At 40.2% G+C, this 288,358-nt stretch overlaps 12 protein-coding genes across 22 annotated transcripts; 9 read left to right on the top strand and 3 right to left on the bottom strand.

Annotated features, from left to right (window-relative positions):
• The first annotated feature begins 17,234 nt into the window (after positions 1 to 17,234).
• Positions 17,235 to 30,937, top strand: LOC124137978 (enoyl-CoA delta isomerase 2, peroxisomal-like). 4 transcript variants are annotated; one of them, XM_046504451.2, is made up of 4 exons: positions 17,235 to 17,539; positions 19,030 to 19,214; positions 20,156 to 20,291; positions 30,554 to 30,860. In XM_046504451.2, the coding sequence occupies exons 1-4, from the start codon at positions 17,271 to 17,273 to the stop codon at positions 30,795 to 30,797; spliced, it is 834 nt and encodes a 277-aa protein (XP_046360407.2). In that variant the 5' UTR covers positions 17,235 to 17,270; the 3' UTR covers positions 30,798 to 30,860. The 4 variants fall into 4 exon arrangements, with proteins under 4 accessions (XP_046360407.2, XP_046360409.2, XP_046360406.2 ...); XM_046504453.2 differs by lacking the exon at positions 30,554 to 30,860 and adding an exon at positions 24,145 to 24,742 and having other exon boundaries at positions 17,236 to 17,559; XM_046504450.2 differs by lacking the exon at positions 30,554 to 30,860 and adding an exon at positions 24,145 to 24,742 and having other exon boundaries at positions 17,237 to 17,539.
• Positions 30,938 to 31,999: 1,062 nt separating this feature from the next.
• On the top strand, positions 32,000 to 41,386 carry LOC124137977 (three-prime repair exonuclease 1-like). Its single transcript, XM_046504449.2, has 2 exons — positions 32,000 to 32,282; positions 40,270 to 41,386. The coding sequence occupies exons 1-2, from the start codon at positions 32,045 to 32,047 to the stop codon at positions 40,761 to 40,763; spliced, it is 732 nt and encodes a 243-aa protein (XP_046360405.2). The 5' UTR covers positions 32,000 to 32,044; the 3' UTR covers positions 40,764 to 41,386.
• A 4,242-nt stretch (positions 41,387 to 45,628) lies between these two features.
• LOC124137976 (enoyl-CoA delta isomerase 2, peroxisomal-like) lies at positions 45,629 to 49,783 on the top strand. The gene is made up of 4 exons (XM_046504448.2): positions 45,629 to 46,031; positions 46,352 to 46,509; positions 47,323 to 47,455; positions 48,658 to 49,783. Exons 1-4 carry the CDS (start codon positions 45,847 to 45,849, stop codon positions 48,908 to 48,910), a joined length of 729 nt encoding a protein of 242 aa, XP_046360404.2. The 5' UTR covers positions 45,629 to 45,846; the 3' UTR covers positions 48,911 to 49,783.
• A 3,482-nt stretch (positions 49,784 to 53,265) lies between these two features.
• On the bottom strand, positions 53,266 to 56,014 carry LOC124137975. Its single transcript, XM_046504446.2, has 3 exons — positions 55,184 to 56,014; positions 54,838 to 54,947; positions 53,266 to 53,801 (listed from the first exon to the last, which is right to left on the bottom strand). Exons 1-3 carry the CDS (start codon positions 55,209 to 55,211, stop codon positions 53,478 to 53,480), a joined length of 462 nt encoding a protein of 153 aa, XP_046360402.2. The 5' UTR covers positions 55,212 to 56,014; the 3' UTR covers positions 53,266 to 53,477.
• An 8,624-nt stretch (positions 56,015 to 64,638) lies between these two features.
• On the bottom strand, positions 64,639 to 70,385 carry LOC124137972 (COX assembly mitochondrial protein 2 homolog). 2 transcript variants are annotated; one of them, XM_046504443.2, is made up of 4 exons: positions 70,229 to 70,385; positions 69,265 to 69,371; positions 68,472 to 68,543; positions 64,639 to 66,015 (listed from the first exon to the last, which is right to left on the bottom strand). In XM_046504443.2, exons 1-4 carry the CDS (start codon positions 70,236 to 70,238, stop codon positions 65,932 to 65,934), a joined length of 273 nt encoding a protein of 90 aa, XP_046360399.1. In that variant the 5' UTR covers positions 70,239 to 70,385; the 3' UTR covers positions 64,639 to 65,931. The 2 variants fall into 2 exon arrangements, with proteins under 2 accessions (XP_046360399.1, XP_046360400.1); XM_046504444.2 differs by having other exon boundaries at positions 69,265 to 69,368.
• An 89-nt stretch (positions 70,386 to 70,474) lies between these two features.
• On the top strand, positions 70,475 to 87,908 carry LOC124137971 (centromere protein N-like). The gene is made up of 9 exons (XM_046504441.2): positions 70,475 to 70,771; positions 72,233 to 72,278; positions 73,648 to 73,704; positions 74,086 to 74,165; positions 75,627 to 75,800; positions 80,788 to 80,889; positions 81,095 to 81,170; positions 86,036 to 86,172; positions 86,956 to 87,908. Exons 1-9 carry the CDS (start codon positions 70,610 to 70,612, stop codon positions 87,187 to 87,189), a joined length of 1,068 nt encoding a protein of 355 aa, XP_046360397.2. The 5' UTR covers positions 70,475 to 70,609; the 3' UTR covers positions 87,190 to 87,908.
• Positions 87,909 to 92,515: 4,607 nt separating this feature from the next.
• LOC124137970 lies at positions 92,516 to 95,977 on the top strand. Of its 2 annotated transcripts, XM_046504439.2 has the most exons (3): positions 92,516 to 92,604; positions 92,875 to 93,631; positions 94,563 to 95,977. In XM_046504439.2, the coding sequence occupies exons 1-3, from the start codon at positions 92,602 to 92,604 to the stop codon at positions 94,601 to 94,603; spliced, it is 801 nt and encodes a 266-aa protein (XP_046360395.2). In that variant the 5' UTR covers positions 92,516 to 92,601; the 3' UTR covers positions 94,604 to 95,977. The 2 variants fall into 2 exon arrangements, with proteins under 2 accessions (XP_046360395.2, XP_046360396.2); XM_046504440.2 differs by lacking the exon at positions 92,516 to 92,604 and having other exon boundaries at positions 92,754 to 93,631.
• A 19-nt stretch (positions 95,978 to 95,996) lies between these two features.
• On the bottom strand, positions 95,997 to 100,102 carry LOC124138033. Its single transcript, XM_046504544.2, has 3 exons — positions 99,950 to 100,102; positions 98,695 to 99,127; positions 95,997 to 97,887 (listed from the first exon to the last, which is right to left on the bottom strand). Exons 2-3 carry the CDS (start codon positions 99,100 to 99,102, stop codon positions 96,115 to 96,117), a joined length of 2,181 nt encoding a protein of 726 aa, XP_046360500.2. The 5' UTR covers positions 99,103 to 99,127; positions 99,950 to 100,102; the 3' UTR covers positions 95,997 to 96,114.
• Positions 100,103 to 112,185: 12,083 nt separating this feature from the next.
• LOC124137969 (zinc finger protein 521-like) lies at positions 112,186 to 184,437 on the top strand. Of its 2 annotated transcripts, XM_046504437.2 has the most exons (9): positions 112,186 to 112,627; positions 127,056 to 127,151; positions 128,344 to 128,529; positions 157,064 to 157,323; positions 160,691 to 160,830; positions 174,895 to 178,319; positions 179,664 to 179,789; positions 181,030 to 181,157; positions 182,968 to 184,437. In XM_046504437.2, the coding sequence occupies exons 1-9, from the start codon at positions 112,588 to 112,590 to the stop codon at positions 183,133 to 183,135; spliced, it is 4,569 nt and encodes a 1,522-aa protein (XP_046360393.1). In that variant the 5' UTR covers positions 112,186 to 112,587; the 3' UTR covers positions 183,136 to 184,437. The 2 variants fall into 2 exon arrangements, with proteins under 2 accessions (XP_046360393.1, XP_046360394.1); XM_046504438.2 differs by lacking the exon at positions 179,664 to 179,789.
• Positions 184,438 to 198,121: 13,684 nt separating this feature from the next.
• Positions 198,122 to 210,628, top strand: LOC124137968 (eukaryotic translation initiation factor 2 subunit 2-like). Of its 2 annotated transcripts, none has more exons than XM_046504436.2 (9): positions 198,122 to 198,312; positions 199,982 to 200,141; positions 201,452 to 201,528; positions 204,697 to 204,868; positions 205,274 to 205,353; positions 205,864 to 206,012; positions 206,581 to 206,637; positions 208,027 to 208,112; positions 209,653 to 210,628. In XM_046504436.2, exons 1-9 carry the CDS (start codon positions 198,295 to 198,297, stop codon positions 209,826 to 209,828), a joined length of 975 nt encoding a protein of 324 aa, XP_046360392.1. In that variant the 5' UTR covers positions 198,122 to 198,294; the 3' UTR covers positions 209,829 to 210,628. The 2 variants fall into 2 exon arrangements, with proteins under 2 accessions (XP_046360392.1, XP_046360390.1); XM_046504434.2 differs by having other exon boundaries at positions 204,694 to 204,868.
• A 4,062-nt stretch (positions 210,629 to 214,690) lies between these two features.
• Positions 214,691 to 229,255, top strand: LOC124137967 (F-box protein At5g06550-like). Its single transcript, XM_046504433.2, has 4 exons — positions 214,691 to 215,551; positions 216,940 to 217,075; positions 223,364 to 223,496; positions 227,563 to 229,255. Exons 1-4 carry the CDS (start codon positions 214,845 to 214,847, stop codon positions 227,646 to 227,648), a joined length of 1,062 nt encoding a protein of 353 aa, XP_046360389.2. The 5' UTR covers positions 214,691 to 214,844; the 3' UTR covers positions 227,649 to 229,255.
• A 24,489-nt stretch (positions 229,256 to 253,744) lies between these two features.
• Positions 253,745 to 277,897, top strand: LOC124137966 (copine-3-like). 4 transcript variants are annotated; one of them, XR_006861579.2, is made up of 16 exons: positions 253,745 to 253,905; positions 255,764 to 255,948; positions 256,900 to 257,079; positions 257,191 to 257,268; positions 258,619 to 258,693; positions 259,685 to 259,768; positions 261,246 to 261,335; positions 262,071 to 262,166; positions 262,521 to 262,607; positions 263,508 to 263,567; positions 263,808 to 263,941; positions 266,101 to 266,207; positions 267,316 to 267,458; positions 268,132 to 268,368; positions 269,647 to 270,003; positions 270,109 to 271,512. XR_006861579.2 is itself a non-coding variant. In XM_046504431.2 (15 exons), the coding sequence occupies exons 2-15, from the start codon at positions 255,772 to 255,774 to the stop codon at positions 277,384 to 277,386; spliced, it is 2,304 nt and encodes a 767-aa protein (XP_046360387.2). In that variant the 5' UTR covers positions 253,745 to 253,905; position 255,771; the 3' UTR covers positions 277,387 to 277,897. The 4 variants fall into 4 exon arrangements, 3 of the variants coding, with proteins under 3 accessions (XP_046360387.2, XP_046360386.2, XP_046360388.2); XM_046504431.2 differs by lacking the exons at positions 269,647 to 270,003; positions 270,109 to 271,512 and adding an exon at positions 276,631 to 277,897 and having other exon boundaries at positions 255,771 to 255,948; XM_046504430.2 differs by lacking the exons at positions 269,647 to 270,003; positions 270,109 to 271,512 and adding an exon at positions 276,631 to 277,897.
• The last annotated feature ends 10,461 nt before the right edge of the window (positions 277,898 to 288,358 follow it).

Raw genomic sequence — 288,358 nt, 5'->3', positions numbered from 1 at the left:
AACAGTTTAATAAAAATATTTCAATTGTTTGATCGACAGACTGATACATATTTTGTTTCAAAGGTAACCATCAAGCACTCATTTCATTTGCTGCTTATCCCACAACAATTAAGGCTTAAATTATAGTGCTATAGGGTGAGTGAGTATGGTTTTAGGCTTACCCACCACCCCTCGTGCTATATAAGCATCACAGGTTTTTCTACCAACAAAACCTAACTAGTCGTGATGTACGCAGAAAATGAATTCATGGTGACACATCTGGGTCACATGTTACTCTAGGTCTTCCAGCCTTTGGGTATCGCTTGATGGCTTCCTTTAATATGCACACAAATGCTGTATAAAACTATAATGAAAATCTCACACACCATTCCCCTACCTGGGGAGCCTCAGGACAAGATCAAATAGCCAGTCAACACACTTCAATTATGTACCATCTAGACTCTCCAACAAACAAAACATTTCCCTTTCTCTGTCAGATAACAGACAAGCCTGAATTGCCCACTTAGCAAGGGGGCTGTTTACTGAGAACCCCATACAGGGAATATTGATGTTTATGTGGCTGATAGACACCTGGGCTATAGCAGTTCTATTTGTTGCTGAGCTGTGTGTATGTAAAACAGCAAGTTAGTGTCACACAAGCAAATTCTATTATTCTGAATGGTTGTGCTTATTCTGTGATTGTTGAACTAATCCGACGTTAAGTGTTGGCGACCTTCTGACCCTACACTACATCTATGGCTTTGTCCAAGATTTGTCAAAATAATATTTTTATCATTTCACATTTAATAAGATCTGCTGAATCAATGAAAAGTTAAACAGACCAAGTATTTTCAAGTCCTGTTAATCCAATATGGCTGGTTGCATATGATTATGTCGGATGAGATTGTGGGATAACCGAAATTTAGTAGTATCAACATTCATTATTGAAAATAGGACAACTACACGCTAGATAATGACACAAACACGTTATAAAAAATGAAAAATGAAATATTCCTCTTGTTATGTTACATTGTTAGTGGAATATGTTTTCTGAAGCTGAACACAAAACTACTGTTACGGACTGTATGACTGATTCAAAATACTTTAAAAAGCATATTCTACGAAGTACGCTGATCACTGTGTCGGATTAACGAGACTGATTAATGAGTGATTTGGGTAATTCATTGCAAAATAGGTGTGTCAGAGTCAGAGTGAGAGAATGTTGGATTAACAGGTTTAAATAGCACTGATTGAATCAGTTCCCATCATTAGTGTCGGATAATGCAGATTGTTGGATTAACAAGTGTTGGATTAACGAGACTTGACTGTATTGCCTTATGTTATTTATTTGTGACGATCATAACACATCTCTACTAAGGCTGAGATGGGTACTCAGTCAGGCGGGTCCTGAGTAGGACCCGGGTACCCACAGGACTACCCGGACCTGTGGTTAGTCATGTGATATATTAACTCTAGGGCACTCTAGGTGTATATATCAACTCTCGGGTACTCGAGTCAGTTGGGTCCTGAGTAGAACCCGGGTACCCACAGGACTACCCGGACCCGTGGTTAGTCATGTGATATATTAACTCTAGGGCACTCTAGGTGTATATATCAACTCTCGGGTACTCGGGTCAGGTGGGTCCTGAGTATGACCTGGGTACCCACAGGACTAACCAGACCTGTGGTTAGTCATGTGATATATTGTTTAATGAAAATAAAAATAAAACTATTAAAAAAATGTTTGCATTTCTTTCTGACTATGCACACATTCCTTCTAACTTGTATATGTGTGAGTCAAGACAAAGCTTCAGTCACCTTCAGTGTAAACATGATCAGATCCTTTTTCTATGTGTTTCTAAATGGGGGCACGGGTGGCCCAGTCGTCTGAGGTGCCGCGATTCGCTGTGCAGAGTTGCGTCCCTTGGGCACGCCAGAAACCTATGACTGTGGGTTCGAATCCCGGCTCACCCCGATTATGTTTCTAGGTTTGTCAGCATCATACCCGTGCTCGTGGGTTTCACCTGCATCACTTCGGGCTTTCCTCCCACATTAAGCTGACACGCCGCGATATAACTGGAATACTGTTAAAAGCAGTGTTAAACCAAATTCACTCACTCACTCACTGTGTTTCTAAATAATTTTATTCAGGCTCATTTGTGCAATTTGTACTCAACTCTTGGGATTTACAGCAGGTACCTGGTAGATTCAGGTTTGTTTGCCGCACTAAGCAATATTCCAGCTATATGAGGGTGGTCTGTAAATAATTGAGTCAGGGCCAGCCAATCCAGTGATTGACATCATGAGCATCGATCCACGCAATTGGGATACGATGGCATGCATCAACCTAGTCAGCCAGTCTGACCACCCGATCTCGTTAGTCGCCTCTCACGACAAGCATAGTTGTCATTTACTGCAAGCATGGGTTGCTGAAGACCTATTCTACCCTGGATCTTCATGGGTAGAGTCAGGTAATGAGGGGTCAACTCGGGTCCCCTGGTAATAAATTTGGACCTTTTCAGCCCGACAGTGGACATTTATTCATGCTAGGATGTTACATGCAGTTTTGGTTGTAAGTACTGCCCTCCTGATACTCTTTCGACCAGAGTTGTGTCCATTAGTGATGCCAAGATTCACTGTCACTGACTGATTCCCAAAGCAGCCCCAGACAAATTTCTGATTGCAGAAAGATTTGCAGAAAATGTAACTTACCACAGAATTGCAGAAAAATCACACTATTGGCCTTTTTTTATCCAGCAATACACTATCAAATTTTGTACTCTGATGATGCCCACACATGTTACATGCAGTTCAAAGATACAAAATATGCATCCAATAATAAAAGAAAATTTGAAATAAATAATTCTCACTCTTAAATGCTCTTGTGGTATTATGACAATATAAACTATGTTTACATCTAAATATAAATAGATATCAGTGACACCTTGCATATTTATTTGCATAATTTTATGTCTTGAAATGTGTAAATGCAAGAGATTAAAATTATTTAAGAAAAAAATGAGTTTGTATTTAGTTTTTAGGGGGGAAAGGGTTTATTTTTACAGTAGAATTGTAAATTTTGGCTGCAGAATATCGGTAATTTTACCATAGAATTTTGATAATTTTACCACATAATTCATCAGGGACTGTCATAGTCTCCCTGATTATGAAACTCTGTCTGGATATCTAGTTCAAAGCACAAAAATCAAATCACTATTTGACATAAAAACTGCTTACCCGTCGGCTAGAGATGCTTGAAGTTGTTTGATGAGTAATTTCTCAGCATTCGGCTTCTCGAGAACCAATCTCTTCCTCCCCCACACTTTGGAACTGGCATTACATCGAGGGCACCCCTTACTGCGACTAGGTTCAGACATTGTCCCTGCAAAGCATTGAATGTGGCATTACATCGAGGGCACCCTTACTGCGACTAGGGTCAGACATTGTCTCCCTGTAAAGAATTGACTGTGGCATTATATCAGGGACACACTCTACTACAACAGATCAGACACTGTGTCACTGTAAAGAATTGACTGTGGCATTACATCGAGGGCACCCCTTACTGCGACTAGGATCAGACATTGTGTGCCTGTAAAGGATTAAATGTGGCATTACATCAAGGGTACCCTTACTGCGAGTAGGGTCGGACATTGTGTCCCTGTAAAGGATTGACTGTGGCATTACATCGAGGGTACCCTTACTGCGACTAGGATCAGACATTGTGTCCCTGTAAAGGATTGACTGTGGCATTACATCGAGGGTACCCTTACTGCGAGTAGGGTCGGACATTGTGTCTCTGTAAAGGATTGACTGTGGCATTATATCGAGGGCACCCTTACTGCGAGTAGGGTCAGACATTGTGTCTCTGTAAAGGATTGACTGTGGCATTATATCGAGGGCACCCTTACTGCGAGTAGGGTCGGACATTGTGTCTCTGTAAAGGATTGACTGTGGCATTATATCGAGGGCACCCTTACTGCGAGTAGGGTCAGACATTGTGTCTCTGTAAAGGATTGACTGTGGCATTATATCGAGGGCACCCTTACTGCGAGTAGGGTCGGACATTGTGTCTCTGTAAAGGATTGACTGTGGCATTATATCGAGGGCACCCTTACTGCGAGTAGGGTCAGACATTGTGTCTCTGTAAAGGATTGACTGTGGCATTATATCGAGGGCACCCTTACTGCGAGTAGGGTCAGACATTGTGTCTCTGTAAAGGATTGACTGTGGCATTATATCAGGGCACCCTTACTGCGAGTAGGGTCAGACATTGTGTCTCTATAAAGGATTGACTGTGGCATTATATCAGCGACACTCCTTACTGCACTGGATCAATTATTGGGGCTGGGATTTTATCCCAAAAAATATATTGCTGCAGAAAATTCTTGAAAAAAAGTCTGTTGAAAAAAACATGAAATTGTCTGGCACGAATAGTATAAATCTTCCTGAGGCAAGGGCGTTAACTGACTACAAAAGTTCAGTTCCCACCCTTGTTAGGCTAGAAATTCATGGCTCGATCGTTGCGCCGCTAGTGGCTGTTATGTCCCCACTATTGACCAAACAGATTCCATCGCTCATATCACTTGCATTTGCTTCAAACAAAATGGCAGCGCCCAGTCAACAGGATCTGATTGATAATCAAAGTCAATATTGTAATAAAACGTGTCTTACCTCGCGAAATGCATCAAATAACTTGAGCACCTACATTAAAAACATGAAAATATTTGCAAAATATCTGAAATCTACACAATGAAATCATGTTTACGAACCGACTTTTTAGACTTTTATTGTCTGTGCAATCTTTGCCTTTGGGAGATGAAAATACATTGTTGCAAGATGTTAATAAAAAAAATAAAACATAGTCTCGCAGTTTCAATTGAAAAAACATCTGGTTTTGCAGCTGCAACTGAAAAATATCCAGTAGCTCCACACAAAACCCAAGCCCCCCACCCTACCTGAGGCGCCGCAATTTGAAACGGTGCAAGAGTTCAGTCCCTTAGGCATCAGGATCCAATATATCACAAATCCAATTTACTCTGATTGTGAATATCCGGGGTAGAATAGGTCTTCAGCAACACATGCTTTCCGTAAAAGGTGACTATGTTTGTCGTAAGATGTGACTAACGGGATCAAGCAGTCAGGCACACTGACTTGGTTGATGCATGTCATCATATCTCAATTGCGTAGATCGATGCTTATGATGTCAATCACTGGATTGTCTGGTTCAGACTTGATTATTTACAGACCTGTAAAACCATACTCACTCACTCAAGCTTTTGCCCATCAGGTTCCAAAGACTTTACCACCATACAAAGGCTGATGTGTGAAAATAGTTTTTATTATAAAAAAAGAGTATAAAATAAATATTAAATATTGTCAGAGCTCCAGCTAACCTTTTGAGCAATTGAGTTTTTACTCTTGAGTTTCTATTTTAATTGGGTTATTACATTTTTCATTTTGTAACAAATATTTTTTCACTATCTATTCATCACTCTGGGTTTTCTCCAAAATTAGTGAACATTTTACAATGTTTTAAGATTTTTTAAAAATATGAAATAATGTTTTAGATGTATATGACTGTTCTAAATATATAGGCTTGACTTGGAAAGTAACTTAGCTCGTAATTGTGTTTTGGAAATTAGCTCCTTTGTTCGCATGCTGAAAAAGCTTCATTGGGTATTTATGCGTGCTGTTTTTATACATTTGAGTTTTTCTTTTACGCATGCATTTCTGTACGGAAGTTAATTGAAAGTAATTGGGTTTTGATTGTTTTCTGGGGGTATTTTATGCAAATACGCTGCTTATCTGTAGCTCTGTAATAGTATTACCATGAATCATGTCCTTACTTTGCATCTGAAGCTTTCTATATTGTCTTATCCCCGCCATGAGGTCTCCAATTTGGCTATGAAACCCATAACTTAATTAAAAACAAAATTCAAGCTAAAATTCAAACTATGAAATCACAAACAAGTCATATTAATTTCAACGACGAAAGAATAGTTAGGAACAAAAAGGAATGTACATGACTATCAAAAGAGTAAAAATATTTAACGGTAAAACATCACCTCTTCTCAAATTACTTTTCCTCAATCAAAAATGTCCACTTACCTGACAATCAATGATGCAGTCTACCTGTCCCACCTGTCGCCTCACCATTCCATCCATCAGTCTGCTTTGTCACAACACCTGTACTCCACATCTTCCAACTACCCTTAATTTCTTCTTTAGACATTCAGAGAGCAATTTCCTACGGCATCAATTATTTGGTCTGGATAACTTTTTCTTCCATCTACCTTAGTGCATTTTGCCAACTGACTGACATTTCAAGAACACGGAGCCTCCATCTTGTTATTTTTAGAATTTAATAGAAACAGTTAATTCCTTACACTTTATAACTGAAATCTTTTTATACAAGAATCCAACAGAATTACATCATTATAAATAGAAAGTTGTTTGAAACATGAATCATTCATAATCATCCAAATGTCCTCAAAATGAAATTGACGTCTTTGAAAATATGTAGATTTCATTGCACAAGAAGTTGGATAATTCTAAAACTTGTCATTTTCACAGGTAAACAGGATCATTTCCTACCCTACCTGCAGCAACTGTTGTGCATCATCTTCCAGCCAACACTAATTAATTTAATTTCTTGTAATCCGCTTTCTGTGGAAACACCTGATCTCCCTAACGACATAAACACCAGTTCATTAAGCTTTTGTTACCCTGCCCCAAACACAACATAAATCACAGTCATTGATTTTGCTCTTTCCGCATTGGTGATGAAATAACCACAATAAATAACCTGTCTCCGCCATGCGGCAGCCCTTCTGGGTAGCTCTGAAGGGAAGCTGGTTCTTCAGTTTACATTATTGAGTTCTATCCATGGCGAATTATTGGGATCAATAAAATTGATTTTTGTGATAATGGGAAATTTGCGTGCTCAAACAAAAATGAGTTGTACGTTGTAATTACTGCAATAAAATGTGGTTGCTTTCTTCTAAATCTCTTAAACTGTTTTAATTATTCATTGGTGGAAAGGTTAGAAAAATTATGAGATGAAAAACTTCCACTGCTTATTACGTTTGCACCACTGGAAAGGAAGCGTTTTAGCAACACAATACAGGGAGTAGATCCAAAATAGAAGAAATTACAACAATTTTATCAAATGACCTTTCAATGAAAATGTTTGTGTTTTTTGGCAATGAAGAACAAATAAATTGATTTATTTAAAAAGAAGTTATAATTAAAGAATTAAATACACTGGTTATTTGGCTGATGTTAATAGGTTCATTCCACAAAGCAAACTTAGTGCTGTGTCCATCAAAAGCAAATGTATGGGAGTAAACTTCCATACTTATCATAAGTCAGTGTTAAAGTATGGGAGTAAACTTAGTGCTGTGTCCATCATAAGTCAGTGTTTAAGTATGGGAGTAAACTTAGTGCTGTGTCGATCATAAGTCAATGTTAAAGTATGGGAGTAAACTTCGTGCTGTGTCGATCATAAGTCAATGTTAAAGTATGTGAGCAAACTTAGTGCCATGTCCATCATAAGTCAATGTTAAAGTATGGGAGTAAACTAAGTGCTGTGTCCATCATAAGTTAGTGTTTAAGTATGGGAGTAAACTTAGTGCCATGTCCATCATAAGTCAATGTTAAAGTATGGGAGTAAACTAAGTGACATGTCCATCATAAGTCAATGTTAAAGTAAGGGAGTAAACTTAGTGCCATGTCTATCATAAGTCAGTGTTAAAGTATGGGAGAAAACTTAATGCTGTGTCCATCATAAGTCAGTGTTTAAGTATGGGAGTAAACTTAGTGCTGTGTTGATCATAAGTCAATGTTAAAGTATGTGAGCAAACTTAGTGCCATGTCCATCATAAGTCAATGTTAAAGTATGGGAGTAAACGTAGTTCTCTGTCCATAATAAGTCAATGTTAAAGTATGGGAGTAAACTTAGTGCCATGTCTATCATAAGTCAATGTTGAAGTATGGTAGTAAACTTAGTGCCATGTCTATAATAAGTCAGTGTGAACGTATGGGAGCAAACTTAGTGCCATGTCCATCATAAGTCAATGTTAAAGTATGGGAGTAAACTTAGTGCTGTGTCCATCATAAGTCAGTGTTAAAGTATGGGAGTAAACTTAGTGCCATGTCTATCATAAGTCAATGTTAACATATGGGAGTAAACTTAGTGCTGTGTCTATCATAAGTCAGTGTTAAAGTATGGGAGTAATCTTAGTGACATGTCCATCATAAGTTAGTGTTTAAGTATGGGAGTAAACTTAGTGCTGTGTCTAACATAAGTCAATGTTAAAGAATGGGAGTAAACTTAGTGCCATGTCTACCATAAGTCAATGTTAAAGTATGGGAGTAAACTTAGTGCCATGTCTATCATAAGTCAATGTTAAAGTATGGGAGTAAACTTAGTGCCATGTCTATCATAAGGCAATGTTAAAGTATGGGAGTAAACTTAGTGCCATGTCTATCATAAGTCAATGTTAAAGTATGGGAGTAAACTTAGTGACATGTCCATCATAAGTCAATGTTAAAGTATGGGAGTTAACTTAGTGCTGTGTCCATCATAAGTCAGTGTTTAAGTATGGGAGTAAACTTAGTGCCATGTCCATCATAAGTCAATGTTAAAGTAAGGGAGTAAACTTAGTGCTGTGTCAATCATAAGTCAATGTTAAAGTAAGGGAGTAAATTTAGTGCCATGTCCATCATAAGTCAATGTTAAAGTAAGGGAGTAAACTTAGTGCCATGTCCATCATAAGTCAGTGTTAAAGTATGGGAGTAAACTTAGTGCTGTGTCCATCATAAGTCAATGTTTAAGTATGGGAGTAAACTGAGCGCCATGTCCGTCATAAGTCAATGTTAAAGTAAGGGAGTAAATTTAGTGCCATGTCCATCATAAGTCAGTGTTAAAGTATGGGAGTAAACTTAGTGCTGTGTCCGTCATAAGTCAATGTTAAAGTATGGGAGTAAACTTAGTGCTGTGTCCATCATAAGTCAATGTTTAAGTATGGGAGTAAACTTAGTGCCATGTCCATCATAAGTCAATGTTAAAGTAAGGGAGTAAATTTAGTGCCATGTCCATCATAAGTCAGTGTTAAAGTATGGGAGTAAACTTAGTGCTGTGTCAATCATAAGTCAATGTTAACGTATGGGAGTAAACTTAGTGCCATGTCTATCATAAGTCAATGTTAAAGTATGGGAATAAACTTAGTGCCATGTCCATCATAAGTCAGTGTTAAAGTATGGGAGTAAACTTAGTGACATGTCCATCATAAGTCAGTGTTAAAGTATGGGAGTAAACTTAGTGACATGTCCATCATAAGTCAATGTTAAAGTATGGGAGTAAACTTAGTGCCATGTCTATCATAAGTCAGTGTTAAAGTATGGGAGTAAACTAAGTGACATGTCCATCATAAGTCAATGTTAAAGTATGGGAGTAAACTTAGTGCTGTGTTCATCATAAGTCAATGTTAAAGTATGGGAGTAAACTTAGTGCTGTGTCTAACATAAATCAATGTTAAAGTATGGGAGTAAACTTAGTGCTGTGTCCATCATAAGTCAATGTTAAAGTATGGGAGTAAATTTAGTGCCATGTCCATCATAAGTCAATGTTAAAGTATGGGAGTAAACGTAGTTCTCTGTCCATAATAAGTCAATGTTAAAGTATGGGAGTAAACTGAGTGCCATGTCTATCATAAGTCAATGTTGAAGTTTGGGAGTAAACTTAGTGCCATGTCTATAATAAGTCAGTGTTAACGTATGGGAGCAAACTTAGTGCCATGTCTATCATAAATCAATGTTAAAGTATGGGAGTAAACTTAGTGCTGTGTCCATCATAAGTCAATGTTAAAGTATGGGAGTAAACTTTGTGCCATGTCTATCATAAGTCAATGTTAAAGTATGGGAGTAAACTAAGTGACATGTCCATCATAAGTCAATGTTAAAGTATGGGAGTAAACTTAGTGCTGTGTTCATCATAAGTCAATGTTAAAGTATGGGAGTAAACTTAGTGCCATGTCCATCATAAGTCAATGTTAAAGTATGGGAGTAAATTTAGTGCCATGTCCATCATAAGTCAATGTTAAAGTATGGGAGTAAACGTAGTTCTCTGTCCATAATAAGTCAATGTTAAAGTATGGGAGTTAACTTAGTGCCATGTCTATCATAAGTCAATGTTGAAGTATGGGAGAAAACTTAGTGCCATGTCTATAATAAGTCAGTGTTAACGTATGGGAGCAAACTTAGTCCCATGTCTATCATAAGTCAATGTTAAAGTATGGGAGTAAACTTAGTGCCATGTCCATCATAAGTCAATGTTAAAGTATGGGAGTAAACTTAGTGCCATGTCTATCATAAGTCAATGTTAAAGTATGGGAGTAAACTTAGTGCCATGTCTATCATAAGTCAATGTTAAAGTATGGGAGTAAACTTAGTGCCATGTCTATCATAAATCAATGTTAAAGTATGGGAGTAAACTTGGTGCCATGTCTATCATAAATCAATGTTTAAGTATGGGAGTAAACTTAGTGCTGTGTCTATCATAAGTCAATGTTAAAGTATGGGAGTAAACTTAGTGCCATGTCTATCATAAATCAATGTTTAAGTATGGGAGTAAACTTAGTGCTGTGTCTATCATAAGTCAGTGTTAAAGTATGGGAGTAAACTTAGTGCTGTGTCTAACATAAATCAATGTTAAAGTATGGGAGTAAACTTAGTGCCATGTCTATCATAAATCAATGTTTAAGTATGGGAGTAAACTTAGTGCTGTGTCTATCATAAGTCAATGTTAAAGTATGGGAGTAAACTTATTGCTGTGTCTATCATAAGTCAGTGTTAAAGTATGGGAGTAAACTTAGTGACATGTCCATCATAAGTTAGTGTTTAAGTATGGGAGTAAACTTAGTGCTGTGTCTAACATAAGTCAATGTTAAAGAATGGGAGTAAACTTAGTGCCATGTCTATCATAAGTCAATGTTAAAGTATGGGAGTAAACTTAGTGCCATGTCCATCATAAGTCAATGTTAAAGTATGGGAGAAAAGAAACTTGCATCTTGCACTATTGATACATTACAGGGATTTATCTAGGTGTGGCACTGTTGTATATACTGGGTATGTGTATTATTGTATTTATATATTTGTATTCATATAATGTTTTGTAATGAAATGATGTTTTAACCTTTCATTGTGTTGCATTAAATTAAACAAACCTGTATGGCTGCTGTATTCTACAGTGCTGCAGGGGGCACGGGTGGCCCAGTCGTCTAAGGCGCCGCGATTCGCTGTGCAGAGTTGCGTCCCTTGGGCACGCCAGAAACCTATGATTGTGGGTTCGAATCCCGGTTCGCCCCGATTATGTTTCTAGGTTTGTCAGCATTATACCCGTGCTCGTGGGTTTCACCGAAGTGGTAAACGTCTGAGACCTGCATCACTTCGGGCTTTCCTCCCACATTAAGCTGACACGCCGCGATATAAATGGAATACTGTTAAAAGCGGCGTTAAACCCAACTCACTCACTCACTACAGTGCTGCAGCAGAATAATGACTTAATATCTGTGTTGTGTTTTCTTTTATTTAACTTCTACTGGCTGTGGAGTAGGGTAGGTAGCTTTAATTCAGCTTATGCCTGATTGGCCTTGTTTGAAATACTTACACCCAGCATTTAACCAGCACACCAGCCACTACACCTTGACCAACATTTGCTCTGTGTCATATTTTCATCTCTTGAGATCGTCCTAACAGATGCAGGTATCATAGTCTTGTTAGTCCATGTTTCGCGAACTCAGTCCGCGCCCCAGTTTCACCTACAGGGGCGTTTGTTCTAACCGTCAATAAATCCTCTTCACATACAACGACCCCTGTTCTTTATGAACACCCCTGGTTACATAGGCATTCTCAAAGATCCATATTTATATGTTGCAGTCACAATTCCTAAATTGGAAATAGAATTCTGAAAATTCATAATTTTTTACTTCAGCTTATATCAATACATACATTTAAGACTACTTTAATACTAGAATCTTACATAGTAATTGTAAAAATATATGTTTAGAACAGCTCTTTTTCGATTTTTGTTGTAGCTCACATGATCTATTTATTGAAAGAGGCAGATATGTAGGTATAACAAGGGAACATAGACTTTGTAGCATTTGTAAAACTGATTGTATTAGAAGATGAATATCACTTTTTACCTACCAGTGGATAATGATTTAAGAGCAAAATATCTAATTACCTATTTCTACCACAACCCAAATGGTAAGTGAGTGAGTGATAGAGTGAGTGATAGAGTGAGTGAGTGAGTGAGTTTGGATTTAACATGGCTTTCAACAGTATTCCAGTTATATCATGGTGTGTCAACTTAATGTGGGAGGAAAGCCTGAAGTGATGCAGGTCTCAGACGTTTACCACTTTGGTGAAACCCACGAGCACAGGTATGGTGCTGACAAACCTTGAAACATAATCAGGGCGAACCGGGAATCGAACCCACAATCATAGGTTTCTAGCGTGCCCAGGGGATGCAACTCTGCACAGCAAATCGCGGGGCCTAAGACGAATGGGCCACCCATGCCCCCCACCTAAATGTGCGCCCTGGAGATATGGAGGATGCAGGTACACAGATATGCAATATTTTATGAGCGCTTCTATTAATTTGCCACAAACAAGCGTGAATGTGCCTACAAAATACAGTGGTTATGCCTGCAAAATTCGTGCTTTAACAACTAACAGTAAAATTATTGGCAAGTTTGAGAGAAGCAGGGGATGATCGCGTAAAACATGTTATTTTTAGACAACCAGGTGAGGATATCAATGTTAAAATAGTGAACCATTTGTGTTTTTTCCTAACAAACTGTACAACATTAAAATAGGATATCTATATAGTAGAGACAATAAACATTTGGGAAGGGTTGTGGATAATAGGAACCTCAACACAGCACTAGTCAAATTTATGCAATGTCCATATTCAACTGTTAAATCAAAACTTACTAATCAAGGAGTTTATCTCCATTATAAAAAGGATTAGAATTAGTCTTCAGTAACCCATGCTTGTGGTAAGGGCGTTGTCATTACTATTGATTGATAATTGATTTCCCTGGATATGCCAGAGCTGTAAAATGGGTAAAACAGTCAGGGTATTGCTTCCCTCCATCACCAGCTGATCATGACTCTTGGCTAAATATTATTAAAGACACTGACCACGTCTTGGTGAGTGCATGACCTGGGCTTGGCAGGCATTTTGTAACAACATTTACATGAGGACACTAAGATACAGAGACCAGCTAACTAACACCAGCTACCATCGTCTATTGGAGCATGTGACAGGTGTGATCGGGAGAAGGTTCCTATCCCGTAAACAGATTCCACCTACAAAACAGCAGTTAATTTACATAAATTAATTTGATGTCGCTTCAGCAGTAAAGAGATTACAATTAAGGGACCAGTTCAAAAGTTTGATGTCAGTAAAAAGACTTTGAGACATAATCCCTAGCCCCCCTCCCCTCAGCTTCATTCTGAAAACGCTCATTTTCTGAGTTGAGTGGCTTCACTTGTCAAGCATTCTCATGTTTTGCCCTGTTTTTACAGAATGTTTATGGAATGAAGTATATTTACTTGTAGAGTTTTTATAGAACAGATAAAATCTGCCATTCTATATTAGGCACTGGACTATTGCTGGTGGTCATAAAACCCTACCTTGTGGAAAGACTGGAATGATATAATGACAACGCCTAACAGCATATGAATGAAAATAGGATTGGTTTAGTTCAGTTACAATAAAACATTGAGAAATCAGGTAAGTTGATTTTGTCAGATGGAAAACTTGCAGGGCTATTAACAACCTTCCCAGAAAACATTTTGTATCCTTGGAGTGAGTGAGTGAGTATATGCTTTTACGCCGCTTTTAGCAATATTCCAGCAATATCACGGCGGGGGACACCAGAAATGGGCTTCACACATTGTACCCATGTCAGGAATCGAACCCAGGTCTTCGGCGTGACGAGCGAACGCTTTAACCACTAGGCTACCCGACCGCCCCTGTATCCTTGGAACCTTGGGACAATAGAGGGAGGGTAGATAGAGTGCCTCCAATTAAGGCCAAACACAATCCACAAAAAAAACTTTCTCGGGAGTCAGGTTGTAGAGACGTGTAGATTCAGACCACTGTAGGGGCACCAGAGGAGATTCCTCATAGTTGAAGATTTTCAGTCTCAGGTCTTGAGCTCCATGTTTGTTGTCCCCCCAAAAGTCAGAGAACAGAGACCAATTATCAGTCTGAAAAGAATTATGCACAAACTGGACCTGAGGGATCAGTACTTCAGTTTATTATATACATATATTTATTTCCACGTAATAAGCAACCAGGGCGCTCTCAAAATTAGAAATCGGGGGCTCTTATTAGAATATTATTTTGGTGGAAAAAAAACAGAGTTGCAAGATCGTAAATTTCGTGGTTTATGCTGACAGCCTGAAATGTTTACATAAGACGGATATATTTTTTCAGAATTTAACTGCCCATAATTAAGGGTGCATATAACACACGAGTGCGCATTATACACGAATAAATAAGTCTTGTGTACATTGATCAATCGGAAGAGGTGTTAATTTGGGTTGTGCACTAGCCAATATATTAGCAAATATCGCCGCGGGCGCTTCTTAGAGCGGGGCGCTTAATTACGTCGAATACGGTACTTCAGTGTGAAAGACTAAGTTTTCTGAAGTTAAGAAACGTGATATCTTCATTGCAGTGAACATAAAACTTGATATTTCACTGCAGTGAACGTAACACTATGACGGAACTATTGTCATACAAGAGTTACCTCACCTCAAATTGTCTCCCTTTATCGTAAGTATCTAGCCAGTACACATTCTGGTAAAGTCTGTTGACGTCCTTTTCACGTTAGTTCCACACTGACAAGGCAAAATAATGACAGATGATCATTTATGGAGTCAATATATTTCTTGCCGTTTGTTATTCCCTCTAAAATGTTTCTTTACAAACTGTAAATGCCTCATTCAACTCGTCAATCGAGACTGTTCCTTTCGCAAAGCGACATTTTTGTTACTTGACCAGCGTATATTCCTTCGCTTCAAACAACGGTCTCGTGGTTTTCATGAACATTTTTTTAGTTGATTTTGTATATCGAATCATATCAAAATGTATGATTAAGAATTTTCGTGACCATAAATATTTTTTGAGACTTTTGTTTATATTTTTTAAGATTTTGCGAAATCGGAACTTCTTTTTAAGTCGCAATTACAAGGGGTGGTGAAACGTTCCTGCGTGTAGGTAGGGAGAATTTACGTTTCAAAAATGTTCATTTGTAACGAAACAAAAAAAAATCCGTCAGAAAACTACACCAAAAGTATATAATAAATAGGATATGCCATATGTCGAGCGAAATATCATGTTTCTCTCATCTCGTGCGGGGGAAAAGAGATATTTTCACTCCACTCGTGAAAATATATTCTTTCCCCCGTCACTCGATGTGAGAAACATGGTATTTCACTCGACACGTGAAATATCCTCTATTTATTACCCATACGGTTAGAAATAGCCGAGTTCATAATCATCATATGTGTATTTGCGCAAATATCACTTCACGCGCACCAGTGTATTGTGTGCGTCATCCGGACGACATTGTCGACGGGATTCGAATCTTATTGTGACTAAGGTCGAAATGACGTCACACTAGAAACGACGTCACAGCTGAAGGTTATTGACACCATTCGTCAATTCTGGTTTTCCATAAGACAGCGGTCGTGATCGGTGCAATTTTCTTAGTGAGCTCAAAAGAATGGCTAATAAAAATGTGTGCCATACTGATTTCACGAAACTCGTGTTAGAATTCGTATATTATCCTCGCTCTTGCTCAGGAAATACAAGAAATCTGAAACTCGTTTCGTAACATCGGTATGGCACACATGCTCGTTTAATAATCTCTATTTATCATCCAAAACTGGCTTCCATCCACTGGAGGTATAGCTATAATGAAATTGGATCACAATGCTTTGCAGACGAGTGTGATGTCATCGTTATCATGACGTCACAATCAATTGACATCACTAATCTGAATATCTCTGCCACTGAAGCTGAACATTTTAACACTCAAGACATTATTTAAGAAATAAACGACCTGTGGGAGTTGTTTATCGTACAATAAAACACTGCAGGGAGAAAACACCATGTGGGGCGCAGTGTTTTATTGTACGATAAACAACGACTACGAGTCGTTTATTTCCTATATGAGATATCAACATTATATACAGCCGATGGTAAAATGTACAAGCTTTAACAAAAGTTACCTGTATTTAAATAATGATGTCTCCCTCAATAGAATCCGACCTCGGCAAGGTCAGACAAGTCCTTTTTTATGCACATGTGGGCATTTCCCGCATATTCTCACAATCATCACGTCGATTACCCGTACCTTTTCTCTCAATACGCGTTTATCTGCGTTGTCCTGCTACATCTATGGGGAACAACTCACTAGACGCCCCCCTCCCAAAAATAACGTCGTCCAATATATGACGTCATCAAGTTCGCCTTTTCTCCAGAAATGACGTCATGAAAGAACAATGTTTTATCGTGAAATAAACCACGCTTCGTTCTTCATTGTCCTTTGAGATTTATCGTGTAGCTAGCTATCTTATATACTGTTAACAAAACGAGTAAGTTGGAAGAAATATTTTGAATGATAAATAGAATCTCAGTCCATGTATCTTTTAATATCAATTATATGAAGATGCGTTGATAAAAGTTCAAATCTCCTCGGCAAGCTCCTGGAACACCCTCAATATTTATGTATTCTAGAAGCTGTTTTCGTGTTTCATTATGATGAAGCAGGATTTGTGGGACGTTTGACCTTGCTCGCATTCTAGTAACCTTTGTACTTGACCTATTTTTAGCACGGGCAGTTGAAGCACAGAACCAATAAAAACTATATATGAAATAATAATAATTAAAAAAAACTTGCAAAAAACTCGTAGACTAGGCTAAAGGCCGAGCATCGTCTCCGAGTTTGTTTGTTATTCTTAGTTTGTTTGTTATTATTTTAAGTTACATGGTCCTGTGGTTGAAGCCACCTCCATCACACTTCTGATCACATCTACTTCGTTTTACATATTGAATAATAATTTCAGTTCACACAGGTGTTTCTGAAACTGACAATTATCGGTGTGTAAGTACGTTGTTTGGGGGAACAACGTTAGACCACGAGTTTCTCTGACCAGCCTTTTTTCGTTTCAGTTTGTCCATTCCTAAATTTAACTCATCGGAGAAGATGTCTGCTTCGTTGATGGTGTGTAGAAGACTCGCGGGTTCAAGTAAAATACTGCACAAATGTGTGAACCATGGATGGAATGCAAAGTCTGTGCCATCTGTCACACATCCACGTTTTTGGAGAGCAATGTCGACAGCGTTTTCTGGCTCGTTACTTGACCTGAACTTTCAAGACGAAGGAATGGCAGTGGTTACTATGAAAAGTGAACAGAACACACTGCTTCCTAAAGCGATTGGGGAATGGCACCAAGCTCTGGATGCAGTGGAACAGTAGGGATATTAGAGACGGTGTCTGTATCATTGTACATTTTAATGCATAATCAATTTAAGATATTAAATCAAACACCAATCTCATAATATTACAATACCAAATGATCCTTGTTTTTTACTTTCATATGGTTTTTATGTCGTGAAATGCCTAATATTTCCTCAAACTAAAAACAATCATTGGGTACTGTACACAAGAAACTTTATTATTCAACTGGGAAGCTATTAAGTATTGATTGATAGATTATATGATAAGAGAATTAATTCAATCACTTGGATATTAAGGTAGAGTGATTTGTAAAGGATTTCGAAAGGAAGACATTAAATTACACTCACATGTGTATCATACTGATTTCACAAAACTCCTGTAAGAATTTGTATATCATCCTCACTCTCGCTCAGGAAATACAAGAATTCTGACAAACATTTCGTATGTATCAGTATGGCACACATGCTCATGTAATAACAGGGTATGAAACTCCCAAAAATTTCAGCCAGACCACAGGACTGTCTAGCTGAAATACTTACCAGCCCTGACCAAAACCTGCCTGCCCACTATAATCATATGTTTCTCAGGATAATTTAATTAAAAATATGAAAACTGATTGCTTGTAGCATAAGCGCATCGCTAAATGTTAGGTTGTCTAAAAGCTAACAGAGTTTCTATTTGGTTACATTTTATCATTCATCTTTACATGTGAATTAATGCTTATCATCGGGAAATATTTAGAATATTTTCACCTATGAAATATAACCTGACCGTCGGGCAGGGGGATTTGAAAATCTGGCAGCCCGAGTTGGAATCAACCCGTCTCGGACGGTCGGGCAGGCAGGTATTTCGAATGCTGGTAATAATCTCTATTTATCATTCAAAACTGGCTTCAATCCACAGGAGGCATAGCTATAATGAAATTGGATAACAATGCTCAGCAGACGAGTGTGGCGTCATTGTTACCATGACGTCACATTCAACTGACATCACTAATCTGAATATCTCTGCCACTGAAGATGGTCAGCTGTACTTTTTACAGTGAAGACATTATTTAGAGATAAACATCCAGTGGGAGTTGTTTTTAATACAATAAAACACTTCAGGGAGAATAAGCCATGAGGGGTGCAGTGTTTTATTGTAGTGATTTCTAAAGTGTACTTTTAGTGTTTAGTGTAATACGTTATGAGGGGGGAGGGACATAGGAGGCCTAGTCATTTAAGCCGCCACAGTTTGCTGTGCTCAGTTGCCTCCCATGGGTACGCCAGAAACCTATGATCGTGGATTCGAATCAAGGTTCGCCTCTGTTATCTTTCTAGGTTTGTCAGCACCAAACCCATGCTCATGGGTTTCGCCAAAGTAGTAAACATCTAAGACCTGCATCAATTCAGGCTTTCTTACAACAATAAGTTGACACACCATGATATTATTGGAAAACTGTTCAAGGACACATTAAACCCACCTCTATCACTCACTTTATGAGTCTTTATAAATGTTTTTTCAGAAACTCTGAATGCCGTGCATTGGTGACAACAGGTAATGAGAAGTTCTTCTGTAACGGCCTTGACCTCCAATATGTGAAGACCTTCACGGACCTAGAGCGTCAACTGGAGCAGTATCTTGATGAATTGAACAAACTCATTGTGAGACTCATGCTGTTTCCTCTACCCACAGTAGCAGCGATCAGTGGTAAGTGCTCTTTCAGATCCTTTCAATAATTAGATCAGTTTAGTGTAATGACGCTTGGTGGAACATTTCAGTTATATGACAGCACGTGAGCTTGATATGGGAGGAGAGTCTGAAGTGATGCAAGTCTTAGATGCTTACTGCTCTCACCACAATCATGAAGCTGACAAATGCAAAAACACAATCATAGATAATCTGGGATTAGAACTCATGGTTGATTCATGGGTTTCTTGTATGAAAGAATGTCACACTTCACTGCAAATTTACAGCATCTTATCCTGGTATTATACCCCATTCACATGCACCTCTATACATATGTGTGTATATGTGCATACATGTGTAGAAATACATACGTGAGTTTACTTGTCATGTGAATGCCTTTACTCATGTGTATATTTACACCAGGAGCAAATTTGCATCATGTCTGGAGCAGCGTGTGTATATTTTGCAATGTGAACGTTTATGTTAACGTGATGGGATGATCTAATTAATATATCTTCTTTTGCCAGCACCAAACAAATTGTCAACAGTTGCCAACTTTTTTGCATATATACAGAGTTGAGCGGACGGTGTTTTCTTTTGGTTTAAAGGTGTCAAAACTTTGTGTATAAATTAAATCAAACACGTCTCTTCACATAAAATTTTTCGGTGAAGTAACTCTTTTCTCATTCAACTTTCATTGAAATACAACCTGTTTTGTGTTGAAAGTCGTTTACAGACAGATTAATATGTGTGCCTTACACATATAGTAAAGAACACATATTAAATTTACATGTACGAACGTATGTATGGTTACACATCTTTAAAATTACTTGTGTTAGTAAATGTTGTGCAGCTGAACAGGTATAAGACTACCTTGCCACCCAAGTCCCCCCATTTGATATGGAATAACTAAGTGAAGAAATTTCAAAATATTGATGTCAGTTTTGATATTATATTCCCAGGTCATGCCTTTGCTGGTGGTGCCATCTTGGCGTTTGCCCACGACCTGCGTGTCATGCGAGGAGACCGGGGATGGATTTGTCTGAATGAGATTCTCATAAACTTCAACTTCCCTCCAGTCCTTCTGGCTTTGGTCAGGTATGTAGAAATATTAATATGTTACGGATAGGGCTGGGACGAGTCCAAATTTACTACCTGTGTATCCGACCCCCTATTATCCAACCCTACCCAGGTACCCTCTGTAGGTCTCAAGAGTTGGTACAAAATGTTCCATGGGGAAGTGGTGTTTTAACGCAGCCCTAACAAAAACTATTTATATAAACTTATGAAATGATCTGATCATGCATACACTGATGTTTTATCTTTACCCAAACATATACAAGACAAAAGGAATGTCTTCCCGAGCCAAGAGAGTTAACTGACTATAAAAGTCCAGTTTCCACCCTTGCCGAACTAGGCTGGTATTATGGAGTTACATTTTGGCTGGACTGACGAGTCTATGCATACTCGTTGTCAGTAGATATTTTCCAAATCTTTTCATGTTTTTAATCAAGGTACTCACATGATTTGACTCATTTCGGGATGTAAGACCTGTTCTTATCACAGTATAGATCTTAATTATCAAGCAGATCGTCCTGACCGGGCGCCACCATTTTGTGTAAAGCAAACACAAGTGATAAGTTGGAATCTGATTGGTCCATAGGAGAGGCTTAGAAGGGACATAACTGGTAATAGCCACTGGTGGCGCTACGATCGAGCCCTGTAATTCCAGCCCAGTTCAGGAAGGGTGGAAACTGGACTTTTAAAGTCAGTTAACTCTCTTGCCTCAGGAAGATGAAGGAATGTGTACATGTTCAGAAAGAAATGCAAACAGGAGTGACTCAGAAACCATGGAGCTTCCTGAGGCAAGGGAATTAATTGGCTATAAAAGTCCAGTTTCTACCCTTGCTGAACTAGGCTGGAATAATGGAGTTTTATTATTTGCCCGTGAAGAGATCACCCGTTTAATAAACACACAGCTGTATTACACATTGTGTAATACCAAAACGCGTGCTTATGTACTCTCGGAACACGTTTCACGAATAAATATTGAAAGCTCTCAACATCCCTTGACTTATTCAACGATATTGCGTGTGGAGATGATAGATCACTGAGAGGAGCTTATGCACACTCGATGACCCCAGCAACCTTGTTCCTAGGCTGACGTCACATGGCATTGTTTCGCCGATGGACCTTGCAAAAACATTCCACAAATTACGTCATCGTGTATTGTGACGTAATTGTAAACTTTATGGTACCGTTCCACAAGGCGATCGTATTGTAGCGCAACGACAGTCGTTAGTCTAAGTTAAAGTATGTGAGTTGCGATTAGCCCTACGATAATTTTGTGGAACGGACGCCTGAATTCTAAAGGTGGACCGTTGTATGGTATTAAATTCATACGTTTCAACGTTTGACGTGTTTGAAGTATTATTTTGTTAAACTCAATTGGACTATGCCGTGGATCGTGTAGGTGTCAGCCTATTCATACTCAACAGTATAATTCTAAAAACGTTATCAATGGCAAGTAATAAATAAAATACTTAACTCGCTCCTGTGTAAAAACAATTTTATGAAACCCGTGAAGAGATCACACGTTTAATAAACATACAGCTGTATTACACATTGTGTAATACCAAAACGCGTGCTTATGTACTCTCGGAACACGTTTCTAGAACAAATATTGAAAGCTCTTAACATCCCTTGGCTTATTCAACGACATTGCGTGTGGAGATAATAGATCACTGAGAGGAGCTTATGCACACTCGATGACCCCAGCAATTTTGGCTGGACTAACGAGTCTATGAATAGTCCAATCAATATGGCGCAACAAAATTAACATCTTTTCATGTTTATGGTACACCTCGTGAAGTAGGACCCGTTATATTACAATATAGATCTTGATTATCAATCAGATCTTCTTCACTGGGCGCCGCCATTTTGTTTTGAGCAAATGCAAGTGATATGAGAGGTGGAATCTGATTGGTCAATAGGATGGACATAGAAGGGTCATGATTCGTATTAGACACTGGTGGGGCTATCATCAAGCCCAGAAATTCCAGCCTTGTTCAGTAAGGATGGAAGTTTTACCTTACCTGAGGCTTATACACAGTGCTTTAGGTTCCCTATACCTTATACAGACAGTACTGGAATGAAGAGACTGTTTAAACAGACTACAGCCCATGCCTAGGCATCGACGAGTTATCCCCCTTGGCCCCCACTCTTCATATTCTTTTGTGTCTGCCTCACGGACAGACGTATACACGGAACAGAGTTCTACTTACAGTCTTCCTGGTGCCCAAGAAGGGTTCGTCCAAACTACGAATGATCCACAATCTGGCGCTATTCAACCACCATAAACTCGCGCCTCCACCACATTTCCAGATGATCTCCATCTGGTCTCTGCGCCACCTCCTTCAACCGATGGACTAACTCATCAGTCTGGATCTCCAGGATGCCTACCTGCACGTTCCCATTCAGGCAACACATCGTCGTTTCCTCAGCTTCATCTTCCAGGGCCAGAACTTTAAGTCGAAAGTGCTCCCATTTGGTTATTAACGAGTATAACCCATCCCATCGTTGCGTTCCTTCACCGCAGGGGGATTCGGTTCAGAGCCTACCTTGACAACTGCATCCTTGGTCAAGGCGTCAATCAAACCGTGATTCTTCAGCGCGATCTCACCCTTCGCCTCCTCCATCGGTTGGGTTGGATGATCAACATGGAGAAATCTGATTTGACTCCCTCTCGCCATCTCACTTTCAAAGGCAGTCTCTTTCTGACAGACCTCTCCTTTATACAAGTTCCTCATGATAGGTTCGCGGCAATCCAATCCGGGGTCAGGAAAGCCCTCTCTCAACCTCTCGATCTCCGTCAGTGGCAGAGCCTTTTCGGGCTGTTGACCTCAGCTCAGGATCTGACGTCCAGGGGTTGTCTTCAACTGCGTCCCCTTCAGCGGTTTCTCCTGCCATTTCTGTTCTCAGATCTGTCAGGTCCCCTTCTTCCTCTGCCAAGGGACTTACATCCATTCCTGGAGTGGTGGCTAGTATCATCGAACGTTTTGAGTGGTTTCCTCTTTAACCATCTCTTCGTGGACGCATCTCTACAAGGACACCTCCATAGAAGGTCTCGTCAGTTGAACTTTCTAGTCAGCCAATCAGCATCAAGTCTTTTGCACTTGGATAAGCAATATGATTTTTGTATCTCCAAAACAAACTTAAATGACCAGTTCTGAATGTAAATAAGAAAAGCCATGTCATTATATTTTCTAGGTAATTGTACACCCAAAAGGAAATATCATCGAAGGAATATATTTTTTCTGTGTTGGTTTTCTTTTGTTAAAATAAAAATTTCTGAATCAAGTTGATGAAGAAATAAAGCTAAATCATTTAGATTTAACTGATTGGCTCAAGAACCCATGCATTCTTCATTTAGTATAGGGCTGGCAGGACCTAATGGTGGATAGGTTGTCAGATCTTCAGGCAGCGACGTATCATCTCAGAGTAAGAGAACTGATTACAATGAGAGTAGGGCGGTCGGGTAGCCTAGTGGTTAAAGCGTTCGCTCATCACGGCGAAGACCCGGGTTCGATTCCCGACATGGGTACAATGTGAGAAGCCCATTTCTGGTGTCCCCCTCCGTGATATTGCTGGAATATTGCTAAAAGTAGCGTAAAACCCCACTCACTCACTCACTCACTCACTATAATGAGAGTAGCTAGAGACCCTAGGGACCAGAGGCATTGAAGTCTAAGACTTAACCCAAAATTGTAACCTCAATCTTTCGATACAACTCATATCCCTCATGTAGGTTGAATGGTGGAGTAGTGGTCATAGTGTTCGCTTGTCACGCCAATGGCTCTTGTCAGATTCGCAACATCGGTACATAGTGTGATGCCTATTGTTTATTTTCCACAATATCTAAAGCCGATTTCTCCCTCATTCTCTCTTTCAGGGCCAAGCTAGCCCCAGGCCCCCTGCTGACCCAAGCTGTACTCCAGGCCAAGCGGTACACCGCCGAGGAAGCTGTAAAGTGCGGGATAGTGGACCAGGTGGTTGACCAATCACAGCTGGTCAACACAGCTGCACAGATGGCCAATGAGTTTCTAGGGAAACAGGGAATAAAGCGAGAGACCCTGCACAGTTTCAAGAAAGACTTGTACAGCCCTGTTCTCCAAGCCTACAGTGGCCGGGTGTGACAGTGTGTCAGAGAGGGGAGAGACGTTTTACATCTACAACTTGTTATTGAGGGCACTGATTTCCTTTTCTGGAAATGACTAATATAGACACATACAGAGCCTGTGACTTTATTGAAAGAGGAAAAATGTTTTCTATTCCTTACTATTGCATATCAACAGAATGAGATTGCATTGATTAAAAATACAAAAATAATTTGATTTGTGAAAGGTGTGTATTGCATATTGTACTCCAGTGAAGATTCCAGGGCAGGATAGTTCGCCAGGACCCTCGGATTGTTGCTTGTGCTGTTTTCCACTGGGCTGCCTTGCTTAGTCTATCGCTGGAATAAACAGCATTAAACAACAAACAAACAATCGCTAAGTCTGTTGTATTATATGTTTGTTGCAGGACGTGGAGTCATCCCACAGATGACATCCTTACCTTGTCAGTTTGCTGACAGTGTTAACCTCTTTGGTCATGTGGACAAGGTGTCCGACTTCTGATCAGTAGGTCCGTTTTTCGAATCCCATCAGTGGACTCAGACATTTAATGACAGCTACATGTTCATTCTCTTTGATGAATACCCTGGAATCATTGACCACTCTTCTCCCATCTCTCATCAACTCAGCTCAGATTTCCTCTTGCTCGTGAGTTTGAAATCAACAATCAGTGACAATGACTCGTCTGGCAAGATATTGGGGGGCGGTCGGGTAGCCTTGTGGTTAAAGCGTTCGCTCGTCATGCCGAAGACCCGGGTTCGATTCCCGACATGGGTACAAAGTGTGAAGCCCATTTCTGGTGTCCCCCGCCGTGATATTGCTGGAATATTGCTAATAGCGGCGTAAAACCATACTCACTCACTCACTCTGGCAAGATATTGGCATACATCTATATAAAAATGGTACACTCATCCAAGAGAGCCTTCAATACATGTGTAAGACCTGTGAAATCACCAGGTTACGAAGTATCAAAAAGTGCAAATCCTGGCTGCACAGTCTGGAAGACGCCTAAAACAAAATGAACAGATCTAGCTGTGGATGTTGGTGTCCAGGCAGTGCAGGCAGAAAGAGGCTATTAAAAAGTTTAGGGGTCCCACGGTGGCACTGGCCCTTGTCATGTGACCCAATAGCCCCAGGCTATTGGCTAAAAGCTGTTGCTATGGGACCCATGAGACCAGTGCCGTGAACCCCCAAACCTTATTCTAAAATTAGTAAATTGGCGGGATATTTTGGTTCCTGGTGTATAAATGAACTTGGGCAAAATATCAAGCCTTTACACATGTATTCTGGAGACTTTTTTAAAACACCTTTCAGTTGGAAAAAAATGTGTTCCTGATTGTAATGAAACAGTGGTGATATTGCTTCAGGTTTAAAACATTTATGATCAAGGATACCGATTGGACGGCTATTTTAGTGACTTGTCATTCAAATCAGGCTGAAAACGAAGCAATAGTGGTCACTGGGGCCAGAATGTTGTATCAGTAAGTGAGGAGTTGGGGTTAACCCCACTTTTAAAAGTATTCTAGTTATATCACCACATATCGTGAAGATCCGGGGTTAGGATAGGTCTTCAGCAACCCATGGTTGCTGTAAAAGGTGACTCTGCTTGTCGTAAGTGGCGACTAACGGGATCGGGTGGTTAGACTCACTGACTTGGTTGATTCATGTCACTGTATCCCAATTGTGTGAGCAATGCTCATGATGTCAATCACTGGATTGTCTGGTCCAGACTCGATTATTTACAGACCGCTGTCATATTACAGGAATATTGCTGAGTGCAGCATTAAACAACAAACCAACAAATAGGAGTCAAATAGAGGAAATACGGTACCTCTGTTAATAAACATCTAGCTGACAATTAAGAAACCTGTTGTGACATGAATAAGCAGGCACAATATAAATGCAACAAGCTGGCTTATTGCGTTTAGAACAGCTGGTCATCGAGAGACATCTACTCAGTTAATTTAGAATTTTGAAAGAGAAAAACAATTTTATATGGCACAATTATTTTTAGTCTGTATTCTGTGCGGAATTGTGGTTACACGACAGAAGAACTGAGGATGTCTGTTTCGTTGATGGCGTGTAGAAGACTCGCGGGTTCAAGTAAAACACTTCACAGATGTGGGAACCATGGGTGGAATGCAAACACTTTTCCATCTGTCACACATCCACGTTTTTGGAGAGCAATGTCGACAGCGTTTTCTGGCTCGTTTCTTGACCTGAACTTTCTAGACGAAGGAATAGCAGTGGTTGCTATGAAAAGAGGACAGAACACGCTGCGCCTTAAAGTGATGGAAGAATGGCACAAAGCACTAGATGCAATCGAAAAGTAGGGATATTTGAGTGGTACAGGCTGAAACGGCGCCTCAGAAAAACGTCACTGATTATATCGGGCGAAAACGGCTCTGATTGTCGAGCGAAAGTGGTACTTTTATATTTTTATATTTTTAATATCGATAAGAACGATCTATGTGGTAGTATATGTTTTTTTCATTGGTTCATTTAGAGTCTATTTCTCCACCCACAATTGTGATATTTGTCATCTCTCATTGTCACATAGATTGTCGGGGCGGTCGGGTAGCCTCGTGGCCTTCGCTCGTCATGTGGAAGACCCGGGTTCGATTACGGACATGGGTACAATGTGTGAAGCCCATTTCTGGTGTCCCCCCGCCGTGATATTGCTGGAATATTGCTAAAAGCGGCGTAAAACCATACTCACTCACACACAGATTGTCACGACGCTGTTCCATGAACCACAGATCCCTGTGTAAGCAACTGTGCGAGGTGAACTGTGAGTTTAATTTCATTTGTTCCTTGTTTTTAAAAACCAAGGTAAAAACTTATGGTGCCGTTTTCGCTTTGGGCATGTTCCGTTTTCGCCAGTCAGTGTCGTTTTGTTGAGGTGACGTTTTGTTGAGGTGTCGTTTTAGCTTTAACGGTATCAGTAGCATGTGTTTTTTAGCAATACATTTTATTACATAATCAGTTTAAGATATTAAATTAATTATCAATCTAATAATATTACTACACCAAATGATAGTTGATTTAGTTTCATATGACTTTGATGTCATGAAATACCTTTAAAATATTTCCTAATTGAACTGAAAAGATTATTGGCTACTGTATAATAGCAACTTTAAGTTTGAGCTGGGAAGCATTCATTGATGAGATTATATAAGAGAATTTATTCAATTACTTGGATATTAGGATACAGTGATTTGTAAAGTGTATTTTTGGAGTGTTAGTGTAAATACTTTATAAGCCTTAATAAATGTTTGTCCAGAACATCTGAATGCCGTGCATTGGTGACAACAGGTAATGAGAAGTTCTTCAGTAGCGGCTTTGATCTCCAATACATGGAGACTATAATGGACCAAGAGCGTCAACTAGCGCAGTTCGTCGATGAATTTAACAAACTCATTGTGAGACTCATGCTGTATCCTCTTCCCACAGTAGCAGCGATCAGTGGTAAGTGCTTTTGCAGATCATTTCAATAATAATAATAATAATAATAGGCCACACCACTTAGGAGCATGCTATTATTACCCCGGTCACTGGATCAGTGTGCACTCAAGTATCATTCTCAGCTCCCTGGGGAGTATACAACCCAAGCTGCCCGTTAGGCGCTAAAAGCTAAACAACCACATTGCCATTTCATCCTACCAAGTACCCATTCAGTAAAGAAAAAATAGAATAACACAGAATATTTATCAGTATTCAAACAATGTTAACAATAATTTATTTTGTGGCCTGTGACATGATATTGAATAGTAATAGACATCCATAGTGTTATTTACTGTGTATATTTTTAGAGTGAGTGAGTGAGTGAGTGAGTGTGTTTGGTTTGTCATTGCTTTGAATGGTACTTCAGTTTTGTATCAGCGTATCAGCTTCAGGTGGAGGGAAACGTCTTAAGCGTTTACAAGTCTTCTTAAACCCACATGCATGGGTGTAATGCTTACGAAACAAGAAACATGATGAGGGCGTATCTGTGAGACGCTTCCACAACCATAGGTTTCTGGCATGCCTAAGGGACGCAACTCTGAACTCTTAAGTTCCATCGCCATATACTAAATGTGTCGATTCCAAATTGAAACAATATCTAAACCTAGAAATCTGTACGTAAAGGAATTTAGTGTGAAACCAACAAACAAACAACAAATGGTATACAATTAACAAATGTATCAACAATGCAACTTACAGCACAGCACAGCACAGCAATTACAATGTCAGTATGCAATAGAGTGGTCGTACCATATTCAATGGCAGTATCAAATACAAAAATATGATGGCAGTGGTGATAGCAATAAGTTCAGTGGTAATAAAATTCACCTATCCGCAACAGCGTTCAAGCTTCCGAGATAGGCCCACCTGTGTATCCGGGATGATAAGTGATCTTCACACGAAGCTGGTCTTGGTGTAATGTCAGGTGAAATATGAGATGGGACAGGCACGCGCCCGCTCCACTTATATAGCCTAACTTGCTGACAGCACTTTCAACACAGTGTTAGACCAGTCCAGCGTCGAAAAAACATCACAGAATATTCCACATGCTTCTTTAACGCTTGACATCCATGGTGTTCCGGAAGTTTACAGATAATTAGAGCATCTAAATATAACAACTTCCTCACCACTGCTTACATTAAATAGTACTTCGTTCCTGACAACTAATTATTGTCCAAATACAATGCAATGAACTTCTACTGAATCCCAACAGAAACAATATGATTCAGTTACAATCATTGTTTAAAATAAATAGAGGATATTTCATGTGTCGAGTGAAATATCTCCTTTTCCCCCGGCGAGATGAGAGACACATGATATTATCACCTTTTCCCCCGGCGAGATGAGAGAAACGTGATATTTCACGAGACATATGGAATTTCCTATTTATATTATACTTTATCTGAAGATATCTACCCGAAAGAAAATTTATTTCAATACAAATGCAAAAGCTTGAAACGTAAATTCTCCCTACCCGACACACAGGGACGGTTCAGCATCCCTTGTATTTGCGACTTAAAAAGTAGTTTCGTGTTTGCAAAATCTTAAACAATATAAACAAAAGTATCAAAAAATATTGATGGTCACGAAAATTCTTTATCATACATTTATATATTCAAACACAACACACACAAAATATCCTTGAAAATGAGGAGACCGCTGTTGGAAGCGAAATACACGCTTGCCAAGTATAAAAAATGGCGCTTTGCGAAACGACCAATCTCGATTGACGAGTTATAAGTGAGAAATTTGCAGTTTATAACGAAACATTTTTGAGAGAATAACAAACGGCAAGAAGTGATATTAACTCCATTAATGACCATCTGACATTATTTTGCCTTGTCAATGTGGAACTAACGTAGAAAGGACGTCAACAGTTTGTGTACGGGCTAGACACTTACGATAAAGGGAGATAATGTAAGGGGAGGTAACTCTTTTATGAAAACAGTTCCTTCAAAGTCTTTCTTATATGTTCACCGACTTTTCTCAACTTCAGAAAACTCAGTCTTTCACACTGAAGTACATAATAAATTCCACTGCCATATAATATAGGCCATCCAAGCCCCCATAAGATGAGATATATAGAAAAATCGAAACGCAGTTTTTTTATTGGTTTTTCATATTATATTTCCAGGTCATGCATTTGCTGGTGGTGCCATGTTGGCTTTAGCCCACGACCTGCGTGTTATGCGACGAGACCAGGGATGGGTGTGTCTGAATGAGATTCTCATTGATGTTACCTTTCCTCCAGTCCTTCTGGCTTTTATAAGGTGTGTTATAATGAAGGGTATTGGGAATCAAAGAAACATTTGAGGCAGTAAAGCGAGCATCAGATTTAAGCTTCCAGAGACGCTTTTGTTGTGGTGCACCAGATGTGATGAGGTGCAGTAGGGAACCTCCTTTTGATTAGTTGTTGGGGTGGGGGTTAATAGTACAATCTGCGTTTTCTGTGAGTGGGTGAGTTAGGCTTAACTCCGCTTCTAACAGTATTCCAGTTATATCACGGCGTGTCAACTTAATGTGAGAGGAAAGCCCGAAGTGATGCAGGTCTCAGACGTTTACCACTTCGGTGAAACCCACGAGCACGGGTATGCCCAAAACTGTAACCTTGGTCTTTCGACAAGACTCCTATATTCACCATATATTTCCAGGGCCACATTTCTCCCTCATTCTCTCTTTCAGGGCCAAGCTAGCCCCAGGTCCCCTGCTGACCCAAGCTGTACTCCAGGCCAAGCGGTACACCGCCGAAGAAGCTGTAAAGTGCGGGATAGTGGACCAGATGGTTGACCAATCACAGCTGGTAAACACAGCTGCACAGATGGCCAATGAGTTTCTAGGGAAACACGGAATAAAGCGAGAGACCCTGCATAGTTTCAAGAAAGGCTTGTACAGCCCTGTTCTCCAGGCCTACAGTGGCCAGGTGTGACAGTGTGTCAGAGAGGGGAGAGACGTTTTACATCTACAACTCCTTGTTATTGAGGGTGCTGGTTTCCTTTTGGGGAAATTATGGAAATAATGACACACACAGAACATAAATTCGGTGGCTTTGTTCAGAGCAAAACATAAAAAATCTTGTCCTTACTAGTGCATATCCATAGACTGTGTTTACATTGATTAAAAATTTAAAAAATAATTTGTTTTGTTTTTGGTTTGGTTTGTTGTTCAATGCCGCCCTCAGCAATGTTCCAGCTTGATGACGGCGGTCTGTAAATAATCGAGTCCGGACCAGACAATCCAGTGATTGACATCGATCCACGCAATTGGGATACGATGGCATGCATCAACCAAGTCAGCGAGCCTGACAACCCACTTTCACAACTCGTAATTAGTAATTAATGCTAATTACAACTATTAATATCGTAATTCAGACTTTCAAAATTCTTAATTACTCTGATCTCATATTTACAAGTTTGAATAAACAAATCTTTTAGCTGGCGTATGATACTGCCTAGAGACCATCGTGCATTGACGTACTTGCCGTCGTCAGTGATGAAGGGGCGACAGCCCACCAATCCGCCTCAAAATCGGTCAAATAACAACGCGTTGGCTGCACTTGTTACGCTGATGATTACGTACATATTTTTATATGCAAGGGGTCGGCGTATGGCTCTCGGTGGGAAATGACAATATGGAGTCGATGGGGCTTGCGGTATATACAAATGTACTTTTTTCCAGGTTGACACACGCACGCACGCACACGAAGCACGGTGTACCAAGTCAGCACACTGTGATAATAGTGATGGTGTTGGTGCCCCAGGCTTACTCTAGAGGATACTCATCTCTGAACCTTAGCTCCAAGGTCACCCTTCGTGGATATTAAGTCACAAATATAAACAATAGTTATTAATCACAGACAAAGTTTCACAGCTCATTCAGGATGGCAGACAGTCAGTGTACAAGGGGCAAGGGCGGATCAAGCATTTTTTTATAGGGGGTGGGGGGTCCGCCTTTGATGAGGAATGGCAATTAAATGATTCAAGACATATACATGTCATGGCTACAACGTAATTAACCTTGGTAAAAATGCTCTTTCAGACAATGATTGTCCGAAATCGGTCACTATGACCTAAGCATGAGTTATGTTCAGCATGGAAAAGATATAGATCTACATTCGCTTTTACTCGGTGTATAGTTTTTGATATCCTTGCTACACTTTTAAAATTCCGACGCATTATGGAAGAGGGGAGATCGGATGCCGACACACAATGTCCCATTCAAAGCTTTGTTATTTTCGACACGGAGACAACAGGTCTCCCAAAACAGAAACCAAAAATAACCGAGCTGTGTTTTCTTGGAGTCCGGCGAAAAGACCTCGGTACGAAAGAGGGCGTGGGTCCGCGAGTGATGAACCAACTGCTTCTGTGTGTCAACCCCCGTAAACACATAGAGCCTGAGGCTGCGTCCATTACAGGTAACATACAGCATTCTCAATACCATCGATGCTTCGTGAATAGAGCTAAACAATATAGGTCAATTTATCCACCTTTACAGGGCCTCAGTCAACTCGAAGTGTCTCATCCCGGGTGACAACGCACGCAGACTAAAATACGATCGACTGTGACAGTTTTCCAAGACAGAATCGTCAGAATGTATAACTTTGTATTTGTGGATCTGACCTCATTTAATCTGTCGTTTTCGTTGTGTCAACTAAACTTTATGGTTGTGCAACCACTGAATCAGTGAACGTACAAATGTACATGTAGATCTAACGGAAGGATGCATCAGTCGTACCACGTGACCCTTAATTGTTTCGTTTCGCCCCTGTGGCTCAAGTACGAAAAGGCGGAGCATGCCTGATCAGTATGGTGGCCGAGAGGGGACATCGCTTTCTCGCTCTATATCGCTTTCTCGCTTTATCGCTTTCTCGCTTTCTCGTGGTTAAGCAATATCCCCTCTTGACCACTATAGGGGCCGCATGTGATATCTGCTGCAATTGGGAGGTAATGTTGAACTTTTCTCACTATTTACTTAAAAAAGGGGCACTGATCTAACGCATTTCCCCGGACTGGTTGTTGCCTTTGTTATTGTTTTTCCCCCGTGAGTACCCGGATGATACGCAACGCAACTGAGCGTGACCAGAGACTGGGCTACCGTCTGCAAGGACAGCTAAATAAACTTGGAGGCTGGAGGCAATATTTGTTTGACGCATTTTTGCATAAACACTGATTGGTTAACTGTGATCTATAAAAAATTCGACAAAGGGCGCATGTTAATTAATTTCTCCAGCCTAAACAAACAGACAAAAAGAACGACGGAGCTCATCGGATGTCGTCATTTGGAAATACCCGAGATGGTTATAGTTTAATACTAAAAAAAGTATCCTTGCAGTGAAAGCATTTTCGGATTTCCGATTGCGTCGATAATACGATTACTACTCTCTTGTTGTCATCCACGTTTTCTCGTATAACCCTACACTTGTGTATTTGTCGTCATTCACTTGATGCTCAGTTAATGAATTTATTACAGGTACAATTAGTGGTAGCACCACTTAGATTACCTGACAAAGGTTCCCATTTGGCATTTATTGTGTCAGGGGTAATTATTCAATCTAAATCCAGTTTTGAAGTGAGATGAAATGTGTGTTATGTAATATGCACGTGGCATCCCAGCAAGAGATGAATGATCAGTTGATTCACTTTTTTTGTTGTAAATCAACGGATCGTTCCTAGCCATCAAAGGATTAACAGAAAATACGTTGATTGATTAATCACTGTTATCTTGCACAGTGGATATGTCAAAAGTGAGTGTTTACATGTCTAGGTTTACTAAAACAAAGGGAATACACTCACATCATGGCGTGAAGTGCCGATGTAAAAACAACATACTTTGTTCAAAGGGTTAACTGATAATACGTTGATTGATTGCTCATCTATCACTCGATGGATTTTTTAGGAACCGTGGACGTTATGAAAATAGTTGTCACGTGGGCTTTCTCAGCCGACCCTTGAGACTTGACACCTATGTGAAACACCTGAAACAATCTAAGTGATCAGTTGAGAAACAAACACGAAACGATATATATCTTTTAAAATATTTGATTGTTACAGAGACACGTGACATCGAATAAGTTTCTTTGTACAGCTGCAGACGAGTAGGATATTGTTCCTTTGTGTGCATGGATATTCACGGATACATTCCTCGAACAAGGAAGCTGCCTAAAATGTATACACATAAATTTGGTAGGTTGTAATTATGGTATTTGCATTTTGTTTTCCTTCATTTGAACCGATTCGTTCTTGGTCCTCTACATCTTGGTTGGGAAATTCTTCAATGCGCGATAGACGTTGTTTTCACAAGTATCCTTTGTAAGCGTGTATATATTACCGTCAATTTGTAAAATCTGATTCTCTCAGGCAATTTATAAAATGTGTAAATATTTCAGGCATTTTGACTGAAAAATCCGTCCAGATTGACTAAAATTGATTAAGACGATCCAACTGGCCTAAAAACACCACAACAGATTATTATGTAGGATGAGAAGCCAAACAACATAGAAATGTACTTTTCAACGTAACATTTTCTCTTGGTGATGACATTAAACATCAAAATGTTTGGAATTCGTTATTATAATAATACAGATGGAAATGTTTTTCAGTCACTTTGTAAAATAACTGAATATTTAGACGTTTAATAAATTTGTTACACATTTTGACAGTAAAAAAATATACACACTATAAAAAAAGCAATGCTCAGGTGAAATATTTACTTTGTGTTGCAAGTCGAAATAGTGTAATAGTGTCGAAAATTCGCAAAATTACCAAGCAAGTGACTTATCAAAACTTCGTCACCATTACCGATGCTACCCACAAAGATACCTACATTTCCTTATTATCTCGAAAACTGTATTTAATTTTGTTGATCAATGTGACCATACGCCCTTATTACTACCCATTGACTAATGCGCTTACGAATAGCGCAGCAGAGGTCGCGAACTAGTCTAGATTTCTGCTATACATCCGGGTACTCACTGGGAAAAAACAATAACAACGGCAACAACCAGTCCCGGGGAATTGCGTTAGATCAGTGCCCCTTTAAGCATAATTAAACTGTACAGACGTAGGTGATTTTAAAACAATCCACCGATTTTTGCGTAAAATGTAATTGATCTATTTATGGCCCTTTTCAGTTGTATGTGACCATCACGCCGAAAGCGCGTGGCAGATCATGGCAATACGCTCTAAATAAATCAGGTTAAAATCTAAATATATACTAAATATATAAGTTAAGAAGACTATTGTTAATCAGTCATGGCTGATTGTTTTGCAAAAATACAATCTTATAATTGTGAGTGTTCTATAACTAGTTTTCGGTAGTATATGATGATACAGTGTGTCATAAGGTTGTCCGTAAATGTTCTTTTTGACATTTGATGTATGTTTAACTTGAATTGTGTTTCTTGTCTTGTGCAAATCTACAAATATTTGTACTTGCATATAGTAATTTGATAAACACCGCTGTGAGTGAGTGAGTGAGAATGGTTTCACGTCGCTTTTAACAGTAATCCAGTAATATCACGGGGAACACCAGAAATGGGCTTCACACATTGTACCCATGTGGGGAATCGAACTGGGTCTTCGGCTTGACGATCGAACGCTTTAACCACTAGGCTACCCCACTGCTCCCCATCGCTGTGGCGTTACCACAGTTGATATGTGTACTTGTGTTAACTACACATATGGAGAGACGTAATTAGTGTGGGCACATAGTTAAGGTTGATAACAATATGAAATGCATTACTATGATTATTTATAACATATATTAAATCAGCTATCATTGTAATATGTTATGTATATCTTAAGTATAGTTTTGTCAAAAGTATGTATGTGTGTGTGTGTGCGTGCGTGTGTGCGTGCGTGCGTGCGTGCGTGCGTTCGTGTGTGTGTGTTTGTGTGTGTGTGTGTGTGTGTGTTTGTGTGTGTGTGTTTGTGTGTGTGTGTGTCCGACTCATTGTCTGTGTAAAAAGGTAGTAGATAACTACATAACTCACATCAGAACGCACAATTGTTAACCATACAGTTTAAATGGATAGAGAATTGCTACATAAATATGTATATTCCTGCCTGAGCCTATACTATAATTGGATATCTAGTCTCTCCTGGCGGGAAAGTTAAACTATATTTTACAAGCACTTTAGCATTAAACTGTATTCCCGAAGACAGTTTGATCGAAAGTCATTATAAGAAACGAGTTGTTTTTAAAAAATTATTTACGACGCATTTCATTATTGTGAAAGGACCAAGGAATGGTGTTACGGGTTAATGACGCTCTCGTAAGTCGTATATGTGACTTAAGGTAGAGACATGTATCTAATTCATCTGTATTTTGTAAGGGAAACATAACTGTGTACATGTACAACTTTTGTTTGCATAACGTGCATACAACTTAATGAACATGATTGTGATCCCGAAATCGGACGAGCACATATTCGGCTTCAATTCCAAATCTAATGACCGAAAAGAATAATTCTTTGGACGTTATAAACAATACAAACTGGCTAATAAAACTGACAATTATTTGTCAATATATGATCTCCTTTTTATCAGTTTTAAGATTGATGGAGGAATGAGGGGAGGATACTGTGAACAAAATGAAAATATGAACAGTGACTATCTGTATTCTGTGAATCTTGCTTATTTATTACACTACAAGAAAATATACAAGCTAAACGAGAAAAAATTACGTCTGTATTTTGTAACATATTGATCTACTACAAGATGTTTAAAAAATCTAATCATAACAGGCAAAATAGCGGTGAGAATTACAGGAATGGATCACTAAATGTCAGCAAAAACCGTTTTAATGTACGGCATTATGGGAAATATTGCTTTCTCGCTCTATCGCTTCCTCGCTCTATCGCTCTATCGCTTTATCGCTTTATCGCTCTGTCGCTTCCTCTAATGACTAACCATAGTCATATGAAGGAATCGGGTGTTATTTAACTTCTTTTGAATAGTATGTACTGTAAATCTTGAAATTAACGTTAGAGTTAATTATAAATGCAAACAAATTAGCGTAGACTTAATTACCGCATTCGACGTAATAAGCGCCCAGGGCGCTCTCAAAATTAGAATATTATTTTGGTGAATAAAATGTTGAGTTGAAAGATGAATTTCGTGGTTTATGCTGACAGCCTGAAATGTTTGTGTACGACAGATATATTTTTCCCGAATTTAATTGCCCATAATTAAGTATGCATATAACGAGTGCTTATTATACGCGAATAAATAAGTCTTGTGTACATTAATCAATCGGAAGGGGTGCCAATTGGGATTGTTCACCAGCCAATATATTAGCAAATATTGCCGTGGGCGTTTATTAGAGCGGGGCTCTTATTACGTCGAATACGGTAATTATACTTTGCATCTATGTCTCAGAAATGACTGTTGATAAGGCGGCCTCACTGAACACTTTGAATAGCGGAAATACAAACTTGAATATAAAACCCATCAACTATCTATTTCCACATTACGGTTACTGAGAACAATATGTCATCCAAAAACAAGAAATTACATAATGGACATCCGGTATAGTATTACCATTGGGTGAGGACTTCCACTTTGATGACATCTACTCCGCAAACAGAATAAGCATTGATATAAGCCTTGTTTTTAGGAAAACACTATTGCTTTTTAGGAAGTACGTACTACTCAGCGCTATTGAGCGGTGTTATTTGCTATTTGTTTTGATAACCTGGCCAAGCGATTCACCGATAAGATAACGCCGGGTCAAGGGCAATCCCCCAATGAATATTTTTATTAACTTTTGACGCTTGGAATTCTCAAAAATGTTTCGTACGATAGTAGACATCGAAAGGTACTTCTGGTATACATGAACGTCGGAGAAGAACTTGCTTGCCCTCTCTCCATTGAAACTGAACCAGGTTCATGTTCAAACGAAAGTCAGCTTAGTACAGGCCTAATATGATTTGGTTTGTATGTTTGTTGTTTAACGCCGCACACAGCAAAATTCCAGCTATATGACGGCGGCCTGTAAATAAGAGAGTCTGGACCGGACAATCCAGTGATTAATATCATGAGCATCGATCCACGCAATTGGGATCGATGACATGCATCAACCAAGTCAGCGAGCCTGACCACCCGATCCCGTTAGTCGCCTCTTACGACAAGCATAGTCACCTTTTACGGCAAGCATGGGTTGCTGAAGACCTATTCCACCCCGGATCTTCACGGGTCCGCCTTAAATGATATCACCATGTGGTGTTTCGATGTCCCCCCAAACCTCAAATGCGCCAACCGTGAGCGTATTTGTCGCTTTTATCGATAGTATATATGTGGGCGTATCGTCACATTGATCAACAAAATGATCCAAAAATTTGATGTTTAATATAATCACCCAGTGACTGAAAATTAATAGAAAACGAAAGTCAAACTACATTTGTATGTATTATTCTTCTATCCTTAGCATAATTAGTCTATTGTGATGTTTTAAGCCCTTTTGAACGTCTTAATAAATTTTAGTCAATCTGTTAAATAATTGGACCGATTTTTTAATATTTTTTTTTTTTAAATGACTGACCTATTTAGACATTTTACGAATCTATTGTCTGAGTGAATCACATTGTGTACATTGACTGTAACACATACACGCCTACTACGAAAACGTAGAGGATCAAGAATGATTCTGTTCAATGCTACAGCAAATGAATGAAAACAAAATGCACATATCGAAATTACTACCGACCAAAGTTACATGTACATATAAGGCAATTACCTTGTTCGAGGAATATTGCCGTGAATATCCACATAAAGGAAATATCCCGTCTGCAGATGTACAAAGACACTTCTTCGATGTCACGTGTCTTTTTAATAAGGTCAGACAGACAGATTTATTCAGTATTCAGGCCTCCAGCCCATAATACATGTTAACATAATGTACTTTTAATAATGTAATATTGTAAGATATATATAACGTTTCTTTATATTTAAACTCGTGTTCGTTTCTCAACTGATCACATAAGTTTGTTTCATGTATTTCACATAGGTACCATATCTCATTAGTCAGCTGAGATAGCACACGTGACACCTGTGTCCACGTTCTTTAAAAAAAATCCATTGAGTAAGATGACAATGAAAAAACAATCAACGTATTATCGGCTAATCCTTTTTGATTTGTTTTTACATAGGCACTTCACGCCCAGATAGGTGTATTCCGTTTGCTTTAGTAAACCTACACATGTAAAAGCCTACTTCTGACAAATCCACTGTGCAAAATTTAACAGTGATTAATCAATCAACGTATAATCTAAATACTAGAATCTGTACTTTCCTAAGAAAGTGTTATGCCAAATATAACATATTATCCATGCAATCCCTTATCCGAAAATGCTTTCACTGCCGGGATACTTTTTTTTTATATTAAACTATAACTATCAGGTGAGCTTCCACAGTTCTTTTTGTCTGTTTGTTTAGGTTGGAGAAATAAATTAACATACGCCCTTTGAAATATCGAAATCTTCATAGATCACGGGTAACCAATCAATGCTGAAAAATGCGTATAGATATTGCCTCAAAGTTTATTTACGCCGTCCTTACAGACGTATCCCAGTTATGATATACTTCAGTGCGAAAGACTGAGTTTTCTGAAGTTACGAAAAGTGTTATTTTCATTGCAGTGAACATAACACTTGATATTTCACTACATTGGACATAATACTTTGACGGAACTATTCTCATGCAAGAGTTACCTCCCCTTAAATTGTCTCATTTTTAACATGAGTGTCTCGCCCGTACATAAACTGTTAGTTCCATATTGACAAGGCAAAATAATGACAGATGGTCATTTATGGATGAATAATAAACGGCTTCATGCCGTTTGTTATTCTCTCGAAAATGTTTCGTTATAAAACTGTAGATTTCTCATTTAACTCGTCAATCGAGACTTTGTTTCGCAAAGCGCCATTTTTGTTACTTGACCATGTGTGCATGCAGCGTGTATTCTTTTGATTCCAGCAGCGGTCTCCTAGTTTTCAAGAATATTTTTTCTAAAAGTTGATTTTGTTTATAATTATATCTAAATGTATGATAAAGAACATTCGTGACCCTAAATATTTTTGGATACTTTTATATTTATCTTTGTTTAGATTTTGCAAACACGAAACTATTTTTTAAATCACAAATACAACTACTGAACCGTCCTTGTTTTTGTGGTTTTAGGTTTCAAGCTTTTGCATTTGTAATGAAATAATTTTATATATAATAAATAGGGCATTCCATGTGTCGAGTGAAATATGTTTTCACTCGTGGCTACGGTAGTGTCCCCTTAATGGCCACATATCAGGTCTATGGGTCATTCTTGGATCACCGACCCTACTTCTATAGTATTAGATATGTTAACCAAGTGATAAACAAGAGGTCATACCAGTATTTTATTGCTTCCAGGTCTGGACAATGAAGTCTTGGCGGACCAGAAGCCATTCGACAAAGACATGGTTCAGCTGATATCAAGCTTTCTCAGTCGTCTTGCTAAGCCAGTGTGCCTCGTTGCACACAACGGCGACCGCTTTGACTACCCCCTCCTTGTCACCGAGTTGCGTCAAGCGGACGCAGACCTACAAGACGACCTCCTCTGTGTGGACAGTCTGACGGCGTTCAAGAAACTCGAAAGTCAAGCGCCATTCTCAAAGATGTCAGCACACGAGGGACTTTCCCAAGGTGATGCCGACTGTTTGTCGTCGAAATCAACGCCAAAGAAACCATCCTTTAAATTGGAGGAAGTGTACAAGCGGTGTTTTGGAGAAGCGCCACCTATCTGCCATACAGCAGCAGACGATTGTTTGACCTTGCTCAAGGTTGTGAGAGAATTCTCTCCGGGGTTCTTGGAGTGGGCAGACGACCAATCGAATTTTTTCAGACATATCTCTCCAATGTACTAACGTATATATTGATACACGCAGGTATAATCCCTTAACTTTAGTTAATCTTTAATCTTAATATTTTAATTCTATGTCATTAAGGTAAGGAATTACCTCGTACTGTTTCATGCACGTGAAGTAACTTGTATACTGAGGACAGGCTGATGCCTCCACTGAGACCCATTCATATCCACACATTTACACATACAATACTTTTTAATTTGAAGTTTACACAATACACAGCTTTTCAATTGGACGAAAGGTCGGTCACATGACCGCGAAATTGACGTTCATAAGTGTCTTACGTTCATACAGTTTGGCCCTTACTCTATGAAGGTTCATCCTCCAATGAACTCACACAAAGTGAAAGTCAATTTTTGAATGTATTTTACATAGGTGTGTCAATAGCGCATATAAAAGCATTTGCACGTTTAAAGCTGCTAGGTGTATTCACAGGCCCTTGTGTCGTTGCTTAAATATGTCGAGATCAATTAATATTGTCAGAAATGTACTATCTTATTATATCTTAACACAAGGCCAGACAATCCGTGCAACACCGCTCTCCTGATATGGCTGCTTCTGAAGTAAAATCGCAAATCATGCATAAGAACTTCACATCTACCTTGTCTACAGCAGGGTGATTATTCTTTCAATTCCAAAACATGACACACCCAAATTCTTTAAATTCTTTATTGCTAACTGGTCATAAATGGCCGACATCAGACCCGCACAGAATTTTCTTTCTTTTTTTTTGGGGGGGGGGGGGACGCTGACATCTTGAAATGATACACGACAAGGTACTTTGTATACATTTGTGGAACGTTTATCTGGAGGGGAATCTAATAATCCGATTTCGGTTTAATCAGGCTTATGCTTTCCTCATCGTCCTACCTATTTCATATTCACGGTTTAATCATGAATAAAATACAATATAATAGCAATGTATGTCATACAATAGAATTTAATAAACAGGTCATTTTTTACAAACAAATAAGTAACAAAAGCGTGTCATCTATATGATTCAATGTTCAGAATATCAAATTATTAACAGCCGCACATATGACAGAGGACGCTGACATCTTCACACGGCACATAATTTGGAACTTTGTTTACAGTTCTGGAAAGTCCTTCAAAGAAGCTGGCCACTGTTCCCGAGAATGAAGGGAGATCACTCTGCATGGCCTTCAGTTTTTGTTGTTTTCTTTTCATGACGCGGTCGTTGTACGTGCTTGTTTTCTTCTCCTTCAGTTGACCAGCCAGACCTCGGAACATTCTTATGAGTTCGAGCCTCACATGGCAGGGGTAATCGTAATCCTTTCGATTGAAAAAGTTGAGTAAATCCTCAAACCCTGCCGGATTGTTCAATATTGTGTGGATGACGGTAATTTTTGTCATTTATTGGTTCATAATTTTTCTATTTAACAGGTATGTAGAAGAGATTTGCTTGTTGTATCTGTTTGCCCAAAGAGATCTGAATAATAGTTGAATAAATGTTAAACAGAATGTTTTTTTCAATCTGTAAAAATACGAAGAATAAGTTATACTGAATAGAATATGTTTAAATACTTCCTTATCATAGTGTCCATAGACAGTTATAGTGTATAACTACAAGTAAACAACTGACCCCAACTTCTTCGTTATGAGGAAGAGTTGGGAGACACCAAGTCACCGTAATATCCAGCCAGAACAAATCCTCTTCTGAAATGGAAATGAAATTAATTTTTTTGCATGTGACAATGATTTTAAAAACGAAATAATGATCATGTTGTTTGATGGAAGGATCAGTCGGTTTTATTTCTGAAACACCCCCGAATTTGTCACTTATCGAAATGAAATGTTTGCAGTTTAGATAAAGTGTTATCTCTCTTACTTACTTACACATGAATGTCGAATTCTGAGTAGCTGAGACTATTTTCATTGTACCACGCTAACATGTACGGTACATTTCTTATGTTCCCGCTCGATTTGCCGAACTCTTTGCATTGCAATGTTACATTTTCAATTGTAATTTTGTATCTTGAGTTAATGATGTAAGACGCCATTCTCCGGATATTTTCCGAATGAAATTGGGCTAGATCAAGGTGGAATAACTCTATGAGTTTGTTTACTGTTTTCTGCTATATTTCGGTGAATGTGAAAAAAATGAACGAAGTAGATTTATAGTTGCATCGGCAATATTTCAGCCATCTTCCCGAGGCAAGTCAATTTAACTGACTATAAAAGTCCAGTTTCCACCCTTGCCGAACTAGGCTGGTATGATGGAGTTATATTTTGGCTGGACTAACGAGTCTATGCATAGTCCAATCAAAATCGCGCACCGAAATCGAAATCCGGTTCGTAAAGTGTCATGCAGATTTCGGTCGACTGCAGGATTTGCAAAGCATGTGCACCGCTTACTCGTTGTCAACAGATATTTTCTAAATCTTTTCATGTTTTCAATCAAGATGCTCACGTGATTTGATGCACCTCGTGATGTAAGACACGTTTTATCACAATATAGATCTTGATTATCGATCAGATCGTCTTGACAGGGCGCCACCGTTTTGTTTGATGCAAATGCAAGTGATACGAGAGGTTGAATCTGATTGGTCAATAGGAGAGGCATAGAAAGGACATAACTCGTAATAGCCACTGGTGGCGCTACGGTCGAGCCCAGGAATTCCAGCCTAGTTCGGCAAGGGTGGAAACTGGACTTTTAGAGTCAGTTGACTCTCTTGCCTCGGGAAGATGTATTTCAGCCATATCGTGACTAAGGTATTCTTACGGATTCGGATCAAAGAATGCATGCATAAGACATACCTGTAGTGTTATGTTAGTGTGCCGTAATATACATTCGTTGTCCACCGATCCAGGGATGGACTCTGCGAGAGGAACGTACACAGTTTTCTGATGTCTTTATATGCAGGTTCATTGGTGTTTTTAGTTGAAAACGACTACAAATAATATATTGCAGTGTTATTTTAATCACACATAAACTATTTTGTTCTCAGTAATTAAACATAAGACTTCCTGAGAGAATGTTCGGTCATGATTTCGTCAAGCCTGGAGAAAAAGACTGGTTATGCCTGCGCCCTCTTTTGGCATATTGTGGTAACCACATCAAGAGGAATCACTCTTAAGTTGGCAGTTAAGGAGTCAATGAACATATGCTAGTATGATGATGTTTAGCTCTGTGTATGTTCATAGTGCATTTGTAAATATTGTGAGAGAATAAATTATCATTTGCAAAGTACTCATTGTAATATTCATACAATCATATTTCCAATGGTAGCAGGTTTTGTTGAAAATGTACATAGTTTAGGATCGTTTAGGTGCTTGCTTCCATTTTATTTTTGGGATGCCTGGTTGTCCGTCTGATGGGAAATAATGTCCTCGGTCAGGGCCTTGCCCCCGACATCATCATTGATAACGTCTGCCTCAGCAGGTGAAGTGACATCATTGTCTACAACCATCTTCCCGAGGCAAAGGCGTTAACTGACTAAAGAAGCAAGTTTCCACACTTGCCGAACTTGGCTGGAATTTCTGGGCTCGATCGTAGCGCCACTAGTGGCTATTACGAGTTACGTCCCTCCTATTGACCAATCACATTCCACCCCATCAAATCACGATCTAATCGATAATCGTTATATATAAACGGGTCTTACTTCGCGAAGTGCATCAAATCACGTGAGCACCTTAATTAAAAACATGAAATGATTTGGAAAATATCTGTTGACCCCGAGTTGGCGGTACACGTGCTTTTATTCAAATCCTGCAAGCGACCGATAGTTACGGGATTAACGACTAAATCCATACAATCTAGACCATCTATTAGCCATTCCAAAATGTTCTTTTGTTCAGGTTTCATATTTTTAACTGAGAATTTGTCAAAATATGTTTCGAAGCGTAGTCGCCAATTTGAAAGTAGTGCCGTAAAGCCCGAGAAATCTGCCTTCTGATTGGCTAATGTCGACTTCTTGTCAGTCACTGGTCGGTCAAAGTTCGCGCAAGGTCGGTCTGACGTGACCCGTAATGGGGTGTCCCCAGATCTTTGTTTAGGGGTATCGAGAACCAAGATCTAATTTTAATGAGATTGACTTCGTTGCGCGATTTTGATTGGCCTGTGAATAGACTCGTTAGTCCAGCCAAAACATAACCCCATAATGCCATGCAACCAAGATCGGCAAGGGCGGAAACTGGATTTTTATATTTTTAATTAACTCCCTTGCCTCGGTAAGATGGTCCACAACTGACACACTTGAGTCGATAACAGAAGAAGTACATGGGATTACCTGAAAACTGATTCCTGAAGTTGTTTCTTTGTTTCTTACTAACGCCACACTCAGAAATATGTTCCAGACTATCTCCTAAAGTTAGGTGAAACAGTCGGGTCACAAATGTAGGTAGACACCCTGCCTGGACAAGGTGTTATCTCCACAAGGCTATATCTCTGAAAAACATGAATTTACGACACCAATTTTCGATCTCATTTGAGATAAAGATCAGTGTGTAAAATTTCATTGGGCGGTCGGGTAGCCTAGTGGTTAAGCGTTCGCTCGTCACGCCGAAAACCCGGGTTCGATTCCCGACATGGGTACAACGTGTGAAGCCCATTTCTGGTGTCCCCCGCCGTGATATTGCTGGAATATGGCTAAAAGCGGCGTAAAATCAAACTCACTCACACTTAAAGACCCGTGAAGATTCCGGGGTAGAATAGGTCTTCAGCAACCCATGCTTGCCGTAAAAGGTGACTACGCTTGTCGTAAAAGGCGACTAACGGGATCGGGTGGTCAGGCTCGCTGACTTGGCTGATACAATTGCGTGGATCGATGCTCATGAGATCAATCACTGGATTGTCTGGTTCAGACTCGATTATTTACAGACCGCCGTCATATTGCTGGAATATTGCTGAGTGCGGTGTTAAACAACCAACCAACCAACCGCACTTAAATGGTTTTTGAGAAAATGTGTCCCCTTTGACGGAAGGAAGGACGGGCGGACGGACGAACTCCGTTTCTATATTCCCCGCCCAATTTCACGGCGGGGAATAATAAACTACAAAACGTCGTCCACACAGCTCGCATTGTCCCACATTTTGACCCCGAATCTGGGTCACTAGCTATCAATGTCACAGGGCACAGGGAAGGCCAAAGGTCGATGGTGTTACAAAATGGCGCACATGTTCAATGCAGGGATAGAGCTAACCTTCACAGGTGACAACATTGCTATTTTACGAATGCGAAATGGGGAAAACAGAATTGACAGAATATTCACAGAAGCTTTCAACAAAGCGCTGGATACAGTAGAAAGGTAGGACACCTGTCGTGTTGCCCGAGTGAGTACACTCAGTATTTTCACACCGAAGTATTTCAACATATCACGTGACGTATATTCTATCTTAAGCATCGCATTTCATCGTATCCCAATGGCTTGGATCGATGCGCATGATGTCAAACACTGGATTGTCTGGTCCAGACTCAATTATTGACAGACCGCGGTCATACAGAAGAATATTGCTTGAGTGCGGCGTTAAATAACAAACAAACTAGGATGTATATTCTTAACCGGAATCCTCATGGCGGAGATGTGCTCATACCAATAATTTATAATTATTATTTTTTTATGTATAGGAATTCCGACTGTCGGGCCCTGATAACCACAGCGGAAGGGAAGTTTTACAGCAATGGCCTGAATCTCGACTTTCTGAAGGGGAAAGAACGCTACTTGTTTGGTCTCTTATGTTTGCGTGTGTTGACGTTCCCCGTCGTCACTGTCGCCGCTATTAACGGTGAACAATTACCTCACTGTTCTCTATCAACAATCAGCGTACAGTAAGGAAATCACACAAGTAACTGGATAGCGTTATCGTTTGTAACGAATTTGTTTGTTACCCAATTAAAATTCAGCATCAAAGTAACAAAATATTGCGTGATCAGATTTAATGTACAGCCTGAAAAAATAAAAAATCAATAAGTAAACGAAAATATATACAACCCAATTTCGCTGCATGGGAACATTCGTAATACATGAGAATATTTAATTTCACGCTTCAATATCTGTGCTGCATTTAAACTAGCTCGTGTATTCGTACTGGACGGGCATTTTGTCCGATTTTATATCGTTGTTGCTCGTACATTCGTATTGCACGTACAGTTTCTGCGATTTGATCGCTGTTGCCATTACATTCGTAATGCACGTGCTTAAAATACATGTATTAGCTTAAAGTTTACATAGCAGAAAGTAGGTCAGTTAACTGTCAAATCGTATTTTATCGTGTATTGCCACACATACTTGAATATTCATGGCAAATCGATATTACGTAGCATTTATTTCATAATATCAATAAATGACTGAAATTGACCCCCAACCATAACTGAGAAAGATATACTATCGCTTAATATATCCTTCCGCGGTGAGGCGGTGAAACGTCCGTTTAACCAATTAGACTGGAAAGTAAAAAATATATTTTATGACAAATATTCCTAAATAATATGTCCTCTCGAATCATAAAAGCTTGTTCTACTGTCCTGTTTTGTTTTAATCTCTAACATATCCCAAGTGTGCGAACACATTTGATTTTGAATAATATATTTCCTCGAAGGTCACGCGTTTGCTGGTGGCGCGCTGTTGGCCTTGTATCACGACTTCCGGGTCATGCAGACCAAGCGCGGGTGGATCTCACTTAACGAAGTCTTCATCAAGGCCCCACTTTCTGGAAGCATGCCATTGATCAGGTACGTTAATGCCTGTTCTTGATATGTATTTGTGATCAAATATTACATTTACCTCAAAACTATTTCGCCCGAGGAAGTGACAGTTTCAGGCCCAACTAAATAACGTCCGGGAGCGTCCGGAAACGCCCGGAAGCGTTCGGGAACGTCCAGGAGAATGATACTAAATAATAATGAATATTCTATATAATTTTTAAACAAACGTGTCTGTAATTACCATTAGGTTCGTTTTTTGGATAAAAAAACCCTTCCGACCTATGAAATATTTCTTACCTTGTTACTTGTACTTAGTAGTTTGGTTTCCCTTCGCTGTGATTTATTTCTTTGTGCGCCATTAACACTGGATATTCTCACGATCGTACCAAACTTAGAAAGACATGTTTTACTGACTGACTGCACTGCAATATTTAACCCCCAGACGTCTGATGAAACCTCCCGGACGTTCCCGGGCGTTAAGTAGTTGGCCCTGATAATTTCTACCGGAACTACTTTTAGTCAGCCTCAGTGGCACTATGGGTTTTTCGAGTAAGTTTATGGGCTGATCGTTATACAAATACGTAATAAATATAATGTTACTGTTGAAAATATAAACTTTGACAGATATCGCGATGTAGTAAATATGTTATTGACAAGAAAAACCAACTATCCTATGTACATCTATAGCTGAATGTATAAGCCATATGATTCTTTGTTTGGTTCAAACGCAAGTGCTACAATTATGACTTTAATTGTACACATAACAACAAGTAGACCCTAGTTGGGTAGTACAGGCATATGTAATTACAATTTCAATATTTAATTGACTGTGTGAATGTTGTTTAACGCGTCAATCAGCAGTGTTCCATCCACACTCGGGTGTTCGAGTTTGGGCCAGACAACCCAGTGATTGCCGTGAAGTTAGAGGATATTTCGACGCAGTGGTAACTGCGAGTTTTGTAATTGGTGTCAAGCAATGTCATTTCTGGGCTAAGCGGTGTTCCTTTTCTAAGATCGACATTTCCGAATCGAGGTGGTAAAGAAAAAAGCTGTAACGTTAGGAAAGCTGACACCTGATTGGCTCAAGAACCAATGCATTCCTGCTTTAGATTGGGCGGTCAAAGTTTGGGTATATTTGAGCGATGTATATTTGAGGTGTCCTCAGATCTTCATGCTGAGGTATCGTGTCAGAGTATGTAACATCATGTCAATAACCCTCTTGCTTCCAGAGCTAAACTATCAGGTCGGGCCAGTCACGATCTTGCTGTCTTGGGCAAGAGGTACACAGCGGAAGAAGCAAGGGATTATGGGATTGTAGATGTGGCCTCTTCACCGGAAGACCTGATGTCGTCTGCAAGGTCACTGGTCAATCAATACACGTCGAAACAGAAATATGACAGAGACACCCTAAAGGCCTTTAAGGAGGACTTGTACAGAGAGGTTGTTGACGCTTATTCCTCGCTCATGAAGTCAAGATTGTAATAGATCTAGCACATTGTGTGTGTGATTCTGACTATGATTATGTTTATATACAGAGGTACTGAATGCAAATTCATTCGTACTATTGCAAGGAAAGCATATTCCCGGGTCAAGGGGGTTAATTGACTACGAAAGTCCAGTTAACTCCCTTGAAAATGCAATGAAAGTGATTTGGAAGTGATCAAACAAGAACATTGTGTTCCATTACAAGTACAAGAACTCTGTTAAACAGGTATTAATTCTCCATGGAGAATATTGAATGTGAGCCCCTCGTCCACAGTGGGTATTAAACCTCCACGGAGAATATTGAATGTGAGCCCCTCGTCCACAGTGGGTATTAAACCTCGATGAAGAATATTGAATGTGAGCCCCTCGTCCACAGTGGGTATTAAACCTCCATGGAGAATATTGAATGTGAGCCCCTCGTCCACAGTGGGTATTAAACCTCCATGGAGAATATTGAATGTGAGCCCCTCGTCCACAGTGGGTATTAAACCTCCATGGAGACTATTGAATGTGGGCCCCTCACTTGAAATTTCAAGATAATGAGCAACCTCGAAATGAGTTAGTATCTTGAATTTTCAAGTACGTATCTTGAAATTTCAAGTTATGTATCTTGATATTTCAACATAGCATCTTGACATTTAAAAAACAAAAACAAACAAATGGCCCTAAAAGGCTTGTATGAGTGTCCATGCATTCTTTTTAAATCGGCAGTATTAATTCAGCTCTCTTTTTTTAAGAGAATATGGTTTCAACAGCCGATCGGTAATCATCATACAATAATGTGATTACATATATTATACAGAAGTCACTGCTATATATTATATGCAGTCCCTCTCAATGCAAACTAATGTAATAAATTGGATAAAATTATGTTATTATATTTTGATTTATGTTAAATTAAATTTCAAAACTCCAAACTGAGAATACAGGCTCAGCATAATAACATTTATAATTTGCAGCCACGACGGTCTTGTACAGACAATGTACCTCTCTGTGAGCAAGTGAGAATAAAACAATTACATCGCAATGGCAGTTTTGCAGCAACATCGCTGTCCCCAGATGACAGTAAAATGGTAGAGAAACTATCCCGGTTTGAGTATAAAACAAACCAGATCAAATTTAAAACACATCATTATTCAATAGGCTAAGTAGTATCAACTAACACGTGAAAATTAGTTAGAACCCATACTTGTCGTAAGAGGCGACAAACGGGATCGGGTGGTTAGGCTCGCTGATTTGGTTGAGGGATGTCATCGTATCCCAATTGCGTGGATTGATGTTCATGAGATCAATCACTGGATTATTTGGTCCAGACTCGATTATTTACAGACCGACTTCGAAAAGCTGGAATATTGCGGAGTGTGGCGTTATACAAACAAACAAAACAAACAAAGTAGTATCAACTATAAACAAGCTATAGACCACCAGCAACGAAGACAAGGTCACCTTACTGGGATACATGGGGACTTACAGTGCCTCTGCTTCCTGCAAGATTCCCGGCCCCAGCCGGATGTATGCCATCACTTCGGATATCAGTGGTTGTACTTCTCATATCAAGGTATGTAGAGCCAGGGAGGGATTTTGGTTCGACATGGCTTTGAACAGCCGGTTAATTATATCCCAGTGTGTCAGCTTGATGTGGGAGGAAACCCGAAGTGATGCGGGTCTTAAAAGTTTATCCACTTTGATGAAATCCACGAAGCATAATCAGGGCGAATCTGGCTTTCGAATCCACGACCATGGGTTCTGGTACACCTTTGAGTTCGATCACCGGTTGTGTCATACCAAACGACGAATATATGGTACTTGTTGTTTCCCTGCCTTCCGCTCGGCATTAAGGGGATAAAGCGAAGACTGGTCGGCTTGGAGTCAGTGTTCTGTCTTTGAGTTGGACGTGCGTTAAAACTGCAGCATGGTATCTCAGTGGGCTAGCACTATAAAACCAGCATTAGTCCGGACAAGTACAAGCAACCAAACGCACATATGCACGTTAGCATTATAAATGCAATAATCTTGAACGCGACGCTTAACCCCATTTTACCTCACCTCACCTCACCGGGTCATATCACAATTAAAAGACAGATGAAACAAAGAGATTGAGAGCGAGAGGGTTTGGTTTAACAGTATCCATCTTCCCTAGGCAAGAGAGTTAACTGACTTTAAAAGTCCAGTTTCCACCCTTGCCGAACTTGGTTGGAATTCCTGGGCTCGATCGTAGCGCCACCAGTGGTTATTACGAGTTATGTCCCTTCTAAGCCTCTCCTATGGACCAATCAGATTCCATCACTTGTATTTGTTTCAAACAAAACGGTGGCGCCCAGTCAAGACGATCTGATCGATAATCAAGATCTATGTTGTGACACGGACGTATATACATATGGCTATATATATTCTATATACGTCTTTGGTTGTGATAAAACGAGTCTTACATCGCGAAGTGCATGAAATCACGCGAGCAACTTTTTTTAAAAACATGAAAATGTTTGGAAAATATCTGTTGACAACGAGTTGGCGGTGCACATGCTTTGCCAATCCTGCAATCAACCGAAATCTGCGCGACAGTTTACGAACCGGATTTCGATTTCGTTGCGCGATTTTGATTGGACTATGCATAGACTCGTTAGTCAAGCCACATTCTTACTCCATAATACCAGCCTAGTTCGGAAAGGGCGGAAACTGGACTTCATAGTCAGTTAACTCACTTGCCTCGGGAAGATGTTAAGTTACATCATGGCGTGTCAGATTCATGTGGGAGGAAATCCCAAAGTTGCATAGGTGATGGACGTTTACAAGCGCGGGTAATGTTCTGACAAAAGAAACATAATTCGTTTCGAACCCACGGTCACACCGAAAGGACGCAACTCTCGACATAGACAACTGAGCCACCCGTGTCCCACATTGCCACTACCATGGGACAATTACAAAACACGTTATTACATAATATATTCAGTTTCTGTTTCTCAACATGAGATGAAACAAAACCAAAGTTTAGATGGAATTAATTTTTTATGCGATTTTTGAATGTCTTCTTTATGTGTACCTCCTCTGTGGTCTAGTGGTACAGCGTACGCCCGGAGAGCGGAAGGTCCCGGGTTCAATGCCCGGCCGCGTCATACCAAAAGACGTTAAAAGATGGTTCTTGTTGTTACCCTGTTTGGCGCTCGGCATGGGGCTAAAACAATGAGTGTATGGGGCTAAAACAATGAGTGTGCGCTCGGAGTCGGTATATCATGTCTGAGTGGGTATTCATGTTAAACTGCGGCATGGTATCTCAGTGGGCTAGCACTATAAATCGGCATCAGTCCGGACTAGTACAAGCAGCCACACGCACACACGTGCATGCACGTCGCTTTTAAAGTGCAATAATCTTGGACGCGACGTTAAACCCAATTTCACGTCACCTCTTTTTTTGGAATAATATTGTCAGCGGTGCTTAACTTTTTTCCAGGACTATATTATTTAATTTTATTGACAAAGCGTTACTCTCTATTCAGGCCATCTGAATGGAAAAGAGAGGATTCTATGTACTAGAACTACGGGGACTACGGGTCGTCCTGTCAGAAAATGATATGGCGCTATGTATGGTAAATGGGGTGGGTGGTTCGCTCAATCATTGTATTCAGTAGCGGTTAATCTGATACATGAAATAACTTTTTAAACAGGTTATTTTCAGAATGATAGTATATGATATCTTACCACTGATACAGGCGGGTTAGAATAGGTCTTCAGCCACCCACGCTTGTCGTAATAGGCGACTGGTCAGACTTGCTGACTAAGGTGATGCATGTCGTCGTATCCCAAATGCGTGTATCGATGCTCATGATTTCAGTCACTGGATTGTCTCGTCCAAACTCGATTAGTTACAAACCGCTGCTTTATACTTTCAAGTGAGATATTATTTTTTTTCACATTAAAATTAACTCCATAACGTGAATCGAACCTGCAACCTCTTATATGGTGTTCAGTATTGCAACCAACTGTTTTCCTATGTCTAATCTTCAGTTGTAAGCATGATGCATGTGGTCTTTCTCTCGCAAGCTTTCTGTCGAATTCCCTTTATACTGCGACGCACTGTATTGTTTCACTACAAGGTATCCCGATGTTGTCTTATTCTTTCTAGTATTTCTTGCATTCAGACGGTTCATAACTCGGATAACAACACTCCTCCCTTTGGAGTTAAAATGTAAACCCCCGAGGTAGGGAGATGTCCGGAAGACCGAAAGCTTCTGACCCTCGGGCTTTTCCCTCGCTCTCTGTTTTACGTTTTCAACCCAAACCTCGGAGTCGTGTTTTATCCTTAACATAAGTTTTGGGATATTTTGCATCATAGGTGGGTGCACGGCTATCTGGAGGGGAATCTAATAATCCGATTTCGGTTTAATCAGGCTTATGCTTTCCTCACCGTCCTACATATTTCATATTCACGGTTTTATCATGAAAAACATACAATATAATATCCATGTATGTCATACAATAGAATTTAATAAACCGGTCATTTTTTTACAAACAAATAAGTAACAAAAGTGTGTCATCTATATGATTCAATGTTCAGAATATCAAATTATTAACAGCCGCACATATGACAGAGGACGCTGACATCTTCACACGGCACATAATTTGGAACTTTGTTTACAGTTCTGGAAAGTCCTTCAAAGAAGCTGGCCACTGTTCCCGAGGATGAAGGGAGATCACTCTGCATGGCCTTCAGTTTTTGTTGTTTTCTTTTCATGACGCGGTCGTTGTACGTGCTTGTTTTCTTCTCCTTCAGTTGACCAGCCAGACCTCGGAACATTCTTATGAGTTCGAGCCTCACATGGCAGGGGTAATCGTAATCCTTTCGATTGAAAAAGTTGAGTAAATCCTCAAATCCTGCCGGACTTTTCAACAGCTGTGAATGGAATGTAGAAACTGTTTAGTTTGTGTGGGTTAAACTGACTTCCGTTATTTATATTACATTATTCAGAGATGTTCATAAATGACCATTTCTCTTACACTTCTCATTTTCACCTGCGACAAGTCAAATTACATTCGTGACCAACTCATGTTATTCTGGGTTCAGTGTTGCGATTTGGATTCGTCTAAGCGCAAACTGCTTGTCGTAAAAGGCAACTAACGGGATCGGGTGGTCAGGCTCGCTGACTTGGTTGATGCATGACATCGATCCCAATTGCGTGGAACGATGCTCATGATATCAATCACTGGATTGTCTGGTCCAGACTCGATTATTTACAGACCGCCGTCATATAGCTGAAATATTGCTGAGTGCGGCGTTTAACAACAAACCAAAGCGCAAACGGGTGTAGTTAAAAGAATTGTCAACTCGTTGCATAACAATTTACGTATATTTCTCCAATGTCATATATATTCCAGATGCTATTTAACACACATCGGGACTTACGGTATTTATACAGTATGATTGAACACATGTTACTGTATCGGGTATATTTGTAGATTCAAGACATGGGTAAAATCAAAAACTATTCCTGAGGGATTCTTTGATGGAAGTAATTGAAGTCATACGCGCACTCTGATTGGTTTGTCGTATTTTCGCACATAAAATTCGTCGATACGGGGACGAGTCTTCTTGCAGGTAACGGAAAGAGTCGAGTGGTGACGAATGGTCAAATTTGTGCGCTTTTATTTCTATACGCATTCGCCACAACTCGCATGTTTCCGTAACCCACAATCGGCTTGTCCCGGAATACGACGAGTTGGTCACGAGTGATTTCTTCGATCAGTGGACCTCACGTTACGCTCTTTGTAACCTGACAACTAAACCTCGCCTCACCATGAACTTTTTATATCTGATTCCTTTCATAACTAGAGAAAAATATTTATTACAACTTGTACCTACCGGTACATAGAGAAATAAAATAAAAAGTATAAATTTTCATCTGATTTAGAATAATACAATAGGCCCCTACCTTCTTCGTTATAAGGAAGAGTTGGGAGATACCAAGTCTGTCAATGATTCCTGAACTTCCTGGGAGTGACTTCAGAGTTTGGTAAAACCCACCCAGAACAAAATCCTCTTCTGAAACACAAATATGGTTTTTATTCTAAAACCCATACAGGCTTTTCTCTAGTGTTCAGTACCACACAATTGACAAACACGTCACAATACCCTGTGATGGAATGTGTGAAGTTGTCTAAACCCCGTTACTAGACTGTAATAGCAGAGACAGAGTGCACATAGAGTGACATTTATTTCAGTTATTTTATATAATGATTATTTGACCAGACGGCAGCTTGTCTGCTAGTGGAACTTACGGAGTTTTCTGATGGCTGACAGGTTCATTGTTGATCACTAAACGAGTTGACACTCAGTAAAATGTTAGCGAGACTGCAGTCACGAACGACACAGGACGTTGTGGTGATTGTCTTGTGGTTGTCGAATGCAGGTGACGTCATTACTCTATGAAGTCATAAACGCTGTCACGTGATTACAGCTAACACTCGAGGCTCCTCAATGCGATATCTCGTTCGCGGAGCTCTGATATATTTTCTCGTTATACAGGTGACCGATCAGCGCTAAGAAACCTCATGTTCCAGTCGGTTGGGATCAGCTCACCAGGGTAAGGCTTGAGGGAGCCAAGAGTCTCAGAGCACTTTCTCCTACACCTGCCAAAAGATTTGATCTTAGATCATTTGTTATTGAATGGTGGCACAACAAGCAGGACATTTTGGAAGTATTTCATCTTGACTGGACTCGACCTTCCAACATTATTTGTTCACATTAAACCAATCAAATTATCAGTATTGTCACAATTTCATGCCATATGCCTTTGTATTTCATTTAGACATATTTATGAAAACGAAAATATTTAGATAGCCAACAGAGACATTTTATGAAGGCAAAGAAAAATTATATTTCTTTATGATATAACAACTTGTATTTCACCTCAATGTCAGGATTCTAATACAGAAAGTCTAGTATTAAAACTTTTGACTGCTCGTTAGCTTTGTAACAATGCCATCCGATATGTGTATATAATACACCGACACTGTATATTCGTTTTCACAGCAGGCATACAAGGCTTTGTTCAGCCCAAAGTCAATTAGACAGCCAGGGACGCTATACTTCTACAAAGCCAAGTTTAACATGACAAATGTTAATGGGAATATTAAGAGGAATTTTCAATCTCATCATGGCCTACTTGTTCATGTTGGAAAAGCGGTTCTTGTGGAACAGGCACGTGAATACTTTGGTATCACTGATGACAACACAGGTTTGAAGAATATTCCTGTTGTCATCAACCTATCTTTGGAAGAGAAGACCACATCGTCAGAGGCAGTTTTAAGAGCTTTTCTTGTCGACTATGGATACCTTGATTTTACGTTCAAGGATTCTTGTGAAAAAATGTCCATGATGTTTCATGTAAATGCTGTTGGTACAGTGGTGGAAGAAAAGTCTCAGTTTGAACCTGATGAATTCTACATTTATTGCCAGCAACTATCCCACTGGGCTCTCCATTTAATGGAGCTTGATGACACAGCCAAAGAGGGAGACAGTGATAAACTAATCCATAATGCCAAGATGAACATTCCATTCTTTTTTGCCCATTCTTCACAGAGTAAATATTTTGTGGAGAACATTGACTTTCTCATTAAAGTCTGCTTCTTGCTCTCTCCGATGATGAAAGAACTTGTCCTTGACACAGCTTGTCCTTGACAACACCAAGGGAGGAATTTCAAATTGTGTTGAGGCTGACCTAGCGCTGGTCAGAATAAAGAATCAGAAGGCGCTCAGACAACTTGGTGCCAACAAGACCAAAAACGCCATAACAGGTGCAGCAAGTGCAATATTCAAAGTTTGTGACAATCTGAGGATATCTCTTGGTGTCAAACGACAGTCAACCAGACATTCCAAACGGATTTGTATTTCTCAGAGTCAATTAAAAAAATCACTAAATGAATTGAGGCCATTTCATTATTGTGCAGGAAGAAAGTGTCATGGGTTTAAGGTCATTGTATCATCCCCGTTCAGAAAGTTCACAAAATGTAGTCTTCCTCAGAGTCCAAGATAATGTGTTCAGAGTGATGAAAGGTGATGATATTGACATGGATGACAGGTGTAATCAGTCTGATGATACCGGTGATTCGGTTGCTGCTGATGATGATGGCGATAGTGATGATGAACTTCCACCTGTGTAGTTATTGTCAAAATATTATACTGTGTATTTAGTGTGACAAAAATGTTATCAGCGGTAGAAACTAACATGTTTAGTCCACTAGTCCTGATAATGATAATGATATAGCAAAACCCTTTAAAATGGAGATTTTCTACTCGTCCTTATGATACCTTAACTATTGGGCAGTTTGGCAAGGACTACATGACTAGTGACAATTTCTAACGCTGGTTATACTAATCCCTAATGATAGTGATGAGTGACTTCCACCTATGCAGATAGAGGAAAAGTTTGAAAACGTTTGCCAAAACTAGGTGTTGAAGGTAAGAAAGTAATAACATTGTTGCAGACTTCAATTAAATTTCCCTAAGACCACAGGACTGACTACTTGAAAATCTTACCAGTCCTTGTCAAAAGTTGTCAGTCTAAAATAGAAGATGAAATTCACTTTTTGCTTGTATGTATTAGATTGTTTTCTATTAAAAAAGGTACACCCCTTTCAAGCATCTTAGTCTTCATAAATTTATCCTAAACATAATGATCTAATGTATAACTTATCCTTGTATATCGACACTTATATTTTATTTTAGGTTCTGAAGTGTTGCGATCCCAGCAATATGACAAACTTGAAACAATCCATCTGTTAGCCTGTAAAAATGCAATTGCATGAGACAAGTCACTTGAAATGATTAAAGAATTAATTACGTCATAAATATGATTGTATGTAACAATGAAAGACATGTAACAAACCTATGGCCTAACAGCAGTGAACAACCAATAGAAGAAGTGAATACTATTTTATGCATATGAGCCTTAATAGAAAGGCTGTCTTGGAACTAGAGGATAACTGAAAATATCAATATCACATTTTATATTATAAAATTGTCATCTTTAAGAATACGTCTATATTTCACAGAAATAATTTGAAAGATTTTAAGCTGTGATTTCAGTGGACATATTGTACCAACATATCTCTTGGTTGTGAAAAATTATTAATGCTAAAATGTACTCTATATTTAGGAGAGAGACATACTATGTTTTCAATGTAGAGCTAGGTTACCTGTAGATAATGGCGCAAAATTGAAGTGGAACCCAATGCGCATCTCGACATTGAAAACACAGTATGTTTATCTCCATTCTACAATGACTAAATAAAACGCGAACTCTTTGGTGTTAGCAAATATATTGAGTTAAGCAGCATGAGTTGAGTCCACTGTTTTGAGTGGGTTGGCGATCTGAATTACGGAATCACCGAAAGATATGACGTCACATTCCAAAGTCTGTTGTCCCCAAAACTTAAATACAATTCTCTTTGAACATTTATATCATGTTGGTTTTTTTACAAAATGTATTGCCACACATCCTTTGAATATTGTAGTAACCGCAATTTTGCATTTTGTAATCTATAATTGTAGATGTAATTATTTAAATATGCTTACCGATGATAGGCTCTTTTTAGTAGAAGGGGTTCATTGTGATTTGACAACCTATGATTGACCAATCTGAATCGAGTAATTTAAAAATACATGGTAGAATTTCTGTTCTCTTGCTTTAGAGAAAGGTATTGTTAAACTTATTATCAATTGCAAATTAACTGATTCAATTTCATCTATATAAAAAAATCACAAACTGGCCAAGTTAGGCTTTATATCTGCCCAAGAACAACAGCAGTGTTAACAGAACATTATGCTAACAGATCTGTTCTGTATGCAAATCTTATTTAAGTGGATTGAAATGTGTGATAGCCAAAAGCTACACTATAATTCCATGATTTAGTAACATTTTCTCACATAATGTTACTGAAGTATATGTACCACATTCTTACATTATTCTACCATGAGGATAGAAGTCCAGTGAAGTACATATTTTGTTTACGATAAAATGCTCACGTGGTCTAGTGGTAGAGCGTCCGCCCGGAGAGCGGAAGGTCCGGGGTTTGATCCCCGTCCACGTCATACCAAAGACGTTAAAAGATGGTAATTGTTGTTACCCTGTCTGGCGCTCGGCATTAAGGGGCTAAAACAAGGACTGGTTGGCTCGGAGTCAGTATACTGTGTCTGAGTGGGTTAAACTACGTCATGGTATCTCAGTGAGCTAGCACTATAAATCGGCATCAGTCCGGACTAATACATGCAGCATCACGCACACACATGCATGCATGTCGCTATATAAGTGCAATAATCCTGGACGTGACGTTACACCTCACCTCACAAAAGTGTAACAGGTCTGCCGTTGTCAGAACATGGCAGATTCCGTATCACTATGGACTTTCTGAATGGTCAATCACCTTGTGAAACCAGATGTTGAGAATAGTCGCATGCACATCGCTATATAAGTGCAATAATCCTTAACGTTAAACCCAAGTTCACCTCACCTCACCTAATAATGGAAAATATTGGCCAAATGTTGGCCAATGTTTGACAATAGGGCCATGTTGTTGACAGGACCAACATGAAATTACTGTGCAAAATTACATCGGACCAACACTATCTTCCAACATTGATCCAATATCTTTGTGTTTGCTTGGTTCTTTTTCCGCTTTACATATATTAACATGGCTATATTATTATAAAGGAGGTCAAAGATATATCACATAGCTACAATAATGGTGTGTAACTATGTTTGAGAGTTGCAGAAATGTTGAGCACATCCGTTTTCTTCAGATTAATTACAGCATGAGCTACATTTACAGCAGAAGCGACATTTAACGCAGCACCTACATCCTTTTGGACTTGTCATTTTGTTCAAATCCAAACACATTTGACATAAATGTTCTCATACATGATGTTGTTTTGCAGTATTCTTTGATATCCTGTTGTATGCCTGGCAGATTGGCTTTAATGTCATTGTTATCAAAATAAGAAGGGGCTTCAGCTTGCCGATTTCTCCGCCCAGCTCTGCCGATTTCCTGAGGTGGTGAGGTGAAATGGGGTTTAACGTCGCGTCCAAGATTATTGCACTTATATAGCGACGTGCATGTTTGTGTGTGTGTGTGTATGTGTTGCTGCCTGTACTAGTCCGGACTGATGCAGATTTATAGTGCTAGCTCACTGAGATACCATGCCGCAGTTTAACATGAATACCCCACTCAGACACAGTATACTGACTCCGACTCCGAGCCGACCAGTCCTTGTTTTAGCCCCTTAATGCCGAGCGCCAGACAGGGTAACAACAAGTACCATGTTTTAACGTCTTTTGGTATGACGCGGTCGGGGATCGAACCCCGGACCTTCTGCTCACCGGGCGGACGCTCTACCACTAGACCACGGAGGCGGTCCCGATTTCCTGAAGATATCTGGAAATGCATCTGGGCGGGCAGTGAATGACTCTTGTTATGTTCACAGTGTCAAAACCCATACCAGCACTAGATGTTGCTAATATTAGTCTAATTCTGGGGTCTGGTCAGTAATTTCCTTGTCTTGGGTAGAATATAAACATGAATACCCTGATGCATGAATTGTTTGTTAACCAAACATTTGGGTTATGTAGCGAACTGCTTCATCCATGCATTTCAAAGGCAGAAACATGAGGGTCACTGGGTACAGATCAGGATTGGCATACAATTTGTCAATTTCTGGTACATCAATATTTTCAAATACTCCAACATCTCCACACTCATAAATACTATCCTTGCATATTTTGGAAAAGTAGATGTTTGGGCGATCCGGCACTTCCTGGATTATTGCAGGATCAACCATTCCAAGAACTGAAGGAAGTCTTGGCAGTTGTAGAACAGTCAAAGTTCCACTCAAACCAATGAACATGGCATTGGTGAATATGGCTGGCAAATTCTTCAGGGAATGATACCCTGTATTAGAAGATTAATAATGTTAACTTTTTATGCTGTCCCTTTATGGCAAAAGACAAATAACACAACTGAAATATGTTTAAGTCAAATTAATAAAGAAGGTAAAATTATGGTTCATGTACTAGGACAGACTCTTATTACTTTATGAGTATTTTAATTGTAACTTCATTACAATGAGAATAAATGTGTTTAAAGTCCATTATTATGTTTGTTATATTTTAACATTAACATGTTTGGTTATCTTGCTATTACTTAGAGTTGATAAATATTTAATCAAACAAATCATTGTTACTTGACATTCTTCAACAACATGACTCTCACCAATGAACACTGCCTTGATTTCTTTGGTACAGAATGCGGTGTCTCTTAACTCATTCATCCCTCTTAAGAGTCCCTCTGGATGACACATGATGATGTTGAAGTTTGATGACAAGACATCTGCCATACAACTCTCTCCATGAACAGTGCACACCTGGAAATATTTCTATAGATTAACTTAGGCAACATCTTTATAATATTCGGTAATTCGGTGAACATACTCGTATGTATTTTTGGCATGTGCGTTTTTATGGTTTGGAAATCAAGACGGTTAGGATATTTAAATATTGTAGGTTATGCATGTACATCATGCTGTCATAATATTGTTACAGCTGATTAGACGCCAAGGGTGAAACATGACTCGCTGTGGGGTTGTGATCGGTTTTAATCAGAGATTCAGAGATGTAGACATGTAGAAATGAATGGCCCTGAAACAATAACAGAATAGTAACGGTCATAAATTATATCAATGACACAATTATATTATCACGCCATGGGAGATAATCTCCCGCCAAATACAACGTTTTGCCCACATACTCACAATAAAACAATATTTACACATGGCGTTGCTCGGCGATCGAGTCAGAATTAACCATCGGGAATCTGGAGAAACTTCTGGGAAAATTGCTATTATTGTCAAAAGAAAACTATGATATACTAAAGCACATTGTCTGACTGTGACGTAGCTACGGCATTTTTTAATTAACAAGTTTTAGCAACTCGGGAGATATAGGCCTAATTAATGCGAAACAATTTAGCGAGGACACAAGCCTAGCACCATTAGCACGATCAGTTTCCATATCCTTACGGCTTGGAACCTTTTCCCCAAATTAAAACAGTTGGATTTAGCCGAAATATGTACGAATTGTTACCATGTTTCGTGTTGTCGCAGTGTGAGACTCTAAACAAACGTGACGTCTCACGGACTAGGGTAAGAGTAACTTCCCTTTGATTAAGGGCAGTTACTCTAGTGGACAGATTGATGGATTGCCGCGAATATTGTTTGGGCAAGTGTTGTTTTGCCTATTTGTAGTTGGGGCGGTCGGGTAGCCTAGTGGTTAAAGCGTTCGCTCGTCACGCCGAAGACCCGGGTTCGATTCCCGACATGGGTACAATGTGTGAAGCCCATTTCTGGTGTCCCCCGCCGTGATATTGCTGGAATATTGCTAAAAGCGGCGTAAAACCATACTCACTCACTCACTCACTTCTATTTGTAGTTACGCTACTGTAAAAGAAACAGGTTTGGGGTGTAACCATATTGACCGTTATCACTAACCTTCTGACGTTACATATATTAATGCGCACTTTTCAGGAAAACTTGCAATGTTCAGGTAATGTTTTTGAGAGATGGAAAGAGATTTTTCGAGCACAGAATTGAAGAATGACATTATATGAGGTTATCACGCTTGTGTGTTTGACGATGATGAATATACTATATTAGGAATATACACTATGTATTCAGCTCGCCAAGGCTGGCTAAATACAATGTTTATTCCTAATAGAGGATATTTACAATCACCAAACACACTCGCGTGATAACCTCTATGTTTTAGTTTCTAATATAAACATGTTTTAAGGCCATTAACATTCCACAATTATTTGTGTTTGTAATTGAACATGTGAATATAAATTCATTTATTTCTTGTTTTTGAAAACCAAGGTGACGTTTTCGCCTGGCAGTTGGGGTAATCTACATCTAACATGTACTTCTTACACATCCTGCTCACAATGGATATCATTCACTGTTACATTCATTTATTATTTCGATTTCTACCTGTTCTACCTTTCGACTAATTTTTGTGGTTGTTTAGATTGTTGGGTCTGTGACCTTCTTTCTCAATAACTATACTATCGACTAATGTTCCTAGTAGACAGGGGCTTCCCAATGTGTCGCCATATTTCTGTGGATGAACAATTTTTAAGTCACTTGGCACTAATTGGTGAATCACTGAAACACTGTATTACGCGTTTCTAAACCTACTTCAACCAGTGAAATTCGACATCCATGATTTTAACAATGACATTATATGATAAAGTGATTATTTCAGTATTGCCAATATCATTTAATAGGAATATAAAATATGTATTCATACTGCAACTTATTTTCCTGATATATAGTGATTATGAGGAAACAAACTTGCCTAATAATCAATATTTATTCATTATCTTAATCGTTTTCACAAAGCGGGAACAAACCTTTCATTAAGTTGCATTTTAGGTCTATTCAATGGAGCTTTCTTCTGTCAGTAAGTTATGTGAACTTAATCTCATTTAGTTTAAGCTACTACATTAGTTCAAAAGTTTTCAAAGGTCAAACTAAATCAACAAATTAGAGCCCTGCACCACTGAACAAAGATTTTCCACATTTGCTGGTTCACATCTTTTAGCCTTTGTTTGAATATTTTCTTATTCATAACTTTCTACGATAACCAAAATAAAAGGAGTGTAATCGACTCTCATCTAGCTCTATGGGGATCTGTTAAAGATAAAATCTGATGCCAGCTTCAACTACTAGTATACACAAAGAAAAATGTTACGCACACCCCTATTTCTGAACCATGACAAATGGCAAATATCATGGCATGGGATGACTGACCACAGGAGCTGGGTGATACCAATGTCATCGGATAGAACAGCTGTTTCAGACCAGTACTTGTTAAAAAGGGTTATCGGCGTATGAGACGAAGAAGGTCCCTGTCTTTGCGATGTGTCATCACAGGAGGTCTTCTGGATCTGGGACGGTCCTGTACATCACCGGTCTGAGCATGTTTCTCAACTAAACGACTTAAAACAGTGTGGTGATACCCCAAATTCCGACCAATGGCATTGCAAGACATACCATGCATGGCACGTGAGCTTTCGTCACGCATGACTGATTACATCATTTCGAGAAAACATAATTCTTCCCGTAATTATATCTTTCATGACTTACAAATATTGGGACCATACAAAAATGAAATATATTAGGGTGTGCTTAACCCTTTTCTTTGTGTATATAATACTTACATACTATACCTTCCTTGTAATATTATTTCCTAATACTACACAACAGTAATAAGCAGTTAACAAATAAGTGGCCACATGCTTGAAGTGTACTGATAGTGGGGAAAACCCATCACTCCAGAAATAGCAGTTGATCTGGTCTTCTTCCTGGGCAGTGTCCAAATTATCATGAGTGTTTTGTCACTTTGGAGGTATTAAACAAGCAGTGGCGGATCCAGAAAGGGGGGGGGGGGTCATGTCCAAGCATGATTAAAATATTGATTTGGTGTTAAAGTAAAAAAATCAATACTGGTTTACATATTGTGTGGAATTTTGTCCCCACTGAAGTAAGTGGAATTCCCCCCTTTTTAAAATCCTGGATCTGCCCCTGACAAGTGTGATTTGTTAATACTGTAACCCTGAAAGTAATGGCAGATTGATGGAGAGAATGAATGTTTTCCAATGAAACAGAAAACAGATACAATATCAATATGAAAATGTCTTTTAATGTTTTATGTGACTTTTTATCAAAAGGAAGTTGGCTATACATGGATATATTATCTATAAAAACATTCACTGTGGCGGATATAAACTGTAATTACATAAGACAGTCATGTACATTCAGAGAAGGCAAGCTAGAGGATGAAAATTCTGTTGTTCAATCCTAAATTAATATTATTCCAGCCATATAACAGCAGGCTGTATATAATTTAGTCTGGACTAGACATTCCACTGATTGATATTATAAGCAATGTCCCACGTTGTGAGGTACAAAGTCAACCAAGTCACAAAGACTACCATCAGAGTCATTGTCACCTAGCAGGATAAGCATTGGTTGCTGGAGGCCTACTCTAACACTGAATCAACATGAGTTGGATGAGGAGAGCAGGGGCCATATGCACAAAGCGATCTTAGCACTTAGATGATGCTTACTCCCATACTTTAACATAGGCTTACAATAGTCTTAACACTAAGATCGCTTTGTGCAAGTGGGCACAGGACTGTGATGATGACAAGAAATCTTCGTTCTTGAACCACCACACAAAATAATGCAAAGATCTTCTGAATAGACTAATGCTCTCATCCAGCTAGACTGTGTCAATCTAAAGGCCAGAAGAAATGTTGTGTTTTTAAATCAACATAATTGACGTTTCAAGAGAGGAGGCATCAAAGTCTACTTAATGCCTGTTCCCATTATTAGATATTTAATTCCCCTTATTTTCCTCTTCCCGGGGCAAGCACGTTCACTAGCCTATATCAAAGCCTAGTTTGATAAACAAGGCTAGTGGACGCTTTTACCCCCGGAAGATGCATTATTTTATATATAGGCATTTCTCTTTGTTTACAGTAACAATAGCCACTGGTGGCACTATGACTGAGCCACAAAATTCCAGCCTTGTTCAGCAAGGGCAGAAATTAGACTTTTACAGTCAGTTAACTCCCTTGCCTTGGGAAGATGCATAATGTCTGGGGGAAAGGCCAACTGATCCTGGCAAGGCTAAGGGACACAACTCTGCACAGCAAATGTGGCACCTCATACCTCTGGCCCGTCTTTCTCATAGCACACATCCAAGAGTGAAGAAAGCAATATGCACTAACCCTCCCAACCAGTCTGTGCACAGTTGATGGTCTGAAGCACAATATCACACTGTGATTGATACACCACCTGAATACGTCCACTCTTCAAGGCTCTCCTGAAAGTTCACATTTCACCCAGAAGATACAGTGAACAGAAAAGTCCATAACAAAATATTTTCCCTTTGTATCTAAGAGTTCTGTTGCTACTGTGACTGCTCCGGATTCTGTTGAGTACGCTTTTGGAAACTTCTTGATTTTGCAAAGTTAGCTTCTTGTTTCTTCTTCCTCTGAAATTAAATTAACAATAAAGTTGAAATGAAATCATTATTGACACTACCAACAGATTGATTTCAGAGATGACTGGACTTGTTTCAGTTCCCAACCAAAGAATCATGAAAGCTACGATTTTTGAATTTGCAAGGGATAATAAAATTTATTTACATCTGCAAAAGAATGAAAAGGGAACATTCAAGACCTGTTGAAATGTAGTAAATATGCTGTGGTAAAATACTGTTTACAAACATATTTTCGTTTTACTTGTTTTTAATTGCTGTGTGACATAGTATGATTTTTCAATTCTCATCATGATCCAATCAATGAATGCAATTTCAATTCAATGATCTATTGTTACACTTTAACCAGTTCCCTCAGTCACTGCTGGCATTTTCAAAAGCAATGGGACTGTACACCAGAGTTCCAGATAAGCTGCATATCTGCGTAAAATACACATCAGAATGCAAAAATCAAATCAAATCAAAGCGTATCCAATACGCAACGAACATTACAAATAAGCTACAAAAATAAAACTTGTGCGTATCATCAAAATATTGTGAAGTAACCCTGCGTATTCGATTAGCAAATCAGCAACTTATTTTGAAATTATAGAAACGGGCATTCCGTCAACCTTGCCAAACTCCACGATGACAGTTACATCATGATCATTTGCCATCACACTTTCTTGTGGAAGTATCGTGGTATTTTTGAGTCCTATAAAGCTCTCGAACCCACACGACACCAGTTTGCAGGGACTAGAAAATAGTGTTTTTAAACATTTAACTTAGATACCTACATGTGTAAATAATAGTGGGTAACAGAAATTTGAATACCCAGATAGAACTACTGATGCCCAATGATATAAAAATGCATGGGTAAAATACCCACAACACCAAAAGCTTATCTGGAGCTCTGGTACACAGAAATTTCTGTCTAGAATTATACAAGCTGAAACCCCTTTTATTTCTGAACTTCTGAGTATATTAAAGTGTCTTGTTCTTAACAGGGATAGACACTGCCACTACTCCATCACTATCCAATACAGCCACAGCCTTGGAAAAGTCTGGATGGACTTGTATACCTACCAAAATATAGTTACAGATATGTTACATAAACCTCTAGTCATAAATGAGCAGTGGACCAGTCACATGTTACTCAAAGGGTCAACCTTGCGAGTCCAGGTGGTGATTAAAGACAATTTTGAATCTTGCTGATTTGAAACTATTTCACTTCCATGATTTGATTCACTAAGAACACATAATTAGAGTGAGTGAGTGAGTGAGTGAGTGAGTATGGTTTTACGCCGCTTTTAGCAATATTCCAGCAATATCACGGCGGGGGTCACCAGAAATGGGCTTCACACACACATAATTAGACAACATTCACCAACTGAAACTTATATGAAGTCAAGCATTCTCACTAAAGGGCATGTAAGATTATTATGTGTCAGTAGAGATTGTTGTAAGTTTGTAGTGTTTGTCAGTGGCAGCAAATGATTGAAGCACTAGTAAAATGTCAAGGGCTTGTGTCAGGAAGTGCGTGGATGGTAGAGTTTCTTCACCTGGTTGTTGCTAACAAACATGGAAGGCTTGATCATTTGAGAAGTATCAGGATGGGACAGTTTCTAGAAGGCTGGCTGTACCAATGTAAGTGTGACACGAGGGTCGAGGCATTTTATGACCTGACTAATCTAATTGAGAAGTGCGGATTGGATCTATAAACCTACTGCCGCTTGTTTTCTATAGAATTGTAGGTATCTCCCAATCTCAAGGTAACCTTGTGAGAGGTACAACCTTCAAGTGAGACCTGCTGAGAGGTATTCCATTTGAATTGTAGGACCTACTTGGAGGTTTTACAATTTAATTATAAGACCTAGTTTGATTTTTGACTAGTTAAGTCTTCAGCAACCCATGATTGCTGTAAAAGGCGACTATGCTTGTTGTAAGAGGCGATGGGATCGGGTGGTCAGGCTCGCTGACTTGGTTGATGCATGTCATCATATCCCAATTGTGTGGATCGATGCTCATGATTTCAATCACTGGATTGTCTGGTCCAGATTTGATTATTTACAGAATGCCGTCATATAGCTGGAACATTGCTAAGTGCGACGTTAAACAACAAACAAACAAAATTGTTTCCCCTGAAAATTCCATGATGTTATTTGAACAAGCAACCTCACATATTGTGTTGAGCATTGTTACCTACTGTGCCATCTGGGCAGGTGAGAAATAAGAGTTCAATCTTATATGTCAGGACTTCATTTGTGTGCATGCAGCACACAGTCTTTGTCTCGCACGCGTTCATCGAACTCCTTTAATACCCCGACACACTGTATTGTTTTACTATAAGGTATCCCGATGTTTTCTTACTCTTTCAGGTAGTTCTTGCGTTTAGATGGTTTATAAATTAATTAAAACACTCCTCCTCAGTCAGATTAGATTAGATTAGTTAGATTTATCATCATTCTTACCTCTGCCTTTAAGCACCTGGTCAGTGCTCTATCCAGATCATTGCAGTGTCCCATGAATTTACGAACTGGATGCTGAAAGGTAGATTCAGAATTGAGTCAGCTTATAAAATAAGTTTGATTTAAACTCATTTCTTCAACTGTTGCTACTAATTCAGACTGTTGTTCAATTTGGAGATAGATGTACAGTTTTATCAATGTAGAGCTAGGTATCCTGTAGATTCAACTGAGTTAAATTTAATTTGGAACCAAACATGCAGCATCAGGTGCCAAATGGTAAAAATAAGGGCAGTTAGATCAACAGATAACATAGTTCTACACTGAAAACATGGACAAAAATTAAACTAAATATGAATTCTTTGAAGATAGTGAAGATATCAAGTGAAGTCCGATGTAATGAGTTTGCTGTCAATCTCAAGACTTAAGGAACTACAGATAAATCTTCAGAAAAAAAGTATGACACATTAAATGCTCAAACATTGCTTTTTTAAAAACATTGTACTTTTATCGCATATATGAGAGGCACTGAAGCATGAAGCACCCCGCTCTGTAAGCCAACATTAGGTGGACATCCGTACAGAAAATTAATCAAGCCGTGCAAGGCTTAGTTTCACACCAAACATCACTATTATGACATCACATTGCTCATTGTGACACAAAAAATATATGATGTCACTGTCAGATATAGATAGGCATCAAATTTCAAGTTATCTGTTGTCTGCAGGCATATTAATTTGGAGACACATTAATTTCAAGATTTGCAGTATTTAATTAAAAACATAAAAATACTACTCACATCAACATGACACTGCTGGAATGCATTTATTATTTCATTACATTCAGCAGAATGAAGATGAGATGAGAGATCAGGATGCATCTCAACACTTGAATTATTGGCTCCTGCTGAAACAACAATTAATATACTAAATACAGGATATGTATAGATTAGAGCCCCTGGTGTCTAATCGCTAAAATGAGTTAGGGTCTGAGGCGTATATGACCACAGTATAGCCACCTAGGGGACATGTGTTCAGGTGTTCTATGGTCCAGCATTAGAAATTGGCACAAGTCCTGTAATCCTTGCCATACTGCCCAATAGTGGAGGTATCATAAGGACTACTCGAAATGTGCAACTTTTAAGGGTTTTACTATATGTTATAATTATAAGGACTAGGGGACTGAAACTGTTTCTACCACTGTGGTCTGTTGCCAATTCAAGTCAACGGCAAACATGCCGGGCTGGCCAACTGGCAAAAGCCTAGTCCATCTTCGAGTTCACGTAACTGAACTGAAACAATTTGAATGAAGTCATATGTTACAAAAGTATGTAACTTGGTCATGGTCACTTAGATGCTCTTCCATGAGTAATTCTGGTGATTGTATATGCCACCATACCCTCATGCATGGGATATCGTTCACTGGATTGTCCGGTCTAGACTTGATTATTTACAGGCTATCATCATATAGCTGGAATATTGCTGTATGTGGTGTTAATAAACATGATAAACAAACATTTCGTAAATAGCCCAGGCCAACTGAAGTTAATGACAACATATCTCTTAACATGCAGATAATGATTTAATGAGGCTCCTTGCTGGTTGTTGCAACATACACTATGAATTATCTAGTATCAGCTAATATGGGACAAACTAAAGGTTTTTCTAACTTATGTTCGATTGAAATTAGAATGATTACTTTTCTGGAAACAAAAACCTCAAAAATCCAAAGTCAAAGACAAGTGACCAAACCCGAGTAAAGACCTTTACACATAATCTGATATTTGTGGGTAAAGCCTGTGTTCCCTGCAAATTATCGGACCCGGTTTGCAGGCTTTTAGGATGATGGTCCCCGAATAAAGCATAATCACGGGCTTAATCATCCCAATTAAATATAAAACCGTTATCACCACAAACAAGATAAAAGCATGCACGTTCTTACATAAATAGCAGACAAACACTTCCTGTGCAGTTGGCTTGAAACGTCATTCCATATCCGGTAAAGTGCTTGCCACGATACGTCATCAGTTTTTGTTGTAAACACTGCGGCGCCGATTTCAACGATTTCTTTTAGAATCTTTTAGAAACTACAGGCTGATCTAACATGTTCAAGATATTTTATAGATTACCCGACACGTCATACTAATGGATAAACAGATAATCTTTCGAGTTATTTGTCGATGTACCAAAAATGACATTATTGATACTTGTAGGAAGTGGAATTTTCTCCCCGAAGTAACTCTGCAACAGATAAACCTCAAGAAACCCAAAATTCGGATTGCAGAAGATGTTTACGAAAGTTGTCAAGTGCGTTGTTTGCTTTTTACATCCATTTGTTAAGACATAATTTGTGACAAAATACCATGTTTTTACCATAACATTCGAACTGCTGAATGATTCAAGAATTTTGCATTACCTTCCCAAAATGAAGCCAGTCGGTTTAACTTTTTTTTACGCAGTAATCAAATTTCAGGCTTGTGTCACGTTGTTGCAAAAGAAACATATCGGAATAGTAATGTGTTATATAATACATAACAGCGATAAAAACTAACATATCTAATCCACTAATCCTTATAATACTTTCGTATAGCAAAACCCTTTTAAAATGGCAACTTTTCACTCGTCCTTTGATTTGGCAAGGTCTAGACCTATAGCACTAGTGCCATTTTCTGTCCCTGAAGTCAACCAGGCTTAGGCCATGAGTCTGTTAGTCCGAGACCAGTGACTATTGAAACAGTTATTCTACATAAACCACTATTCTGAAATGCGCTGAGGACGAGTTTCATATGACAAATGGTGTCTGTCCCTGTCAACTCAACATAATATACATGCATTTGACTCGTTCATAATGATCATATGCATTTTTTACATCTACGGTATACGATTTATGCCATAAATGCATCGATGTATCATTTCACCTCAACACAATACAATTTTTATTCCTAACATATGATATATATTATATGAAAAAACATTCCACTAATGATCTCTGTATAATTTAGCTTTTTATAATGTAGTATTTGTAACATTTGTCGATTTTGTTTTTAATATGGTCTTATGATTTATGCTATTTTTATTACCATGATCACTAGTTGAAATATTGACTACCGTTAACATAATTAAACACCTCATTTTCAATTTTGTTGTCTTTTTTTAACTGGTCTGTTTTCACCTATTTGGGGCCATTTCTGCCATCAAGATATGGGCTCATCATGTCAAGGGGTCTTTTTAGTGGCAGTGGGACAATACACTGATACATCTATGTATTGTGATTTTTTTACTTCTCAATACAAGTATCGATCATAGTCGCCCACAAAGCAAAACATATCTATTCTTGCCGTAAACATTTTCTTTCATAATTTTTGCACCAAACACTAATTATTTGTGAAAATGTACATACACTAAGCCATACTTGACACAACTGTAAATAATCAGTGTGCCAGGTATTTGGTTTATGAAAAAGATGGCTTAGGCACCACTGATAAGAGTTCATGCAAGTGTCAAGATACGTGTTGGATCATGAGCATAGTATTGTAGTAGTTATCGGATCGTACTGTTGGTGTATCTCCCAAGCCCTACCTTTTAGCCAGCATATTTTTGTGTATGAATTTCGTTATAAGTATTTCTCTACTTGTTCAGAGAAAATGGGAACACTTAAATGTGATCAGTGTATCATGTTGACATATTATGTAGTTTCAATCAGCAATAGTCATTCACATAACAATAAGCTTGATTAGCTTGTAACATAATCAGCTTATCAATTTGCAGGAAGAAGATGTTGACATTCAGGCTGCTGGAGATCTTGATCTCATCTGTAAGTACAATCTCTGACATCAGCCTAACCATTAGACTAACATCTAGTCTCTGAAATGAACAGTTCGAACAGAAAAAAACAGTTGTTCAATTATCTTAATAAAAAATATATTAAAAGTGAGCCCAGAGACTCTCTTCATTTTCAGACTTTCCAAACATTATAGACTTGCATGGGCTGTATTTGATATATATTTGTATCAGGGTCTGTAAGCATGGTAAGACAGACTATCTAACCATGCTGACTATACATCATGTACATAGTATGTAATGTTTGTTCAAAATTAAAACTGTATTAAACATGATAAAGCTATAGTTTCTAATGAATCCTTGTATCATTTTTGGCTGTTTGATATGAACAAATCAAAAACAAATATAATACATCCAGTGATTGACATGCATTAACCAAGTCAGCGAGCCTGACCACCCAATCCCGTTAGTCACCTCTTACGAAAAGCATAGTCACCTTTTACGGCAAGCATGGGTTGCTGAAGACCTATTCTACCCTGGATCTTCACGGGACAGATCGCTGTTGCTGACGGTATACAATCTCATGATGGCTGTTGCTGACGGTATACAGTCTCATGATGGCTGTTGCTGATGGTATATGGTGTCATGATGGCTGTTGCTGACGATATACGGTCTCATGATAGCTGTTGCTGACGGTATACGGTCTCATGATGGCTGTTGCTGACGATATACGGTCTCATGATGGCTGTTGCTGACGGTATACGGTCTCATGATGGCTGTTGCTGACGATATACGGTCTCATGATGGCTGTTGCTGATGGTATACGGTCTCATGATGGCTGTTGCTGATGGTATAGTCTCATAATGGATCAGTAACAACCATCTTGGATTTTTACTGACGGTACACAGGCTCATGTGGGGTCAGTAGTTCTGCTGTCTGATTGGTCAATCTTACTTTGAGGCATAATATAAATGATTATTCTGATGCCAGTGTCTGATCCCCAATGGGGATCCTTGACCTGTGCTGGTTGTAAGCAGTGACTAAATGGATTGGGTCATCAGACTTTGTGACTTTGTTTGTTGCCTAGCTTCGTATCCCCATGGAGTGGATTGTCTGGTCATGAGTGATGAGTGGGTATGGTTTTACGCCGCTTTTAGCAATATTCCAGCAATATCAGACACCAGATATGGGCTTCAGACATTGTGCATGTGTCGAAAATCAAACCCAGGTCTTCGGCGTGATGAGTGAACACGTTACCCACTAGGCTACCCGACCGTCCTGTCTGGTCATTGAAGCTGGAATATGGCATTAAATAACAAACACAGGTCTGGGTCTGATAAGAAGTAGGCTGCTTGACAACTTGGATTTTCATCATGTCTTATACATCATTCATATCATTTCAGACAGCCAGATCCATTCAGAGAGTAGAAAATGGAGTGTTTGCGAACTCCGAGGTCAAGGTACTGTCCTTTGATCATAGAGATCAGCATTATTTACATTCATTTTAAAAGCACTGTTTGAAACTTTTCAATTCACACAGAAGCCAGGGTATTGTCTAGACTTTCTAGACCAGGTTTTCAAAATGCACACCATAACAGCATCAGATATTGGCACTAGACCTGAAGTCCTTGCCAAACTGCCCAATAATTAAGGTATCATAAGGACTGGTAGAAATTTGCTGTTTTTAAGGGTTTTGGTATATGTTATAAACTTATCATTATAAGGACTAGTAGACTGAAACAGTTAGCAATGGTTAGTTTCTATCTCTGCATAATGTATGACGCATGACCGTATGATGCCCTGAACTTTGGGAATGAAGAATTTGGTTCTGTGGTTTTCAGATAAGGTCCATTTCATCTCCAGTCCAAATGCATTCAGGAAGCTGATTGTGTCCAAAATGAAACTGTACTTCGATGACGTGGTGAGTTGTGGTTAAACTGATATCAGACAAGTATGTCATGGAAGTACATTCCAAACACTGTTACTCCATAGTTTTGAAAATAATTGAAGCACACCTACCCTAAACACGCTAAACATAGCAGAACCCCTTCATATAATAAGTGGTATGGGGACAACAAATTATTTTTATCCCCTGCTCCACCGAAATGGAGTTCGTCTATCTGTCTGTCCTTCCTATTTCCGTCCGTCCACTTCTCAAAGGGGACACATTTTCTCAAAAAACTATATAAGTTAGAGAAATGAAATTTACACACTGATATTACTGGTCATGACCTTCAATGAGCTGGAATATTGGTGTCTTTAATTCATATTTTACAGAGGGGCGGTCAGGTAGCCTGGTCATTAAAGCGTTCGCTCGTCACGCTGACGACCCGGGTTCGATTGCCGAAATGGGTACAATGTGTGAGGCCCATTTCTGGTGTCCCCTGCCATGATATTGCTGGAATTTTGCTAAAAGTGGCATAAAACCATACTCACTTACTCACTCACTCACTCATATTTTACAGAGTTATGGCCCTTGCTCTGTGCTTTTCAAAGTGACTGCAGTGGGATAACTTTACACAGAAACTACTGAAATTACATGAATGAAAGTTTGCATGCTTACCGGTATCTGAGAGATACTTGTCATGACTGAGTTCGAAAATTGGTCCTGTAAGTTATTGTTTTCCAGAGTTAATTCCCTTGCTACAGCTACATGTTTTTAGATTTTTAGCATATACAGTTACTGCCCTTGAACCATGTTATTTTACAAAGTGATCAAAGTTTGTGTCAACTTGCATGATTTGTTTATACTAATGTAATCTTGGTCTCTTCTAGCAGTGTTTGCTATTATCGGATCAGATCGTCTCATTGTTTCATGGGGGGCACGGGTGGCCCAGTTGTCTAGGGTGTGCAGAGATGCGTACCTTGGGCGCACCAGAAACCTATGATTGTGGGTTCGAATCCCAGTTCGCCTTGATTATGTTTTTAGGTTTGTCAGCACCATACCTGTGCTCGTGGCTTTCACCGAAGTGGTAAACGTCAGAGACTTGCATCCCTTTCGGGCTTTCCTCCCACATTAAGCTGACACGCCGCGATATAACTGGAATACTGTTAAAAGCGGCGTTAAACCCAACTCACTCACTCACACTCATTGTTTTATGATGGTCATTAAGACAATGATGACCTGAGTAGATATTGGTTAATTGCCAAAATGAGTAAATATTAAGATAAGTAAATATTGAAATCAATACAGAATTAAACCTTGAATCATTGTTTATCGTGTATCATATCGTCAAATTCAAATTCTCAATGCACAAACATACTGTGAATCATGACACGTTTTTTTCTCATATATTTCGTAATGGACTGTTAGCATATAGACAATTGGAATTTTAACAATGGCTGTTGTTTGTGGCCAGTAACATATGCATTCTGTTGACAGCATGTGAATGTGAACATGTTTGGTGGCGCCCTCTGGAGTCGTGTTCACATCGTAGATGTGAAGCACCCCACGGTGTACAAGCCTAACGATGTCATCTACATGGTGCACTACCCCAAGACCCAGTTTGTAGTCATCTCCAGGATCAAGGCTAAAGATGAAGACAACTTCATTGAGGTAAGATTAAGACGTATGTCTTAGGTCTGGGACGGGTAACCCAGGTACTCGGGTCGGGTGGGTACTGAGTAGGACCTGGGTACCCACAGGACTACCCAGACCCGTGCTTCATCACGTGATATATTGTTTAATAACAAAAAGTATCTAAAACTCTATGTTTAAACTAATGTTCGCAGTTCTTTCTGACTACTATGCCCATTCCTTCTGACTTTTATATGCTTGAATATAATTAAAACTGCAGTCAGCTTCAGCGTATACACCAGATCGGTTCATACATGTATCTAAACACATTTAATGATTTTACCAGAGCTACGGTCAAACTTTTCCCAATCGGACAGTTTGTACCTACCTCTTGAGACCAACAGCGGGTACCAAGGTAGGGTCGGGTAATAAGGGGGTGGGTACCCGGGTAGTAAATTTGGACTCATCCCAGCCCTAGTATGTCTCCCCATTACCGGATCCGCAGGCTTGGGCAGTGGACGCATTCAGCATCCCCTGGGTAGGGCTGAGAGCGTACTCTTTTCCGCCACCTATTCTACTTCCCAGAGTTATACAAATGATCAAACAGACAAGGAACCTTTCTCTGACTTGGATGCGCCGTGGTGGCCGACGAAGGGGGTGTTGTTGACCTCAGAAATCTTGCAGAAAATGATCCTCTACCCCTCCCTCAGTGGTCCAATATACTCATCCACCCTCACAGCAAATTGCCTCACCCAAGGCCAGGCAGATTTCATCTGCACACTTGGTTCGTCTTAAAAAGGCTTAAAGTGCTAAGAGCTGCCAAAGCTATTGCATTAGTGCATCGTCTCTCTACCAGGGGTTTATACGATTACAAGTGGTGATCTTTTAGAACCATTTGCAAGGCCAAAAAATCAAGATCCCATGTCACCACAACTCTTAGCCGAACACCTCTTACACTTGCATACCAAAAGAGACTTAAAGGGTAGCACCATTACTCCGTACTTGGTTGCGCTCAATTCAGTATTGGCCGTTCTGGAGAATTGTAAGGTGACCAAGGTTCCGCAACTACAGGCCATACTACGCTCTTTTAGGCTTGAGGACCAGAAGACAAAATTCTGTCCCCCTGCTTGGGAATTGAATGCGGTACTTTGAGGTTTGCGAGGGGCGCCCTTCAAGTCTTTCAACGCATCCTAATTTTATGACCTCAGTCACACACACTTAACGTCACCCGTCTGGTTTGAACATGGCATGCAGGGAGCAGTACATCTCGGGTTGTGCTGGCATTTTATAGCGAAAAATCAACTACAAGGCCAACACGATTGTTCCTTCACTTTTCCACCAATTTCGACGACTGTAGGAGTTGAAGATGATGGTGAACTCATCTTGTGCCCTGTTCGCTACGAGTTTTCATCCGCCACTCAAAAACTAGTTTTTCATCCTTGTATGCCATACATCCATGACCGAAGTTCCTTGCAAAACCATATCTCTATGGTTACACACAGTCATCCAACAGGCTTACGATATCGCCAAACTTGATGCTCCAAGAGCGAATAATTTTCACAAAATCAGAGCGGTAGCCTCTACCATGGCTTTACATAGTAACTGTTCTGTCAGCATTTTTGGAGGTCCGACACAGTTTTCGCAAGTCATTATCTTTGAGATGTGGCTCTTGAAGACGAAGGATGGCGCAGGTAACCAACCACCGACGCAAATAATGAAGTCATCCTATCTGGAGCCAGTTTCCCTCCTGCGCGGTATTGTCTAAGCCACTCCCAGTGAAAAGAATTGCTTCTATCAGCTTTGGCTCGGTAATACAGTTGGGAAAGATTTTAGCTTTCGCTATCATCCGTTATTACCATGTGTGTACACAGTTCTCTCAATTCTTATGTTCCGTCTGTAAATAAGATTGAACTTACCCAACAGTTACGGTGTTTTTATGCTTTTCCCGCCTTACGGTTAATTGGAAAACATGTGTCTTCTTTTGGGTGTGAGTTATCGAGTTTTTTTTCCTAGACATCTGAAGGTATTCCCGCCTCCATACCATCTGATACAGATGCATTAAGGAGTAATGCAGGATAAGTATACTTATCCTGCATTTCTACGTCTAAGGACCCACTTAAGGACTAAGGACCAGACATGCCTCCCCACTTTTCCTTCAGAAACCTTCAGAAACCTCCAAATACCAAAAACAATTAAGCTTGGGAGACAGGTAGTAATGTGATAGGTGATATTTCATCAAGGTCACATGACAGCAGCGATGGTCCATATAAAAAGTGTGATCTGAGAGCGAAACAACTTTTCTCTTCACCCAAGACCATTGCTGTCCTTTCCATCTTTTTCTCCTCTATAAACTCCGCCATTAGATCGCCTATGGGGCCTAGTGGTAGAGACCGCCTCTGTGTTCTAGTGGTAGAGACCGCCTCCGTGGTCTAATGGTAAAGACCGCCTCCATGGTCTAGTGGTAGAGACCGCCTCCATGGTCTAATGGTAAAGACCGCCTCCATGGTCTAGTGGTAGAGACCGCCTCTGTGTTCTAGTGGTAGAGACCACCTCCGTGGTCTAATGGTAAAGACCGCCTCCATGGTCTAGTGGTAGAAACCACCTCCATGGTCTAGTTGTAGAGACCGCCTCCATGGTCTAATGGTAAAGACCGCCTCCATGGTCTAGTGGTAGAGACCGCCTCTGTGTTCTAGTGGTAGAGACCGCCTCCGTGGTCTAATGGTAAAGACCGCCTCCATGGTCTAGTGGTAGAAACCACCTCCATGGTCTAGTTGTAGAGACCGCCTCCATGGTCTAATGGTAAAGACCGCCTCCATGGTCTAGTGGTAGAGACCGCCTCTGTGTTCTAGTGGTAGAGACCGCCTCCGTGGTCTAATGGTAAAGACCGCCTCCATGGTCTAGTGGTAGAGACCACCTCCATGGTCTAGTAGTAGTCGCCTTCGAGGTCTAGTGGTAGAGACCGCCTCCGTGGTCTAGTGGTAGAGACCACCTCTGTGGTCTAGAGGTTAAGACCGCCTCCGTGGTCAAGTGGTAGAGACCACCTCTGTGTTGTCGAGGTAGAGACAACCTCCGTGGTCTAGTGGTAGAGACTGCCTTCGTGGTCTAGTGGTAAAGACCGCCTCCATGGTCTAGTGGTAGAGACCGCCTCTGTGTTCTAGTGGTAGAGACCGCCTCCGTGGTCTAATGGTAGATACCGCCTTCGTGGTCTAGTGGTAGAGACCGCCTCCGTGGTCTAGTGGTAGAGACAGCTTCCATGGTCTATTGGTAGAGACAGCCTCCATGGTCTAGTGGTAGAGACAGCTTCCATGGTCTATTGGTAGAGACAGCCACCGTGGTCTATTGGTAGAGACAGCCACCGTGGTCTAGTGGTAGAGACCGCCTCCGTGGTCTAGTGGTAGAGACCGCCTCCGTGGTCTAGTGGTAGAGACAGCCTCCATGGTCTAGTGGTAGAGACAGCTTCCATGGTCTATTGGTAGAGACAGCCACCGTGGTCTATTGGTAGAGACAGCCACCGTGGTCTAGTGGTAGAGACCGCCTTCGTTGTCTAGTGGTAGAGACCTCAGTGGTCTAGTGGTAGAGACCGCCTCCGTGGTCTAGTGGTAGAGACCGCCTCCGTGATATAGTGATAGAGACAGCCTCCGTTGTCTAGTGGTAGAGACTGCCTTCGTGGTCTAGTGGTAGAGACCGCCTTAGTGGTCTTGTGGTAGAGACAGCCTCTGTTGTCTAGTGGTAGAGACCGCCTCCGTGGTCTAGTGGTAGAGACCGCCTCCGTGATATAGTGGTAAAGACCGCCTCCGTGATATAGTGATAGAGACAGCCTCCGTTGTCTAGTGGGAGAGACTGCTTTCGTGGTCTAGTGGTAGAGACCACCTTCGTGGTCTTGTGGTAGAGACCGCCTCCGTGGTCTAGTGGTAGAGACCGCCTCCGTGATATAGTGATAGAGACAGCCTCCGTTGTCTAGTGGTAGAGACTGCCTTCGTGGTCTAGTGGTAGAGACAGCCTTCGTGGTCTTGTGGTAGAGACAGCCTCCGTTGTCTAGTGGTAGAGATCGCCTCCGTGGTCTAGTGGTAGAGACCGCCTTCGTGGTCTTGTGGTAGAGACAGCCTCCGTTGTCTAGTGGTAGAGACCGCCTTCGTGGTCTTGTGGTAGAGACAGCCTCCGTTTTCTAGTGGTAGAGATCGCCTCCGTGGTCTAGTGGTAGAGACCGCCTCTGTGATATAGTGGTAGAGACGGCCTTCGTGGTCTAGTGGTAGAGACAGCCTCCGTGGTCTGGGAGTAGAGACTGCCTCCGTGGTCTTGTGGTAAAGACCACCTCTGTGGTCTAGAGGTAGAAAGTCTACCCAGAGAACAGAAGGTCAGGGGTTCGATCCCCAGCTGCGTCATACCAAAAGACTTTAAAATTTGCACTTGTTGTTACCCTGCCTGGTGTTCGAAGTTAAGGAGCTAAAACAAAAACTCTGTGCAGCGTTAAACAACAAACAAAACAAACAAACAAACATAGCTGGTGGAGGGGGGTTAGGACTGCACAGGGCTCAGTTTGCTGAGCACTTCACTTCCTATAATAGGTGTGCCAGTATCCTACTTCACAGGTTTCAAACCCAGATTTGCCCTGTTGATTCTTGGTTTGACAGCACCATACCCATTTATTGGGTTTCACCTAAGTGGAAAGGACCGCTTCCGTGGTCTAGAGGTAGTGCGTCCGCCCGGAGAGCGGAAAGTCCGGGGTTCCATCCCCGGCCGTGTCATACCAAATGACGTTAAAAGATGGTACTTGTTGTTACCCAATCTTGCGCTCGGCATTAAGGGGCTAAAACAAAGACTGGACGGCTTGGAGTCAGTATACTGTGTCTGAGTGGGGTATTCATGTTAAACTGCGGCATGGTATAAAATAAACATTAGTCCAAAATATTACAAGCAGCCCCACACACACATTCGTGCATGCATGTCGCTATATAAGTGCAACAATCTTGAACGCATTGTTAAACCCCTCACCTCTCTTCTCCTCTACACCATTGATGTGCTACAGGCCCTGCTACCAGTGTTCAAGACAGACGAGGTTCACAGCCTCCAGCTGGTTGGAAGTCACGTCCCCTCCTTGGTAGAGCTGGCTCTCAACAAACACAGCCAGGTAAGATGCATGGCCTAGCCTATTGTCTGTCCAGACTGAGGTCAAGTGGATACTGATATAAGTGATACGTATGGTTCAGCTGTTGTTACACATTGCATCGATTAAACTAACAATGGCTAAAGAAGTAAAAAAATTCAATTTTCCCGTTCATTTTCATGCCTTTTTGTTTAAAGGAAAGTAGTATGTAGTTTCTGTCTTATTTCAGGGATCATTTGGGAAGTACAGGAGCATTGAAGAAAGGGAAAACCCCCTTACAAGGAAGTCGAACAGAAAGCGTAAAGGTGTGTTTACTAAGATAAGCTTATCCTGTGTTCATATCCTGTTTTCTTTCAAAGTTATACACTCACATGGCAAAAGTTGGTGAACTTTTCATGAAACCTTATACCTTTCTATGTGATTCCCAAAGTGTTCAGGACCTGTGAAGATCCGGGTCTTCAGCATCCCATGCTTGCCATAAAAGAGGCGACAAACGGGATCGGGTGGTCAGACTCGCTGACTCGGTTGATGTATTTCATCGATCCCAATTGCGTGGACATCAGCTCATGATATTAATCACTGGATTGTGTGGTCCAGACTCGATTATTTACAGACCGCCGTCATATAGCTGGAATATTGCTGAGTGCGGCATCATACAACAAACAACAACAACAACAACAGTATTCGGTGGGGATTCTGTATTACAACAGGTCCACAACTTGTCATGCTTGTCATACGAGGCAACAAAAATAATTTTGGACGGACTCGGTGACTTGGTTGATTAAATGTTCCTGTACCCAAATGGTGTGAATATTGCTTATAATAACAATCACTGGATTATCTGGTTGAGGCCTGATTATTTACAGGTTAACGTCACAAGGGTGGAATATTGCTGCATGCGCCATTAAATAATAACAAACTCACAAAGATAATTTTCATGATCTGTTAGCTGTACAAAAAATTGATATGAACATGGAGATTCAGTAAAACCCCTTCATATTGCATTTATTTTGCATTGTACTGTGGATTCAAAAGGTATCGAAAAACAAAACAACATCCACTCCCTCACTTAGCAATATTCCAGCTATATAACGGCGATCTGTAAATAATTGAGTCTGGACCAGACGATCCAGTGATTAATATCATGAGCATCGATCCTCGCAATTGGGATCGATGCCATGCATCCACCAAGTCAGCGATTCTGACCACCCGATCCCGTTAGTCGCCTCCTAAATAGCATAGTCGCCTTTCACAGCAACATGGGTTGCTGAAGACCTATTCTACCCTGGATCTTATAGCGATGGTAATGGCACTGGCAAGACATCTTCCCTGAGGTCAGATTGTCCACTAGCCTATTTGAAAGCCTAGTTTCTGCCATTGCCATTTTAAGGCTACTGTTCTTGGCTTGATTGTGGTTCCACCTCGTGTAAAACAAGAGTTGTGTCCCTTGTGATGAAAATGAGATATCCGATCAGATTGCTGTTCCTATTTCAAATGGCTTCACAAAGATGACGACTATAGCAGACAACCTGGTGGATTAGATACCGAAACAATTTGAGATATCATCCCTGACAGCCAAACAAAATGACAGATTGCCACAGTAAAGATACTTATTGCTGCTGCACATTGAGAGAGGCATACAGATTGCACAGTATCAAGTAACACTGCACATCACGGTAACATGGAACACACAGCAGGGATCGTCTTAAAAATAGCACTGTATCTCAGTCACTCCGATAAACCTTCAGTCATTTTAGTTAAAAATCAATGACGTTTGCACTTGAATATATAAAAGTAGTTGGTCGAGTTCATTGAAAACTTTGAATCACTTCAGAAATATTTGTCTTCGCTTAATTTTTTGGAATAATTTCAAAACCTGGTGTTGATTTTGTCAAACTTTCTCTGATACAACTATCTGCTTGTGCGATATTCCTATCATATTTTTGCCGAGAATAGTAGGCTTGAAATGGCAAGGGTGAAAACTTGACTTTGATACAAGCTAGTGTACATGCTTGCCTCGGAAAGATACTGGCAAGAGCGATTTCCTTCTTTTATTGTCATATGTAAAATAGCTATGTGATAAATCAAAAAGAACAATGAAGAACTAAGCATGGTTTATTTCACGTTGAGGCATTGTTCTATCATGTCATCATTTCTGGAGATTTGAATATGAGCTTGCAACTTGATGACGTCATATATTGGATGACGTTGTTTTTTATAGGGAAGTGTATAGTTCATTGTTCCTCAGAAATGTGTCTGGGCATACACAGTGTACAGCCGAATGATCACATCTAAAAGTAGGACAGATATGACAAATGGTAAAGCGAGCAAAGGCACAGATAATCGACGTGAGGATTGTGACAATATGCAGGAAATACCAAACTTAACCAACCCACCTGTTCGTAAAACGGACATGTTCGACATTGCCGAGGTCAGAATCTATTCAGGGAGTAATCATTATTTAAATACGGGTAAATATTTTTAAAGCTCAACATTTTTTGTAACATCCTTTAGGCTGTGCGTAATGTTGATAATAATCAACTTGCGGTAATTCAGGCCCTCATGGTTTATTCTCCCTGCAGTGTTTATTGTACGATAAACTACTCCCACTCGTCGTTTATTTCATAAATTTTGCTTTTGTTCAAACATGTTCATACCTCTCATATATCTGATGTTTAAAAAACTAATGTGACATTGATGAATGGAAGTTTATAGACAGCAGATTTGATTCCCAAGCTCATTCAAGTTTTGTGAGACAGTATCGCAATTTAACAGACAAATGGCTAATTGTGGGTATGATAGAGAGGGGACAACAGTATCCCAAGTTGCCTGAATGTTTGGCAAATCAAGAAGTGTAATTGCTCAACTGTGGGACGAGTATAGTCAAACGGGTGGGGTTACAATGCAATCTGGGAGTGGAAGGACATAAAAAACAACACATACACAAGGTCATCTCATTACATTAATTGTGCTACGCAATAGATTTAAATCTGCTCCTGTTATCAATAGAGAGTTCTGTACAATAACAGGAAGGCAAATTTGAAACAACTAAACCGGCTCTATACAGCCCGCCTGAAAGCAAGGCATCTTGTGAGGGTGTGGCCCTAACAGCTCACCATAGGCGACAAAGATTGGGTGGGCCAGGCAACATCAGTGATGAACTGTGAACCAATGGTTTTATACCATGTTTTAAATGCAGATGAAATAAAGGTTTGCCTCCGACTCACAGATGGCAGAAAACGTATTTGGCAATGTAGCGGCATGCACTATGCCAAGGCAACAATCCTGGACCATGATCAGTATGGGGGGCAGCATCACATGACAGGCGAACTAAATTGGATGGACATTTGACAGGCCATCCACATGTTGATGCGACTTTGCGTTAGTCGTTCCATTCTCTAGAATTATAGGCAGAAATTTCAAGCTGAAAAAAATATCTTATTGTCTACTGCAATCTCGTTCTTGACAATATTGAGACCATATTTAGACTTTTTTGTTTGTTTCTCCTGCTGTGATGTTTGTTTGTTTGTTTGTTTCTCCTGCTGTGATGTTTGTTTGTTTGTTTCTCCTGCTGTGATGTTTGTTTGTTTCTCCTGCTGTGATGTTTGTTTCTCCTGCTGTGATGTTTGTTTCTCCTGCTGTGATGTTTGTTTGTTTGTTTCTCCTGCTGTGATGTTTGTTTGTTTCTCCTGCTGTGATGTTTGTTTCTCCTGCTGTGATGTTTGTTTCTCCTGCTGTGATGTTTGTTTGTTTGTTTCTCCTGCTGTGATGTTTGTTTGTTTCTCCTGCTGTGATGTTTGTTTGTTTCTCCTGCTGTGATGTTTGTTTGTTTGTTTCTCCTGCTGTGATGTTTGTTTGTTTGTTTCTCCTGCTGTGATGTTTGTTTGTTTCTCCTGCTGTGATGTTTGTTTCTCCTGCTGTGATGGTTGTTTCTCCTGCTGTGATGTTTGTTTGTTTGTTTCTCCTGCTGTGATGTTTGTTTGTTTCTCCTGCTGTGATGTTTGTTTGTTTGTTTCTCCTGCTGTGATGTTTGTTTGTTTCTCCTGCTGTGATGTTTGTTTGTTTCTCCTGCTGTGATGTTTGTTTCTCCTGCTGTGATGTTTGTTTGTTTGTTTCTCCTGCTGTGATGTTTGTTTGTTTGTTTCTCCTGCTGTGATGTTTGTTTGTTTCTCCTGCTGTGATGTTTGTTTGTTTCTCCTGCTCTGATGTTTGTTTGTTTCTCCTGCTCTGATGTTTGTTTCTCCTGCTGTGATGTTTGTTTGTTTGTTTCTCCTGCTGTGATGTTTGTTTGTTTGTTTGTTTCTCCTGCTGTGATGTTTGTTTGTTTCTCCTGCTGTTATGTTTGTTTGTTTGTAACGTCGCTATATAAGTGCAATAATCTTGGATGCGACGTTAAACCCCATTTCACCTCACCACCTTGTTTGTTTGTTTCTCCTGCTGTGATGTTTGTTTGTTTCTCCTGCTGTGATGTTTGTTTGTTTGTTTCTCCTGCTGTGATGTTTGTTTGTTTGTTTCTCCTGCTGTGATGTTTGTTTGTTTGTTTCTCCTGCTGTGATGTTTGTTTGTTTCTCCTGCTGTGATGTTTGTTTGTTTCTCCTGCTGTGATGTTTGTTTCTCCTGCTGTGATGTTTGTTTGTTTGTTTCTCCTGCTGTGATGTTTGTTTGTTTGTTTCTCCTGCTGTGATGTTTGTTTGTTTCTCCTGCTGTGATGTTTGTTTGTTTCTCCTGCTCTGATGTTTGTTTGTTTCTCCTGCTCTGATGTTTGTTTCTCCTGCTCTGATGTTTGTTTGTTTGTTTCTCCTGCTGTGATGTTTGTTTGTTTGTTTGTTTCTCCTGCTGTGATGTTTGTTTGTTTCTCCTGCTGTTATGTTTGTTTGTTTGTAACGTCGCTATATAAGTGCAATAATCTTGGATGCGACGTTAAACCCCATTTCACCTCACCACCTTGTTTGTTTGTTTCTCCTGCTGTGATGTTTGTTTGTTTCTCCTGCTGTGATGTTTGTTTGTTTGTAACGTCGCTATATAAGTGCAATAATCTTGGATGCGACGTTAAACCCCATTTCACCTCACCACCTTGTTTGTTTGTTTCTCCTGCTGTGATGTTTGTTTGTTTCTCCTGCTGTGATGTTTGTTTGTTTCTCCTGCTGTGATGTTTGGCCAAATGTTGCAGCGTCATCTGAACCAGTGAAGGACTTCGACAAGCGACTCAGAGGTGAGAATGAAGAAGAGAAGAAACAACGGATGGAGTTGCTTGACCACACATTTGGGAGTGCTGACCAGCCAACTCTGGAGAAGCTGGAATACAAGGTAGCTGTTCAGTACACTCAAGCCTCTTGTTGAAACATATTTTATGTATGCAAGTTAAATGGATTTGGGACTGTTTCGTACAACTCAGAACTCACTTGTCAGGGTGAAATTTTGAATGTAGATTTATGCCAAAGTGATATTCTTTGATGGATATGGTGACATCACTTCTTAAGCAATGCTGTAGTGGTGAAGGGTCGATGGTATATGTTGTGAAAATGGGAACAAAATTCACTGGATATTCGAGGATGGCCTTGAAGACCCCATGAGTCTTAATGTGTGCCCATTTCCACATGCTCATCAAAAGATCAGTAGGCCGACCGTCTGACGAATGCTTATGCTATGAGACAATTACTCACAATCTTCATAATCTCTGCATATTCATTTAGCATGGTCAGATGGGCCCCTGTACTCAAGATGCAACTTTGCACGAGCCCAACCAGTCAGTTTGTCTAATGTTAAAGGTATCCTCAGGGCTATTACAGTGTTGGCCTTTTCTGGGCGTTTCTCTATATATTATCATTATAACAGTTGGTACATTTTTCAGTTTGAGTTGCATCACAATACTATAGGAGCAGACGTGAGGACCCACTTGCACAAAGCGATCTCAGCGCTACGATGATCATAACTGCCATACTTTAATATAGACTTAAGATAGTCGTAGTGCTAAGATTGCTTTGTGCAAGTGGGTCTAGGACCCCAGGATCACCCTCAATACCGACACTGTTGTCAAATCATGAGAGTATAGCACATGTATAGCAATAGCAACCAGTGTTTGTTTTTCAGATGGATGTAAAATTTCGTGGAACTAAGTTTGTCCCCATGATGGCCAACAAAGACAGACCATTCCGCTGCCGCATCAAGTTTGAAGGACCATCGGTGCTTGAGGGTGTCCGGAATTTGGGCAAGGCTGGCCTCGCATCCTTGCCACTGCCATCTCATCTGGCCAAAGTCAACTCCCTTGCCAAAAACTTTTTTGTAATTCGGGACAAGACTGCAATGAATAAAAACCAAACATGAACCTTTGAATGGTTGTAATACTGTGAACTCGTACTGGATTATCCTTTTTTTGGACACGCTTCCCAACTGTGAAAATAATGATAATAACAATGCTGTTCTGTATTCGTCAAAGTGAAATTGATAAACATACTTGATTCTAGTGCCTGACTATGATAATATGTTGTATTTTTGTACACAAATTCACTAACAAAAGCATTTATGATATCAAGCCTTGAAACAGTTTACAATGATGTGTATTGTTATTCTTCTGTTGACCAACTGTTTAGAAAGTGGATGAGAAAAGTTTGAAGTTCCAGGGAACTCCTATTTATAACAACATTAAGGTTATTTTTGTCCATTTGAAAATGAAACAAACATCCCTTTTGTAAGATCCATGATGTGCATTTTACTCAAATTAAAAAGAACAAGCACAGTTTTGCATCTAATGAGCCAATACTTATTATGTTAGGAAAGTTATACAATTTCCTGTGTAATGACATCACTTAGAAGTAAAATCCTGGTGCTTCTTTGTGTAGATTTATTGTAAGGAACTCAATTTTATCTTTAAATTTTAAGTTTGAATTTGGAATGAGCCATTCAAACTGACTTTTAGAATTGTTTTTGTTTTGCTTACTTTTTAATTGACTTAGATGTGGTCTGGGCAGATAGGAATTGTGTTTCTCTGTATTGTTTTGTTGAGCGTATGCTTTGTTAAATATGGAATAAATATTGTAAACAAACGTTTTTGTCTTTTGAGATCACATCCGTATCATGCATATGTTCATGTCTGCGGCTATGCATCTGTCCTTCCTCAGTTTGTGAAAGCAGTGGAAGAAATGTAACATTTTATTGAAGAATTTTAAAGATAATGTCCAATAGAACAGAAACTTCGGCCTCATTTCTACTCATTAGGTTCACAGCTACGGAAACCCTGCAGATCCAGGTTAGAATTGGTCTACAGCAACCCATGCTTGCCATAAGAGTCGACTATGCTTGTCGTAAGAGGCGACTAATGGGATCAGGTGGCCAGGCTCACTGACTTTGTTGATGCATGTCATCGTTTCCCAATTGCATAGATCAATGCTCATGATGTCAGTCACTGGATTGTTTTGGCCAGACTCGATTATTTAGAGACCACTGTCGTGTAGCTGGATTGATGCTGTGTGCAGCGTTAAACAACAAACAAAACAAACATAGCTGGTGGAGGGGGGTTAGGACTGCCCAGGGCTCAGTTTGCTGAGCACTTCACTTCCTATAATAGGTGTGCCAGTATCCTAGTTCACAGGTTTGAAACCCAGATTTGCCCTGTTGATTCTTGGTTTGACAGCACCATACCCATTTATTGGGTACCCCCTAAGTGGAAAACATCCGAGACCTGCATCACTTCAGGCTCTCTGCCACTTCAATCTGACAGGCTGTGATGTAACTGAAATGCTGTTCAAAAGGGTGATAAACCCAACACACACTATCCCATTCACACTGGCTTGTAGCCAAGTTTAGAAAACATTTATATTAGTGTTGTAATCTACTCAAAAGAAGTTAAAGAACACCTGATTTTTTTGGCATGGCTGGTGGGTATTGTAACACACAGCCTTCCAAGTGTGGCTGTTCTTTAACTTGTTATCCCCCGCCCAACAAAGATTCATTTCCGGAGCATAACTCAGAAACCGTTCAATATTTTTTCATGAAACTTTGCAGGTCTGTCAAGTTCATGCTGAACTGGTGCCTTTTGCTATTTAGAAATTTTAGAAATTTTTATTTTTTACATTTCCATGGCAACAAGATGGACTTAGGTTCCAAACTCTTCTTTTTTTCTTTTTCACTTAAATAATCATGGAGAAATGTACATTCATCTTCAATAGTTTCACTACTGTAGCATCACAAAATGTACGCAAAACATTTTCCATTTCTACTTGAACTGTTGTGTACTAAGTGTATTTAAAGTTGCAGATTCTTTTTTCAAACTGACCTGGTTAAAAACATTCTTTAGACTAGTCTGTTTCATTGTAAATGGGTGACTGAGCAGTTTCCTTGTTTCAATACTCTGTTCTCAAGGCATATATGTAAAGTGGATAAGGTGTTATAACATTAATTCAGAGCTGGCGATTATGACTGACTCCGAAGACGTGGGTTGGTACCTGGAACCTGTTCAACACAGGGATCTTAGTGCTAAGGTGGTCGTAACTCCCATACTTTATCATAGGTTTACACGTAGCACTAAGATAGCTGTGTGGAACAGGGCCCTGTACTGTGAGCTATAAGTTTGCAATATGTCACTGTGGAATGAGTATTGAAAACATTATTACTGGAACCTACTTCTGTTTGGTTCGCCTTGTCTTTGTGTCTGTAGACCGCTTCTGTGGTCTAGTGATAGAGCATCCGCCCGGAGAGCGGAAAGTCCGGGATTCGATCCCCGGCCGTGTCATACCAAAAGACGTTAAAAGATGGTACTTGTTGTTACACTGTCTGGTGCTCGGCATTAAGGGGCTAAAACAAGGACTGGTCGGCTCGGAGTCAGAATACTGTGCTGAGTGGGATATTCATGTTAAATTGCGGCATGGTATCTCAGTGAGATAGCACTATAAATCGGCATCAGTCCGGACTAGTACAAGCAGCCACACAAACACACACACGAACATTCACGTCGCTATATAAGTGCAATAATCTTGGACGCGACGTTAAACCCCTCACGTTTCACCTCACCTCACCTTTGTGTCTGTTAGCATAACTGTTCACTACTGGAGTTTCGTCTGATAGTTCCTTATTTACACATTGGTCTTTGAAAGTACTAACGTTTTCCAGACAACGCAGTAAAGATCGGGTAGTCTTATGTCAAGCTATGCAGCATTCATTTGCTTATAATTTAAATAATCCTAGTTACGCCCCGCCATAGATATGGCCATGGTTTGTGTATACAAACATGTGTCTGCAAGCCTCGACTAGGCTGTACATTTGGACTCTAGGGCGTAGATGAATTTTATCGAAACACTTAGTGGCATAAGCCCAAACTCTCCCTGTCAGCATCCCCCCTCTCACTGAATCTGATACTCTTTAGCCATGATCTTATCAGTTGTTCCCCTGCTCCAGTGAAGCAGACACGGTCAAGCTGGTCCAAGTTTGTTTACTTTAGGGCACTGATGGCATGGGCCAGCTTGACACTCAAGGATTGAAACATAACACTCCAAGACAAAACAGTGAAACTACAGTGACCAAATCAACTCTTTGAAAAACGTTTTGGAGGTAATAATTATAATAAAGTGTCTATTCACTGGAAACTGACATCCCTTGACCAATATTTAAATCATGTTCAATGTGGTAAGCATTTATATATATCGGGTTTAAACCCAATTAGGCAATTCATTAGCCATTACTAATGATGGTAGTTTTGGGTTAGGCTCATACTCATAGGTATGTTAGTAGACTAACCCTTAGTCTATATAATTTTGATAAAAACCAATAACGCCAATAAATTGAAAAAGAGCCACATTGAGATGAGAGATTCAGCTTTTAGAAAATTTTACACTTGCTTCATGTTTTAGGGCTATACCATTTCAGTAAGGGGAAGGCAGAAAGGAAACTAAAAAGCTTGAGATTCTGTGAGGCAGACTAGTGTTTTAATAGTATTCTGTTCAACTTGCTCTTTCAGTGAAAAATTGAAAAATGGATTTATACTGGGGCAAATTTACAATATGTTCGCCACTACAAATAATGTTCAAAACTGTTTGACTGCCATGAACACACAATGCCATTTAGAAAGTGGACAAATGTAACAAATATTATATTTGGGATAACACTGGTAGTCAACTGGTAGTCTAGATCACATACTTTGTGTACCCCTCTGACAAGTGTAAATTGGCAGGGCTCCCATGGCCAGTTGTCGGACTTTCATTTTTGTTTAAGCCTCGGTGGCTGAATGGGTTAGATCGCTGACTTTGTGTGCTGGCGATTAGGTGCCTCACTCTGGCAGTGTGGGTTCGAATCCTGGACGGGACTCAACCCGAAAAAGTACGAGTATCTGTACTTTGCAAAGAAAGTGTTATCCCAAATATAACATTTGTTACATTTGACCACTTTCTAAATGGCATTGTGTGTTCATAGCTTCAGGTCATGGGAGCAGTGCCAATTTACACTTGTCAGGGGGGTACACAAAGTACGTGATCTAGACTACCAGTTGTCGGACTTTTATTTTTGTGGAAGCCTCGGTGGCTGAGTGGGTTAGATCGCTGACTTTGTGTGCTGGCGATTTGTGCCTCACTCTGGCAGTGTTGGTTTGAATCCCGGAGAAACTACTTTGCAAAGAAAGTGTTATCCCAAATATAACATTTCGTATGTTTGACTGCCACTTCAAATTATTAAAAGGATATATTATATGCCTCAATAACCTCCTCAAAATCTAACGTAGCAATGTAGAATGGTTCCTCAAACCTTTTTGAGAATAATATGATGGGTAAAATTTTAAACTTTATAATTAGTGGGTTTAAAAAGTAGCGAACATATTGCAAAGTTGTACCCGTGCCAATATACACTTGTCAGAGTGGTACACGAAGCTTGTGAGTACCATTTGTCAAACTTCCATTTTTGTCCCAGATGGGAGTCAACTCCAAAAATTACTAGGGTTTGCACTTTACAGAGGAAGTTTTATCCCAAATATGACATTGGTTACTTTGTACTTATTTATGTTTTAAATACTCTTTGCCATCAAAGTTAGAAGAAATAGGGGTGACTATGGTATTTACATGAAAGGAAAACCAAGATGAAACTATTTCTATATAGCTTGTTCAACTGAACTTCTCGCATCTACATGAATGTCACCAGAAGACCACGTGCACCACATGTACTGGTCAGTAACATGATGTCCATTGCACCTGCAGGTTTATGAACACCCTTATAGCCCTTGAAAGATATTTCTTATTATGTCAAATGTTGAATCCAGTTAGTAAATACTGTTTCTGCTTCATGTAAAAAACCCACTTGATTTGTTAATTATGAACATTTGTTTTAATTATTCATCAATGTCTACTGTACTTTTGATATTTTCTTACACAACTGACTAGATAAATGTTTCATGGCAAAAGAGTTATACTTTGTAATATGTCTTGCCTGCTTTTGGAAGCATTAATAAGGCCATTATGTTACGCACAATAAATTTAAATTTAAATTGGTTGTCTACAAGTTGACCAATATCATTTTTTTAATCTGCAGAACATTTAAATGTTTCAAAGTAGTTTAAAATAACCAAATATCAATATTTTAAAAGAAGACAATTATTTTCTGGACTCACATACATGTCGTCTGCTACAGAATAGCTTGTGGTCACTAATCAGATGTGACACACCAGGGAAGCTGGCAAGAGCGCCCCTGCTGATAGCGGGAGTTTTGGGGGGACTGGAATGCAGTTAGCTGTTCCTCACTTTGAGGATTTCAGAGACATGTATGGTAAGATGATATTTCTTAAGCTATACCCTCCTGAATGTATTGATCTGGGTCAGTTCGGGGCCACAACAGAAACGTCATGACATGTGCTACCCACTTCACTAAGCAATGTTCTGGTCGAGGGTTCCCTGCACAAACTCAAAGGGTTCGCTGATCAACAGTGCGCCGTAGCCGAGTAGGACGACCTTGTGTTGCACATTTCCTAGAAATGTTTCCGTGTTTCTCGGAACGTAGTGTACGGTGATTTGTCCACTGGATAATTCTTATTTCCAGAACACGGACAGCAAGACCAGCAGCAAATTAAAGTCATCTGCTACAGTAATCCATAGGAACATGTCCTTGTTTGCGACGTTTGGGAACGAAAGGCCCGAGGATCGTTTAAAAGAGGTGAAAACCTTCTTTACAGAGGGGAATAAGAAATCAGACGCCGTCATACAGGTGGAAGACCACGAGCTTCACGTGGACCTGAATATAATCTCTCTGATGTCCCCGACACTGGCGAGTGAGTTCCAGCAACGCCCGGACCACCAGTCTCCTCCTAGGAAAACCAACAAAGCCGTGGCCAAGTTGGACGGACGTGTTGACCACATTGTGGACATGCTGACCTCCATCTACCCCAACTTCAGGAGCGTCAACGTTGTTGATGAAGACAATGTCGAGTATCTACTCCCACTGGCTGCGAAGTACAAGCTGTTGTTTCTGCTGGAAACGTGTAAAACATTGATAGAAAAAGAGTTACCTGGCATGAATATGAATACGTATATCTACTTGCCAACAAGGATGGAAATAACTTCTGAAAGATACCATAAGGAGAATAAGGATCGTCTCATGCGATACTTCGTGTTGGCGCATAAGAATGAATTATTCGAATTAAGGAAAAGATGTATGAATAAGTTAGTAAAATGCTATTATAGCACAAAGGCACATGAGCAGGATGGTGGCACACCAACACGACGCACTGCGGCCTTCCAGCAGCTCGACCCAACAACAAGATGGGAAATACTGAGAAACCGATTGTTTTACCTGGAAGGTGAGTTATTGTTTCATGCTAGATAGTGACTGGACAGGTGTAGTTGATCCCGTCAGCATTATTATCCCTCCTCTCCCCACCTCATGTTAAGATCCGTGGTAGAATAGATCTTTAGCAACCCATGCTTGCCCTCAAAGGCGACTTTGCTTGTCGTAAAAGGCGACTAACGGGATCGGGTGGTCAGGCTCGCTGACTTGGTTGATGCATGTCATCGATCCCAATTGCGTGGATCGATGCTCATGATATTAATCACTGGATTGTCTGGTCCAGACTCGATTATTTACAGACCGCCGTCATATTGCTGGAATATTGCTGAGTGCGGCGTTAAACAACAAACCAACCAACCAAACTCACCTCATGTCACGTCACGTGGGACGTGTGCAAGGTTTTTCCAGGTATTCACAATGGCGTAAATTTGGAGTGAGTGAGTGAGGTTTTACGCTGCTTTAAGCAATATTCCAGCAATATCACGGCGGAGGTCACCAGAAATGGGCTTCACACATTGTACCCATGTCGGGAGTCGAACTCGGGTCTTCGGCGTGACGAGGGAACGCTTTAACCACTAGGCTACCGGACCGCCCCGCGTATATTTGGAAACATACATGTCCCGTTCCACAAAGTGATCTTAACAATCGTCAAACTGTGGTAGTAAAAGTGCATGTAATGTCTGGATCACTGAGATCGCTTGGTGGGAAGGAACAATGTGTTTCGATTGGTGGGAAGGAACAATCTGTTTCGAATACTAGTGAACGTTGTTTTTGTTTTTTTGTTTTTCATCGTTGTTCAACTAAATGCACACACAAAAAATGTGTCCCCACGGACGCCATATTGCTGAATTTCCCCCTCCCTCGCCTTCCGACCAAATCCTTATACTAATGACCAGGCGTCTTTGAGTCATGTTGTCATCGACGTCGCTTTCTCTTTCCTCCAGGTACCTACGGTGAAGTGACAGACAACTTCGAAGACATGTGAAGACGTGAGACAACTGAGACGTGTCAAGATACTTCATAGATATCGCCATTGCGGCCATTCCTTATATCACTTGACAACCATGTCTCACAACGCCGGAAATATGTGTAGCTCACCTTTAAAGTCGAGTTAGCTTATGTTGCATGAATGATCCCAGCTATGGCGTCTAAAACTTGCTCACATAATTCCGACGGCGGCCATATTGAAATGTCATTTTGTCCATTACTCAGACCCTTGTGCATGTAGCATTAGGAGGTGTGATATGCGGGACAATAATACGTTTGTTTTTATACTTAGTTATGTTCAAAATGATCTGTGCTCCTTCTGTCTCAATGAAAAGAAAACAATTACTCACTTGTTTTGGGACTGTGCTGTAATAAAACACTTTTGGGATGAAGTGTCAGTTTGGATAGACCAGTGTGTTCATGTTTATAATATGACATTTTATGCAGAATTGATACTTTTTGGAGTTAAAAAGAACATAAAAACATATAAAGTTCGATTTACTTTTACTTGTTGCAAAATTCTATATTTTTAGATGAAAATTTCAAAATCTTATTTTAATGTTCATAAAAAGGAGGCCTTTTCACGATACAAGATTGAAAAAGATATTGCTTTCGAGACAGGTAATCAGCAGAATGCTTGGATGCTGTATCATTAATGAAGAGGAGCTTTTACTTTAATTTTAGTTTTACTTAAGACATTAATGTAAGATATCCGTAAAAAAGGTTGTGTAATGTGTCATGTGCTTTCTGCTACCCTGGGCGGAAGACCATTTTATGTAACAGGTGCTTCCTTTTATAAACAATAAAAGAAAAAAAAAATACTTTTGTTGCTTTTCGGGGTTCGTACTGATTTTGGATTAAGCTACGACCTTTGACCTTCAGGTAGCCCCGTTGTTCTAAGGTGACTGCATTTCAACATCTCTGAAACTACAAGGCACGTGGAGCTGAAACTTTGAATGAATGACAGCTATGGTGTCTGTAAACACTGCACACGTAATTCCAATCCGACCTTAAACATATCCGCCATTATTTCTACATAATTCAGGTGAGCTGCAGAGCTTTGTGGCTCTATTTCTTGGTGTTGCGTTCATGACATCCCGTATTACCCTGTGCTGTATATTCCCATTACTTTTCTATTCAAGCAGCCAGAGAAGTTTCAGTTCGTGTCCTCGCCGCCCAAGGTAGATAAAGTAGAAAGATGAGGGCGTTCTGTGTGTTATATACACATGTACAGCCGATGTGTCAACATATTTTAACTTCAAAGAATAAATATATTCGAATATATGTACGAGTCGAATTTAATGTTTTGCACATTATGCTAGCTGATTGCTTTTATGAAATCAGTATTCGCAATGCCTTCATTTTCCAATAAAAAAACACAAACTAACCTGTTTGTTGGATTATTCATTGTTCTGTATCATATAGAAGGTTGAATACAAGTTAAGGAAAGGCGTCTTAAGAGATCCTGATGTAACCACATGGTGGTCCTCGTGTCCAGGAGAAGGGGAACTACACAAAAAGACTCCTCCTAACCCGACATGCAACAGCAGCACCGTCGGACTTGCCCCCACTGGACACTGGTGGACTAGCCCCACCCCCGCCTTGACCAATAGCCCTCCTGGCAGTAGCTGCACGGGAGGGATCTTTCCGGGGAGCAGGGGGTGGTTCCAGAGACTGTCCACAGCACAGATCTCCTGATGTGAGACTACGCTCTCTGTCCTCACGTATGTACTTCCTGGTCCAAGGGTTTACACTGTGACATTTACCTTGCCTTTTCTTGGCCGGGGTATTGCCATGTGGATTTTCCGATTCCGCAGTTTTTCTCTTATGTTGACAAACACCTTCCATTTTGAGCTGGGGGTGTTTGGCTCTCGATGGTTCCACAGCAGACGGTGAACTGGAGTCTCTTGCTCTTGCTTCTATATATGGTTTGGTCATTTCTCGAGAATCATGATAACGAAACAAAATTGTTAAAATTGTTGCTGGGTTTCTTCGACATGGCGGCCTCTCATTGAACGCTTCCTTGGTGTTTGACAGCGTTACATCCTTCCGGCACCATGACGATAAAACTGATATATGACGTCCAGATGTGCTTAGTGTTAGGTTAATAGATGATTCAGCTGTGTCGGATTTTAGGTCAACGGCAGATCCAGTTGTGTCTGACGTGAGGTCAATGGCAGATCCAGTTGTGTCTGACGTGAGGTCAATGGCAGATCCAATTGTGTCTGACGTGAGGTCAATGGCAGATCTATATGTGCCACACCTTGATCCAGATGTGTCTGATTTTAGGTCAATGGCAGATCCAGTTGTGTCTGACGTAAGGTCAATGATAGATCCAGTTGTGACTGACGTGATGTCAATGGCAGATCTATATGTGCCACACCTTGATTCAGATGTGTCTGATTTTAGGTCAATGGCAGATCCAGTTGTGTCTGACGTAAGGTCAATGATAGATCCAGATGTGTCCGACGTAAGGTCAATGGCAGATCTATATGTGCCACACCTTGATCCAGTTGTGTCTGATTTTAGGTCAATGGCAGATCCAGATGTGTCTGATTTTAGGTCAAGGGCAGATCCAGATGTGTCTGATTTTAGGTCAATGGCAGATCCAGATATGTCTGACGTAAGGTCAATGATAGATCCAGGTGTGTCTGATTTTAGGTCAATGGCAGATCCAGATGTGTCTGATTTTAGGTCGAGGGCAGATCCAGATGTGTCTGATTTTAGGTCAATGGCAGATCCAGATGTGTCTGACGTAAGGTCAATGATAGATCCAGGTGTGTCTGATTTTAGGTCAATGGCAGATCCAGATGTGTCTGATTTTAGGTCAAAGGCAGATCCAGATGTGGCTGACGTAAGGTCAATGGCAGATCCAGATGTGTCTGATGTTAGGTCAATGGTAGATCTGGCTGTACGAGTATCTGTACATATTTCAGGATGAATGGAGAACAGATCTAGGTCGGTTTCACCGGATTCATCGTGCTCAGGTCCAACAGGAGAGCCTAATTCCAGTTCCTCTCTGGCAGCAGCACAACGTATTTTGTCTTGATTGTCTGTTTGAGATTCCAATAACATTTCCCCTGTTGTGAGGTAAGGCATTATCCCTTTCTTCGTGGAGAGTTTCAAATCCATGTTCCAATTCATTCCCGGGCGACCGAAGTCCGAAAATTTGCACTCTTTTATATTTTCACTCACAGCTTTAATCTGTTTTCGGTGACGCTCGTCGTCATTTGGAAAATCTGAAGTTTGACACGTCTTCACAGACACACCACATGATGGAGCCTGTAAACAAGAAGTACAAGTTGTTTGGAATACAAGTATAACGTCATCACGAATATGCGTCGCTTGAGTACATCTGTGGAATAATAGTAAACCTTCATCACGAACGAGCATTGCTAGGGTACACTATGGAATTATAGTAAACCTTTTTAAGGAACGAGCATTACTTGAATATTATCTGGAACACATGTAAAACTTCATCATGAACATGCATTGCTTGATTACTTCTCTGGAATACAAGTTCATGTATAACGTTATCACGAATATACATTGCTTGAGTATATCTATAAATCGGCATCAGTCCGGACTACTACACGTACACAAACGCACGCACGCACGCACGCGCGTGCATGCACTTCGCTATAGAAGTGCAATAATCTCGGACGCGACGTTAAACCCCATTTCACCTCACCTGATCACGAACATGCATTTCTTTAATACAACAATGGAATACAATATTGCATGCCGTTGTCATATAAACGCCATATTCACCTAACTGAAAGCTGCTTAAAGGTGACTGAGTGAGTTAGTAGTGGCTAATGCCGTTTTGCTTGTATCGGGTGGTCAGCCTACTTTGCTTATGTTTCAATCACTGGTTTGTCTGGTCCAAACTTCATTATGTACAGGCCGCGGACATAGACAGAATTTTGCTGACTGTTGCATGAAACATTCACTCACTCACTCTGATAATGCATCGCGGAGTACTCGGATTCCCCTCACAGGATAACAGCTGACAAAGGTCCTACCGCGATAAATAAAAGATCTCATTGTCCAATGTAATACACAAGTTTTGTTGATGAATTCCGTTACCTGCCTGGCCACCCCGCGGGCTGATGACGCAGGGCGGGAGGATGACGGGAGATGCTGCTGGCTGTTCTGTGTAGAGGGGGATATACGTGGAGGTGGTGATGCATCAACTGTAGAACAAGGTGTTGTTTGGTGATGATCATAGCCCTTCCTTGACGACTCAATGCCCCACCTTGCCAACTCAATTCCACTCCTTGACGACCCTATGCCCCACCTTGACGACTCTATGCCCCACCTTGACGACTCGATTCTCCATCTGGTTAATTCACTGCACGCTGCCGCAGAGTCGGAGCTGGTGCCTTGAGAAAACCGGAGGCTCATTAATGATTCCTGCAGCTTAAAGTCTGTTCCGTGAAGAGCAGATAATGGCTGATTATCCTTTTCCGTAAAGTCTCTGGGAACCCAGTTCATCTTGTTAATCTTCTCACTCTTTTACCTGAAAAAAGTTGATTATACTCTTGATGAGAAGGGTACGGGTGGCTCAGTCGTCTTAGTTCGCCCCTTAGACGTGTCGTGATCGTGGGTTTGAATCTCATAATCTCCCCGGTTATGTTTCTAGGTTTATCAGCACCATACACTTGCTCATGGGTTTCACCAAGGTGAGAAACTAAGACCTGCGTCACTTCCGGCTTTCCTCCCAGCTGATACCCCTTGATATAACTAACATGCTGTTGACAGGGGATTAACCAACCTCACTCACCTACTACAAGAAGGTCGTCAAGGTTACATGGTAAAGATAGGAAGATATGTCAGTCAGTCAGTGAGTAAGGTTTTACGCCGCTTTTAGCAATATTCCAGCAATACCACGGCGGGGGACACCAGAAATGGGCTTCCCACATTGTACCCATATCGGGAATGGAACCCGGGTCTTCTGCGTGACGAGCGAACGCTTTAACCACATGGCTACCCGACCACCCCAGGAGGATATGTGAATCGTTACACTTTAAAGGGGAAGGTCGGGTAACCTAACGGTTAAAGCGTTCGCTTGTCACGCCGAAGAGAAATTGCTGGAATATTGCTAGAAGCGGCTTAAAACCATACTCACTCACTACACTTTAGAAATGGCCTTCCTATTTGTTTATGATATAGGCATTAGTTAAGCGTGTAATAAATAGTAGACTTGGCTTTATTATGACGTTACTGATGTTTCCTTAGTTCCTGTAAATAGGAAACATCAACGCCAGAGAATAATAATAACTTATTTCTAAATCTATTTCTAATAGGCTGTTGTAAAGCAACTCGTCAACTCTCCACATACCTGATCCGTTCCAAGAGAAACCTGTGCTAAATTGGCCTTGATTGTGGAATCTGACACACAAACGATGAGTCATGAGTCGCAGAAACCCATCCATTCCAAAGACAATTGATAAGCGTCGTCGTGACAACGCATGACGCCATGGCCCCCTTCACGCTCCTCACAGCGATTCCCCGCTCGCGGAGCTCTCTATACAGTGACACCGGGGGGAGCTTGGGTAATTAAGGGGGGTAACTCTTGATGTCTTTAATTTTCCCAATTCGTGCTGTTCTGTTGTCTTGCAATACTATCTATCACTGTCACTTGTTATATTGATGTGACCGCGTTTACGTGGATAACATTTGCATTTGCGTTCAAATATTTTAAGAAGTAAGGGAGATGGTTTAAAGACATTTTCTGCGATATTTCATTTTTATTTTATTATCATGCAACTCCACGATATCGCTGAGAGTCAATAGTTTTCCGGAGATGGTTCCAGGAAAGCCAAAATTGACAAATGGCGTAGCAGGGTTACAGATAAGCAGCGTATTTGCGTAAACTATTCCCCACAAATATTCAAAACCCAATTATTTTCAATTAACTTGCGTACAGTGAGTGAGTGAGTTGGGTTTAACGCCGCTTTTAACAGTATTCCAGTTATATCACGGCGTGTCAGCTTAATGTGGGAGGAAAGCCCGAAGTGATGCAGGTGTCAGACGTTTACCACTTCGGTGAAACCCACGAGCACGGGTATGGTGCCGACAAACCTAGAAACATAATCGGGGCGAACCGGGATTCGAACCCACAATCATTGGTTTCTGGCGTGCCCAAGGGACGCAACTCTGCACAGCGAATCGCGGCGCCTTAGGCGACTGGGCCACCCGTGCCCCCCAACTTGCGTTCAGAAACGCATGCATTAAATGAAAAACGCAAATGTATAAAAACAGCACGCGTAAAATGAAGCTTTTTCAGTATGCGTACAAAGGAGCTAATTTCCGAAACACAATTACGAACTAATTTAATTTCCGAGTCAAGCCTATATATTTAGAACAGTTATCATGGTTATGTACATCTAAAACATTATTTCATTTTTTTTCATAAATCTTAAAATGTTCACTAATTTTGGGGAAAATCCAATAGAGTGATGAATAGAAGAAGATGAATATTGGTTACCCAATGAAAAATGTAATAACCCAATAAAATAGAAACACTAGAGTAAAAACTCAGTTGCTCTAAAAGTTATCTGGAGCTCTGCGCATGTGTCGACCCGTGAAGATTCCGGGGTAGAATAGGTCTTCAGCAACCCATGCTTGCCGTAAAAGGTGACTATGCTTGTCGTTAAAGGCGACTAACGGGATCGGGTGGTCAGGCTCGCTGACTTGGTTGATGCATGGATCGATGCTCATGATATTAATCACTGAATTGTCTGGTCCAGACTCGATTATTTACAGACCGCCGTCATATTGCTGGAATATTGCTGAGTGCAAACCAACCAACCAACTGCGCATGTGTCAGCACCGGTCAGATGAAACCGACGAGAATTGTTATTGTAGCGCCTGGTGCGAGTGATTCACATTTTTATGGTTAACAGAAATAAGATATACACTATAATACCCAACAACACTGTACAAGACGTATGGCTGACATTCGGCCAGATTGTATCGTGTAATGCGATAGTCACTTAAGTCCAGTTTCAATATGGATTCCACCCAATGCCCTCCGAGATCACCTGCTGGTCTGAGTCGAGCCGAGTGCAATGTTCGGGAGTATGGTTACATTTCTCGTGAAGACCTACATTAAGTACGTGGTCCCACTCGTCCGGGATAACATACGTGAGCATACTACTACAACAGATTGAAAAACAGGTGTACTATAAATAATTAACGGTTTACTCTGTACAAAATGGGTATCACAAATACCCCAACATGCCAAGGCTGAATGAATCCCCGTGAACAGCCACAACGATCACATCGGAATGCCCCCTGGAATATACGGATCGATAATGTCATGTGACTGAGCTATACCTGCACAGATTGTTAAGACGAGGGGGGCATGGGCGTGGCCCATATATGCCGGGGAAAAGAAACTATACAACCATCGTTGATGGTGGCTAAAAGTGAAATAAACAGGAAATGGTTATTCGCTGATGATGTCCTTGATACGGGTATAATAGGCAATATTACATGCATCATATCAATGAGCGTCTCACAACAGGCCAGCCTAGTAGCGTTTTTACAACGTTTGTTTACTGTTTTGGTCCTCACCACATTTCAATTAAGTGTATACCCTGTGAAGATCCGGGGTAGAATAGGTCTCCAGCCACCCATGCTTGCAGTAAAAGGTGACTATGCTTGTCGTAAGAGGCGACTATAACGAGATCGGGTGGTCAGGCTCGCTAACTTGGTTGATACATGTCATCGTATCCCAATTGTGTGGATCGATGCTCGTGATATCAATCACTCGACTGTCTGGTCCAGGCTCGATTATTTACAGACCGCCGTCATATTGCTGGAATATTGCTGAGTGCGCGTTAAACTACAAACAAACAAAAATTGAGTGTATACTTTCTTTTGTCCGTCAATGTATGTGAAGCTGATCCTGATGTTCCAGAGCTTAACCGTTACTAAGTTTATTCATGTAGTGTATTAGAAGAATATAGTGTATACTTTATCTTACTTCCATGTCAGAATATTGTGATCTGATTGGTTCACGTGATCTGATAAAATACTGGTCTCCCGCTTGGAAGGGAAATACATTTCTGAGCGGAGATTAAATCCCTTATACCCCGTCACGAAGAAAACACGTGCACGTGGATTTTTGATCGGGGATTATTAATCTGTGCACCCATTAGGAAGCAAGAAGCCGCACGTTGTTTACGAGTCAACGAAAGTCACGTGACCGAGCACAAGTTAACCTCAGCTCAATCGAACAGGAATCAATTTTTAATTTGTTTTAATTGTTTCAAACATGTCGGTAAGATAAATTCGTTGCAGCAGTATCACGGTTTTTTCATAAATCACGAAGCTCAAGCCGCTTAATGGAATCACTATAACATTTAGAAAACTGTTGATTTAAAACATCACTATCATAAACAATCTCGTTAACATTAGATCTTTGGTGTTGCGGTGTGGTTGGTGAAGCAAGCAATGTACATACCAAGCTAGATGTGTATAGATGATAAGTTTGTTTGTTTGTTGTTTAACGCCGCACTCAGCAATATTCCAACTATATGACGACGGTCTGAAAATAATTCAGTCTGGACCAGACAATGCTGTGATTGACATCATGAGCATAGATCCGCGCAATTGGGATACGATGACGTGCATCAATAAAGTCGTTAGTCGCCTCTTACGACAAGCATAGTCGCCTTTTACAGCAAGCATGGTTTGCTGAAGATTTATTCTACCCCGGATCTTCACGGGTAGGATACAATTAATAGTGAGTGAGTATGGTTTTACGCCGCTTTTAGCAATATTCCAGCAATATCACGGACGGGGACACCACAAATGGGCTTCACACATTGTACCCATGTCGGGAATCGAACCCGGGTCTTCGTCGTGACTTGCTAACGCTTTAACCACTAGGCTACCCGACCGCCCCTACAATTAATACATCAGTGAAGGTTGACTGTAAACAACCGATGTACATGCCAAGCTAGATGTGTTTGTATGATAAGTAGACTTGCAGTTTATATTAATCAATGTATTTACGTAATTGAAACCAGCCGGTTTTTAATATGAATAGAATCTAATAATTGAATTTGAACAATCAAGTCTGGACCAGACAATCCTGTGATTGACACCATGATCATCGATCCGCGATGACATGCATCAACCAAGTCAGCAAGCCTGACCACCCGATCCCTTTAGTCGCCTCTTTCGACAAGCAGTCGCCTGTTACGGTAAGCATGGGTTGCTGAAGACCTATTATCTACTCGGATCTTCGGTTTCACATTTCTTAATATACAGGTATTTACAATTTGTGTTAGAAAGGGGAGACAGGTATTCAGTATGCAATCAGTCTGGAACTGATCCCCTAATGAAACGTATTGTGTTTGTTATAAACTGCAGACAGATTTACCTGTAGGCAGAATGAGAGTGAACCTGGGTGACGGACTAATTTTGAATGAATGGGGCGATACACGCTGCCGGTGGCTGAGATGGGCAACTGGTGGAAGGCGCCAAATTCACTGTGACAGATTTCATTGCTTAGCACTGCCGGGATTCCCAGATTCTCCCTGCCTGATTATGTTCATCTTCCCGAGGCAAGAGAGTTAACTGACTATAAAAGTCCAGTTTCCACCCTTGCCGAACTAGGCTTGTATTATGGAGTTAGATTTTGGCTGGACTAACGAGTCTATGCAAAGTCCAATCAAAATCCGGTTCGTAAACTGTCATGCAGATTTCTGTCGATTGCAGGATTTGCAAAGCATGTGCACCGCCAACCTGTTGTCAATAGATATTTTCCTTATCATTTCATGTTTTTAATCAAGGTGCTCACGTAATTTGATGGACTTCGCGATGTAAGACCCGTTTTATCACAGTATAGATCTTGATTATCGACCAGATTTTCTTGTCTGGGCGCCGCAATTTTGTTTGAAGCAAATGCATGTGATACGAGAAGTGGAATCTGATTGGTCCATAGGAGAGGCATAGAAGGGACATAACTCTTAATAGCCACTGGTGGCGCTACGATCGAGCCCATGAATTCCAGCCTAGTTCGGCAAGGGTGGAAACTGGACTGTTAAAGTCAGTTAACTCTCTTGCCTCGGGAAGATGGATTATGTTTGATTCTTATGACGACAGTACCCGTGGAAATTTATCAACTGACGTCAATATTTTGGCCGATTTTGGAGGTATAAACTTAAAAACCAGTGTGCATACTGTAGAAATCCGCGTAGGTTATTTGCGCAAAGTGTGCACACCGGTATTTACGTTAATAAAACATATAGTGAAGACACTTCTGTTAAATATATAAGTCAACAATAATAACTTGCCAGGCTGCTTATTTGGCATCAACACACACAATGAAGTACAGTGCAATAATACAATATAAGCCCCGCCAAATCTGTTATCAGCTAATAAAAAAAAGTTGTTCGGTAGTGGACGTGGTCAAATTGTTTATGTAAACGCAAAAAGAATAACTTGGTTAGCCAATCACATGCAATTTATTTATTTAAGAATTGACTTCAATGATCCTCAATAGTGTTTTTTTGCGATTATGGAAGTGTAAATGTAAAATTCAGTGTGCAAAGTAAGTAAATCCACGTAACAAAAACATAGTGAGGTCATTTCTTTTAAATACTTCCATCAACAATAAACAGCTTCACAGCTGCTTATTCAGTCATTCTACCATGAAGTTGGTAAATACTCGAGTTTGATTGGTCAGTCAGAGGTATCAAATCACACTAAACTCCTTCTGATTGAAACAACCGATTTGAGGGCGCAAAACCGCAGAAACTATTATTTTCAGAATAGTACTTCTTTTACGGTCACTATCGGTAGGCATATTTAAATAATTATATTACAATTATGCTACGCGTTCGGTTCCAAATTCAATTTAGCGCGGTTAAATCTTCATGTATAGTCTATCTCTACATTTTAAACACAGTGTGTTTATCTGCAAATGGACGCACAAAAACTGCAGAAAACAATAATCAGTGACATTATTCAGCGCAATAAAAAGACCTGCCTATTTTATTATAAGCCAATCAGGCAATAGTTATCCAGTACTTAGAGGGCGTGGCAATATTTATATTTTTGGCCAAAGGAGTGCTTGGTAAACCAATCAAATTCTTTGAAATCACTTGCAATGTCTGTGGCCTTCGTCTGTATTGGCTTGCCTCCAGTGTTACGCAGTAACTTCGGGTTATAACTAAAGCACTGCCCAAAGCGGCGTTACACCCACTGATCCAAAGAACTCCATGCAGAACAGGGGACACGGGTGGCCCATTCGTCTAAGGCGCCGCGATTCGCTGTGCAGAGTTGCGTCCCTTTGGCACGCCAGAAACCTATGATTGTGGGTTCGAATCCCGATTATGTTTCTAGGTTTGTCAGCACCATACCCGTGCTCGTGGGTTTCACCGAAGTGGTAAACGTCTGAGACCTGCATCACTTCGGGCTTTCCTCCCACACGCCGCGATATAACTGGAATACTGTTAAAAGCGGCGTTAAACCCAACTCACTCACTCACCATGCAGAACAATACATTGTTAAATTGCAGAACAGTTTCGTGTGGTCATCCCTAGTTGAGTAAGTATTTTACGCCGCTTTTAGCAATTTTACAGCACTATCACGGCGGGGGCTCCATTGTGGACTCCTTAAGTGGGCTCCACACAGTGTACCCATGAGGGGAATCGAACCGGGCCTTCGGCGTGACGAGCTAACGCTCTGATCACTAGGCTACCCCACGGCTCCTATGTAATAGGGGTGTTACGACTGTTCGAACTGCAATGTTCGGTATAGGTCTACGCACACATGGATTACAAGTAGCATGTCAGTAGTTATAATCAATCTCGTTCTCCGCTTATGACAGAAATGAAAATAATTATTATAATAATTTACTTTACCGTTCGTTTCTTTCGAAAATAAACTCTGTCTGAAGAGACTTCGGAACAATTACGCACAAACGTAAGCTTCTCTGGTATTCTACAGGAATAAAGAAATCCAGGGTTTAGCATCCTGTCGAATTATGTATGGAAATCTACATTGTGGGAACTGACAAAGGTAAACGGTTTACCATACCATTACAGTGAGTGAGTGAGTGAGTGAGTATTGTTTTACGCCGCTTTTTGCATTATTCCGGCAATATCACGGCGGGGGACACCAAAAATGGGCTTCACACATTGTACCCACGTCGGGAATCGAACCCGAATCTTCGGCGTGACGGGCGAACGCTTTAACCACTAGGCTACCCGACCGCCCCTCATACCATTACATAGTATGGATACATGTACACATGCAGCTTTGCAAAAGTATCGAAGTAGTGTTCAAAAATTGCAATACTATTGCAGTGTTTATTATGCCTACAATAGTTACCCTATTGTTTAATGCAGTCATTATAGTTGGCGCTGGTTCTGGAAGCTTGGGCACGTCGCCATGTTGTTGTGTTTCAGTTAAATGTTATGTGTAAATGTGTAGTCCTTATCGCGACTTACAAGGTAGATATTTTATGAATGCTTCCAACCATCGCTGCTGTCGCACAAAGACGTATATATCTATGGTTGTTGTTTAATGGAATAATGCCGCACTCAGCAATATTCCAGCTGTATGACGGCGGTCTGTAAATAATCGAGTCTGGACCAGGCAATCAGTCATATGCATTATTTTTTCCATATTTTTATTCTGTCAAATTTCAACAATATTAAAAAAGACACCCAACATTTAACTGAATATCATTCTGACTGAAGGCATGTCCAAATATCAAATATTATCATGTCATGATGTTTAACACCGCACTCAGCAATACTCCAGCTATATGACGGCGGTCTGTAAATAATCGAGTCTGGGCCAGATAATTCAGTGATTGACATCATGAGCATCGATCCACGCAATTGGGATACGATGACATGAATCAACCAAGTCAGCGAGCCTGACCACCCGATCCCGTTAGTCGCCTCTTACGACAAGCATAGTCGCCTTTTACGGCAAGCATGGGTTGCTGAAGACCAATTCTACCCCGGATCTTCACGTGCTGGTAGACCCGGATTTATAAACAAGCATCAACTAAGCACAAGACAGACAATCTAGGCCAGACTTAATTAGCTTTGGCAGGTGCAAAAGATACTTGGGATTTAGGGTACCGTTAATTGTTTCACACCTCGAAGCTGACGGAGCAAATTACATTGATGCTGCTAATTAAGGACCGTGAGATGATCAGCGGGTTTCTGCATCACTGCACAGCCTGTTTGTGGCGATAACTACCAGCCCACAGTGCCGACCGTCGATGCCTTGACCAATGTATTACTGACGTCCCGCCGTAGGCAAGTCACATGTATAATACACGGCCAACCTTGTGCTGGTGCATATTAGGAATAATAGAACAATGTGAACACGTTTGATACGATCGTTGCATTTCTGTCATTAAATGCTTTAACCGTGAATTGGTCTTCAGATGAGGTGAGGTGAAATTGGGTTTAACGTCGCGTCCAATGTTATTGCAGTTATATAGCGGCGTGCATGCGCGCGTGTGTGTGTGGCGGGGGTGTGGCTACATATACTAGTCCTGGCTGATGCAGATTGATAGTGCTAGCTCACTGAGATACTATGCCGCAGTTTAAAATGAATACCCAACTCAGACACAGTATATTGACACAGTATGCCGACCTGTTTTAGCCCCTTAATGCCGAGCGCCAGTCAGGGTAACAACAAGTTACCATCTTTTAACGTCTTTTGATATGACGGGGGTGGGGGGTGTTTGGGTGTGTGTGTGTGTGTGTGTGTTTGGGGAGGGGGGTGTTTGGGGTGTGTGTGTGGGTGTGTGTGTGTGGGTGGGGGGTGGGTGGGTGGGGGGGGGGGGGGGGGGGGGGGTGTTTGTCTAACCTCGGACCCTCCGCTCTCGGGGCGGACGCTCTACCAATAGACCACGGAGTCGGTCTGATCATCAGCAACCCATGCTTGTCGAAGGAGGCGACTGACAGGTTCGTGTGGACAGATTCGGTGACTTAGTTGGTGCATGTCATCGTATCCCAATTGCATAGATCGATGCTTATGATGTCAGTCACCGGATTGTCTGGTCCAGACAGACTAGATTATTTACATATCGCCGTCCTTTAAGAAAGAGAATTTATGAAAGTCAACATTTCGGAGTATATACTTATTCCTTTAGCAGGTGAATGATAACGAAGTAAGCATATATTCCGAAGCGTTGTGTTCGTCATAATAAAGAAGTTGACATCCATAAGTTCTCTCTTAATATGTGTATCACTTTTAAATGCCATTCAAAGACTCGTCGTCATATAGCTGAAATATTGCTGAACGTGGAGTTACACAAAAAACAAACAAAGATAAACTGCTTTAGATTTGAGGACGAAAGCGGTACTAGTGTTTGAGTTTAGAATTTGGTATGAACGAAAAGAAAGCATACACCCATGTTTGATAGTAGCTAATAATGAGACAAACAAGAAATGGTTATTCGATGGTGTTTTTTTTATACGGGCATCATTGTTGTGTTTTGTGGAACTGACGTTTGAGGTGTTTCGGCGACTGTGTCCAGACCATTCACGTTTTGATAACGTTTAAAGGTCAAATCCGATGTTCCTGTATTCTTTTTAGGAGGAGTGGTGGTGGTTAAACAGGGCGTTTCTGTCGATATGTTTTCAGGGTTTCTAGAGTTGAAGTCAATAAATAAAAACGCTGGAAATGAACGGCACCTTGCACTATCGTCATGATTGTTGGTAAAACGATATGTATTCTAAAAAACTTCAGGAATTACAGCAGATATCCATCATCTACCATTTCAACTGCCGCTTTATCATACACAGCGTCAGTCTCCATCTTGGCTATACATCAGAATGAATGATACAACTAGAGTATTGTTCTTCAGATATACAGATCATCTTTATATGTCTCGGCAAGCCGGGGGCACGGATTGCCCAATCGTCTGAGGCGCCGCGATTCGCTGTGCAGAGTTGCGTCCCTTGGACATGCCAGAAACCTATGATTGTGGGTTCGAATCCCGGTTCGCCCCGATTATGTTTCTAGGTTTGTCAGCACCATACCCGTGCTCGTGGGTTTCACCGAAGTGGTAAACGTCTGAGACCTGCATCACTTCGGGCTTTCCTCCCACATTAAGCTGACACGCCGTGATATAACTGGAATAATGTTAAAAGAGGCGTTAAACCCAACTCACTCACTCACTCACTCTGCAAGCCTCGGAGTTCAAACTTTTATCGAATCGTGTTGATATCAAAAGACACTCGGGTAAGATTCTTTTTATCATCCCAACTCATTCTTTCAACTTTTAAAGTTTGTAAACAGAATAACCAGTGTCTTGAGTGTAAAATGTAGAGCTAACCAGTTTTAGTGGCAGAGTGATTAGTGCATGTCATTTGATTGTGACGTCATGATAAGTGATGACATAACAATGATATACAAAACAGTGTGATGTAATTTCATTGTAAAGATACCTCATATGAGATATCGCTTGATCCTTCACAAGCGACACCTCCTGTGGAAGCCAGCTTGGTATAGAGAATCTCACCGAGTGTCTTTTGATTAAGAAATATACAAGTTGGGGTTGTTTATTGCACAATAAAACATTGCAGAGAGAATAAACCATGAGGGGCCCAGTCCCGAGTTGTTTATTCCCCCTGCAATGTGTTATTGTACGATTAACGACGACCACGAGTGGTTTATTTTTTATACGAGATATCAACAATATTTACAGCCTCATGGAGGATGTTGATAAAATGTACAAGCTAGAAAATATTTACCCAAATTTTAATAATGATCACTCCCTGAATGGAATATATACTCATGGTTTATTCTCACTGCAGTGCTTCACTGTACGATAAACAACGATTTGTTTAGTTCTTAAACATATGTAGATCTATATCTACATGAGTCGATAAAAGTATTAAACTCAGAGGCTTGTCGGTGAGTTTTAAATTTTTATCGACGAGTGTTTATATATTTCATCAATAGAGGGTGGGATTCTATTTGTCGTTCAACATCATCCTTCCATCATGTTTAGTTTTTAAACAGTAATTAGAAGTGGGTTGAGTGTAAAACGTACCGCTAACCAGCTTCAGTAGCAGCCATTGGTGATGACATTTGATTGTGACGTCATGGTAACCGAAGCCATTTCATTGCAGCGATATATCCTGCTTTGTATGATAATAAATACAGGTTGTTGGTTGGTTGGTTGGTTTGTTGTTTAACGCCGCACTCAGCAATATTCCAGCTATATGACGGCGGTTGTAAATAATCGAGTCTGGACCAGACAATCCAGTGATTGATATCATGAGCATCGATCCACGCAATTGGGATCGATGACATGCTTCAACCAAGTCAGCGAGCCTGACCACCCGATCCCGTTAGTCGCCTTTTACGACAAGCATAGTCGCCTTTTACGGCAAGCATGGGTTGCTGAAGACCTATTCTACCCCGGAATCTTTACGGAAATGACTCCCTTTCATGCGGTGGCGTTCACCCCTATAAATACAGGTATATGGGAGAACGCCACCGCATGAAAGGGAATCATTTCTGTTGCTGAAACTGTTGTGCACTGGGCATAAGTTTTTTTGTTTTGTTTTGTTTTTGAAATGCAGCGCTAATTTCACGAGATGAAGCTATCCCGATTGCACACCTTGCTCAGAATGGAATCAGCAGTCAAGTGTAACACGATTGGGTGTGTCACTAATATGGTTGACTACGAGATTGTTTCTCTTTCATTTCCTAGTTTTTTGTTTTGTTTTGTTTGTTTGTGTGTCGGCAATATTCCAGCTATATGACGGCGGTCTGTAAATAATCGAGTCTGGACCAGACAATCCAGTGATTGACATTTCCTTGTACTAAGCCGCCGAATAGTGGAATTCAAGAACTGCGGATGAGTCATAGTTTGTCAGATGCTATAATTGTATCATGAAAAGTGACACAAAAGCATATATTTGGTTGGGATTTTTCCAAGATGCGCGCACATGTGTTTAATAGGTAGATCTAGTACTTGATGTTTGGACGGAGGTGTGAAAATGTCAAATCCAACTACATTACATTTTCTGCTTTTGTGGGCTACAAGTAAGCGGGCGGACAATGAGTGACATTGCTTCCAAAACTTCTGTTTATCTGAGAATGGATTAACGAAGAATCATATTTGTCAGTGCTTGAATTTATTCATGAATTGATTAAGCTATTAATTGGGGCATTACTTATCTTGTAATGAAATCAATGTTTAAAAGCGTAACGATTAATTTAGGTGCTAAAATGAAAGAACATACCATTTTAAAAAAGACAATACGACACTGGCATTCATTTGCCCTAATAATGTTGCTATATAAATGTTGAACGCGAAAAGTGTGATCAAAATATTTACACAAGTATAAGAGAGTTAGTGTGTGTGTATGTGTGTTAGTGTTCTTATTAGTGTGTGTACATTATTACCGATTGTGATAACTATTTCTATAAAACAACAAAGATTGATTGTGTTCATTTGATGAAACTATTATCTTCTTTTTAGTGGGAAACTTGATTGAATCTATTCAGAGTTATCTTTTCCTAGTAGCAGACGCTCTTCAACGCATGCGTAGTAGACAACTCGTTATGTTTACATCGAGCCATTGCCATGTGAAAGATGGCAGATTGGGAACCCCACTGGGACCACGAACTAGAAGTAGTTCGCTCATTGGAGGGAGAAGTCGGCGTTTTTCTGCTCCCCAGGGAGTCCGAACTATTCACATGTGTTATCTCCGAGGCCTGCACGTCGCCAGAGCTAAATATACCACGAACCTCATCCCCCAGGCGACTGCATCTCGTGGCGGACTCGGGGTGTACGGGAAAGGTTGGGTCCCGGGGGAGAGGCCCCCTTGGGCGCAGTTAGTTTCAGGGCAATTCAATATTCATTTCATGACGTAGCTTGGGCCCACATGCTGGGTTTTAGCTTTCAACAGCGGAATACAGCGCCGTGCGCTCTCTCAGACAAGCTGCGTTGGGAAACCAAGGTCTGAAATGTCGCGCCGAAAGCAAGCACGACCTAAATCTTGCAAACGTAAGTAAAGATAATGTATATGTTTAATGTGCTGTGATTGTTGTCAGTGCTTTGTATGTGTGAGTACTCAGAATTTCTTGTATAGTGAAATCTCAGCTGTTGGGAGTCTGACACTGCAGGAAATAGTGTCGCGTTGAGTGGTATGACTGTCACATGGGGTCTCACGATTGAGAGAGAGGCGGTGGGCTTGGTTCCTGGAAGTGAACGAGTGAGTCGAACTAGATTGGAAGTAACACGTTTTTGGACTTTCTTTTCATATGGCGTTTTATAAGATTTCTACATTATGTCTGCTGTGAAATCTTAAGGAAATGACAAATTTCACTTAACCAGATTACCAAATTCCGTTTATTTATTTGATTCTGAATTATGATGTTCATCGTTCAGTCAGATCGTATGGTACTATCGGCGAAGTGATAGTAATGAATGGAATATTGATTATTTTTGTACTCGTTGATTTGTCAGTTAAAAAAATGATTTTAATGCTGTCAGATGTCAGGATAGGTTCAAGTTTGAATCATGTATCTGATTCTCTCTCATCCACACAACACACCAAGCGAATCATTCATGCATTATATCACAATATGATTTACCTCCCTACAATAACTTCTTTTTGTCCAAAATATATTCCCTCTTTATATTCAGATATTCTGTTGCAAACTAAAACAGAAATTTTAGGGATATATTTTTTGTATGAGTTTATTTCATCATTTTCATAATGTGTTGAGACAATTCATTTTGATAAGGTCAGAATTAAGTGTCACAGTAGTGAATTAAATATGGTCAACCACTCTATGTGTCAGTTGTGTCTTTCATTATGGTCTCTCTATATTACATGGCCTTGTTGATCAATATCTCTACAGCCGACTGTCACCTGTTTCAGCTAGGTGAATGTTGCCAGTTACCAAGGGGTGCCTTCATCAGCTATTGTGCTGGTTGTGATAAAGTGAGGAACAGGGCACCCCGCTGGCAGTATCAGCCAAGTGATAGCCTCTCTCCTCTCCTGGCGCAAACCCCTGGGGTGGGGATATTGAACACAACCTGACCCAGGGGGTAGGGAGGGGGTTTTCTATGGTTATGGGGGAGGTGTTGTCATGGTGATTTTGATGTCCAGCTGTGAGCGGCCCTACATTCCTCCTGAGACATGGTCACAGTTAGACTGGTGTTTGGGTTATTAAGTATAGTCTCAGCTTACATGGGGTGTTTTAATGTTATATTTTCCAATTTGATTTTTTTGCTCGAGTTGTCAAAGCTAGTTATAGCTAATTTCTAGTGGATTGAACCATGGAACAAACATGTTGAATTTCAGTTTTTGATTTATTCAATTTATTTCTTTATAAATGGTTGTTAATTGAATTACAGTGAAATTAATCAACATGTGTCAAATGTCATCATGTTTAAACATGAGCAGAGCTTTTTTTGAAATCTCCATTCCTCATATCCTGCCATACATTTACATAGTGCCTTAATATGCTAATCACATGTCAGTCATGGTTAAACATACCAAGAAATGTAATGAATATTTATCAAGCCTTGGTCACATATCTTTGTATGTCCTGACATGGTGTATACTGTTATGATGTATCAGGTAATCACTGGGTGAAACAGGGTGAAAATCTAACAAGTCACAATGCACAGTAGTTGATATGACCCATATGCTAGTCACCTCTCCACAGCGTTAATTCGTCTCTGTGCCAGATCATCTGCTACATTATCTCTCATCCTGCACAATACAATTCAGTGTTAATAATTAAGGGGGCCCTGGGGTCCTAGAGGTATTCCCTTTTTGTATTTGAATCTAGGGACACTCTAAATCTTTTAACATTACTTCTATGACAAGGTTCCCTTGTCTATCAAAGGCTGCTAATTTTATGATGAGCGAAATTATAATGTTCAATGACACGACACCTTCATTGTTGACAATTTATTTGCACATTTTTTCAAACTTTTATGTTCAAGCCAAACATTCATTTTATGTTTTGTTTTGGTTGTTGTTTAATGCCACACTCAGCAATATTCCAGCTTTATGACGATGGTCTATAAATAATCAAATGTAGACCAGACAATCTAGTGACTGACTTCATGAGCATCAATCTAAGCAACTGGAATATGATGACATGATCCACCAAGTCAGAGAGCCTGACAAACCGATCCTGTTAGTCGCTTCATGGGTTGCTGAAGACTAATTCTAACCTGGAATCTTCACAGGACAATGTACCACACTCCATCTTTTGGTGCCACTGTGTAGGCCTACACAGTGGGGATTCCAGGTTAGAGTTGGTCAACATATATGCTTGTCATAAGAGGTGACTTAATGGATTGGGTGGTCAGACTGGGTGACTACAAGGATCTGGTGGTCAGACTCGGTGACCAAATGGATCTGATGGTCAGACTCAGTGACTAAATGGATCTGATGGTCAGGCTTGGTGACTAAATGGATCTGGTGGTCAGGCTCGGTGACTAAATGGATCTGGTTGTCAGACTCGGTGACTAAATGGATCTGGTGGTCAGACTCGGTGACTGAATGGATCTGATGGTCAGGCTCGGTGACTAAATAGATCTGATGGTCAGACTCGGTGACTAAATGGATCGGGTGGTCAGACTCGGTGACTAAATGGATCTGGTGGTCAGACTCAGTGACTGAATGGATCTGGTGGTCTGGCTCGGTGACTAAGGGATCTGATGGTCAGACTCAGTGACTAAATGGATCTGGTTGTCAGGCTCGGTGATTAAAGGGATCTAGTGGTCTGGCTCGGTGACTGAATGGATCTGGTGGTCAGACTTGGTGACTGAATGGATCTGATGGTCAGACTCAGTGACTGAATGGATCTGATGGTCTGGCTCAGTGATTAAATGGATCTGGTGGTCAGGCTCGGTGATTAAATGGATCTGGTGGTCAGGCTCGGTGATTAAATGGATCTGGTGGTCAAGCTTGGTGACTAAATGGATCTGGTGGTCAGGCTTGGTGACTAAATGGATCTGGTGGTCAGACTCGGTGACTAATTGGATCTGATGGTCTGGCTCGGTGATTAAATGGATCTGGTGGTCTGGCTCGGTGATTAAATGGATCTGGTGTCCAGACTTGGTGACTTAATGGATCTGATGGTCTGGCTCAGTGACTAAATGGATCTGGTGGTCAGACTCGGTGACTAAATGGATCTGGTGGTCAGGCTTGGTGACAAAATGGATCGGGTGGTCAGACTCGGTGACTAAATGGATCTGGTGGCCTGGCTCGGTGACTAAGGGATCTGATGGTCAGACTCGGTGACTGAATGGATCTGGTGTCAGGCTCGGTGATTAAATGGATCTGGTGGTCAGGCTTGGTGACTAAATGGATCTGATGGTCAGGCTTGGTGACGAAATGGATCTGGTGGTTAGACTTGGTGACTGAATGGATCTGGTGGTCAGGCTCGGTGATTAAATGGATCTGGTGGTCTTGCTCTGTGACTAAATGGATCTGGTTGTCAGGCTCGGTGATTAAATGGATCTGTTGGTCAGACTTGGTGACTAAATGGATCTGGTGGTCAGGCTCGGTGACTAAATGGATCTGGTTGTCAGGCTCGGTAATTAAAGCGATCTGATGATCAGGCTCGATGATTAAATGGATTTGGTGGTCAGGCTTGGTGATTAAATGGATCTGGTGGTCAGGCTTGGTGACTTAATTGATCTGATGGTCAGGCTCGGTGACTAAATGGATCTGGTGGTCAGGCTCGATGACTAAATGGATCTGGTGGTCAGGCTCGATGACTAAATGGATCTGGTGGTCAGACTCGGTGATTAAATTGATCTGATGGTCAGGCTTGGTGACTAAATGGATCTGATGGTCAGGCGCGGTGTTTAAATGGATCTGGTGTCAGGCTCGGTGATTAAATGGATCTGGTGGTCAGGCTTGGTGACTAAATGGATCTGATGGTCAGGCTCGGTGACGAAATGGATCTGGTGGTTAGACTTGGTGACTGAATGGATCTGGTGGTCAGGCTCGGTGATTAAATGGATCTGGTGGTCTTGCTCTGTGACTAAATGGATCTGGTTGTCAGGCTCGGTGATTAAATGGATCTGTTGGTCAGACTTGGTGACTAAATGGATCTGGTGGTCAGGCTCGGTGACTAAATGGATCTGGTTGTCAGGCTCGGTAATTAAAGGGATCTGATGGTCAGGCTTGGTGATTAAATGGATTTGGTGGTCAGGCTTGGTGATTAAATGGATCTGGTGGTCAGGCTTGGTGACTTAATTGATCTGATGGTCAGGCTCGGTGACTAAATGGATCTGGTGGTCAGGCTCGATGACTAAATGGATCTGGTGGTCAGGCTCGATGACTAAATGGATCTGGTGGTCAGACTCGGTGATTAAATTGATCTGATGGTCAGGCTTGGTGACTAAATGGATCTGATGGTCAGGCTCGGTGATTATATGGATCTGGTGGTCTTGCTCTGTGACTAAATGGATCTGATGGTCAGACTCAGTGACAAACAACCCACCCCACTTATTCATGTGACACCCCACCCATTCATGTTCCACCCCACCCATTAATGTGCCACCCCACTCATTCATGTGCCACCCCACCCATTTATGTCACACCCCACCCATTCATGTACCACCCCACCCATTCATGTACCACTACACCCATTAATGTGCCACCCCACCCATTCATGTACCACCCCACCCATTCATGTACCACCCCACCCATTCACCCATGCTAAGATCGCTTTGTGCAAGTGGACCCTGGTGTCCCCCGCCGTGATATTGCTAGAATATGGCTAAAAGCAGCGTAAAACCAAACTCACTCACTCACTTCCTGTGCACTCGAATGCCATGTGTACCATCCAATACCCTTTTTACCCATCTCTATTGTATGTAGGGTCCAATGCCCATCAGTAACTTCCAATGCCATATGTACTCTTGAAATCTACTTTTCAATGACTAATATGCTATGTATAGGCCTATGTCCCCCTTCCCCCAATACCATGCATGTACCCCCTATTATCCTTCAACAGCACTTAACTCCCTGTATAACATGGTTACACTTTAACCTGACAATGTCACATTACTCCTGGTTCATTTTGATTATCAAACATGTTAGGGGTACAATTTCCAACCTCCTGTGATGCCATGTGAATTAATTAAGGAGCCCAAGCCCTGTATGTATAGCATATATCACTATGTATGTGTGTATACTGTTCTCTCACAGAGCAGGGAGAGACAGGTGCATGCACTGCCAAGCTACCAGGGGGGTAGGGGGGGCTGGGTTGCTGGGGTGATGCCGAGCTCCCACTGAGAATTACTCTGATTTTCCCCATTCCCTCCCACCACCAGCCTCAGGCTGGATCCGCTTGGTGATGGGGGGTATCGAGGGGTGGAGCTGTCCTCTGTCTGAACAAAACAACCGGATTTTGTTTGTCCTCGGGTGGCAGGCTTTGTCATACCCCATGCTGATGTTAATTTAACATGTTGTCAAGATAACATCCTTGTGCATGCTAATGAGCAGTTGATGGGGTTGGAGGCTATTAGGCAACACTTTTTGGTTTCACACTTTGAGACTGCATTCCTGCCAACATCTCATTCAATATTTATTTTAAAGGCCAGACCAGGTTATTTTTGTGTTCTATGAGTTAGCATTCCCTTGATATTTGCCAAAGAAATTTTTTTGTTTCATGTTTTCTGTATTTTGTTGAGACTGTTATTTAGAATTTACTTTCACTTTAAAAAAATAACCTCATATGAACCCTGAGGTGACCTTGGTTAGATTAGGTCCCTGTCACTCCATCCTGTCTTTGGGATTATATTGGACTTGGTTGGTTGTGTCTGTATCCTGACAGCACTGGATGTTGCTCATGATATCAACCACTGGTTTGTCTTCCTAGACCCAATTATACACAGGCCTCTGTGATATGGCTGCAATGGTGCTTACTGAGCCATACACTATAAACTGGCAAATCAATCAGTATTTATGTTTATTATTTTTCATCGTGACCTTCTCATGCTTGGCATCACATATTAATTATTTATGTCAGGCAAAAAGTGCATAAACTTGGATTTATCGAGACCTGCTCATATATTCTGTATTCGTCAAGTGTGCTGCAAATGACAGTAAAGATTCCCATTTTGACACGAACATTAAACAATGTCTGCAGTTGTTTGCCCAGTCATTAATGTCCTCCTCATATTTGAGTGACATTTAGTTTATGATTCCTCTTGCAGGCAAGTACCTACAAGAATATATGTGTGCAGTAATATGTTCTTGTGAATCATCCTTGTCAGATGGGAACAGCAATTATAACCTCAAAATATTGAAATAATCTTTTGGACATTAAATGCAATTCAAGATGCTTCCAGTGTTTACCCTGGGGATAGACTCCAGATTCTACCTTCACAAGTAATGTGCTTCCGAAATGTCGAGACATTTAAAGTTTGGAAGATGCGATAATTCTCAGGCAATGTAAAAGTCCTCGTTCACCTTATGTTTATGTGAAAAAGTTTGACTTTGAGAGGTATGTAAAAAGTTAGATAGTAAACTGCAGAATCTTAGACCAGAAACATTTTTGAGATTATATAACCTAAGATTCATGTGAACTTTTTTCATCTTCTGTATGTCTGTTATCTGTCTGTGTTTTTTTTTTTTACAATTCTCCATCAAAACTGATGCCATAGGCACAGATATGCTTCATTGTAACAGAGATAGACACAATTGGTCATATCCAACTATTCTGTAGCTCATGTGGTCTGGTGGTTAATATGTAAAATAACAACTAGAAGACAACTACCGGCATGAAAAATTGGCACTAGTCCTGTAGTCCTTGCCAAACTGCCCAATAGTGGAGGTTGGTTGGTTGGTTGGTTGTTTTACGCCGCACTCAGCAATATTCCAGCTATATGACGGTGGTCTGTAAATAATTGAGTCTGGACCAGACAATCCAGTGACTGATACCATGAGCATCGATCCACACAATTGGGATCGATGACATGCTTCAACCAAGTCAGCGAACCTGACCACCCGATCCCTCTTACGACAAGCATAGCCGCCTATTACGGCAAGTATGGGTTGCTGAAGACCTATTCTACCCTGGATCTTCACAGGTGCCAATAGTGGAGGTATCAAAGGACTACCGGTAGTAGAAATTTGCCCTTTTTAAAAGTTTTGCTATATGTTATCATTACAAGGACCAGTGGACTAAAACTGTTAGTTTCTAATGCTGAGTGACCCTGTCTATCATTGATAAGAGTTACAGGACCATTTGCAATTCATGCTTAATTTCAATCACTGCTTATAATAAGTTGAGGTCCGAGATTTTGAAAGTTTGAATGTTTTAGGTTCAGTTAACATGGAAATACATGTCGCCATGCCACTGAATGTTTTTTTAGTTTCGTGCCCTTGCCATGTTGGAAGCTATTGGTTAAAAAGACCTATAATCACTGGATGATAAATGGCAAATAAATGGGGGAAATTATTATTTCTTGCCTAGTATTAGCACATATATATATAAGTCCAAGTTTAATGCAATGGATGATGGGTTTAAGAATACCATGCATTGTATCCATGGTTGAGTTAAGAACTGGGTTCTCAAGGATGGATGTTTTCATTGTCTTCTCATTCTCAATATGTGCTTTCGACTCAAGAATCCGTATGGACCACATAAAATATTATTACACGTCTCTGAAAATTTGTTAAAAAATCTTTATCTTGATATGGAAAGATCTCGTGAAAGCTGATGGCAGAGAAAATTGTGGAAAGAAGAAAAACATGTTATTGCAGTAGGAAATTGATGGATTTTGAGCTGTATTTTCCTCGAGAACTAACCTGCAAGCTGAGAACAATGTATTCTCAGAGGGGGTGGGGATCTCTGGACTTGTCCCCTGGGGTGGGGGCTCCCATTATTCACTGCTTGGCAAGCCTACAGCTGATTTCCCTTGGGGTCAGGGTGAGTCAACTGTGCAGCAGGGGATGGAGACTTGGGATGGCCTAGTTGCCATGGAGCCTGACCCCCCTGGGGGAAGCTGGAACTTTCTCAGTTAATTGTAGCCCTTACCCCAGGGGAGCAGCTGGTTGCCATGGAAATATGCAGTGGAAGTTGGGGGTCTACACAGTGGTGCTGCTGTGGTTTATGAATTGTAATTTATCAAGTTCTATCATATTACCTAACTGAATACTGTGGTTGATGTTACCTCACCAACAGCAGAAGTACAGCTTTGGAAATAGTTGTCAATAATTGCTTGGCAAACAACACAGTCCCTTGAAACCCTGCTTGTCATGAATGACGTTTTCAAAATCTTGGGAATAAGCGTTATTTTCACCTTCAGTTTGACTTACCAAAGCCAAATGTTTTCTTTGGACTTTTTTCATTTATTAAATTATTGCAATTATATGGGATAAACTGATCAGCTGCAGTCTGTCGTGATGGTCAGAACCTGTGAAATTAGTCCCCACGCTCACAGATATGTAGCCAAATAATTTATTTTGTTACAAAATATACCACTTGTACAATTCCTGCAGGAGTCCAAGTCGTTCAGATGCGTGCCAGGAGAACTACTTTGGGTATTGAGATTGTCGGAACTTCCTGAACTCTGACATTGTGAACTCTGACATTGTATGCTCTGACATTGTGAACTCTGATATTGCTAGTTCCTGGCTCATTATGTAATAGGTCAGATCTATTTGTATTAGATAGAGTGAGTGAGTGAGTATGGTTTTACACCGCTTTTAGCAATATTCCAACAATATCACGGCGGGGGACACCGGAAATGGGCTTCACAAATTGTACCCATGTCGGGAATCGAACCCGGGTTTTCGACGTGGCGAGAGAACGCTTAAACCACTAGGCTACCCGACCACCCTGTATTAAAAAGAAACATGATAACCTGTTTTAAATTTTCAAAAAGTCTTTTGTAGGTTATTTCTACCCTGTGCATTTACACACACACAATGATGTAATGGCGAACACTGATGTGAATACTATGTTGTTTAGAGAGGTCAGCATGCTCAGTTAGTGCTTTTTAATTGGGATTTGCAAAGTTGGTAAGAGGTTGTTTATTGAGTGAGTGAGTGAGGATGGTTTTACGCCATTTTTAGCACTATTCCACCAATATCACTGTGGGGGACACCAGAAATGGGCTTCACACGTTGAATTGAACCCATGTTTTTTGTGTGACGAGCAAAGTTTTAACCACTAGGCTACCCCCACTGTCCATTTATTGAGGTCATCGTACTCAGTAAGAGTTTGTTTATTGAGATCAGCAATCACTGCATTTGTTTATTGAGGTCAGCATACACTGTAAGTGCCTGTTTATTGAGGTCAGCATACTGTGTTAGTGGCTGTTTATTGAGGTCAGCATACTCTGTAAGTGACTGTTTATTGAGATCAGCATACACTGTAAGTGGCTGTTTATTGAGATCAGCATGCACTGCATTTGTTCATTGATATCAACATACACTGCAAGTGACTGTTTATTAATATCAGCATACCCTGTAAGTGACTGTTTATTGAAATCAGCATACACTGTAAGTGACTGTTTATTGAAATCAGCATTTACTGCATTTGTTTATTGAGATCAACATACACTGTAAGTGGCTGTTTATTGAGATCAGCATGCGCTGCATTTGTTTATTGAGATCAACATGCACTGTTAGTGGCTGTTCATTGAGGTCAGCATACACTGTAAGTGACTGTTTATTGAGATCATCAACCTGTTTTCCTCAAAACAGAAGTGATAATTCCCAAATCCTTAAGCAGTGTTGGCCAACCCAAGTAGATGAGTAATAATAATAGGAAGTAAATGCATGTGTAACTGCTCCGTTTGCTTCCAGAGACCAGAATGACATGAACACATGTGGAATGTGTGAAGGAGTTTTCCCTTATACTGGAGTTTCTATCAGGATGTTGAAATGATAGGTGCGCCACAGCAGTAGCTGTCATCATCGTCATGATTGTACATAGAGCATTCCTTACTTACATAAATCGACCCGTGAAGATCCGGGGTAGAATAGGTCCTCGGCAACCCATGCTTGCCATAACAGGTGACTATTCTTGTTGTAAGAGTCGACTAACAGGATCGGGTGGTCGGGTGATGCATGTCATTGTATCCCAATTGTGTGGAACGATACTCATGATGTCAATCACTGGATTGTCTGGTCCAGACTCGATTATTTACAGGCCACCATCATATAGCTGGAATATTGCTGAATGCGGCATTAAACAACAAACAAACTTACATAAATCATGTGAGGTATACGTTACAAATACATAGCAGTGGGGTAGCCTGGTGGTTAAAGTGTTGGCTTGTCATACTCAAGTCCTGAGTTCCTTTCCTGACATAGAGAGGTGAGATATCCATTCTTGGTGTATTGGTGGATTATCAAGAACTGCTTAAAGGCTGCTGTTCAGCCCCAGGTCATCAGCAAATGTCTGTAAATATGCCCATATGAGAATTACAAATTTCACAACTCTTGTTGTGGCTTTGTACAGGGTGCTTACTCACTCTCATCCAGCTACACTCGCTCACTCGCTCACTCACTCTCACTCACTCACTCAACCACATACCCACTCGCTCGCTCGCTCGCTTGCTCGCTCACTCACTCACTCACTTACTCACTCACTCACCCACTCACTCACTCACTCACCCACTCACTCACTCACTCACTCACTCACTCACACCAGCTACCCGTTGTACAGGTTTTCACTGACAAATTTGCACAAAATTACAAAAGAAATCACAAATTGCCTGGCAAGGGATCTTTAGTTGGATTTCTAGATAGGTCTCACTCACTCACTCCGGTAACTTTACTTTCAAAGACTTGTTCTTTCATGTTCAGTACCAGTGTCTTGGGTTGTTAGTAAGCTGTAAGGAGACAACTGCTCTATGGCCCTAGATTCAGGGATTATGGCATGTGCATTATACAGTATCAGAAGGATAAAATATTACCAAGACTACTGTTATCTTACAGGATGGCAGTTAGCTCCTGTAATTGAGCACTCTTGTAAATGAGTGAGTGAGTGAGTCAGTGAGATTAGCGGTACACAGTTGCAAGTGGTAATGTGTGTGTTATTGGCTAGTTATTACGCTCCATGGGAATCTGTGGGGCTCTGAAATGTGATAATGGCAGTCGGCTAATTGTCCATCATTTTACTTGACCTCTGGGTTTCTGATATTGACAGTAGCTCCATGTATTTAACAGACGGGTTGCGAGTGATCCATATGTACTCGTGTTCCTTCTAGTCTGTTGGCTCATAGGTTATTCTGATTGTTGAAAAATTTGAATGTAATTTGTACAGGAACTATACACAGATACTATTTACCTCACAAAGTGAAATAGTTGAGCTTTGTGCCGCTTTTAGCAATATTCCAGTCATGTCACGACAGGGAACACGAGCAGTGGGCTTCATACATCAGAGCTCCAGATAAGCTGCGTATCTGCGTAAATACGCATAAAAAATGCAGAAATACTCAGTAAAATCAAATCCAAGCGTATCAAATACGCAACGAACATTACAGATTCGCTACAAAAATAAAACTTGTGCATATCATCCAAATATTGTGAAGTAACCCTGCATATTCCATTAGCAAATCAGCAACTTTTTTTGAAATTATAAACGGACATTCTGTCAACCTTGCCGAACTCCGCAATTACAGTTACATCATGATCATTTGCCATCACACTTTCTTGTGGAAGTATCGTGGTATTTTTGAGTCCTATAAAGCTCTCGAACCCACACGACACCAGTTTGCAGGGACTAGATGAATAGTGTTTTTAAATATTTAACTTAAATTCCCACATGTGTAAAAACTAGTGGGTAACAGAAATTTGAATACCCAGATAGAATTACTGATACCCAATGATTTTAAAATGCGTGGGTAAAATACCCACAACACCAAAAGCTTATCTGGAGCTCTGTACATAGTATGCATGTTGGGAATCAAACTTAGGTCTTCATGCTATGAACCTCAGGAGACACCTACGCCCCCTATCTCAATACTGAAACCTATTTCTTAAACTTATTTTGGTTACTAATCCTTATAGTAATGTAAACAGCCTGTTTCTAAGACTAGGTCACCAATTCTTTATGCTCGAAGTTAGAGTCAACTATTATGGAGATTGAACCCTTGAAGATCCGGAGTAGAATAGGTCTTCAGTATCCCATGCTTGCCGTAAAAGCGACTATGCTTGTCGTAAGAGGCGACTAACAGGATCGGGTGGTCAGGCTCGCTGACTTGGTTGATGCATGTCATCGTATCCCAATTGCGTAAATCGATGCTCATGGTGTCAATCACTGAATTGTGTCCAGACTCAATTATTTACAGACCGCCGTCATATGGCTGGAACATTGCTGAGAGGGGCGTTAAACAAACAAACAAACAAAATATAATGGAGATTGGATGCTCAGGCTCTGTGACTTGGCTGATTTGGCTGATTTGAGTCACTCACTCACTCACTCACTCACTCTAATAGAGCTACAGGGAAGAAGTTTGGTACTTCTTGGCAATCAGCCCATTGCTGTACGTAGATTACTCATGAAATACAGTGGTACACTGCAGAAAGTCAAGTACATCAACTGAGTTGAATTGATTATTGTTGTAAGTCCTACATCTTGACAAAGGTCTTTGAATATTTATTTGCAAAAGACAGATACTGCTCACAAGTTACAAGGAAGATATTCACTTGACAAAATGTAAGAAATAACTTGAGATGATGGTCACATCCAGTAGACATTTCCATTCCCCTGCAACCAACTACTGCATTCAGTGGTAATTTGGTACAGAAACTCCAGTGATTGATATAGTTAGCAACGATCCACGCAATCAATCAAGTCACCAAGTCTGACCACCAGCATTAGTTGCTAACACAAGATCCCCAACAGGGGAAAAACAAAACAGTAGTCTTCAGGTACAACTTTCATAGAGAGTGAGTGAGTGAGTGAGTGAGTGAGTGAGTCTGTTTTACGGCGCTTTTAGCAGTCACGGTGGGGGACACCAAAAATGGGCTTCATACATTGTACCCATATCAGGAATCGAACCCGGGTCCTCGGCGTGAGGAGCAAACGCTTTAACCACAAGGCTACCCGACCGCCCCACCATTTCATAGGGGGCACGGGTGGCCTAGTCGTCTAAGGCGCTGTGATTTGCTGTGCAGAGTTGTGTCCCTTCGGCACGCCAGAAACTATGATTGTGGGTTTGAATCCCAGTTCGCCCCGATTATGTTTCTAGCACCATACCCATGCTCGTGGGATTCACCGAAGTGGTAAACGTCAGAGACCTGCATCACTTCGGGCTTTCCTCCCACATTAAGCTGACACGCCGTGATATAACTGGAATACTGTTAAAAGCGGCGTTAAACCCAACTCACTCACTCACTCACAACTTTCATAACACTACATTACATGCGGGGGGTGGCAGAAAAGTTCTGACAGTGTTGATGGAGTTGGTCAACGTAGTTCCATTCGAGGTCCACATACTTCTGCCAGTGATTCTTGAGTGTAAAAAGTCCCTTCACAGCAGAAATGACGTCATCATCATTTGCATAGTGCTTGACAGACAGTTCTTTCTTGAAGTTTGGGAAGAAGTTGAAATCTGATGGTGCCAAATCTGGTGAATTAGGAGGATGTTCAATGAGTTTACAGCAACAGTCATGCATTGTAGCCATGGCGACAACATACTCAGCGGTAGAAACTAACATTTTTAGTCCACTTGCCCTTAAATTATAATGATAACATATAGCAAAACCCTTAAAAATTGCAAATTCCTTCTGGTCCTTATGATGGGCACTTTGGTAAGGACTACAGGACTAGTGTCAATTTCTTACGTTGATACTTGTGCACAGGTTTGTATTGTCCAGGTGGAACCACACACTTCAAGTGAGCCTGACCTTTTGGGAGGTAGTCAGTCCAGCAGTAAGATTTTTTTGGAATCCCAGAATACCGAAGCCATCACCTTGTGACCTGATGGAACAGCCTTCTTTTTTGGAGGAGACATTACATGCTTTGACTGTTGTTTAGTCTCTGGCTGTTAGTGTTGAACCTAAGACCCACCCATGGTTACAAATTGCTTCATAAAATCAGCTGGGTCTGCTTCAGAATGATGTCAGTTCTCTCGATGACGAACCTTCAATCATCCATAATCATTTGATGTATTGTACAACCTTAGTGGTGTCAGTTGAAGATCTTCCTGGTCTTGGATCATCTTTTAGACTCTCTCTTCACCTCTTGAGCTCCACTGCCCACTGCTTACAGTGACAAGGGAAGTAGCACCATCCTTTAAAGTTGACACCTTGTCCCCATGGATGGCTGATGAAGGTGGCCCTTTCAGTTGGAGATACTTGATGAAAACAGAAACCAATTGTTAAATTTTCATCAGCCACCCCTTGTATAACAATTGCAGATTTATGTAGATTTGTCTGTAACTTGATTTGTCCCTGCATTCAATAATGATGTCTGTTTCATTGCAGTCCCTCTGACAGGAGAGGATGGCCTTGATCTAGGAGAAGACAACTCCATACAAGATGAGGACACGCCTGATGTGACAACAGTGGGCACTGATTCTGGTAAGTCTTGTATTGTAGGAGAATCAGAAAAGTCAGACAAGAATTATTATCTTACCTAACATTAACATCTGATTGGTTTGGGAACTGGCAATTATTTTCCATGTAGCCCGCTGAGAGTGAGTGAGTATGGTTTTACGCCACTTTTAGCAATATTCCAGCAATGTCAAGTGAGTGAGTGAGTACGGTTTTACACCTCTTTTAGCAATATTCCAGCAATGTCAAGTCCGGGGACACCAGAATATGGCTTCACACATTGTACCCATGTTGGAAATCAAACCGTGGTCTTCAGCATGACGAGTGAACGCTTTTACAGCGTTAGAAATTGACACTAGTCCTGTAGTCCTTGCCAAACTGCCCAATAGTTAAGGCATCATAAGGACTAGTAGAAATTTGCCCTTTTTAAGGGTTTTGCTATATGTTATCATTATAAGGACTAGTGGACCAAACCTGTTAGTTTCTACCACTGCTTTTAACCACTAGGCTACCCGGCCACCCAGCCCTCTGGGAAATCTATTGTTAATTCTTCCTAGGTAACTTGCTTATCTCTTAAGTATCGTTGAGTTTCTGAAATGGACCAATGTTTATCCAAATGCATTGGGTAAAGGGAAGTTCTTTTATTTCGTCTGCTATAAGTTTTTCTAACTCAGTGACACTGCAGACTTATATTCTTGACCTGCTGGAATGAATAGCGGTAAAATAAATTCACTGTCAACTGATCCTTCGGGGTATATCATATGATGTACCCCAGTAATACATTTGCTCACACACAGGGTACAGCACACCATATACCCACACAAATTTAATCAGAAATTAAGTGAAATAAGGTTGAAATTTATTAGTTGAAATAATAGACTTGGATATATCAAACTGGATTGTCTGATCCAGATTCAGTTTTTTACAGGCCGCTGTCTTATAGCTGGAATATTGCTGTGTGAGGCATTATAAAGCAAACTTCTGCTTTTCTCATAACATACAACATGTTATGAACACACATTTCATATGACTTTCGAAAACTATGAAATGCTTTCGTCATTGGTGGTAAGTCAAGCTTGCAAGATTATTGTTTTCTATTATCATCTCAGGCTTGGCACAGCTTTCGTATTATTTCAGAGCAATGTGATTACTACCACCTAGCACAATGTACGTTAGAATACAACAATATTATTAAGTGCCATGCCTGCTGCTCTTGTAGAGTCGTTGTCACAGACCCCAGTTCCTGTTGTGGAGGCTGATGGGACAGAGGATGACGATGGTGAGATCCTGTCGGATGAAGATCCGGCAGAGGTCAGAGGTCAGCCGTTCTGTTGTGAATCATGCAATGCCATCTTTAACAGCCTCGACCAGTTCATGGATCATCGGAACTTTGACTGCACAGGAGGTAGGCTGGAGTTTGTTATCTGTTTCTAGGGTCCATCTCAGTTAATGCTCAACTATAGATGGTTTAACATCACTGTTTGATGCTGCAGCTGGGCCCTGTTCCACAAGGTGATTCTAGTGCTAAGATGATCGTAACTTTCATACTTTAACATAGGCTTACAATCAACATCGTGCTAAGAACAGGACCCAGGGCCCACTTGCACAAAGCGATCTTAGCGCTAAGACTATTGTAAGCCTATGCTAAAGTATGGGAGTTACGATCATCTTAGTGCTAAGATCGCTTTGTGCAAGTGGGCCCAGGCCCCCTTCCCGAAAGTGATCTTAGCGCCACAACTATCATAGGCATTTGTTTAAGTATGGGAGTTACGATCGTGTTAGTGCTATGATCGCTTTGTGCAAGTGGGCCCTGGTCTACTAGCACCATTGGGCAGTAACAAGATATTCGATTGTCATCCTTACTCTCCTCACTTGTCATGACCTTCAGACGAAGATATATGCCTTGTGTGTTAACTTGTTTGCTTAAAGGATGAAATTGTAACAATACACTCAGCATAAGAACACTCAAGTATCGGAATAGGCTTGTCAAGATGTGAATCAATAGATAGCAAATGTTCACGTTTGACTTGATCAGTTTGTTTACTAAAAAAATTAAATGCCTCCTACCTCCCAATTTTGAAACATTTGGATGAAAATCTAGCTTATATTTTACTGTGTCCTATTAGTGTAAAATTGGGATCATGTGAGGCAGAATCGATGGTTTCCATCTTCACGTTTTCCCAGATGTCTCCCTGTAAGATCCGTGGAACAAATTGATCATTACGATTTCACAAAGACTAATGTTTGCTGAAATGTTTGTGCGACATCATGATCTACATCGTACTCTCAGTGCCGTCACTTAGTGTTGGAACTGGGCCGACAGTGACGTGACAAGTGACATCAGATCAGACATGGTGACATCTTCGTTTTTTTACAAGACAGCGATGGCCAATCAGATGGCTGGATTCTTGGAGGAGTAATAATAATGGACATTACACGCTGATGTCAACTCCTGTAGTTGGAGTTACATGTGTCGCCAGCTGCCTACAGGATTTTACCAGCAGAAAGCCTTGTACATCACAAGACTGAAGGTCAAAGGTGTATGTGAATGTCCAGCTCATAAAATCCTGTTCAACCTGCTTATGACACAAGTAACAAATTTATCTTTTTTACTTCAGATGTTACAAAGAGCTATTTTGGTGAAATAATTGTGTGTGACATAGATCCATATGCTGACAAGCAACTGACATCACATCAAATGCCAGAGTATCTGTAAAGACTGGCCAGGTGACTTGTATGAGTTTTTGCAAGACGATGATAGACCAATCAGATAACTCTGTTCTTTAAGAATTAATGGACTTTACACGTTTCACTGCTGTCTTTAGTTATATATGGATGTGATCGTTAACAGCTTGAACTATATAGAGTGTGTGTGTGTTTCTTGTTTAACACCCCACTCAGCAATATTCCAGCTATATGACAGTGGTCTGTAAATAATCTCATCTGGACCAGACAATCCAGTGACTGACATCATGAGCATGCAGTTTGGATATGATGACATTTATAAATCAGCGAGTCTGACCATCCGATCTGATTAGTTGCCTCTTATGACAAGCATTAGTTGCTGAAGACCAATTCTAACCTGGATCCAGCTATATGACGGCGGTCTGTAAATAATCCAATCTGGACCAGACAATCCAGTGATTGACATCATGAGCATGCAGTTTGGATATGATGACATTTATAAATCAGCGAGTCTGACCATCCGATCTGATTAGTTGCCTCTTATGACAAGCATTGGTTGCTGAAGACCAATTCTAACCTGGATCCAGCTATATGACGGCGGTCTGTAAATAATCCAATCTGGACCAGACAATCCAGTGATTGACAACATGAGCATGCAGTTTGGATATGATGACATTTATAAATCAGCGAGTCTGACCATCCGATCTGATTAGTTGCCTCTTATGACAAGCATTGGTTGCTGAAGACTAATTCTAACCTGGATCCAGCTATATGACGGCGGTCTGTAAATAATCCAATCTGGACCAGACAATCCAGTGATTGACATCATGAGCATGCAGTTTGGATATGATGACATGCATAAATCAGCGAGTCTGACCATCCGATCTGATTAGTTGCCTCTTATGACAAGCATTGGTTGCTGAAGACCAATTCTAACCTGGATCTTCACGGGGCATTATGTTGAAGCTCTGGAAAAGGAACCGTCTCAGGCAATGTCTTTTAAATACTGTTTGGAATGCTATCTTTTTATGTGATTGAAAAGGGTATTTGAGAGTGTTATTCTCCTAAAACGGGAATAAATACTGTTATACACTGTGGGTTTTATTGATGCAGGTGGTGCCGTAGCATTTAGAATAATTGTGGCAGCTTTCACATCCAGATCACATTTTAATATTTCTGTTGCTGTTTGAGAACATTTAATCCTTAAATTCTAACAGTGGACCATGTTTTAACCTAGCCTGCAATGAAGTTTGTGGGATGGGAAAGTTAAACAGTAGCACTGCCTCATCTCCTGATGATTTGAATAGTTTTGATGCTACCATTATTTCATTTCGGTTAGAGAAACCAGGAAGTACCAATCTCATCAGTTCAACAAATAAGGCTGGACAAGGCATAATCCAAGCACATGTGTAGTACATGGAACTGGCAACATCGTTCCTACTTCCTGACTTAATATAGAAGTGAGTCCTTGATTGCTGTGGGGAGTATGATGTAATAGAGTTTCATTGCCCGAATCAGATGTGACATGCTGAATGCTTTCATGTGATCAATATCAAATTGGAAAAAAACGTTAATTTTGTAGGATTGGGTTTTTGTTTGAAATGCTTGGAAGTTTCATTCAATCTTTCAAGATCAATCTTATCCTAACTAACCAATTACAAGTTTAAGAGGTATGTTAGCCATGTGTTAACAGGCTGGGTTTGTTGGTATTGAAAAGGAATCAATTCTTGTTTATGTGAAGCCCCTTGAGAACATGGACAGCTCCTTGAAATAGTGTATGTATTTGTTGTTGCCATTCACTTATGTGAACATTTTGTTGTAAGATGATACATAAATAAGATTCAAAATATTTAATAGAATTTGCATGATAACCATGATAATAGACCCGTAAAGATTCCGGGGTAGAATAGGTCTTCAGCAACCCATGCTTGCCGTAAAAGGCGACTATGCTTGTCGTAAAAGGCGACTAACGGGATCGGGTGGTCAGGCTCGCTGACTTGGTTGATGCATGTCATCAATCCCAATTGTGTGGATCAATGCTCATGATATCAATCACTGGATTGTCTGGTCCAGACTTGATTATTTACAGACCGCCGTCATATAGCTGGAATATTCTTGAGTGCGGCGTTAAACAACAAACCAACCAACCAACCATGATAATAAACACGATAGCTTAGAAGGCATGAGGTTGAATTAACACCTTCAGCTGTGGTGATAAATTATTTGGATGAAATGAGTGAGTGAGTGAGTGAGTATGGTTTTACGCCACTTTTAGCAATATTCCAGCAATATCACGGCAGGGGACACCAAAAATGGGCTTTATACATTGTACCCATGTCGGGAATCGAACCCGGGTCTTCGGCATGACCAGCGAACGCTTTAACCACTAGGCTACCCGACTGCCCCTATTTGGTTGAAAAAGGCAGTCTGCGACTTTAGCCTCTGGTCTAAAGCCTGAGTCTAGTAGATTCTGTTCAGGCTTGAAAGCTCAGAAACATTAGTCCACATAATAGTAGTAAATACTACTGAAAATGACTCTAAGAGCCAAGTTCAGGCTAGTAGTCTCAAAAGTATTGGGCACAGACTGAAAAGTGAGTATATGACAGCAAGATATTTGAAAGCGATAGAGTTGAAGTTTGTGTGAAAGGGCTCATATGATTTATTATTCATGAAATTTCAGCCATTATGTGTACATGTGTGTTGAGGGTGACTTTCAAGTTCATGTGTGTTATGAATAGAGATGTATGGCCTTCCCGCATCCTAAGCCTAATTCAAAGATTCATGATTCACAATGAGGAAACTTATCAGTTTTGATAAATTTCTGACACGCCTTGTTCATTGTTCACAAGTTTGGGACTTTCATCACGGTTACGCGAAAAAAACCTGTCAAGATATTTGGAGAGATTAAAAAAGTGAAAGTGAAATAGACCTCATCCAATTATCATATCGTCTTTCTTTCCAGCAGACGTTAATTTGAAGCGAAAACATTATACCTCACCATAGATATCATTTCCCAGAGGAATCCAGTTTCTCACATAGGTTGTCCTTTAATGTGAGAAATCGATGAACAGAAAAATGTGAAGTGATGGTGCGAAATGACTATCAGCGGGGCTGCGTCAATAGCAAAGTGACAGGCAACGGGTGCTGAGAATCGTGAGCTGTCACCACGACGTACTTGGACACTATTACTGTCGCTCCTAGTCCAGACTGGCAGGCAGCAGGCTGTGAAATGAGTTATCAAATCTTACATTCGTATTGATTAAGAGCTGTGAATATGTGCTATTATATATTTATGGCCATATTCAAACTGATGCACCTTTGTAAGTTTCAGGCACTTGTGAAATTTTGTTTATATCGCATGTTTGTTGCTGTATTGTGTTGTCAAAGTCTTTGATAAGGTTGTTTATTGTTGTTGCCAAATATTATTGATTCATTAACAAGGAACAGGGAATATTATACCTAAATGTGTATCATTTGTTTGTTTTCTTTCGTATGCACTGTTTGAAATTTATCATTGTTTGGTGTTCTGAGGTGACCAGAAAAGCCAGGGTTGGTGTTCTCAGGTCACCAGTGTAGCCATGGTTGGTGTTCTCAGGTCACCAGTGTAACCATGGTTGGTGTTCTCAAGTCACCAGTGTAGCCATGGTTGGTGTTCTCAGGTCACCAGTGTTGCCAGGGCTGGTGTTCTCAGGTCACCAGTGTTGCCAGGGCTGGTGTTCTCAGGTCACCAGTGTTGCCAGGGCTGGTGTTCTCAGGTCACCAGTGTAGCCATGGTTGGTGTTCTCAGGTCACCAGTGTAACCATGGTTGGTGTTCTCAAGTCACTAGTGTAGCCATGGTTGGTGTTCTCAGGTCACCAGTGTTGCCATGGTTGGTGTTCTTAAGTCACCAGTGTTGCCATGGTTGGTGTTCTCAGGTTAGCAGTGTAGCCATGGTTGGTGTTCTCAGGTCACCAGTGTTGCCAGGGCTGGTGTTCTCAGGTCACCAGTGTAGGTGGTGTTCTCAGGTCACCAGTGTAGTTGGTGTTCTCAGGTCACCAGTGTAGGTGGTGTTCTCAGGTCACCAGTGTAGCCATGGTTGGTGTTCTCAGGTTAGCAGTGTAGCCATGGTTGGTGTTCTCAGGTCACCAGTGTTGCCAGGGCTGGTGTTCTCAGGTTAGCAGTGTAGCCATGGTTGGTGTTCTCAGGTCACCAGTGTAGCCATGGTTGGTGTTCTCAGGTCACCAGTGTAGCCATGGCTGGTGTTCTCAGGTCACCAGTGTTGCCAGGGCTGGTGTTCTCAGGTCACCAGTGTTGCCATGGTTGGTGTTCTCAGGTTAGCAGTGTAGCCATGGTTGGTGTTCTCAGGTCACCAGTGTAGCCATGGCTGGTGTTCTCAGGTCACCAGTGTAGTTGGTGTTCTCAGGTCACCAGTGTAGGTGGTGTTCTCAGGTCACCAGTGTAGTTGGTGTTCTCAGGTCACCAGTGTAGTTGGTGTTCTCAGGTCACCAGTGTAGGTGGTGTTCTCAGGTCACCAGTGTAGCCATGGTTGGTGTTATCAGGTTAGCACAAATTGAGTGTGTACCTCACTGGTTATTCAACAATATCTTTGTGCCTGGGAAAGCAGATGTGAGAGTGTTAACTTGGTTTGTATAAAGCTGAGAGTCACAGTTTCACAACAAGGTGTCAGCAGTGGACCCCTCATTCTGTGTGACCCCCATTGGAGTAAGAGTCTACAGACCAGACATGTTGTCAATGGCAATTCAATTCTTCGTGTACAGATAATTCTCTGAGGGTTGTGAAATGAGTGAGTGAGTGAGTGAGTTGGGTTTAACGCCGCTTTTAACAGTATTCCAGTTATATCGTGGTGTGTCAGCTTAATGTGGGAGGAAAGCCCGAAGTGATGCAGGTCTCAGACGTTTACCACTTCGGTGAAGCCCACAAGCACGGGTATGGTGCTGACAAACCTAGAAACATAATTGCGGCGAACTGGGATTCGAACCCACAATCATAGGTTGGTTGTGAAATGAACAGGTGTTCCATAAGTGGAAGGTTGGTAGGGTAGCCTTTTGGTGAAGGTGTTTGCTCTTCATGTCAAAGGCCTTGGTTTCAGTCCCACATTCGTACGATGTGCGAGGGACATCCTTGGTTACCCCTGCTGTGATATTGCTGGAATAGTGTTAAAATTGGTGTAAAACTACTCTCACTGAAATTATTTTTATGTATTTTGAACAGTCCTAATATTTGTCTGAAAGCTTATTTAAAAACATAATTAGTTAACTCAACCTCTACCGATATAGCAGTAGCTGTTCATTTCAATAAGAAAAGTATCAATCTGTCAGAAGAAAGTTTTCATTGATTGCTGATATTGTTCAGAGCTGAATAAGTGTGCACACTTGTATAGATTCCGTGCTAAGCATGCTATGATTGTTGTAAGGGGAGTATTAGCAGGGATCGGGTGTCACAATAGCTTAGCGAGGACAGACAGTCCATGGACAAATGACCACCTGGGCTGTCCGTCTCTCAACTGTGGCCCGGTCTGCTTAGAGTGGCCTTCGGCTCCCGGCAGACTGAGGGTATTGACTGGCGGTGTCCCTGCTCCGCTCTTATGGCATATACCTGGCAAGGGGATGTGGTTGCAGTGTTGCTGCTGGCATAAAAAAAATAAACACTCACTCACTCACTCACTCAGTACTTGAATCAAGCAGATGCAATTTCAATGTTATTGGTAACTATGGCATCAGTTGGTGTCTCTTATTTCAATCAATGGCATTGATTTTCTGTTATTTGTGTGTGACTGTTCTGAAACTGGTTGTTTACCCTGAGCATTTTATCCTTGAAGTATTCAATATTTGTAACAAAAATGTGAAAAAAGGTTAAATTTTATGATTGATTTCTGGAATGCAGTTGTAATATATAAACTCAAAGTGGTGAGCAGTTTTCAAATTGCTATTTCTGTAGATGCCATTACCAAGTTGTGGAAGCATGCATGTGTCTGCCACAGGCATGTGGATGGAAGCACCTAAGCACTCTGGCGACGCCCACTGATCACCAGGTATATATATTTAGCACAGCATGGATGGAAAAATAAACTTGATTTTCTGCAAGTTAGCTTTGCTGTGATTTCTAAAATCAATATGAACCAGGGAAGGCAGATTTGGCGTAATGAACTTCACAAGGGGGGTCTTCAAAGACATTTGTGAGGACCCCTTGAGGGTTGACTATGTTAGTCGGCAGCACAGTGCAGTGGCCTAGTGGTCTTGTCAGAGGCAGCCCACCCCCTGGGGTGAAGAGAAGCCCAGTAATTACACAGGGAGCAGGGAGACTGAGTGTACCACTCACAATCTGAGTCCAGCGCTGTCCCTAGGGGGTGCCCTTCACAATAGGGTCACATCTCCCGCTCATACGCGATTGGTTCATGGATTTGAGATCTTCAAAGGCTCAAAGACCCCTTGAAGACTGCAGAAACAATGAAACAGTCTACCATTTTGATTTTGCTTTCATTTTGTGATTTTTTGGTTCAGATTCCATCCCTGATTACACAGTATTTGCACATTTCAAAGAGATTTATTTCCAGCTCATGAAGAATTTTATGTGGTTCACTTATTTGCCAGAATACATATTGACATTTTCAAAAAATTGTATAATAGCTTTGTAATACAAGATAAAACATCTTCAGATGTGTGTTTTGTAAACTACAATTAAACATTTATTGCTTGTGTAATTGAGTTCAGGTGATTGTCATGATTTGGAATGTTTGGAAGTAGTCTCACTACCCCTATGTGAATGTGTTCTCAGAATGTTGCTTCAGATCACAATAACAGTTAATTTTGCCACAACAATGTTGTAAAGGACTCAAGGTGCTCTGTAAATTGCATGCACGCACGCACACGTGCATGCAATAATCTTGAATGTGACGTTTAACTCCATTTCACCTCACCTTACTTATATGTGAAACTTTAAAAAGCCGCTTAGTTCCTGGACAGCTGGGCCTGATTTCTGGGTTGGAGTTGGTCTTCTTAACACACAATTGCAATAGTCTTTGAGTGGCCCTTGCCATCAGGATCACCTTCTCACTGGTCCTTCTTCCAGAAGAGTAATTATGATGTAGCATTGTGTTTGTTTGGTTTTTTTCAACTGAAGCAACGCCAGATCTCGATCATGGTTTCCACTGATGATCTTCCCTGAAATGGCATCAGTTCCTCTGTGGTGATACAATGATCTTCCCTGAAATGGCATCAGTTCCTCTGTGGTGATACAATGATCTCCCCTGAAGTTGCATCAGCTCCTCTGTGGAGATACAATGATCTCCCCTGAAGTTGCATCAGCTCCTCTGTGGGGGTACAATGATCTCCCCTGAAGTTGCATCAGTTACTCTTTGGAGATACAATGATCTCCCCTGAAGTTGCATCAGCTCCTCTGTGGAGATACAATGATCTCCCCTGAAGTTGCATCAGTTACTCTGTGGAGATACAATGATCTCCCCTGAAGTTGCATCAGTTACTCTGTGGAGATACAATGATCTTCCCTGAAGTTGCATCAGCTACTCTTTGGAGATACAATGATCTCCCCTGAAGTTGCATCAGTTACTCTGTGGTGATACAATGATCTTCCCTGAAGTTGCATCAGTTACTCTGTGGAGAAACAATGATCTTCCCTGAAGTTGCTTCAGTTCTGCAGTGGAGATACAATGATCTCCCCTGAAATGGCGTCAGTTCCCCTGTTGGGATACAATGATCTTCCCTGAAGTTGCATCAGTTCCCCTGTTGGGATACAATGATCTCCCCTGAAATGGCGTCAGTTCCTCTGTGGAGATACAATGATCTCCCCTGAAGTTGCATCAGTTCTGCAGTGGAGATACAATGATCTCCCCTGAAGTTGCATCAGTTCTGCAGTGGAGATACAATGATCTTCCCTGAAGAGGCATCAGTTCCTCTGTGGGGATACAATGATCTTCCCTGAAGTTTTATCAGTTCCTCTGTGGAGATACAATGATCAACTGAAGTTGCATCAGTTACTCTGTGGGGATACAATGATCTCTCCTGAAGTTGCATCAGTTACTCTGTGGAGATACAATGATCTTCCCTGAAGTTGCATCAGTTCCTCTGTGGAGATACAATGATCTCCTCTGAAGTGGCATCAGTTCCTCTTTTCTCTGATCACATGGTGTTCTATATTGACTGAAAACTCTTTCTGATCTCTCTCTCTTTTTTTTTTTGGTATGATATAGCAGTATCTCAATTTCTTGGTCAATCAGTCGTCCTTGGCCTTCCACTGACCTCAGGTCATCTCCAGTGTATTTCATGTCTCGTGTACAGTTAAAACTTATTCTGTTGTGCATGCAATACATTTTCTGTCCCTTTTCACTCTGGTTCTAGTTTATATGCATAGTTGTATCGCTACCAATCCTTCCTTTCAATTACCAGTAGATCGTTACAGAAGTTCCATTCATGGTTTTATTGGAATTGTCGTGACTGTTGCTCATCTGGACCACTGTGATCCAACTCAATCATGCCCAGAACACATCAGTGTCCAACAAGGAAATATTACCAGTTTAGATAACGAAAAAAAGTAACAGCAGCAAAAAGATTGGTGCAGATTGACACCCCCTCTTCTGCCAATAACCAAACTTAATTTGATACAAGAGAACTGTTGTGTAGAAACTAATGATCTAATCTAGATCACAATGTTCTCAGAGTTCTGAGCAAGCATGCAGTAGAATGTTAAATGGAGTAGGTATCTAATACACGTCTCTTCTCTTCTCTATTAGTGAGACCGCCTCCGTGGTCTAGTGGTAGAGCGTCCGCCCAGGGAGCTGAAGGTCTGGGTTTCCATCCCCGGCCGCGTCATACCAAAAGACATTTAAAGATGGTACTTGTTGTTACCCTGTCTGGCTCTTGGTATTAAGGGGCTAAAACATGGATTGGTCGGCTCGGAGTCAGTATACTGTGTCTGAGTAGGGTATTCATGTGAAACTGCGGCATGATATCTCAGTGAGCTAGCACTATAAATCGGCATCAGTCCGAACTAGTACAAGCAGCCACACACACACACATGCATGCACGTCGCTATATAAGGGCAATAATCTTGGATGCGACGTTAAACCAAATTTAACCTCACCCTACCTCTGTTAGTGCTTGTTGAAAGGTTTTACCAACTTCTCGCCAAAACCAATTACTTTGCCGAGCCATGAAGATTTGAGTCAGAAAAGGTCTTCAGCAACCCATGTCTGCCATAAAAGAAGACTGTGCTTGTCAAAAGAGGCTACAAACAGGATCAGGTGGTCAGGCTCACTAACTTGGTTGATTGATGTCATTGTGGCCAAATTGCGTGGATCGATGCTCATGATGTCAATCACTGGATTGTCTGATCCAGACTCGACTATTTTACAGACGGCCGTCATATAGCTGGAATATTGCTGAGTGCGGCGTTAAACAACAACAAACAAAACAAACAAACAATCAATTTGCCCAGTGGGCATTTGTAGATTTGTAATTGATTGGAAATTTAAGTATTGATGTATCGACTAAAAGTATATTGGTATATCAATTAATAATAAAATTAATTATTCTGTATGTGTATAGATAAAAAATACCTTTGTCCATCTTAATCATTGAAATCTTAATAATTGAAAGCATTTCCCTGGCAGTGAATGATTAATTTAGCATTGATATTTATTAATTTGCAAGACTTGAGGGAAGATTAGGTCCTTATTATCTCAGAACCATCTTCCTGAGGCAAGGGCGTTAACTGACTGTACAAGTCCAGTTCCCACCTTTGCCAAACTAGGCTGGTATTCCGGAGTTACATTTTGGCTGGACTAGTCTGTGCATAGTCCAATCAAAGTCGCATAACAAACTACATGGATTTCAACGTGCAGATTTCGGTCGACTGCAGGATTAGCAAAGCATGTGTACTGTCAAGTGGGCGTCGACAGATATTTTGCAAATCTTTTTATGTTTTTATCAAGGTGCTCAAGTGTTCTGATGCATTTCGCGATGTGAGACCTCTTTTATTGCAATATAGATCTTGATTGTCGAGCAGATCATTTTTACTGGGCGCCACCATTTTGTTTGAAGCAAATGCAAGTGATATATGAGTGATGGAATCTGATTGGTCAATAGGAGGGACATAGAAGGGACATAACTCATAATAGCCACTGGTGGCGCTACGATTGAGTCTGGAAATTCCAGAAATGTCTCAGAATCGGATGGACTTTTTGCATGTCATCTTGACCTCTGTCAGCTACAAATCGATTCATCTGAATTGAACACAAGATTCCTGTCTCCACACACAGACTGCCAGGAACCAGTGTGTGACAGAAGAAGAAGAAGAAGAAGTCTTTATTTGTACCAAGGCCACTGGCCCATATACAATACATACATTTGAAATAGTGTGGTACATGAAAAAAGGTAATGTCAGGTACAAATTTACAGGTTTACAGGCTTTTCATAATTACGTCTTCTTTCATAGCTGTAATACAGGTATTTACATAGTTTTCCAAGTAATTGTTTACACGAAGATGACAGTAGCGTTTTAAATTTATGCATATTTGGATTATGGCAAAATGTGCAAAAGATGCCAAATTCATATTTGTGTGTGTCGATACTGGGTTCGAATTGGTCCCCAGAAACATGTGCTTGTTGTAGTTCTTGTACATCTTTATGGATTGGGTCAGACTCAGAAACTTCGTTGATAGCATGTCAGAATACCCTGACAGCGTGAATCGTTGCTCATAATATCAGTCTCTGGTTTGTCTGGTCCAAACTGTGTCTGGGGGTGGGGGGAGTATTAATTTATACTACGTCATCTTTCTCAAACGGAGTGTTCAGATATTATGGTTAACACGTAAAAGACAAACAGTTAGAATGTGAACATGAACATTGTCCAAAGATTAGTACAAGTGACAGCCATAATCAGGATGTATCATGCTGTTCAAATTGTCACTTTCACAGCCATGTTGCAATTTCAAACAGTGCATGATTAATTACCCTCAACTTTTGGACATGTCATTCCAAGTTTGACATGAATAAACATGGATTTTGTCAGAATCTTGTCCAGATCATTTCTACGGTTTGTTTTTGTCCAGGAGATAAATGAGCTGTCAACATGGCCATGGTTTTGCCTGATCTCAAACCTGTTTTGTCCCGCTCTCTCTCAGCATGTGTTATGAGCATCTAGGGACGAAGGCAATGGCTATTCCTGCTCCGAGAGGCTCAGCAGGTAGTAATGATAGTGCCCTGGGCAGGCAACTCCAATCTGTCGGTCATGTTATACAACTACACATTATTTGTTTCTATGTATATCCATTAGCGGCAATGAAAGGTTCCGAAGTTTTTGTGGGCCGAATATTCAGTGATGGCCCTACAGGGAGTGCTTGGTTTAGTCCTTCCTTAAACTCAGCTGACTGTGTATCATTTAAGTTGGAAAGTAATTGTGCTTTCATAAATAACTATTGATATGCATAAAGAGTTAAGAGTTTGAATTTTCGATTTGCCTCTCTGGGTTTGAGGCATGGATTGAGTTTAGGTCAAAAATGAATATATATATATGCACAGATTTTCATCTCTTTGGTTTAGGTGATTTGATTTTCGGTAAATTTCTACTTTCTTATGCCAAAATACAGTAGCAGTTTGAAGGTTGGGCCTTGTTACTGTGGAAACATTACCTTTCAAACTATTATTGCTGGCAAGCAATTATTTACTTTATGAGATTCTGTGTCTGAGAAGACAAGTGACTTGTCACACAGACAGTTTGAACACAAGTCTTTCCTTGTCGTAAGAGGCGACTAACGGGGTCGGGTGGTCAGGCTCACTGACTTGGTTGATGCATGTCATCGTATCCCAATTGCGTGGATCGATGCTCATGATGTCAGTCACTGGATTGTCTAGTTCAGTTCATTGATTATTTACAGACCGCCGTCATATAGCTAGAGTAATGCTGAGTCTGGCGTTAAACAACAAACATGTGTGATCATAACTCCCATACCTTATCATAGACTTACAACAGTTGTAACGGTCAGGTTGTTTTGTACAGTGACACTCACGTCTCTCCATGCTTGTCATAAGAGGTTTTGTCAGGACTCTATCCCTGTTTGTTGGTTTCACCAAAGTGGTAAATGTGTAAGACCGGCATCACTTCAGGCTTTCCTCCCACATTAAGCTGACACGCTGTGATATGACTGGAGTACTTTAATATGTGGCTTTAAACCCAATTCACTCACTCACCCATTAGGGGTGAATAAAATAAGAAGAAAATATTTGTAATATGTGACTTGGTGGATTGTGTCATCAAAGCCAGATGGCATGGGTGTTCCTCATGATGATGACCATTGGGCAGTCTAATGATATTTCAATGATATCATCCCTGTAGGCATTCTTTCTCAGCTATGTCATTGGTTATTGGTCATTACTATCACTTGTAGTTGAGTAACGTTGTTGACAAAATACCAATTTTTTTACATTTAGCCGAAATTTTCAAGGTGACAACATCTGTTTCCATGTATGGGGTGGTCGGGAAGCCTAGTTGTTAAAGCGTTCGCTCGTCACGCTGAAGACCCGAGTTTGATTCCCGTCATGGGTACAATGTGTGAAGCCCATTTCTGGTGTTCCCCGCCGTGATATTGATGGAATATTGATAAAAGCGGTGTAAAACCATACTCACTCACTACTTGCTGTTTCCATGTACACATCTTGTGTTTTGAAACAATGTCATCAGGTACACTGTATCAATATGTCAATATTTCAATTGTCAATATCAAACCTCAGTCCAGGCTAATGAGTTTGTCCTGATTCTCTGCAATACATTAAATTGATTTTTCACAATTAGTGGGCAAGACTTGCGACATTGAAAGATTATTCAGCTGAAAAATAGGCTGGTGTAAGAATAGATGTCAAGAATAATAATTATTCCATTTGTTTGGTTGCACAAATGACCTTATTTCAAACAATTCACTGATAAAATTTGGAAGATCAATGTATCAACTTTCACTCACCCACTCTCTCCCTCACTGATTTTTTTTCCAATGATTCATTAATGAAAATTAGAAACTGTAGTATGAACAGAGGAAAATCAATATATAAACACTCCCTCTCACTCAATCACTCACCCACCCTAACCAAGGGATTTCTACAAGGTGTGGTCGAACAACTATAGAATAAGCCACATGGCGTACCTCTGATATTATGGGTGGCTTTCTTTTGGCACCCTGACAAAGTCAGTGTTGTCTGATGAAGTTTTCAAATGTTAATTTAGTTAAAACATTTTGCCTCTGTCAAGCCAGAAACCCTATATCTTGCCAAATGTCAACTATCATATATTATTGACAAAAAACCTAAATAGTGTCAAAAATGAGATTATAATTGTAGTGTGGGTAATTATGTTCTGTACCTTTAAATCACAAGAGGATTGGATAATTAAATATATCTATTTTCATCCAAACACAAGGTATTAACTGGTTTGTGGCACAGCACACGCACAGCATCAATAATTTCATGTAATGTAGAATTTAACTTATTTTTATGAAATTAAGCAAAAGGGTGAATTAGTATTTTAGATATTGTTGTCTAGATTTTCAACACTGATGAGGTATTGGGATACTTAGAGGAATATACTGAGACAGTCATTAAGCTGTCATCAGCACAAGATCAACAATTATTTTCAAAATATCAAATTACTTTTTTTGCTCTCATTTTGGACAAACTCCATTACAAAAACTTGACAAACTTCATTAAGATATTGATCATCTTGTTTATATCTGTAGAATGATTTTATGTACCATATTTCCCATATTAGGTGCTCTGTTTCTATGAGTACCATCTCGACCATCTTCTTGACCAGTCTGTAACTAAAGGGGGCGGTCGGGTAGCCTAGTTGTTAAAGCGTTCGCTCGTCACGCAGAAGACCTGGGTTCGAATCCCGACATGGGTACAATGTGTGAAGCCCATTTCTGGTTTTCCCCGCTGCGATATTGCTGGAATATTGCTAAGAGTGGCATAAAACCATACTCACTCACTCACTCTAGACCAATCTGAAAGTAATCTTTATAGGCACCCCATATAAGACATAAAATTCATATGACAGTCAATATATTCTTGTGTATGTTACAACCTTGTGGGGATTCCGTGTTAGAATTGGTCCCCAGCAGCCTATGCTAGCAGTAAGAGGCGACTTAATGGATCAGGTGGTTGGGCTTGGTGACTTGGTTCATGGCAAGGATTGTTTTCACTGGATTGTCTGGTCCAAACTTGTTTATTTACAGGATTCCATCACATAGCTAGAATGTTCCTGAGTGTGTCATTAAGAAATGAACACACATACATTTTTTACAGAAAACAACAATGCAGAAGGGGTAAAATTCTTGCTATAGTGCTATTCGGGAACAACTAATTATGTATAATTGACAGTGAAGAGGACGTCTGTTGAAAATCTGGAAATTTAGTTAGTGTGACTGAAGCCAAAATACAGGATTTATGGCAAAGATGTAAAAGAGGTAGTATACTTAGAATTATTAACAATGATAACTATTGTTCGATAATTAATTGTCAAGTGACAGTTATTGCAGATGTTATAGTTTGACCAACAACTGAACAAAGTTTGTTCTCTACCGCTCAAACTCGAAAAAACAAATTTAGTTTGTGTTTCATTTTCATTAGTTCCCACCCCTTGGCAATTTTCTAAACAGCCAAGGCACATATTACAACAACTATGACATGCACTAATATGCAACTAATATCAGTAATAAAATGTTTACTTTTGTATATATCGTATTTGTTAAAAAGCAAATCACACTGAACAAAAGAGATAAATTCTACATGAAACTATTGTCAGTTATAATGCATTGAAAATATAAGCTTTTGTAAAACACCCAGACCATAGCCTATTAAACTCATATTTAAGAGAATGTTTTCATGTGCACTGGGTACCATGTCAATCACATAGCAATTACCAGCATGGGACCATTGTTCCTGTTTCGGGCAGACTGCAGGTAGCAAATATTTCATGGGTCAGAGTCTACGTGATCGCTCCCTGATGTGAGCAAATGGCCCTCTGTCTGTGAGGGGTCAGGTCTCTTGTCCATGGGAGGCTGCCACTTCTAACCCATTATCACTGGTGCTCTATAGCTGATATTGCTGTTGGCTGAAAGCACATCCCAAGGGTTTCAAACCCCTGTGGTTTCCTTGGCGCCACTACTTCTGATGCACCATGGGAGAGATTTTAAACAGAGTATGATCCAAAAGTATAATGAAACTGTTGACTCACATGAGGAAATATTGAAAAATAACCACCAATGCTTCAAACTTTTGCTTTGGGCTGCTTTGTGTAAGTTGATAAAGGTTCTCCAGTTCCAAACAGTTATACAGTAAACTATGTTTATAACGAACACGCTTATAACGAACTGACCGATATAACAAACTTATTTTTTAGTCCAGGGCATTTGCTGTATATATGCTTATAACGAACTACTGTTATTACGAACTAAAATTAGTGGTCCTTTTGAGTTTGTTATAACTGTAGTTTACTGTATATATAATAAGTTGGTACCTTATTTATGATAATAATTTTTATTTTTGCTTTACAATTTTTCCTATATATTGATTTGGAAAGATAGTGGATGAAATGAAAGGTTCAATGAGGTTATTAAATCAAATATCAAGCAGGATTCCAAACTTGAAACTATGTGAATATGTAAAGAAATTGTGTATGGCAAAAACTGAATGTATTTTGGGGGGCATTTGTCAAATAAATATATTAAGAATTCTTTATTGCTAATCAGATGGCTAAAATGGTGGCTGTGATCGTATGATGCTTGGATGTGTGACTTCCAAGTAAATTCTAGGTAGTGGACTGTTTGTCTGCTGTGGCATCGGGGCACGGATGGCCTAGTGGTCAAAGGTGCCGCGATTCGCTATGCAGAGTTGCGTCCCTTGGGCACACCAGAAACCTATGATTGTGGGTTCGAATCCCGGTTCACCCCGATTCACCCCGATTATGTTTCTAGGTTTGCCAGCACCATACCCGTGCTTGTGGGTTTCACCGAAGTGGTAAACGTCTGATACCTGCATCACTTCGGGCTTTCCTCCCACATTAAGCTAACACACTGTGATATAATTGGAATACTGTTAAAAGTAGCGTTTAACCCAACTCACTCAATCACTCTGCTGTGGCATCAAATACATTTAACAGCAGAAGTTAGCCCAGCGGTTCAAGCGTTCAATGATCACACCAGAAACACAGGTTTGATTCTCTTCATGGGCAGATGTGAAGAGCCTATTGTTGGTGTCTCCCCCTCCATCAATACTGTATGGACTTTTGCTGAAACAAGCTCCCTTGGGAGTATACAACCTAAGCTGCCTGTGAGGCGCTAGAAGGTTATTATCTCATCCTACCGGGTACCCATTGCTAGGTGAACAGAGGCTTATTATGAACAAAGTACTTGCCTGAAGTAACACCACATGTGCTACATGTGATGCAGTGTGGGGCTGGACCAAAGCCCTGGAAACTCTCAAGAGTCAAGCTGACGAGCGCAGACACCCATCCAAGGACTCGCCGTAACCAACGTTGCTTAACTGTACCTGATGTGTGACCTGTGCACTGTACACAGGACCATGTGCCACCACCGAATCACTTGCTCACCAACATACCCTCCTTACCACTCACTCACTCACTCACTCACTCACTCACTCACTCACTCACTCACTCACTAACATGCTCACTCACTCACTCACTCACTCACCCACTTACCCACATCTACTGCGACTATGCTTGGCGTAAGAGGCGACTAATGGGATCGGGTGGTCAGGCTCGCTGACTTGGTTGATGCATGTCATCGTATCCCAGTTGTGTGGTTCGATGCTCATGATATCAATCACTGGATTGTTTGGTCCAGACTTGATTATTTACAGACAACCGTCATATAGCTGGAATATTGCTGAGTGGGGCGTTAAACAACAAAAACAAACACTTAGAAAGTGCAATAATTATGACACTCGTTTTGATGTCAGTATGCTCAGGAAATATGAAACAGATAGTTAGCTAGAGGGCAAGACGTTCACTTCCATTATCTTCAAGAACACAAGAAGCAGCAGTCTGAAATAAGCACATTGAGGGAATTCATATTTATCAGTCATGGAGCAATTTGGCCATAGAATTCTCATCAGGTGTATCTAAACAATCAGCCATTATAGTCACATTAGGGACTTATTGGCAATTACCCAAGGTCTGTGTTTTGAGAATCGTCCAAGAGAGCTGGAAATGGGCATTTAAACATTACAAGTGGCTGGCTATTGAAGTTTGTATGGTAATAGTATGCAGGTGTTGACCCTCTGACACTGCAACTGGTTTAACCATGAACCAGCAGACTGCGGGTATTAAGGGACAACCCTGTCTCACCACTTGTCTGGGTTTGGATCTCATGGGACCAATAATAATTTCTGTCATATGTTTGTCTAGGCATACGTCACATTGTGGCTATAACGGGGGTCGTATTTGAGCTTCCCTGCTGTCAAGCACTCACCTTGCGGTTTCAGATCTTGCCAATTTATTACAAGCTGATGTGTACTGATGCTCGGAGACGGTGTGAATTATTGGGGTATGCAACAGGTGGGATTGAAAATTGAGTCATGATAAGCTTCGTGGTTGTCATCAGAGGAGGTATAAATGCATGTCACACTGATGCATTTGGTCCTTGGTGTGAATGAAGGGGATCGTAATGGGGTAATTCTAAATGAAAATACAAGTATCTCAGTGGCATGGTGAGAAGATTGTATGAATGGTTTAACATAATGCACTAGGGCATTGTTACCTCTACAGCCTTGAAACTTTATATTTCCAAGTATCTTTTCAAATACAGTTGGTGCCATGTCTATCAAAAGTCAAGGTCACCGTTGAGGTTGTGATCAATATGTTTGCATGATTCATTGCCAGTTACTGTTGCAATTTTACTTGTACAATGCGAGACTTAGTGATTGTTGGATCTTTAAAGTTTTCTTGATAAAGGTCAAGGGCCCCCTTGCACAAAGCGATCTTGGCACTACGACTGTCGTAAGCCAATGTGAAAGTATGGATGTTACGATCATTTTAGCGCTAAGATAGCTTTGTTCATCAGGGTCAAGGTCTGTAAGTGATGTTTTTTGGACTGGAAGTACAATGTGGTATTTTATGATTTTTGAATATTTGAGTAAATGGCAGTGAAGGTGCTGTTAGTGTTTTTGCAGGTACTTGCAAACACCACCAGTTAAGTAGCCATCTTTCAACTGTGCAATGGGTTACAGTTTTATCATGTCTGTAAGTACATGTAAAATTTAGAACATAGTATTTTGTGATGGTCAGATCTCTTACTTACAAATTGAAAAAAATGGAAATAGGCTTTCCTTCATACCAAACCTATATCTCAAATACTTTCATTAATTTAATAATTATTTGTATGTTGGATTTGCCACCGTCTTTCTTTCATGCATATTTTGTTTGATAGTGATTATTTCTGAACAGATATAGATTCATGTTTTTAACCATGTAATTATTTACTTGGACTGCCTCAGTGGTCTAGTGGAAAGAGTGTCTGCCTTGAGAGTCAAGGGCCAGGGGTTTCATCTCCAGCTGTGCCATACCAAAAGATGATAAGATATGGTACTTGTTGTTACCCTGCCTGGCGCTTGGCATAGAGGAAAGAAAACAAGGACTGGTTGGCTCAAGGTCACTATGCTGTGTCTCAGTCCATCTTTATCTGCAGCATGGTATCTCTATAAAACTGTCATTAGCCTGGAGTACAAGCGCGCATGCACGCACACACACACACACATGCAATAATCTTGAATGCCACGTTAAACCCTCATTTCGGCTCACCTAATTACCTACTTCGCAAACTCGGCTAAGGCTCGTTAAGACGTGAAATCAATGATACCTAATCACTGATATTGAAGCAGATGATAAGATATTGACAAATGCCAAGGGAAAATATGTACCAAACAATTTATGTTGTCTTGAGAAATATATATAAATTAGCCCTAGATTCTATTGTTTATTTCTAATAAAGCCTTTAATTGGTATTAGTATGTAGCCATCATGCCATCTTGGTTTTTAAGCATCATAGGTTGGTTGGTAAATTGTTAGACACAATTTACTTCAGTCTTGCATGTCGATTGTTCAAGGATCTATGCCGAAATGTTACTATAATAGTACAGGGGTATATTAAAGAAGTTGTTATCCATAAATTGTGTCAAAACGTTTCAAAATATTTTAACAAATTAACATTTATCTTTAACAAAACAGTATTATTTCTCTGTTTTAGTGTGCACCAATTTCAGGAAATATATAAACATGTGAGCATTTACATATTTCCTTTAACTTGTAATGTGTAGCAACATTCCATTGATTACTTTGGGGTAATTATTAGTAGTGGGACGATTCACAGATGCATCGGTGGATCGCGATTTTTTACTTCTCAATACGAGTATCAATCACAGTCGCACACAAAGTGAAAGTATTTGCTGTAATAACTGTTGCACCAAAACCTTAGTAGTGAAAATCGGTAGTGAAAACGTAAACATTTTCATCCATTGCGCCATACTTGACACTGTAAATTGTCACTGTGCCAGGTATTTGGCCATCCTGTCTATGAAAAAGGACACTTATGCACTCACAGAAAAGAGCTCATGCAAGTATCATCATATGTATCATATCATGAACAAAGTATCTTGATTTGTATCGAATCGCACAGTTGGTGCATCGTCCCAGTCCTAGCAATCGTCCTACTGATTTGGCTATTTAATCCTCAAACAATTAACACAACAGAGACTTCAATTTAGGACCATCGTAACTCCCATACATTAGCACAGAGGTACAAAAGTCATAGCTCTAAGATGTCTTTGTGGAACAGGGCCCTCGGGTATGTGTGCTACTGATTTGGTTAATCCTGGACAAATTTCAACAAAACGCTTAGACCATTGTAACTCCAATACGATAACATCTCTTACAGCCATACAATAATAGACTAACATCTAGTCTCTGAAATGAAGATATCGTACAGAAAAAACAGTTGTTCAGTTATCTTAATAAAAATATAATAAAAGGGAGCCCAGTGACTCTCTTCATTCTCTGATACTGCAGTAATCTAGACTTGCCAATCATTCTAGACTTGCATGGGCTGTATTTGATATATATTTGTATCAGGGTCTGTAAGACAGACTAATACAATAGTTACAGGTGGCTTTGTGGAAAGGGCCTAGCTTTCTTTTTAAAGAAAAAATCACAAACTACCTACAGCATCTATTCTGTTTCATGAAGACAAAAGATTAATGGTTTCTGCCTCCAGCTGGAAATGAGGCACAGATTATAGGCCTGATCATGTGTTACATGATGTTAGTGCATATCATTCCCATACGATGTCTGTTACGTTCTATAATGCCCCACCAAGTCCAAGTCACAGCACCAGCACTCAGTGTGTAACCCAGAACTCCGATCCCAAGGTAGCCCCATACATTTTTGAAGCAGTCGGCTGTGTCACATGCAATTATGCTAACGTCCCAGGGTAACTAGTCTCAAGCCATTGGAAAAAGTAAATGCCATTGAAAGAAACTGGGAATTTGTTATCTTTGATTCCCTCGATGCCAATCAAGATAATTTATTGATCTTCAAATGAAATGATAAATGCCTCATTTTAAAGCCTCCTCACTGCAGTCGATCAATAATTAAAGTACCTATTAATAAGTTAGGACCATCCCCCATGGACTTATTTCAACTTTTGTCAAACAAGAATGGCTCTCGGTTTAAGTTCTGTTTTTGGAAGGCAGCGCTGGGACTTGAGGCTGATTAACAGATTTTGTGATGTGCATCAGTGTTGGCCATTGTTCACATGGAGAGGAGGTGTGTTCGGGGAACCATTACCATGTTTGTACACACAACTTGCGGCCATTGTTTGTATTTTGTGGCCCCCGTTGGATTAATTCATCCTGTTGTCACCTAATGAGTATTACTTAAAAACCAAAATTAAATTACTGCTATTATGCTATTATCAGTTTTGTCAGTTGTTTGTTTCATCTGAGATGTAGTTGTGGAGACGGAATGATAATGAATGGCGTGTTCTTTAGGGATGTTCAGTGTTGGTATTACAGATATCGGCATCAGCAACAGAATGTGGAAGACATAACTGCAATTTGCATCTTCATCTTAACTGACTATTGTTTTCAAAATGAGTTGATTCATTTCCTTATCAACATAACCAATATATGTGCTTAGCCAATAACTGATGTGACATGTTATGGAATAATTCGATTTGAAGCAAAATGTTTTATTTTCCGGAATTCCCAGATGGTCATATTTTGCCCAGACAGTAATTTTAATTTTTTTCTCTCCTCTGAAAACTTATAATGTAATTTTTATGAGGAGTTTGTCTCATGTTAAAGGAATCCCTTGGGCTTGTAGAGTTTCATGGTTTTATCGGATGTCCTTGCATGTAATCACTATTCTGGACTGTAAATATTTCAGGTTTTGTTGCATCCCTGGTGGCTACAGGGCTGTGATGGCAAGTATGTGTAATCATGTAGTATCGGATGACTCAAGACATGGGTAGAGTGAGTGAGTGAGTTGGGTTTAACACCGCTTAGAACAGTATTCAAGTTATATCACGTCATGTCAGCTTAATGCAGGAGGAATTCCTGATGTAATGCAGGTCTCAAATGTTACCACTTTGGTGAAACCCACAAGCGAGTGTGTGGTGCTGATATACCTAGAAACATAATCGGGGAGAACCGGGACTCAAACCCACAATCATAGGTTTCTGGCGTGACCAAGGAATGCAACTCTGCACAACAATTGCCTCAAACAACTGGGCCACCCGTGCCTTAACAAGGGGTACAAGTATCCTGAAGTTATGACATGTAGGTCTTCCTGTCTATTAAACATCTTTCATTTAATTGAAACTGCAGGGTTGTATATAAAACTGAAACTGCAGGGTTGTATGTAAAACTGAAACTTTGCATGAGTGAGCCTTACAAGGTGCCATTACCTGTAGGTAATGTTAAGACTTCGTAGCATTGGGTTCATTTATCAGCATTAGTGTATGTCAGTACCCAGTACTCCACAGTGCAGTAAACAAGTGTAGTCTCAATCTCAAGTTTAGTGGAATCTGATTTGTAGCATCACTGTTTAATGGATGGTAACAATAACACCAGCATCATGATGGGTGTGTCTCCTACCTTGATGGTAACAATGGCAGCAGCAACATGACAGATGGTAACAATGGCACCAGAAACATGATTGATGGTAACCATGGCACCAGCAACATGATGGCTGTAACAATGGCACCAGAAACATGATTGATGGTAACCATGGCACCAGAAACATGATTGATGGTAACAATAACACCAGCAACATGATTGGTGTGTCTCCTACCTTGATGGTAACAATAGCACCAGAAACATGATTGATGGTAACCATGGCACCAGAAACATGATTGATGGTAACAGTGGCACCAGAAACATGATTGATGGTAACAATGCCACCAGCAACATGATGGGCATGTCTCCCATGTTGATGGTAACAATGGCACCAGCAACATGATGGATGTGTCTCCCATGTTGATGTCTCTCCTACCTTGATGGTAACAATGGCAGCAGCAACATGATGGATGGTAACAATGGCACTAGAAAGATGATGGCTGTAACAATGGCACCAGCAACATGACGGATGGTAACAATGGCACCAGCAACATAATGGATGGTAACAATAGCACCAGCAACATGATGGGTGTGTCTCCCATGTTGATGGTAACAATGGCACCAGAAAGATGATGGCTGTAACAATGACACCACCAACTTAAGGATGGTAACAATGGCACCAGCAACATGATGGGTTTGTCTCCTACCTTGATGGTAACAATGGCACCTGGAACATGATGGATGGTAACAATGGCACCATGATGGTAACAATTGCACCAGCAAGATGATGTGTGTGTCTCCCACCTTGTCGGTACAAATGGCACCAGAAACATGATGGCTGTAACAATGGCACCAGAAGCATGATTGATGGTAACAATGGCACCAGAAGCATGATTGATGGTAACAATGGCACCAGAAACATGATGGCTGTAACAATGGCACCAGAAGCATGATTGATGGTAACAGTGGCACCAGAAACATGATGAATGGTAACAGTGGCACCAGAAACATGATGAATGGTAACAGTGGCACCAGAAACATGATGAATGGTAACAATGGCACCAGAAACATGATGAATGGTAACAGTGGCACCAGAAACATGATGAATGGTAACAATGGCACCAGAAACATGATTGATGGTAACAATGGCACCAGAAACATGATTGATGGTAACAATGGCACCAGCAACATGATGCGTGTGTCTCCCACCTTGATGGTAACAATGGCACCAGATATATTATGGATGGTAACAGTGACACCAGAAACATGATGGTAACAATGGCACCAGAAACATGATGTGTGTATCTCCCACCTTGATGACAATGGCACCAGAAAATGGTCGATATGCTGTAGATTCTGATGCCTTTGTGTCTTCAGCATTAGACTTATTTTTGGTGTTTCAGAGTATCTTTCTGTGGCTGCAAGGCTGAATGTAAGTAGTCCCATGGGGAGATTTGCATTAAACTTATTTCAATATTTTTCAGCATACATGTTTTTTTTACAGTCAGGAAATGAACCATTTGTTCCATATAGTAAAGGGAGATAACTGTTCTTTCTAACTGCATGTGGCACTTTCAGTATAGTATCATATGTACTTACTGAATAAGTCATGATTTGATGTCTCAGACTTATACATAAGTCACAAAGACAGTAAGACACAGATCTTCCGTGGAAGACAAAGATGGCTTGAAGATCTTTGCCAGAGAGTAATATTGATGCAAAGTGGCTTGCCTCATTGTTGCATCAAATCCGCAGAGATTTGAGGATGGGATTCTTCCTATAGGCAACACCTCTGGTGCAAGGGAAAGAGATTGACATACCAACATGTGATGAACATACATGAGCAAGGCATTACATAGCTGCAGACAAGGGTGCTACATGTGTTTTCTGTATTTAGGTAACACTTTTTGTGCTTCGGTCTTTCAAATGTGTGTTCCCTTGCTTGTAAACAAGATACATGAAACAGATACATGATCATCAATCATGAATAGGAACGACATCATGGAGCGATCCACAACAGTTTGAGATCCGTGAAGATCCAGGGTGGAATAGGTCTTCAGCAACCATGCTAGCTGTAAAAGGCGACTATGCTTGTCGTAAGAGGCGACTAACGGGATTGGGTGGTCAGGCTCGCTGACTTGTTTGATGCATGTCATCGTATCCCAATTGCGTGGATCGATGCTCATGATATCAATCACTTGATTGTCTGGTCAAGACTCGCTTATTTAGAGACCGCCATCATATAGCTGGAATATTGCTGAGTGTGGCTTTAGACAACAAATAAACAAACACAGCAGTTTGAGGTGTTTATTGTGCAAAATTTCAAAATTGTCAACAAACGTGTATTACAAATCCTACATCTTTTTAAAGGAATGATTTAAGAATACAAATTCTACAATTTCCAAATTATGTGTTGGTAATTCTGAAACAAATGTTATGGCCAGTATGCTTAATCGTCTGCCTGAAGAAAGCCGTTCGTTCGGTTTCACCATGAAGAGACAAAGTACTTTATGTTATGCCATTGGGTTTCGTTTGATCCCATTTCGGGTAAAAACTACAAGTTTATTGACTAGTGTCATGGCTGTCCCCAAGGGGGTACTGTCTCGCTCAGTTTACTGGAGGCTCCCTCCTCCCTGAAATAAAGCTCGTGCAGATCCGGAAATAATTTTAGCAGCTGGGGTTTACTTTTCTCCAGTTTGAAACCTCCTGGTCTCCATAGGCAGATAAAATGCCTCTGAAAAGAGCCATGAAATGGACTGTATTATGGTGATAGATTAGACTGGGGAGTTGCCTCAATGGTAAGGGGCCCTACTGAGGTCTAGCTTGCCATTGGCTGATCCCGATGGGGGCTCCACCTGGTAGAGAATGATTACATAGTCAGCAGCAGACACCCAAGGGAGATCACTCATTTGGGTCTTGGCAGGTGGTAAGTGCTATGTGGCTGTGGCAATAATTACATCAGGTCCCCAGTTTGGTATCCAGGGGCGTGGGCTACGATGCATCCTGCTTATAATGGTGGCCCCAGGGAGCTCTCCAGTCTCCGAAGGTTCAATTATCACAGAAAATGTCTGCACACAACCTCACATAACTCTCAACATGGAGGTTCTAAACCGGTCGCCTTCGCTGTGTGCATCCTACATGCCTTTTCTGCTGACATGTGCACACACTGAATCCCAATTGCATGGCACTTTAAATGCATGTGGGAATTACAATGTCCACCTTTTTTCCATGTCTGAATTGACACTCCTACGGTTGTCAGTTTCAGAGACGAAGACACAGTTCTTGAAGGACGAAAGATACATGTGTAATACCTTTTCTTTATAAACACAATTGAATTTATATTGATGCAATAAAATACAATTGTCCATCGTTCATTGTCAAAATGACCACTGTCGATGAAATACAATATAAAAAAGGCATAATTTTCTTCTTTATTGAGTGTGATCAGTGTAAATGATAGAATAATTCCAACCAACCAAAAAGCTGATCACTGGACCACCATCAATTCCAAACCCAATGTGGTTTGTCAGAATTTTCCAATCAACATGAAGAAAGTTTTCCAAGTTTGCGTACTTTGTGTAGAACCCCCGCATTTCGGTCAGCCTCCGCAAGATGCAGCATGCCTGCAGTAACTGTGTTGCTTGGCTCCCAGGGGGCGACACCTGAATATATTGACAGCCCTGTAATGGATATACAAAACTATTCAGAGGTCTGGCCTGAATAATGAGCCCTCTGGGGGTCCATTGTATTTTTTAACAAGAAGAAACCTAAGATAGTTTTCATTTGTCATAATATGCAAGACATCGAGAGATGAGAGACTTTAGGGAGACGACGCAAACTGTCGTTAGAATTAACTCGTGAAAATGTAGCTCTCTGGTTTATAATCTCCCTTGGGATGATAGAGTTTCATAATATGGCGTGCTGTTCTTTACCAGCGCCCCCTATGGGCACGGCTCTAATTAACTCCTCTACAAGCAGACCTTAGTCAATCAGAAAACTTAACTCTCAACGGATACCAGCATATTTTGTAAGAGATGGCTAAGCTATCCTGGGAATCAGCTTTTATTACCGGAGGACATCTTTGATAAATAAAGCCAAATAAATATTAATGGGAAACAGTGAAAAATATCTTGGGGATTGGCAATATACTGATTTCATTTGATATGTTGTGCTGGGTTTGTGAGGGACCACTCAGTTGGCCTGACCCTTGGTGCAACCTTGCTTCTTTGATTAGGGCCTTTCCTGCCTCCTTGTCCTGCTACCCTCAAATGAGCAAGAACGATAACAAATTATGTTTGACGCTTTTATGCAAATAATTGAAGCATGTATGAAAGCAGATTTTAGAAGAAGAAAAGGTTTTTCCGATTTAGAAATAGTTTGCTGCATTGGTTCATTTTTTTGCAAGGCGGATTTAGATTAGGCATTATTTTTTTGTGCCATCTTTTGTGGAAGATTTATGCAGTTCACTTATAAACCGGCTCTCTGCATGCAAATGCTGTGTCGGAAACAGAGCTGGAATGTTGAGATATTGATACTTTTAATACTTGATTTAAGCCATTTGTTGCAAGTTTGTTTTATTTTTGTTTTGTTCATAAAGACTACATCTGTATTTTTCTTGTATTCTCAGTTTTATTTTTATGAACAAATTTGGTTTTGGAAAGAGAAAAAACAGTTTTCAGGCAAGGAATTTAGTGGATATTTACTCAGTTGGCTAAATTATTATTTTTATGCAAACAGCTGAAAATGCAACTCACACAGGGTGTGAATTGATGCATTGTGTATGGATACATTGCATATTTTCTGAAGTGTTTGTGTCAGAAATATCTCAATATTTGGATAAACAACTCCCTGTTTTGAACTGGCTGTATCATCATGTCAGTGGCGTGGGTTGTTGCTGATGCTATCAACCACTGGTTTGCCTGGTCCATATATGATTACGTTACAAGCTGCCATGAAGTGAGTGGAATCTTGCTGACCATGCATCAAACCAGAACATCAATATCAATCCCAAAGAATTCAGAAACCTTTTATTCTGATTCCAAACGAAACCAAATCATCATCTGAGCATGACTATATGTGAACTCAAAATGGCCCTTCCTCAGATCATCACTTTCATATTTCAGATGGGACATGTATCGCCATCCCGTGGATGCTGAATGACACGTCTAATCCCGCCAGATCGGATACCCCATCATCATCATCATCTTCCCTGGAGTGCAGCAAGAGCCCGCCAACAGGAAGTGACTCCCGGTCGCCAGTGTCGGATTCCCTCACTCCCGATCTCCTGCCGTTCTCCAACGGTGTCAACAAGGCCTTTCCCTATGGCTGCCATTTCTGTGATAAGGCCTTCTCCAGAATGGCTTACCTCAAAATACATGAAATTGTAAGTTTTATATAAGAAAAATTATTTTGTGATATATTTTTTTTAAAACACAATAAAAATTATAAGCTTGGACATTTTGTTATACTGTAATACATGTAATTGTAAGTTTCTTGCAAGAAAATTATATTGTAAGTTTTGAAAATCGTAAACTTGGGTCTTATATGTGGAACTATGCATGTAACATTTCAGATAAAATTTCAGATAAAATTCTGCATACACTGATCTAGTGGGGGTAGGGGAGGGGTGTGTACAGGGATGCACATGCATTCCCCCTTTTTAAAGCAAATGTTTATTTATTTGGACATTTTATAGATTATCAGGTTCATGTAAAAATATACTGACACTAGAACTAACATATTTGGTGAGACTAGGTTTGGATGTGGTAGGTGAGTGGCTTTAGGCCACTTTTAGCAATATTCCAGCTTTATCAAGACAGGGGACACAAGAAACAGGCTTCAAACACTGTACGCATGTGGCTTGATGAGCGAACACTTAAACCACTAGGCTACCCCACTGCCCCTCTCGCCCATTGTAACGAGCCCCTTGTGTGTCAATAATACAGGCACTCTGTGTGAGTAAAGTACTCATGGAAATGAAAAAAACCTGTTTTGCTGGATTTAATAATCGACACAAAGCATTACGTAGATGTAAATACGAAATAACAAAACAACTGGAAAAGTACTCGTCTGGATTTGCTAGTTTTATCTCAGTGCTCAATACAAAATGTACTTTACAGGAGGTAATTTGTAGGCACTTTCAACATTCAAAAATAAAACTAAGTCCAAATTGACATGGCAGAAACAGGCTATAGGCATTATGCAAATTAGCCTGGAAAAAAGTGATCAAAACAACAATAAAAATAACAGCTATGTTTATGTACATAATAATAATGACATGTAAGTTGTTGTTTGAGAAGGGGATAAGTTACTTTTACGTTCTGATATTTTGACGATGATTCCCTATCCCACAATGCCACTCACAAATCACTAACCACTGACAAATCACATGCACGTGGGTTTCAAGCACCTCTTTTCACCTGTCGTCAAGGTGTCATAGGTCATGGACATTCACCTTGATCGACTAACACCTGGTTATGCTCAGTTTCACAATAGTCTATTTTGTTCATATTTTTACACACTTTTACGTGTAAAAAGACATAAAAACCTTTGATACGCTGTATTTGTGCCAAGGCCCAATTAGTACTAATTGAGTTGTTTGAATATTTATATATTTTGTATATTAACTGCATTTATTTAGAATCTGAGATCGAAAAAACAGGGTTTTTTTCATTTCCGTGAGTACTTTAGTACATACAAGGTCTTGAGTTGTCATCAGTGATGTGAATGAAAAGTGCTGGGACTGCAGCTCTACCCCAGCCAACTCCCCCTTTAAGGGCTAGGTTTGTTTTTCTATGGATAGACAAACAACACTTATTGGTTTATGAGTTAACAAATGCCAAAATGGTTTCAGTAGGTTCCACAATATCTCTTGTTTCAAGTATAAAAAAATAATTGACACTGGGACTCCTCAATGTTTGAAATTAAGCATGAAAGTCAAATGGTTGTTCTCATGACCTCCATACATTGAAACCCTATAGCCCGGGATGAGAATTTCCCTACATCAAGGGTCACTGTTATACATGCTATTACAATATAAGCATAAGTCATATTGTCACCCAGACCCCTTGATAACTTTTTTCAGTATTCCTTTAGAAAAAAACACTCTCATCCCTGTATAGCAGCAACCCTCATCGACCCTTCTTAAAGGGGATGAACCCCTGCACTCTGATAACCATTTCCCGTGTAGATCTATACTACTCCAAAACTGTTAAGGATTACCAGATTCTTTCATATTACTATCATTAATCTGTCATGGCATGATAGATTAGCTATAGTGATATGAAAAAATCAGGTGATTCTTAGCTTTTTTGAGTAGTACAGATCTTGTATTGAGTATAAAATATGTGATTGAGATGTTGCTGTGTTATGTGGGTAGTTAGTTCTAAATCACAGAATTTAATCAACCCCATGAGGATTCTGGGTTAGAACTGGTCCCCAGCAACTTGTGCTTGTCGTAAGAGACCAAATGGATCGGGTGGTCAGACTGGGTGACTTTGTTGATTTGCATGTCATCAAACACCGATGGTGTCAATCGTAGCTCACAATATTGAACACTGGATTGTCTGTTCCATATTGAATATTTTCAAGCTGCAATCATACAGCTGGAATTTTGCTGAGTACGGTGCTAAACAACGTACAAATATAATTTAATCAAACTTGCTAGGTCTGCCAATATGCCCAAGCTGAGTCTCCCTTTAATGTTGAACTCTGTAGTACTGTATTAGTATCAGGTGTTTTCAGTATCGCAGGATTTGAAATTAGTACCGGGGGTACATGAATTGTATATCAGAGTTTTACATAAGGACCCTTGACTTACATGCTTATTTTCAAATACTGGTCTCGGATGATGAATTGGCATGACAAGATTGAAATATGCAATTTTCTTACTCTAGTTCACTAATTGAGCATACATCTTATTGCAAAACCTCCCCTTATTCATACAGCACTGACATATCACTGTGAAAGTCAAGGTGTCCGTGTCATCATCCATTGCTAAAACTTAAATATTAAGGCGACCCTAGATTCAAATACTAGAAGAGCAAACCTCAAAGACCAAGGACCCCTGAATTTTGAACACTGCATATGGAAGTGGCTTGTTTGTTTATCCTCCTCTTCACTCATACTCAAAGCTGAGGTTGGCCATTCTGCTGGGAGATCCCTCCTGACACTCTCAGATGTTTGTGATAGCTGGAAGACAGTATTGAAGAGTTTATTCAAACTGATGTTTATCGGGAGTAAGAAGTCCTCAAGGACAAGCAATAAGAATTCAAATCTTTAAGGCTTGTGTCAGTGTTTGGAACACTGCTTTTTCTTTATGTTTGTATCACCTCGAAGTCAAATTTCACCGACTTACAAGTTACCTCATGTGTAATGTATTTGTATGGTGAATATACATATTGCTTTATGGGTTGTCAAGTACAATGTATAAGTTTGTATTTTCATGTAAGAATTCAATGTAATTTAATTTTCGAGAAGATTTCTTATTCAGTTTTTAGTTTTAATATTTTCAAAGTACTTTTTTACATTTTTACAAGATTGATTTATCTGGGTTGTTTTAGCTCAATGAATGTGAAATTAATTCAATATTGGAATTAATTAGTGCAAACTATCAACCAATTTAGCCAGTTGGAATCAATATTCCCACAAAAACAAGTAGAAATGGAATTTTGCATGATATGCTTATTACAGCCCTGTTTACAAAAAGCACAGAAATTTACATGATCTAAAATTGAAATGGTTGTTGCTAGGTTCATGGAGACCAGATGCCGTTCAAGTGCAGCCACTGCCATCGTCTGTTCCGCCATAAGCGCAGTCGAGATCGCCACATGAAACTCCACACAGGCATAAAGAAGTACAAGTGCCAGCAGTGTAATGCTGCATTTTCCAGGTAGGTAACGAATAACTTATGTTTTGTCTCCCAGACTGGTTTGTCAGTTTACAAAGTTTCTGACTTTCATGAACAGAAGGATGTAGTCCTATACTGTTTTCAGTTTGGAATTAAGCATTGGGTCGTTGCGATTGGTATTACCTATTAAAGTTAATGATTCAGGTTAAAGATTAAAAGCCCAATGCAGACAATCTTTAGACCCTCGGAACCCCATGGTTTACACTGCATTCAGATTTTGAGCTAAGTTCCAGTTTGGGGAATTTTTTCGTCTTTCTCTCCTTTTCACAAGGCAATTTTATGGTCATATAATAATACTTTGTTTTGAAACTATTCTGTAATATTTTCACCAAGAGATTTTTTTTTCATATTTTATGTTGATTGCAACAGAAGTTAGAGCACTGGTTGCTAGTAGTGTGTTTTCCTGTTTGCCATAGCAAGTCTGTCTGGTTTCAGACCTCAGCAGATAGTAGCCTTGAATAGGTTCACTCTGCTTTATGTTAGAGGGCCAGACCTCTTAATAGTCTTATTGATTGGAATAAAAATTTGATAATCTAATTTTTAAAGTGGACATTAATGACTGTTGACAGTCAAGTCGCATGAAAGAGTTCACTTCTTAAGATCTATTCAGAAGGTGGGTAGGGGTGGTGGTTGTTGTGAGTTATGGTGGTTGACAGGTGGGGGTGGATGGGTGGGGGTGGTGGTTGTGGTGGATGGGTGGTTGTGGGTTGTGGAGGTGGTTTGTGGTGGACAGGTGGGGGTGGTGGTTGTTGTGGGTTGTGGTGGTAGTGGTTTGTGGTGGACGGGTAGGGGTGGTGGTTGTGTTGGACGGGCGGGGACAGTGATTGTTGTGGGTTGTGGTGGTGGTTGATGGGTGCGGATGGTGGTTGTTGTGGGTTTTGGTGGTGGTGGTTGATGTGAGTTGTGGTGGTGGTGGTGGTTGATAGGTGGGGGTGATGGTTGTTGAGTTGTGGTGGAGGTGGTGGTGGTGGTGGTTGATGTGTGGGGGTGCGGGTTGTTGTGGGTGGAGGTGGTAGTAGTATTGGTGGTAGTGGTTGATGTGTAGGGGTGGGGGTTGTTGTGGTGGTGGTAGTGGTTGATGTGTAGGGGTGGGGGTTGTTGTGGTGGTGGTAGTGATTGATGTGTAGGGGTGGGGGTTGTTGTGGTGGTGGTAGTGGTTGATGTGTAGGGGTGGGGGTTGTTGTGGTGGTGGTAGTGGTTGATGTGTAGGGGTGGGGGTTGTTGTGGTGGTGGTAGTGGTTGATGTGTAGGGGTGGGGGTTGTTGTGGTGGTGGTAGTGATTGATGTGTAGGGGTGGGGGTTGTTGTGGTGGTGGTAGTGGTTGATGTGTAGGGGTGGGGGTTGTTTATGGTCCGTAGTAGTGGTGGACCACCTGGACTGATCACTTCTCACGTGTCATCTGCCTCATATGTTGCATCCTCTGGTATCAAAGCTGAGACATAGAACAGGATCACCATCAGGTCCATTGATAGATATCAGCGAACCCCTTTGGGATTCCACAACAGAATTGTTCCCCAGTAACCTATGCTGGTCACGAGAGGCAACTAGTTGATTTTGTGTCACTGTACCTGATGATGTGGGACATTGTTCATAATATCAATCACTGGTTAGTCTGGTCCAGATTGGAATATGTACAGGAACTCAAGGAACCAAGGATCTCCTTATTTTTATTTTTTTTAAATATTTCTTATTCAATTCAGTATATGTATATGATGTTACATGTTTTCACATAAAGTTACATGACATGTAATAAACTTATTAGGTGTATGTTGCATACCTTACAGCAGACAGGGTCCCCTTGATTAAAAACACTGCTTCTATTTCTAGGACAATTTTCCATATCAAACAAACAATTTCTGTGGACAGGTTGGTGAGGTGACGACTTTGGTTAATTGTTTGTTTGTTATTTTATGCCAGTCAGTAGTTTCCAACCCGTGAAGATCCAGGGTAGAATAGGTCTTCAGCAACCCATTCTTGTCGTAAAAGGCGACTATGCTTGTCGTAAGAGGCGACTCATGGGATCGGGTAGTCAGGCTTGCTGACTTGGTTGATGCATGTCATCGTATTCCAATTGCGTGGATCGATGCTCATGATGTCAATCACTGGATTATCTGGTCCAGACTCGATTATTTACAGACCGCCATCATATAGCTGGAATAATCCTGAATGTGGCATTAAACAACAAACAAACAAACAAACAGTGTAGTTTCCATTTTTTAAATAATCAAGTCCTGACCAAAGAAACCAGTGATTACTATGAACAAGATCCTGTGTCATCAGGATATGCAATCATCCAAGCCTGACTCACTCCTCTTACAAGCAGGAACTGCACAGTTCAACTGTTAGTGTCAAGAAGCAGAATTCCGACAGTGATTTGATCACGTCAATCTCCTTCATCGTAACATGATCTGTGTGCGACCCTTGACCCTTGTTTTGACAAAGTCATTGTACTTACACAGATGTATGGGACTCATTATAACTTGATGTAACAGGATCCGGTGTGTCATCAGATCTCATCCTCACTTCCACTGGTTTCATCAACACTCTATTCAAACATTCGAGAACCTAGGACATACTTCAGTGGAGCATACGGGTAATATTTCATGATGCTGAGAGGTAGATACGGAAGTTAGATCCTTCTTTTTGATTTACTGTGATCAGATATGGAGATCAACCTCCTCCTGGCTCTCCATCTGATACACGTGTATTCAGTGCTGGATCAAATTTCAAAGTTTCATTTGCTTGGTTGCAGCTTGAGTAATTATGAAATGTGTTTACGTGAAGAGGTGTAGCTATATGGTGTTGATGTTGACATATTGCCCCATGTAAATATCATTTTGACAATATGGAAAGCCTTTGAACTGCCTCAAGTCTGTGAGTCAGTTATTACTGTGTTATTACTTATTTACATGAATGATTAGTTTGTAGTCTTGCTTCCAGGCTTCAAGGCAGTGGGGTGATCTATTGGTTAAAGTGTTCAATAGTCTTGTATGGTACATTTCTTCGTGTCTTCTGCGATGATATTGCTGCAGTATAACTTAAGCAGGATCCCACTCACTCACTCATTTTTTTTTTTTAAAGTAGTCTTTCTTACTGAGACTGGTTCATGATGTTGAGAGACAGACTGAACTTTCGATGTTTCAGGGGAGTCTATTTTTAGCCAATTAATATGTTGGAATTTCCTTTTTTATTTGTGCTTCGCTCTACATCTTTGGAGATTTACACTTCCTTATCAAATAGAACTATATAAACATGATAAAAGAAAGAAAAAAACAGCTCTCATAATGCACAATGTATGTCATTAATGTGTTGATGAAGTAGGTGATGATTGTATTTTGTATCAATTGTCAATAAGTAAACATTTGTATCATGCATAATGTGACAGACTAACAAAGTTGTTTCCCCTGTATCTGATGTACAATATCATCCACCATTGTCAGGGTACGTATCATGTACTGTTGAAGTTTATGTCATTGAATAACCTGACAAAGATGCTATTTTCCTCAGTGGCATGACCTCTCAAAATTTCAACTCTTTCATTTGAAAAAAAGTAGTGTTTGATTTATTATGTTGGTTCTTAATGATCTTACTTTGAAAAGCATATTGTCATTGAGGATGACAAAAATTCGTATTCCAGGTCTATCTATTTCCCTTTTCTTTCAAGTGAAATATTTACTCTGGATTTTTTTCAGAAAAATACAGTATTACATCATAGTATGCATGATAATTAGTTTCCATGACGAGAGATTAATTAAAGAGACTATTTTTTCGTATTTTGTCGCCAGTACAGACAGTGTCTTCATGATGGTATGTGTGTAAGAAAACCATCCAAATAATTGTGAGTGAGTGAGTGAGTTAGAATTTAACGTCACATCAGCAATATTTCAGCCATATTGTGACGACAAATAATAAAGATTTATACCGGCTTGTCCTATAGACACTATAGCAAATTGAATTTGGGTTTTGACTATGTGACTAATGCCAGTATATTATTATGAAATATGATAATTTAAAAATTGATTTTGTAAGAATATACAGTATTCTTAGGTTCTTTGTAGGTGCTTACATTGCAGTTGGATAAATACGGACAAAATTGTTTTATCATCTGGGTTAAACGCATCCACTAGCCCATTAGACCAAGACTAGTAAAAGTCTAGAGGGATTGGTTGTTTCCTGTCCACATCTAGTTAACATGAACAAATACACAGTGCCGAGTGAGTGAGTATGACTTTATGCCGCTTTTAGCAATATTCTAGCAATATCATGGCAGGGGACACCTGAAATGGGCTTCACACATTGTATCCATGTTGGGAATAAAACCCAGCTTTAACCACTAGGCTACCCAACCACGCCAGACAGTGCTGAGTAAGTGAGTGAGTGAGTATGGTTTTACGCCACTTTTAGCAATATTCTAGCAATATCACGGCAGGGGACACCTGAAATGGGCTTCACACATTGTACCCATGTTGGGAATCGAACCCGGCTTTAACCACTAGGCTACCCAACTGCCCCAGACAGTGCTGAGGACAAGTGGGCATGACCAATGTCGTATCTCTGTATCATTGATGTGAATGTGGTGACTAACAACAGTGTGATTACAAAATATATCTTAGTCGCTACGGACTTGTAAAATCTTATTTAAATTCAAGTACTGCCGAAGTACTATATTCATCAAGGTGTTTCTGAAAAAAATCCTGCTGCTCTTGTATTGTAGGGCTCGTGCTACAATGACATATACCATGTAGGCTCCATTGTTCCCTGCTCCCAGCATGCACCGTCTGTCACTTCTGCCGATGTGTATCCAGGCATAAATAATGAAGATCAGTATGGCCAGCATAAACATACCATCGTGGAGACGGACTTGTTGACAGACATTCAACAAGAATATCAACATGTCTTTGTTTTGGAGATATGGATACCCATGTTATTTCTTTAGTATTCGGTTGCCAGGGTCTGCATCGGTTGCCAGGGTCTGCATCGTTTGAAGGACAACAATAGTCGTTTTAAAATAATTTACATTGGGAAGAGAAACCTGATATTCTACACAGTTGACATGAGTTACAGAGAAGTGTGCTCTCAGATTTGGAGGGAAGCAGTCTTCAGGGAAGGTGCTCTGATTACGAATTGATGAGGCACTTGCTAGTTATTTAATGAGTCAATCTTGATGCTCCAAGGTATCCAAACTTCCACATATTCTACACAGACATTGGCAAATATGACGTGCAAAAACTTACAGCCTGGAAATATATCTGATTTAAAGACACTGATGAATTTCTTCATTGCCAAAGGAGTTTGTTCTTCTTCTATTCAGACAGTAATATGCATTAATATTTCATGACACATTCTCAAGAGACCATCACTCTGAATTCTGTAGCTCTCCAGCAGATCCTCTGGAGGAAATCACAGACAGGCTGTCCGACTCACAAGACGACAATGTCATAAAAATCTACATTACAATATTCCCACACAGACAGTGTTTAACAAAGTCCTTTCTGCAACCATAAGGAATACAGCAAGTTTATAACAAAGTTTGAATAATTTATGCTTGTCTCCAAAACACTGCTGTATGCAAAATGCTCTCATCCCCCGAGACAATATTTTCCAGCGAAGCTTCCTTATGTGCTTGCTCTTTTCTTTCAGGAGTTTTATTGAAGCATCTCCGTAATTGTTTCAGGGAAGGTATTGAGTTGATTTCCCCTGAGGGTTTCCATACATGTGTCTCGGCTCCCCGCAGACAGAAATCAGTACTCGGTTGCCTCCCAAGGGAGTTCATTCACCATCATCATCGTTATTAACCTTTTCTGATGTGTGTGCAATGAACAGACTATTGGCAGCCCGTCTCCAATTTATTATCTCTGCTGATCAAAGAAAAACCCTACCTGGAGATGTCGCGTATCTTTGCAGATTAATAAAGAAACTTTGATGTTAGGTTTCCATGGCAACAGGTTTACTTAGCAGTGAAACTATAGCGATATGTACCTGGAATTGAAAATGTCACCTCTTCTCACTCGCCCCATAGATTAAATTTCCCAGGAGGGACCGTGACAGCACAGTAAAATTATTTCTGTACATCAAGGTTGTTAAGCTGTCCGTATATTTATTTTGTATATTGCATTTCTTGCGGGCTATTCAGATTGTGAGACGGTCAAAACCAGGAGAAAGAGGGTGAGTTGATACTTTGTCATCAAGTTTGTGTTAGGCGGTGCACTGTCTTGCGCAGGTATACTTAATTTAATCCTGGGTTCTGGCTTTCTTTCAAATGGTTAGTAAGCGTCTATTGTGCCATTTCTAAAGATGATGTTTATATCTTATATCTTTAAAAGATAATCTTGTTTTCATGTTTTTAATAGTTTACATCATGGCACAGGGAAATGAAGTAGTGACTGGAAACAATAGCTGCTTCTATAAAAACGACGAACATTCCCGTATATATTTCTAGACATGCAAGATCGTAATGAATGGAATGTCGTGAAGAAGATGTATCTTCCACCATTCCTCCATCTTTGTTGAAAAACAGTGTATCTTAACTCAGGAAAATCTAGTCTTCAGTCATCTAGTCATCACACTTGAAATTTGATCTGATCGTATAGAAACAATACCACATGCCTGTCGCAGTGTCTGATACTGTATCCATGGTGTCACTCCTTCAGCTATTTCCGTGGAATTTCCAGGTATACAAATGAGGTGTTATCACCTATTTATCCCATTAGCATTAAGAGTATTGAGCTTCAGGCTTCCATGATAAAGACACAATGTAGGAACAAGTAACCCACGAATTGATTTTCCTCCGATACATTTCCACCTCATGGAATGTTGAGGAATCATTCTAAGCTGTCGGTGTCGAATGTTTGAAATGATCCAAAACAACAGGTTTTACATCAGGAGAACACAAAGTGCTCATTGTAACGCCGATGTTGGTTAATCAGTCTTATTCTTCTGTAAGTAATTTTCTGGTTTTAATTTGTTAATGCCTTACTGTAGGAGATGAGATAACACGCCATTAAGAAGTAATTTGCTAATGTGTTTGGAAGCAGTTCGTTAAGGTAGGCATTTGAATTTTGAGGGTGTAACTGAATGTATTTGCAACATGGACGCATTTATGCTACATTTTATAGTTTGTTATTTCCTTATAATCTACAGGATCATATGTAGGTTTTAATTTGGTATTTTTGGTTTTGTTCATGGATTTCTGAGAAGGAATGTATAAGTTTTGTGAAGGACCCTAAACCTAAAATGTCTGCCTCAGTCATGAATAGCAAGGAAATTAGTTCAGTTTTCTGGGTTTTCACTGATTAATGATAACATATTAGCAATCTAACAAATAAAAGAAAATTACATCCTGAAATGTTCCTCTAAATCTGACTTTAGGATAATTATTATACCCTCGACTTGAAAGGGCGGGATGTATAGTTATACAAAGGACTTCAGTCTGTCCATACGTCTTTCTTTCCTTCCATCCATCTATCCGTCTGTCCTTCCGAGGACATTTTTTTTTGTGACCTATAACTATAACCCAAAACACTTTTTATTTCAATATTTGGATTATCTGAAAAATTTACTTGAACATTTGTGCGACCTACAACTTGAATACTGCTGTGTAGATTATTTTCAAATTTAGGGAACAGTTTCCATTCTAATAGAAAAGGTGCAGTGCAAAGTTTGGTTCTGATATGTGTATTTTCTGAAAAATTAAAATGTTTTTCATGTCGTGAACTTAGAAATATGTTGGCGTCAAAGTCAGGGTATTAGTGAGCCCTGCTCACTTTTTGTCTTGTTTGTTGTAAATCTCTTAAATGATTGAAATTGTCCATTATTTGTCCCCAAGGACTCTATGACCCATGCCACTGATTAATTTGAATAATATTCTCCCAGTGCATATTGTGCTGCTTGAGTTTTTTCTTTCCTGTGGTACTTTGATGGTGCTGTTTTTTTTAAGGAATTGGTTGATTTCTTTGATGATGTTTTTTTTCTGCCAATGTTAAATCTATCTTGCTTACTCACCCATGGGGCCATTTATGGTGATTGTAACTTGCTTGCTGTACACCAGGTTATGAGCTCTTAACATTTTCGACTTCTCAGAGACAACAGCTGCTACAATTAGCTGCTTTAGGTCTTCAAGTTGTAATTTCAGTGCCAGTCCATTATCCAATTTGCTTTCATCAAATTTTATCAGCGCCATGCCATGATCATGGGTTTCACCAAAGTGGTAAACGTCCAAGATTTAAATCCGTTCGCCCTTCAAGCTGACACTCTGTGATGCAACTGAAATACTGTTCAAAGCAGCATTAAACCAACTCACTCACTCACTCAGTACCAAATACTAAATGTTGTTTGAACTTCCACTTGTAGGATGTTATGTTACATTTTCGTAGTAGTTAATTTATAATGGATCATAATGGCACACACTTTCTAACCTATTAAATATGTCATACCCAAAAGTTTCTTGGTTTTTGTTCAACTTTTATAAAACATTAATTAGGATTGCTGATTTTCTTTACCAAGTCCTGTAATAAAGTACCTGTCATTAGCGACTCAAGGGCGGGCAACTCTATATTATCGCGGTATGACTGTTTTATGGTGTGATACGTGTTGATTATGTGGTGTACATTACTTTCAGTTTTGGATTATGCATACTCAGTATACATACAACCTAGGTTGGGTCAAGGGACTTCATCGAAACAAATGGGTTCTTTTCTAACCAATTTCCAATGGAGGTAGGGGTAATTCCACTTCAGAAACATTCCCAAAACTTATCCCCCCAAAATTAACGTGTATACTTATGAGTAGTCATGACTTACCGCAGCTTGTCCTGTATTCGATCAAGTGATGAAATATCGTGCTTAGATTTGCATTAGTAAACAGTCAACAGGGAGTGTGGATTACGAGATTTACCGATAATATAGAGTCATACTATACAACCCTGAGAGTAAGTTGTTGTTTTGTCACAGTAAGTGTAGGTCAAGGTGTCATTCAGAGTTGTGAAGAGGTTGTGTGGGACTCTTCTTATAGCTTCATGTCAATTCTACCATGGAATATTTCTTCAATGATGAAAAATAATAACAAATTATTATTGACTCTCTCTCAAACCTTGATTGTCCAGTGTAGCATATGTCTATGTTATTACCCTGGAACTACTGGACACCATACCATATTACTACCATGAACTTACATCACAATGCTTTGCAGACCATTGTGACATCATTGGTTGCCATGACGTCACATTCAAATGACATCAGTAATGTCTCTGCAAATCTCTGTACTTTTTTAGACTCAAGGCACTGGGTATGATAAACAGAATCTCACCCTTGAGTCTTTTGAAATCAAAGCATATCCACACCCCATGGCAAACCTCAGAACTTTTTTCGACTCGTGTTGATATAGTTGTTCTCTAAGGACACTGGATAATTGAGATGCTTGCGAAGGTAACTACCTACCCGCCTGTCCGTGACTGGTAACTTTTCTGTCAGGCTGCATGAAATTTTCTATTTGCCCAACTGTCTGACAGATAATTTTAAGCCAACTTTCTGTATTAAGTTTCATTATAACTCCTTGTAGATTCTCAAGTAATTGCTAGTATTATTCCAACTGAATCAAGACATGATTTATCTCTTATTTTTACCTGATTGCGGGCAGGTAACTTTGGGCAAGATGGGCAGGTAACATTTATGGGTCACCAGCCTGACTGTCTTGTAGGGTTTTAAAATTATTTCAAACACTGCTTTAGAATACATTTTTCAGCAAGACCTGGGGAAAAAACAAATGTTTTCCCTTGTAACCTGACTGTGTTGAGGGTAGCCTTGTGTGCATCTGCATGGTTCCAATGCAACACACATGCACATCCTATTGACCTTTTACTTTTACATCGATTCTGATTTTAACAGGAAAAGGAATATTGTGTTTCGGAGTATGTGCAATCAATACTACAGCTAACTGTGGCACCTTGAAGTATCTGTCCATGTATCTGTGCATCCTTTCATCCATCAAGCTTTGTTTCCGGAACATAAATCAAATACTCCATGAAGCATCTCCATCAGTATAAAAGACTGACAGTACCCATGCTTGGCGTGAGAGTCAAAACAAGACAAGTTGGTGCTTATTATAATGACATGAACATTATTTGCAATCTCATTCAAATCAGATGTTTTACTCCGATACGATACCTCAACATGAAAATCTGACAATGCCAACTAAGAAAGTCATATTCAAAGTTTTACACCCAATACACCACAGATTTGCACAGAATGAAAGGGTGTATAAAATATCCACAATATATTGTCTGCCTTTTTTATTTACATTCAGAACTGATCGTTTTAAGTTCCTTTTTTTGAGATACAAAAATCAGATAAGCTGATTTGAATGCTACTCTCTCTTGTACCAAGAATTTAGAAGCCTTGATGCTGATTAGCTGATTAAAAAGTTCACCTCAGATCATCACTTAGGGAGGTACTGTATCAGAGTAAAAAGTCTGATATGAATAAAACTGCATTTTACATTTTGGAGATGTTGGCAATGTCTATGTTACTGTATTCGACGTAATAAGCGCCCTGCTCTAATAAGCGCCCACAGTGATATTTGCTTATATATTGGCTAGTGAACAATCCCAAATAGCATCCCTTCCGATTGATTAATGTACTATGTAATATTATTTTCTAATAAGAGCCCCCTATTTCTAAATTTGAGAGCTCCCTGGGCACTTATTACGTCGAATTTGGTAATACAATAGGACATTACCAAATACTCATCATTTAGTAATCTGGAAATATCATGTGGACCAGTACCATTTGGATTAGTGAGTGAGTGAGTGAGTATGGTTTTACGCCGCTTTTAGCAATATTCCAGCAATATCACGGCGGGGGACACCGGAAATGGGCTTCACACATTGTACCCATGTCGGGGATCGAACTCAGGTCTTCGGCGTGACGAGCCAAACCATTTGGATTAACTGAATTTCAATGAAACAGTTACAATGCCCAGTATTTCAGTAATTGTAAAACAATATGTTCTTATGCCTTTGTCTAAGGATCTGCTGACCCTAAACATCTGAAAAGGGATATATTATTAATCTGAAAAGCACTATTTTGTAGTGCTTGATAAAGGTACTAGTATTTGTACCCAAATGTCACACTGAAGTAATGAGGAAGTTAAAAAGCCTTAAATGTATTATCAGTTGGGGGAAATAAATAAGAAATATAATGAAAGCTAAGTGGTTTCATTAAATGAATGGTTACTTCTCTTGCTCTGTTGACAACTTTGAAGTTTCTGGACCTGTAAACTATGGCAATGTAATAAGAAAAAAAGCCTGGTTTGTCTGGTCCAGGCTTTAATTCCCTGCAGACCAACACTAATTCAGTACTTAAATGTCCCCAATAGTACCCCCTTGGTTTCATATATAAGCAGGAGTAATTACTACAGCCCTTGCTATCACTACAATATTATCGCTTTTACCGCTCCATGGCCTAGTGGTAGAGCGTCCGCCCAGATGCGACATTAGACACCATTTCACCTCGCCTCACCTCATGGTCTTGTAGGGACACGTAGGAATGACAGGTTGAACAGGTCCCTAGCAACCCGTACTGGTTGTAAGAGGCATCCTTATGTATCTAGTTGTCGCATGACAGTTGATTGCATGTTGTTGTACCCCGACAGTGAGGATCTTTCCTCATAATATCAATAACTGCCTTGTCTGGTCCAGACTTTATTTTTCACAGGCTGCCTTCACATAGCTGGAATGTTGGGTGTTGTGTTAAACAACAAACATATCATATATGTAGAAATAATTACAACCCTCAAGTTTACACCACAATAGTATTACTTCCAATTCTTGGTCTCATAGACCCGTGAAGATTCCGGGGTAGAATAGGTCTTCAGCAACCCATGCTTGCCGTAAAAGGTGACTATGCTTGTCGTAAAAGGCGACTAAAGGGATCGGGTGGTCAGGCTTGCTGACTTGGTTGATGCATGTCATCGATCCCAATTGCGTGGATCGATGCTCATGATATTAATCACTGGATTGTCTGGTCCAGACTCGATTTTTTACAGACCGCCGTCATATAGCTGGAATATTGCTGAGTGCGGCATTAAACAACAAACCAACCAACCAACCAACCTGGTCTCGTAGGTGTAGATTGCTCTTTGTGACCAACTCATCGTTGCGGAAGCTGTCCAGGGATGCATCAACAGACCCTGTAGTAATCTCAGTCATTGTACTGTGCCAGCGATATGGAACTGAAGTAATTGCTGTGGAGGCAGCAGTAGGGTGTGGGGGAGTATCTCAAGGTTGTTATTGTCTGGTATGGTATACCTGTGACAGTGCTAATGTTGCGCCTTGCTACCTGTGTGACGTTGATACAGTTGTTTGTTCCCGGCTCAGGTAGGACAGATGCTTGGTAAATTTTTATTAGTGTCTGTAGTTGTACTTGGTGTTTATTCTTGATATGATGTTGCTTGAATAGTTTTTTTATGACAAAGTAGACAATTTATGGATAATACCTTTTTATTTTACTGTTGGTACCTGTCCTTTATTTTACTATGACAAATTTTGTCTACTTTGCCATCTATCAACTTATATTTAAGAGATACTTCACATTCTATATTCCATAATTCTATGAAATTGGACATGACATATATATATATATTTATTTTCTTTCAGACATTTTTCATAGATTATGACAGTAGGATCTACACTATATCTTTTGCTAATTAAATGAAGGTTCATTTTTGACATAATAGGATATTGACAATTTCTGAAGAATCAATTATTTCAGGAGAGTACTGGACACACCTTTGTTGAAAAACCAGTCTTTTTCATGGACTGCATTTGACATGAACCAGTAGAGTATGTCTTACCTACAGTGCAGTGAGGATTAGTTGTAGGAGATAGTGCTAAAATTAAAAAATTGGTTTCACCAAACAGACAGACTACAAATATCTCCCCCCTCTGCTTCATGACATTAGTTTGTTGATTATTACATTACACGAGCTGAATTTGATGTAATATTCTCTAAGATGTTATGCTTTCTTGGTTTATACTTGCACTGAACAACACCATGTTATTTTTTAGTATGGTTGTCTGGTACCTTAGAATGATATCCAAGCTCAGTCTTTGTAGTGAAATATTTGCTTATTAAAAAGGTTGTATTGTCAGTGCCCAAACAGTATTTGTTATCCTGAGAGGTTAAGTCAAGGAAGAGGCATTGTCTGTCTCAAACAAACATATTGGGTATATATCATATCCTAAAGTAATTGTAGTTGATGCTAATGGTTAATGGAATAAGACTTTCAGGTGGCTACATTTTGGAAAGCCATACAAGTGCTATGATACTCATAGGCTTATGTCGTCACTATGGCCACACTTGATACGGATCCATTCCACAAAGTGATGTTAGTGATAGCTAAGGCCAGACGTTAGAGAGGTCTGTTCCACAAGGCAATGTTAGTGCTGTGACACTGATTGGCCTTTGTCATCACTAAGGCCTGACATTAGAGAGCTCTGTTCCACAAGGCAATGTTAGTGCTGTGACAATCATAGGCCTTTGTCATCACTAAGGCCAGACATTAGAGAGCTCTGTTCCACAAGGCAATGTTAGTGCTGTGACAATCATAGGCGTTTGTCATCGCTAAGGCCAGACATTAGAGAGCTCTGTTCCACAAGGCAATGTTAGTGCTGTGACAATCATAGGCCTTTGTCATCCCTAAGGCCAGACTTTTTTTGTGACTTGGTTTCGAGATTTGTGTGTGTGAAAAGTCTTGTTGGTAGATGTGAGTGTGGAGAAAGAGATGTTTCAGATTATTATTTATTTTGTTTTTCAAAAGGCTTTACCTATTGTATACACCATTTGCTTGGTGTGTAGACGTAAGTTTACAGGTGGAATTTTAAAACTGTTTTCAATTTTCTTTTTCTGGCACTTTGGCAGAATCTGTAAACCAACTTAACACAATATATCTTGCCTAAGGTCACTTTGTGGAGCACAACTCAGACCATTGTAAATAAATATTTAAAGTTAGCTGAATAATTATTCCCAACTAATAAACATGACTTTGTTACAGGAGTGATCATCTGAAGAGTCACATGCGAACTCATGACGGTGGCAAACCTTACCAGTGTCCTGTGTGTTCCCGAGGCTTCCTGACTGCAGCGTCCCTGACGTCACACGTGTTGGCCCACAAGACCTCATCAACACTGCCAGCAGGCAACAGGCAACTGGAGTGTCTACAGTGCCAAGAAAAATTTCCAACCACCAAAGAACTCCAAGCTCACCTCATTGTTCACACAGTAAAGGTTGAGAAGTGTCAGTGCCAGTTGTGTGGGGAGTGTTTCCTGGGACAGGAGGCTCTGGACAATCACCATCATGACATCCATGAGAACCCATTGGAACTGAAGTGTCCTGTTTGCTTTGATAACTTCTACAGCACAGAACTGCTTTGTCAGCATATGGACACTCATAACTTACCTAACTCAGATGATTTGTCTTCAGTTCATGAAAGTGGAGACAACTCTAACCTAGTTCAGCTAAGTGGAGATAACTCATCTTTGTCTACTGGAAGAGTCAGTGTTGCAAGTGATCTATTGATTTGTCCTTATTGTATGAGAGACGATTTTAATAATCTGGAAATGTTGGAAATTCACATGCAAAGCATGCATAGTGTAAAACCGGCTGAGATCTACACGTGTAACTACTGCAATGCTCCCTATCCAAATCTTTACAGTCTTCATGATCACATGAACGTGGTTCACAGGAACCAGCCATGTATGGACATCAAGTACCCCTGTAGTCTTTGCACAAAGCAGTTCCCAAGTATAGAAGCGCTTGCAGAACACAAGAAGACTGCTCACTACTTCAAGGAAGGATCAACTGCTATGGTAGACTCCATATACTGTGTTCAGTGCACCCTTGCATTCTCAGACCCAGCCGCTCTTGAGGAACATCGGAACGCTGTCCACAAAACACCAGCCTCGGAGAAGGTTAAGATTGGTGGCAAGATGAAGAACAGGAGATCATGGTCCAAGCTGAACAAGGATCACAAACTGTGTAGTCCCCCGAAAAGGCTGAACATGGGTGTGATGGGCAATGGGACCAGTATATATGAGAGTGTACCAAACAGTTTAACCTGTGACCAGTGTAATGCCACCTTCCACGACATGACAAACTTCCAGGCACACATGAAGCTCCACCTGGAATCCGTCATGACCAAGTTCACCTGCAAGCAATGCAACCAGCATTTCCAGACGGAGGATCAGCTGGAGAACCACTCCTCCATCCATTACCTGTGTATGACGACTGAGTACGGCTGCACCAGCTGCATGAAGCTCTTCTCCAAGCCTGATGAGCTTCAGAAGCATCTGATGGACATCCACGCCCACCACCTCTACAGGTGTTCCCTTTGTAAGGAGATCTTTGATTCCAAGGTCAACATACAGGTCCACTTTGCTATCAAACATAGCAATGAGTGCAAGTTGTTTAAGTGCACACAATGTGACAACATCTTCCGCTCAGAGACTGAATGGCAGGTCCATGTTCGCGTGAACCATCTTCACATGTCCAAACCATACCGGTGTCTCTTTTGCAAGGAGAGCTTCTCTAATGAAATGGAATTGCAGTGTCATCTGACAACTCATAGCAAACCCTTCAAGTGTCCTATGTGTGACAGCTCTTTCCATATAGAGTATCTTCTAGATCAGCACATGCAGAATATCCATGGGGACAAGCCAATGCATGAACAACCACGTCCCCCTAAACCTGAAGTTACAGCTGTAAAAATCAAAACTGAAAAAGACACTGAGATTCTCTTTGAACAAGAAGTTCCTGCTCCAGTTCCAAGGACAAGCCCCATGCCAGCATCTTCACCGGCAGCAATGGGATCTGCTATCTGGAAGAACACAGAGCCGATGCACATGTGTAATATATGTGATATGAAGTTCAGTCAACAGTCCCTCCTCACCATGCACAAAGCTCAGGATCATGGCCTCAAGGTCACCAAGACATCTGACATTGCTGACCTGCTTACTCCACCTCGAGACAAGCTGGTGGTCCCTAACTCAGCCCTGATATCTGCCCTGACTGGAGACAGACAGATGTCCTCCTGCATCTACTGCAGCCAGACCTTCAAGAACAAATCCGAATATGAGAAGCACATGAGGATTCATCTTAGCTCGGAGAATCTCAAGTGTAACATCTGTGATGAAGTGTTTCCATCTGGGAGCATTCTGGCAGAACACAAGCTCCAGCACTGTAAGATCCAGCAGGGAAACTCCTGTGTTGTGTGTAAGATCAGTCTGAAGAGTGAGGACCAATTCTACATCCATTCCCAGGAACATGGCTACCAAGGGTCCTTATTACAGTGCATTGTGTGCCGGCAGACCCTTGCCTCACTGGTAGAACTCAATATGCATGGCAAACACCATTTTCAGTCAAAGCCCAGCTTCTATACATGCTGTGTCTGTCTCAAGAGCTTTGACTCAAAGGAAAACCTTGTTTCAAAGCTGAACACCAGCGGCAGGACATACTATGTCTGTAAGCCATGTTATCATGGAGAGACTGTTGAACATACTTGTGAAAAATGCAGCCAAACTTTCCAAACAAGTGCCCAACTAGATGTTCATAAACTGACCCACAAGCAGACTTTTCAGTGCATTAAATGCCAAGAGTCTTTTGGAACAGAATATGAGATTCAGATGCATGTTGCTACTCATATGATTCAGGAAGGGAACGTTCATGAGTGTAGACTGTGTGGCAAGAACTTTGAAACACCCTCCAAGCTACAGTGTCACCTGATAGAGCACACATACCAGGCTGGTGAAATGAGGTGCAGTATTTGCTGCAATGTCTACAGCTCCATCTCAGATATCCAAGCCCATGCTCTAGAGCATGGGATCGGGGGCCGCAAGTATGCCTGCAATCAGTGCAACCTGAAATTCTTCTTTAGTGCCGAGCTTGAGAACCATCTCTTTTCCCACCAACAAGCCACTTCCTCAAGCCCTCGCATGAACACTTCTCCGGGGCTCCGCATGTCCCCTGGGAATCGCTCCTCGACTCAAGGCTCCCCTGACTCTCAGAAAGCCTTCCCCAACACGATGTCCCACCAGCTGCACAGTTCCCAGAAATACATGATACACAATGACATCAAAGATGCTCTCGGTGCTTCTGCCCCCTACCAAAACTCGTCCAAGTCTCGTCAAAGCTCCCCAATATCATCGACCACAGTGGAATGTCCGCAATGCCACCAGCACTTTGCAAGCACCACGTACCTCCAGGCCCACCAGAAGAAGTGTGAGGGACACAAGGAGGAGAGGATCAAGTGTTCCCTCTGCCCCAAAGTGTTCACTTCAGTCGGGACCATGCAGCAGCACTTCTTCAGCATACACTCCAACATTGACCTGGACGGCATGAAGAAGACCTACCCCTGTACAGAGTGTGATGAGGAGTTCCCTTGCCTCAGTAACCTCCAAGGACACATGAGGATACACAAGACAGGTATGTACGGCTTTCCACAGCAGCATCTCTGCTTAACCTGGCCACCAAATTACAATTAGCCAATGGATTCCGGGTTAGAATTGGTCGCTTAAATGCGATCGGGTGGTCATGCTCGGTGACTTGGTTGAATGCGTGTCATTGTTTTCCAATAGTGGGGACCGTTTGTCCAGTCCAAACAGGATCATTTGCAGGCCACGTGACACGGCTGGAATATTGCTGAGTACAACATCAAACAACAAACAAAACTTTATTCCTTCAAATCATAACAGCATGTTAGGGGGAAAATGTTGTATGTGTGGTGCCCCTATGATATTGTAATCATCAAACTTCCCCAGAGAACACATGCAGGTCACTGCTGCAATCAATACACGTCTTTATTTCATTACTGTACAAATCCTACTCCTACAGTCTAACAGCCCTCTCCTCCCTTCTTTTCTTACTGTGCACCCGCTTACCTAGCAACTCATCCCCTTCATCCGCCATATTTGTTCTACATTCTTTTAGAGTTATCCCCCTTACACAACCTGTACCAAACTCCTTCCCAGCACTCAACACCTTCGTTACACTCTTAGTAACATCGCTGCCACCAGTGTGGGCGTGGCAATTACAAGAATCTTGAAATTTGGCCTCTAACCCTAAATGTAGTACCTTGCGTACTTTTGTTTATGTCTTTGGGAATGCCATCGTAGTTATTTTTGAAAAGGTTTACGATGGACCATATTTCCCACATGAATGTAACTTGTTGTTTGTTTGATCATATTGGGTCAAGATTGCAGACTAACGGAAAATAGACTAACTTTTCCCTTACATTCTTACTATATCAATTACATGATGGTTTTAATAAAATAGAAATTCAAATTGACAACCAAAGAAAGTAATTTAACAGGGGTAAGTGTAGTCGTCATCACGACAGGCGTCACTTGTTGGTAAACATAACGGTCATTCAGTTGCGAGTTCAACTCAAAGTATGGTTGAAGTAATCTATCACTGTGGGGAGTTTTAACTGGTGGCAGCGATAGTATAGAGAGCTCCGCAAACGGGATATCGCTGTGAGGATCTTGTGTCTGTACATGTATGGTAACACAAGTTACCTCCCCTTATACTACACTATCTTTCATCTGAATGCTGCATAGGTGGATGTAAACCCTACAAGCCCTCACTCTGGCCAGTCCCAACCTTAGCTACTTAATCTTAAAGTCTTGCAATGTTGATTACTGTATGATAGAGGTGAAGAGTGGGACCGTGTGCTGTCCTTTACCTTAGCTTATGGCTAACAGAGATGTCAAACCCTGAACTGTGCCACGTTGACTCGTCTTTACCAAGCTACGTCTCTCTCATCCCCAGATGCCAAGTTCCCCTGTCCAGTTTGCCAGAAAGTGTTTGCATTAACGCGTAACCTTGCCATCCACATGCGTATGCACAGCGGGGAAAAGCCATATGAATGTCCAGTGTGCCAAAAGAGATTCTCCAGTATGACAAAATTTGTTCCGGAATTCATCCATTTCTCAGTGCTCAATGTCATTCAGAAAACAATTTCACTCCTTATTGTTCTCTAATTGGCAAAGTGTTAGCCCAAAATATTGCAGGTACAGGGATCTATCTGGGTGTTCTTAGAGCCCGATAAATAGGCTCAGATGTATGGCTTATGTTGGTCAAAATTCCCAATTAAAACTGTCCCAATTCTGGTATTAACATCAGCCTTTAAGATAAAACTTAGAGGCAATTTTAATACTTCATTTTATGTTATACCATTGGAATTTTCAAAATTTTCATAGAATTTTAAAAAATAAGAAAAATCCTAAATTTGACAAAATGCATCAATTTCTTTGTTCCCCAATTGCCAGCCATAGGGCATTGTTTAAGATGCTAGAAATATCCCCTTCTGGTATCCAGTATGCCATTTAACAGCCTGCCCTCTATTTGCTTGCCTAACCTGTCTCCTTCAGACTCGTTTCATGTTGATCATCAGCCTAACTGGCAAGTCTAAGTCTTTACTGGCTAGTTCACGTCCTATCAGCCTAACTGACTAGTCCAAGTCTTATCAACTTTACTGGCTAGTTCACGTCCTATCAGCCTAACTGGCTAGTCTAAGTCTTATCAACTTTACTGGCTTGTTCACGTCCTATCAGCCTAACTGGCTAGTCTAAGTCTTATCAACTTTACTGGCTTGTTCAAGTCTTTTCAGCCTAACTGGCTAGTCTAAGTCTTAACAACTTTACTGGCTAGTTCACGTCCTATCAGCCTAACTGGCTAGTCTAAGTCTTATCAACTTTACTGGCTTGTTCAAGTCTTTTCAGCCTAACTGGCTAGTTCAAGTCCTATGAACATTAACTGGCTAGTTCATTTAATTGAAGTGTTCCAAAAATGGAAGTGACATGCCCTTTGGAAGGCTGAACTTAAAATGTAATCCTTTCAATTTTTACCCATGGGATCAAACTTGAATAAAGATTTAAGCGAATATAGCTGTCTCCTGACCTAACAATTTAACTGATTTGCTGTTCAAATAATGCTGCAAATATCAATTACTCCTAGAGGAATCATCTTCCAGAACCATGACTAAGCGGACACAATTTATGGATAACAACTTCTTTAATTACTGTAAAGGCGACGTTTCGGTATCAATCCTTATACGGTTGTCATGCAACAGTCATGATCCATGATCCATGTCAAAGTTTGAGCCAGGGCTCACAAGGTAAACTTTCTTCAACAGGAAAGGAAAACCGCAAGAGCCACATGCGATCTCACCTTGGGATGAAGCCGTTCCTGTGTCCTGTGTGTCACCGTGCCTTCTCCCGACGCCGGTATCTCCGCGATCACATCAAGTCCCATGTAGAACATGTAAGTCTCCACTCAATACCTACATCTGTTGGGTTTGTTTTTGTTCTTGCTTAACGACACACTCAGCAATATTCCAGCTATATGACCCTGACCTATTATACTCTAGTCTAGACCAAACAATCCAGTGATTGATATTATGAGCAATGTCCAATGCCATTAGAGTCAACCAAGTCAACCAGACAATCAACCAAGTCACAGAGCCTGACCACTAGGACTGGGATGAGTCCACATTTACTACCTGGGTATCCGACCCCTATTACCCGACCCTACCTGGGTACCCTCTGTAGGTCTCAAGTGCTGGGTACAAAATGTCTGATTGGGAACTGTTTTAACGATTTAGATACATGTATGAAACGATCAGATCATGCATACATTGAAGTTGACTGAAACTATGTCTTTACTCAAACATATACAAGTCAAGAGGAATGTGCATCATCACAAGGAAATGCGAACATTAGCGACGTGTAGTGTAACCACTGAGCTATGATCGGTTTTTATCATTAAACAATATGTCACATGACTAACCACATGCCCGGGTAGTCCTGTGGGTACCCGGGTCCTGCTCAGGATCCACCGAACCCGAGTTACCCAAGTTACCCTTCTAGCCCTATGGACCACCCAATCCATTGTGTCACCTAGTAGGACAAGCTCAACCTTGATAAAGCTCCTGGGGATAAATTCTAACCAAAAGGGGCATACCTACCTCTAGTAGGATCCAGTCAGATATCCTGAATAGCGAGTAACTACACACACAGCCCACTAGGCATCAGTGTTTAGATGAGGTGAAATTGGGTTTAGGTTGTGTTAAATATTATTACACTTTATACCAAAGTGCATGCAGATGTGTGTGTGCGTGCGCACGCTTGTACTAGTCCAGACTAATGCCAGTTTCATAGTGCTAGCCCACTGAGATACCATTCCACAGTTTAACATGTATACCCCACTCAGAGTTAATGTGTATGGTTTTACGCCGCTTTAAGCAATATTCCAGCTTTAAGCAATATTCCAGCTTTAAGCAATATTCCAGCAATATCACGGTGGGGGACACCAGAAATGGGCTTCACGCATTGTACCCATGTCAAGAATCAAACCCAGGTCTTTGGCGTGACGAGCTAACGCTTTAACACTTGGGCTACCCACTGCCCCACCCCACTCAGACACTGTATGCTGACTCCGAGCCGACCAGTGTTTGTGTTTGCCCCTTAATGCCGAGCGCCAGGCAGGGTAACAACATCTTTTACTGCTCTATCCATTAGACCAATCTTCTGCTTTGTTTTTCATGGATAAGGAATATTGGGTAGCCCTGTGGTTCAGGTGTTTGCTTGCCATGTTAAAGAGCCAGGTTTGATTCCCTACATGGGTAAAGTGTGTGAAGCCCATACCTTGTGTCTGGTTTATTGCAGGAATATTGCTAAAAGCAGTGAAAAAACCACACTTTATAATTCACCATCACTCATCATCACTCACGCTGCTTGCTTCTGCTGATACTGTAGTGTATTATATGGGCAACTTCTACAGCGTTAGGGTTGGACAAGGAAGAAGGAGTTAGAAAGTCTGTTTCTGAGGATTTGGTGCTTCTATTCACATTATTCCAGTAAATTGGTCTCAATTCATTGTTGACTGCTCGAGATAGTTTTTAGATTCGTTGATAAGAAGCAATGATAAGTTTTTATGTAGCCCATAATTTAAGATGGTCAGATGCCTAGGTACTGAATGTGCCGATGATGAAGGAGATGTCTGTTGTGCTGTCCAGATTCCTCCTGAATGTTGAATGTGCCCACCTATTTTGATGATGTTCTCTGTTTCACAGGACTCTGCCGCTCTCTTGGAGCAGGTAATGTCTGAGATGGACACCCACAGCGACACCACCAGCGAGGAAGCCAGTCAGAACGGCATACAAGAGTTATCTGACCTTGACCAGAAAGATGAACTAGATGGAGCCACCAACACTGCCACCAGTGAAATACTGGTTCATTAGAAGCTCACCTTTGACAGGATCTGAGTAATTCAGAGTGTCCGTTTTATGTCAGTTAACGATTTGATGTAATGTAATGTTGTGTAAACTAATGGCCTCAACTGTATCCTGACATTGTTGATCTATGTTGATCTGTATGTTGCTCAAGCGTTGTCGCTGTAGGGCCTTGGTGTGTAGGTATTAGGGCTGGGACGAGTCCAAATTTACTACCTACGTACCTGTCCCCCGATTTCTCGACCCTACTGGGTAACCACTCTAGGTCTCAAGACTTGGTACAAAATGTCCGATTGGCAATTGTTTCACCTGATTCCTGGCAAATACTGTTTGCATACACGTATATAATGATCTGATCATGCATACACTGAAGTCGACTGAAGTTTTATCTTTATTCAAACATGAAAGAATGCGTGCATAGTCAGAAAGAAATGCAAACATAAGTGATTGTTGTTATTGTAATTATACAAAATATCAGGTTCCTGTGGGTACCCGGGTCCTACTCAGTACCCACCTGACCCAAGTACCCGAATTACCCGTCCCAGTCCTATTGAGAATCTAAGGATGTCTACTGGTGTGCTCTGTTTACTGCAGACGTGAAACTGGCTTGTACCGGTGTGCTAATCAGGCAGTCACAATTCACGGATGAATCAATCCGGGTAAAAGTGAGTTGAACACAAACTGGTTGATAGCAATCACCTCTTGTTAACAGGATCAGGACATGGAGTGAGTGAGTGAGTGAGGTTTTATGCCGCTTTTAGCAATGTTCCAGCAATATTCCAGCACATGGGTATAATGTGTGAAGCCCATTTGAGGTGTTCCCCCACTGTGATATTGCTGGAATATTGCTAAAAGCGGTGGAAAACCTCACTCACTCACTCACTCACTATTGCTGGATTGTGAAACTTGATGGAAATACATACTCCTCAAAAGGGAACACACCAAGCAATGTTTGAAATAAAAAGAACTGCCATTCTGTCATCAGGACCCATGTACTTTAGAAGCTGCAGGTCCTGTCTAAACTCGTCAGGCCCTCATTTAGAAACAAAACTGCAGCTTATTGTCACAAGTAATTTGACACATAAATTAACTGCAGGCTATGAGGACCCATACAAACTTGAAACTACGGGCCCGACATAAAATCTACCTGCCACGGGCTGACAGGCAGGCGTGTTCTTCAAACACTGACTCCAAGTCAATATATTTTACTTGTGATGCTGTCTTAAAGGTTTTACACATATATACTACTCAAAAGAAGTTAAGGACCACACAATTGATTCACATTACTATAGTTAATCTGTCAAGGCATGACAGATTAACTATAGTAATGTGAAAGAATCAGGTGATCCTTAACTTCTTTTGAGTAGTATATTTTACTATAGCTAAAATGGATAGAATTATCATTAAACCACCCACATGTTATCAGAAATGAGCGGGCCACTGTAACTTGATAATGCCCTCATATTGCTTGACAACGGGCCATCATCACGCCCGTTGTTAGGTGACGTCATAGGATAGGATAGGCGAGGTCACGTTCAATAGTGACGTCATCTGGTTTGTTCTATGACGTTTCCATATTTGTAAAAGTGGGTCAGTGACATTCGTGTTGATTGCAGTAAATCCTGATATTGTTGTTTCTTTTTATTTGATAAAAAATTCCATCCATTTTAGCTATAATAACGGTAATAATAATAACGGTAATGCCCTTTTTCAGGGCAGTTAATGGAAGACCTCGGGCTTCTGCAAATGATAATGCCCAGAAAAATAGCGTTACCCTTATATTAATGTCCAACATTTTCAATGATTCTTTAATGCACAAGTTTTGACATTGTGATAAAATGCCTCCAAAGTGACTGTCATGATTGTTCAACTATGGCCATCCCAGTAGAATGCACTATAACCTTTCAGTAATTTGTACAATCGGATTAGTTTATGAATGTTTAAGAAATATGCTTTTATATTTAAAAAAAGGGTTTAAAAAGTCAGATTCATTACATGAAGACCAGTGGACATCCTTAATGGTGGTTTGTACAGACACAAGTAGAAAATAGATAAAACTTCGTGAACTTTTCAGGGCGGTGGGGTAGCCTCGTGGTTAAAGCGTTTGCTCTTCACGCCGAAGGTCCAGGTTTGATTCCCCACATGGGTACAATGTGTGAAGCCCAATTCTGGTGTCCCCCGCTGTGATATTGCTGAAATATTGCTAAAAGCAGCGTAAAACCCTACTCACTCGCTAGTCAAGTTTTCATAGACACCATGAGCTCTGATACGAATGGTGATTAAAGGGGGATAACTCATTTATGTTGACGGAACTCAAGTTTCTTCCAACCAGAAGAGGCCATGTTTGATGAATATCATAATCATTTCCTGTCAAGTGTGATTTATTTCTGTCAGAAACATACATTCAATCATGTTGATGGTGTTAAATATAAAAATAAAATGACTAATTTTGGACCATTATTATCCCAGATATTCCAAATTCCCTCGGTTTTGGGTTGCAATCTCTGTACCCTGAGAAAAAAATCGGGTTGGAAAAAAAACTGTTTCGCAACAGTTGGTTCTCAGGCAATGTCTGACATCAGCAGCCTGTTTCTAAGAAATGGTTGGCTATCTGGTGTCCGAATATTTAAGTTTTGTCTACAAGAACAGAAAAAAATCACTTTGACGTAATTTTTTATTTTTCTTCTGCAGGCAGTGCCTCAGAACTAAGGAATATTTGTTTCTAATTATTATTTTTTTAGCTGAAGATGAATATGTAAGTGCTATGAGCCGTTAGCGATTGTGATACTTGTATTTTTAACTTAAAGGCAGTTTTGAGTAGAAGATATTAGTATATTTTGAAGAGTATAATTTGCTTTTTGTACAATTGTTTGTATGACACTTTATCATTCCTATGGAGATGTGTTTTATTGTATGTGATGAGTTGTTAGTTTGTATATAAGACGAAGTAGTTTGGTTGACATGTAAAACTCGTACCTGTCAAAACAGGTGGTCCATGTCTAGCAAAATGTTTTTAAAATGCAAACTTTTTCTGATTGTGACATGTACTGTAGATTTTGTTATTTTCTCAAAAAATGTTTTGAAACACAATAATGCATAGATTGGCTTGTTAGGGTAGATGTCATTGTGTTGGTGATTCATTTCGTTTGGAAGTCTATGACTGCAGTATTATGAATACAGCTGTATTTTTGTAATGTTGTGTATAGCACAGAGGTAGAAACAGAAGAATGAAGCTATCATAAGCAAGAAATGTATTTTAACTCTAGTGAGAATCTATTGTTGCTTGTTGAATTTTTCATATGTTTTAATATGCAATGTATTATCTGGTCCTGTGAGAGTCACAGATTGAACAGAAGATGAAATACAGTCAGTTGTAGCAGTTTTGAAAAGTAATTTTTGTCTCTAGTGATATTATTTGAGTGAGGAATTAAATACATTTATGCAATTATTAAGGAAATGATCTAGTTTCCCAATGATTTTGGAAATTGTTGCGTAACTTGAGGTAATGAGTTTTGGGGGGTCTTTGGTAGTAGGGCAGCGGGTGGTTAGGCCCTTGCTTCTTAGACCAGGGCTCAGTTCCCAACATTGATACAATATGTGAGTCCGATTCTGAGTGTTCCTTGCTGTGATATTGCTGTAATATTGCAATAAGCAGCCTAAACTCTCAGTCAGGTATTAGTAGCAGTGGGTAGCCTCGTGGTTACTGCACTTGCTTGTCCCACTGAAGAACAAGGCTTGATTCCCAACATGAGGACAATGTGTGAAGCCCTTACTTGTTGTCTCCTGACATGATACACCTGGAGTGTTCCTGGGAGTGGTAGGATACATTACTCACCATCATCTCTCTTACTCTTTTATTGGGGGCACGGGTGGGCCAGTCGTCTAAGGCCCTGCAATTCTATGTGCAGAGTTGTCTTCCTTGGTGACGTCAGGATCCGGTTATGTTTCTGGGTGTGTTAGCACCATACCCGTGGTTTCACCAAAGTGGTAAATGTCGGAAACCTGCATCACTTCGGGCTTTCCTCAGACATTAAGCTGACACGCCGTGGTATAACTGGAATACTGTTCAAATGGCGTCACTCTCTTATTGTAGGAGATGTCTCTCCTTAAAGAGGTCGTTTCATAATGAAAAAAAGACAATTTCATTGTTTTAATCAGAAATTCAGATTTCTGTGAATATATGGGCTCTTCTCAATAGGAGGTGGGATAAAACCTGACACCTCATTTTACTGAAATGGTCCTTTCCTTAGGATGTGTTCAACAGTGAATATTGTGAACAATTTTAGAGTTATCTTGAATTGTTATAAGGAACCTTTATGACTTATTAACAGCAAGTGACAACAAATGTCATGGACTGTATTACTTGGGATGTGGTGCAGCAAAATAGAAATTATATTTTAAATTCTATGTCAACGATGTTCTGACTGTAGCAGCTATGTGACCAGTGAAGCTTTGTGTTGATATGATATAAGTGCTGAATTCCTAATAAAAGTTGTGAAAGACTCACCATCTCTTGTCTTATCCTTTGTGATTGTCTTGTCAGACCCTATCCAAGGTAATGAGGTGAGGTTAAATGGGGTTTAAGTCCCGTTTGAGCCCCGTGCATGCACGTTCGTGTGTGTAAGAGATATACTGACTCCGAGCCAACCAGTCCTGGGACCCGTTCCACAAAGCGATCTTAGTGCTACGACTGTCGTAAGTCAGTGTTAAAGAATGGAACCTGTGAAGATTCCGGGGTAGAATAGGTCTTCAGCAACCCATGCTTGCCGTAAAAGGCGACTATGCTTGTTGTAAAAGGCGACTAATGGGATCTGGTGGTCAGGCTCGCTGATTTGGTTGATGCATGTCATTGATCCCAATTGCGTGGATCAATGCTCATGATATCAATCACTGGATTGTCTGGTCCAGACTCGATTATTTACAGACCGCCATCATATAGCTGGAATATTGCTGAGTGCGGCGTTAAACAACAAACCAACCAACCAACCAATTAAAGAATGGGAGTTACGACCGACTTAGCGCTAAGATAGCTTTGTGGAACGGGGGCCTGGTTTTATCCTTAATACTGTCAGTGTTCCAAGAGTCACACACCTCTTTCACCTTAAAAATAATCTCCAGCTTTTTAACTCCCAGGACTCATATTTGTCATGGTATAACATCATATTCATCCCCTGTTTGTTAACTTTTACATCTTCAACGATTTATAGGGGTTAGTCTTAAAAGGAAGCCATTGAATGATATCCAAATGCTGGAAGACCAACATAATGTGTAACCTAAAGATCTCAATGACATTTTCTTTTTGCACAAGGAGTAACCTAGTGTTAAGAACTTCGCTCATCACGCGAAAGACCTGGGTTCGATTTGCTACATGGGTACAATGTGTGAAGCCCATTTCTGGTGTCCCCTGCCATGACATTGCTGGAATATTGCTAAAAGAGTCGTAAAATCTATACTCACTCACTCACTCACTTCACTCACTCACTCACTCACTCACTCACTCACTCACTCACTCACTCACTCACTCACTCACTCACTCACTCACTCACTCACTCACTCACTCACTCACTCACTCACTCACTCACTCACTCACTCACTCACTCACTCACTCACTCACTCACTCACTCACTCACTCACTCACTCACTCACTCACTCACTCACTCACTCACTCACTCACTCACTCACTCACTCACTCACTCACTCACTCACTCACTCACTCACTCACTCACTCACTCACTCACTCACTCACTCACTCACTCACTCACTCACTCACTCACTCACTCACTCACTCACTCACTCACTCACTCACTCACTCACTCACTCACTCACTCACTCACTCACTCACTCACTCACTCACTCACTCACTCACTCACTCACTCACTCACTCACTCACTCACTCACTCACTCACTCACTCACTCACTCACTCACTCACTCACTCACTCACTCACTCACTCACTCACTCACTCACTCACTCACTCACTCACTCACTCACTCACTCACTCACTCACTCACTCACTCACTCACTCACTCACTCACTCACTCACTCACTCACTCACTCACTCACTCACTCACTCACTCACTCACTCACTCACTCGAGTCATAAGTTCCACTTGGGCTTATGTGTAGAACAGCCCAGTGGGATTAGGCAGCATGAAATGAGAACTTGATGGGAACCTTAAAGATGAATAGCACTCTATTCCTTTATTCATCGCATAAAAAAAGAATAATATTTTAGGTATTTGAATTCAAAATCAGAAAAATATATTTACATGAAGAGTCCTCCAACATCCTACATTGCACAATCAACCAGTATAAAATAATTTTTGTTTCCATATAGAATTCCTCTAAATATATCTGTGTGGGTGCGCGCGTGCGCACGTACTAGAAGGCTGAAACATACACTGCAGCTTTCAGCTGCCTCGGAATGCACCGGGTGATCCCCAATCCTTGGATGCCATTTTGCCTTGTTTATTAAATTGCTTCTCATTTTCCCACTGAACCAGTTATAACGATAACATTCACTACAGAGACAGAATGAGGGAAATTATTGATTACCAAATAATGACGCACTTATCATTGTTATGAGCATGTTCAGGCCTTATAGTTCATAACATGTATTGATTATCATCACAGAGAGAGGGGGAGGATTAGGGTCACCACAAAAGATGACAGTTGGGTCACCTCCGATTTGTCAGACACTCTGTTTGTCAGAGAGCTTAAAACAACAACTTTTATTGTTGAGGGCACATCAGATGTGTGATATATTCCCTTAAATCCAAATAGAATAGTCCTGTCATCAACAACTCTCTGACAGCTGGTACAAAAGAATTTTTTTATTATGCAAATCAGTGTTTATTCTTGATGTATTATTGCTTTATACTTTGGAGTATATTGCTCAGTTACAGTAGTTTTACATTATATACATGAGTGAGTGAGTATGGTTTTACACCGCTTTTAGCAATATTCCAGCAATAATACGACGGGGGACACCAGAAATGGGCTTCACACATTGTACCCATGTCGGGAATCGAACCAGGATCTTCGGCGTGACGAGCAAACGCTTTAACCACTAGGCTACCTGACCGCCCCTTATATACATGAAGTATAATACATAACATATACATAATATATAATGACCACCAATCATTATGAATGTGGTAATACTTACGTCAACATCATTGTCAATGTAAGGGTTTAACGTTGCGTCCAAGATTATTTCACTTATATAGCAACATGCATGTGTGTGTGTGTGGCTGTTTGTCGGAGTCTGGACTGATGCCAATTTATAGTGCTAGCCCACTGAGATACCATGCTTCAGTTTAACATGAATATCCCACTCAGACAGTATACTGACTCCAAGCCGACCAGTCCTTGTTTCAGCCCCTTTATTGCTGAGCGCCAGCCAGGGTAACAACAAGTACCATCGCAGTTAACTTCTTTTGGTATGACACCGCCGGGGATCGAACCGCCAACCTCCATCTCTCCGGGCGGACGCGCTACCACTATACCACGGAGGCAGTCTTTTTTGAGAAGAATTCAAAGAGTGGGCTCTATCTCAGAAAAAATGATGAAATCTTATCGGTTATTTCTGATGGGGCGTTGTAACTGATATACTACTATGAGTGAGTGAGTTGGGTTTAACACTGTTTTTAACAGTATTCAAGTTATATCACTGCCTGTCAGTTTAATGTGGGAGGAAAGCCCGAAGTGATGCAGGCCTCAGACGTTTACCACTTCGGTGAAACCCACGAGCAGTATGGTGGTGAACAAACCTAGAAACATAATCGGAGCGAACTGGGAATCAAACCAACAATCATAGGTTTCTGGCATGCCTAAGGGACGCAACTCTGCACATAGAATCGCGAGGCCTTTGACGACTGGGTCACCCATGCCCCCTACTAACTATGAACTAAACTGGGTGTTAAATGAACGCTCATGGACAGAAGTGTGCTATATTGGAATATAAAAACACACCAGACCAGTGAAGATCCAGGGTAGAATTGATCTTCAGCAACCATTGCTTGTCCTAAGAGATGACTAACTGGATCGGGTGGTCAGGCTCGCTGACTTGGTTGATTCATGTCATCGTATCCCCAACATAGTAGATCGATGCTCATGATGTCAATCACTGGATTGTCTGGTCCGGACCCGACTGTTTACAGACGGTCCTCTTATAGTGGAAACATTGCTCAGTGCAACGTTAACAAAACAAACAAACATACGAACAAAAACGAAACCTGCTTATCAAAACCTGTAAGTGGCAAGAGGCAGCAGGGTGACTCGTGTTTCAGTAAATCATAATAACATCAGACCCGTGAAGATTCCGGGGTAGAATAGGTCTTCAGCAACCCATACTTACCGTAAAAGATGACTATGCTTGCCGTAAAAGGCGACTAACGGGATCGGGTGGTCAGGCTCGCTGACTTGGTTGATGCATGTCATCAATCCCAATTGCGTGGATCGATGCTCATGATATTAATCACTCGATTGTCTGGTCCAGACTCGATTATTTACAGAGCGCCGTCATATAGCTGGAATATTGCTGAGTGCGGCGTTAAACAACAAACTAACCAACCAACCATAATAACATCATGGGCTGTTTGATGCTAAAGTAACGACAGTCCTTCCACAAGTGAATAATTGGTTATCATCTTCTGTCACCGCAATCCACTGTTTTCTTCCATATCAGTCAGTTATGCCCATCGCGCCTCCCGAAGCATCGGCCGCCGACAACAGTCCCCCAGAGTCCTCGGTCTCTAGTTGTTTCCAGGTGTGTCCCATCTTCTTGCTGTATATTCTCCCATATACCACGTGTCAATCACGAGTTTATTCATTATATACCTGTAAAGGTGAGAGTGTCTGAGCGTGAATGAGTGTACTGAAGAAACTGGTGTCACGTATTCCATCTCTCAATTAACATTCCATGGAGCCTCAGGCTTCCTTCCCTGGGCAGAAACTCCTGTCTGTATAATTACTACAACAGAATCTCAAAGCGAGGCCGTTGGCTAACAATGATACCATCTAACGTATTCATGCAGAAGTATTTCACCATGAATTATTGCCTACCTAGACTAACATTTAGTCTCTGAAATCTTATATTACACAATATCTTTCTTGACTCTAAAAATAAAAATAAAATTCCCTATGCTGATTTCAGGAATAGAGCTAGCTTGAGCTGGCTAGACTTGCTTTTGTATGCATTTCTAGATTATGTTTTTTTCATAAAATAAATATATTCCACGGTCATGGTGCAGGACTATTGCCTACCCTGCATAGCCCCGAACTGAATGTGAATTCTACACGAATCCATGGGGCGGTCGGGTAGCCTAGTGGTTAAAGCGTTCGCTCGTCACGCCGAAGACCCGGGTTCGATTCCCGACATGGGTACAATGTGTGAAGCCCATTTCTGGTGTCCCCCGCAGGATATTGCTGGAATATTGCTAAAAGCGGCGTAAAACCATACTCACTCACTCACTCACTACACGAATCCATGCTGAAATATCTGCTGAAGCTACTCTCACCATACGTCTACAGCAGCTTTAATAATTTAAAAAGGATCCTTAGAACTCCGCAAATTGATCTTTTGTCTAAAATAAGAGGCTGATGAAATACTTATCTCTTTATTTTTTAGACGACAAGACATATCTCTGTATAGAAGCATAGGCGGGTCCAGAGGGAATCCAGATGGTCCGGGTATGAAGGATCAATGAGTTAATGTTGTTTTTAGACGCGCTTTGGAAAAATAAACCGCCGGGAAAAAGTATACACCCATGTTTGTTGGTGACTAAAATGAAACAAACAAGAAATGGCCATTCGATGGGGGTGTGTTTGATACGGGTGTCATAACTATGTTTTGGACCTGAAGCGTGCAGTGTTTCGGCGACTCTTTTCAGCCTAATAACGTTTTGATGACGTTTGTAATTTTTAGGTCAAATCCAATTTTCAAATGTATTCTTGGTTTTGCCCGGCAGTTAACGTAATGTAATTTTGATCAAATTATGGCCATTGGAGACATATAATTACAACACAGAAATTTTAACTTTATTTATAATTAAATTAAATTATTTGGTCGGATTCCCACGACCAGCAATTAAATTTGAACTCATCATACTGTCACTAATTCCGTGTGTGTACATTATTTTACTTCTGCTTCGTGAAGTACGGTGCAGCCGAACAGTCCCTGTCTAGTGATTTTACTGGCGCTTCTCGCAATATTTTATCAATTCAGCAACCATTACGGTTGTCCTTACATGTAGTTCTTGTCTGTGAAATGAACATATTTTACAGAAAAAAAAAGTTTTTAAATTATATAATAAATATACTAAAAATGAGTCCAGAGACTTTCTTCATTTTCAGATACTGCAGTGATATAGACTTGCGTGGGCTGTATTGGAGATATTTGTTTCAGGGTCCATTTGTTTCAGACTACAGTTGTTCTTAATCGGCGTTGTTGAGAGCGAGATATTTAGTGAATAGTGTACTCTTTATGTTAAATATGCGTCTACCTGTGGTTCAAACGTTACCTAATTTCATCTGATAAATTATAATGTCCGTATAGTACAGTGCGTGGTTTAAACAATTTGATCTAATAACACTTTAATTTGGACACAGGTCAAACAAATACTGGAGGCTATCTTTCCAGTGGGAGTTTTAACTACATGCGCGATTATCATCAATACATATACCATACTTATGGCCATAAAGATCGCTGAATCCGACAAGCGTGTAAATGTAATATCTATTTGGTTTGAGATCGGACTTGGGAGGTTTTCACATTTGGCTACATACAGTAAAATACGTTTATAAAAAAACACGCTTATAACGAACTGACAGATATAACGAACTTTATTTTTGGTCCCGGTCATTTGCTGTATAGATGTTGTATATATGCTTATAACGATCTACGGTTATAACGAACTAAAATTAGTGGTCCATTTGAGTTCGTTATAACCGTAGTCTACTGTACTACAAACCTCTGACCACCAGCCCGACCAACACAGTGTACAAACGACTGATGATAGTGACATTGATATAGGTGATGGTTGGTTTCAAGTTTAAGGATACAGTAAAGTACGGTTATAACGAACTCAAATGGACTACTAATTTTAGTTTGTTATAACCGTAGTTCGTTATAAGCATATATACAACATAACTGAAAGCATATAGTCGGGACCCAAAAAGTAAGTTCGTTATATCCGTCAGTTCGTTATAAGCGTGTTCGTTATAACCGTAGTTAACTGTATTTGATATTGTGCTGTAAATAACCCAGTTGGTCTGGTTATCCTTGAAATGGTTCATCGGGGTGTTCAAGTCAGTGTTTTCAATGGTTCACTGACGCTAGGACAAAGCTGGGAGATTCCGTGAATGTTCACGTGGTTATTTTTCTGCTGACCAGAAATAAGAAAAATATCGCTATCAATATAAATAAATTGTTTAAAGATACAACAATTAAAACCTGTTTAAAAATGTATTTTAATAACTTCAAAACACAACGATTCATGACGAATCGCAACAGATCCGTGTCTATAACGTAAGTGTAGTTATTCTAACCTCGCCTGGCCGTATCCACACAGAAGCATGGCCTACCTACTTAACATTTGGGGGAAATGATATATATAAAAAAATAATTAAGTCACACATGACACTAATTACAACGTTTAGACCTAAGCACCGGTGTCGTGGCTCATTGTTTCATACTGAATAGTTCTCCAGTCACCACCTGTCCGCCTGTTTTATATTGGCTTGTTCCAAGAATGAGGGGCGGCCGGGTAGCCTAGCGGTTAAAGCGTTCGCTCGTCACGCCGAAGACCCGGGTTCGATTCCCAACATGGGTAAAATGTGTGGAGCCCATTTCTGTGTCCCCCGCCGTGATATTGCTGGAATCTTGCTAAAAGCGGCGTTAAACCTTACTCACTTACTCACTCCAAGAATGAGGACAATCAAAGTTGAAATACCAATAACCTAGAAACACAGTTGTCTTAAATGTTATTCATATTCCTTAGGGACATAAAAATAGTGTGTTTTTTATATTAACAAATGATATGGACATATTTCATTTCAGAATATAATAATATCTAATATACAGTGGGGATCGGGTTGGATTCCCAGCACGCCATTGTTGTAAGAGGCGATTATATTGGATCGGGTGGCCAGATTCGGTGACTTGGTTGATAGCATGGGACGTATAGTATAATGTAACCGACACTTGCCTGTCCCAGGCTAGGTTACTTACAGCAGCTGTGATATTCAATATATTATATAGCTTCAATATTTCTGACCAGTCTTGGGTGTAAAACAAACAAAAGCAAATATAATCGTAATGTAAAAGTGTAGATATATCCACCTTTCTGATGCATATTTCTGATATCATCTTCCCTGCTAATGGGTGTTTACGTTTTAAAACAATAGGGTCCATCATTTATATAAAGACAGAGTGTTAGAAACATATTTTTAAACTGAAATCTTAAGCATGTATTGTTAGTGTGATGAAACAACATGCAGATTGACAACAGCTACAATCCTACCATGACATTGAGTGAGTGAGTGAGTGAGTTGGGTTTAACGCCGCTTTGAACAGTATTCCAGTCATATTACGGCGTGCCTACCATGACATTGAAGAATGCTTGATTCTGATTGGCCAAAGCAGGATTTAAATGGTCTCATGCGCTCGGTTCCAAATTCATATAAGAGGTTTCAAATCTTCGGGTTAAAGAGAATATATTTGCAGACAATTTGGAGAAAATGACTATAAATTTTAGTGAAAATGGGCAACATTTTGGAGAAAATGGACACAAGCTCTGGAGAAACAAAACTTACACAAACCCGTATAGTGATTTAGCTCATTTATTGATAGGCTATATGGACTGAAAGTTACGTCAGATGGTCTGTCAAAACTGCCTAACTTCAATTCACTTCTTAAAGCGGCTTATGCTGCAAGAATAACGCAATTATACGCGTTAATTAATACCAATCTTATTAAGTAAACAATGCATTATTTGTCATGATAAAATTATCATGATGAAACTGGTTATGCATCTTTAAGTAATCGTCGACACTATCACAATATGTCTTTTTTTCACAAAATGTGTATTAAGAAAACGACAGCATATCTGTCTGTTGATGATTGTTATTGTGTACGGGAGAGGTCTTTACATAAACTTTTACACTTGTATTGCACCCCCTTTCCTTTTTTATTAAATATTCTTTAAACCATATCGTCAATAATCCTAACAATAAATACATGGGGCCAATTATGGCCCATCGCTAGTCCTCACTTCCCATGTCTTTTGTCATTGCCTCTGGCCTATCTGGCATTTAAGACAGTTGTTACTACTACTTTTTGTAAAACAGAAGAAGAGAAAAAAAAGAAGAATTTTTTTTATTAGAGTGTCACATGCTGCAGTACAAAATATATGGACATATAAACATTTCATTAAAAAACAGCACCCGGCCAGTTGGCCTACGAGACACTAATTACATAATGGTACATTTAAAATATTTAACAAAAAAGAAAAGAAAAATTAGTTGTAACTTTGTATATTACTACACCCACACCCACACCCACACCCACACCCACACCCACACCCACACCCACACCCGCACCCATACACCCACATACACATCCGCATTAAAATCTCGCTCAAAGCATACAAATAGGTAAGCATACAGACAGGTAAGCATACAGGACGCTCACAGCAATCTCATGCAGGACATTCACAGCAGTCTCATACAAAACACTCACAGCAATCTCATACAGAACACTCACAACAATCTCATTCAGAACACTCACAGCAATCTCACACAGAACACTCACAACAATCTCATTCAGAACACTCACAGCAATCTCATACAGAACACTCACAACAATCTCATACAGAACCCTCGCAGCAATCTCATACAAAACACTCACGGCAATCAAATAGAACAAATAAAATAACAATCAATATCCATTGGGAGACAATTGTATAGACTGGACAGCTAAGCTTTATTTGGGTCCATTTTGTGGCCGTTTTCTCCAAACTGCGTGGCCATCTTCACAAAAGTTCGTGGCCCTTTTCACCAAATTGTCTGGGTCCATTATTGCACATGGCCATTTTCTCCTGCACCCGATCTACAGTGAGAACGCAGTAGGTTATTTCCTAAATGAACCTATGTTTTGTATGTTGCTGAAACGACACGTAGGCCTGTTGCCCTCCCACGCAGGCCTTACCAACAGGGAACAACAGTGAGTGAGTGAGTATGGTTTTACGCCGCCTTTAGCAATATTCCAGCAATATGACGGCAGGGGTCACCAGAAATGGGCTTCACACATTGTACCCATGTCGGGAATCGAACCCGGGTCTTCGGCGTGACGAGCGAACGCTTTAACCACCAGGCTACCCGACCGCCCCCACAGGGAACAAGAACTGCCCTAGCTTTAGACGTTGTTTACCAGCGTCACTCTCGACTCACATGCATTGTATGATCAACAAGTCTCTTCTTGTGTATTCACAGCAGCTGCGCATCACGTGTCTGTTCAATGCTCACAGACTTTGATGGTTTGAAGTGTTGGGGGCGTTGCCACCTTATGTCAGAGATCATAAAATATTTTATTGTCTCTGTTTATGCCCTATGTGTACTCAATAATGATGGAGGTAGTGGATCAAGTCAAACGAGTATTAGTGTTTGTATATTTATGGTTTTGTTCAATTCTGATGAAATACTTCAACCCGGAGAGCCAACTCGTGGAGTCTATGTATACATATTGTAGATCTATACACTCCCTTGTCAGCTCTATAAACGGAAACATGACACTTTTGATTTCAAATCACTTTGTGTGTCCGTCTGAACTATACATTCATGATGCATGTGTTTGTTGAATTTCTTGTCAAACTATTTGCATAACAAATTAATATAGTGATCAATGATTCATTTCATGATGACATGAAAATGTTATGTCAAATTAATATTTTAGCGGTTTTCCTAATCGACGGAGTTATCTTCCTTGAATGACTCTCTTAGCAGCGTCCTTGACATTGATAAGAAGCTGATGCAACTGCAACCATGTGAAATTTTCGCCGCTTCGCGATTTATTTAACTTACGATATACGTATACGTTCTCCAGTTCGTGGACTAGATTGTGTTATTTATATAAAGTGTCTGTGTTTGGTAACATTTTCAAGCAAGCAGTCATGGCAGATGAAGAGTTGGTGAGTAAATCGTGTTGGCCTGATGTCTGATCTGAACAATATGGCGGCGTCCATATTGAGCATTTTCGGGCACGTGCAGTGAATAGATAAAGTGGATTCTGTTATTTTCTAAACAGAATTGTATTCATGTCGATTAATCCATTGTGAGCAACATATACGCTGCTACTTTGTATCTAACGATGTTAAATTTTAAAAAATATGGATATGAAGGTAAGGTTTCGCAATCTGTTTACACGGTTTAGGCTAGATTAAAATGATCAGGCTGTTTCAGCCTCTTAAGTTAGTATCTTTATATCTTTGAACAACTCAAACAATACTGACGTATGGTTAACGCCTGTAATTGATAAGCTATACCAGCTAATGGCCACTGCATGAATAGTGAACAGCTGGTGACGACTCTGGTATAACACAGGGTTAGAAATTGGCACTAGTCCCATAGTCCTTGCCAAACTGCCCAATAGTAAAGGTATCCTAAGGACTAGTAGAATTTTGACATTTTTAAAGGTTTTGCTATATGCTATCATTATAAGGACTAGTGGACTGAAACTGTTAGTTTCTACCGCTGTAACATGTATAAATCGAGACCGTTGAGTTCCCTGATTCACACAAATTGACAAATGTCTATATTTAATAACAGATCATAGGTACAAACAGAGGCCATATACCAATATTGGTGTCAGGTGTGAAGGATATTTTCTTATTAAATGTTTGAGTTAGCAGTTTTCGTGCATGTAATTGTTAGCATGGTTAGACTTGCCACTCAACATGCTCAAATGACCAGAATCAGCAAAGTATTTCAAATATTTAATTTAATATTAACCCTGATGCATTTGCACAATTCCTCTCAAAGATGAACATATTGTGAGGTCCTAGAGTCATCACTTACTGATACTGTAGCAAATGACACAAAAATGGAGGTAGCAGATGGTATATGTCATATTTTTGTTAGTTATATTTGTTTGTTGGTTAACGCAGCACTCAGCAATATTCCAGCTGTATGACGGTGGTCTGTAAATAATCGGACCAGACAATCCAGTGATTGACAACATGAGCATCGATCCATGCAGTTGGGTTCGATTACATGCATCAACCAAGTCAGCGAGCCTGACCAACCGATCCCGTTAGTCGTCTCTTACGACAAGCATAGTCGCTTTTACGGCAAGCATGGGTTGCTGAAGACCTATTCTACCCCGGATCTTCAGGGGCCTTGTTAGTTTTTCCATTTACACTGTTCATATTCATTTTATGAATTTGTCTCTTCTCAAACCTTTTTAGCCATTTTGTGAACTATAGAAATAACTTTCCATTTGTCTTAAGTATTTCTCATTCTTGGCCCTTACGCAAAGACTGCTTGACAGTCTCTACAAATCAGTATGTGACGTCATCACTTTTGTGTGTACACACCATGCACACAGAATAGTTGTGGCAGAGAGCAGAAATGTATGTGCATGAAAATTGATAACCCAAGGATGCAGATTCTTCAGGATTTGTCAGTAATTGTTTGAAAAGACGGGTTTCCAGATTAACATTATTTATGGAGTCTGGACTAATAGGGTATCAGGATATGCACGTGACAAATGACCATACGGTTTAATAACATCAAAGGAACATAGCTTCAAATGACTGGTGAACAAATGATAATAAGTCAACCATAATCATTTCTTTCCAGCCCCTCTTTGATCCTAATTTGAAAAAGAAGAAGAAAAAGAAGAAGACTCCATTTGACCTAGATGCGGCCATGGGGGAGAATGAGAGCGGGGCAGCTGATGGAGCGCCCTCGGCTCCAGCAGAAGAGGCAGCAGAGGAGCCAGTGGAGAAACCAGATGAAGGTACGTGAAGTGTCCATAGTTTGAGATGCTGTTGACTCTTTTTCTTTTATCATTGTTGATTTTAGGACACCTTGGATCATGAGATACCACCTTTTTAAAATAAGGTGTTCTTTTCTTGGGTATGGCAAGGCTGTTGCAAGGCCAAGGGCAAAAAAATTATCTTTGTTTGTGCATATGCGACAAACCAAATAAAAAATATCTGATGCACTTGAAAACATATTTTGACGACTAAGAAATAAAAAATAAGTGTCAATCTCATTATGTTCAGCTCTTTTGCTCCCATTCCATACCTTTCTTTGTCAAGATCCCCATGCAGATCGGGGTTAGTTTGGCCAGAAGGATAGGGTGGTCAGGCTTGCTGACTCGGTTGATGCATATCATTGTGGTAACAACCAGCAAACAAGATCGGACAATCATTCCAACAATGTAAGCTGTCAGTTCCAAATGGAGTATGATGAAGGCAACACTACCACATATCACCAAGTACCTAGAATTAGGGGGGTTTCAAGGCATCCCCCCAACCCAACCAACACACAGAGATTACCATGAGCATGTAACATCGCAAATACCATGTCAACGAGGGAAAAGAAGTGATACAATGTGCGTTTTGTCTGTGGAAAACAAACACATTTTTATTGCACATGTTGGGATTATGTATGCACTGGTAATGTCCTTCATTCCAATTTGCTTTAAAGACGGAGTATATAAATAAGCATCGATTTTGAAGGTTTTTACAGGGAGTCGCTTTATAGGCATCAATATACAGTATGCTGTGGATAGTTTAGAATTTCTTTTTAAGCTGTGGTTAAATTGCCTCTAAACATGTTAAAACACTGTAGAAAGCAGTAAGTTAAAAAGTGTATAAAGCTGACATATGCTTTGATGATCAAAATTCTTTTTAATCATGGGACAGTGTTTGTTGAAAGTTGGCCTGATTATGGAGAGAGTGTAAGATAAAACAGAGATGTTCCTCATGAGAAGCACTACCAGTGATTTAAATGAGAAACCCGTGAAGATCTGGGTTAGTATAGGTCTTCAGCAACCCATGCTTGCCGTACAAGGCGACTATGCTTGTCGTAATAGACGACTAACAGGATCGAGTGGATCGATTACTCATGATGTCAATCACTGGATTGTCTGGTCCATTATTTACAGGCCGCTGTCAATTAGCTGGAATATAGCTGAGAGCGACGTTAAACAACAAACAAAAATAAAATGAGAATACTTCTACTGCTGGACGATGTGGACTGACTTCCAGATTCAGATTAAACTTGGATGTATCTACATCATGTTGTATTTTCAAATTATAGAGGTATTTGGGGGATTAAAGAAGAAGAAAAAGAAGAAGAAGCCATTTGACTTGGACGAAGTTGGAGAGGCTCTACCGGTAAGAGAAATAATTAGAATAACTTCATAAAACATCCTGTGTTTCCTCATACTCTATCATCACGGTATGGCTCAAATATTGCCGATGTGACACTCACTCACTCACTCACTCACTCACTCACTCACTCACTCACTCACCCACCCACCCACCCACCCACTCACTCACTCACTCACTCACTCACTCACATGGGTGAACGATACACTGATATTCTGATGCATCGCGATACTTGATCCACGATACGATATATGATAAACGTGGGCCCAGTTATCGATATGCCAAGATACGGAACGCAAATCTCAAGTACAGTGTTTCCTTGCTATTGTGCCCTTCAATTAATCGCTAACTTGGTTATAGCGCGGTAACGCATGGCTCCGCAAAACATACTTACATTTTTAATAAGCTCAGGTTTTATACTGACTGATATATTTTTTCCCAAATCTCAAAAAACATTATCAGCTGATCACCGCAAGCACATAACATCGGAAATACCAGTCAGCATAGTCAGCAAATCCAAACTGAAGTACGCAATTCAATACCATTGTTATACCATCTTGTTATTAAAACGTGTTCATTGTATATCTGGACTGTTTGTAGTATATTTTATTAATTTCATTCAAAATTTATATAATATTGTTTTCATTAAGTTAATTGAAATAGTGTGTGAAGTGATACAGCAACCACGGTCGGATTACTGCTTTTGACGCACTGAAACAAACTTTAGTTGCTAGAGAATGGATACATACATTAAAAAAGGCCATACTTTGTTTTGTTAAATGTCATATTTGTGGCAATTTGGCTAATATATGGCAACATAATGTTTTCGCAATCGAAATACATGTAGCGCGGGAAGTCCCTACGGTGACTGGTCAAATTGTTCCATACGTAAAAATATCCTGCAACAGCGATCACCAGTACCAAAATGCTACGCTTGTGGTTTTAATTATTATAAATATATATATAGTAAAAGCTGCAACTAAAGTAACGCGATATTGGAATATATTATTCCTGATAAAACAATAATTTCAGATACCATTTCTTCGACCATTGCATCAACATTCTTTGAAGTTGTATCACTTATTTTCTGGTGTTTGAACTTTGAACTGTTTTGAAGGAAAGTTCCACTTTGAAGCTTAACTACTTCAGTAGTCATGTTATTATAATATAATTTTGACAGTTCCATGAAAGATTCAATCTTGACATGCTTTAAGTCTTGTTTTTTTATCATTGCGTAAACGTCTGAGACCTGCATCACTTCGGGCTTTCCTCCCACATTAAGCTGACACACCGTGATGTAACTGGAATACTGTTAAAAGCGGCGTTAAACTCAACTCACTCACTCACTGAAGTGAGCGCTGTGTGTAATGGTCTTAACATCAAGGCGCCAGAACGAAGCAATGGAATCATGAGCCCCAATCAACAGTGTTGTATCGAGGGTTGGCTTCTGTTGCATCAGTTTGTGATTGCATCAGATTGTTTGGTCCATATAACTGGGAGTAGCACAGCACAACTTCAACACTTGTACAGCTTGTAACACATTAGAGGGATAGAGACAGAACTGGATAAAAGTGATAGGAAATAATCAAGGTGTTTGTATTTACAATGAAGGTGAAGAAGAAAACATGCTTCTCGGTTTGTATTGTCGGATTGGTTCATTTATTTTGGGGGTGTTTGGGTTTCTTGTCAGTTAACAGTTACCATCAAATGACCTGGCAAAGTTGATGTGTTCATGAATGGGTCAGCCTTGAGTGAAAATATTAACTTTTCAGTTGTTAGATGAAATAAACATGTTATTTGACAAGAAATAATGACTGTTCTATTTATTTGTATTTTCTTTCTGATCTTTTCGATCATGGCCTAAACATGCTAAGATGCCTGACATAAAATGTTATTTCCCTCAAGTAACTTTGATTTCATCATGTTTGTTTTCAGATAAATATAGCATTTTGTCACCAATTTGGGATGAAATACTAACATGTTATATATTGTTCTGAATAAACAGTAAACTGACAAGATAATTATTTTCTGTGAACTATGAACCATGATTTATGAAGATGGACATGGTACATGTAATGAAATGTATCACTTTGTGTGTTTCGCAAGAAATATGTTTGAAAAAAGTAGGATTTTAATTGATATTTTTTCAGTAGTCCTTATATTGCCATGATGAGATCATGTTGAACATGCTCAAGAAAGCCAAAACAATGTCTAAAGTATGAAAAATATGGTTATTATTAATTTAGATAATGGTAGTTGAAAAATGGTTGGTCATGCAAAGATAAGGTTAAGATATATACATGATATATGGTACTAGACACCTATTGTTACCAGCATATAAATAGAAACCCTGGACCAGACAATCCAGGAATTCACATCAGGAGCACCGATCTACACAATTGCCATACAATGACATGCATCAACCAAGTCGTCCAATCTGACCACCCGATGAGTCGCCTGATACAACAAGCATGAGTTCATGAATAGTGAGTGAGTTGGGTTTAACGCAGCTTTTAACAGTATTCCAGTTATATCACGGTGTGTTAGCTTAATGTGGGAGTAAAGCCCGAAGTGATGCAGGTCTCAGACGTTTACCACTTTGGTGAAACCCACGATCACGGGTATGGTGCTGACAAACCTAGAAACATAATCAGGGCGAACCGGGATTCGAACCCACAATCAAATGTTTCTGGCGTGCCCAAGGGATGCAACTCTGCACAGCGAATCGCGGCGCCTTAGACGACTGGGCCACCCGTGCCCCCTAGTTCCTGAATAACAATTGTGAGAAAATCTGGCAATCCATCAAACAACCAGATGGAATATAGTTAATCTTATTCATAATATCAAAGCCTTTTAGTTGTTAGTACCCTGAAAGTCCAGAGTAGAATCGATCTTTCGTAAACCATGCTTGAGGTTTGCTTGTCGTGGCGACTATTGCGATCGGGTGGTCAGACTCACAGACTTTGTTGATGCATGTCATTGTACCCAATTTTCGTGGATCTATGCTTATGATGTCAATCACTGGATTGTCTGGTCCAGACTTGATTATTTACAGACCGCCATCATATAGCTGTAATATTGCCGACTGCGGTGTTAAAAAAACAAACAAATATGTACAGATCCTGTAACCATGGTTTCACTTTCAATGAGTTGAATGACCTGTTTCTCCAGCAGGATGGTGGCGAGGGAAGCGAGGCCCTGGGGCAGAACGAGGGAGACGAGGGTGGGGCTGAGGATGAGGCAACAGATGAAACATTCTCCCTGGACTTCTCCATCAAGAAGAAGAAGAGGAGGAGGAAGAGGGTGGACTTCGGGGAGCAGGGCGTAGAGGAAGATATGGAGGATGGTGAGTACATACATGAATTATGATTTGTCAAAGGAAAAGAATTTGAGCTTTTTGCCGTTGGATGAGTGAAACATTGACTTGCTTGGCAGACTTTGAAATAGAGCAATTAAGGTGCTCTAGAATAGAATTCAATTACAGAAGTCCTCCAAGACCCCAGGATTCCAATTTTGTGAATTGAATCATTTAAAATTCATAGTTCCATATCCAGGACAATGTTTTTAGTTGATGTCCTTATATGTCATCAGTATTCAGGCGAGGAAATGTTTCATTACTGTGATTTTAATTCATATTTACATAAGTTCTTATCCCTACTTATGGAATGATCAAGGGGACAGAACTCTTTCTAAGACGTCGGGGCTCGTGTTGCTTTGGTGAAGAGGGATAAATTTTGTGATACTCTTACAGAGGAGACGAACGACAAGGATGGAAAACTAGGAGACACCAAATCCTGGATTGGTTCTGACAGGGATTATACATATGATGAGGTGAGGTTAGACATGATGCAGGCTTCTTTTTCACTTCCAGTATGATCAACCTTTGAAAAGACCGCCTCCATGGTCTTGTGGTAGAGCATCTGCCCAGAGAGACGTTAAAGATGGTACTTATTGTTACTCTGTCTGGCGCTCGACATTAAGGGGCTAAAACAAGGAATGGTCGGCTCGGAGTCAGTATACTGTGTCTGAGTGGGGTATTCATGTTAAGCTGCGGCATGGTATCTCAGTGAGCTAGCACTATAAGTCGGCATCAGTCCGGACTAGTACAAGCAGCCACACACACACGTGCACACGTCGCTATATAAGTGCAATAATCTTGGACACGATTTTAAACCCCATCTCACTTCAACCTTTGAAAATGTACTTATGAAAATGAATAAAACACCTTTACTTTAAACACTTACCTTGAATAAAGTAACCAAGAACTCCTTTTAATCAACTGTATTTTAAGTCTTAAGATTTGAAATTATTTGTTAACTTTAAGTTCATTTATGTTTTCAGCTTCTGACGCGGGTATTTGACATAATGCGGGAGAAGAACCCGGACATGGTTGCCGGGGAGAAGAAGAAGTTTGTCATGAGACCACCTCAGGTGCTGAGAGTAGGCACAAGAAAGAGTTCCTTCGCTAACTTTGCAGATATCTGCCGATTGTAAGTACATGTACACTCTCACAGATAAGTGTCTGCAGGAACTAAAATAACTCCAGTTCTATCACAATTCTGGGGGCATGGGTGGCCCAGTCGTCTAAGGTGCCACGATTCGCTGTGCAGAGTTGCGTCCCTTGGGCACGCCAGGAACCTATGATAGTGGGTTCGAATCACAGTTCGCCCTGATTATGTTTCTAGGTTTGTCAGCACCATACCCATGCTCGTGGGTTTCACCGAAGTGTTAAACGTCCGAGACCTGCATCACTTCGGGTTTTCCTCCCACATTAAGCTGACACACCGCGGTATAACTGGAATACAGTTAAAAAAGTGGCATTAAACCAAACTCACTCACTATCACAATTCTGTCTGATATGTGGTCTGGTTGACGTGTCTCATCAATAATTGATGTGCCTCAACCATACCTGATTATTTACAGATCAGAATATTAAGCTTGAATGGGACACGGTTGCATAAAACAACATTCCCTCACCAACTTACTGGTTTGGGCTGAAGGATTGTCTGGGATAATATTGACATGTTTTGTGACAGAAATGTGCATTTCTTGTTTCAGATTACATAGACAGCCGAAACACGTCCTTGCCTTCTTGCTAGCTGAGTTGGGTACAAGGTGAGTTGCTTGGCAGATACACTGTTTGTTTGTTTGTTTGCCTGACCACCTGATCCCATTAGCAAGATTAGTTGCCTCTTACGACAAGCATAGTCGCCTTTTACGACATGGGTTGCTGAAGACTTACTCTACAGGGCTTGACATTCAGGGGGTTTGCTGCTGTAGTATTGGAATCTAGGGACCCCCTAGATGTCTTTTAACATTAGGGTTATGAGGAGGGCACCGAACTTAATGCTTAGTAGCAAACAATGCTGCACACAAGGCTAATGATGTGATGAATTAATCATTTAGCAGAACCAAGTAGTAAGACACGTTTTAAGTTCCACCATCAGACACTCACCACCATGAGAAGAGTGTTCCTTCCTTTCACTGACTGGGTGAATCTATGATTGTGGGTCTGAATCTCGGTTCGCCCCGATTATCTTTCTAGGTTTGTCAGCACCATACCTGTACTTGTGGGCTTCACCAGAGTAGTAAATATCTAAGACCTGCAACACTTTGGGCTTTCCTCCCACATCAAGCTGACACGCTGTGATATTACTTGAATACTGTCGTTAAACTCACTCACTCACTCACTCACTCACTCACTCACTCACTCACCCACCCACCCACCCACCCACTCACTCACTCACTCACTCACCGACCGACTGACCGACTTACTCACTCACTCACTCACTCTTGCCAGCACCATATGGGTGTGTTTCACCAAATGAAGAGGTGTACCGGTACACCCTGAATCCCCTTTAGGGATTCCAGGTTAGTATTGGCTGCAGCAGTCTATGCTGGTTGTCAGAGGCCACTCAGTTGATCACGTCATCAGACCCGGTGGCTTCATGTTACCGTTCCCCTAGGGATTGTTGCTCATATTGTTAATCACTGGATTGTCTGGTCCAGACTTAATTGTTTACAGGCTGCTGGAATATAGCTGATTGTGCTGTTAAACAACAAACAAACTAGGTTTTCCTTGCAGAATAAGCTGACACATGATATGACCAGAACACTATTCAAACCAGTGGTAAGTCTCATGTGGCAATACTGGTTTAGACATGATAGACTTGCATTTGCATTGGACACATTGGCTAGTTGTTTAGCCTGTGTTCCACAGAGGGAGGCGGTCGGCTAGCCTAATGGTTAAAGCATTCGCTCGTCACAGCGAAGACCCAGGTTTGATTCCCGACATTGTTACAATGTGTGAAGCCCATTTCTGGTGTCCCCCGCTGTAATGTTGCTGGAATATTGCTGAAAACGGCGTAAAACCATTCTCACTCACCCAAAAGATGTGGATCATAATTAAAAGGACACAAAGTACAGTGTCATTTAAAACCGATTTGAAATAAGATTGTTTTATAACCCAGTATGTTGATCATATATTCTCTGTGAATGTTTCAGCGGATCTGTTGACGGCAACAACCAGCTCATCATTAGGGGGAAATATAATCAAAAACAGATAGAAAATGTTCTTAGGAGATATATTAGTAAGTACAGTGTGATGTTTGAATGCAATAATGATCTTCTAGATAGAAGTGTTGAAATAACACAAATAATTTTGCAATTTTCCTTTTTGTAATGACATTTAATGTCCTTCTTGTATGGACATAAATATCCAACTGTCATAATTACAACTGGCTTAATCCATGCTTAATTAGTGGTTAAATAATACTAGATTTTAGAGACCCTTCTATTAATTTCAGTATCCATCAACTATTAATGTAAAATTTCTATATCAGACCTACCACTTAACTCAGTATATTGTTTAAAATAGTGAAACCTAATCATGTTAGTAGTTGTGACAGTATTCTTATAGCACTTTGGTCCGATATTTGTCTCAACTTATTAAAATCTGATCTTTTACTCCTACACCATATTTCTCAGCACGCCTCCTTAGAGGTGAAGCCTCAGCGACATTTGATCGCCCGGGGCGGTCGGGTAGCCTAGTGGTTAAAGCGTTTGCTCGTCACACCGAAGACCCGGGTTCGATTCCTGACATGGGTACAATATGTGAAGCCCATTTCTGGTGTCCCCGGCCGTGATATTGCTGGAATATTGCTAAAAGTGACGTAAACCCATACTCACTCACTCACTTTGATCGCCCAGTCAGCATGAAGGATGCGTGGGTTCAGATGTGAGCTTTGTCTCACAACTCAGCTTCCTTTTTTTTACCACTTTTTTGGAAATTTAGCTCTGAGCAATAGAAAAATGCCACAGAACACAAATATAACCAGAAACCACCGGGTGTATGAAATATCTTCAACAATATAATAGTGTTAACTTCTTTGATAGGCATTTAGAAGTTGGGAGTACTAAGGAAGGATAAGAATTTATGGATGAATAACTTCTTTGTTACAATTAAGAGCGGCGTTTCGGTGTAGGTTCTAGGTGTCACTTGCTTGATAACGGTGTTAGAGCCTACATCGAAACGTCGCTCTTAATTGTAATAAAGAAGGTAATCATCCATAAATTCTTATCCTAACTTAATATAATAGTGCGCCATGACAATTTTTTGCAATATTTCGAGTGTATCGTCGGATCATAGGTTTTCAGACATCATACGTTTTCGGACAGCCATGGTTATCACAATTAATCCTGCAATTACAAGGCGTTTGGCGTCACACAGACATTGTAAATACTAAGATGATGACCTGTCTTTAAGGTAAAGTCGTCTTTTTTTAAAGTCGTGATGCTTTACTATTGTTCTTGTGATTAACGAGAAAATTACAAATTTTTTCTTAAGCGTCCGAAAACTTAATACACTGGGATATATTCAATTTTGAGAGACAGAAATCAAATATGCTTGTCTGAATGCTCTTCTCTCTCATAACTGATAATCTGGAAGCCTTGATGCTGATTGGATGATTAGAAACCGATGTAGGTGTCCTCATGTCTTCGTGCAGAGAGTTATCGTGTCAGAGTAAAAGATTATATTGTATTCATCTCAAACAACAGATAACTTTGCATATGTTTTATGACACAGCACTTCACTGTATAATGTTTATCACTTGTATGTTTTTTTTGCAGAAGAGTACGTGACATGTCACACTTGCCGGTCGCCGGACACGCTGCTACAGAAAGACACACGGTTGTTCTTCCTGCAGTGTGAAACATGTGGATCGCGCTGCTCTGTGGCCAGCATCAAGTCTGGCTTCCAGGCCGTCACGGGCAAAAGAGCAGCTATCAGAGCCAAGACTACCTAGACGACTTGTCTTCTTTATGTGGAGTACAGAGGTGTTATGCATCATGTTGTAAACAAGTTCACAGATTCTTCCATATATTCTCGGTGAATGGATTGTGAATTTGATATTTGAGATCCAAATATCCGGGGCTAAGACAAGTCCAATAAGAACAGAATGTGTTGGAACACCATTAAAACTATGTTACTTTTTGGTAGACAGTGTGACAGGTTCCTCTTTGACTTAATGGACAGTGTATTTGGATTAAATGAGATTCATTGACTTTGGAAGGCTATTACAGTAAGGTCACGAGCGAAGTAAAGAAAATCTAGTTCTGATCAATGCCAAATGCAGTATGATGTTGGCCTGTATTGAAATGAACATTCAGGTGAAGGAATTCCTATTTAATTGTCAGCTGAGACGTCAGTGTCGAACTGTTCGTCAAACCACTTGTGACTTAACCATTACATGAGGTTCCTTTGTTTTTTTCTGAATCAGTATATAATTAATAACCAGTTTTGATGAATATCATGTACATAAGTGTCAAATTAGAATTTTTATCATTAAGTATAGGGATTTGATGGCTAATGTTAGTATTTTTTAGTATAAACGTCACATTCACCTCAACTGTGGATATTCCTGAATGTTGTAATATTTCATCTGTAATATCTCATCAATGATGTACATACCTGATGATCAAGCCGTATGTGCAGTGTACATGGTGCAATTGTACATTGTGAATACTGTACAGTGTATGACATCCCCCTGACGGGAGGGACTATCTCAGCACTGTCCATGCTTGATATAATAAATAGTTAATGTTGGTTCAATTTGTTCACTTTATTTTCCCTGATATCTTGAGATGAACTCTTGGAAGGCACAAGGTCGTATTTGTATTTCTTTTCTGTGATTCGTGAGGGTGGGGTTGCCTTAGGTATCGCAGTTCACCGTGCAGAGTTGCGTCCCTTTGGCATGCCAGAAGCCTATGATCCCGGTTTGCCCTGAATGTTTCTAGGTTTCTCAGCACAATGTCTGTGCTGACACACCATGATATTGCCTTGAAAACTGCTCAAAGCAGTGTAAAATTCTACACAGTGCCATCACCAGTCTAGCGGCACTAGAACATCACAAAATATTCCATATCAGTCCACGTTGTTCCAGAAGTGTACACATCACACTAGCATCTAAATATAGTAACTTCCTCAAAACTGCTGACATTAATTATTACTACATTCCTGAGAACTAATCACTGTCCAAATAAGTTCAATGAGCCTCTACTAGGGCTGGAACGGGTACCTCGGGTGGGTCCTGAGTAAGACCCGGGTACCCATATGACTACCTGGACCCGTGGTTAGTCATGTGATATACTGTTAAATGACATTAACAATAAAACTCAGTGGTTACACTACAAGTATAGCTAATGTTCACACATTGCTTTCTCACTATGCAAGCATTCATTTTATATGTTCGAGTAAGGATAAAGCTCTATCAGCTGCTGTGTTTGCATGACCAAATCGTTTTATATGTGTATCTAAATACTTTTAGCCAGGGCTGCTGTGAAACAATTCCCATTTGGACTTTTTGTAACCAACTTTTGAGACCTATAGCGGGTATCGGGTAGGGCCGAGTAAGTAATAGGTTGTCAGTACCTGGGTAGTAAATTTAGTCTCGTCCCAGCCCTAGCCTCTACCTAATCTCAACACAAACAATGTAACAGTTACAATTATTGTTCAACAATAAAATACACCTCGATAAAACACTTTTTGTACATTGTCAAGTTTGGTTTGTTTTTTGAGGGACCACAAAGTATGGCTTTGTAACAATTAATGCACAACACCTATCATTCCAGGCTGCACTGACCATGTTCATTGTTTTATGTGAAAGAGTTTGACAGCATTGCCCTGAGGTATGTCATGAAGTCTAGGGCAGAGTAGTCAACTGATGAAATTTCAGGGCAGGGTATGTCACGTGTATCTGATGCTTGTTATGGAGTTAGTTGATGAGGATTCATAGCCAGAGTATGTCCACAAGTTTTAAGTTCACATTTTGTCTTGGCTCAATTTCATGAAATATCTTGAATATCTTCAGCCTATATGGTCCCCTTATTTAAGATGGAATTTGTTGAAGTTCAAATCTGAAATGTTAAGACGAAATATGGACTTAAATCTGCCTGGTCTAGTGGTAGAGTCTGCCCGAGGAGCAGAAGGTCGAAGGTTCGATCCCGGCCGCATCATATCAAAATACGTTAAAAGATGGTACTTGTTATCACCCAGCCTGGCGCTAGGCATTAAGGGTCTAAAACATAGACTTGTCGGCTCGGAGTCAGTATACTTTGTCTGTGAGATGTATTCATGTTAAACTGCGGCATGATATCTCAGTGAGCTAGGACTATAAACTGGGAATTAGTGGGGACTAGTACAAACAGCCACCCACATTCACAGGTGCATGCACGTCCCTATATAACTGCAATAATCTTGAATGCGACCATTCACCTCACCAGTCATTATGCTCCTGCAACTTGGATCGTTGTCTTATTTCGTGGCTCATGCTCTCAACCACTGGTTTACCAGGCCCAGACTTGATGCCTTGAATATTGCTGACTAGGCAAATCATCATCATTATCAACATCCATGCGCTCTGAACAGTAGCATCTCAATTTAAGAATCGGTAGTCAGGCTTGTGACTTGGTTCATTGTTCATAATACCAGTCACTGGATTGTGTGCTCCAGTTATTAACAAGCTATCGTCATACGGTTGGGATATTGCTAAGATAACAAACATTACACAGGGATGTTTTGGGGATTTGTTGTCGCCTGTGAAATACACCTGTGAAGATCCGGGTCAGAATGGTTCTTCAGCTTCCCACGCTTGAGGTAAAAGGCGACTTCGCTTGTTGTAAGAGGCGACTAACCGGATCGGGTGGTCAAGCTCGCTGACTTGGTTGATGCATGTCATCGTATCCCAATTGCGTGGATCGATACTCATGGTGCCAATCACTGGATTTTCTGGTCCAGACCGCCGTCATATAGCTGGAATATTGCTGAGTGTGGCGTTAAACAACAAACAAACTGTTCGTTCATATTGAACAACACTACTCTTCAGTGGGTTTAATAACATTCAAGAGACCTCCAAGTCCGTGGACACTGTTACGTGAAGTAGAATTACCGTAAAAGGCAAATTACCAGTTTGATGTACATGCATAAGTAAAAAGAACAAAAGCTTGATGTTTTTGGCATGACCCCCTGAAGCAATACAGAACGTTTTTTTAAACAAAACACTCACGTTTGAACTAAACCTCAGTTCTCAATGTAAAGGTATACAGCTGGTATAAGCAAACTGGTCATGCCTTTCTTAGAGACATACTTAAATGTTTATGACTTTCACACTAAACACAGACCCTACCCTCGGTTGAATTGTTTAAGAGGAAAACGCCGAAAATAGTTCGGCAGTTGGCTGATGTATGTACACAGTCGACATTCACCAATCTGTACAGTGTATTTAGTCATCTTCTGGTTCTGCGGTAACATTTCTGAAAGCGGCCGATAACACTCGCGCGCTAGTCATTGAAGCGTACGTAAAATATATTCTTGCACGAAGTGTCTCAGTATGCATGTTAAATCCCCTCATCTCGCAACACATTTCACGTTAACCCGTTAAACCAAAGTTAAACACTTGAACACATTGGCAATGCATGTATTTCCCACATATTCACTGTGATAATATGAAAACATACACGACAAGTTAAAATTGTTCTCAGGAATCGAGAGGTTGTGAACAAACTTAGTTCAAACGTCGATACAAAAACTATTTAGATAAAAGTTACTTGGCAGTGATATTCCCCTTTTACACTGCTGTTTTCTGTGAAAGATCTGTAGTGAGTGAATTGGGTTTAGCGCCGCTTTTAACACTATTACAGTTATATCACGGCGTGTCAGCTTAATGTGGGAGGAAAGCCCGAAGTGATGCAGGTCTCAGATTTTACCTATGAGCACGGGTGATGTGCTGACAAACCTAGAAACATAATCGGGGCGAATCGGGATTCGAGCCCACAATCATAGGTTTCTGGCGTGCCTAAGGGACGCAACTCTGCACAGCGTGCTCGTGGGTTTCACCGAAGTGGTAAACGTCTGAGACCTGCATCACTTCGGGCTTTCCTCCCACATTAGGTGAGGTGAAATTGGGTTTAACGTCGCGTCCAAGATTATTGCACTTATATAGCGACGTGTCCTCCCACATTAAGTTGACACGCCGCGATATAACTGGAATACTGTTAAAAGCGGCGTTAAACCCAACTCACTCACTCCTAGCCTTATCTTCCAAACACGCATTGGAAACAATGCACACAAACACATCTCAACATTTGATTCTGACGTGTTGGATTTGTATGCGCGCTATTTCAACTGTTCTGACAGTTACGGTTATATCCCTATATATGTTTCGAAACGAAAATCGCACAATACGAAGCAAGTGACTTATCAAAACTACGTCACTATTACTTTTGCTACCCCTAAAGATACCTACATTTCCAAATTATTTCCAAGATAAAACTGTATTTCATTTTGTTGATCAATGTGACGATACTATCAATAAAAGCGACAAATGTGCAAATTACGGTTGGCACGGCACAGGTCGCGAACTAATCGACATTTCTGTGATATCACGGAAAGAAAGAAACAATAACAAAGGCAACAACCAGTCCCGTTGTCAGAGGGATCGGTGCCCCTTTAACTTAATCCCGGCTAGGTACGGCACTACGGCGCTGCGTTGGAGCTTGTGTATCAGGGACCGGTCAAGCGCAAGCTCCTTCCCAGCGCATTACACATTCTTTGCAACGGGCTAGCACTGTGAGGAGCTTCGGACAAACGCAGTGAAGAGCTTGCTGTGTTAATTTAGAGTTACCTCCCTTTAATCCTCTGTAAATACGGAACAAGTATCTTTCACAAAATAATCTTCTCATGTCGCGTAGATTGTGTGATCATCGATCGACGCTTGCGAGATCGGGCATTAGAGTGATAGGCGACGGGTGAGACAGTCGCAACCATGAGCGCTCCGGACATGTCAGGAAGTTCCTCGAGTCCGGCAATGATAAAAGAAGAACTTAAACAAAAGTTTTGTCGTCTGCATCAAAAGGCCAAGGAACTTGGTTTGAAGGATGAAGACTTTAAGAAGATAGAGGCCTTAAAAGAAATTTCGCAAACAAACAAGAAGAAAAATGTTATAACTTTGTACCTCTGGAAAAGTTTTGGAGTGGTTTTCGCCGTGTATGTCGCAATCTGTTTAGTTTGGTGTTTGGAGTGGCCTATCCAAAATGATGTTATGCTCTCAGTGTATTTTCGCCTTCAAGGGCTCAGTGAAGAAGATATTTATCGCGAACCATGCGTGTTAGAACCGCTGGAAACCCTGCAAGATGTGTTTCGTCCCCCGCTCTCTTGCGACTTTTGTAAAGGGGTAAAGGAAATCGACAGAGTTTCCAAAATAAAACCTGAGCAATTTGAAAATAAATACGCATATTCAGCAAGGCCTGTTGTCATAACTGACGGGATGAAAAACTGGACTGCAACTGAAAGGTTTAGTTACTCGTTTTTCAAGAACATTTATAAGGAGGGTAGCCCTGCCCTGGAAAACGTTGAGAATAACTGTCAGTTCTTTCCATACAAAACATCTTTCAAGAATTTGGGAGAGGTTTTCCAAATGGATGAAGAGAGAGCAACTATGAAAGATGGATCACAGCCCTGGTATATTGGATGGTAAGACATATTTTGATATAAATTTCAGCTTCATCTAGCATATCTTGAGGAACCATAATAGATAATGATAACAGAATATGTTCAACACTATTTTCATTCAAGGATCCGAGGGCTAAAGATAGGAGTTGTGGGTAACCTACCCTAACCCTACCACAGCTAACCCGAAGGATTGTAAATATATATTGTATGTACATAATACGTAAATATGTATTATGTATTTGTAATTAACTTGAGATATACCTAGGTTTTATGATGCTATTGGGTGGCGAGCAGATTCTATAATCGTATCATAGTATTATCTAAAACTACGCCTTTATAGAGCCGGTTGTTTTACGATTGAAACTGAGCTCATGTTTATGTTCATTCATGTTTGTTCATGAAAATAAATTCATTTGTTGATTAGAACATTTTTTTCCTACATTTAGGATCTAACATAAAATTTGAAGTGTTGCTAATAGCCACACCATGTAAAGGATATTTTCATATGGACTTTGTATAGTTATCATCACAATATTGATATATTTGGAATTTTTTAATGTCAATACAGTATCAATACAACTGATACAAATTGATGAGTATTGTTACTAAATAAATAATTCACTGCATAGGAACATTTTCTTTTGTTAAGATCACCATGGTAAAGATGAACAAAGAGAAGCCTGAAGTTAAATTTTATGCATATTTAGCATTAAATTGCAGGTCTCTAGGTAACTTTTATCTATACACATACAAAATAATTAATCTTATTATTTGATATACAGATATGTATCATGATGCTTCTGAGTTGACACCCCCAGTCACCAGACATTTGATCATTGTCCCCTTAAATAAGGCTGGGCACGATTTAAGAAACTTGACTTAATTTGTTTCAGGTGCATGTTGACATGAAAAACTAGTTGCACCAGACATACCCAGGTTGCACCCTGGTTGCATAAATTTATCTGAGATGAAACATAGATGCATAAACTAGCCTAAATAAGTACAATCCCAGATCTCTGATGATCACACATAACACAACAATTAGTGATCTAGTATGGTAAATAAAGCATAGAGGATGTGAGTGTGTTCGAAGATCGTTGTTGTGCAGATAAGTAAGAGACACAAATTTGAATTTTATTTTTTCATGCACTTGGTGCATGTAAACATAAATATTTGGTTGCATTTTTCAATAATAGGTTGCACTGTGCATGTTTTAAACAGCTAAATCGAGGCCTGTAAGGTGAACAGGCAAAGAAACTTGCAGAATTTCTGGCAAGAAATGTGTTCCCTGTATGAACAAACATTTTAATCAAATCATGGAAATATGATACACTTCCTTGAGTGTCAGTTGCTAACAAATCCTTCCTGTGTTGTAATTCAAGCTGCTTAGATTGTCTTCCTCATTACAGGAGCAACTGTGACTCCAATGCGGGGAACATCCTTAGACAACACTACCACAGGCCCTACTTCCTCCCCCCTGTAGCTGAGTCCAGCAAAACAGACTGGGTCTTCATGGGAAGTCCTGGCTATGGTGCCCATTTACATGTAAGTGCCATTTTCAGTGTTATTTAATTTAGGCCAAACTAAACATGATAAAACAGTTTTGTTTCTTGCATCATGGCTTCAACGGATATGGGTCTGGAGGTTGTTTTTGTTTTTATAGATATCTGTTGTCAACCAGATAGCAACCGTAACAATTATCACGCACATATAATGTCTATGCCATGCACTTAACAGAATAGTCAATGTGACTTCATAATTGTTTAATTGGTCACAACTGTCTCTGGTTGGTTTGGCTGCTGTTTGGCCTATCTGAATGAGCCAGTTCCCTGATCACGAAGATATGTTTTTACAAGTTACGAGTATCTCATTAAAATCAGATCTTAGTTTTCGCTACCGCTGAACAAAGATCTGAGGACATCCTATTACGGGTCACGTCAGAACGACCTTTCGCAAATTTTGACCAACCAATGAAATGACTGACAAGAAATCAACATTAGCCAATCAGAAGGCAGCTTTCTTGAGCTTTACGACACTAGTTTCAAACGGGCGACTACGCTTCGGAACATATTTTGACGTATTCTCAATTAAAAAATTTAAAACTGATAAGAAGAACATTCTGGAATGGCTTATAGATGGCCTAGATTGCATGGATATAATCATAAAACCCGTAACTGTTGTTCGGAATACCCCGTGTTAAATATTTTGTGGTTGCATGATTAGAAAACACATTCCGACAGTCACTTTCATGATCTGGTAAGCGACGCTCTGATTGGTTGAATGAAAGGTCGTTCTGACGTGACCCCTAATGGCATGTCCTCAGATCTTTGTTTAGCGATAGCGAGAACTAAGATCTGATTTTAATGAGATTGGGCTTAAACTGTGAAATTTTACTCAGCCATGATGACAAGGTAGTGGCTGGGCTAGTTCTCAAAGTTGAGCCTAATGTTCCTGTGATGGGTTGTACAACTTGTAGTCAAAACAGCCTCATGTCACAATAGCCTTAAAACTCAAAAGTCAGACACAAAAAGTTAAAATGGCCACAAACCTATGGTCAAAAAGGCCTTCAAAAAGTCATAATGGCTACAACAAAAAGCCTTGATGTGACATGATCATGGCTAGACGTGCTTTCCTCAACACACTTGAAGTTATGTAAAATCCAACGAATGCGATGAAAAGGGAAAGGATTTTAAGACTACAGTTAAACATATGTAAGCAACAACATACTGCTTTGCAAATATCCTCATTATATGTGCAGATGAACTTTGTAGATGTTTACAAATTTGCAAAAGAATTACTGGCCAAGCTTAGTTCACAATGTGTTAGAACATGTGTGATAAAGCACATCTTTATGGAAAATACACCTATCTCAAGTATTCTCAACTAAATGAAGTCTCCTGATTCTGACAACTGTTAACAAAAGTCAGTGACTCTGACAATTGTGATAGCCACTGCGACACATCAGTATCAGTATGAAAAAAGAGACTTTAAATGCTTATACAGCTAAGCCAAACCCGAACATCAAACCATCGATGAAATCTGTGATGTCATCTGTGTGATCAATAGTGCTGAGTCAGTTAGAATTAAGAGCTTTGCACATGGTGCATGTGACCATCAACAATGTTCACACAATTAATGTGGCATAATAACTGAGCTTGTAGTCTTTATTTGTGTGCCTTAGTTTGAGAATACAATTGATTAGTTGTCTATTGTATATAAAATCAGCGTTCCCGTTTACCAGTAATTACCATTTTTTTACCGGTAAAATTAGGCTTGGACTGGTAATTCATGTTACTGCCAGTCCCTGTGGACCAGCAAATAAAGTACCTCATGCATCTTTGTCATTGAACAAAACATCGGTACATTTTTCGAACAAAGTCAGCTTGTCTGTTACCATCAGTGTTTCCCCACGTCTATTTCTAGGTTAAATATCCATTTGTAGCGACTTGGTCTTGACATATTAAAACAAAAAGAGAAAATTGTGACTGAAGTTTGTGTGAATGATGTATGGATCTTACTAAGTTACTTCAGAGATGACATCTTTGCACTGAACATGATGTTGAAAGAATTAAAACCAAATAATTTTCATATGTTTTTTTATTTGGTGAAAGTTGTGACTGACAAAATTTAGGGGAGACTGGAAATGTTTAGAGTAGCCAGTCCACAAGGACTGGCAGTTTCAAAATCCAGTGGGAACACTTAAAATGGTTCTCAACTGGATCAGTTTTGTGCCATTTTCCAAATGCAATGCTTGCTGTATCTGTGTTGGGGGCTCTAAAGGTGAAAAGAGTGTGAGCTAAGATGAAATAAACTCCAGACAAAGAGACAGGGCTACTTGACTTTTCGAATATCCTAACAATGAAGACAACACATTTTTTGTCAAGAAATATGAAATTAGGGGTGTCACGATAAATCAAAATGTCGATATATTGCCATTGGTAAGCACTTAAAGTCAATACATCGATTGTTAAATCAGTTTCTGATCATTAATAACGATTTCAGTTAGGAATAGTGATAGTTTCGATCGTATTTACCATATCAATGAAATACATGCAATGCTGTTCAAATTTGTTTTTCTATTGATCATGAGTAGTAGTAATTTACACATGGTAATGTGGAAGTTTCTTTTTCTTAAATTATAAGGGTAATGAAAAAACAAATCAGACATATCTCAAACTTTACTTTTTATTAGTTGTTATGGTTATAACATTCAAAGGAAACTTCAGTTCTAAGTTCAACTCTAAAATCCATCTAAAATGATACACTGAAAAATATCGATATTTATCGCTTTAGTTGCTTGCAATATCAATTGTTATCGCAATAGTTTCTTTCAGTATCAATAGTTATCGCAATAGTGATTTCCAGACCAATAGTCACCCCTACATGAAATACAGGTACACATGCATTACACCGAACACCAATCCACAATGTTTGTTTGATGCTACTAATAATGTATTTTGTATCTACTATGGTAATTAAAGATTTCACAAAGCATTTAATTCAAGCTGTTGAGTGGGGAGCAAGCCCCCCAAACCCCCTATTCTTTTAGCAAGGTGACACATCCTTACCAAAATGGCGGTATGTGACCAGTATACTGCATTCTTGTCGAAATACAATAAATTCTTCGGGATGAGATATAAAAGAGAGTGAATAGAATTTTTTTGTTTGAATTTTTGAGTGGCACTGTTTTTTAGGACAGGCCGGGTTGGGAAGCATATGTAAATTAAATATAGTGTATTAAGGATGTATTTCAATGCAGTCCTCCCAGTTCCCTGATAATGAGGTGTAACAGATTGAGCTACCTGAAAGGCAGCATTAACATGGCAGAAACACTTCATAGACAGACAAATCTGTCACTTCACATGGCCTTGCAAAATGAAACATATCCTCTGACGTGTCTGAATCTGTGATGAGGAAATATTACATGAGTCTTGGTTTGACATGTCTCAGTCTGTGTTGAGGAAATAAAAAGGTAGATTTGGTTTAATTGTGACTCTGACAATTTCCTTCAATGCAGAAGTAGTGATGTTAATGTAGAGGCCAAAAAAATTCCAAGTCCATGATGAGACAGGTGCGTTTTAGTGATGATATTGTTCAGTGGCTCATCTGAAACAGAAGCTGGTACCGTATCGACGTAATAAGCGCCCAGGGCGCTCTTAAAATTAGAAATAGGGGGCTCTTATTAGAATATTATTTTGGTGAAAAAACAGAGTTAAAAGATAAATTTCGTGGTTTATGCTGACAGCCTGAAATGTTTATATACGACAGATATATTTTTCCAGAATTTAATTGCCCATAATTAAGGGTGCATATAACACACGAGTGCGTATTATACGCGAATAAATAAGTCTTGTGTACATTGATCAATCGGAAGGGGTGCTAATTGGGATTGTTCACTAGCCAATATATTAGCAAATATCGCCGTGGGCGCTTATTAGAGCGGGGCGCTTATTACGTCGAATACGGTAAGTGACCACCATCCACACCACATCATGATCATAAAGGTTATAACAGAGCCTATTGAAGACTGATACAGTCTGCCACTTTAGCCACTAGTCTGAAGCCTGTGTGTAGTCAAGTTCTTTTTGTTCTACTGAGTTAGAAATTGGCACGAGTTCTGCAGTCTACTAAAATGCCCAATAGTTAAAGTATCATAAGGACTAGTAGAAATTTGCCATTATTAAGGGTTTTGCTATATGCTATCATTATGAGGACAAGTGGACTAAAACAGTTAATTTCTATCACTGGTTCTAGTAAGCTCAACAGTCTACATGTTTATGGTAATACTAAAATCTACTGAAAATGATGCTGAGAGCCATGTTTGGGCAAGTTGGCTCAAAAGGTTTTGGCACAGACTGTATAAACGCCATGGGTAGACACTGTTGGTCCTGCACAACTACTACACAGCTCATTTCAGACTTATGGTAAATGTAAAATAACTAGATTTTTTAAAAACAACTACCGTATTCGACGTAATAAGCGCCCAGGGCGCTCTCAAAATTAGAAATAGGGGCCTCTTATTAGAATATTATTTTTGTGAAAGTTGAAAGGCCGTATATTTTGTGGTTTATGCTGACAGCCTGAAATGTTTATATAAGACAGATATATTTTTCCAGAATTTAATTGGCCATAATTAAGAGACATATAACACACAAGTGCGTATTATACAGGAATAAATAAGTCGTGTGTACATTGATTAATCGGAAGGGGTGCTGAGTGGGATTGTTCACTAGCCAGTATATTAGCAAATATCGCGGTGGGTGCTTATTAGAGCGGGGCGCTTATTACGTCGAATACGGTAGTCCCTCAAGATTTCACTAGTCTCAGAATAACTGACTAGTGTGTCTAACCCTGAATGCAGTCCTCCCATTTCCTATGATGAAGTGGAACAGACTGGTACAACGGCATTAACTGATAACGTGGCAGAACATTTCATACACATCTGTCGCTTCAGTGTCAGTGAATGAGAAACCTGTGACTAATTTGTTTTCTTCGCTTACTGATGCCAATGTAAAGAAGGAATTCAGCAACATGAAATATACTCCACCAAAACAAATGTAAAATGAATGATGTGAATATATATGTCAAAGTTTTACACATAGAGGTACAGGAATCATGAATATAATAATATAAAATTGGTTTTCCAAACATTTTATTGTCATGAAAATGCAGCTAAGGCAAAACGCAGATCACAAGTGTGCATATTTGCCTAAACACATCCGCATGAAAAAGAAATGAGTATCTGCACATGAACTACGAACATATTGAAGTGTTGTTGTTTACCTCTCTTCTTGACCCCTGAAGATCCACGGGTAGAATAGGTCTTCAGCAACTCTGACTTGGTTGATGCATGTCATCATTTCCCACTTGCGTAGATCGATGATCATGAGGTCAATCACTGGATTGTCTGGTCAAGACTCGATTATTTACAGACAGCCTTCATATAGCTGGAATATTGCTGAGTGAGACATTAACAAACAAACACACAAACCTGTCTTCTTTATATGGGCGATTGCACAACAACAAACACTGCGAATGAGTGAACCAGAAAGAAACATCACCATCGGTTGTTTGGAAACTGGTGAATCTAGGTCGGATGTAGCAGGGCATTTCATGTATCCCCAAGCAGCATATCAGACTATGGAATTGCTACCAACACCAAGGGACAACACATGACTTTCTCAGGTCTGGTAGTCCTCGTATTACCCGGGTACCTCATAGCCCAGTCCAGGCACCTCAACTACCACGGCGCCTCTACAGCAAAAACAGTTTGGCATAGGATATCACAATGGTAGTAACTAATAGTTTTCGTCCACTAGTCCTTATATTGATGTAGCAAAACTCTTAAAAAGGGCAAATTTCTACTAGTCCTTATGATACCTTAACCTTTGGGCAGTTTGTCAAGGACTATCGGACTTTTGCCAATTTCGAACGCTGATATCAGCCCAGACATTGATGATCTTTGGGCCAGACAGTCTGTTCAAGGTATCGTTTTGATTGACCAACATCATCTAATACTTTGTCAGTGGTGTCATGTGCACAGAGTATGGCCTCACCTGCGATGGAGAACTGTTTTGTTCACGTTTTTTTGCTTTGTCATACAGTTGGAAGATGTCAACATGAATGTTTTGTGCCAACCTGCATAAGAATATATTTAGCTCAAGTGGTCTGTTAGTATTATACATTGACCATCATCTGTCAAGCTTGCAAGGGAAGGAGTCATCTAATAACAGCTTAAGATTATGCCACCCCTTCACAGCCTCCTTGATTGCTAATATTTTGATGAATTCTGTGTTATTTCATGATTTCCACACCGTCCTCTGTCTTCCTCAGCTGGACAATGTCGGCCATGCTTCCTGGCAGGCCCAGGTGACCGGTACAAAGAAGTGGACGCTGGAGCCGCCAGTCGAGTGCTACCTGGAGTGTGAAGGAACCATGGAGGTCATCGTCAGACCAGGCGATATAAGTGAGTTACAGGCTACATTTTGTTTAGGGCATGAGTTTGTTTTACTGTGTTTTACTGTGTGTTGGACAATATGCACTTATGTCACAGCAAGATGGTGGAGACATGTACTATGTCATCGTCAGACCAGGCGATATAAGTGAGTTACAGGCTACATTTTGTTTAGGGCATGAGTTTGTTTTACTGTGTTTTACTGTGTGTTGGACAATATTTCACTTATGTCACAGCAAGATGGCTATGCCAGCCCCACCCTTTGATAACTAGTCTTGGACCTTGGTATCTAATATCATAGATGTTTGCCACTCAGGTGAAATTCATGAACATAGGTATGATGCAGACATGGGATTGTAATCTGGGAAATTTGGGATTCAAACTATGATCTGCAGATTCTGGCATTTAAAGGGACACAACTCCGCAAAGCAAAGTGTAGCGCCTTACACGACTCTTACTTACCTCCATGTTAAACTAGGGAGTGAGTGAGTTGGGTTTACACCACTTTGAACAGTATTCCAGTTATATCACAGCGAGTCATCTTGATGTGGGTGGAAAGCCTGAAGTGATGAAACCCGTGAACATGGGTATGGTGCTGACAAACCTAGAAACATAAATTGGGGCAAACTGGGATTCAAACCCACCATCTTAGGTTTCTGGTGTGTCCAAGGGTAGCAACTCTGCACAGCAAATTGTGGCACTTTAGAAAGGGAACCCGTGCCACCCATTAAACTAGGGAAGAAAAACAACTATTGAATACTGTTATGTTTCACGAAATATTCCATAAGTATCATAAGTTAACCATGTTAACTGACATGTTGACATTTAACTTTAGCATAGAACAAGTAGTGTTTGATGGAATGGTACATCTTACTTTCATTGTTTTCTTATTGTCAGATTTAGTTTTTGGACATCCTAAGTTTTCGGATGGCCAAGTTTATTGAAATTACTCGTGCTATAACAAGGGGTGTGGCGTCACACAGACATTGTAAATATTTGGATGATGGCTTGTTTTTAAGATGAATTTGTCTTTTATAAGTGAGTGAGATGTTTTACAGTTGTTCATATGATTAGTGAGAAAATTACAAATGCTTATAGCATCCGAAAACCATATCACGAGGATAATTAATTTTGCTTACAAATGCCATGAACCTCAAAGCTGACATTTCTATCTAACATTAATACTAAGTAGATCTACTGATATTTTTCACATAACACATATTTAAGAAAGTTAAATAAGTCTTGACAACATCTGTTGACTTGTTATAGTTGCATCACAAGGGCATATTTTCACTCATAGCTGACATTATTAGATGAAACTTTCATTAATGTGTGTTATATACTGAAACAGTAGCATTATGTAGTACACCCATCTTCCCGAGGCAAGGGCGTTAACTGACTATAAAAGTCCTGTTTCCACCCTTGCCGAACTAGGATGGAATTTCAAGGCTTGATCATATCGCCACCAGTGGCTAATTCAAGTTATGTGTCTTCTATGTCCCTCCTATTGACCAATCAGATTCCATCGCTCATATCGCTTGCAGTTGCTTCCAACAAAATGGCGGGGCCCAGTCAAGATGATCTCATCGATAATCAAGATCTATGTTGAAATAAAACGGGTCTTTTCACGTGAAGTGCATGAGATCACTTGAGCACCTTGATTAAAAACATGAAAATATTTGCAAAATATCTGTTGACGCCAAGTTGACGGTACACATGCTTTGCAAATCCTGCAGTCGACAGACCTCTGCACATGAAATCCATGTTGTTTACGAACCGGATGTCTAGTTAGTTACACAATTGTGATTGGACTATGCATAGACTTGTTAGTCCAGCCAAAATGTTACTCCGGAATTCCAGTCTAGTTCAGCAAGGGTGGAAACTGGACCTTTTTTGTCAGTTAACTCCCTTGCCTGGGGAAGATGGCAGTACACCTTGTAGACTGCAAGAAACATACTGACACTAGCTGAGACACAGAAGATGGAACCATAGCTGGCACACATAAACTGCCACTGTGGACAAGTGCTACGTACATCACAAGGGTTATTTGAATGGCACTGGCTTTTTAGAATGTTACCATGGTTACTGTACTGATAAATAACAGGTATGAGGCTGGTAACGAGTTGAGTCAGTTAGAGCAGATTCACATTTCTATTTATGGAAGAAAAAGTAGTTGCGTAGAGAGTTGACATTTTAGCTGTAGGTTAATGTGGGGATCACATAAACAAGAAATATCAAAGCGTTTTTGAAAATAAAAGGACAGGGATATAAATCATTTCTCAAAAATGGTGTGAAAATGAAAGAGTTTCATTTGGTTTATTTTCGGAGGATCGCTTGCATGTCTCTTATCTGTGTGTGTGTGTGTGTTTGAGCATGGTCACTCGAGGGTGAAATTAAGGGGACCTCAATAGCTTTATTACTCTCTCTGTACTGTAACTCAGTTCTGGATATAATCTCAATGCAAGACAGGTATTGATTCCGGTATTAAGTGGATGAGAGAAGGTTATTAACCGCCGTACTGGAGCGATTGTACTGAGGTGTAAGCCTACACAGAAAACAAGCCATAACCTGATGTGATCCCAAATTTCAAATTGAATTTTAGTTTTTGAATTTGCTTGGTTGATTTTTCTGCATTTTTTAATGACCTTCACATTAATTTATTTTTGCATGTGTGTACCTGTATGTTGTGTTGTGTGCTGTCTCAATTATCATAATTATGCTTGTCTAAGCAGGTATTTTAGAAAAAATTGGAGAATCTTTTTAATTGATTGTCTACAACTTGAATAAATCATAGTCAGATCTAAGTGACTTTATCCCAGAGAGAGAGATACATGTTTAGGGGATATATAAAATAGCTGTCTGTGAAGCAGTGTTAGAAATTGGCACAAGTCCTGTAGTCCTTGCCAAACTGCCCAATAGATAAGGTATCATAAGGACTAGTAGAAATTTGCCATTTTTAAGGGTTTTGCTTTATGTTATCATTATGAGGACTAGTGGACTAAAATGTTAGTTTCTCCGCTGTGAAGACATGGCCATTGGCTACCACTATTCCTTTGAGGTTTGGTGTCATATTTATTACTGTTACAATGAGATATGAGAGAAACTGTTATATTCACTGCTATTTCAATTTAACCAATGGGCCACCGTGAATACTTTACTGTTGTGTTAACCCTGTGTTCCTCCATGTAACGTGGTGTATAAAAGATGATGAGGTATTGAAGATACTGATAGGGATGACAAAGCTGAAAACAGAAATGCAGCAAATTCATTCATTTGATTAACACTGTTACTTACATTTATGTAAATACATGTATTGGTGTAACAGATCTTAATATGTATTAGGCCACACGTCGTTTCACAGGCCCGCCGTCCCTAGTAGCAAGTCAAAGAAATATATTAAACATAATCTTTTTTTCTTTTTTAATGTCTCCCGCTAGTAATATATCAATGATTCAAGAGGCCACCCATAAAGATCCTGCATAGAATAGGTCTTCAGCAACCCATGCTTGCTGTAAAAAGCAACCATGCTTGTAAGAGGTGACTAACAGGATCAGGCTTGCTGACTTCATTGATGCATGTCATCGTATACCAATTGCATGGATTGATGCTCGTGATGTCAATCACTGGATTGTCATGTCCAGACTCGATTATTTGCAGACCGCTGTCATAAAGCTGGAATATTGGTGAGATCGGCGTTAAACAACAAACAAAGAAAGAAAGAAAGAAAGAAAGAACAGCATTGATACTGATATGTCACATCAACAGTCTGATGACATGTTTACCATGTTTACAGCTAATAATAATCCTGTCTGGCATTAAACAGATAAACAAAAAAGATGTGAAAGAATATTATGTTTTCCTTACCTGATGCTACATAGTGCTTTAGCTTCCCTAACTTTAACAGAGAGACACAAACACGTTGCATATATTCAGGAATGCTCATACTTGTTTATATGTACCTGATCTTGATGATGGAATATTGCACTCTTGGCTTGTGAGTTATTTGATATTTGATATTGTTTTCAATGCTTGTATTCCGTCTAACCTGAATCACTATTAATTATGTTTATTTTTTCAGTTGTTCTGGACACAAACAAATGGTACCACTCTACCTTGAATGTGGGAACCGACATCAGCATCACCATCGGCTCGGAGTATGATTGAGTACACTGCTACAGTTGGTTAACTGTGAAATTCCATATTTGCACTGTCTTTTTTTTTTGTGGGTTTTATTTTAACTTGGCATTCTACACACTTTATACTTCATATAGATTGAAAGTCTGGTTTGAAACCGATCTCATTAAAATCTTTTCGGAGAGCGGTGTTTAATGGTAAAAAAAAATGATTTTAATGAGATTGGGCTAAATGTTTAGTCTCATTAGATATGGACACTGGTGTAGTGTACCTTCCTGTCAAACTAAAGAAGTGTTTCATTGTGATATCTAGTAGCATGATTTGGAGACATTTGCAGTATGCTTCCCCATTCATGACATTATAATAGCAGGATTGTTTCAGTAGTTTTCGTTACAAAAAGCTACATATTTCTGAATGTTCATTTGGTAAAATCGTTACTAAGATTGTTAAATCCCTAAATCTTCCTTCATGTCCCATGTGGTACGTTGTTGTATTGAAAGCTATTAACAATGTATCAAAAATGTAATTTATTCGTAAGATCCATGCATCTTGCTCACTTTTATTTGTCCATGAGGCTGTTTGTATTAAGAGCACACATGCTGTATTATATGCCATTCTTTGTCTGCCTGTATTCAGCAATGACAGCTGTATTTGTTGCAGATTTGTAGTGCTACGACATGGGACATTTGTTCAGTCTATCCTGTCTAGCAGAACAATATTTACTTGGGTGTACTCATGTCAACAAATCGTGTGTTTTATGCACGTCACGTACTATTGTGTGCTTGGTTTAAACCACAGTTGTTTTGACAGAATATGACAATGTCTTTTATTCATGTTGTTACAGTGTTGAAGAAGGCCGTGTGATTGTTCCAATAACATGGTAGTAGTAAATAATTTTCGTTTTGAAAAGAAATCCTCCTGAGGTATGGGTAAAGCAATATGTTCTGTGATTGATAAAAATGTCTTATTATGCACTTTATTCACCTCCTTACTCACATGATAACATAACATTCATACATATAATTTAAGGAAGTAAAAGTCAGCCATCTCTGCATTCAAGTTGTCATATACTCTCCATATACAACAAAGTCAGCCAAGTTTAGCATAGTAGCTCACAACATCCAGGTACAGCAAAGGAGTTTTCTCTTGTCTTTGCAGTTGAACATTCAGTGTTTCACGACTGTGTTCGTTCTTTCTATAGACTCGCTTTAGCAGGGGTGAGTGAGCACCGAAACCAATCTGGCTTAATTTGATGCGCTCACACTTCTCAATGGAACTGATGATTGTTCCTATAACAAGCCACTCCACAATCACATGATACGTAATAACATCACTAGAAAGAATATATGTATCAATTTCTTAAATTTATTTTTTAATCAATATATTTCTTATATTTATTCAAAGTGATCACTGTATTATTATTATTGATGTTCTGGAGAGGCTGGTCCATTATCAATGATAAGTGTAGGCCAGTTGTGGTTACATAACCCCTGTATCTATTACAGAGCTCTAGATAACTTTTTGAGCAATTGAGCTTTTACTCTAGGGTTTCTATTTTAATTGGGTTATTACATTTTTCATTGGGTAACCAATATTTTTTCACTCATCTATTCATCACTCTATTAGGTTTTTCCCCAAATGAGTGAACATTTTAAGATTTAAAAAAAAAAGAAATAATGTTTTAGATGTATATAAGTCTTCTAAATATATAGGCTTGACTCAGAGAGTAAATTAGTTCGTAATTGTGTTTCGGAAATTATCTCCTATGTACGCATGCTGAAAAAGCTTCATTGGGTATTTACGGGTGCTGTTTTTATAATTTGAGTTTTTCATTTATGCATGCGTTTCTGTAGGCAAGTTAATTGAAAGTAATTGGCTTTTGAATATTTTTAGGGGGTATTTTTCGCAAATGCGCTGCTTATCTGTAGCTCTGATATTATTGTATGAGTCGACTGATTGGTAGTGACGCAGGCTGGGATGAAAGTCTAATTATTAATTTATCATGGCTCAAGATTGGCATACGACGTCAGTCAGAACAACATGTTATTATGAGCCTTATGTAAATATTTTCACCATTGTAATATCTCTTGTTGAATGTACAAACTTTTCATATGATATTGTGTATTAATAAGAAAATCTTTGATGTATAAATTCTGAACTTCATAAATTATATTTGCTTTACATATGTATTGCCTTTAAGCTGAAATAAACATTTATAGTGTACACAGGTATCTTCATGTGTTGTAAGTGGACCATTTCTGACAAGAGAAGGGTCAGTCAGTGTAATGGGTACCAGTATTGGTACTTTGCGAGATCCGGGTTAGAATGTGTCTTCAGCAACCCATACTTGCCGTAAAAGGCCACTATGCTTGTCATAAGAGGCGACAAACAGGATCGGGGTGGTCAGGCTCGCTGACTTGGTTGATGATGCATGTCATCGTATCCCAATTGTGTGGATCAATGCTCATGATATCAATCACTGGATTGTCTGGTTCAGACTCGATTCTATGACCACCGTCAAATAGCTGGAATATTGCTGAGTGCAGCGTTAAACAACAAACCAACCAACCAACCAACCATGAAAAAAGTGCATGTGCAATGACCACATACTCAATTCTTGCATATTTCATATTTTTCAATTTTTATACCCCTGACCCAAATTAGCTGGGGGTATATAGTTTTACCAAGGAATTCCGTCTGTCCAACCGTCCTTCCAAAGACATTTTTGTGTGCGACCTATAATTTGAAAACAACTACATAGATTCTCTTCAAACTTTTATACCTATAGGAGAGGCACAGTGGGAAGTTTGAATTAGGTACTTGGATTTTCTGGAATAAAATACAGCTATTTTACATTTTTTTACTTAGAATCTTTTTACTGAAACATATGTGTGATCTATAAATAGAAACTGATTCATGGATTCTTTTCAAATTTAGGGAACAGCTTCCATACTAACAGAAGACATGCAGTACAAAGTTTAAATATGATATGTGTATTTTCTGAAAAATGTATGATTTTGTTCATGTTTTGAACTTTGAATAGTTTTTTACTTCAACATTTGTGTGACCTATAACTTACAAACTACTTTATGGAATCTTTTCCATTTTGGGGTACAGTTTCTATACTGATAGGAGAGGTGCAGTGCAAATTTGATTCAGATAAATGGGTTTTCTGAGAAAAAAGTGCTTTTTTCATATTTTGAACTTAGGTAGGAGTAATACAACAATACAATCTATTGTCCAAACTGCTGTTACAGTTCAATAGTCTTATCTGCCATAAAGAGACAACATGACATCGACTGTAATGCTATTTCAGTAATGCATTAATCAGAAATTGTACCAGTATGTGTTTGCTATTATTGTTTTTCCGATTTTCCAAACCCATTTATGATAACAGCTTGAACTAATGTATTCAAAAATAAGAAGGGGCAGTAAAAAAACATTCTTGTTCATTTTAGTTCACCAGCTTTTCTTCATGTGATTACAATTTTAAGATTTCATTCACGTTTGATGTTTCATGTTCACTGCTTACTAATGAAATATCCATATATAATTCAAGTGCTTCTGAATTTATTGATTCTATTATTTTAGTGCAATATATTTTGTAATAGACGAACATTTTCATTTTCGTTAATGATTCAACGTAAAACAAATCAGGTATATCAGGTGGAAGTAAGCTGTGAATACACTGTAACAAGACCCAGTCCTGACCCACCCTTATGTACCTAGTCTGATCAAGTAATGTTGTTTTTTCTGTGTGCTCACTAACATGCTCCTCGTACAAATTTTACAGGTTTAATTACAAATTTATTTACTTGTCTCGTGTGGGTTTTCGTCTGGCGACTCTGAACAATTTTCATTTTTTTTATCCAAGCTTCCAGAGTATATCTGAAAGTAGTGAATATTTCACCACTTGTTTTAACCTTTAGGAGCTTAGAAACGTTGAACACAGGTTTCAACATATAAACAATTCTCTGATCATGGATGGTAAAAATGCAACAAATGAGTTTCAGGTAATTGTCTGTTTAATTTAGCTAAGTTCGTATACAGTCAAGTCTCGTTAATCTGACACTCGTTAATCCGACAGTCGGCTTTATCTGACACTTATAATAGGAACTGATTAAATCAGTGCTATTTAGACCCGTTAATCCGACTGTCTCGCACTCCGACACTACTAATTTGCAACGAATTACCGAAATCACTCATTAATCAGTCTCGTTAATCCGACACTCCTCCACTTTTGATAGGGGTATTTTAGCTCTCCATGATACACAAAACTGACTTTCATAATATGTCAAGTGTATATTTAAATAGAATGACATATCTGACTATCCCTTTCAAAAGTTGAGTAGTATGTTTGATACAGATACTAGTGAGTGAGTGAGTTTGATTTTATGCTGCTTTTAGCACTGTTCCAGGAATATCACGGCGGGGACACCAGAAATGGGCTTCACACATTGTACCCATGTCGGGAATCGAACCCGGGTCTTCTGCGTGACGAGCGAACGCTTTAACCACTAGGCTTCCCAACCTCATTGATACAGCAGCTAAAAGTTGCTACTGTGTACCAGATACTGTAGGATGATATCCAACTATAGTCATGATGACATTCCCTGCAAACATAATCGGCTAAACAAACATACACTGGAAAAGATCTGACTTAGGAACTGGCTCTACATGTTATAAAGCTGAAGCAGCATAAAGAAAAACGAAAAACAGACTTCTATTTCTATGGCCAGTTATTTGGTAGTCTGATATAGGAACTATACATACATTTTATAATCACTGAAAGGATTACGTCTCATCAGAAACATCCCCAGTCTTTCCTGCATCGACTGCCTCCATGGTCTAGTGGTAGAGCGTCCGCCCGGAGAGTGGAAGGTCCGGGGTTCGATCCCAGGCCACGTCATACCAAAAGACGTTACAAGATGGCACTTGTTGTTACCCTGTTTAGCGCTCTGAAGTAAGGGGCTAAAACAAGGACTGGTCGGCTCGGAGTCAGTATACTGTGTCTAAGTGGGGTATTCATGTTAAACTGCGGTATGGCTAGCACTATAAATCGGCATCAGTCTGGACTAGTACAAGCAGCCACACATAAACATAAACACACACACGTGCATGCACGTCTGCGTTATAAGTCCAATAATCTTGAAGCGACGTTAAACCCATTCTCACCTCACCTCACCGTTCAGGCATCGGCAAAAATCTAGACAGCTTTATCAGTATCAAGGATGTGCCAGGCCAAGCATCAGAGCCCAGCATATACGAGGGGTGTTCATTAAAGATTTCCCCTGACCCACTTCCGATGGACCTAGTGGAATGAAACTTGGCATATGTATTAGTCTTTCTCCCCATAGGAACCACCAAGAGTTACACACTTCTCCCATCGTTTTATGCAACTATGGAGACCTCGCTTGTAAAAGCCCTCATTTTGCGTCTCAAACCAGGACTTGACTTCAGAAATCAGTGTTTCATCATCTGTGAAACGTTTTCCCTTCAAAAATGACTTCATGGTTGGAAAGAGGTGGCAGTCAGATGGTGCAAGGTCAGGAGAGTAAGGAGGATGTGGAAGGATTTCATAGCCACAGGACCGCGCTTCTGTCTGGGCAACATGAGAGTTGTGTACTGGAGCATTGTCTTGCAGGAGACGGACACCCTTGGTCAGCATGCCACGCCTCTTAAGCTTGATAGCGTCCCGCAATTTCCGCAGCAGTGAAGCATAATAAGCTCCTGTAATCGTGGTACCCTTTTCCAAGAAATCCATCATCACTACTCCGTGCTGGTCCCAAAACACCGTGAGCATGACCTTGCCAGCAGAGGGTTGGACACGTGCCTTCTTTGGGGGTGGTAACTCCACATGCTTCCATTGCATCGACTGATCATGACTGATCTCAGGATCATGATGGACCCATTTTCCTTCCTGTGTGATAAGTCTGTCAAAAATGTTTGCCTGGTTTTTTTTGGCACATGTCCATAAGATCCTTTGAGCAATTGACTCGTTCCTGCTTTTGGAAAGGTGTGAGCAACCTGGGAATCCATCGTGCAGACACCTTATGCATGTTCAAATTGTCATGGATGATTTTTTCCACAGACCCTACACTGATCTTGACATCTTGTGCTAACTGGCGAACAGTTATACGGCGGTCTGCCAAAATGGCGGTCTCCACTTGATGGATAGTGTCCTCATCAATGGCTGAATGGGGGCGACTAGGAATGGCAGCTGTTTCCACAGATGTCTGACCACACTTGAACTGGCGATGCCAGTGTTTAACAACGTCATATGATGGGGCATCTTCCCCAAAAGTTGCTTTCATTTCATCGAAAGTTTCTTTTGGTGTGCGACCTTTCAAATATAAAAACCTAATCACTGCTCGGTATTCCACTGGCTCCATTGTCACACCCTGCTCGATCATAACACATGTAAAAGTGGTAAGATTGATAGTTCGGTGCTGCAAATTCAGACATAACCCATAGATACATGTATCATTACACATGTGAAATTTCAACCAAATATGATAACCCTAAGTGGTTTAGGGGAAATCTTTAATGAACACCCCTCGTATATCATTTCCTATATCAGACTAGCCAAACAAATGACCACAGAAACAGAATCCCTAGGCATCTGATACTGTGCCTTGTTAAACGTCCAAACAGCATGGTCGTTATAATCTGATATTGCAAACTTACAGGAGAGCTACAGAACATTGTGGAACTATTCTTTACCCTGTATAAGATACGGCCGATAATGCTTCAGGGCACATTGTATAGCTTCAGGAGACATTTAGGATAACACACACTATTGTAACATGCAAGGATATCAATATCTATAAAAAATATAAAAAATGTCCAACTTGAAATGAATATAATAAGAAATATAATCTATTCAGATCCGATTCTTGTGACATACATCGACATTACCAAAATAAATATTTTGGAATGCTCGAAACACATGTGAAGTCTTTCAACACGTTATTTATGTAAATATATAACGACCGAAAATATAATCAATTCCGAGGAAACGATTTACAGTGAAATCCTTCCATTAAGAGTTCAAACAAATGCCACTACTCTAATTATTTAGGTAACACTGTCACTTCGGTTCTGTGTGGCATGTTAACATAGCTGTATTGACGTGTTATTTAGGGGCAAAACGTAAAATACATAGCAGATGGATTGCGGATGTAAGCAAAATACTAACAGAGAGAGAAACAACGACATGTAACATGTATTGAATATTGATAAGGTCCATCAGCCAACTGAACATCTGGCTCAGCTACATATGCATGGGACTTCTTATGTGGAATGGAATGTTGGATTGTTAGTTGACATTGGGAATTATTGTTCTTATATATATAACGACGTGTATGCATACATATGTGTGCGTGCTTGCGTGCGTGTGTGTGTGAGTGAGTAAGTGCGTGCGTGCGTGCGTGCGTGCGTGCGTGTACTTGTTCTAATCATACATACCATACTGCAATGTAATATGGGCACTCCTCCCAGACACAGTATACTGACGACGAACCGACCAGTCCTTGTTTTATCCCCTGTTTCGATGCCGAGCGCCAGGCAGGGTAACAACAAGTACCATGCATCTTTTAACGTCTTTTGGTATGACACGGACGGGAATCGGAAACCCGGCTTTATTCTCTCCGGGAAGACGCTCTATCCGTCTGACCATGGTGGCGGTGTCACAAATCATGAGTAACTACATAAATGCTACGTTTGCCAGTCCGTGTCAGTTGGTGGTTAAGTGACCCGTGCAGAGCCCTGCAGGGCCATGGTGTAGAATAGACCTCCAGTCACTAGAACTGGCTTTAATGACAATCTGGTGTGGCCCGGTCTGACTGGGTATCATGCTCATGCTATCAACCACTGGTTTATTTGTTTCAAATATCAGTGTGAGCTGTATTAACGGCGGCATTAACCAACATTCATCCACCATCTACAGAAAGACATTTGTCGAAATTGCGTGTCGGTCAGGACAATGCACAAAGACCTTTTTTTATTATTGTTATATTGGATTTTGGCACCTATAACATATGGTACCGGTATATAGAGAGGGTTTGTTTACACAGAGGCCGACTTATATTTGGTCTATAAATGATAGTATACATCAAATATTGAATAAGTTAGTGAGTCAGTTTTTAGTTTAGCCTAACGCTTCGTTGAACAGTATTCCAGTGATATCCTGATGTGGGTAAACCTGAAATAACGCAGGTCTTAGACGTTTTCCACTTTTATGAAGGCCAAGAGCACGGGTATGATGCTGACAAATCTAGTATCCTGCCCTACTTGTGACACCCGTCACAAACACATGCAAAGGCAAATCAAGTGTTCACCACGGGAACATACGGTACAAGTGAAGATTTCCTCTTTTGAAACCTGTAACAACTTATACCCGACAGACCGTGTAAGTCTATATAGACTCTCTGATTATACAAGCTGAGTGGACATTGTACGCCTGACCATATCACTTGAATGGATGCATGCTTCAAAGACATCTTTGATTTGATATTTGCAAAATGGTACAAACATGAACAGATGTCTCCAAATAACAGTGTAATGACTATATCGCCTAACACAATGTGTGTCGTTCTACCAGCTGGCGACTGTCGATTTCTCCTTACAACATCAATAATGACTATATCATATGCGCGTAGAAATGTCGCATACTGTTAAATCACCATCAACAGGCTCCGCCCCCATCGACCTACCAGATGTTTGAAGGAGTAAGTGAGTGAGTGAGTTGGGTTTAACGCCGCTTTTAACAGTATTCAAGTTATATCGAGGCGTGTCAGCTTAATGTGGGAGGAAAGGACAAAGTGATGCGGGTCTCAAACGTTTACCACTTCGGTGGAACCCACGAGCACGGGTATGGTGCTGACAAACCTAGAAACATAATCGGGGCGAACCGGGATTCGAACCCATAATCATAGGTTTCTGGCGTGCCCAAGGGACGCAACTCTGCACAGCGAATCGCGGCGCCTTAGGTGACTGGGCTACCCGTGCCCCCTAGTAGTAGTAGTAGTAGTAGTAGTAGTAGTAGTAGTAGTGCGATGGAGACATTTTTGGTTTAGTGAAGAGTCACGTTTTGTGCTTCGCCGTGCGGATGGTAGATTTCATGTTTACTTACGTCGCGGGGAATGCTATGCACGAAACTGCATACAGGAAGTGGACAGATTTGCTGGTGGTAGTGTGATGATGTGGGCAGCCATCTCATACACTGATAGAACAGACTTATTGCAAGTTCTTGGAATTTAACGACACGACGTTACAGGGCGAGACTCTTCGGCCACACGTCCTTCCCAATGTAAGAAACAAGCGAACGTCATTTTCCAACAAGACAACGCCCGACGTCACACGTCAAGACTGACAACAGCCTTTTTCAGGAATCCAAACATCCAGGTCCTGCCATGGCCCTCGGCCTCCGGGTCTCCCCAATCGAACATTTATGGGATGCACTGGACCAGCAACAACCACAGAACCTCTGACAGTTGGCACAAGCACTGTAGACAGAGTGGGTGAACACTTCCCCAGGCCACAAATCGGGATCTAATTGCTTCCTTGGGACGACGATGCCAGTCAGTTTTGGACTCTAATAGTGGCCATACAAGATATGGAGAAGAGATGACCTTCACCTTGTACTGTTCCATCTATGTCATTTGGAACCTGGGTCAATCAAAATGCGTGCTAACATTCGATAACCATCTGCTGATTATATATATGATATAGTAGATATGTATCTGACAGCAATTTTGATTTTTTTTGGCAGAGTATGTTAACTATTGTCACGTGAAAACATCGGATGTTCTTCTACATATTTTGAGTAGTATAAACTGCCACGTACCACGCATTCATCACACAATATCGATGTGTCAGAAATATGTCAAATATTAATGCTATATAAATATCTTTTTTGTACATACGCCGACCGCCAACGTTAGCTTGAATACAAATTCACGATTGTAACTATTTTTGTGAGAATTAAATATGTGAGTCGAGAAGTAAACAATAAGTCGGACAGAGAATGGAAGGCGTGGCCACTCACCACCTGTCTGAGGGAGTGTACGCACATCCAGCTCAAAAATGAAATATAGGTCCCGGATTAAGGGATGAGGGAATTAAGGCGGCGTGTGTGTGTGTGTGTGTGTGTGTGTATGTGTGTGTGTGTGTGTGTGTGTGTTATCGTTTGATCCTGAACTGTGTTATCCTATGGCTCACAGTTAATAGTCTTGAACTGTGTTCACCTATAGTCTATAGCTTTGATTTTGATAACCCGTGAAGGTCCGGGGTAGAATAGGTCTGTCTTCAGCAACCCATATGCCTGCCGTAAAAGGCGACTAACGGGATCGGGTGGTCAGGCTGGCTGACTTGGTCGATGCATGTCATCGTATACCAATTGCATGGATCGATGCTCATGATGTCAATCACTGGGTCGTCTGGTGAAGAGTCGATTACTTGCTGTAAAAAGCGACTATGCTTGTCGTAAGAGGCGACTAACGGGATCGGGCTTCCTGACTTTGTTGATGCACGTCATCGTATACCAATTGCATGGATCGATGCTCATGATGTCAATCACTGGATTGTCTGGTCCAGACTCGATTAATTACAGACCGCCTTCATATAGCTTGAATATTGCTGAGTGGGGCGTTAAACAACAAACAAACAAACAAACAAAAGATCTGGTTGGAACGTCTGTCTTTTGCTGAAACCCGCGATAACGGGCATGGTGCGGATAAATCTGGAAATATAATCAGGTCCAACCGTGATTCGAACCCACGATCATAGGTTTCTGGCATCCCTTAGGGACGCAATTGCACAGCCGTTTGAGATTTGGTAAAACAGATATATACATATTCAAATTCGGTGTGGCGGTTTAAAATATAGTACAGGTATGGAATATATAGTTAGTTTGTAATCAACATATATCAAATATTCTGATATGCCCCAGGTGTTAAATTGGAATAGATACCTGCTATACAAATAGACGCCTCTATCCAATATGTCCCATTCACAGGGACTTGTGGTTTGAATATTAAGAAAACCCACGTTTATCACGTTCTACTGAATAATATCCTGTGTTATTGAGCATGTAACATGGCAATGCTGGAGGGCGGGGTCTCTTTTTTACATTACATCAACTTTCCATCACTGTTTGTTCAATATCAAGGGACACTTTCTTGGGAGCATTAAATCATTAAACAATAAAACAAATGGCGTGACTTTAGTTACCTTAAATGCGTGTGTGCAGGAAATTGGTCGGGATTTCAACTACGACTGGGTTTTAAAAAAAAATATTTTGTGACCATTATTGTCTCTTACATAGTTGTAAATAATTGAATACAAAACTAGCAAAGCAAAGACATCTCATACATAGATAATTTGAATTGGAATAAGTTTTGTGCCATTTTTCTGTTACACATACCTAGTTTATGCCATTAATATTACCAGGTAAATATGAGTGAGTGAGTGAGTTGGGTATCTCGAATGTACCGAAATCTCGAACCTATCCTCAGGCCCCGACCGCCTCACTGTATACATACACATACATCCGATCACTTATATAATCTCGAATTTGAGATCAAAATACATAGAACTATCTCGAACCTTAGACCCGGTCCCAACTTCGACTTTACTAACACTGTGTACCTTTATCTCGAAGTTGGCATTTGCCACATTAAGAGCTTTGGAGAAGGCTAAATGTACGGAAGCCTTTAAGGGCCATATCTTTTGTTGTTGTTGTTGTTATGTTGAAATTTCAAGATGCATAAGTTGAAATTTCAAGATGCTATGTTTAAATTTCAAGATGCATAAGTTGAAATTTCAAGATGCATAAGTTGAAATTTCAAGATGCATAAGTTGAAATTTCAAGATGCAATGTTTAAATTTCAAGATGCATAAGTTGAAATTTCAAGATGCATAAGTTGAAATTTCAAGATGCTATGTTTAAATTTCAAGATGCATAAGTTGAAATTTCAAGATGCATAAGTTGAAATTTCAAGATGCTATGTTTAAATTTCAAGATGCATAAGTTGAAATTTCAAGATAATGATCTAGAAATTTCAAGATGATAAGTTGACATTTCAAGATAATTTGTTGAAATTTCAAGATATTAACTTGAAATTTCAACATATTATCTTGAAATTTCAACTTAGTATGTATCTTGAAATTTCAACTTAGTATCTTGAAATTTCAATTAAAAAACAAATGGCCCTAAAAGGCTTCCGTACAAATGAGCATTTAACATAACTCTGAAAATGCTCCTAGATACAGGCTGAGGAAACCGGAATACAGAACAAACCAGACATCACTTACAACAGCGTCTAACGTAGTTTCATCCACAGACGCCATGGTAGTCCTGCACCATGACCGTGGAATATATTTATTTTATGAAAAAATAATAATCTAGAAATTCATACAGAAGCAAGTCTAGCCAGCTCAAGCTAGCTCTATTCCACAGCATAGGGAATTTATTTATTTTTAGAGTCAAGAAGGATATTGTGTAATATAAGATTTCAGAGACTAAATGTTAGTCTAAGGCCATGGGCGTTCACTGCAAAAACAAACATCTGTCCCCGACTTTTTTTTGTTAAAATAGAATCCACTCAGCTGTTGTTAATCCTACACGTTACACATTATTATGTACATTTGCCACATTTCATATTGATTATTACCTGCGAACAAATCATGCGATGGAATTATTCATCGCATTCACCTGTTGTATTCTTAATTAATTGTATATGCAATCGTATTTCTACGGATCTATAATACTCAGCCTGTATATTGCTACTAAGGTGAAAAACATCTTTTAATTTTCTTCCAAACAAAATGATATTCAGGAAAATATAATTACATGAAAGGGATTTGCGAACACACAATAAATTATCTATCTAAACACCTCTTCCTTTGAAATATAACACATATGTTAGCACACACAAATGTCAACACTAGTTGATGTCATACTTCTCTTTAAGCCAGAATGTTCAAATTAAGCCAAGGTAAGTGTGTCTTTTACAGTCCTAATTAGTCACAAATCTCTTACTGTTCTTTATAAATGTAGGGGATACGGGTGGCCCAGTCGTCTAAGGCGCCGCGATTCGCTGTGTAGAGTTGCGTCCCTTGGGCATGCCAGAAACCTATGACTGTGGGTTCGAATCCCGATTATGTTTCCAGGTTTGTCAGCACCATACCCGTGATCGTGGGTTTCACCGAAGTGGTAAACGTCTAAAACCTGCATCACTTTGGTCTTTCCTCCCTTTCCTGTTGAGATGTCACATGGTGATAAAGCTGGAATACTGTTAAAAGCGGCGTTAAACCCAACTCACTCACTCACTAACAGATGTAACAAGCGATCTAACAAGCAAGATAACAATGGATCTTCACTGGACAAGACAAACCGGTGGATATGTTCTATGTGTTAACGTTCAATGAAGTGAAAACGTAACTTCCTACTTTTGTTGGGGGCACGGATGGCCCAGTCGTCTAAGGCGCCGCGATTCGCTGTGCAGAGTTGCGTCCCTTGGGCACACCAGAAACCTATGATTGTGGGTTCGAATCCCGGTTCGCCCCGATTATGTTTCTAGGTTTGTTAGCACCATACCCGTGCTCGTGGGTTTCACCGAAGTGGTAAACGTCTGAGACCTGCATCACTTCGGACTTTCCTCCCACATTAAGCTGACACGCCGTGTTATAACTGGAATAGTGTTAAAAGCGGCGTTAAAAACCCAACTCACTCACTCCTACTTTTGTTAAGTACATGTAGCTTTACATATTCCTGATGTTCCACCAGAACATGACTTCAAATTTATCTTCATCTTTATTCATCATGGATGGAGGCCAATACCGCTTCAGTTATAACTGAAGTCAACTTAGTCTTTAAATCACAAACTATTGTTTCTTAATTAGCGTTGCATGAAATACACACATTGCCAAATGTCTAATAATTCCAATGTTGTCAACAGACACTAGTATATTATATTTTTGTAAAGTGGGATGTACATAGTATTTTTGATGAAGATAAATTTGATGCAGATCATGTGTTTACATCTTTGTCGCACACGTCATGTCAAAATGAAAACTTGCTGCTTACTATAAGGGCAACGCTATTTTTCAGGGCATTATCATTTGCAGAAGCCCGAGGTATTCCATTAACTGCTCTTTAAATAAATTGGCACGGCTCCCGTGGCCGAAAGCTATGAATACACAATGCCGTTTAGAAAGTGGTCAAATGTAACACTTTCTTCGTAAAGTACAGATTATCGCACTTTTTGGGGTTGAGTCCCGTCGAGGATTCAACACTTGTCAGAGGGGTACACAAAGTACGTGATCTAGACTATCAGTTGTCGAACTTTCACTTTGTGAAAGCCTCGGTGGCTGAATGGGTTAGATCACTGACTTTGTGTGCTTGAGAGTAGGTGCCTCACTCTGGCAGTGTGGGTTCGAATCCCCGACGGGACAACCCCAAAACGACCGCCTCCGTGGTCTAGTGGTAGAGCGTCCGCCCAGAGAGCGGAAGGTCCGGGGTTCGATCCCCGGCCGCGTCATACCAAAAGACGTTAAAAGATGGTACTTGTTGTTACCCTGTCTGGCGCTCGGCATTAAGGGGCTAAAACAAGGACTGGTGGACTCGGAGTCAGTATACTGTGCCTGAGTGGGGCATTCATGTTAAACCGCGGCATGGTATTTGAGTGTGCTATCACTATAAATCGGCATCAGTCCGGACTAGTACAAGCAGCCACACACACATACACGTGCATGTACGTCGCTATATAAGTGCAATAATCTTGGACGCGACTTTAAACCCCATTTCACCTCACCTCAACCCCAAAAAGTACGGGAATCTGAACTTTACAAAGAAAGATTTATCCCAAATATAACATTTGTTACATTGATCTTTCTTTTTCAGTCAAATATTATTATTTTGAAACTGAAAACACGTGTATCCATTAGACTACCACAACATTAGATCAGCTGTTTAACATGACGCCAAGCACGTCACAACAAGCGAGGTCAAATCACGCGCACTCTGTCCAGATGACAAATTCACAGCGGCGGGAAATCACCGACCGTCTACCGTCTGACATTTCAGATAATATATCAAATGAGATGTGAAGTCTCGCAATAAATTATCATACATAAATCGAAGGTAGTCTACATCAATAATTTGTAAGTCTAATATTACACGGAATGTACTATTTCAGTAAACCAACCATAGCGCCATTATCAGTTTCAAAGAAAGGAAAGACAAGTCGAAATCGAACTTTACAGCACATCGTATCCATAAGCAGTTAACCCAAATGCAAAAAGGTATTGCTGAAGTTATGTTGATGATTTCAATAGTTGTATTATATTTGTATCGCGTGTACCATCGACAGAAACAGGGGCCGAGCTACCACATGTCAAACTGACCTTAACACAATTTGTTTACAATATGGCGTCGACTCACGTTAGCTGTCCAAGCCACACTTTTGAAATAACCTTTTGCGACAAAATGTCAAACGGTTAGGGCAATTCCTTCACGCGCACGGGTAGTTTGAGCAATCAAACATGACTCTTACTCATTTCATATGAAAAAAGCAGCAGTTATTTGTTGAAACGGCCGGGCGAGCATATCCCCGTGTTATGGGCTTTCGGACGCTAAACAACAAACAAACATTAATGGGCACATGCATCAGATTCAGAACAATGGAATCCATGTGGCTCCTCATTAAATCCTCAATACTAGGCCCCACAATCTCCACTATTACGCCCTTACCAAGCCATGGCGTACCTCTTGGGTGACCGCCTCCGTGGCCTAGAGGTAGAGCGTCCGCCCAGAGAGCGGAAGGTCCGGGGTTCGATCCCCGGCCGCGTCATACCAAAAGACGTTAAAAGATGGTACTTGTTGTTACCCTGTCTGGCGCTCGGCATTAAGGGGCTAAAACAAGGACTGGTGGGCTCGGAGTCAGTATACTGTGCCTGAGTGGGGTATTCATGTTAAACTGCGGCATGGTATCTGAGTGAGCTAGCACTATAAATCGGCATCAGTCCGGACTAGTACTAGCAGCCACAAACACACACGTGCATGCACGTCGCTATATAAGTGCAATAATCTTGGACGCGACGTTAAACCCAATTTCACCTCACCTCACCTCTTGGGTAATGAGCGATTAACTCGGCACCGGTACATTATCGATAATACTAACGTACGTCCAATATATACTCTTTAAAAAAAGTAGGAGATCGTGAAATATAAATTTTAATACTACGTATAAGAGAAAAAGATAAGTGTTGACGACATACATCGCATGTCTGTAAAACTTAACACGAAAACACACACACGTGCGAAGGGCGTCATTCCTGATTTTGACACTTTCAAGGAAGGTCGATTAATGTCTGTGAACCACTATTTAGAAATTGTGAGTTATTTCCGAGTATCCCTACTTTTTAAAGAGTATATAATGAGTATGTAGCGCGTCCCTATCAGTAACTCTCCGAGCTTTCGCAATATAAAATTATGAATATTTGGATGAAACAATTGTAAGTACATGTACAAGACAGTTGTAAATCATTGTGTCAGGGAATAGGTGCAGACTCTACTAATTAAAATAAAGAATACTTAAAGAAAAAATACAATACAAAAGTACAATACTAGACTAACATCTAGTCGCTGAAATGAAAATATTTTTCAGAAAAAACGTTTGTTAAATTCTTGTTACAAATATATTAAAAAGAAGCCGAGAGACTTTCTTCATTTTATTGATATTGCAGTAATCTAGACTTGCGCAACATTATATACACTTGCATGGGCTGCACTGGACATATTTGGTTCTGGGTCTGTATGACAGACTAAGTGAATACCATTGAAGCGATTATATGTGGTATTTGACGGAAATAGTTAGCAAACTTTCAGTTTTCGGTTTCATTAAGAGGCTGCCGGATTCCAGTCACGCAGTAACAACGTGACACACGGCAGTAAGTATGCTACGTTTAAACGAAAACACCAGGAAACAGCAATTATATAAGTACATTGCAAATTAATTAAGAGTTAATCCATGTCCGAGTCTCTAACATGTCGCGGGTCTCTCATATGCTTTTGTTTGTTTGTTTGTTTGTTGTTTAACGTCTCACTCAACAATATTTCAGCTATATGACGGCGGTCTGTACCAGATACTCCATGGATTGACATCATGAGCATCGATCTACGCAAATGGGATACGATGACCTGCATCAATCAAGTCAGCGTTCCTGACCACCCGATTCTGTAAGTCGCCTCTTACAACAGGCATAGTCGACTTGTACAGCAAGCATGGGTTGCTGAAGACCTATTCTACCCCGGATCTTCAAGGGTCCCTCTGATATGCCCTATGGATTGAACGTTCCGCAGTTTCATACTCCTTATTACATCCTCGATTATCCAGGGTATTCTATCCCGATTCTCTCATGATAAATACCCTGGAACCATTCGCAACTATGTCTTCATTACGAAGTGAGTGAGTGAGTGAGTTTGGTCGTGAGTGCGTTTACGCCGCTTTTAGCAATATTCCAGCAATATCACTGCCGGAAACACCAGAAATGGGCTTCACACATTGTACCCATGTCGGGAATCGAACCCGGGTCTTCGGCGTGACGAGCGAATTTAACGCTTTAACCACTAGGCTACCCGACCGTCCCTCTTCATTACGGAAATTAGGTCACCGGCTCCAGCGGCCCTGTCTCTAAGCACAGATTTGCTTTCGCTGGCGAGAGTAATTTGAATGGACGGTTCGATTCCCAGCATACAATGTGTGAAACCAATTCGTAACCTCTCCCCGTCGTTTTCTTGCTTATATGCAATAGTGCTGCTGTGGCACTAAACAACACTTACTCACTAACTAGTCTTATTGCTGTAATAGTGCTAAAAGTTATCCTCACTCACTGGTATTAGGTGTTGTGGGGGTAAGGGCGACGTGGACCAGGATCCGCACAGACTGGAAGGGAGCTAACCGTCTCACCATGCAGTCTACCCGGATGTGTCATCCGAAAATAGAAGCCAATTCGGTCCACTCGTTGTTTTTGTTTGTTGTTTAATGCCGCACTCAGCAATATTCCAGATATATATGACGGCAGTCTGTAAATAATCCAGTCTGGACCAGACAATCCAGTGATTGAAATCATGAGCATCGATCCACGCAATTGGGATACGATGACATGCATCAATCAAGTCAGGAGACTGACCACCCGATCCCGTAAGTCGCCTCGCAACGACAAGCATAGTCACCTTTTACGGCAAGCATGGGTTGCCGGTCTACTCGTGATTGGGGCGGCCGGAGAAGCACGGAGTGGAGTATTATTCGAAACCGTAAATCAGAAACAGAACTAATCTCTCTGCAGCCTTGTCTAGTTTGATTGCAGAACCATTGTATGCTCGTTTGCGGGAAAACAAGTTCTAGCTTCCGCATATAAGCCTATTGACGTCACCGTAGCACGTGTTGGTACGTGGCATACAGGCGCATGAAAGAATACTGTAAGTCACATCTGTTACCACGTGTCGCTCATTATTTGCCAATCCAGGGTTTGGAAATGGCCTTTGACGGCGTAAAGTTATTTCTGTATTGAAGAGCTGTTTCATACACACAGAATGTCGATCGACATTTTGGAAGTATGAAGTATGAAACATGTACACACAACATGAGTGGATGAATCAGTTTCCAATGATTATGAACTGTTACACTTCACTGTAAACATACAAAATAACCCGGCGACCCGTCCTTGGATGGCGAGGTCTCATCAGCTTTTCCATCTATATCAAGACTGATTGATCAAGTTGGGAATCGATGTCTTCCGTGTGATATACGAAACAAAGCGCTCTCTCTCTCTCTCTCTCTCTCTTTCTCTCTCTCTCTCTCTCTCTCTCTCTCTCTCTCTCTCTCTCTCTCTCTCTCTAGCTCTCTTATATAATCATTTCTTCATACAGTGAAGCCTCGACAATCCGGACGGTAGCGTTCGAGACGGGTTCATCCGAAAAACAGATATCCGGAATACGGAGCCATAGGTACAGAGTAACGTCCCTTTGTTTGCAGCTCATTAGTGGTCTCCAGGAGTAATTGTCCGGATAAACGAGGTTTGACTATATTCACGTGTCAGGTCTGATCCAGGGACACTCCGGTCCTCCTGTCAATCGCCGATTCACATGTCTAATTGGGACACGGTCTGAACCGGATTCAATTGACACGCCATTTAACAAACGGAGGGCGTTAAATTAAACAAGATTGGTTTAGTAATTTTACGCGTCTTTTTGAAAAGCGAATGATGTGGCCAAATAACCGGAGCTAAGCGAATTTATAGCTGAAATGGATAGAATTATCATTAAACCGCCCGCATGTTATCAGAAATGAGCGGGCCACTGTAACTTGATAATGCCCTCATATTGCTTGACGACGGGCCATTATCACGCCCGTTGTTGGGTGACGTCATAGGATAGGGATAGGTGACGTAACGTTCAATAGTGACGTCATCTGGTTTGTTCTATGACGTTTCCATGTTTGTAAAAGTTGGTCAGTGACATTGGTGACGATTGCAGTAAATGTTTCAAAACAAATATTGTTGTTTCTTTTTATTTGATAACAAATTCCATCCATTTTAGCTAAAATTATTATAAAGGTAACGCTATTTTTCAGGGCATTATCATTTGCCTTCGTCGGGCAGTGAATGGAAGACCTCGGGCTTCTGCAAAATTAATGATAATGCCCTGAAAAAATAGCGTTACCTTTATAATAATTTTCACCCAGAGTCTCATTTGATCGCCCCTGAATCCCGAAAACTACTTAACACAAATCTCAAAAGCATATCAAAATTCAAACTGCAAAGGCAGAATGTCAATCACAGACGAAAACCAAAGAAAAACGTTAATAGGGCATAAATCGGCGCGATTTGAAGTTAAATTAGTAAAAAATATTTAAGAAATCATATATAAAATATTTTTTAATTGCTGAATCGGCGTACGAAATACGATTATTTTTTCGTCCCGCGCACCCCACTGAAGAGTCCCGAATACCCTCTAAACAGACTCCGAATCCCGCGTACCAAAAAGGGGGTTGGTAGCCTTTCAGGACACAATCTCCCGTACCAGCCAGGGGTGAAATTGACAACCAATGTACGGCAATAGCGGGTTATTAGATCACTTCCCACAGACGGTGGTGGAATTGAATCCAGGCATTCTTCCCCACTTTGACATTTATTGATTTCATAAAGGCAATTTAAGGATCCACCTATAACCCTGATGGTGCTGAATATTCAAAGACGCCGAGCATTGATAGGCCATTATTGAGATTACCCTTCCAGAGATAATTCACTCTTCCTGGTCGTAATTGCTCAGTGTCTTTGAGTGCGCAATACATTCGGCTGATTGAGTTACATCGCACGGGTTCGGTGTGAATAACATGCCTCTTTAATGAAGATCGCAGCTGATATCATCTACAAGAGAGTGAGTGAGTTGGGTTTAACGCCGTCTTTAACAGTATTCCAGTTATATCACGGCGTGCCAGCTTAATGTGTGATTATGTTTGTTTGTTGTTGAACGCCGCACTCAGGAATATTCAAGCTATATGACGGCGGTCTGTAAGTAATCGAGTCTGGACCAGACAATCCAGTGATTGACATCATGAGCATCGATCCACACAATTGGGATACGATGACATGCATCAATTATTTCAGTGAGTCTGACCACCCGATTCCATTCGTTGCCTCTTACGACAAGCATAGTCGCCTTTTACGGCAAGCATGGGTTGCAGAAGACCTATTCTACCCCACATCTTCACGGGACGCTTAATGTGTTAGGAAAGCCCGAATTGTAGGTTTCGTACGTTTACCAGTTTGGTGAAGCCCACGAGCTCGAGTATGATGCTAATCAGTGCTAATCGGTATTTGAACCCTTGATCATAGGATTCTGGCATTCCATGGAGATGCAACTCAGCACAGCTAATTGAGGTGACTTCGACGTCTGGGCCACCCATGCCCGCACCTAATGTGAGAAAGAATGTAGCTTGAATTCCTCTCGTGTAAAGTTTCAAAGATGATGCGTCATATCACAATCTCAATAAATTCGAGTCACAAGACAAGTAACTCCCTTGACTCGGGAAGATGATCTCACCTTCGCTTGCCTCTCCTCAGTACCCAGTTAACCAAGGCGTATCGTTGGGCCGAACACCATCTATTTTTCATGGTATGGATCATGTCATAAATATTGTGAGCTGTTTGCACCCCAATATATGCTCACTATTTGTTATTTCAACGGACCAGTTTTATCAATTGATGTGATCATATTGCAAATGGTAACTGTGCATACTCGCAGTTGTTAAGGTGCATTTAAAGTGTGGTTCAAAATATGTTTCAATTCGAACGATATTTTGCATATCTTCCACATCCTCTATTCCTTGCCAGGGCCATCCTACATATATATACTTAATCCTGTTTAACTGGCTTCCTATTTATCGGCTTCCTCATCATGTGAGGGGCGGTCGGGTAGCCTAGTGGTTAAAGCATTCGCTTGTCTCGCCGAAGACCGGGGTTCGATAACCGACTTGGGTACAATGTGTGAAGCCCATTTCTGGTGTCGCCCGCAGTGATACTGCTGGAATATTGCTAAAAGCGGCGTAAAATCAAACTCACTCACTCCTCATCATGTGTTCTCTGTTCATCATGATGTCACGGTATTGTCCCTCTGTTGTTAACCTGGGGCGGTCGGGTAGCCTTGTGGTTAAAGCGTTCGCTCGTCACGCCGAAAACCCGGGTTCGATTCCCGCCATGGGTACAATGTGTGAAGCCCATTTCTGGTGTCCCCCGCCGTGATATTGCTGGAATATTGCTAAAAGCGGCGTAAAACCATACTCACTCACTCACTGTTGTTAACCTACTCATGTTCAGGTCTGTCATGTATGCAATTGTTGTTATTGTTAACCCTCCACCTACTATATATATTCTGTGCCATGTTCATTATTCAGCCTTGCTTGACCACGGTATAAGGATCTATACCCACACGTCGCCTTTTCAGTCAAAAAAGAAGTTGTTATCCTGTTCAATCAATCTTTATTTCAAGTACTGAAAAGGCCATAGGCCTATAGTACATATATACATACAGTAGCAATGGGTGCAATAGGAATTACAAATATCGTAACAAAATATCACATCTATAGTGCAGAGGATCTGATGTTCATTGCATGATATATATACATTGAAAGATATTTTGTGACTGTTTCATTTTGGGATGACATGAGGATATAAAATTTGTCTATTCTAGGATTCAGATAAAAATATTTATGTATGTATTCTTTTCTGTTATCCATAAATGTGTGTCTACTTTGTCATCCTACATTCATAAGGCACGTGCATGTTGATCATTGTGGATTAGTTTCAAGAGCACGTGTGTGCTGCTTATGGTGAAGTCAGAATCGTTAAGCACGTATGTAGGTATGGTTAAGGGTGTGGCCAGATTAAAACAGCACGTAAAAATGGTTAATGCTGTGTTCTGAGCATGTTGATGGAAGAGCCCCATAAATATACCGATGTTGTGCACTTCAAGCAGGCGCTTGGTGTTTTGTTCGATATAGTGTGCAGAGTTGTGCCCCTTAGCTGTAGCTGAACGGACCCGTTATTTAGATGTTTTTTCATCTGATTATTTTGGTATGTTTTACGCCTCTCTCATAGAACACATACATGACTGCGCCCTGTGCATAATCGAGTCTGGACCAGGCAATCCAGTGAATGATATTATAAGACAGGATGCGTTTACACGCTACCAAAGCTAATTAAGTCGCCTCGTACGACGCGCGCGCCCGTGTGTGTGTGTGTGTGTGTGTGTGTGTGTGTGTGTGTGCGTCTGGATCCGCGTCTGGGTGTAAAGCGGTTGAACTATTGATGCCGAACACCTGTCCATGAGCCAATAGTTATACATCGTTGACAAGCTGAAATAGCCAAAGTTAATATCGTTACGACCCTTCAGTATCGATGGTATTGGTAGACGTAGTAAAAAAAATACTTATAATAATTTAATTTAATTTTGCTCCCTCATTAGAATTACACATAGAAGTAGAAATTGTTCATATATATTATTGTATATCAGACAATTATCAGAACTACCCCCGTAATAACGTTTTACCTGAACGTTGACATTACGGACGTGTGAGCTTAAGCTGATTAATGTAAGACAGTGTGGTGAGGTGAAGATGGTCATCGATAGTTTAACTTTGTGCTGTTTGTTTCTTTGCTTGTTTGTTTGGACACAACGTGTCCAAAGTTATGCTCTTCATATCCCCCATCCACAATCTTAGTAACTGAAAAGTACATTCCTGCAACGGTTGTGAGTAGTTAGATGAAGAAAACTGCACACTGGGTTTTCCTACACATGGAGTTGCAAAACATGGTCTTATTATATAAAAATGCTTTATTATACTGATATTTTCATTGTTCTGTTTTAAAATCACTTACATCTGTTCTGTTTTAGTGAACAGTGAGAAAGTTTGAACGTTGTGTCCATATCTTCAATTTGAAATGCGACATTAAAATAAAACAAATCTCAGCTTTCTGCTATGAAGTAAATAAATATCACAGTCTCTTAAAATGAAAGAAAAATAACAACAAACCCAAAACATGACTGTACCATGCACTTTTATGGTAAACCCGACCCAAAGAAAACAATCATTTGAAGCTGCATGTATTGTAGCTGCATATATCGATCGGTTAAAAGCATTTCATCGTCATCGACTATCCCCTCTGTTATTTTATGATAAATACCATGGCGCCATTACTACCATTGCATGGTTTAAAATCCGAGTATGGTGCTAAGATAAGTCGTTCAATCAAAATACTCGTATACGTGAAGGAGAAAATCTGTGCTATAAACATGATAAAGATAGAAACTGAACAGACTAGGATTGTAACGCTATATCAAAATATGATATAGTCCTTAGACAATTAATTTCACCCATCCCTATATCTCCAGTGTCCGCATTCTGGTATAAGGGTAACGCTATTTTTCAGGGCATTATCATTTGCAGAAGCCCGAGGTCTTCCATTAACTGCCCGACGAAGGAGGGCAGTTGAAAAGACCGAGGGCTCCTGCAAATGATAATGCCCTGAAAAATAGCGTTACCGTTATTATAGCTAAAATGGATGGAATTTGTTATCAAATAAAAAGAAACAACAATGTCGATTTTGAAACATTTACTGCAATCAACACAAATGTCGCTGACCCACTTTTACAAATATGGAAACGTCATAGAACAAACCAGATGACGTCACTATTGAACGTTACGTCACCTATCCCTATCCTATGACGTCACCTAACAACGGGCATGATAATGGCCCGTCGTCAAGTAATATGAGGGCATTATCAAGTTACAGTGGCCCGCTCATTTCTGATAACATGCGGGCGTTTTTATGATAATTCTATCCATTTTAGCTATAATAACTAGTATAGATAATCTAAACGAGCACACACACACACAATCAACATTACCCACAAAACTGGCTAAAGTAGTCCTCAAAGGACAGCGGACAACAACCAAGGACATCACTCTCTTCCTGGCCATTAATGGCGGTGCTGGTGACTTCTAGTTTTCACCTCAGATGAGATGTTAAACGTGATGCAAGCAGAAGACAAATTATTTATGGATGGTACTTCTTATGCATGTCCTAGATCTAACTAAGAGGATGTGAAAAGTGATGGTCCATATATGGTCCCGTGGCACCAAGAGGGTCTTGTGAGACGATCATCATGTTTGCCTCTTCTGTCCCTTGGAAAGATGTATGGCTTGAAACTTTGAGGAACCTATGGCAAGCCGTTTTCACATTGATTACGGAATTACAGATATCTTCAATTGTTTTAAAGATATCTTGAATTGAATTGAAGATATCTTGAATCGAATTGAAGATACCTTGAATGGAATTAAAGATATCTTAAATGCAGATAATTGTAGATATCTGCAATAAAATTGAAGATATCACGATATGAATTAAGGATATGGTGAAGCGTATTACTGATATCTTGAAAAGAATTGCTGATATCTTAAATTCGATTATTAATATCAAAATATGATTTAAAGATATCAAAATGTCATGTTTTGTTATGATGTCATTAATTCAATTCCTGATATCTTGAAACTAAATACAGATATCAATAATTAATTATTGATATCGTCAATTGTTGCAATTATTAAAGATGCTACATTAATACTGTTACTTAAATTAGATAACTGATATCAATAATTGATATAAAGATATCATCAAAATTATTAATATCTTTAATTGGATTTTTGATATCAGTAACGGTCAGAATTAATGATATCTTGAATTGGATTAAAGATATATCAAATTGAATTAAAGATATCTGTAATGCATTTGTGGATATGTATAACTTATTTCAAGATATCTTGAATTGAATATAAGATATCTTGAATTTATTTCTAATATATTTATGTACCGTAGGATGGTAATTGTTTAATGATATCTTCAATACATTAAGAGATATCACAAACTATTTTGTTGATATCACCCTAACATTTTAAGATATCGGTAATTGTATTATGGATATCAGAAATGAATTAAAGATATCTTTAATTATTTTTTGATATCTTATAAACATTATTGATATCTTTAAATAAAATACCGATATCTTTAAAACAATTGAAGATATCTGTAATTCCGTGATAAATGTGAAAACGGCTTGCCATAGGAACCCCCACATCATCTGCCTAGGGAAGGCTGAGTTTACCGATTGTGAAACATGAACATGGGATAAAAAAAATAACTAATCCCATATATTCTTACCCGGACTACCAAGGGTTAGATTATTCACAGGCCTTCATGAGCTGTTGGATTGATTCATTATTTGATCTTTATTTTTATCTCACAAAACCTATTTTAAGTTAAGTGCTTTCTATTTACACCGAATTATCAACAAGTGCGTATGTTTGTGTATTCACCAATGCTTTAGTTGTACCATTGACGTCAATAGATATGATGCAAGATAAGAGTTGTCAGTCTTATTTCCCAACATTTGTCCGATAAAACACGCGTCCTGCTAACACCTCATCCCAAAGCAATGCAATGACGTCAGACCGGGGAAGATCTATGGGCAGACAACTCTAACGTGATAAAAACGGAAGCAGGAAGTAGAAATCACAGTGTTTGCACTTTTGCACCAAGCGTCTGCTGTACAATAGGTTTAGAGTTTTGTGTCGCAATGTAACAAGTGACGTAGGAAAGTATATATAATAGCTGAAGTCACTAGCATCACCAGTTACTCTGACGGACTAGCGGACTGACACATAAAGTAAGCTTTCTCTTTATAAATGTTTAATTTAGAAAACGCTCACTAACCTACTCCCAACGTTATAAGAATATGTCATGACCTGTCCGAACCATGTTCAAATATGCATCTAACATGGCAAATGAAATCTGATGCTCAAACTTGCATGGCTCTGACCACTTCGGACTCGTCTGCGATTTTGTTGGTACAGAATATTAGTTACATGATCTGTGGTCTGACACATTATTTAGAGTACCACCCCATAGCCTCGGTGGAGTCCTTCAGTCAAGAGAGGAGCCTACAGGGTCCTGTCTTGACCGTAGTATTCCATCTAGGCTCTCGGCTATCACAGTACAAGTCAAGGAAAATATGGCCAGAGTATGGCCTGTAGGTATTTTGAACATAGTATAAGATCTTGTGCTTTTTATGACTTTAACTGCATGGATTGATGCTCATGATATTAATCACTGGATTGTCTTGTCCAGACTCAATTATTTACAGACCACTGTCATAAAGCTGGAATATTGCTGAGTGTGGTGTTAAACAACAAACAAACAAACTTTAACAAGCGACACTGACTGTTATAGGCAATTATATTAATGTGCTCAGAGATAATGCTTCCCACTCTTGTCATTGTTGATCACTGAGTTGGGCCTGGGCAGCTGCAGGTACCAGGTTCTGTTGCCAGGACCAGGGCCCGCTTGCACAAAGCCACCTTAGCACCAAGACCCATAACTCCCATACTTTAACACAGACTTGCAATAGTCTGAGCCCTTGTTTTGTGCATGTGGGCCTGGGTCTTGTCTTGATGGTTGGCTCCCCTCAGTTCTTGGCTACAGGTTCTGGTGGATGCTAGCTCGCTCATTAACAGCTTTAATACAAGGTGGTTGACAATCTGTCATAGATATAGCAATGTGAACCTGGGTTCCCCGTGCAAGTGCAGTCAGTAACCATGGTAGCTTATAATAATCAATTGTCTTGTGTCAGAATTCAAATATCCATCAGTAGACGTGCCTGATACAGGCCCCCTATTATGAGTACAAGTGACTACCTGAGAGGGAACCCGTGAAGATCCAGGGTAGAACAGGTCTTCAGCAACCCATACTTGCTGTAACAGGTGACTATGCTTGTCGTGAGAGGCGACAAATGAAGGTCAGGCTCGCTGACTTGGTTGATGCATGTCATCAAATGCCAATTGTGTGAACCGATGCTCATGATGTCAATCACTGCATTGTCTGGTCCAGACTCGATTATTTACAGACCGCCAACATATAGCTTGAATATTACTGAGTGCTGCGTTAAACAACAAATAAACAAACCTGAGAAGGGGTCATTCGTACACATGGCTACCTGAACATTGACCACAGATTTCTCCAGGTAGCACAAAAATGATGTGTACAAAGAACCATTTTTGCAGGATATGTTTAATTTGAGGGGATAAATATTTCATCTAAGGATTGAGTGTTTATTTTTTCCGGTTCATTGAGGTATGAATGAAAACACCGATCTGCAAAATGTATGAATCCTTGTAGCCAATTACACGTCATGAATTCCAGGTGTCATTTATATGGTGCCACGAATGAAACATTGTGATCACCTTGCCATACCTAGCTTCCTGAGTACAGACTACAGAGTGACTCTATAACCATGGTGATAGGACAAGCAGCCTTCCAGACTTCCCCAAATGGCACATAGTACAAATATGTGATAAAGATTACTTTATACAATAGGATAGACATTTGGTCTGAATTGTCCAGCTAATTATTAAAAAAAAAATCGAAAATGATTTTCAAACTTTTCAAGAACAGTTTTCCTTTGCGGCTGTCATTGAGTTATTTGTCACCATGGTTACAAGGGTACAATATTTTCATTTTCTTATTAGGTTAAAGAATGGCACAACCACAAATGTACCCAAATGTTCCACGCCCCCCACCCGGAGGAGATCAGTGTGTGTCGAAAGTGGAACTCCGGATTGAGTGTCGTAATCTACTGGACCTGGATGTTATGTCCAAGTCAGATCCATGTGCAGTGCTCTACATGAGTCGACGAGGTGGCCACTGGGATGAGGTAACATTAAAGAATTTCTCAGAGCCTGACTCAATCAATTCTTAATCCTGTCTTGTCAACTTTTCAGACTTATCATCTGTCACTCCAGTCCACTACTTTAGTCCCTAGTACAAAGGGGGCGGTCGGGTAGCCTAGTGCATGTAGTGGTTATAGGTTTTGCTTGTCACGCTGAAGACCCGGATTCAATTCCCGACATGGGTACAATGTGTGAAGCCCATTTCTGGTGTCCCCCGCCGTGATATTGCTGGAATATTGCCAAATGTTGCGTAAAACCATACTCACTCACTCACTCCCCTAGTACAAAGCTCAACTCTTGTAAATTTTCTTTCTCTCCAGTTGTGAATGGTACTCAGTTGTTTGTGACTTCCTGCTTGTCCAGCTACTGGCCAGGGATAATCCCCATTGTGTTTAAGCTGGGGGGGGGGGGGGGACACATTTAGGAAGTAGGAATAATCTGTACCTTATGTACATGAACCATGGATTTTTGTCGACCTGCTTAGAGGCCTACATTAGACCCCAAGTCTTCAGCACATGTTATTAAAAATTTTCAAAGTGAAATTAGATTAATGTTAATATATATGACTAATATATGACTAATATATACCCCTGTAGTGCTGGTATAGGTATATAAATCTGGCTCCTGTGGAAGTGGTCCAGAATACCCATTACCTATACTACTAATTACTTTTGTGGCTTTGTAGAACTAAACTGTATTACACTGGTAACAAGACCAATAAAGAGGAAGATGTTTTTATCATTAGTTTTATATTTTTGCATGGAATGCAATTTCAAAATACAATGTTAAAATATCACTGAATTTTTGAAAAAAGGAACTTAGGAAATATTCCAATTTAGAACAAAATAATAGGGGCACTAAGTTTAAATCCTGGATAAATCTCTTGAGTAAAGATTACTAACATTTTCATTTAATTCTTGCGTAATCTTTTTCAGATTGGAAGAACGGAAAACATTAAAAACTGCTTGGATCCCAAGTTCTCTCGATGCTTTAAAGTGAACTACTATTTTGAAGAAGTACAGAAATGCAGGGTATGTGTGTACGATCTGGACAACACAACGCCAGAATTGTCCGACGATGACTTCCTTGGCCAGCTGGATTGTACTCTGGGACAGGTCAGTATCTTATCGTTTCATGGCCGTACATAATCACAGTTGTAACATTGAGTCTTGTATGTTCTAATCATGTCCACATGTGTCTCAGCCTTCGTCTGCTGCCTCTTTCAGTTGGTGTCCAGCAACCCCTTCACAAAGCCCTTGATGATGCCTGATGGACGACGCAAGGCCGGAAATGGAGTCATAATAGTAAGTTTGTAGCCGGAAATGGAAATCGCATTAAAATCAGATCTTAGTTCTTGCTACCGCTTATCGAAGATCTGAGGACATCCCATTAAGGATCACGACGGAACGACCCTGCCACCGCTTATCAAAGATCTGAGGACATCCCATTAAGGATCACGTCAGAACGACCTTGCCACCGCCTATCAAAGATCTCAGGACATCCCATTAAGGATCACGTCGAAACGACCTTTTATCCGACCAATCAGAGGGTCGCTTACCAGATCAGCAAAATGACAGCCGGAATGTGTTTTCTCATCATGAAACCGCGAAAGGATAACAGAGGGTATTCCGAACGACAATTACAGTCTGTACGACTGATTCCATCAAAATCATGATCTATCTCATGCTTCAGTGGGATAAACTTTTGAAAGGAAGAGAAGTTGCATAATACGTGGGAAGTACTGCCATACAATCTCGACCATATATTAGACATTTTTGTTCAGTTTTCCAAGTTGCCAGTTTGAAACTAGTGCTGTAATGCTCGAGAAATCTACTTTCTGATTGGCTAGTGTCTACTGCTCGTTGGTCAAAACATTTGGCGGTCAAAGTTCGCGAAAGGTCATTCTGAAGTGACCTGTAATGGGATGTCCTCAGACCTTTGCTTACGGGAAGCAAGAACTAAGATCTGATTTTAATGAGATTGCGTGAAATGGTGTCATAGTAGTAAGTTTGTAGGGGGAAATTGAATCTTTATAGGAAGTTTGGAGGGGGAAATTGAATCTTCATAGGAAGTTTGGAGGGGGAAATGGAGTCTAAATAGTTACTTCGTAGCGGGAAATGGAGACTTCACAATAGCATGGCCTGTTAGTATTGAGGTTATATGCCAAGCACCAGGAGAGGTAACAAAGTCATCATTGTGAATATTGTTTCTAAGAGATTCTGAGTACTTGGAGGAAAAGTGTTTTTCATTAATGATGTCGATTGGTTGTTTGAACATGTTGAAGGAATAAAGATGACTTAAATAAAAGTGTGTGTGCGTGTGTGTGTGTGTGTGTGTACAAGCAACAACAGGAGAGAGGGTCTTGTGCCAATAGATCATGGATTTCTGTAGCACAAAAACCTTTCTCTACAAGTGTTATTTATCAATGTAACAAAACAAAATTGGTGCAGTTACCGGTGAATAGCATACAGACTGCTTTTAGAAATTATGGATGTAAGTGAAATAGTAATTTGCTTCTGTGTTAAAAATAAAGGAGTCTTTAAATACTTTAAAACTTCAAGTACCTTGTATCCCCTTGATTTAAAACACTGCTAAGAAATACACTGTTTGTATATGTGTCAATGATGTCAACTCGATACATGTTTTGCCTACAGGTTCGAGCTGAGGAGGTGAAGGAGGGTGGCGAGATAGCTTACCTGACATTCAGGGGGAAAAACCTGGACAAGAAGGTAGGAGGGTAACAATATAGCAAACTGTCGATGTATTGCCACTTTCCATCCTACGATTGTACTATATTGTTAGGAATTTAAAAATGTCAATACTATTGTTGATACTATCCACTTGATAGTATACATAACAATTGCCAGTTTTGATAGTCACAATTTGTTATAAATAAAACATAAATTATGCTTCAGAATACATGTACTCAGTTTTTACAGTCCAATTTCCAACCTTCCATGCTGTGATTACCAAGGATTAAGACAACTTCAGACAGGTGTTAGATATTTGACAGGAGCGACCGTAATTGAAGTCCCTCAGTATTTTAGATATATACAATTCAAAAGAAGTTAAGGACCGACCGATTATTTCAATATTGCGATAGTTGATCTGTCATGCTGTGACAGATTTAATATAGTAAAAAAAAAAGCAAAAAAAAAGCCATGAAGATCCGGGGTAGGATAGTCTGCATCAACCCATACTTGCCGTAAAAGGCGACTATGCTTGTCGTAAAAGGCGACTAATGGGATCAGGTGGTCAGGCTCGCTGACTTGGTTGATACTGTCATCGATTCCAGTTGCGTGGATCGATGCTCATGCTGTCAATCTCTGGATGATCTGGTCCAGACTCGATTATTTACGGACCGCCGTCATATAGCTGGAATATTGCTGAGTGCGGCGTTAAAACAACCATCAATAATATAGTAAAATGAAAGAATCAGTGGTCCTTTCTTTGTTTTGAGTTGAATTATAGACAGTAGTTTCAGTAGTCCCTTTCTATGTTTGCTTGAGTGAGATATGTGTTGATCCTCCATGACTAACTCTCAATGAAATTGTTAATTCTCACTTAAATTTTCTATATTTATGCAGAAATACAGATATTATTTTCCCATTCTTAATAAACAGAAATATGTTGAATCTAGAAAAGCTTAATTAATCTTGGACTTGGCCGTTGTCAGAGCTGAATATGTATAAGACTAAATAAGGGATTTTAATTTTGCAGGACTTTTTTGGCAAGTCTGATCCATATTTGGAGATTCTTCGCTCTACCCTGGACCGAAGCTGGCAAGTGGTCCACAGAACAGAGGCGAGTCCACTTTAACATGATTAGTACTTGGTTTACAGATCCACCGATGCTAAATTTTATGAATGAGGAAACAAATAAATATTATCGTTATTATGAAAACAAGTCTGTTGATATATTTCCCTGATAAAATAATTAATGATATCCCACTCCCACTTATCAGGCTTATTGCATTGATCTTTTTTCTCAATTTTCTTCTGATTTTGACATTGTTACTTAAACCCATGCTTGCTGTAAAAGGCGACTCTGCTTGCCGTAAAAGGCGACTAACGGGATCGGGTGGTCAGGCTCGCTGACTTGGTTGATGCATGTCATCATATCCCAATTGTGTGGATCAATGCTCATGATGTCAATCAGTGGATTGTCTGGTCCAGACTCGATTTCTTACAGACTGTCCTCATATAACTTGAATATAACTGAGTGCGGCGTTAAACAACAAACAAACAAACAAACAAACAAACAAACTTACAAAAGAATTCATTACAACCCGATCTGTGTGGAGTGGAAGCCCCCCTCTAAATATAGCAAGATGGCTGAAGGTCTACAGGTTTGAGGGGGGAACTTGTATGTCCCTCACCAGAATGATGCTTGTCACTGAAAAGCTTGTTACCAAGGATACTGTTGTGTCACAGGGTTCACGTATGTCAGGCTTAATAAAATAAAAGAATTGGTTCCCAGGCAATTGTTTTTGAAAATATAGGTGAGTTGAGGTGAAATTGGGTTTAACGTCGCGTCCAAAATTATTGCACTTATATCGCGACGTGCATGCACGTGTATGTGTGTGTGTGGCTGCTTGTACTAGTCCGGACTGATGCCGATTTATAGTGCTAGCACACTGAGATACTGAAAATATAGTGCATCGGGTAGTGTCTTTTTTTGTTTCAAACTAGTATGTAACCAAATAAACAGTTGTGTAACAAATAAACAGTTGTGTACAATCAACCTGGGAAAGGGCCTCCCTACATAATGTATTCCTTAATGAGTGAAATACTGGAATACAGTATTTGACTACCGTTGGACTTGGAATATCTAAGGATTTATAATTTTGTATTTTTTTTTAGAAATGAATATAAAAACGAAACGTGCGGCCGACTTTATGTTGATGAAGGCGGTGCCTGAGAACCAAGACTATTATTTTTTAGCCTTAACTTGTTAAAAAGTTCAATGTAGGATAAAAAACTTAATTCCTTAAGTTTTAAGACATAATTCCTTCTGACTAACAAGTGTCAGACGTCTGCAAGTGGTTCCAGTCTGGATCCTGTCTCTATGGTTATTATAACACTGATTCGGGGCGGTCGGGTAGCCTAGTGGTTAAAGCGTTCGCTCGTCATGCCGATGACCCGGGTTCGATTCCCGACATGGGTACAATGTGTGAAGCCCATTTCTGGTGTCCCCCGCCGTGATATTGCTGGAATATTGCTAAAAGCGGCGTAAAACCATACTCACTCACTCACTCACTATAACACTGATTCTGTTCCAGGTCATCAAGAACACTCTCAACCCGAGCTGGCGGCCGTTCCAGGTTCCTCTGTCGACGTTGTGTGCTGGCAACAGGGCCCAGGAGATTCGGGTGAGGCCTGACTCCCTCTCTCAGTACCATGACATCATGTAGTTGCATAGTCTGCATTATCTGCTGTGTTAGGGGTGTAATAATTGATGAAAGTATTGATGCATCACAATTGTCCTTCAGAAAGGAATTTTAGCACTAAGATGGTTGTACCTCCCATACCTTAACATAGACTTAAGACAATCGTAGTGCTAAGTTGATCGTACCTCCCTTACTTTTAACATAGACTAAGACAATCGTAGTGCTAAGTTGATCGTACCTCCCTTACTTTTTACATAGGCAAAGACAATCGTAGTGCTAAGTTGATCGTACCTCCCTTACTTTTAACATAGACTTAAGACAATCGTAGTGCTAAGTTGATCGTACCTCCCTTACTTTTAACATAGACTTAAGACAATCGTAGTGCTAAGTTGATCCTACCTCCCTTACTTTTTACATAGGCAAAGACAATCGTAGTGCTAAGTTGGTCATACCTCCCTTACTTTTAACATAAGCTAAGACAATTGTAAGGCTAAGTTGATTGTACCTCTCATACATTAACATAGACTTAAGACAATCGTAGTGCTAAGTTGGTCGTACCTCCCTTACTTTTCACATAGGCTAAGACAATCGTGGAGCTAAGATAGTCATACTGCCCTTACTTTTAACACAGGCTAAGACAAATGAAGCGCTAAGATCACATTGTAAAATGGGGCCCCGAATATTAGTTCTTCCTGATCCATGTTTATGTATCTTCAGTTTGATGTCTACGACTGGGACAGTGACGGTAGCCACGACTACATCGGCGGCTTCACCACCACCGTCGATGATATGATGAAAGCCAGTAACCAGGAGGTGGGTGCTGCAGGTGGAAATATTTGCCCCCACACGAGCGACTATCTGAAGACTAGCGTGTTCTCCCCAGATCTACAGAGTCACATAAACCACTTGTCCAGATAGAGCTGTGGACTAGTTAAATATAACTCAAAGTGTCTGTCTCTATACTACAAGCCATCCTCCTGTTCAGACTTACTTGTCTGTGTACAAAGTTGTGTCCCTTTGCCATACCAGAATCTGGCGATAATGGGTTTAAGTTAATAGAATGCACAATGTTGTGACAGCATCTGCTGCACAGTAAGCACAAATACATAGAAGACATCAACCTCTAATGCTCGCTCACTCACATGTCACAATCACATTTTGTTCCAGTATTCCTGGCCGCTCATCAACCCAAAGAAAAAATCCAAAAAGAAAAACTATACCAATTCAGGCATATGTCTGCTTACTTCTGTGAAGGTATGTACAGGGCTGATTTCATGTGTCTTGCACTGAGTGTTTTTATTACTTTTGTTGTGATAGTCTGCGATTTCTGTGGTGTGTCTACTTTAATCAGATGGTGAGGTGAAATTGGGTTTAACGTCGCGTCCAAGATTATTGCACTTATGTAGCGACGTGCATGCACGTGTGTGTGTTTGTGTGGCTGCTTGTACTAGTCCGGTTATAGTGCTAGCACACTGAGATACCATATATAACTGTAAACATGAATACCCCACTCAGGCACAGTATACTGACTCCGAGCCAACCAGTCCTTGTTTTAGACCCTGAATGCTGAGCTCCAGACAGGGTAACAACAAGTACCTTCTTTTAACGTCTTTTGATATGACGTGGCCTTCCGCTCTCTAGGCAGGCCTTCCGCTCTCTAGGCAGGCATTCCACCACTAGACCACGGAAGCGGTCACTTTAATCCGAAGTGGTGTTAGGGTAACCTTGTTGTTATAGCATTTGTTCATCACGTCCTCCAGCACTATGGATGGGCTTGTGGTTTGTACCACTTCCCCCAAAGACCCGTGAAGATTCTGGGGTAGAATAGATCTTCAGCAACCCATGCTTGCAGTAAAAGGTGACTCTGCTTGTTGTTAAAGGCGACTAACGGGATCGGGTGGTCAGGCTCGCTAACTTGGTTGATGCATGTCATTGACCCCAATTGCGTGGATCGATGCTCATGATATTAATCACTGGATTGTCTGGTCCAGACTCGATTAATTTACAGACCGCCGTCATATAGCTGGAATATTGCTGAGTGCGGCGTTAAACAACAAACCAACCAACCAACCAACTTCCCCCAACAAGCTGAGACACTTTGATGCATCTGAAATACTGCTTATTGTGACATTACTCATTCATTTACTATTCCAGATTATGAAGGAACACACATTCTTAGAATTCATATTCGGGGGCATGCAGATCAATTTTACAGTGAGTACAATATCCATTTAACTTTAATCATGAGATACTGTTACCATGGTTACAGATGTATACAGTGAGACTGAGACCCTATGTAAGCCCAGACCTTGTTGTCCGGACACCATTGTGCCAACTTTGAACTTTTTTTTAAATTGATATGATTTGTAGCATTGGTCTTGGTACAGCTTTCAAATCACAAATGTTATTATGAAAACTGGCTATTGAAGTTGATGTCATACAATTTGATTTCAGGTGGGTATAGATTTCACAGCCTCCAATGGTAACCCCAGTAACCCCACATCACTGCACTACATCAACCCCTACCAGCCGAACGAGTATATGCAGGCAACACGAGCTGTCGGCGATGTGTGTCAGGATTATGACTCGTGAGTAGTTCCTTAAGTTACGCCTCCAGTTTGGCTTAAAAAAAATAATAGTCTTGGTTCTCAGGCTCCGCCCGCATCATCATAAAGTCTGCCGCATGTTTCGTTTTTTTTTCCATTTAGAAAAATTAAAATCCTAAAACTAATAAAAACAATGCGATATACAGCATGCACTTACTTCCCTTTCCATGCGCACTGCGTTATTGCGCACCTCGTGTTATGGTCATGGCGGCCATAGGAGTTTGTGTGCTTCTTAATGTATTGAGGCTCTTCCACAGGTTGATGGTACACAATTGTTTATTTGGTTTCATACTAGTTTGAACAAGCCAAAAAAAAAAAAAACACAGCCCACCTGCACTATTTTTTCAAAAGTCTTTGCCTGAGAACCAAATCTTTTTTTTCTTTAAGCCTTTCATATGTTGTTATTTTGAAGTTACACTTACCGTTAGTAATCCCTGTAGCACATGTAGTGGCACCAGTAGTTACACCTCCCGTTACATATGGGGTGGTGGGATAGCCTAGTGGTTAAAGCTATCGTTCATCACGCTAAAAACCCAGGTTCGATTCCCCACGTGGGTACAAATTTTTGATATTGTTGAAAAGTCTGTGTTCACGATTGTGCTATCAATGGCAGTATCCTTTGTGCACTGGTGTCTGAATCATAGTTAAGTACTTGAAAGCTTAAAGTTGTTTCTTCCCAGTATTGAACTTGCTTTGTGAGTACTGTCACAGAGTTCTAGATAAGCTTTTGGTTATTTGGGTATTTTACCCAAGGGTTTGATTTTGATTGGGTATCCGTAATTTTTAGAGGGTATTCAAGTATTTTTTACCCACCTGTTTCTTGACATTAGGTAATTTTAACTTAAAATCTGTTTTGTAACAATCCCCTTAAAACATTTAAAACTATGTGAATACCGGTAGTAGTATACCCGTCTGCGTCTGCTTGTGGCTCCCTCTCCGGGAAGACATTTTGTTTTAAGGTGCTATTTTTTAATCACCAATCAGTGACTGTTAAAGAAACAACATGTACAATGACTAGGCACGATGTGCTTTTTGATTGGCATCTATCAGTATGGTTGTCGCACAAGCTTGTTCCAAATGTGACTGTTGGTAAGTGAATTTCGTGATCGGCTGATACACAATCATGTTGTAATATTCGCAATCGTTTTATCTAATAGTGGTAATATATGCTTTAATTTTATTTCAATAGCGTATTTATAGACTTTGCTGTGTATATGATTTGCTAGGATTTGATTTGTGTGCGTATTTCAGTTTATTTAATGCGTATTTTACGCCAATACGCAGCTTATCTCTAGCTCTGTGCCATGAAGATGATTATCACACAAATTGGTTGTCACTGAAACAGATTTGACATGACATTTTGGCAAAAATTCAGTTGTTTCCCATGAAAAGAGAACTATAGGCATAATATCTCCTTTACCTGGGTACACCTGACAACCAAGATTATCATCTCCATGTTTTGTATCTGTACTGTTCATGTAAGCCTCAGACTAGGAAAACAGATACAAATCATGTTGATGTATGGAAATAGTTATTGGAACAGTTATTTAGGACGAAATGCGAAGTTTTATTGTCAAATGCTGGGCTGGCTATCGAACGCCAGTTGACATCGCCAGTGGAAACTGAAAGTGAAACAACTGGAAAAAACTTGAGATCTTCGACTCCGTGTATAAGACGACCCCCCTTCTTAACCCCCTCATTCTAGGTACGAAAAACTCGCCTCATACACAGCGATATACGGTATGCGACATGTGTTCCTGTGGATACATAGAAAACAAATACCATTTCCTTATTGACATGTACTGCCTATGATAGCCTACGTAAAATTTATATTCCTGATAAATAGTTTACTTGTCATCGCCTATGATCATGATGATAACCTACGTAAAATTTATACTCCTGATAAATATTTTCATATCCATCCCTGTATAAATTTAACACATTAATGTCTATCACCAATCCTGTTGTGATAAGAAACTTTGCAATGTTTATCTTTCATGCTAGTCATCTTTACTCTTGCAGACAAATGGCTGTAATTGCTGCAACAATGTAATGTGGGCCGATGGCCTACATACACTTGAATAAAGAGAATTGAATTTTTAGTTTTCTTACTTTCAATTTTATATATATATTTTTTGCAGTGACAAGATGTTCCCTGCCCTTGGGTTTGGAGCCAAGATTCCACCGACAATGGATGTTTCTCACGAGTTCGCCATCAACTTCAACATGCAGAATCCCTTCTGTCCAGGTGAGGTGTTTTGTGTAAAGTTCTTGACTGTTTTACCTTTGCTGAATTGACAGAATATTGTTGCCATTGTGTGATATTCTGCATTGAACCCAGATACCGGGACTTGCAACATTCATCAGGAGGAACATATGCTTCATAATTCCAAGTTTTGATTACCAATTACTTGGTTCTATGTTCTATGTATAAAAGAAGTTATTGGACAAACCAATTTTTCATATGGCTATAGTTAACATTAGTCATATGAAAGCATGTGTACTTTAACTTCTGAATAATGATTATTATAATTATACAATAATGATGTTTATCGCTAAGAAAATGGACATTTCTTGAAAAGCGCACTTTGCAATTTTGACATTACTCAATTTCATCCAAATCAGATCTTAGATCTTGCTACTGCTAAACAAAGATCTGAGGACATCATTACGTCCGGTCAGAACGACCTTTTTCCAACCAGTCATAGCATCGCCTACAAGAACAAGAAAGTGACAGTCGGAATGTGTTTTCTAATCATGCAACCTTGGAAAATTTAATACAAGGTATTCCAAACTACAGTTATGCGCTTTACGACTGAATCCATACATTCAAGGCCATCTATTAGCCATTCCAGAATGTTCTTCTGTTCAGTTTTAAAATTTTTAATAGAGAATTTGTCAAAATATGTTTCAAATCGTAGTGTCCAGTTTGAAACTAGTGCTGTACAGCACGAGAAAGCTGCCTTCTGATTGGCTAATGTCGACCAATCTTCTTATCAGACATTCCATTGATCGGTCAAAGCTTGCGAAAGGTCGGACTGATGTGACCCGTAGTGAGATGTAGTAAAATTAGTTATCAGTTATTACATGAATTTGGAAATTTATGATTAGAAATTGGGAATTTTTAGTGACATTTGCTGCAGATTTCGAACTGAATTTTGTCTTCTGAGCTAGATAAATCCCTGTGTCCAAAACAAGATGTCTGTACACAGCAAGGTTTGTGTTTATTGTGATTTTACATTAAAACAAAATAATCTGAAACGTCTTTTTGTTTTATTTCCAACCGACCAGGAATAAAATAATAAAATCCATAAAACTAGCATGTCCGTCCTAATAATGAAGTGTGTTATGTGCAGGAATTGATGGTGTGCTGCAAGCTTACTCCAACTGTATCCGACAAGTCCAGCTGTACGGCCCTACCAATGTGTCGCCCATCATTCGACATGTCGCTAGGTTCGCGCTTGCTGCTCAGCAAGAAGAGCGAGCTAAAGGGGCACATGTGAGTCTTCAAAGATGGATTGTTATGTACAGAAAGAACACTAAAGAACTGTTTCACCAAAATTTGAAGTTGTCAAAATTGAATCAAAATAAACATTTATAAAAATGTCAGTTGCTATATATCTCTCAATAACGTTCTATGTTTATGTGATGGGCAAGAGTGTCCTAGTGGTCTGCAGAGTTGTCTCCCTTTGTTGTGTCAGGATCTCCTCATTGTAGCTTTTGAATTCCACTCAATTCAACTAGGCCTCGGACGAGTCCAAATTTACTTCCCTGGTACCCACCCCCCTATTGCCTGGCCCTTCCTGGGTACCTACTGTAGGTTTCAAGAGATAGGTACAAAATGTCCGATGGTGGATTTTTTTACCATAGACCTGGCAAAACATATTAAGATGCATGTATCAAACAATCTGGTTATGCATACACTGAAGTTGACTTGAGTTATATCTTTATTCAACCTTATGAAAAGTCAGAAGGAACATAGTCAGAAAGAAATGCGAACATGTGACTTGTAGTGTAACCATAGAATTCTTGATAATTATTGTCATTAAACAATATATCACGTGACTAGTCCTGTGGGTTCGTCAGTGCCATACCCATGCGAGATGATTGGATGATGCCCTCTGTCCCTCACACAGACAGCCATAACAATGAGATGTTTGTCCATTATACAGGCGTATTACATCCTGCTGCTGCTGACCGATGGCGTCCTGAGTGACATGAGCGCCACCAAGCAGGCCATCGTGGAGGCCTCCAAGCTGCCCATGTCGTTGATCATCGTGGGTGTAGGTGGCGCTGATTTCTCTATGATGGAGGAGCTGGATGGGGATGATGGGCTACTGAGAGCTCCGAGCGGGGAGCCTGTCAAACGGGACATCGTGCAGTTTGTGCCCTTCAGGGAATTCAAGCAGGTCAGTTTATTATCTACATAATAATCTATCCATGGTAGAGCTGGTATATATTTCAGACCCTACCAATTTATTGCCTTGTTTTAAAGATGAATGTATCAAATTTTTGCCGAAAAAATAATAATTAAAACAATAATTGATCAAAGTTTGTTTTTCAGGAAATTATCATAAATGAACCCGTACAGCAGTACTTTTTTTCATTTTTCCTATTTTGTCACAAAAAATCCTTTATATAGGAAATTAGTCTGAAATCAACATGTTATCCACTAATGATATACCAGTACACAAACAGTATGAACGCAGGGTGTGGAAGTTGAAGAATTGTGAACTAGTTAACAGTAAAAATTCACTTGTCCGGAGACAAAGTCAACTATCTTTTCAGATTCTCAGTCTTTCACTGCCTGCGATTTTCTATTTCTTCCCTGCCATGACTTAAAACAGAACAGAATATATTACACTCAGTCAAGGTACATGGATATCATAGGTCGTGCATTGATTTTCTGCACCCCAGTGAATATCATATATGACCATGATACTAGGTCTGGGACGAGTCCAAATTTACTACCCAGGTACCCCCACCCACCCCTACTACCCGACCCCACCCTACTACCCAACCCGACCCTACCCGGGGCCCCGGGGCCCGACTGTAGGACACAAAGAGATGGGTATAACATGTCCGATTGGGAATTGCTTGACCAGAGCCCTGGCAAAAAGTATTCATGTACACTATAAAACGATCTGGTCATGCGTACACTGAAGTTGATGAAAGTTTCATTTTATTCAAACATATGACAGTCAGAAGGAATATGTGCACAGTCAGAAAGAAATGTGAACATTAATGACATGTAGTGTAACCATGGAGTTTAAGATAATTTTTGTCATTAACCAATATGTCACATGAGTAACTACGGGTTCGGGTTCTGTGGGTACCCGGGTCGTTCACAGTACCCACCCAACCCGAGTACCCGAGTTACCGGTCCCAGCCCTACATGATAACTAGTTTCTGATGAAATATTGGTGCGGTGTTTGTCTACTGATCAGGTATGTGAAGAATGTTGATGGGAACCATTAGTACGTGTACATTGAGCACTCAAAGAACATTTAGAAATGACTTCAGACATATAATTTAATCAAACTTTTGCGTGATGTGCAAAAAATGTCAAAGTTCAAAAGGCTGAATATTAAGCAAATGAGTCACCGAGCAATTTAAAAATATGTTTCAATACTTGATGCAGTAAGACAGATATGAATAACTCAAAGGTTCCCTTCGACATTTTTCAGAGTACCCCAGAAGAACTTGCTCGTCATGTGTTAGCTGAAGTGCCCAAACAAGTCGTTGAGTACTACCGGCTTCAAGGCATCCACCCTATCAAACGCCAGCAGACGGACCCCTTTCCTTCCTAAATGACTGCTTGATTCCTTGTACCATGGACTTGTTGTCTGTTGTCACTTCTGTGTCATAACAGCGTCGATGGATATGTGAACTTAGTCAAACAGGTGTTGGAGATGACACTACCTCAGCTTCACAGAACAGGATGCCCAGTTTTGGCGTTCCATGCACACATTGTGTTGCATTCACAGACCAGTTGTGTTCACTGATTAAAACTGGGATATCAACTCTAATAAAGAACAGTGAAGGTGCATTGGGATTTGTTGCATTCACAGACCAGTTGTGTAAGCAATGAGGCAGGACATGTTCCCTGATTAAAACTCGGATATTAACTCTAATATATAACAGTGAAGGTGCATTGGGATTTGTTGCATTCACAGACCAGTTGTGTAAGCGATGAGGCAGGACATGTTCCCTGATTAAAACTGGGATATTAACTCTAATATATAACAAAAAAGGTGCATTGGGATTTGTTGCATTCACAGACCAGTTGTGTAAGCGATAAGGCAGGACATGTTCCCTGATTAAAACTGGGATATTAACTCTAATATATAACAAAGAAGGTGCATTGGGATTTGTTGCATTCACAGACCAGTTGTGTAAGCGATAAGGCAGGTCATGTTCCCTGATTAAAACTGGGATATTAATTCTAATATATAACAAAGAAGGTGCATTGGGATTTGTTGCATTCACAGACCAGTTGTGTAAGCGATAAGGCAGGACATGTTCAGTGATTAACACTGGGATATTAACTTTTATATATAACAGTGAAGGTTTAACCCAGTGAATAATGCATAAAATGGGCCCCAGGACTGACTTATTGTTAATTAGACATGTATATTGCTGTCGTGAGTTCATGAGACATGTTGCACATAGAGGCAGCGCACAAACATACAAATTAGAAGTCACCTCAACATGCTCAAACAGCAATTCATGAAGAATTATTTTTAAAAAATGTCTACACATCGGTGGAACATACCCCATAGACCCAAGAAACACCAAAAAAATCTTTCAACACCCAATGTGAATGATACATTGTGAGTAAATACTCAATGGCTACAAAAAAATATCTGGAGCCCTGATAAAAATTTAGGTAAGCCTAAAGGCAGAAAGCATTCACCAACTGACACTTTGATATAAACTCAACAGTACCGTACATGTTAATTTATAAAGGGGAAGGTGTGACTCATGCTGCTACATCTGTAAAGTTCATCTTTCCTTAAAGTTGGAGTAACAAAAATGAATACTTATCATCACGTCATATTGTTAAAAAATGTTGTACAGTTGTTTCTCAAACTGTCTGAACAAAAAACATTTCATATCTTCAGAATTTATGATGTTTGATTAGAATGTTATTGTGTTTCATTACGTAAGACCTTAAATGGGTAAATAAGGTTATCGTTACATTATCATGATTATATACTCCTGTGGGTGGAGAAACATGATATATGATTTAAGCCAGTAGCTGTGCTACCTAGTTTGTCACAGTGTTTATAATGGGTAAATAAGGTTATCGTTACATTATCATGATTATATACCCCCAAGGGTGGAGAAACGTGATATATGATTGAAGCCAGTAGCTGTGCTACCTAGTTTGTCACAGTGTTTATAATGGGTAAATAAGGTTATCATTACATTATCATGATTATATACTCCCGTGGATGGAGAAGGTGAAGTGAGGTGAAAGATTATTGCACTTATTTTGCGACGTGCATGCACATGTGGGTGCGGCTGCTTTTACTAGTCCAGACTGATGCCGATTTATAGTGCTAGCCCACTGAGATACCATGCCGCAGTTTAACATGAATACCCCACTCAGACACAGTATACTGACTCCGAGCCGACCAGTCCTTGTTTTAGCCCCTTAATGCCGAGCGCCAGACAGGGTAACAACAAGTACCATCTTTTAACGTCTTTTGGTATGAACCCCGGACCTTCCGCTCTCTGGGCAGACCACTAGACCACAGAGGCGTTCATGAGTGGAGATTTGTGATATATGACTAAAGCCGGTATCTGTGCTGCCTAGTTGGTCACTGTGTTTATAATGGGTAAATACTTGGCTAAAAAAATAATAGGCTTGGTTCTTAGGGACTGCCTGCATCATCATAAAGTCTGCGTTTAACGCTGCTTTTAACAGTATTCCAGTTATATCACGGCGTGTCAGCTTAATGTGTGAGGAAAGCCCGAAGTGATGCAGTTCTCAGATGTTTACCACTTCAGTGAAACCCATGAGCATGGGTATTGTGCTGACAAACCTAGAAACACAATTCGGGCGAACCAGGATTCGAACCCACAATCATAGGTTTCTGGCGTGCCCAAGGGATGCAACTCTGCACAGCGACTTAGATGACTGGGCCACCCGTGCCCCCTTTTTTTCAATTTTTTATGATTGTAGATGGCATAGTCAGCATTTCGTCTGTGTTAATCATGTTAATGGCATCCATCATTATTTAAAGAAGAATTAAGATTTAAGATTTCTTCATGCATAGTTAAGTTATGTATGTTTCTATGCCCAACATATATCAGGGGCACTGTATTATTTCTGTGCAGCTGACTTGTTCTTTATGATCAAATAAAAGACAAGAAAGTCATTTCATTGATACAGTGACAGAGCTAGCTGTTCATCCTAAACTGGGCAACACCAAAATAACATTCAACTAGTCAAGGCTTAGGCCTGCAATATATGCCCAAGCTAAGCTGTCCCTTCTTATCCCATATAGAAACAAGTGCAATCTCATTATGATCAGATCTTTTAGTGTGGTATGATACTTGTTGACGTCAAGATCTGAGAACACCTCCATAGAATTTTGACTGCCCAGTCAAAACATCCTCACCAGGCAAGAGTGTCCACTAGCCTTTTAATCAAAGTCTTGTTTCCACCCTTGCCACATCAAGCCCTCTTTCCTGTGCTAAATATGATTGGACTATCGCACATATTGAGAGTCCAGACAGAGAACGTCGGCCATGTATCAGGGTTACACTGCTGCAATGTGTCAACCATATCATTCAACCATCCATCATATGGTTGGTCTTAGCAATCCTGGGGTGGTTGGGCAGCCTAGCGGTTAAACCATTCGCTTGTCACTCTGAAGACTCGGGTTCGATTCCCCACATGGTACAATGTGTGAAGCCCATTTCTGGTGTCCCCAGCCGTGTTATTGCTAGAATATTGCTAAAAGCAGCGTAAAACCTTACCGGTACTCGCTCACTCTTAAGGACCCTGTGTTAAATAAATTTCTGACACATGTAATGATTTTGTCTTTAAAAGTTCACACTTTCCAAATACTAATGTTCAGTGAAATATGTTTGTTCGACATTAAGATCTACATTGTGCCTAACATCGGACACTCAGCACAGCTACTCAGTGTTGGAGCTAGGTCAATTGTTATATGACAAGCAGATTGCTAGATTTTCGGTAATGACAAATATGTCTTCAAGTGTATAGTTTTCGTGTTGAAATAAATTCATATTCTCATGTTAACCGCCGAATCACGTCCCTGAGTACTTTCTTATCAAAGGAATCTAACTTTAATTTCCTATCCTGTTTTGAGATGCCCCCTAAGGGATGTGCAGGGGAGCATGTGTTTTTATGAGAGTTCAAAATCTTAACTACGGTTTGTTTGGGAAGCTGTAACGCATGAATTGTTCTTTTCATGTACTTTGAAATGTCAAAGAAGGGCGAACGTCTTTCACTTTCAGCCTTAAAGTATTAAAATATTTTAACAACGAAACCTTTCACATCAGTGGAAAGATGCTTGCGCTGAGACATTATGAAATCTACTAGCTCTCTGCATAGTTTTAAGTCAATTTTAGTGTTAATATAAGGACTCATATTCTAAGCTTTCTTGACTGAACAAATTTTTACTAGACTCAGGGCAGTCATTACGATTCAGTGATTGCCATGTCACGAACAGCTGCAGAAAGCAGTTGTTGGTAAAAAGTTTGCTGACGTCCTTTTCATGGAAACTCTTTTTTTCTGAATCTCCAAAATAACACTTTAACCAGTAGTCTACCCGACCGCCCCTTACTGGATGTGAAGTCCTCTGAGTCTGTAGTCAGACCTTCCTTCCGTGAAGGTCTCAGTAAATGATCTGATTTTGACTAGATTGCTTGTAGATTTGACAGTTCTAGATATTTTGCAGAGCTGAATATATGCAGCAGTTTTGTGCTTTCTTATAAACTGGATTTGCTTCGTTAATTTGTTCGTGAGGAAATTACCTGTATCTTGAGATAAGCTCAGGAATCGTGGCTTGTAGGACACATCACAGAAACTGCTAACATTAAATGTATCTTGAGTAAGGCTGAAAGGATTCATTGTTACACTGCATTGAAAGATACACACTACTGGATACACTGTATTCTGTGTGGCCCTGCGGGGATTACAATTGGTCGTCAGCAATCGATGCTGGTCGTAAGACGTGACTTAGTTGATTGTGTGTCCTCTTTCCCCGACAGCGTTCATAATATCAATCACTGGATTGTGTGGTCCAGACTCGATTGTGGCATTGCACAACGAACAAACAAATTATTCTGCATGGATACACTGTCTTCAGATGGTCGTGATTCTGACTGATATATTCCACTCCACTGGTCACCTTATCATGCTTCTGAAAACGAACTTTTGTATCCCCTGTAATATATAAATTGGAATATATTCATTCAGTTAAATGCTAAAAAAGTGTATCATGATATTTTTTCTATCTTGATTAAACCTTCATGATATTACATATTAATTCATGACAAATGTATCTTTGATAATGTGTTAGTAGTTGTAGGATAAGTTTATTTATGTCCTTATTGTCTTCATTCTACATGTTTGACATATTTTTCAGTAATGAGTCTGTGTACCGGTATATATATACATATAGTTCTTTGACATGTACTAGTGCAACTAGTGCAACTATATTCACTCATTTGCAATCTCATTAAAATCAGATCTAAGTTCTCGCACCTGCTAAACAAAGATCTGAGGACATCCGCTTAAAGGTCACGTCAGAACGAAACGACTAACAAGAAGTCGACATCAGCCAATTAGAAAGCAGCTTTCTCGAGCTTTACGGCACTCGTTTCAACCTGGCGACTTCCATTTCAGGCTACGCTTGAAAAATATGTTGACACAGTTCTCGATTCGAATTTTGAAAACTGAACAAACGAATATTCCAGAATGTCTAATATATGGTTGTTATTGTATGGCAGTGCTTCCCACACACTCCTCCGTTTAGTGTTTATCCCACGGAAGTGAGAGATAGACGATAATTTTGACGGAATCAGTCGTACGGGACGTAACTGTCGTTCGGAATAGCCCGAGTTAATGTTTTCAGGGTTGAATAAGTAGAAAACACATTCTGACTGTCACCTACATGATCTGGTAAGTGACGATTTGATTGGTCGGATGAAAGGTTGTTCTGACGTGACCCGTAATGGGATGTCCTTAGATCTTTGTTCAGCGATAGTAAGAACTAAGATCTGATTTTAATGAGATTGATTAATTTGACATGTGAAGTCATTGTGACATAATTTGTCTTTCTGTGGCACTTTATGCTCCTAATGATTTGTTTTTTATATGTTATTATTATTATTTGAAATAAACTATTGTCTACTTTCACATTATGTGTAATATATTGTCAGGCTCCTCACAGCTATAGCCCATTCGAGGAGCTCACTATACTATAGCTGTAATTGTTAAACAACCAACCAACCAACCAACTTACACCAGTCAGACATTGTGAGCTTAACCCCAATGAGCTTGTTTGGGGCTAACTGTAAAGGGTTTGTGTCAAGACATAGCACAACAATCAAAGTCACACATGTCAAAGGGGTGATCAACACAGTCATTGCTTGAATTACACGAAAAGTATTGCACAAGGCTGCATATCACGTTCTTGAAATAGACCGTCAGTACTTCCAATGTAGATATCAGCCTTGATAACCAGTTGTTCCTTTGGGTGATAGTACAGATTCAGATATGTCATCAGTTGAGTCAGTTGCTGGCTGGGGAAAGCATCTGTTGAACAACAATCTTGATTTGAAAAAAACCCAACTCATCCTGTTTCATTGCTATTTACTATTCCATCATGCATGTCATCGTATCCCAATTGCGTGGATTGATGTTCATGATGTCAATCACTGGATTGTCTGGTCCAGACTCGATTATTTACAAACCGCCACCATATAGCTGGAATATTGCTGAGTGGAGCGTAAACAAAAAAACAAACAAAAAAACAAACTATTCCATCATCTTTCGAAGCAAATATAATACAGTACATGTCGTAATTGCTACCCCCTCCCTCAAACACATACCTCAGTAAAGTACAATGACAGCAATATTTTGAGACCACCCCCAACTGACGTGAAATTTGCACCTGGGAGAATGCTTGGGACGGTGTGAGGTCTTCATCTCGGGACAGGTGTTAGGTAATTACCTCAGGCTGAATGCAGTTTCATACATGCATGTCAACACATGAACATTTTCCAAGTTTATCATCATTTTACCTGTAATTGTATGTTTTTAGGCTAATCACAGTGCCAGTTAGGCTTGGCTAGATTAGATAGATTTGCGCTATTTTGACATATGCTATTTTTATTTATTGAATGAAACCCGAATCAGCATTTTTCTTGCATTTCTGACAGTACTTTAGGTATACATAATCTCCAAGACAAGATCTTTGATTTTGGTTGACTTTTGTGAAAGGTCAAGGTCACCAAGATTATCATCAACATCAGTGCTTTTCAGTGATCCGATGATGTAATTTTCACCATTACGGTATTTTGCCTTTTATGCCCAATGGAATTTTTTTTATCATTATTCAATTTCATAAATCTGTGATATGAGGAGATTAATGTGCCATACAATAATTTATTTTGTCAACTTTCAGAGTTCCAAGATGGAGCTTGCCAGACATGTCCTGGCTGAGGTGCCCCAGCAAGTGACACAGTACTACAAGATGAGGGGGATCCACCCTTCCCCTCCTGTCAAGGGACCTGTTGTAATACCTGCCAACACAGAACCTTCGGACAAGGGATCAGCCCCGCCCTCTTCTCACAGAGAATCAGCCCCGCCCCCTCATCAGAGCATGCCGGCAACCTATCCCCAAGGATCACCTTATAATCAAGGCCCACCCTCTCAACAAGGACCACCTTCTCAACAAGGACAGTACCCTTCACAAGGACCACCTTCTCAACAAGGACAGTACCCTTCACAAGGACCACCTTCTCAACAAGGACCACCTTCTCAACAAGGACAGTACCCTTCACAAGGACAACCTTCTCAACAAGGACCACCCTCTCAACAAGGACCACCTTCTCAACAAGGACAGTACCCTTCACAAGGACCACCCTATCAACAAGGCCCATCCTCTCAACAAGGACCACCCTATCAACAAGGAGTACCACCTTACCCACAGTACCAGCAAGGCCAGTTCTATCAAGGACAACAGTACCAGCAAGGACAAAACTACCAACACTATCAGCAAGGACAGCCCTATCCACGAGGACCACCCCCTCAAGCACAATCCTACCAACAAGGACCATCCCGCCAAGGAGCACCCCGCCAAGGAGCACCCTATCCACCAGGACAACCTGGCCAGTTACCTCCAAGGCAGCCACATCCCAGTTACCAAACCACAATATAGATCAGGACAGGAAGTGGTATTTCTGTAGGAAGTACCTTCTGAGTTCTCTCCCCTTAGTCGACTCAGAAATACTCAGTAGACTGTGGAATCAAGCTTGGTGATGGCACTGTCTACAATATTCAACATACAGTGCACTCTACTCGAAGAGTGTTCATTATCAAGATGGAGCATAAATATTTCTTTTACATAATAGGTATCCTTCTAAAACATTATGTGGACATTTAAAATATTAATTTGTGGTAGTCTTTGATTGGCATGTGAGTCACACCATTCCTTGTGACTGTCAATGTGTCAAAGAGTATCTCTTCCTGTAGTGAAAGCGTTCCCTTGTAATATATTTCTCCTGAAGAATTATTACCATGGAACAGTTTTACTCCTCTTCCCGAGGAAAGGGAGTTAACTGACTCTTGAAGTCCAGTTTCCACCAGTGGCTGTTAAGAGTTATGTCCCTTCTATGTCCCTCCTATTGACCAGTCAGATTCCACCTCTCATATCACTTGCATTTGCTTCAAACAAAATGGCGGTGTCCAGTGAAGATGATAGGATCAATAATCAAGATCTAGGCCTTTGTTGTAACAAAACGGGTCTTACATCAAGAAGTGCATCAAATTACGGGAGCACCTTGATTAAAACCAAGAAAAGATTTGCAAAATATCTGTTGACGCTAAGTTGATGGTACATTTGCAATTTGCAAATTCTGCCATTGACTGAAATCTGCACGGCAGTTTACGACCCGGATGTTGAATTCGTTACGCGATTTTGATTGGACTATTTATTTTGTTAGTCCTCCCAAAATATAACTCCATAATTCCAGCCTAGTTTGTCATGGGTGGAAACTGGACTTTTATAGTCAGTTAACTCTCTTGCCTCAGGAAGATGAGTTTTACTAGGAAAATATTTCCTCGATACATTTACACTGGCAATATTTGTTCCGGATGGACCTAATCATGGTTGAAGAGTCATCTGTGTCCAAGCAGGTATTCAACTTATCATGAACTTAACCATGCAGGAATATTTTGCAAGATGTGTGTTCGATGCCTCATTATGATTTTGTCGCACACATGGAGAACAACAAGATATATCCTGAGTCGTTTGATGTATCAGACCACAGTAGGACTTATGTAGCCTTTCCTTAAGTTGTTAATAGTCATCACATCAACTTGCTCAAATCATCACAAGAGAACAACATTTAGTGCTCAAAGATTCTATTTTAGATTATGAATAAACATGGTAAACGGTGAGCCTCTGGACCTTTGGCACTCTGAGTTCCCTGACAGCATTCATGGTTCTGACCTTAATGTTTTCTTGTGATTTTTAAAATGCAATCAGACTCTGTTAAGTTTTGCTTTTACACCTTTGTTATGATACTATAAATGTTCTCAGGAATATATTTGTCATGTGTTTGTTCTTCCTAATTATTGCTTGTTATTCTGTCGTAACAATGCTATTAATCAGCTACTTTTGCTCGTCTCTCCCCTGTCTGTTTGCCCAGGCTGATTATGACATTTGTGGTTACCATGGCGACAGTCAATGGGTGATCAGTAAATATTGTCTCATTAAAATCAGATCTTAGTGCTCCCTACCGCTCTGCGTACTAAGATCCGATTTTAATACGATTGAGTAAATATGCTGTTACGTTGTGATGATGTTAAAGAATATTTTGTTTTTCGATTTAGAATCCTTATTCAAAGTTACTTTGAAAAAGGTAAAGTACACATTTGGAGAGAAGTCATTACGGAAGAGATTGGTGTATAGATTTTAAATTTTTTTGTGATTTGTAGCCAGTAGGCTATTCAGGAGTGGTATACTGTCTGACAGCACACACTGGGTGATCCGTAGCCCCCATAGTGACAGTATAGGAACAGCTGCTAATGAGGGATGAGTGGGAAAGGTGACTGCAGCTGAGGTTGCTTTCTGTAACTACGGAGATACAGATGAGCTGCATATTTGCGTAAAATTCCCCCCCCCCCCCCCCAAACTATTCAAAACCCAATTACTTTCAATCTCATTAAAATCAGATCTAAGTTCTCGCTATCGCTAAACAAAGATCTGAGGACATCCCATTACGGGTCACGTCAGAATTACCTTTCGCGAACCTTGACCTCCAACTGAAACGACTAACAAAGAAGTCGACATCAGCCAATTAGAAAGCAGCTTTCTTGAGCTTTACGGCACTGGTTTCAATCTGGCGACTTCCATTTCAGACTACGCTTTAGAAATATGTTGACACCGTTCTCGATTAAAATTTAACAAACTGAACAAACGAACACTCATGAATGTCTTATATATGGTTGAGATTGTATGGCAGTGCTTCCCTCGTACTGTGCAACGCATCCTCCGTTCAAATGTTTCTCCCACGGAAGCGAGAGATAGATGATAATTTTGACGGAATCAGTCGTACGGACCGTAACTGTCATTCGGCATACCCCGTGTTAATGTTTTCGAGGTTGCATGATTGGAAAACACATTCCGACTGTCACTTTCATGATCTGGTAAGCGACGCTCTGATTTGTCGGATGAAAGGTCTGCCCTCAGATCTTTGTTTAGTTGTAGCGAGAACTAAGATCTGAATTCAATGAGATTGAATAACTTTTAATTAACTTGTGTACAGAAACGCATGCATTAAATTAAAAACTCAATTGTTTGAAAACAGCACCCGTAAATACCTCATGAAGCTTTTCAACATGCGTACAACGGAGCTAATTTCCGAAACACAATTACAAGCTAATTTACTTTCCGAGTCAAGCCTATATTTAAAACTGTTATAGACATCTTAAACATTATTTCATATTTTTTTTAAATCCCAAAATGTTTACTTATTTTGGGAAAAACCCAATAGAGTGATGAATAGATGAGTGAAAAAATATTGGTTACCCAATGAAAAATGTAAAAACTCAATTAAAATTGAAACCTTCAAGTAAAAACTCAATTGCTCCAGAAGTTATCTGGAGCTCTTAACTCCACACCACGCAGTATTACTAATGTGTCACACTGTATGCTACAATTGGGATACAGAGTAAAGTGTCATGGATGGGGAGCTTCATGTTGTACAGCTTCCTGCAGAGCATTCACAAGCTTGAAAAGGCTTGAATGTGAATACTGTATCTCCTCAATTAAACGCCAGGCCTCGGTTAAAACACCGGGAACGGGGTATCTGAAAACAATAAACACTGGGTTTCAATTAAACGCTGGGCCTGGATTAAACGCTAGGTAGTCATTGCATGGAATTCTACCCGTTATTATCTGGTACCGAAGATGGTAATATGATTAAATGCCAGGGCCCACTTGCACAAAACGATCTTAGCGCTAAGACTATTGTAAGCCTATGGTAAAGTATGGGAGCTAAGATCATCTTAGCGCTAAGATCGCTTTGTGCAAGTGGGCCCAAGAGTAAAGAGTGTGAAAGAAATATAGAACCAGGCATTTAATCGAGGAAATACGATATTCGGCTTGAATTTCCTTGATGTTTACTCTTAATGTTAAAAAATCGTAAAAATCACCAAAATAGCTTGAAAGCCTTGAACTTGTACTTAGTGTCATTTACTGATGACAAACATTTCTTCTGTTGTCATTTCTTTTTCATCAAAATGTTGAAATGTAAAAAATATTGGTCACCTGATTGTTGACAGGGTCTATGTTTACTTTTTCAATTAGAATAACTTATAATTCCCTTCTGTATTGGGTAGATCTTGTAGTAAACAGAAAATGACCTATGTGGCCATGTGAAACCTGCCTTCCATATAAGTTGTGGCAGTGTATGACTTCATTTAAGGTGTCAGCATGCTAACTTTTAGAAATAATTGATTTACTTAGGTTGTTATCTATTGTTGGGGTGATTGGGTAGCCTAGTGGTTAAAGCGTTCGCTCGTCACCCCGAAGACCTGGGTTTGATTCCCGACATGGGTACAATGTGAGAAGCCCATTTCTGGTGTCCCCCGCCGTGATATTGCTGGAATATTGCTAAAAGCGGTGTAAAACCAAACTCACTCACCCCACACTCATGTTATCTTTTGTTACAAAAAGCCTTGAATTTCAGTGTTCAATATGTATATGCGCCCTGTGATCTGGAGGCAGGCCGGAGTTAAGTAGGTCCTCAGTAACAAACAGTTATACTCGTTATAAACTATCCTTTTGCTCAAAATTGTAACTTATAATTATAATTGTTTCAAAGCGTAGAGTAGCCCTGGCGCTGTGTAGTTCACATTAATTAAAAATAGAAAAGGGAAGATATATTCGGCAACCATGGTAACTGTGAGTCAGTAAGGGATGTAACTGTAACGCTAATAAAGATGAGTTTCACTTTATGATTTGTAAGGTTTATAATGCCATTAGGGCAAAATATAGTTTTGTTTTAGTATAGTATTTGTATGTTTGCCTGTCTCCTTGTAAATATAATGAGCTGATGTCTTCCTCTGATCCATGTTCAGTTAGAAATCTTGCAATTTATGTATATCATGCAATGTTTATTGAATCCTTATAAATTGAATAAACATGTGTTACCATCTCTCACCAATATGACATGTTTTCAACCCATATGTATAATGGACTGATAACCTCATTCACATTTTTTTAAATAAACATTTATAAACTTCTTGAAATATTTGTGGCAGTTGGGTAGCCTTGTGGTTAAAGCGTTGGCTTGTCACTCCGAAGACCCAGGTTCAATTCCCAACATGGGTACAATGCGTGAAGCCCATTTCTGGTGTCTCCCGTCGTGAAATTGCTGGAGTATTGCTAAAAGCGGCGTTATACCGTACTCACTCTTGAAATGTTCCTAACAATATGCTATTCCACTTTTGATAGGTATATTTTCATATTTCCGTGATACACAAAAATGATTCTCATTGTCATGTGTACATTTAGATAGAATAACACCTGATCATCCCCATCAAAGGTGGTGTAGTGTTGTCGAGTTGTTTTATCACGCTAGGAAGTGGGTTTCAGCAACCCATGCTTGCTGTAAGAGGCGACTATGCTAGTCGTAAGATTGAGTGAGTGAGTGAGTATGGTTTTACGCCGCTTTTAGCAATATTCCAGCAATATCACGGCGGGGGACACCAGAAATGGGCTTCTCACATTGTACCCATGTCGGGAATCGAACCCGGGTCTTCGGCGTGACGAGCGAAAGGCTTTAACCACTAGGCTACCCGACCGCCCCCTAGTCGTAAGAGACGACTAACAAAAGTTCAACCCATGGAGAAAATTCTCCTGAATAAGAAAACAGTAAAGTACAAGACAGATGTCCTGCCGGCACAGTTCGGTCATGTTACCTTACATACACAAGTCGACCCATGAAGATCCGGGGTAGAATAGGTCTTCAGCAACCCATGCTTGCTGTAAGAGGCGACTATGTTAGTCGTAAGAGACGACTAACAGGATCGGGTGGTCGGGCTTGCTGACCTTTTTTGATGCATGTCATCGTATCCCAATTGCGTTGATTGATGCTCATGAAGTCAATCACTGGATTGTCTGGTCCAGACTCGATTATTTACAGACCGCCATCATATAGCTGGAATATCGCTGAGTGCGAAGTTAAATGAATGATATCATGTTGTGATATATATTGTTTATTGTACTTGCATGTGTTATATCTGTTGTGTGTTCTGTTGCATGGTCCATATTGTATACTATACTGTTACCATGTTCACAGTTACTGTCTAACATACATGTTCAAATAATCATTTGCACTTTATTCTGTAGTCTGTCTTATTTTACACACACAAATAATCATTTGCACTTTATTCTGTAGTCTGTCTTATTTTACACACACAAATAATCATTTGCACTTAATTCTGTAGTCAGTCTTATTTTACACACAGAAATAATCATTTGCACTTTATTCTGTAGTCAGTCTTATTTTACACACACAAATAATCATTTGCACTTTATTCTGTATTCTGTCTTATTTTACACACACAAATAATCATTTGCACTTTATTCTGTAGTCAGTCTTATTTTACACACACAAATAATCATTTGCACTTAATTCTGTAGTCAGTCTTATTTTACACACACAAATAATCATTTGCACTTAATTCTGTAGTCTGTCTTATTTTACACACACAAATAATCATTTGCACTTTATTCTGTAGTCTGTCTTATTTTACACACACAAATAATCATTTGCACTTTATTCTGTAGTCAGTCTTATTTTACACACACAAATAATCATTTGCACTTTATTCTGTAGTCAGTCTTATTTTACACACAGAAATAATCATTTGCACTTTATTCTGTAGTCAGTCTTATTTTACACACACAAATAACCATTTGCACTTTATTCTGTAGTCAGTCTTATTTTACACACACAAATAATCATTTGCACTTTATTCTGTAGTCAGTCTTATTTTACACACACAAATAATCATTTGCACTTTATTCTGTAGTGAGTCTTTTTTTACACACACAAATAATCATTTAATTTACAATATTGTTGTTTAAAAATATACTTGTAATTTATTTAATTTAATTATTAATCAAATTGGTGAGAATAAATGTTCATTAGTGTCTAAATATCAAAACACCAGTGAGATTGGTTTGTGTCTGATGCCAGTGATCATTAGTTCGGAAGTTCCAACCCTCTTGTCCAGTGTCCCACATATTTCATGCACTGTTTCTACTGCTGTTAAATTGTACTGAACTTGTTAATTATTAAACTTACTTATGCATGAGTCATTCTGATTCATTATTTGTCATGTCTACAGAGCTCCAGATAACCTTTGGTGTTGTGGGTATTTTACCCATGCATTTTAAAATCATTGGGTATCAGTAATTCTATCTGCATATTCAAATTTCTGTTACCCACTAGTTTTTACACATGTGGGTATTTAAGTTAAATATTTAAAAACACTATTCATCTAGTCCCTGCAAACTGGTGTCGTGTGGGTTCGAGAGCTTTATAGGACTCAAAAATACCACGATACTTCCACAAGAAAGTGTGATGGCAAATGATCATGATGTAACTGTCATCGTGGAGTTTGACAAGGTTGACGGAATGCCCGTTTATAATTTCAAAATAAGTTGCTGATTTGCTAATCGAATACGCAGGTTACTTCACAATATTTTGATGATACGCACAAGTTTTATTTTTGTAGCGTATCTGTAATGCTCGTTGCGTATTTGATACGCTTGGATTATATTTTACTGTGTATTTCTGCATTTCTGATGCGTATTTCACGCAGATACGCAGCTTATCTGGAGCTCTGTGTCTACCTATGATCGTGGGTTCGAATCTCCGTCACCCTGATTATGTTTCAAGGTTTGTCAGCACCATTCCCATAATCATGGGTTTCACCAAAGTGATAAATGTCAGAGATTTGCATCACTTTGGCCTTTCCTTCCACCTTAACCTGTGATATAACTGGAATACTCACTCACATCATGTCTATCTGGGATTTTGTCTGGATATAAGATTTTTTTTTAGCTACAGCTGAAAAACCAGAATATTTTAAAATAAAAATATGTACCTGAATAAGAAAAACATTTTGCAACAATGTAATTTTTGTGGCAGGCATTTTTTTTCAACAGTCTGAAGCATAATTATTTGTTTCAAGAATAATCTGGGTCAATTAATTTTGTTCAAAAACAGTCAGGACTAATGCTGATTTTGTAGTGCTAGCACACTGAGATACCATGCAGCAGTTTAACATGAATACCCGACTCAGACACAGTATACTGACTCCGAGCCGAGCCCTTGTTTTAGACCCTTCATGCCATCTTTTAATGCCTTTTGGTATGACGCGGCTGGGGATCGAACCCCAGACCTTCCGCTCGCCAGGCGGATGCTTTACTGCTAGACCACAGTTGTACATTATAATGCAATGAAGAAGAGGAAGCTACGGGAAGGGTAGTCAAGTAACTATTGCTACAATGTATGTTACTCGATAATCAGGTAATTAGATAGTTTTATTTTGATTTCTATAGTTTACTCTGAGACTGAGTATGTTTAATTGCGTGGATCGATGCTCATGATGTAAATCAATGGATTGTCTGGTCTAGACTCGATTATTTCAAAATATGGTCTGGATATTGCTTAGTGTGGCGTTTAACAACAAACAAAGAAACCACAAACTTTGTAAACAAACAACTGTGTCATCAGGCAATTACTACAGGAAATGATATAAAAAGTTTACTATTTTATGAGTAAATAGTAAGCGATACTTAACTCTTTACTTGGTATATACTCCGGGTGGGACTCAACCCAAAAACATACAAAAATCTGTACTTTACTGAGAAAGTGTCATCCCAAATATAACATTTTACATTTGACCACTTTCTAAATGGCATTGTGTGTTCATGGTATGCATTTGACGACATTTCATCCCATTCCGATACATTTATGTCAGCAAATTGGTACCAAAAAGTTTTGAGATTAGCATGATTAGGAGAAGTGTCACACCTTTTATCCTGTAAATCTGGACTTACCCATCCATGCTGGTATTTTAGAATTAAAATATTTTACCTGTTTGTAATGGAGTCACAATATTGTATTTATAATATTCTTACGCAAAATATAGTGATGGGTTGAAAGCATATTATAGTTGAAAAAAGTGACAATAAAGTTTCATCATAATGTGTGTACTGTTTTTATTGAAAGTTAGGCCTTGTATTCTCTCATATTTCGTTGATAGATCAGCTGACCCTTGAACTCATAAATGAAGGAAAACAATTAAATTCCAGTTAAATTACATTTTTTTACCACTAAGGCTAAGAAAATTTAAGGATTGTTTTTATTTTCTTAAAAATGGAAATAGAAACGAAATGTGCGGTGCCTGAGAACCAAGACTATTTTTTTTTTTCGCCACAAGTCGTTTCCCTGCATGACACAAACTGACTGCATGAACTAGCCACTCACATTCCTACTAGAACTCCAAGTACCGGTAGTGTCCCATGTCACTTTTCACAAAAATGACAAATGCAACATAGAGACTTTGAAATTGTATTTCTTTTGCATCCTACCAACCTATTTTGTTTAAATATTATTTTTACAAAATTGAAGGGTTTCAGTTTATTCCTATGTACATTTCAACAACTGACCCAAGGTTTTGAGAAGCAAAATCAATAAACCAATTGTAAATGAACAATGAAAAAAATTTGAAAACTAAATAGCAGAGGTGACACAGTTAGCCCAGTCGTCTAAGGCGCCACATTTCACTGTACAGAGATGCATCCCTTGAGCATGCCAGAAACCTGTGGTCGGTGGTCCGAATTCCTTGATCGACACGATTATACTTGTGGGTTCACCAAAGTGGTAAATGTCTGAGACCTGCATCACTTCGGGCTTTTCTCCCACATTAAGCTGATAGCTGTGATATGACTGGAATACTGTTCAAAGCAGCATTAAACACAACCCAATCACTAAATAGTACAGGTAAGGTTGGTAACTGGTAACACATGTAGCAGATCTTTCAAGATTTTTCTATCAATGTCACACTTGTATCATTCCTCTTATCGTCACAACAAAAGTGCTGCAGCATCAGTATGTCCCAATCACTGGATTGTCTGGTCCAGACTTGATGATTTACAGACCACCATCATATAGCTGGAAGATTGCTGAGTGCAGCATTCATCAACAAACAAACTGAATTTCATCTTGTGCCTCTGTCTGACTGGAACCTTGGTAGCAGGAGTTGGGGGGAGCTGTGTGATGATCCTTCAAGGCAAGAGAGTCACTGATCAGAAGGCCTTCACATATCCAACAACTGCCCAGTTCATCTTGTGCCTCTGTCTGACTGGAACCTTGGTAGCAGGAGTTGGGGGGAGCTGTGTGATGATCCTTCAAGGCAAGAGAGTCATTGATTAGACGGCCTTCTGCACATATCCAACAACTGCCCAGTTCATCTTGTGCCTCTGTCTGACTGGAACCTTGGTAGCAGGAGTTGGGGGGAGCTGTGTGATGATCCTTCAAGGCAAGAGAGTCACTGATCAGAAGGCCTTCACATATCCAACAACTGCCCAGTTCATCTTGTGCCTCTGTCTGACTGGAACCTTGGTAGCAGGAGTTGGGGGGAGCTGTGTGATGATCCTTCAAGGCAAGAGAGTCATTGATTAGACGGCCTTCTGCACATAACCAACAACTGCCCAGTTCATCTTGTGCCTCTGTCTGACTGGAACCTTGGTAGCAGGAGTTGGGGGGAGCTGTGTGATGATCCTTCAAGGCAAGAGAGTCATCGATTAGACGGCCTTCACATAACCAACAACTGCCCAGTTCATCTTGTGCCTCTGTCTGACTGGAACCTTGGTAGCAGGAGTTGGGGGGAGCTGTGTGATGATCCTTCAAGGCAAGAGAGTCATCGATTAGACGGCCTTCACATAACCAACAACTGCCCAGTTCATCTTGTGCCTCTGTCTGACTGGAACCTTGGTAGCAGGAGTTGGGGGGAGCTGTGTGATGATCCTTCAAGGCAAGAGGGTCATCGATCAGACGGCCTTCTGCACATAACCAACAACTGCCCAGTTCATCTTGTGCCTCTGTCTGACTGGAACCTTGGTAGCAGGAGTTGGGGGGAGCTGTGTGATGATCCTTCAAGGCAAGAGAGTCATCGATTAGACGGCCTTCTGCACATAACCAACAACTGCCCAGTTCATCTTGTGCCTCTGTCTGACTGGAACCTTGGTAGCAGGAGTTGTTGGGAGCTGTATGATGATCCTTCAAGGCAAGAGAGTCATCGATCAGACGGCCTTCTGCACATAACCAACAACTGCCCAGTTCATCTTGTGCCGCTGTCTGACTGGAACCTTGGTAGCAGGAGTTGGGGGGAGCTGTGTGATGATCCTTCAAGGCAAGAGAGTCACTGATCAGAAGGCCTTCACATAACCAACAACTGCCCAGTTCATCTTGTGCCTCTGTCTGACTGGAACCTTGGTAGCAGGAGTTGGGGGGAGCTGTGTGATGATCCTTCAAGGCAAGAGAGTCATCGATCAGATGGCCTTCTGCACATAACCAACAACTGCCCAGTTCATCTTGTGCCTC

The sequence above is a fragment of the Haliotis rufescens genome, unplaced genomic scaffold (genome assembly GCF_023055435.1).
Source record: "Haliotis rufescens isolate VD_foot unplaced genomic scaffold, xgHalRufe1.0.p SCAF_17, whole genome shotgun sequence".
In the NCBI taxonomy this organism is placed as follows: Eukaryota; Metazoa; Mollusca; class Gastropoda; order Lepetellida; family Haliotidae; genus Haliotis; species Haliotis rufescens.
This window is presented reverse-complemented; position numbering and strand designations above follow the sequence as displayed.

Coding starts and splice junctions, on each gene's coding strand:
- LOC124137966 (XM_046504431.2), top strand. CDS start 255,772: ATGGCACAACCACAAATGTACCCAAATGTTCCACGCCCCCCACCCGGA. Junction 261,336..262,070: donor ACAGGGCCCAGGAGATTCGG/GTGAGGCCTGAC, acceptor ATGTATCTTCAG/TTTGATGTCTACGACTGGGA. Junction 262,608..263,507: donor GTCTGCTTACTTCTGTGAAG/GTATGTACAGGG, acceptor TTACTATTCCAG/ATTATGAAGGAACACACATT.
- LOC124137977 (XM_046504449.2), top strand. CDS start 32,045: ATGGAAGAGGGGAGATCGGATGCCGACACACAATGTCCCATTCAAAGC. Junction 32,283..40,269: donor TGAGGCTGCGTCCATTACAG/GTAACATACAGC, acceptor TATTGCTTCCAG/GTCTGGACAATGAAGTCTTG.
- LOC124137970 (XM_046504439.2), top strand. Junction 93,632..94,562: donor CCGATTGTTTTACCTGGAAG/GTGAGTTATTGT, acceptor TCTTTCCTCCAG/GTACCTACGGTGAAGTGACA.
- LOC124137972 (XM_046504443.2), bottom strand. Junction 68,544..69,264: donor TCCAGCAGTGTCATGTTGAT/GTGAGTAGTATT, acceptor TCTACCTTTCAG/CATCCAGTTCGTAAATTCAT. Junction 66,016..68,471: donor CCAGGTGCTTAAAGGCAGAG/GTAAGAATGATG, acceptor ATTTAATTTCAG/AGGAAGAAGAAACAAGAAGC.
- LOC124137967 (XM_046504433.2), top strand. CDS start 214,845: ATGAGCGCTCCGGACATGTCAGGAAGTTCCTCGAGTCCGGCAATGATA. Junction 215,552..216,939: donor CAGCCCTGGTATATTGGATG/GTAAGACATATT, acceptor TCCTCATTACAG/GAGCAACTGTGACTCCAATG. Junction 217,076..223,363: donor GCTATGGTGCCCATTTACAT/GTAAGTGCCATT, acceptor TGTCTTCCTCAG/CTGGACAATGTCGGCCATGC.
- LOC124137971 (XM_046504441.2), top strand. CDS start 70,610: ATGGATAAACAGATAATCTTTCGAGTTATTTGTCGATGTACCAAAAAT. Junction 74,166..75,626: donor AACTGTACTTCGATGACGTG/GTGAGTTGTGGT, acceptor TTCTGTTGACAG/CATGTGAATGTGAACATGTT. Junction 75,801..80,787: donor ATGAAGACAACTTCATTGAG/GTAAGATTAAGA, acceptor GATGTGCTACAG/GCCCTGCTACCAGTGTTCAA.
- LOC124137976 (XM_046504448.2), top strand. CDS start 45,847: ATGTCACAGGGCACAGGGAAGGCCAAAGGTCGATGGTGTTACAAAATG. Junction 46,510..47,322: donor CACTGTCGCCGCTATTAACG/GTGAACAATTAC, acceptor ATTTCCTCGAAG/GTCACGCGTTTGCTGGTGGC. Junction 47,456..48,657: donor GGAAGCATGCCATTGATCAG/GTACGTTAATGC, acceptor TCTTGCTTCCAG/AGCTAAACTATCAGGTCGGG.
- LOC124137978 (XM_046504452.2), top strand. CDS start 26,428: ATGTCTGTTTCGTTGATGGCGTGTAGAAGACTCGCGGGTTCAAGTAAA. Junction 26,697..27,650: donor GCACTAGATGCAATCGAAAA/GTAGGGATATTT, acceptor ATGTTTGTCCAG/AACATCTGAATGCCGTGCAT. Junction 27,836..30,005: donor CACAGTAGCAGCGATCAGTG/GTAAGTGCTTTT, acceptor TTATATTTCCAG/GTCATGCATTTGCTGGTGGT.
- LOC124138033 (XM_046504544.2), bottom strand. CDS start 99,102: ATGAACTGGGTTCCCAGAGACTTTACGGAAAAGGATAATCAGCCATTA. Junction 97,888..98,694: donor CCCGCGGGGTGGCCAGGCAG/GTAACGGAATTC, acceptor TCTTGTTTACAG/GCTCCATCATGTGGTGTGTC.
- LOC124137975 (XM_046504446.2), bottom strand. CDS start 55,211: ATGAACCTGTCAGCCATCAGAAAACTCC. Junction 54,948..55,183: donor GTCAGCCATCAGAAAACTCC/GTAAGTTCCACT, acceptor TTTGTGTTTCAG/AAGAGGATTTTGTTCTGGGT. Junction 53,802..54,837: donor TCTTCCTTATAACGAAGAAG/GTAGGGGCCTAT, acceptor TTCCATTCACAG/CTGTTGAAAAGTCCGGCAGG.
- LOC124137969 (XM_046504437.2), top strand. CDS start 112,588: ATGTCGCGCCGAAAGCAAGCACGACCTAAATCTTGCAAAC. Junction 112,628..127,055: donor ACGACCTAAATCTTGCAAAC/GTAAGTAAAGAT, acceptor GTTTCATTGCAG/TCCCTCTGACAGGAGAGGAT. Junction 128,530..157,063: donor GAACTTTGACTGCACAGGAG/GTAGGCTGGAGT, acceptor TTCATATTTCAG/ATGGGACATGTATCGCCATC.
- LOC124137968 (XM_046504434.2), top strand. Junction 200,142..201,451: donor AGTGGAGAAACCAGATGAAG/GTACGTGAAGTG, acceptor TTCAAATTATAG/AGGTATTTGGGGGATTAAAG. Junction 206,013..206,580: donor TTTGCAGATATCTGCCGATT/GTAAGTACATGT, acceptor TTCTTGTTTCAG/ATTACATAGACAGCCGAAAC.